The sequence below is a fragment of the Chiloscyllium plagiosum genome, unplaced genomic scaffold (assembly GCF_037043375.1).
Source record: "Chiloscyllium plagiosum isolate Xiang-an unplaced genomic scaffold, Cpla_swu_hap1 HiC_scaffold_33, whole genome shotgun sequence".
NCBI lineage: Eukaryota > Metazoa > Chordata > Chondrichthyes > Orectolobiformes > Hemiscylliidae > Chiloscyllium > Chiloscyllium plagiosum.
The window spans coordinates 17962288-18250645 of record NW_028270171.1 but is presented as its reverse complement, the minus strand read 5'-3'; the positions used below and the strand labels follow the sequence as shown (position 1 = coordinate 18250645).

General features: G+C 42.3%; 8 protein-coding genes and 2 long non-coding RNA genes across 13 annotated transcripts; 4 read left to right on the top strand and 6 right to left on the bottom strand.

The window, feature by feature from the left end:
* Window positions 1-4938: 4938 nt before the first annotated feature.
* rps19bp1 (ribosomal protein S19 binding protein 1) lies at window positions 4939-15029 on the bottom strand. The gene is made up of 4 exons (XM_043679813.2): window positions 14873-15029; window positions 10274-10444; window positions 8315-8412; window positions 4939-7092 (listed from the first exon to the last, which is right to left on the bottom strand). Exons 1-4 carry the CDS (start codon window positions 14925-14927, stop codon window positions 6961-6963), a joined length of 456 nt encoding a protein of 151 aa, XP_043535748.2. The 5' UTR covers window positions 14928-15029; the 3' UTR covers window positions 4939-6960.
* On the bottom strand, window positions 7894-81668 carry LOC122542260 (uncharacterized). The gene is made up of 5 exons (XM_087978313.1): window positions 81256-81668; window positions 68133-68230; window positions 40501-40598; window positions 40195-40401; window positions 7894-8009 (listed from the first exon to the last, which is right to left on the bottom strand). Exons 1-3 carry the CDS (start codon window positions 81404-81406, stop codon window positions 40524-40526), a joined length of 324 nt encoding a protein of 107 aa, XP_087834439.1. The 5' UTR covers window positions 81407-81668; the 3' UTR covers window positions 7894-8009; window positions 40195-40401; window positions 40501-40523.
* LOC148141231 (uncharacterized) lies at window positions 14996-58655 on the top strand. 2 transcript variants are annotated; one of them, XR_015752567.1, is made up of 3 exons: window positions 14996-15117; window positions 32737-32818; window positions 58444-58655. It is a non-coding gene; the product is annotated as an uncharacterized LOC148141231 (long non-coding RNA). The 2 variants fall into 2 exon arrangements; XR_015752566.1 differs by lacking the exon at window positions 58444-58655 and adding an exon at window positions 33609-37355 and having other exon boundaries at window positions 32737-32868.
* LOC122542259 (3-mercaptopyruvate sulfurtransferase-like) lies at window positions 25403-31345 on the bottom strand. The gene is made up of 2 exons (XM_087978312.1): window positions 30575-31345; window positions 25403-27906 (listed from the first exon to the last, which is right to left on the bottom strand). Exons 1-2 carry the CDS (start codon window positions 31152-31154, stop codon window positions 27605-27607), a joined length of 882 nt encoding a protein of 293 aa, XP_087834438.1. The 5' UTR covers window positions 31155-31345; the 3' UTR covers window positions 25403-27604.
* On the bottom strand, window positions 48362-57304 carry LOC148141232 (3-mercaptopyruvate sulfurtransferase-like). Its single transcript, XM_087978311.1, has 2 exons — window positions 56559-57304; window positions 48362-53419 (listed from the first exon to the last, which is right to left on the bottom strand). Exons 1-2 carry the CDS (start codon window positions 57136-57138, stop codon window positions 53118-53120), a joined length of 882 nt encoding a protein of 293 aa, XP_087834437.1. The 5' UTR covers window positions 57139-57304; the 3' UTR covers window positions 48362-53117.
* Window positions 81669-84615: 2947 nt separating the features above from the next.
* LOC122542258 (3-mercaptopyruvate sulfurtransferase-like) lies at window positions 84616-102334 on the bottom strand. The gene is made up of 2 exons (XM_043679809.2): window positions 101574-102334; window positions 84616-87683 (listed from the first exon to the last, which is right to left on the bottom strand). Exons 1-2 carry the CDS (start codon window positions 102151-102153, stop codon window positions 87382-87384), a joined length of 882 nt encoding a protein of 293 aa, XP_043535744.2. The 5' UTR covers window positions 102154-102334; the 3' UTR covers window positions 84616-87381.
* A 7438-nt stretch (window positions 102335-109772) lies between these two features.
* Window positions 109773-152790, bottom strand: LOC122542263 (uncharacterized). Its single transcript, XR_015752565.1, has 4 exons — window positions 152686-152790; window positions 146386-146514; window positions 142247-144884; window positions 109773-109936 (listed from the first exon to the last, which is right to left on the bottom strand). It is a non-coding gene; the product is annotated as an uncharacterized LOC122542263 (long non-coding RNA).
* Window positions 152791-153078: 288 nt separating this feature from the next.
* On the top strand, window positions 153079-200128 carry LOC122542262 (SUMO-conjugating enzyme UBC9). Of its 2 annotated transcripts, XM_043679815.2 has the most exons (8): window positions 153079-153284; window positions 164933-164988; window positions 180985-181070; window positions 182634-182717; window positions 187896-187968; window positions 189788-189897; window positions 190004-190083; window positions 194313-200128. In XM_043679815.2, the coding sequence occupies exons 3-8, from the start codon at window positions 181005-181007 to the stop codon at window positions 194374-194376; spliced, it is 477 nt and encodes a 158-aa protein (XP_043535750.1). In that variant the 5' UTR covers window positions 153079-153284; window positions 164933-164988; window positions 180985-181004; the 3' UTR covers window positions 194377-200128. The 2 variants fall into 2 exon arrangements, with proteins under 2 accessions (XP_043535750.1, XP_043535749.1); XM_043679814.2 differs by lacking the exon at window positions 164933-164988 and having other exon boundaries at window positions 153081-153284.
* Window positions 200129-209439: 9311 nt separating this feature from the next.
* Window positions 209440-237574, top strand: cimip4 (ciliary microtubule inner protein 4). Of its 2 annotated transcripts, XM_043679807.2 has the most exons (8): window positions 209440-210548; window positions 210636-211101; window positions 211206-211229; window positions 213152-213250; window positions 220376-220803; window positions 222303-222447; window positions 224233-224343; window positions 236965-237574. In XM_043679807.2, exons 2-8 carry the CDS (start codon window positions 211074-211076, stop codon window positions 237303-237305), a joined length of 1176 nt encoding a protein of 391 aa, XP_043535742.2. In that variant the 5' UTR covers window positions 209440-210548; window positions 210636-211073; the 3' UTR covers window positions 237306-237574. The 2 variants fall into 2 exon arrangements, with proteins under 2 accessions (XP_043535742.2, XP_043535743.2); XM_043679808.2 differs by lacking the exon at window positions 236965-237574 and adding an exon at window positions 230071-230540 and having other exon boundaries at window positions 209458-211101.
* Window positions 237575-242577: 5003 nt separating this feature from the next.
* LOC122542256 (BTB/POZ domain-containing protein KCTD5-like) lies at window positions 242578-273119 on the top strand. Its single transcript, XM_043679805.2, has 6 exons — window positions 242578-242754; window positions 250839-250947; window positions 259991-260082; window positions 264252-264347; window positions 265019-265144; window positions 270091-273119. Exons 1-6 carry the CDS (start codon window positions 242605-242607, stop codon window positions 270118-270120), a joined length of 603 nt encoding a protein of 200 aa, XP_043535740.1. The 5' UTR covers window positions 242578-242604; the 3' UTR covers window positions 270121-273119.
* Window positions 273120-288358: the final 15239 nt, after the last annotated feature.

The following is a 288358-nucleotide window of genomic DNA, read 5'->3' as shown; positions in this document are numbered from 1 at the left end:
AGGCTGTACAGGATGTTGATGAGGCCTCTTTGGGAGTATGTGTCCAGTTCTAGTCAGCCTGTTATAGGAAGGATATTATTAAGCTGGAAAGGATTCAGAAAAGATTTACCAGGATGTTGCCAGGAATGGAGGGTTTGAGTTATAAGGAGAGGCTTGGATCTTTTTCACTGGACCGTAGGAGGTTGAGAGGTGATCTAATAGAGATTTATAAAATCATGAGGAGTGTAGATAAGATGAATAACAGGTGTCTTTGCCATGGAATGGGGGATTTCAAGACTAGGGACATATTTTTAAAGTGATAGGTCAAAGATTTAAAAAGGCATGAGGGGCAATTTTTCCAGACAGAGGGTAGATCACATATGGAATGAACTGCCAGAGGAAGTGATGGATGCAGATACAGTTACAACATTTAAAAGACATTTGGACGGTGCATGGATAAGAAATGTTTGGAAGGAAATGGGTTAAGTGCAGGCAGGTGGGACTAGTTTAGTTTGGGATTAAGGTCGGCATGGACTGGTTGGACTGAAGAGTCTGTTTCTGTGCAGTATGACTCTATGGCTCTCTGAAACACAAAAGGTCTTTAGGGACTTGACAAGGGGACACACTGTTTCCCATTGTGGGAGAGTCGAGGATCAGAGGGCATAATTGAAATGAGAAGGAATTTCTTAGAGAGTTGTGAATCTGTGGAATTCTTTATCATGGAGAGCTGTTGAGGTTGGTTCATCAAGTATATTCAAGGCTGAGATAGACATTTTTAGTCAGTAAGGGAATCAAGAGTTATGGGGAAAATGTAAGAAAGTAGAGTTGAGGATCATCAGATCAGCCAGGACTGGAGCAGACTCGATGGGCTGAATGGCCTACGTCTGCTCCTTGGTCTTATAGTTTCATAAATCTTGCTATAAACTACTTGGCAATTCCGGTCTGTGTATTCCTAGGATTCTTTACAATTCTCGCGCTGAATGATGTCTGGCAGAGATGTTTGGAAGCTAGTGCCCCATCTGCTGTTTCAAAAAGAGTCTTTAGAAGTTTATACTGAGGATTCCACAAGTTGATGTGTCGCACCTCCCAGACCGGAGGTTATTTGATTCAAACCCGATTTGAGATTTTATTCCTTCATGGGATGTGAGCATCACTGACTAGGCCAGCATTTATTGCTCATATGTGTGTGAAATAGGAGGGGTTTCGACAATATGGGCCAAATGATGGCAAATGGGATTAGATTAATTTAGGATATCTGGTCATCATGGACGGGTTGGACCGAAGGGTCTGTTTCTGTGCTGTACATCTCTATGACTCTAATGCTAATTGTCCAGCTGAGAATCAACCTTATTGCTTTAGATCTGGAGTCATAAGTTGGCTAGATTTGGTCAAGCTGGCAGATTTCCTTTGCTAAAGGATGTTCGTGAACCAGATGAAGTTTTCTGTTAATGGTTATACAGTCACTATCAGACCAGAATTTTATTGAATTTAAATTCATCACTATCTGCCACGATAGGATTCAAACATTAGCCTGGTGACTAGCTCAGTGGCATATTACTACCATGTCAATGCCTCTCCACTTGAACACAAAGTCTGGGCTGTTTGTGCAGTACTGAGGAAGTGCAGCACTGTCAACAGTGTTGTCTTTTGGGTGTAACATTAGCCGAGGCCCTGCCTTTTCTCTCAGCTGGGTGTAAAATACCCCTCGGTAAAAAGCAGGGGAGTTCTCCCTGGTTGAGTCATACAGCATGGAAACACACCCATCGGTCCAACTCGTTCATGCCAACCAAGTTTCCCAAACTAATTGCACTTGCCTGGATTTGACCCATATTCTTCTAAGCCTTTCCTATTCATGTACCTGTCAAAATGTCTTTTAAGTGTTGCAACTGTACCTGCATTTATCACTTTCCTCTGGCAGTTCATTCCACACAAGAACCACCCTCTGTGTGAAAGTTGCCCCTCAGGTCCATTTTAAATCTTTCTCCTCTCATCTTAAAAATATACCCTCTACTTTTGAACTACCCTACCCTAGAGAAAGGCTCTTTGCTATTAACCTTATCTATGCTACTTGTGACTTCATAAACCTCTATATGAAATCTCAACCCCTCAACATCCCATGCTCCAGTTAAAAAAGTCCCAGCCAATCCTTATAACTCAAACCTTCCAGTTCTGGCAACATCCTACTTTCCTATCATTCAATTAATCATAGAATCCCCAGTGTGGAAACAGGCCATTTGGCCCAACCAGTCCAGCCGACCTTCCGAAGAGCATCCCACCCAGACCCATTCCCCTACCCTATTATTCTATATTTCCTCCGACTGATGCACCCAACCTACACAACCCTGAACACTCTGGAGCAATTTAGCATAGCCAATTCACCTAACTTGTACTTCTTTGGATTGTGGGAGGAAACTAGAGCACCCAGAGGCAACGCACACAGACACGGGGAGAATGTACAAACTCCACACAGACGGTTGCCCGAGGCTGGAATCGAACCCTGGTGCTGTGAGGCAGCAGTGCTAACCACTGAGCCACCATGTGGCACTTTATGTCTACACGTCCATTTCTAATAGCCTGGTCATTATCACATGATCTTGTTGTGTGTTTTTTTAAGGCTTTCTTCACCATGTATAAAATATTGTGCAGCTGTGGTTCAAGAGATCCTACAAACTCCGCAGGGTAATTAGGGATTAGCAATAAACACGACCAAGCCAATGGTGCCAATATCCTGAAGGACATCAAGAGAGGAGAAAGAAAAGGCATCATCTGATCAGTTAATAATTTCATCTCCTGCTTGTCTTTGTGTTTTTTTCCTTCCCTGCTGCTCCTCAGTGGACACAGCCACCAAGATGGTCTGGGTGTCAAATTTGCTGTAAATGAGAAGGTAAACAGGAACCGTCGTGAGTGACTCAATTTTTCCTTCGAGGTTGAAGTACACAATAACACACTTGCAACTTTCTAGGTCCAGTGGTCAAAGTCCATTCATATGTTCACTCTGACAGGAACAGCTGGTAAACCATTCAGCCCCTCAAGCTTGTTCCACCATTACATTAGATTGCAACTGATGTGCATCTTACCCACCTGCCTTGGTCCTGTAACCATTAATAGCCATGCTCAACAATTTCCATTTGTAACTTTTTAACTAACCCCATGTGCACCACCATTTTGGGGGAAGGTCCAGATTTTCTTTTCTGATGAAGGGTCACTGGACTCAAAATGTAAACTGTGTTTTTCTCTTAACAGAAGCTGCTAGACCTAGTGAGCTGCTCCAGCACTCTCTCGTCTTGGTTCCAGATTTTCGCTCCCCTCTCTGTGCAGGTTAATCCTAATTGGAAGAGCTCTAATTTTAAGGTTATGTCACCAGTTTCTCCCATCAAAGAAAAAGAAAATCGAACAACCATTTACAAATCTTTTCATGCTATAAACCTCATTGAGATCACCCTTTGATCGAGACTTGAGGGAACACAAGCTCAAACTACACAACTTCTTATAATTTATAATTTGGAGATGCCGGTGTTGGACTGGGGTGCACAAAGTTAAAAATCACACAAAACACCAGGTTATAGTCCATCAGGTTTAATTGGAAGCATACTAGCTTTCAGAGCGCTGCTCCTTCATCAAGTGGTTGTGATCACAATCACCTGATGAAGGAGTGGCGCTCCAAACGTTAGTGTGCTTCCAATTAAACCTGTTGGACTATAACCTGGGTGTTGTATTATAATTTAACTTGTTCACCCTGGCAGCATTCTGGTGAATCTGCAGTGAACTTCCCCTCTGAAAGCACTCACAATTCCAGATGGACTCTAACGCTATACAATTGTAGAGTGACTTCACTCCCTCCGTCCCAGCTTCTTTGAGCTAAGACGAACATTCTTTTTAGTTACTTTTTAAATATATTTTACCTAGCTTGTATTCATGATCTATTGCACTACAAGATCCTCACCATAATCAAGTCACGCATATGAATAAAAATGTAAAAAGTCCATTTAGTGCAACAGGAATTGCAAACAGCAGTTTTAAAAAGTATTGCAGGATGCACTAATCTCACTGAAAGGAAGAGCAGACATGATGGGCTGAATGGCTTACTTTTTATCCTACATTTACGGTCTTTTAGCATCTGGGGGTGAGCTCAGTTAGAGGTTCGGGGGCAGGGGGAAGAGACCCTCCTGAACACGCTTTTTCTGATGCTCTGGATGAAAACAGGGCTGCAATAGTAATATGAGGAGAAAGTGAGGACTGCAGATGCTGGAGATCAGAGCTGAAAATGTGTTGCTGGAAAAGCACAGCAGGTCAGGCAGCATCCAGGGAACAGGAGAATCGACGTTTCGGGCATAAGCCCTTCTTCAGAGCTTATGCCCGAAACGTCGATTCTCCTGTTCCCTGGATGCTGCCTGACCTGCTGCGCTTTTCCAGCAACACATTTTCAGCTGCAATAGTAATATTCAAAGTGGCAATTGTATAACTTGGAAGGCTTTTTTTGTGGGGTTTAATTGATTTCATTTTTGTGATGATATGGAACTCTTGCATTTCTGCATTCACTGAAGGCAGTATGACTGTAATCAGAGTTATGGAAATAAACAGCACGGAAATAGACCTTCTGTCCAATTTCCCTCTGACCAGATATCCTAAATTAATCTAGTTCCATTTGTCAGTATTTGGTCCATAACCCTCTAAACCCTTCCTATTTATGTATCCATCCACATGTCTTTTAAATGTTATAATTAGATCCTGACTTCTCTACAGAAGACACTGTTACACATGCTCTGCCCTGTATCTTCCATTACAAACTGGAGCTTGAAACTCCAGAGGGAAAATGAAATACATCCACAATGCAAGCTGATCAAGGATTTGTCAGAAGTGATATTTCCATGTGAAATCCAAGTTCAGTGGTGGGCGTGTAATAAGTTCCATAACATGTTACCTCAATCTATTTAAAAAAAAATCCAGCTTCACCAGTAGTAAAACAGACTGACATTTATAAGGCACATTTGACAACCACCAAAGGTTCTTACAGTAACTGTTGTATTGCAGGAAACACATCAGCCAATCTACACACAGCCAGCTCCCACAAACAGCAGGGTGATAACAATCAGGTTGTTTGCTCTTTTTGAGACATTGATTGCATGATAAATATTGTCCAATTAACCAAGAATAACTTCTCTTCAACATGGAGCTACAGGTGATTTTACATTCAACCAATCGGGCAGATGTACATCACATTTGTAGGAAGTTACTTCTAGGAGTGTAGCATCCCCTCAGTACCGCATTGGAAGGTCAGCCTTGATCTTTGCATCCAGGTCCGGGGGTGGGACGTGAACCCAGAATACTGTAACTCAGTGAGGCCAGAGATAACGTTCCATCACAAGAATTCATTGAGCTGTGCGACAACTCAGTGTACCTTACTGGTGATGGCGGCTGCTAGGGGCAGTCTTTTAATTTATTGTTTCATGGGATGTCACTCTCACTGGCCAGGCCAACATTTACTGCTCATCCCCAATTGTCCTTGAATAGAGTGGCTTGATAAGCTGTTTCCAGGACAGGTCTCTTTCCCCAAATAATATTAGTGCATTAGATGGTCTTTTCATGATAACTGATTATAGTTTCATGGTCACTGATACTAAGATTAGCTTTATATTCTAGATTTGTTCATCCACTGCATTTAAATTCCACCAGCTGCCATGTTGGGAATTGAACCCATGACCCCAGAACATTAAGATGGCATTAATGTGGTTGACTCTTAACTGCCCTCAATTCAAGGGCAGTTAGGGGTGGACAACCAATGCCAGCAGTGGCATATACTATGTTAAAATAAAGAGGATAACAGGGGTCAAGTTAACCATAGTTTTAATCTTACATGAGGCATTGATGAGAAGAAGATGCAATCTTCAGAATAAGTGAGAAGATGGGGAGTTGCTTTCTGAACTTCATACTTGCTGTTTTAAAGACACTGAAAGTTTAACAGGGAGAGGGAGGATGTGGTAGGTATCAGGCAAGATGTTCATCCCATCTCACTCATATTACCATTCCTCAGGAATGAGCCTTAACAATGAATGTGAATATCATGCAGAGGGGTAGTAACTCTGCCCAATTTCATCCATACTTGATGTCCACATGTAGGTGTTACCCAATGTGTTTTTTTGGCTAGTGCAAAGGAGGTGGAACCTTAGCGCCAGGGGCACCACAGTGAATGGTAGCCACCCCAAAGATCAGCAAAGACTAGGCTGGAAATCTAGCATTTCTGGTCTACCTGACTGGATAAACCAGCAAGATGGCTTTGCTCTTTGGGATGGTTTGTGGTGGACTGAAAGAGAAAGAGTCAAAACATCTCAGAATATTCCTGTTCCATGAGTAAAACTGTGATGTTACTGGGAGCTAAAGGTGACATAAATGGTGATACTTGTTAGACTAGGGTGTCCCAAATGTGATCTGAGACCCCAAGCGGAGGGTGTGAGCTGTTTGGCAGCAAGAAACTCCAACCGAGTTGGAACAACCGTGCTCCCTATCTGACAAGGTCCTGCACTCACAGAGACCATCTCCTCACATTTCCAGCTGAAGGATTGCAACAATATTCAAATCTCTAGAGTCACAGAGGGAGAAGGCTTGGGGAGACAGTGTTAGACATAGCATTCTAGTAATAAGTGCAAGTAATCTAGTACGATGCAATATTTACTCTTCACTTAACACAAATGTTTGTATGTTGATGTGAAACACAGAAAAAGAGAACACAAGGTTTTAACAACTAAATAAATGATTAGTAGACCCTGGCAGATTTTACAGCCAGGTCTCAAACTTGAGAGGAACTGGATTTTCTGTCCTTGTTAGGTCTCTGTTGCTCTCACACGTGTGCCAGATCAGTCCCCAAAACCATCTTCATGATTAAGACTTGAGCTAGGCACTGCTTACAGGGTTTGTGATGCAGTGATCTAATCTCTCCCCAACAATGAAAGCCTGCTGGTCCACTCTTCTCACCAAAGGTCAAGATTAGGATGCCCCAAAATACTCTCTCTCAAACTTTCTGAAATCACTCTCTGTGAATACGCTCTTCCTTTCCGTCTTCACTTCCTTTTTCTCTGGGCGATCCTTCGCTTTCCTTCCTTGACTGTAATTCAGGACCTAAAATTAATTTTAAAAAAAATAGAATTTTATATTTAGAGTTGACTTACACACCAGTTTTCTCTGTCAGCTTGTGTGTTAAAATGAAGGAGACAATAGCTTTATATTTCCATAACATAATTCACAGAATAATACAGGAGAAGGAGGCTGTTTATGTCATCATGTGATATCATTACTCCCACACTTGGCTAAATTCCCATAGGTCCTGCAGAACGTGTAGACTATGCGTGTTCGCCCCAGTGTCCTGGCCAAATATTTACCCCTCTCTCAACATCACAAAGGCGCACGATCTGGTTATTGTTACACTGCTGTCTGTCGGATCTGGCTGTGCATCAATTGGCTGCCATATTCCCGTCATTACAACAGAGACGGATACTTCAGAAATTACTTCACTGGCATTAGTGATGAAAAGCACGATAAAAATGAAAGTCTTTCTCCCTTTGTTTATCATAGAATCCCTATGGTGTGAAAACAGGCCATTACACCAAAGAAGGCCACACCAACCCTCCGACGTGTATCCTATCCAGGCCCAATCCCCTAACCTACTACTTTACATTACCTCTGACTAATACACCAACCTGTACTTCCCTGAACACTATGGACAATTTAGCATGGCCAATTCACCTAACCTGCACACCTTTGAACTGTGGGAGTTAACCAGGGCACCCAGAGGAAACTCACACAGACACGGAGAGAATGTGCAAACTTCACACAGACAGTATCCTGAGGTTGGAATTGAACCTGGGTCCCTGGTGCTGTGAAACAGCAGTGTTAACCACTGAGCCACTGTGCCGCCTTTAGAAAGGGCTGACCATCTGTTTTAATAATATTGGTTGAGGGATATGTATTGGCACTGGCAGCATTCCATTGCCTTTCTTCAAAATACAGCCCTGTGATTTTTTTCCTTTTACAGTCACCTGAGAAGGCAAACAGACCTTGGTTTAAGGTCATATCCAAAAGGCTGAACCTCTGACAATGCAGCAGTCCCTCAGTCTGAATATTGCGGCAAGTTTCTAGACTGAGACTTTGAGGTGAGCGTGTGACCGACTGAACCACGACTGACACATTCTTATGGGTCCAGTCCTTTGTCCAGCCTTGTCTAACGCAGCTTCAGAATCCAGTGCTATCAACAAAGTCAAGACTTTTTTGAGCGGGCCTTCAATCTGCAAAACTCCGACACACGTGGGAGATGGTGAGAAACTGACGTGTTAGAAACACTCACCTGTTTAGTCACATTGCTCTCAGTCAGGAATTTGGCACCGAGCATGTACTGGAGATTTTCCTCTGTGTGATCTACAGCCTTTTTCTTCCGATACTCCTCTGTGGAAGCAAACAAGACTCACATTAACTCACAGATATATAACTACCATGAATACTGATCAGTTAATTTTCAAACATAAGATGTAGAGAACGTGTTCCTGTTTAAATGTGACTGACGTAATAGTCACTGATAAATCCAACAGGGAATGAAACAGCAAAGCAGTTCGAAAATAGAACTCATTGCCAAATGGAGCATTTGCAGTTCATAGCGTTGAGAAATTTAAATGGAAACAAGGCAATTTAAATGGAAAGTCTGCAAAATAACAGCAGTGTGTTTCAGTGGACAGAGCTATTACCTCTAGGTCAGAAGTTCCGGGTTCAAGTACCACTTAAGGATTTGATGGCCATGTGAAGATATGTTCGTAATGTGGCTGAATAAGTTAATTTGCAATCTGTAAATGCTTCCCAAAGGAATGTGGCAGGCAGTGAGAGCAGGTGAGTGTCTTGCCACATCACACACTGGATGTGAAGAGGTGCCACTTAATTACAGCTTCTGGAGACAGGCTCATGATTTGTTCCATAGATCTTGGCATGATCAGTCTATGTGACATATATTTCATCTTCCAGACCTTTTTCAGTCTTCCATTGCTAAGGTGGTTTGATTCTCTGAATACAACATCACTGTTAGTGTGTTTGTGCAAACTTGATGTTTGCATTACAACTAAGGCATTAATTTATTTTGGAATTAGTCCATTTGACAGTTACTGACTGTTATATCAGAACAAAAGAACTTTAGGGTCAGAAAGAGTGATCCTTCTCAATTATCCTCTGCTTTCACTGTCTAAGCAATTTACCCTTCCATTTCTCCACACTGGTAGGGTCCCCAACTACCCAGGACATTCCATCTCACCTTTTCGATATATCACAAACCCTAAACCATTAAAAGAATGAAAACATCATAATACCTCGCCAAAATAATTTTAAAAAATATATACCATGATTTTATTGATTGGCAGAGTAGGATTGAGGGGCTGAATGGCCCCCATCTATTTCTATGCAATGGATACAAGTGCACAGGACACTTAGAGTCTTACAGCATGGAGGCAGACACTTCGGTCCAACTCATCCATGCTGACCAAGTTTCCTAAACTAAATTAGCCCGACTTGCCTGTATTTGGGCCATATCCCTCTAAACCTTTCCTACCGATGTACTTATCCAAATGTCTTTCAAACGGTGTAACTGTACCTGCACCTGCCATTTCCTCTGGCAGTTCATTCTACGTACAAACCACCCTTTGTGTGAAAAAGTTGCCCTTCAGGTCCCTTTTAAATCTTTCTCCTTTCACCTTAAAATTATGCCCTCTAATTCTGAACTCTTTTGGCCTAGGGAAAAGACCTGTGCTATTCACCTTTCTCATAGTTTTATAGATGTCTTATGCTCTATCCAGACTCTCCTTATAATTCAAGCCCTCCAGTCCCTGTAACATCCTTGTAAATCTTCTCTGCACCCTCTCCAATTTAATAATATTCTTCATATAACAGGGCAACCAGAATTGTACAGTACTCCAAGCATGGCCTCACTGACTTATGGGAACACACTCAGAATACCAGATACAGATTAGACCCATTCTCTACCTGAGATAGCAGTGGGGTTTAAGCCATTGAATACGTTTGAGGCAGTCAATGATTCTTGATCTATAAAGGAGTCAAGGGTTAGGAGGGGCTTGGCAATTAAATGGAGCTATGGGCAAGATCAGGTCAGCCATAGTCTTATTGAATGGAGAAGTTCAGGATGGAGGGGGCAAATGGCCTACTCGTACTCCTTACGTTCAAACGCTGAGCAGATGCAGCTAAGAAACTGAAAGTGCACATACACACCTGTAGAGAAAGATACTCAATCCAACACAAGTGAGTGACTTACCTAATGCTGATTTAATAACTTTGCCCTTGACAGTTGCTTTGTTCTTGTTCTTCCCTTGTCCCTGCAAGCTCTTTAATTGCTTTTTTGTTCCCTTCTTAGTTGCATTAACTTGGTGCAAATGGTCAGCACCAGACGTGTGCGTGGGAATGGCCTTCCTGCTCCTCCCTTTATCTGAAACAGCAACGGCAAAGTTTGGTTTAATTTACCCTGCATCAGGTCAAGAACTTCCCAATCAAATTCCAGCCACAAAACTGGACAAAGAACATCTAGAAATAAAGGTGGCACTGGTATCAGATGTATTTCCTTTGCTGATGGCTAAGGTTGCCCTTGATTTTCACAGGGCGGAGAAAAATCATACCTGGGATGGACAGTTATAATAATGGATTCTAAATTCCATTTCACAGCCCGGAGGTACTGCTCTGTACCTGATCAATGGCTTTCAAACTGAGGTCTATGGATCCTGGGGATCTGCAGAGATATTCCAGGAAGTCCAGGAAACAAAAGTGGAGTGTGATCACCACATGTCTAGTGTGATAGCATTTGTCTGTCTGTAAAAGACTCTGAGCAAGTGATGAGCCACTTCCTTCAACTACAGCAATACTTGGGTTGTAGGCACACATACACAGTACTGTTAAGATAGGAGTGCCAGGAATTTGACCCAGGAACAATGAAATAGTTTTAGGTCAGGACTGTATGTGCCTTGCAAGGGAACTTGCAGATGGTGTTGCTCTCATGCATGTGCTGCCTTTGTCCTTTCAGGTTGTAGAGATCAGAGGTCTGGAAGGTACTAGTTGGTGAATATATGGCACAGTTATGATGGGCCAAATGGCCTACTTCTGTGCCATAACAATTCTGTGGATTCTGAGTTGCTGAAGTGCGTTAGGTACAGGGTACAAATTACTGCTGCAGTGTGTTGCGACCGTAGGGAGTGAAGATTGAGGATTGGAAATGGGGTGTCAATCAAGCAGGCTGCTTTGTCCTGGATGGTCTCAAGGTTCATGAGTGTTGTTGGAGCTGCACCCATCCAGGTAAATGGAGAGCACTCCATCACACTCCTGACCTAACGGTCAATAGGAGGCGACTTATTTGTGTGGAATTCCCAATCTCTGGCCTGTTCTTGTAACCACAGTACCTGATTGGCTAAGGAGGGTAGTTCAGATGAAGGAGCAGTTAGAGCTGCACAAGGATAATTTTGTTCTGTGATTACTAGACCAATTGAAAGGAATTCTTTCCACCAGATACAACTCATTCTTGGGATTTGCAGAGTCAAATGCAGTCACAACCTGTCAAGTATCTACCACATTGTAGTCCATACATGCCAGACCAGGTAAGGACAGACGATTCCCTTCTTTCAAGGACATTAGTGAACCAGATATTGTTTCTGATACCAATCAATGATAATTTAATGGTCACCATTACTGAGAGAAGCTTTCTTTCAAAATTTTGGTAATTGAATTCAAATTCACTTGCTGTGGTGGGTTTGATCCTCAGTCCTAAATAGTTGACCCCCCCCGTTCTAGCTCTGGAGACCATAACATCCAGTCAGGGGAAAGAGTCTCAGAGCCTCCATCTTGTTAAGTCTCTGAATTTTAAAGTTTATTTACATAAAATCACCATTTTTTGTTCCAAATATCAAAGGATGTAGACCCATTTCACTGAATTTCTTGTGACAGAACGACCCAATTGTGTCAAGAATCAATCCAAAATAAAGCTTTGTTGGACTGCCTCCAAGGCATGGATGTTCCTCCCTTAGATAATGAGACCAAAGTTATCTACAACTCCAGCTGCAATCTCACCAAAATCCCACAAAACTGGACAGTTGGTAGGCATTGTGTCCATTTCTGTATCATTACTTTGGGGAGAATGTGAAGTCTACAGAGTCATTGAGCCATGGGGTTGTAGAACATGGAAATAGACCATTTGATCCAACTTGTCCATGCTGACCAGATATCCTAAATTACTCTAGTCCATTTGCCAGCATTTGGCCCATATCTCTCTAGCCCTTTTCTATTCATGCATTTCAAGACATCCAGCATCTCCCCCTCTGTAATATGGACATTTTTCAAGATGTCACCATCTATTTCCCCACATTTTGTATCTTCCATTTCCTATTCCACAGTAAATACTGATGCAAAATACTCATTTAATATCTCCGCTATCTCCTGTGGTTCCTGCCTTGCTGATCTTTGAGGGGTCCTTTTCTCTCCCTAGTTACCCTTTGGTCTTTAATATATTTATAAAGTCCCTTTTAATTCTCCTTAACCCTACTTGCCAAAGCTGTCTCAGGTCCCCTTTTTGCCCTCCTGATTTCCCTCATAGGTATATTCCTACTGCCTTTACAATCTTCTAAGGATTCACTCAATCGGTGCTGTCTGGACCTAAAATATGCTTCCTTCTTTTTCTTGACCAAAATCTCAATTTCTCGAGTCATCCTGCACTCCCTACACCTACCAGTCTTGCCTTTCACCCCAACAGGAATATACTGTCTCTGGACTCTCATTATCTTATTTTTGAAGGCTTGAGATTTTCCAGCTGTTCCTTTACCTGCAAACATCTGCCCCCAATCAACTTTTGAAAGTTCTTGCTCAATACTGTTAAAATTGGCTTTCCTCCAATTTAAAATTTTAACTTTTAGATCTGGTCTATCCTTTTTCATCACTATTTTAAAACTAATAGAATTATGGTCGCTGGCCCAAAACTGCTCCCCTACAGACACCTCAGCCTTATTTCCCACAAGTAGGTCAAGTTTTGCAACTTAGGAGACAGTGAGGTCTGCAGATGCTGAAGATCAGAGTTGAGAGTGTGTTGCTGGAAAAGCACAGCAGGTCAGGCAGCATCCGAGGAGCAGGGTAATTAATGCTTCGGGCCAGAGTCCTTCAACAGGAATCATTCCTGATGAAGGGCTCCGGACCGAAACGTCAATTTCCCTGCTCCTCTGATGCTGCTTTACCTGCTGTGCTCTTCCACTAACACATACTCAAGTTTTGCACCTTCCCAAGTACATCCACATACTGAATCAGAAAATGTTCTTGTACACACTTAACAAATTAGTCTCCATCTAAATCCTTAACACTATGGCAGTCCCAGACTACATTTGGATTGTTAAAATTCTTTACCATAACCACCCTAATATTCATACAGATAACTCAGATCACCTTACACATTTATTTCTCAATTTCCCTCTGACTATAATACAATCCCAATAAGGTGACCGTCCCGTTCTTATTTTTCCACCCAAATAACTTTCCTGGATGTATTCCCAGGAACATCCTCCCTAAGTAATGTTATAGCTTATCAAAAATGCCGTTCCCCCTTCTCTCTTGCCTCCCTTTCTACCTTAGAGCATTTGGTTAGGCCACTTTTGGAATATTATATGCAATACTAGTCTCCCTCCTAACAGATGTCGTGAATCTTGAAAGAGTTCAGAAAACAATTCTAAGGAAGGTGCCAGGGTTGGAGGGTTTGAGCTATAGGGAGAGGCTGAATAAGCTGGGGCTGTTTTACCTGGAGCGTTGGAGACCGAGGGGTAACCTTATAAAAGGTTGATAAAACCATGAGGGGCATGGATAGGGTAAACAGACAGGGTCTTTTCCCTGGGGTGAGGGAGTCCAGAACTAGACGGCATAGGTTTAATATAAGGAAAAGATTTAAAAGGGACCTAAAGGGCTATTTTTATACACAGAGGGTGGTGTTTGTATGGAATGAGCTGCCACACAAAGTGATGGAGGCTCGAATAATTACAACATTTAAAAGGCATCTGGATGGTACATGAATAGAAAGGATTTAGGGGGATACTGGCAAAGTGCAGGCAAATGAGACTTTATTAATTTATGATTTGGAGATGCCGGTGTTGGACTGGGGTGTACAAAGTTAAAAATCACACAACACTAACTCCGAAAGCTAGTGTGCTTCCAATTAAACCTGTTGGACTATAACCTGGTGTTGTGTGATTTTTAACTTTGTACACCCCAGTCCAACACCAGCATCTCCAAATCATAAATTTAGTCTAATTTGTTAAAAATTTAAAGTTAAAAAAGTTTAAAGTTAAAAAGTTAAAAATCACACAACACTAACTCCGAAAGCGAGTGTGCTTCCAATTAAACCTGTTGGACTATAACCTGGTGTTGTGTGATTTTTAACTTTATACTAATTTAGGATATCTGGTCAGCATGGACAAGTTGGTCAATCTTTGTGCTGTACATCTCCATGACTATGACCCTTTGTACCCATCCAGATGCCTTTTAAATATAGTAATTGCACCAGCAGGAAAGTGGATGTGAGGAATGTCAGGTCAGGCACGATCCTATTTCTGGAAGAAACTGCTGGAGAAACTCAGCAAGTCTGGCAGCATCTGTGTAGAGAGAAAACAGAGCTAACATTTGGGAGTCTAGCGTTCATTCTTCAGAATTGCCCATTCTGGGAAGCCCACCTTCCAATGCCAAGGGTTGTTAATCTGTAAACAGGGGAAGACACCGCATAGAGCGCCACTGGTGTCGGGAGGTCGGAATCGCTGCCTCCAGATCCATGGAGCGCGTGAGACCGAGCGCGAACGGACGGCGGCTTAAAATTAACCCGGCGACTCTCCCTCGGAAGACAAACCTCTCAGATCCTGGCTCAGCAATTCGAGCCCCCTCCTGACCAGCGCTGCCGACATCGCTCGGCTGCCAGTCGCCGTTCCAGCCTCCGGCCGCCTTCCACCAGCCGCGCCGAGGGCAACCTCAGGGTTAAACAGCCAGGCCAAGAGGTGCCCTAGCTGAAGTAAACCTACCCCACAGCGCCCCCTGAAGGCCTGGCAGACCATTTACAGGCTCAACAGCGTCGTCTTCCCGAGCGGTGGCTTTGAGGTACTGCGTTAGAACGGCCTGGTTTATTAAATGAAAGGGACACCAAAAATTTTCCAATCAAAAATGATAATATATATAAATAACAGATAAATACTGCAGAGGCTGGAAACCTGAACTGCAAAGGGAGTACTGGAGAAACTCAGTAGGTCTGGCAGCATCTCTGGAAAAAAAAGTCTCCAGTTGGATATGACTTCAGAATTGACTCTTTATTCCAAGTGTTGCAATGTATGAATTAACAAAGAAAAAAATTTAAAAATGTATTATTTGCTTCCCATCTAATCTTTTAGAATATTTAGTTTCCATGTTATTTGTCTGTTATTTGGTACTGGGGTAAAGGGGGTCGAGGAAGTTTGCTTGCAACAATCTTCCTTTGTTTATCCTCTGGCTGGGTTCTAACTATCAGTGGTGGAGAAGAGATCAATGGTGTCTAAAAAGAACTACTTGTCTTAGTTATCAAGATAGTTTATTTTTCTTTCCCATCAAAGGCGATGCCTAAGTGTATGAAAAAGTGAAAGGGAGGGTAGGGATTACATTAAAATAGAATTGGAAGGGGGAAATAAAACGCCTGTAGTGCCTACCTTTCCCTGAAAACCTCAAGGGTATTGGTAGACACTGCGTGCTCCTTCTCCAGGGACACTCGGGGCCGAATGGAAGAGGGACAGGCAATCGGCCATAACGACCCCCTCCATGGCCCACTGCCTGGACCTGTTAATGGCCAGCTTGGCCAGGCCCAGGAGCAAACCCAAGAGGAGAACCTCTGATGTGCCCTCCATTCTCCGCATTGGGTGCTCAAGATGGTTTGTTGTAGTACAGTTTGCATTCCTTGTCATAACTTGCAAGATCTGTGCAGAAAACATCTAATCCCTTCAAGCGGTCAGCAAGAACCCAATGCCCCTATGAAAAACTGTGACAGCATCAGATTGGGTGGAGCTAATGTTACTTCAACGTTCATTATAAGACATGGGAGCAGACGTTGGCCATCATCACTTATCAAGCATTTTTTCTTGTCCACTTTACCATCAACAATCCCTTTATTTGCCTATCCTTTATTTCTCTCTTTGGATTCTATCCTACTTGTCCACTCTCTCCTTTGCCCTCCGACTCCCATGTCATCAACATCAATACCTTTTCCAAACTGCTTTCAAGTCTGAAAGGTCACCGAACTAAAAACCATGAACTTAATTTTACTCCCTACAGATACTGCCAGACCTGCTAAGTTTGTCCAACAATTTATTTTTGTTTGTTTCAGAAAAGGCCTTTGGTTTTCTTTTTGTTATCTTTATGACATGTAACCTTAACTGTTGGTGAATTGTTAATTTTTTTCCTCCCTGTGCCTTCTTGCGATTCTCTGACCTTCATTTCCCAGATTACCAATTTGATCACCTGTTTTGACTCTCCCCCTTGTTTTGCTACATCCAGTAGGCTTGATCCCTCAATGTCTTGTTTATTTTAAAAACCTTTTCATGTCCCTAGTTACTCAGCTCAATAGGACACCAGTCCCAGCACAGTTCAGGTGTACACCATCCCAACAGGACAAACTGTACTTTCTCCCATGTTGGTGCCAGTGCCCAATGAACTTACACCCAATTCTTCCAGTCTTTGAGTCATGTATTAATATCTCTAACCTTATTTGCTCTATGACAATTTGCACATGGCTTGAATAATAATCCAGACATTTGTACCTATTAGGTCTTGTTTATTAATTTAATACCATAACTACTGTATTTTTTCCCTTTTCAATACAGGTTTCTCATCAGCCCAAGGGCAGACACCCTTAAGCTTGACACTGGGCAGATATATAATACAGCTGTCAGGATAAAGTTGAAAATCACACAACACCAGGTTGTAGTCCAATAGGTTTATTTGGAAACACTAGCTTTTGAGGTGCTGTCTCCTCTTCAGGTGGTGAAGAGGCAGCACCTTGAAAGCAAGTGCTTCCAAATAAATCTGTTGGACTACAACCTGGTGTTGTGTGATTTTTAACTTTGTCCACCCCAGTTCCAACACAGGCACCTCCAAATCATGGCTGTCAGGATATATATTCTATGCTGCAGAGAACAGTGTCAGTTCCCCTTGCTGTACTTTCAGCTACTAATATATTCCTTCTTGCTCTACTCTCACTTTCTGATCAAATTGGTTCTTGTTTCAATCCCGCAAAGCTTGATTACTTAGAGGTCTACAGCATGGAAACAAGCCCTTTGCCCCAAATCAGAGAAAGTCAGGAATGCAGATGCTGGAGAACAGAGTTGAAAAGTGTGGTGCATGAAAAGCAGAACAGGTCAGGCAGCATCTGAGGAGCAGGAGGGTCAACCTTTTGGACGTAAGTCCTTCATAAGCCCTCTTAGGGCATATTAAACTAGACCCATTTGCCTGCTTCTGGTCCATATCACCACCTACCTGTTGGATCATGTTCAAATAAAGACCAAAATCGCTGAGTGGCAAAAATAGTCTCTTTATTCAGCAACCGGATTAGCACAAGTTTGAGGCGGCAATAAAATCCTGAAATACAATTCTTACAGTAGCCTCTTTATACACAGTTCTTACATATATTAAAATTCCAATACTATGGTGTTACATTGTTTTATCTCAGGTACACAAAGGTTTGAGGGGCTTCCGTCTTGGGAAACAGGAGATGGGTTATAATATGAGCTAAGAGCTGGCTGCTGCTCCTCTTAGGATTAAGGGTGTCTGTCTGATCTGATTGCACAATTAAGAGATGTTAGTCCTTTTACCTTTATGTTAGTTAATGTTAATAAAAAATATTAGGCCTATATGCTCTAAATAAGTTAGAAATTGTACATGTACTTAATAAAATTTTAAAGGATATTAAACTGATTACCATAGCTGGGTTGAAATTTGTTTAAAATTTGAGAGTTTCATTCATTCATACAATTTCACATAAGTGCTGTTTTGACAATTAGTTTCTTAAAGGGATAACAGCCCAGTTAAAAGGTATTTAACAAGTACATACTGATTGGGGAACATGTTTGGTGTTTTGTAATCTATTCAGGTCTGAGAGACAGTTGGTAAGGGCTGATTAATATATTCTTTCCGTAGTTTCGGGTAGGTACTGGAGACATGACGTCAGGGCTGACATTGTTCCGAATAGGGTAAAAACAATGACTGCAGATGCTGGAAACCAGATTCTGGATTAGTGGTGCTGGAAGAGCACAGCAGTTCAGGCAGCATCCAAGGAGCTTCGAAATCGACGTTTCGGGCAAAAGCCCTTCATCAGGAATGAAGGCAGTGAGCCTGAAGCATGGAGAGATAAGCTAGAGGAGGGTGGGGGGTGGGGAGAAAGTAGCATAGAATACAGTGGGTGAGTGGGGAGGGGATGAAGGTGATAGGTCAGGGAGGAGAGGGTGGAGTGGATAGGTGGAAAAGGAGATAGGCAGGTAGGGACAAGTCATGGGGACAGTGCTGAGCTGGAAGTTTGGAACTAGGGTGAGGTGGGGGAAGGGGAAATGAGGAAACTGTTGAAGTCCACATTGATGCCCTGGGGTTGAAGTGTTCCGAGGCAGAGGTGAGAGGTATTTCCTCCAGGCGTCTGGTGGTGAGGGAGCTGCGGTGAAGGAGGCCCAGGACCCCCTTGTCCTCGGCAGAGTGGAAGGGGGAGTTGAAATGTTGGGCCACGGGGCGGTGTGGTTGATTGGTTTGGGTGTCCCGGAGGTGTTCCCTAAAGCGCGCTGCTAGGAGGCGCCCAGTCTCCCCTATGTAGAGGAGACCGCATTGGGAGCAACGGATACAATAAATGATATTAGTGGATGTGCAAGTAAAACTTTGATGGATGTGGAAGGTTCTGAATAGGTTAGTAGTCTGATATTTAACAGAGGTAGCTTTTGATGTAAATAGGTCTGATAAGGGTTGAAGGTGTGAAGGAATAGTAATGAGTTTGGAAGTACTGCTTTAGTCTTAGTCTATCTTGCGATAGTAAACTATAATACAGAATTGCAGTTTTATGAATGAAAGAATGAAACAGTGATGGTAATAAATAACAGGAGAAAGTGAGGGCTGCAGATCAGAGCTGAAAATGTGTTGCTGGAAAAGTGCAGCAAGTCAGGCAGCATCCAAGGAGCAGGAGAATCGACGTTTCAGGCATGAGCCCTTCTCAGGAATGAGGAGAGTGTGCCAAGCAGGCTAAGATAAAAGGTAGGGAGTAGGGACTTGGGGGAGGGGCGTTGGAAATGCGTTATGTGGAAGGAGGTTAAGGTGAGGGTGATAAGGTGAGGGTGACAGGCCGAAGTGGGGGTGGGGGCGGAGAGGTCAGGAAGAAGATTGCAGGTTAGAAAGGTGGTGCTGAGTTTGAGGGTTGGGACTGAGACAAGGTGGGGGGAGGGGAAATGAGGAAACTGGAGAAATCTGCGTTAATCCCTTGTGGTTGGAGGATTCCTAGTTGGAAGATGAGGTGCTCTTCCTCCAGCCGTTGTGTTGCTATGGTCTGGCGATGGAGGAGTCCAAGGACCTGCATGTCTTTGGTGAAGTGGGAGGGGGAAATGAAGTGTTGTGCCACAGGGTGGTTGGGTTGGTTGGTCCGAGTGTCCCAGAGGTGTTCTCTGAAACGTTCTGAATATGGGATGGCGTTTTTACAGGGGGCAGGGTGGGAGTCGGTCGGTTTATAGTCAATGTAATATAAACATTTACTATAAACCGACCGACTCCCACAGCTACCTAGACTACACCTCTTCAATCCTGCCCCCTATAAAAACGCCATCCCATATTCCCAATTCCTTCGTCTCCGCCGCATCTGCTCCCAGGAGAACCAGTTCCAATACCGAACAAACCAGATGGCCTCCTTCTTCAAAGACCGCAATTCCCCCCAGACGTGATCGACGATGCTCTCCACCGCATCTCCTCCACTTTCCGCTCCCCCGCCCTTGAGCTCCGCCCCTCCAATCACCACCAGGACCGAACCCCACCGGTCCTCACCTCCCACCCCACCAACCTCCATATATATCATAACATCCGTCGTCATTTCCGCCACCTCTAAACGGACTCCACCACCAGGGATATATTTCCCTCCCCTCCCCTATCAGCGTTCCGAAAAGACCACTCCCTCCGTAACTCCCTTGTCAGGTCCACACGTCCCACCAACCCAACCTCCATTCCCGGCACCTTCCCCTGCAACCGCAAGAAATGCAAAACTTGCGCCCACACCTCCCCCCTTACTTCCCTCCAAGGTCCCAAGGGATCCTTCCATAACCGGTACAAATTCACCTGCACCACCACACACATCATTTACTGCATCCACTGCACCCGATGTGGCCTCCTCTATATTGGGGAGACAGGCCGCCTACTTGCGGAACGTTTCAGAGAACACCTCTGGGACACCCGGACCAACCAACCCAACCACCCTGTGGCTCAACACTTCAACTCCACCAAGGACATGCAGGTCCTTGGACTCCTCCATCGCCAGACCATAGCAACATGACGGCTGGAGGAAGAGCGCCTCATCTTCTGCCTCGGAACCCTCCAACCACAAGGGATGAACTCGGATTTCTCCAGTTTCCTAATTTCCCCTCCCCCCACCTTGTCTCAGTCCCAACCCTCGAACTCAGCACCACCTTTCTAACCTGCGATCTTCTTCCTGACCTCTTCGCCCCCACCCCCACTCTGGCCTATCACCCTCACCTTAACCTCCTTCCAACTATCGCATTTCCAACGCCCTTACCCCAAGTCCCTCCTCTCTACCTTTTATCTCAGCCTGCTTGGCACACTCTCCTCGTTCCTGAAGAAGGCTCATGCCCGAAACATTGATTCTCCTTCTCTTTGGATGCTGCCTGACCTGCTGCGCTTTTCCAGCAACACATTTTCAGCTATAATAAATAACAGGTTAGTAAAGGGTTATGAATGAATGAACAGGAACCAGTATTAATGAATATAGCAAGCTGGTGAGTGAATTAATAGAACACAATATCTCACATAACTATCCTATCCATGTACCTATCTAACTGCTTCTTAAATGACAAAATTGCACTCTCTTCCACCATTAACTCTGGCTGTCCTTTCCAGACAGTTATTACCCTCTGTGCGAGGAAATTGCCCTTCTCGACCCTTTTGTATTTCTCCTCTATGCCCTCTAGTTTCAGTCTCCTCTACCATGGGGAAAAGCTGTTGGTTCTTCACTGCACCTATGCCTCTGATGATTTTATGGACCTCTATCAAGTCATCCCTCAGTCTCCTCTGCTCCAGGAAAAAAGTCTCAGCCTATCCAGCCTCTCCTCATAGCTCAAAACCTTCCAGTCCAGGTAGCATTCTGGTAAATCTTTTCTGCTCTCTTTCTAGTTTAATAGTTTCCTTTCTATAGTAGGGCTATCAGAATTACATGCAGTACTCCACCGTGGCCTCACCAATATCTTGAGCAGTTGCAACTAAGACATCCCATCTCCCATACTCAATGCCCTGACCTTTGAAAGCAAGCATGCTGAAAGCCTTCTTTACCAATCTGTCTATCTGTGACTTGACTTTCAAGGAGCTATGAACATCTACCCCTCAATCTCTTTGATTTATAATGCTCCCCAGGACCCTACCATTGATTATGTAAGTCTTGCCCTGGTTTGGTCCATCAAAATGCAATACCTTGCATTTATCTAAATTAAACTCCATCTGCCGTTCCTCAACCCACTGGACCCATTGATCAAGATCTTGCTGCATTGCCAGATAAATTTCTTCACTGTTCACTATACCACCAATCTTGGCATCATCCACAAACTTGCTAACCATACCTCCTAAATCCTCATCCTGGCTTCAGGCCACACACCTCCAGTCTGAAAAAAACAACTCTCTAACACCACCTTGTGTCTTCTATGGTCAAGCCAATTTTGCATCCAGTTGGCGAGGTCTCCCTGGATCCTATGAGATTTAATCTATCACACAGTTCCTTGTCAAAGGCCTTGCTAGACAATGTCTGCCACTCTGCTCTCATCAACTTTCTTGATCACCCCTTCAAAAACCGCAATCAAATTTGATCTATATGGACTTCAGTAGGGCGTTCGACAAGGTTCCCTATGGGAGACTGATTAGCAAGATTAGATCTCATGGAATACAGAGAGAATACAGAGAGTGTGAAAATAGACAATTCCCCTGCGCCGGATGGGATCTATCCTAGGATCCTCTGGGAAGCAAGGGAAGAGATTGCCGAGCCTTTGGCATTGATCTTAAAATCATCATTGTCTACAGGAATAGTGCCTGAGGACTGGAGGATAGCAAATGTGGTTCCCTTGTTCAAAAAGGGTAGTAGAGACAACCCTGGTAATTACAGACCAGTGAGTGTTGGAAAAGAGATAGGATTTATAACCATCTAGAAAAGAATAATCTGATCAGGGACAGTCAGCACGGTTTTGTGAAGGGTAGGTCGTGCCTAACGAATCTTATTGACTTTTTTGACAAAGTGACCAAACAGGTAGATGAGAGTAAACCGGTTGATGTGTATATGGATTTCAGCAAGGTGTTCGATAAGGTTCCCCACAGTAGGCTATTATACAAAATGTGGAGGAATGGGATTGTGGGAGACATAGCAGTTTGGATCAGTAATTGACTTACTGAAAGAAAACAGAGGGTTGTAGTTGATGGAACATGTTCATCTGGTGTCCAGTTACTAGCGGCGTACCGCAAGGGTCGGTGTTGGGTCCACTGCTGTTCGTCATTTTTATAAATGACCTGGATGAGGGCTTAGAAGGGTGGGTTAGTAAATTTGCGGATGACACTAAAGTCGGTGGAGTTGTGGATAGTGATGAAGGATATAGTAGGTTGCAGAGAGACATAGATAGGATGCAGAGCTGGGCTGAGACGTGGCAAATGGAGTTTAATGTGGACAAGTGTGAGGTGATTCACTTTGGACGGAGTAATTGGAAAGCAAAGTACTGGGCTTATAGCAAGATTCTTGGGAGTGCAGGTGAGCAGAGAGATCTCGGTGTCCATGTACACAGATCCCTGAAAGTTGCCACCTAGATTGACAGGGTTGTTAAGAAGGCATACAGTGTTTTGGCCTTTATTAATAGAGGGATTGAGTTCCGGAACCAGGAGGTTATGCTGTAGCTGGACAAAGCTCTGGTACGGCCACACTTGGTGTATTGTGTACAGTTCTGGTCACCGCAATATAAGAAGTATGTGGAAGCTTTGGAAAGGGTGCAGAGGAGATTTACTAGGATGTTGCCTGGTATGAAAGGAATGTCTTACGAGGAAAGGCTGAGGGCCTTGAGGCTGTTCTCGTTAGAGAGAAGGATGAGAGGTGACTTAATAGAGACTTGGAAGATAATCAGAGGGTTAGATAGGGTGGACAGGGAGAGCCTTTTTCCAAGTATGGGAACGGCAAACACGACGGGGCACAACTTTAAAGTGAGGGGAGATAGATATAAGACAGATGTCAGAGGTAATTTCTTTACTCAGAGAGTAGTAAGGGAATGGAATGCTTTGCCTGCAATGATAGTAGATTCACCAAGTTTAAGTGCATTTAAGTCGTCATTGGACAGGCATATGGATGTACATGGAATAGTGTAGGTGGGATGGGCTTCAGATTAGTATGACAGGGCGGTGCAACATCGAGGGCCGAAGGGCCTGTACTGCACTGTAATGTTCTATGTTAACTAGCCATTTAGATACAGAACTGGCTCAAAGGTAGAAGACAGAGGGTGGTGGTGGAGGGTTGTTTTTCAGACTGGAGGCCTGTGACCAGTGGAGTGCCACAAGGATCGGTGTTGGACCCTCTGCTTTTTGTCATTTACATAATTGATTTGGATGCGAGCATAAGAGGTAGAGTTAGTAAGTTTGCAGAAGACACCAAAATTGGAGGTGTAGTGGACAGCGAAGAGGGTTACCTCAGATGACAACAGGATCTGGATCAGATGGGCCAATGGGCGGAGAAGTGGCAGATGGAGTTTAATTCAGACAAATGCGAGGTGCTGCATTTTGGGAAAGCAAATCTTAGCAGGACTTATACACTTAATGGTAAGGTCCTAGGGAGTGTTGCTGAACAAAGATACCTTGGAGTGCAGGTTCATAGCTCCTTGAAAGTGGAGTTGCAGGTCGATAGGATAGTGAAGAAGGCGTTTGGTATGCTTTCCTTTATTGGTCAGAGTATTGAGTACAAGAGTTGGGAGGTCATGTTGCGGCTGTACAGGACACTGGTTAGGCCACTGTTGGAATATTGTGTGCAATTCTGGTCTCCTTCCTATCGGAAAGATGTTGTGAAACTTGAAAGGGTTCAGAAAAGATTTACAAGGATGTTGCCAGGGTTGGAGGATCTGAGCGACAGGGAGAGGCTGAACAGGCTGGGGCTGTTTTCCCTGGAGTATTGGAGGCTGAGGGGTGACCTTATAGAGGTTTACAAAATTATAAGGGGCATGGATAGGATAAATAGACAAAGTCTTTTCCCTGGAGTCATAGAGTCCAGAACTAGAGGGCATAGGTTTCAGGTGAGAGGGGAAAGATATAAAAGAGACCTAAGGGGCAACTTTTTCATGCAGAGGGTGGTATGTGTATGGAATGAGCTGCCAGAGGATGTGGTGGAGGCTGGTACAATTGCAACATTTAAGAGGCATCTGGATGTGTATATGAATAGGAAGGGTTTGGAGAGATATGGGCCGGGTGCTGGCAGGTGGGACTAGATTGGGTTGGGATATCTGGTCGGCATAGACGGGTTGGACCGAAGGGTCTGTTTCCGTGCTGTACATCTCTATGACTCTAAATTTGCGAGATGGAATTCTTGCACTATGCTGACTATCCCAAATGAGTACTTGCCTCTCCAAATGCCTGTAAATCCTGTCTCTCAGAAGGGGCACTTTTGAAGCTTTGGGTTCTGAGAGATGAAATGGTGGCTGAGATGTTCACCCCAGTGCCTCACAACCCCAGGCACCTGGGTTCACTTCCACCCTTGGGCAACTTTTTATGTGGAGTTTGCACGTTCTCCCTTTGTCTGCTAGATGAATTGTTTAATGTACTTAAAAATATATAGTAGATGAGATACAATGAGATTTCCTGCCACAGTCCAAAGATGGGCAGGTTAGGTGGATTGGCCATGTTAAATTGCCCCATAGTATTCAGGGATGTATAGGTTAGGTGCGTTAGCCATGGGAAACGTAGGGTTACAGGGAAAGGATAAGGAGATGGGTCTGGGTGGGATGCTCTTCAGAGGGTTGGTGTGGACTTGTTGGGATGAACGGCCTGTTTCCACACTGTACAGATTCTGTGAGAACAAGGATAACATTTGGACCAAATGAACTGCAGTAAAGTCTAACCCATTTCTCATATCTCTGATCTTTGATGCAAAAAAGGAGTCAAATCAAACTACTTAACTGAATTAATTTTATTAAAATGATTACAATTGGCATTCCTTGGGTCAGGGACACAATTAACAATTAATCTACAACAAGTGTTAACAAGCCTTTCAGTGGCCTGAAACTGTAACATTGTTTATTTGCCTCTCAGTTTGATCTAGGAGCATAGTCAGGGACTTGGTTTAATGTCTCACTAGAAACAGGGTACGTCTGGCAGTGCAGTACTCCTTAGATGCTGGATTGGAGAATCAGTCTCGATTTTGTGTTGGATGTCATTGGAGTGGGACTTGAGCCCACAGCCAAGTTGCTCTGCAATTGCTTATCTGTTACAGACTGATTGAATACTTCAGATTGCTTGACTTCTCATTGTATCAAACCTACCTCTATATTTTCAAGTGCATTCAACAATTCATCTCGCAAACACAGGGAGAACGTGCAAACTTAAATTCATCAAATTTATGCAGTAATATAATCCCCTCATTCCCTCTTTGACTATTCGTCTGATTAAGCTTCCCTCAAAACAAATCTGGACACATTTGTCTCACACAAATCCTTCGAAACTCTGAAGATTTTAATTAAACATTTCAAGTAGCCCAAGGGAAACTTTTTACAGCAACAGAATAGATTACCTTGGTATTGACTGGCCAACTCCTGTACCATGATTTCTTTTAATTGCAGTTAGTTGTACAGGGAAGGCTTTTTTTTGTACAATGTTCCATCTCCTTTTCCAATGTATATTTTAAATCTACATTACAACATACTTGGCCTGTGTGTAAATTGAGAAGGACAGAGGCACATTTGGTATGTATTAAGCATATAAAGATTAATAACAAGGCTGAACATGCTGCTAGAAAATGTTCAGAATGTTATTGAAAGAAACAGGTTTCATTGCAATGCCAGGATTTGTTCACTGCTATTTATTCTGCAATCAGACTAACTTTACTGTCATTGACAATGGAGCATTCCCAATTTAACAAGTCAGAACTGGAGATAAGATACACACTTGCCCTGAAGACATTCTCAATTTCTACGAAGCAAGTCCAGACAAGGTGCATAGTTCAGCCAAGTCTTATTCTCCTCTACAATATTTCTTCCATGCCGAGGGGAAATGTTTTCTGTTTTCTGTTGTGTGGCTTAGATCAAGAAAAGAACAAGAATGTAGCCTTTATTTCTCTCACACTTTTGGGTGCAGCATAAGTTAACTAACTCTTGACCCACAAGTGATGTTGTATAGGCTGTGAGTTTACAGTTAATGATGTTAATAAGAAGAGGAACATTGACTCAAAAACAAAGAAGTTCACTTGGAAAGCAAAGATATGCCAGACTCATTTCAATTTCTGGCATCCTATACTCATCAAAAACCATCTGGTCTCACTTTAAAATCTTGGCTTCACAGAGCAGTCACCACATTCAAGGAGTAAATCACTGAGAGAAGCATTTTGAAACTCAGTGGCCACTCAGCCTCAGCACATCAAGCACCTTCAGGAAATGACAACGTAGTGCCCCAAACAAATATGGCAAGAAACAAAACAGTGAATGATTCTGGAAGGTGCTAAACTTTCCCAAGAAATGGCTTAATTTCCCTTCACAGTCACACATCTCCCATCACTTTTCTATCACTGACTCAGCACTTAGAGCGGTTCTCGACAAACTGTCCTTGGCTTCTTTTTGCCTGCCATCCTGCTGCATCTTGTGAAAAAGGTCGAGTCTCCGGGCAAATCGTCATTTGAGAAATACAAAACTATGACTGAAACAACATGACAAAAGAGGACCATCTGTTGTTGCCCTCAGTACCCAGAAGAACACTTGCTAATTGTTCACAGGGCCCTTCTACCAGGGAATAGATCAAACCTTTCAAGTACAGCTATCCCCTGTCTTTCACAAGTTCACTTCAAGCCACTTTGTTTTTAAGAAAGACCTACATTAGTACACGTATTCGTAAATCCGAAGAGGATTTTCACTTTTATGAAACATGGTGAAATTTTTCCATATGAATTAATGCTTCTTCGCTGTACACATTTCATAGAAATACTCTGCTTTTGGATAGTGGGGGATGCCAGTAAATACTTGGTTTCACTTGACCTTCTCCTCTTACCTCCAACACAATAAAAGATAGATTCGTTGGTTAGTCAAATAAAATTTAAGAATGACTCTCAAATTATCTACTAATTTTGGTACGGGAACAGCACAATCTAAAACATTGCTTTCAGTGCTGCCTATTTGACTTTCTCCTTTCTCTCCGAGATAATGTGACTGGGGTCAGCTCGGGTGAACCACTCTTGCCAGGAACCATCGTAGATCATCACATTTTCTTTCCCACAGATTTGGGCACCAAGGGCAACAAAACAGGCAGTGATCCCGATACTACACGTCCCTACCAGTGGTTTCTTCAGGTCGACATTGTGATCCTCAAACAAGCACTGCAGCTCCTTCTCACTCTTCATCCTGAGAGTCTCTGGATCCATGAAGGTCTCAAAGGGGATACTGATACTGTCGGGGATGTGCCCAGGTTCAATATCTTGAGAAATAAGACAAATTTAAAAAGTATGAATTGAAGGAAACCCAATCCAGTTCAAGGAAATCACATCTGTCGCAATGGTCAAATGTTATACAAATCTCACTAGCATACTGGCAAATATACCACGATTGTTCTCAGAACTTGTGTCCAATTTCTCCTCAGATGTCCTGCAAGAAGTTAACAGATTTCTGAAACCAAAACCTCTTACTTTATCCAATCTGCTCTCCTAATGTTTTTAGCGTTGGAATATGAGGTGTTTGCCCCTTTGGATAAAAAAGGATTTTATTCTTTGAGCTTGGCTGATCACCCTTAACACTACTGGAAGAAAAATGGAGGAGCTGATCCACATGTCTTGGTCAGTATATATTCTTCACTCAAGATTATCAAAAAGATTATCTGGTCGTTCTCACATTGTGTTTAGGGGAAATTGACTCTGCACTGCTGTATCTGCCACTTTCCAATGCAGATCATTCTTCAAAAGAACTTTTCTGGCTGAAAAGATTGCCTGTGCTTGTGAAAGATACGAAACAAGTGCAAGTCTGGATTTCTTTGGAATCAGCAGTGGGGGACCTAATTTTCAGATTTCAATGCACTTGGAATCTCCCTTAACATTTGCTTTTGCTAATCTATGAGTAACCTGCCTGGTGAGGGTGGGATATTATACATACATCAAAAATAGATTATCCTGACTACTGTAGATTTCTGAGCTACTTGGTTTGAAAACCCAGCCATAATAATGAGCTTCCAGAGTGGTAGTATCCTGGTTGCTTAGGAAAGGAATGTAAGACAAATTATTTGTTTTTCTACTACTGAATATGGTAATCGTGTGTGATGTGGGCCTTCACTGCTAGATTAATGTGTTACAGGACAATTCGGAATCTGTACCTTCAGATCTCTTAAACCACACTTCAGTGGAGGATTTCAATTTCACTGTTTAAAATCTGAAGTGAGTTGATGAGTAATGATATTCCCATAAAACAAACAAGCAAGTTAATACCACATATGCTATTAACCTGAACACACAGTCAAACATTTGCAACACTGTTTGTTAGTCTGTATCAACAATGGATGTTTAAACATTAGAGGTTTATCAGCATTCAAATACCTTTCCGGCTTACACTCTCTAATTCATAGAATCCCTACAGTGTGGAAACAGGTCAATGGGCCCAGCAAGTCCACACTGACCCTCTGATGAGTAACTCACCTAGACTTATGCACCTATTACTCTACATTTCCTCTGACTAATGCACCTAACCTAGACATCTTTGGACACCATGGGCAATTTAGCATGGGCCAATTCACCTGACCTGCATACCTTTGGAGTATGGGAGGAAACCGGAGAATCCGGAGGAAACCAGTGCAGACATAGAGATAATGTGCAAACTCCACAAACACAGTCACCTGAGGGTGGGATCGAGCCCATTAACCACTGAGCCACCATGCTGCCCATTAAACGTTTGCGTCACAGAGATGGACAAACATCATCGGTCGTCTTGGACAAAACAGACCCTTCAGCACAACCAGTCTATGCTGACCATCATTCCAAACTAATCTCGTCCCACCTGCCTGCTCCTGGTCCATATCTCTCCAAACCTTTCCTATTCATGTACTTATCTAAATATCTTTTAAAAGTAACTATACTCAATTCCACCACTTCGTCTGGAGGTTCATTCCACACACCAACCACTCTGTGAAAAAGTTGACCCTCATGTCTTTTTTAAATCTTTCTCCTCTCACCTTATAAATATGACCCATAGTCTTGTAATCCTCCACCCAACGGAAAAGACACCTGCCATTCACCTTATCTATACCACTCATAATTTTATAAACAACTATAAGGTCACCCCTCACCCTCCGACACTCCAGTGAAAAATGTCCCAGTCTACTTTTATGACTCAAACCCTCCATTCCTGGCAATATCCTGGTAAATCTCTTCTGAACCCTCCCTAGCTTAATAATATCCTTCCTATAACAGGGAGACCAGAACTGGACGCAGACTTCCAGAGATGGCCTCACCAATACTTTGTACAACCTCAACACAAAATCCTAACTCATATCCTCAAAGGTCTGAGCAATGAAGGCAAGCATGCTAAACACCTTCTTAACCACCCGGTCTATACGTGTATTGAACTGATACAAAATCCGATTGTTTAAATCAGGTAATTTGGCCTGTTTAAATCAGTTTTTCTGTAATTCAGCATTGGCACTTTTGTAATAAACTTGACAATGAAACGTGGTCTTGGTCAGCCGTGTCATAGTAGGGCCTCAGTGTAACGAGACTAAATTTACTGTCTGCCTTTCAAAAGTTAGGGGAACATGTTGGTAACTTTGACTGTGAAATACACGGCATAAATCTATCACTACCCTAACATACTGTAAAAGTGCAATGAAAGTCAGAGCTAACTCGGCAAACCCTAAAAGCAGTTTAAAATTACAATAAATGCAACAGATTACAGAATGCATCAGTTTATGGAAATATCCACCCCTTCACTGTCTCACTCCCCCCCCAGCTAATCCTGATTGGCAATACATACTAGCCCAATACTGGAAGCAGAGTTGGCAAACACCTTAGAAATGTTGGAAGAAATTTAAATAAAAGATCTGAGTGCGATACTGAAATAAGCTCTTTTGAGGGTTAAAACAAGTAAAACAAAACTCTTTAAGGAACCTTCTCTGGGTTCAGGCTCGGTGCCTTTGAATCTGCCCTCAGGCCTGGCATCCACCAGCTGGAACTGTTTGCTCTGGATGTTGTCCAGGATCTCCTGGTAACTTTTGACCTGGGGTTTGGTTTTTGCCTTGTACTCAGCCACGGGGTAGTCCTGCAGTTCCGAAGTGACCGGGAGACCCTCCCTGCGCCAATTGATAAAGCCGCCATCCAGCACCGACACCCGGCTGTGACCGAAAGCCCGGAACATCCACCAGACCCGGGGGGCAGTGTACAGTCCGAAATCACTGGCATCGTAGATGACGACGTGGGTGTCGTTGCAGATGCCCAGGTTGGCCAAGTATCGGGAGAAAAGCTCCTGTCCGGGCATCATGTGGTCGTAAGGGGCGGAGCGGTCCCTGCATTCGTCCAAGTCGAAGAAGGTAGCGCCGGGGATGTGCTTCTCCTTGAACTCCTTCCTGCCATCCCGCTGCATTTTTGGCAAATACCAGGAGGAGTCCAAGACCCGCAACGGTCCGGCCTTAGCGCTGCTGATTGCCTTGGCCAGCCAGGCAGCAGATACCACAGCCTGCACTAACGCCATTCTCCTTCCCTTCTGTGAACGGAATTACCTCAGGGCCACTGACTCTAAACCCAACTCACTGACACTAAACCCACTGACTTTAAACCAAACCCACTGACACGAAATCCTGCCCACTGTCATTAAATTTAAATCCACTCACTCTAAACCCAGCCCACTGTCATTAAATCCACTGACTCTCAAGCCTGCCTACTGTCACTACACCCGCTGACTCTACACGGCAAACTGTCACTAAACCCACTGTCACTAAACCCTGCATACTGTCACTACACTCACTGACTCTCAACACTGCAAACTGTCACTAAACCCACTGACTCTAAACCCTGCCTACTGTCACTACACCCGCTGACTCTACACGGCAAACTGTCACTAAACCCACTGTCACTAAACCCTGCATACTGTCACTACACTCACTGACTCTCAACACTGCAAACTGTCACTAAACCCACTGACTCTAAACCCTGCCTACTGTCACTACACCCGCTGACTCTCTACACTGCAAACTGTCACTAAACCCACTGTCACTATACCCTGCATACTGTCACTAAACTCACTGACTCTAAACCCTGCATACTGTCACTTAAACCCACTGACTCTGAACACTGCATACTGTCACTACGCCCACTGACTCTCAACACTGCAAACTGTCACTAAACCCACTGTCACTAAACACTGCAAACTGTCACTAAACCCACTGACCCTAAACCCTGCCTACTGTCACTTAAACCCACTGACTCTTAACACTGCACACTGTCAGTAAACCCACCGACACTAAACCCTGTCAACTGTCACTAAACCCACTGCCACCAAACCTTGCCGATTAACACTCTGGCCGGGAACTGCAGTTTTACCATTTGCTTGCTCCCTGTAAAGTGCTGGCTGCACACTGCCAAACAATTTTTTTTTTTAATTGCTTTGATGGCTCTGGTCACAAAAGGCATGGCACCAGTTAATGCAACTCTTGCACAAAATTCAAATACAATACTGCAAAAAGAGTGTTTCCTGCAAATGCTGGGAACATGGAAAAGCAACAGCTTTATCTAACTCATGTGAGACGATGTCCCAAGTTACTTCACAGAAATATTATTGTGCTCACTGGTAGTATCCCTACCCTTGGACTTGGAGGCTCAACTTCAAGTCACATCTGCTCCTGAGGTTCATTAGAAAATTAGTTTAAAAATTATTATAAAGCCAAGTACTGACTCACTTTAGGAGATAGATTCTGGTCATGAATATCTTTAACGGGAAAAACAAAGTAGAGAGGACGAGAGTTTTTGAAATTCATTTATACAGTGTTGACATTATTGGCCAGACCAGCATTTATTGGCCAACCCTAATTGTCCAGAGGGCAGTTAAAATTCAACCACATTGTTCTGGTCTGCAGTCACTTGCAGGCCAGACCAGGTAAGGACAGCAGTTCCTTTCCCTAAAAGACAGCTAGGAATGTACATTAAGATATATGGACATTACAGTATTTCAACATTGTACACTGGAATTCTGGGCAGAAAATCTCTGAAGAAATGTAACTCCCATTATAACATTTTTTCTCATGGGAATCTATAATTCACTTGCAGTTTTTTTTCAGGAACAGAACCATAAAATGAGTAGTGAAGTCTTGCTTCAATGGTTTAGAAGATACATTTCTGCTACATCCTGGGAAAAGGCTGGTGAGTCTTCTTCATTGCACCCCATCTATGGCAGTAACATCCCTCCTGAGGTAAGGAGAACAAAACTGCACATTGTCCTTCAGCGGGTTGGATTGCTCAATTGGCTAGACAGCTCCTTTATAATGCACAGCAATGCCAACAGCATGAGTTCAGTTTCTTCACTGTGGAAGTAAATAGCTTAGCAATGGAGAGGATATGGGTAAGAAACTCAGCTCAGGAATGAACACGGTACTGAACTTTTAACCTCGGGACAGAATAATGCTAAAATGTTACACTAGTATTTCATTGTCTGGTGACAACTTGATTTGCAATGTAGTCTGGACACTTAAATCACTCTAAATTGGTTCAAGCTAGATTTATTTTTCATCTTGAAACATTAATGTGCAATTTCTGGGTCTGTGAGCATGCCCTGGATAAAACAAAACTGGTCAGAATGGAGCTATTTCTGTTTTTCACTATGCTCTTTCAGAATTTTGAGTTCTACTGGCCTGGCAAGACATCAACCCAAACTTTCAGGAGGAATACAGATTGACACTAGCACTAAAACTGTACTAGATGGGAATAAGATACAGAAAAGTGAAAGATGGTGAGCTGCAATCTTAACAGCCATACAGTTGATGATGTCAGAGGGTGGGGTTAGAATCAGTGATAAAGACAAGGAATTGTGGGATATTAAATATTTTTGTCTTCCATGTAGCTGCAATGTTGATTCCCAGAGACAACAAAAATTGTTTTAATTCCTGCTTGTCTCTAAAGACTTGGTTATTTTCTTCCTTCAAAATTCAAACAGATTGCAATCCCAGGAAGAACCAGGATCCTATCCACCAACATCCCTGGAGAGGATTTTATAAGTTAAGCATGTGACAACGCTGTGGCTTTAAGAGGTTATTTTGTCCTGATTTCTTTTAAGAGAGAGATTGAATGAGAGGTTCAGAGCTGGCTAGTTAACACCACTTCAGAAAACAGCTTGAGAGGTCATGGGTTTGTTTTTAAATGCAGGCTGAATGGGTGGGGCCAGGTCCCCCAGATCAGAATTTCTGAGTTTTGGTTTTTCAGTAGCTTCAGAAGCTTTTAGGGTCTCAACAGAGTGGGAAACTTTTATTTCATAGTCATGGAGTCATATAGTTCAATGCTGCTATTCTTTTTGGATTTTGTCTCAATTTCTTTTCCTTCTGGACTGGATAACTGTAAGAATCTGTGTCTGAATTTGCCTCTTTGCCAAGGAATGTATTTATGGGATGTTGCTATATTGGAATAGTTAATTAGTAATAGTATCTAGTATTTTGTTAAGTTTTTCACCAGAGTTGTTATTCTAAGTTTGTCTTACTTTTGTTTGTATTTTAACTATAGGGTTTAAATAAATTGTGTTTTTGCTTAATAGCCCTGATGAAGGGTTGTGCCTGAAATGTCGACTCTCTTGCTCTTCAGATGCTGCCTGACCTGCTCTGCTTTTTCCAGCGCCACACTTTATCGACTCTTTTTGCTTAACATCGAATAGTTTGAGCAGCCATATTGCACCTGGAACAGAGCATTTCACATTTATCCTTAACATAAGAAAAGGTTAGAGTCTAGGCTACTTACCTGAAATATTTTGAAGGGGTCTGGTCTGGTCCATAACAAACAGAAAATTCCATCTTTGGGGTCAATAATGCTTTCACCCGCTAAACATCTTCCTCCACCAACTTCGCCACAATCATCACAATGGGGTCAACTTCTGTCCTTCTAATGGCCAGTGCTGGTCTTCAATCCTACACCAGATATTTATGCTGCCATCTCTTATTATGGACCAGATCAGACACCCCATCCCCCTCAAAATATAGGAAGGAGAAAGCCTAGGCCCTATCTTACATATTTATTTACAGGGAAGCATACAATCCTATTTCGAGATGTCCACTAGACGAGTAGCCTAGACAGACTTTAATCAAAACACATTTTTTTACAACACAATTATTCAAAGCATAAGAATTGTTATAAATTTAACTCTATTGAAATACTTAACAAGATAATATATCACATAACTATTCATTATCAACTGTTTCAAATAGACAGTATTCCATAAACACACCCTTGGTAAAGTAATTTAGCAAACAGTTAAGATTTTCACATACTGTCTCTCACCAGTCCATCAGAATGAAGACTGAAAGAAACACTCTGCCTCTTTTTATAAGGAAACCTCTTTTCTAAAACTCGAGTAGCAGAGAACTCAAGGTGTTATTTTAGCAGTAGCAGGAACCTATCATGAACTGAAAGCAAAACTAAAAACGTTCCTTGGTCTGATTGAGCCCTAACCCGACCCACTCATGCTTCTTTTGTCTAATTTTTAAAAAAAGCCAGGGATTACTCAAAGCTGTTTACCAAACGTCTGCGTGAAACAGACATCTCTTAACCATTGTGACAATATCTCTCTACAAGAGAAACTGCACAGAACATATCTCTCTTAAAGGCACAGTACTGTTACACTCTGTAGAGTCTCCCTGCTTTTGGTTTGAGTCCCCTCTGATACTGGTGCCCCGATGGAGGCCATAGGTTATTTCCAAACTGTACTCTGTTTCAAAGAAGCCTCTAAGGCATGGTCATACACCCTATTGCTCCAGTCTCCTTCAGAATCCCGTACAGACCTTATCCCAGAGGATCAGTTTTAAGCAAGTTTTGCAAGCTTTCCAGTCTGGTATTTGTTGGAGTCAACTAAAAAAGTCTGACTTGTTTAAGAAGACAAACTGTGACAATGCTGCAACTTGCTTCTAAACTCAATAAATTATTTGAAGGCAGTTCATAAAGATGGATACCAGTTGACAACAGAGGTAGGAATGGGAGTTAAGACCCAACAGTCTGAATGGGATTACTGCCGTTTCCACATATTCCACACTTTTCCACATATTCCTTCACTCCTGGACTATGTACTCACCTACTGTCAAATTTCAGCAATTTCCCCCAGTTCTAACAGACCTTAATTTGCTAAATGTGACTCTCCTGGCCATCTCAGGACTCCCCTACGCACTCCCTAAACCCTATCTATGTTTAACAGCTCTGGGATTCATTGTAGTTCTTCTTGATCTAAGAACAGGCTGCAACTACTTTGAACCCTGGTAACTTCCTCAAAGTTCCTTCACTGATCCCACTAAGGATCCCATTTCCAATTTGCTCAATCCTTGCAGGACCATGGGATTGGGTTAGAACACCTACAATTACATATTATGGCTTATATGTATATAAGTAATTAGGTGGAAGACTGGTTTGTGACACCAACAACGTAGGTTCAATTCCTGCACCAGCTGAGTTTATTATAAGGACACTCCTCCCCAATCCCTCCCCTTTTCTGAGGTGTGGTGACCCTCAAATTAAACCAATACCAATTATCTCTCTATAATGAGACAGCAGGACTACAGTGATTTTAATTTAACCTTTATAAATATAAATAATACCAACTTCCGATATTTGAAAAGCTTAGAAAAACACATAGTTCTGACAGACAGGGAAGTCTTTGGGGAGAACAGCAAGCTATCAACCTCCCAGAGTCAGGAGCTATCAATCTTCACAATGGAGGTGAGCAGGGTGAGAATGACAGGGTGAGAGTGAATTGCTCGAGTAGATTGAACCATACATCAATTTCCCACAACAGTCTGACTAAAAATGAATACAAACAAGACAAAAGAAAGATAGTAATCAATGCAACCAGATGCACATAAAGACCTGATGACAATTTTCCTCTCAGTGGAACTTAGTAGTAGTATTGTGTCTGCTATATTAAGTACTTCAACATGCAATTCTCTTGGCTTGTTAACTTTGTTTAATAACATATACCAGCCATAGAATATGCTGTTTCACTCTATCCCATTATTGCTGAACTCACATATACCCTCAATGTGCATTAACCATTGTTCCTTATCATATTACTTTGCACATTACTGTTCTTGTAAATATACAACCTCAATGTGAAATGTCTCAGGAGATTTGCTGGTAGTGAAGAATAAGCCTTATGTGACTTGCTGTCACTATGACTCAATATTGATATGGTCCAAAACAGATCCTGGAGTTCGTTTTGGTTCTTTGCTAATTAATATTGTCCTTGTTGGAGCAAATAGCCCAGATACCAGTGTACTGAATCAGGTGATCTCACTCCAGTGCAGTCCGGCACTGCTCTTGAACTGTGCTGGAGTGAAATCACCTGTTTGGAACCCTTTGAGCTACATGCTTCTCAGTGGTTAGCACTGCTGCCTTACAGTACCCTCACCCTGTCACCCTGGGCTCAATTCCAGCCTCCAGGGACTGTTTGTGCCGAGTTTGCACATACTCCCTGTGTCTGCGTGGGTTTCTTTCCAGATGTTCCAGTTTCCTCCCATAGTCCAAAGATGTACAAGTTAGGCAGATTGGCCATGCTAAATTGCCCAAAGTGTCCAGGGAGGTGCAGGCTTCGTGAATTAGCCAGGAGAAATATGGGGTTACAGGGAATAGCGTGGGTCTAGGTGGGATGCTCTTCGGGCAGTTGGTGTAGACTCAATGGATCAAATGGCCTGCTTCCACACTGTAGGGAATCTAAGATTTGGAGTGCAGTCCCAATCCTAAAATTGTTTCACATTAGATAAAGACAACATTCAGTTTTCACACTGGGTTCCTGAATACCCAGACTGAATATTAAATGTAACATTAGTTTGCAACTATGGGAACAAGGACTGTTCTATCAAATATACTGTTACTAAGAAGTTGGTTGGAGTGGGTAGCTGGTTTGCAATGCAGAACAATGCTAACAGTGTGGCTTCAATTTCTGCATCGGTTGAAGATATTATGAAGGGCTCTCCTTTACAACCATTCTCCTTACCTGAGGTATGGTGACCCTCAGATTAAACCACCACCAGTTGTCTCTGTCTCTCTAATGAGAGAGCAGCCCTGTGGTCTGGCAGGACTATGGCAGTAATACCTTTAGGTTGCTATTACATGAGGCCAGATGAAATGAGATTTCCCTATTACAGCATTCCCTGATGCTGAAGAAACATCATGGAGCCAGATTGAGGATGCCTCACCCATTGTATGCTCCTATCACTACAGTTTCATTCGGATAGCACTTATAAGAGAAAAATATCTCTGAACATTCTATCACGATGTAATGAGGCTGTTAAGGGGATCAGAGAGATAAATGCATCAACCCTGATCTTTGCATCCAGGTTCTGCAATCAGACTTGAATCCAGAATATTGTGACTCAGTGAGGCCAGAGATAACTTTATATAGCAAGAATTAATTCTGAGCTGTGTAACAATAGAGTGGGTACACTGGGGATGACGGCTGCGATGGTTAATCTTTTTATTTATTTTTTATTTCTTATTTATAAAAATTGTAGTTTTAACAAGGGGAGGGAGGATGCGGGGCAGGGACATTAATTATTCAGGCTAAGTTTTCATCCCATCTCACTCACTGTCATTCTTTGTGAAAAGAATTTTAACAATGAATGTGAAGATCACACAGAGGGAACAGGGGTAGCAACTCTGCCCAATTTCATCCATACTTGATGTCCAAACGTAGGTGTTCTTTTTTAATTATTCATTTATGTGATGTTAGCATTGCTGGCTGGTCAGCATTTATTGCCCATCCTTGTTCCAAGATCAAGGCTGACGGTCCCGTGCAGTACTGAGGGGATGCTACACTCTGAGAGGTGCCTTTCTTCAAATGTAGGTGTCATCCAATGTGTTTTTCTGGATAGTGCAAAGGAGCTGGAACCTTAGCGCCAGGGGCACCACAGTGAATGGTAGCCACCCCAAAGATCAGCAAAGACTAGGCTTGAAATCTAGCATTCCTGGTCTATCTGACTGGATCAACCAGCAAGATGGCTTTGCTCATTGTGATGGTTTGTGGTGGACTGGAAGAAAAAGAGTCAAAACATCTCAGAATGTTCCTTTTCATGAATGAAACTGTGATGTGACTGGGAGCTAAAGGTTTCATAAGTGGTGGTACTTGTTAGACCAGGGTATCCCAAATGTGATCTGAAACCCTAAGGGGAGGTTGGGAGCTGTTTGGCAGCAAGAAACTCGAACTGAGTTGGAACAACCGTGCTCCCTATCTAACAAGATCCTGCGCTCACATCTCCTCACATGGGGTGGCACGGTGGCTCAGTGGTTAGCACTGCTGCCTCACAGCACCAGGGTCCCAGGTTCGATTCCAGCCCTGGGCAACTGTCTGTGTGAAGTTTGCCCATTCTCCCCATGCCTGCATGGGTTTCCTCCCACAGTCCAAATATGTCAGGCCAGGTGAATTGGCCATGCTAAATTGCCTATTCTGTTAGCTGCATCAGTCAGAAGGAAATGGGTCTGGGTGGGTTACTCTTCGGAGGGTCGGTGTGGACTGGACTGTTTCCACACTGTAGGAATCTAATCTAATCTTATTTCCTGTGGAGAGTTTGCAACAATATTCAAATCTCTAAATAGAGTCACAGAGGGAGAAGGTTTGGGGAGACCGTGTTAGACATGGCATTCTAGTAATAAGCGCAAGTAATCTGGTATGATGCAATATTTACTCTGCTTGACACAAATATTTGTATGTTGATGTGAAACACAGAAAAAGAGAACACAAGGTTTTAAGTATGTGATTACTAGATTTTGCAGGCAGGTCTTGAGCTTGGCACTGCTTACAGGGTTTGTGATGCAGTGATCTGATCTCTCCCCAACAACTGAAGCCTGCTGGTCCACTCTTCAGCAAAGGCCAAGGTTAGGATGCCCCAAAATATTCTCTCTCAAGCTTTCTAAAGTCATTATCTGTGAGTATGCTCTTCTCTTCCTTCTTCACTTCCCCTTTCTCTGGGCAATCCTTTGCTTTCCTTCCTCGACAATAATTCAAGACCTAAAGTTAACTTTTTTTTAAAAATTAAGATTTTATATTGAGAGTTAATTTCCGCATCAGTTTTGTCTGGCAGCCTGTGTGCTAAACTGAAGGACGAAACAGCTTTATATTTCTACAACACCATTCACAGAATCGCAGAATCATACAGCAGAAGGAGGCCATTTAGGTCATCATGTGATATCATTACTCCCACATTTGTCTAATTTCCCATAGGTCCTGCAGAACACGTGTTCGCCCCAGTGTCCTGGCCAATATTTATCCCTCACTCAACATCACAAAGGCGCATGATCTGGTTATTGTTACACTACTGTCTGTCGGATCTGGCTGTGTTTCAATTGGCTGCCATGTTCCCGTCATTACAACAGAGACGCACACTTCAGAAATTACTTCACTGGTTGTAGTGATGAAAAGCACGATAAAAATGAAAGTCTTTCTCCTTTTGTTTAGAAAGGGCTGACCATCTGTTTTAATGATATTGGTTGAGGAATAAGCATTGGCACTGGCAGCACTCCATTGCCTTTCTTCAAAATACAGCCCTGCGATGTTTTACCTGAGAAGGCAGCCAGCACCTTGGTTGAAGGTCATATCCAAAAGGCTGAACCTCTGACAATGCAGCAGTCCCTCAGTCTGAATATTGCGGCAAGTTTCTAGACTGAGACTTTGAGGTGAGCGTGTGACCCACTGAACCACGACTGACACATTCTTATGGGTCCAGTCCTTTGTCCAGCCTTGTCTAACGCAGCTTCAGAATCCAGTGCTATCAACAAAGTCAAGACGTTTTTGAGCTGGCTTTCAATCTGCAAAACCTCGACACACGTGGGAGATGGTGAGAAACTGACGTGTTAGAAACACTCACCTGTTTAGTCACATTGCTCTCAGTCAGGAATCTGGCACTGGGTATGTACTGGAGATTTTCCTCTGTGTGATCTGCAGCCTCTTTCTTCCGATACTCCTCTGTGGAAGCAAACAAGACTCACATTAACTCACAGATATGTAACTACCATGAATACTGATCAGTTAATTTTCAAACATAAGATGTAGAGAACATGTTCCTGATTAAATGTGACTGATGTGATAGTCACTGATAAATCCAACAGGGAATTAAACAGCAAAGCAGTTCGAATATGGAACTCATTGTCAAATGGAGCATTTGGGAAATTTAAAGGGAAATTCAGCAAAATAACAGCAGGTTTGTTTGTGTTGTAGTGGATAGAGCTTTTATCTCTGGGTCAGAAGTTCTGGGTTCATGTCCCACTTAAGGATTTCATGGCCATGTGAAGACGAGTTCATAATCTGGCTGAACAATTTAATTCGCAGTCTGTAAATGTTTCCCAAAGGAATGTGGCAGGCAGTGAGAGCAGGTGAGTGTCTTGCCACATTACACGCTAGATGTGAGGAGGTGCCACTCAATTACAGCTTCTGGAGACAGGCTCATGACCTGTTCCATAGCTCAGTCTATGTGACCATATATTTCATCTTCCAGACCTTTTTCAGTCTTCCATTGCTAAGGTGGTTTGATTCTCTGAATACAACATCACTGTTAGTGTGTTCGTGCAAACTTGATGCCAGCACTACAACCAAGGCATTAATATGTTTATTTTGGAATTAGTCCATTTGATAGTTACTGATTGTTATATCAGAACAAAAGAGCTTTAGGGTCAGAAAGAGTGATCCTTCTCAATTATACTCTGATTTCACTGTCTAAGCAATCTACCCTTCCATTTCTCCACACTGTTAGAGTCCTCAAGTCCCTGGATATTCCATCTCACCTTTTCGATATATCACAATCCCAAATTCATTGAAGGAGTCAAAATATCAGAATACCTTCTCAAAATTACCTAAAAAATAGCCGTACACCATGATCTAATCAATTGGTAGAACAGGACTGAAGGGCTGAATGGCTCCTACATATTTGTATGAAGTAGCTACAAATACGCAGGACACTTGGAATGATAGAGTCATACAGCACAGACACTTCGGTCCAACTCATTCATGCACATCGAGATTCCCAAAATAAACTCGTCCCATTTTTAGATTCATTTGTGGGACTTGGGCATTGCTGGCTGACCAGCATTGGTAGCCCATTCCTATTTGCCCTTGAGAAGGTGGTGGTGAGCTGCCTTCTTGAATCGCTGCAGTCCACTTGCTGTGGGTTGACCTACAATGCGGCAGGGAGGGAATTCCAGGAGTTTGACCCAATGACTGAAGGAATGGCAGTGTATTTCCAAGTGGCAGGGAGGGGAACTTGCAGGTGGTGAGTGGCTGGGAGGGGAACTTGCAGGTGGTGGTGTTCCCAAGTACCTACTGCCCTTGTCCTTCTCGATGGAAGTGGTCATGGATTTGGAAGGTGCTGTCTAAGGATCTTCTGTGAATTTCTGCACTGCATCTTGTAGATTGTACACACAGCTGCTACTGAGTGCTGGTGGTGGAGGGATTGAATGTTTGTAGATGTGGTGCCAGTCAAGCAGGTTGCTTTGTCCTGGATGGTGTCAAGCTTCTTGAGTGTTGTAGGAGCTGCACCCATCCAGGCATGTGGGGAGTATTCCATCAGATGCCTGACCTGTGCCTTGTAGATGGTGGATAGTCTTTGGGGTCTCAGGAAGTGACTTACTTGCTGCAGTATCCCTAGTCTCTGACCTGCTCTTGTAGCGACTGTGTTTATGTGGTGAGTCCAGTTGAATTTTGGTCAATGATAAGCCCAAGGATGTCGACAGTGGGGGATTCAGTGATGGATTTGTCTGTTTTTGCCACATATCCTCTAAACTTTTCCTTTCATGCACCTGTCCAAATGTTTTTTAAATGTTGTAACTGTACCTACACCTGCCACGTCCTCTGGCAGTTCCTTCTACTTAAAAAACACCCACTGTGTGAAAAAGTTGCCCCTCAGATCCCTTTTAAATCTTTCTGCTCTCACGTTAAAAATTATGCCCTCCAATTTTGAAGTGCCCTACCCTAGGAAAAAGACCTTTGTTATTCAACTTATCTGTGCCCTGCATGATTTTATAAATCTCCACAAGGTCAGCCCTCATTCTCCTACACTCCAGTTAAAAAAAAAGTCTCAGCCTGTCAAGCCTCTCCGTATAACTCTATCCAGTCTTGGTAACATCCTTGTAAATCTTTTCTGCAACTTAACAACATCCTTCTTATAGCAAGGCAACCAGAACTGTATACAGTACTCCAAGCATGGCCTTGCCAACCTGGGAACACACCAAGAATGCTGCATACAGATTTGACCTATTCTCTATCTGTGATAGCAGTGGAGTTTGTACTATTGAGTACATTTGAGTCTGTGATAGACTTGTGGCTAGATGGGCCACTTAAAATGATGAATTTATGAAAAATAGACAATAAATGAGGCATGCTGGGAAATTGAGACAAGCCTTGACCAAAAGTGACTGTGCTCTAATACTCTAGAATAAACAAGCTACAGAATCCAAACAGCTGCAGCTATAGACAGTGTAGCAACTGACACAGCAGCTGCAAACAATATAAAGTACACTTGAATTTGAATTGAACAGAATCAGTCTGAATGCCATCCCCAGGACAATCGGAATATCGGGTTGTTTGCGAGACACGTGGACGCCTCGTACCCTTATTTGGAGAGGACAACACCTCCAGAAATGGATGCCTAAGGATCACCCTGCCATCGACATGTTAACGCCTGGTTGGGTCCAATCGATCAGGGTGATCAAGTCATGATTGATCTTTTAGAGGACACTGGAGACCCTCCTAAAAGGGCACAAACAACTACTAAGTATAAGAATCTCTGCAACACCACCCTTGGAGCGGTAACTCAAGACCAAACACCAAGAAGAGAAATCACCCCTGGGACCACCACGAGAAGACGACCAGACAATCATCACCACATGGATCAAGATCAAGATCTAGTGTGGTGATATATGATCATCCACAGTTAAGTTAGAGCACAAGATAGTTGATTAGATTTATAGTGTAAATTGTTAGTTTATAGTGCATTTTGTTTTGATACTATTAATTGTGTTAAATAAATAAATATTATCATTTATTACTGTTAAGTGTCGACTCGTAGTTTCTTTGCCAGATATAAGAGTTCAACAGATTATTGATCAATAAAGGAGTCATAGGTTGGGAGATGGCTTGGCAATTAAATGGAGTTCAGGGCAAGATCAGCAAAAATCTTATTGAATGAAGAAGTTTATGATAGAGTGGGCAAATGTCCTACTCCTACTCCTTACGTTCAAACGCTGAGCACACACACATTTCTTTTAGAAGGGGAGTTCTATGAATTTGTACCTGGAACAATGATGTATAGTTCCAAGTCAAGATTGTGAGTGGCTTACAAGGGAACTTGCAGATGGTGTTCCTCTTGTGCATGCTTGTGCCCTTGTCCTTCTAGGTTGTAGGGGTCAAAGGTCTGGAAGGTATGCACATTGGCGAAGGCACAGTGCAGATAAAACGGGCCAAATGGCCTGCTTCTGTGCCATAACAATTCTGTCAATTCTGAGTTGCTGTAGTGCGTTGGGTACAGGGTACAAATTACTGCTGCAGTGTGTTGGGACCATAGGGAGTGAAGATTGAGAATTGGAAATGGGGTGTCAATCAAGCAGGCTGCTTTGTCATGGATGGTCTCAAGGTTCTTGAGTGTTGTTGGAGCTGCACCCATCCAGGTAAATGGAGAGCACTCCATCACACTCCTGACCTAACGGTCAATAGAAGGCGACTTATTTGTGTGGAATTCCCAATCTCTGGCCTGCTTTTGTAACCACAGTACCTGATTGGCTAAGGAGGGCAGTTCAGATGAAGGAGCAGTTAGAGCTGCACAAGGATAATTTAGAGAGTTCTGTGATTACTAGACCAATTGAAAGGAATTCTTTCCACCAAAAAACATTTGAGAATTAGCCTCACAGAAACCATTTATTCTTGGGTTTTGCAGAGTCAAATGCAGTCACAACCTGTCAAGTATCTACCACATTGCAGTCCCATACATGCCAGACCAGGTAAAGACAGACGATTCCCTTCCTTCAAGGTAATTAGTGAACCAGATATTGTTTCTGATACCAATCAATCATTTAATGGTCACCATTACTGAGAGAAGCTTCCTTTCCTAATTTTGTTAACTGAATTCAAATTCACTTGCTGTGGTAGGTTTGATCCTCAGTTCGAAATGGGTGACCACCCCTGTTCTAGCTCTGGAGAGGATAACCTCCAGTCAGGGGAAAGAGCCTCAGAGCCTCCACCTTGTTAAGTCTCTGAATTTTAAAATTTATTGATATAAAATCACCATTTTTTTGTTTAAAATGCCAAAAAATATAGACCCATTTCACTGAATCTCTTCTGCTAGGACAACCCAACCGTTCCAGGATTCAGTCCAATAAAGCTCTGTCTGAGTCCATCCAAGGCATGGAAGTTCTTTCCTTAGGTAACAAGACCAAAGCTACATAAACAACTCCAGCTTGATCTCTCCAAAATCCTGTAAAACTGGACAATAGATAGGACTTATATCTATTTCTGTATCACCACTTTGGGGAGAATGTGAAGTCAATGGAAAGAAATCTACCAGCCTTTCATGGACCTTGAGCAATGTAGTTAATTTTTAACTGTGTCTGAAATGGCCGAGACAGCCAATAAATTTGAGGGCAACTGGGGAGGTGCAACAAATGATGGCCATACCAATGTCACACTCACCCCATGGAAGATCAAACGAAAGGCAGTTAATGAGTACCATATAAGCAGATTCGTTGATGACCAATCATATTGGTTGTAGGTCCTCTTTCTGTGAGATATACTTCTATTATTCTATATGGTGCAATTAAGTCAGAAAATGTTATAACAAGTCAGGAAGGACACAAAGAGTCATAGAGATATACAGCACGGAAACAGACACTTCGGTCCAACTTGCACATCCTGACCAGATATCCTAACCTAATGTTATGAAGTTGAAGGCGTGTACTGTACCTTTAACAGAGTGTGAATGCTGTTCTGCACTGAGAGCTTACAAGAGCAGTCTAAGAGTAAAATGGAAATTGAAAATATGTAACATTTGACTGAAATAAATACCTGACTTGGTTGCTGTTTTGACAACAATTATAATTTAACCAATCAATTTAAATTATACCCCAGGATACTAAAACCCAATTGAGTTTGAATTTATTGTTTTGCCACACTGAACCAATGAGACAATCCAATGTTGGGGATATAAAAAAGGCATCGAGAGAAAGTGAGGGCTGCAGATGCTGGAGATCAGAGCTGAAAATGTGTTGCTGGAAAAGCGCAGCAGGTCAGGCAGCATCCAAGGAACAGGAGAATCAACGTTCGGGCATAAGCCCTTCTTTCAGGCTTATGCCCGAATGTCGATTCTCCTGTTCCTTGGATGCTGCCTGACCTGCGCTTTTCCAGCAACACATTTTCAGATATAAAAAAGGCTGGCATTTTGAAAATCAGTCAGAGTAACTGCCATCGAGAGAGACACAAGATATTGAAACACACACTATCAAAGGTACCTATCACCTTCTCCCTCTCCCCAATCCCACCCGCCTCATTGCTGATGAAGGGCTTATGCCCGAAATGTCGACTCTCCTGCTCCTCAGATGCTGCCTGACCTGCTGTGCTTTTCCAGCACTACACTCTCGACTCTGATCTCCAGCATCTGCAGTTCTCACTTTCTCCATGTGAGATGTTTGGTCCACTTATGTAAGGAAAGAGCTGTGGGGTTGGACTCCTCATGTATATTTAGGATTGAAGTAGACAGATTCTTAATCAGTCAGGGAATCAAGAGTTATGGGAAAAAGGCAGGAAAGTGGATTTGAGGAATGCCAGATCAGTCAAGATCCTATTGAATGGCAGAACTGATTCAAGTGGCTCCTGCTCCTATTCCTGGTGGAAATTGCTGGAGAGACTCAGCAAGTCTAGCAGCATCTGTGGACAGATAAGATAGAGTTAACGTTTGGGATTCCAGTGATTATTCTTCAGAATTTCCTACTTTGGGAAGCCCAAGTTCCAATGCCAAGGGTTGTTAATCTGTGACCAGGGGAAGAAAGCGCTGCAGACACCACATACAGCAATCCCTGGCGGTGGGAGGTCGGAATCACCCCCCCCCCACCCGCCACCACCACCGATGAGAAAGAGAAATAAACCAAGTGAACGAAAAAGTGAAAGGGAGGGTACGGATTAAATCAAAATAGAATTAGAGGGGGAAATAAAACACTCCACGCCCTGAAAACCTTAAGGGTATTGGTAGACACTGCATGCTCCTTCTCAAGGGACAGCTGGGCCTGAACGTAACCGCGGAAGAGGAGCAGGCAATCGGCCATAACGACTGCCTCCAAGGCCTGCTGCCTGGACATGTTAATGGCCAGCCTGGCCAAGCCCAGGAGCAAACCCACGAGGAGATCCTCTGACTTGTCTTCCACCCTCTGCATCGGGTGCTCAAGATGGTTTATTGTATGATAGCAATTAGTACAGTTTGCATTCCTTGTCAGAACTTGCAAGAACTGTGCAGAAAACCTCTAATATGACAGTATCAGATTGGGTGGAGCTAATGTTACTTCAACGTTTAACCATAAGACGTGGGAGCAGACTTTGGCCATCATCACTTACCTAGTTTTTTTTCTCGCCCTGTTTACCATCAACAATCCCTTTATTTGCTATTCTTTATTTCTCTCTTTGGATTCTATCTCTCCTTTGCCCTCCGACTCCCGTGTTATCAGCATAAATACCTTTTCTGAACTGCTTTCAAGTCTGAAAGGTCACCGAACTAAAAACCGTGAACTTTTTTTTACTCCCTACAGATGCTGCCAGACCTGCTAAGTTTGTCCAATACTTTGTTTTTGTTTGCTTCAGAAAAGGCCTTTGGTTTTCTCTTTTTCTTATCTTTATGACATGTAACCTCGACTGTTGGGGCATTGTTAATTTTTTTCCTCCCTGTGCCTTCCTGCGATTCTTTGACCTTCATTTCCCATATTACCAATTTGATCACCTGTTTCGACTCTACCCCTTGTTTTGCTACACGCAGTGGGCTTGATCCCTCAACGTCTTGTTTATTTTAAAGCACTTTTCATGTCCCTAATTACGCAGCTCACTAGGACATTAGTCCAGGCACAGTTCAGGTGTACACAATCTCAACAGGTCAAATTGTACTTTCTCCCATGTTGGCGCCATTGCCCAATGAACTTGCACCCAATTCTCCCAGTTCAGGTGCTGCTTCTTCAGGTGGCAAAGAGACAGCGCTTCGAAAGCTAGTGCTTCCAAATAAATCTGTTGGACTACAGTCAGGTGTTGTACCATTTTTAACTTTGTCCACCCCAGTTCCAACACAGGCACCTCCAAATCATGGCTGTCAGGATACATATTCTATGCTGCAGAGAACAGTGTCAATTCCCCTTGCTGTACTTTCAGCTACTAATATATTCCTTCTTGCTCTACTCTCACTTTCTGATCAAATTGGTTCTTGTTTCAGTCCCACAAAGCTTGATTACTTAGAGGTCTCCAGCATGGAAACAAGCCCTTTGCATCAAATCAGAGAAAGTCAGGAATGCAGATGCTGGAGAACAGAGTTGAAAAGTGTGGTGCATGAAAAGCAGAACAGGTCAGGCAGCATCTGAGGAGCAGGAGGGTCAACCTTTTGGACGTAAGTCCTTCATAAGCCCTCTTAGGGCATATTAAACTAGACCCATTTGCCTGCTTCTGGTCCATATCACCACCTACCTGTTGGATCATGTTCAAATAAAGACCAAAATCGCTGAGTGGCAAAAATAGTCTCTTTATTCAGCAACCGGATTAGCACAAGTTTGAGGCGGCAATAAAATCCTGAAATACAATTCTTACAAGCCTCTTTATACACAGTTCTTACATGTATTAAAATTCCAATACTATGGTGTTACATTGTTTTATCTCAGGTACACAAATGTTTGAGGGGCTTCCGTCTTGGGAAACAGGAGATGGGTTATAATATGAGCTAAGAGCTGGCTACTGCTCCTCTTAAGATTAAGGATGTCTGTCTGATCTGATTGCACAATTAAGAGATGTTAGTCCTTTTACCTTTATGTTAGTTAATGTTAGTAAAAAATATTAGGCCTATATGCTCTAAATAAGTTAGAAATTGTACATGTACTTAATAAAGCTTTAAAGGATATTAAACTGATTACCATAGCTGGGTTGAAATATGTTTAAAATTTGAGAGTTTCATTCATTCATACAATTTCACATAAGTGCTGTTTTGACAATTAGTTTCTTAAAGGGATAACAGCCCAGTTAAAAGGTATTTAACAAGTACATACTGATTGGGGAACATGTTTGGTGTTTTGTAATCTATTCAGGTCTGAGAGACAGTTGGTAAGGGCTGATTAATATATTCTTTCCGTAGTTTCGGGTAGGTACTGGAGACATGACGTCAGGGCTGACATTGTTCTGAATAGGTTAGTAGTCTGATATTTAACAGAGGTAGCTTTTGATGTAAATAGGTCTGATAAGGGTTGAAGGTGTGAAGGAACAGTAATGGGTTTGGAAGTACTGCTTTAGTCCTAGTCTATCTTGCGATAATAAACTATAATACAGAATTGCAGTTTTATGAATGAAAGAATGAAACAGTGATATAATAAATAACAGGCTAGTAAAGGGTTATGAATGAATGAACAGGAACTGGTATTAATGAATATAGCAAGCTGGTGAGTGAGTTAATAGAACACAATATCTCACATAAATATCCTATCCATGTACCTATCTAAATGCTTCTTAAATGACAAAATTGCACTCTCTTCCACCATTAACTCTGGCTGTCCTTTCCAGACAGTTACTACCCTCTGTGCGAGGAAATTGCCCTTCTCGACCCTTTTGTATTTCTCCTCTATGCCCTCTAGTTTCAGTCTCCTCTACCATGGGGAAAAGCTGTTGGTTCTTCACTGCACCTATGCCTCTGATGATTTTATGGACCTCTATCAAGTTGTCCCTCAGTCTCCTCTGCTCCAGGAAAAAAGTCTCAGCCTATCCAGCCTCTCCTCATAGCTCAAAACCTTCCAGTCCAGGTAGCATTCTGGTAAATCTTTTCTGCTCTCTTTCTAGTTTAATAGTTTCCTTTCTATAGTAGGGCTATCAAAATTACATGCAGTACTCCACCGTGGCCTCATCAATATCTTGAGCAGCTGCAACTAAGACATCCCATCTCCTATACTCAGTGCCCTGACCTTTGAAAGCAAGCATGCTGAAAGCCTTCTTTACCAATCTGTCTATCTGTGACTTGACTTTCAAGGAGCTATGAACATCTACCCCTCAATCTCTTTGATTTATAATGCTCCCCAGACCCTACCATTGATTATGTAAGTCTTGCCCTGGTTTGATCCATCAAAATGCAATACCTTGCATTTATCTAAATTAAACTCCATCTGCCGTTCCTCAGCCCACTGGACCCGTTGATCAAGATCTTGCTGCATTGCCAGACAAATTTCTTCACTGTTCACTATACCACCAATCTTGGCATCATCCACAAACTTGCTAACCATACCTCCTAAATTCTCATCCTGGTTTCAGGCCACACACCTCCAGTATTAAAAAAACTCTCTACCACCACCTTGTGTCTTCTATGGTCAAGCCAATTTTGCATCCAGTTGGCTAGGTCTCCCTGGATCCCATGAGATTTAACCTACCACGTAGTTCCTTGTCAAAGGCCTTGCCAGACAATGTCTACCACTCTGCTCTCATCAATTTTCTTGATCACCCCTTCAAAAACCTCAATCAAATTCGCAAGATGGACTTCCTGCACTATGCTGACTATCCCAAATGAGTACTTGCCTCTCCAAATGCCTGTAAATCCTGTCTCTCAGAAGGGGCACTTTTGAAGCTTTGGGTTCTGAGAGATGAAATGGTGGCTGAGATGTTCACCCCAGTGCCTCACAACCCCAGGCACCTGGGTTCACTTCCACCCTTGGGCAACTTTTTATGTGGAGTTTGCACATTCTCCCTGTGTCTGCTAGATGAATTGTTTAATGTACTTAAAAATATAGAGTAGATGAGATACAATGAGATTTCCTGCCACAGTCCAAAGATGTGCAGGTTAGGTGGATTGGCCATGCTAAATTGCCCCATAGTATTCAGGGATGTATAGGTTAGGTGCGTTAGCCATGGGAAATGTAGGGTTACAGGGAAAGGATAAGGAGATGGGTCTGGTGGGATGCTCTTCAGAGGGTTGGTGTGAACTTGTTGGGATGAACGGCCTGTTTCCACACTGTACAGATTCTGTGAGAACAAGGATAACATTTGGACCAAATGAACTGCAGTAAAGTCTAACCCATTTCTCATATCTCTGATCTTTGATGCAAAAAGGAGTCAAATCAAACTGCTTAACTGAATTAGTTTTATTAAAATGATTACAATTGGCATTCCTTGGGTCAGGGACACAATTAACAATTAATCTACAACAAGTGTTAACAAGCCTCTCAGTGGCCTGAAGCTGTAACATTGTTTATTTGCGTCTCAGTTTGATCTAGGAGCATAGTCAGGGCCTTGGTTTAATGTCTCACCAGAAACAGGGTACGTCTGGCAGTGCAGTACTCCTTGGATGCTGCATTGGAGAATCAGTCTAGATTTTGTGTTGGATGTCACTGGAGTGGGACTTGAGCCCACAGCCAAGTTGCTCTGCAATTGCTTATTTGTTACAGATTGATTGAATACTTCAGATTGCTTGACTTCTCATTGTATAAAACCTACCTCTATATTTTCAAGTACATTCAACAATTCATCAAATTTATGCAGTGATATAATCCCCTCATTCCCTCTTTGACTATTCGTCTGAATTAAGCTTCTCTCAAAACTATTCTGGACACGTGTCTCACAAAAATCCTTCGAAACTCTGAAGATTTTAATTAAACATTTCAAGTCGCCCAAGGGAAACTTTTTACAGCAACAAAATAGATTACTTTGGTATTGACTGGCCAACTCCTGTACCATTATTTCTTTTAATCGCAGTTAGTTGTACAGGGAAGGCTTTTTTTTTGTACAATGTTCCATCTCCTTTTCCAATGTATATTTTAAATCTACATTACAACATACTTGGCCTGTGTGTAAATTGAGAAGGACAGAGGCACATTTGGTATGTATTAAGCATATAAAGATTAATAACAAGGCTGAACATGCTGCTAGAAAATGTTCAGAATGTTATTGAAAGAAACAGGTTTCATTGCAATGCCAGGATTTGTTCACTGCTATTTATTCTGCAATCAGACTAACTTTACTGTCATTGACAATGGAGCATTCCCAATTTAACAAGTCAAAACTGGAGATAAGATACACACTTGCCCTGAAGACATTCTCAATTTCTACGAAGCAAGTCCAGACAAGGTGCACAGTTCAGCCAAGTCTTATTCTCCTCTACAATATTTCTTCCATGCCGAGGGGAAATGTTTTCTGTTTTCCGTTGAGTGGCTTAGATCAAGAACAGAACAAAAATGTAGTCTTTATTTCTCTCACACTTTTGGGTGCAGCATAAGTTAACTAACTCTTGACCCACAAGTGATGTTGTATAGGCTGTGAGTTTACAGTTAATGATGTTAATAAGAAGAGGAACATTGACTCAAAAACAAAGAAGTTCACTTGGAAAGCAAAGATATGCCAGACTCATTTCAATTTCTGGCATCCTATACTCATCAAAAACCATCTGGTCTCACTTTAAAATCTTGGCTTCACAGAGCAGTCACCACATTCAAGGAGTAAATCACTGAGAGAAGCATTTTGAAACTCAGCGGCCACTCAGCCTCAGCACATCAAGCACCTTCAGGAAATGATAACGTAGTGCCCCAAACAAATATGGCAAGAAACAAAACAGTGAATGATTCTGGAAGGTGCTAAACTTTCCCAAGAAATGGCTTCATTTCCCTTCACAGTCACACATCTCCCATCACTTTTCTATCACTGACTCAGCACTGAGAGCGGTTCTCGACAAACTGTCGTTGGCTTCTTTTTGCCTGCCATCCTGCTGCATCTTGTGAAAAAGGTCGAGTCTCCGGGCAAATCGTCATTTGAGAAATACAAAACTATGACTGAAACAACATGACAAAAGAGGGCCACCTGTTGTTGCCTTCAGTACCCAGAAGAACACTTGCTAATTGTTCACAGGGCCCTTCTACCAGGGAATAGATCAAACCTTTCAAGTACAGCTATCCCCTGTCTTTCACAAGTTCACTTCAAGCCACTTTGTTTTTAAGAAAGACCTACATTAGTACACGTATTCGTAAATCCGAAGAAGATTTTCACTTTTATGAAACATGGTGAAATTTTTCCATATGAATTAATGCTTCTTCGCTTTACACATTTCATAGAAATACTCTACTTTTGGATAGTGGGGGATGGCAGTAAATACTTGGTTTCTCTTGACCTTCTCCTCTTACCTCCAACACAATAAAAGATAGATTCGTTGGTTAGTCAAATAAAATTTAAGAATGACTCTCAAATTATCTACTAATTTTGGTACGGGAACAGCACAATCTAAAACATTGCTTTCAGTGCTGCCTATTTGACTTTCTCCTTTCTCTCCGATATAATGTGACTGGGGTCAGCTCGGGTGAACCACTCTTGCCAGGAACCATCGTAGATCATCACATTTTCTTTCCCACAGATTTGGGCACCAAGGGCAACAAAACAGGCAGTGATCCCGATACTACACGTCCCTACCAGTGGTTTCTTCAGGTCGACATTGTGATCCTCAAACAAGCACTGCAGCTCCTTCTCACTCTTCATCCTGAGAGTCTCTGGATCCATGAAGGTCTCAAAGGGGATACTGATACTGTCGGGGATGTGCCCTGGTTCAATATCTTGAGAAATAAGACAAATTTAAAAAGTATGAATTGAAGGAAACCCAATCCAGTTCAAGGAAATCACATCTGTCGCAATGGTCAAATGTTATACAAATCTCACTAGCATACTGGCAAATATACCACAATTGTTCTCAGAACTTTTGTCCAATTTCTCCTCAAATGTCCTGCAAGAAGTTAACAGGTTTCTGAAACCAAAACCTCTTACTTTATCCAATCTGCTCTCCTAATGTTTTTAGCGTTGGAATATGAGGTGTTTGCCCCTTTGGATAAAAAAGGATTTTATTCTTTGAGCTTGGCTGATCACCCTTAACACTACTGGAAGAAAAATGGAGGAGCTGATCCACATGTCTTGGTCAGTATATATCCTTCACTCAAGATTATCAAAAAGATTATCTGGTCTGTGCTCGCATTGTGTTTAGGGGAAATTGACTCTGCGCTGCTGAATCTGCCACTTTCCAATGCAGATCATTCTTCAAAAGAACTTTTCTGGCTGAAAAGATTGCCTGTGCTTGTGAAAGATACGAAACAAGTGCAAGTCTGGATTTCTTTGGAATCAGCAGTGGGGGACCTAATTTTCAGATTTCAATGCACTTGGAATCTCCCTTAACATTTGCTTTTGCTAATCTATGAGTAACCTGCCTGGTGAATGTGGGGGATTATACATACAACAAGAATAGATTATCCCGACTGCTGTAGATTTCTGAGCTACTTGGTTTGAAAACCCAGCCATAATAATGAGCTTCCAGAGTGGTAGTACCCTGGTTGCTTAGAAAAGGAATGGAAGACAAATTATTTGTTGCTGTATTACTGAACGTGGTCATTATATGTGATGTGGGCCTTCACTGCTAGATTAATGTGTTACAGGACAATTCGGAATCTGTACCTTCAGATCTCTTAAATCACACTTCAGTGGAGAATTTCAATATCACTGTTTAAAATCTGAAGTGAGTTGATGAGTAATGATATTCCCATAAAACAAACAAGCAAGTTAATACTACATATGCTATTAACCTGAACATACAGTCAAACATTTGCAACACTGTTTGTTAGTCTGTATCAACAATGGATGTTTAAACATTAGAGGTTTATCAGAATTCAAATATCTTTCCTGCTTACACTCTCTAGTTCATAGAATCCCTACAGTGTGGAAACAGGTCATTTCATCCAACAAGTCCACACTGACCCACCAAGGAGTTACCCACCTAGACTTATTCCCCTACCCTATTACTCCTCATTTCCCCCGACTAATCCACCTAATCTACACATCTCATGGGCCATTTAGTATGACCAATTCACCTAACCTCCACATCTTTGGAGTAGTGGGCAGCACGGTGGCACAGTGGTTAGCACTGCTGCCTCACAGCGCCTGAGACCCGGGTTCAATTTCCACCTCAGGCGACTGACTGTGTGGAGTTTGCACGTTCTCCCCGTGTCTGCGTGGGTTTCCTCCGGGTGCTCCGGTTTCCTCCCACAGTCCAAAGATGTGCAGGTCAGGTGAATTGGCCGTGCTAAATTGCCCGTAGTGTTAGGTAAGGGGTAAATGTAGGGGTATGGGTGGGTTGCACTTCGGCGGGTCGGTGTGGACTTGTTGGGCCGAAGGGCCTGTTTCCACGCTGTAATGTAATGTAATCTAATCTAAACCGGAGAACCCGGAGGAAACCCATGCAGACACGGGGGGAATGTGCAAACTCCACAAAGACAGTTGCCCAAGGGTGGGATCGAACACATTCCCTGGCACTGTGAGCCAGCAGTGCTAACCACTGAGCCACCATGCTGCCCATTAAATGTTTGCATCACAGAGATGGACAAACATCATCGGTAGTCTTGGACAAAACAGACCCTTCAGCACAACCAGTCTATGCTGACCATCATCCCAAATTAAACTCGTCCCACCTGCCTGCTCCTGGTCCATATCCCTCCAAACCTTTCCTATTCATGTGCTTATCTAAATATCTTTTAAAAGTAACTATACCCAATTCCACCACTTCGTCTGGAGGTTCATTCCACACACCAACCACTCTGTGAAAAAGTTGACCCTCATGTCTTTTTTAAATCTTTCTCCTCTCACCTTATAAATATGACCCATAGTCTTGTAATCCTCCACCCAACGGAAAAGACACCTGCCATTCACCTTATGTATACCACTCATAATTTTATAAACAACTATAAGGTCACCCCTCACCCTCCGATGCTCCAGTGAAAAATGTCCCAGCCTACTTTTATAACTCAAACCCTCCATTCCTGGCAATATCCTGGTAAATCTCTTCTGAACCCTCCCTAGCTTAATAATATCCTTCCTATATCAGGGAGACCAGAACTGGACACAGACTTCCAGAGGTGGCCTCACCAATCCTGATGAAGGGCTTTTGCCCGAAACGTCGATTTTGCCTGTCCTCGGATGCTGCCTGAATTGCTGTGCTCTTCCAGCACCACTGATCCAGAATCTGGTTTCCAGCATCTGCAGTCGTTGTTTTTACCTCACCAATACTTTGTACAACTCAACACAAAATCCCAACTCATATCCTCAAAGGTCTGAGCAATGAAGGCAAGCATGCTAAACACCTTCTTAACCACCCGGTCTATACGTGTATTGAACTGATACAAAATCTGATTGTTTAAATCAGGTAATTTGGCCTGTTTAAATCAGTTTTTCTGTAATTCAGCATTGGCACTTTTGTAATAAACTTGACAATGAAACGTGGTCTTGGTCAGCCGTTTCATAGTAGGGCCTCAGTGTAACGAGACTAAATTTACTGTCTGCCTTTCAAAAGTTAGGGGAACATGTTTGGTAACTTTGACTGTGAAATACACGGCATAAATCTATCACTACCCTAACATACTGTAAAAGTGCAATGAAAGTCAGAGCTTAAACTAAAAGTAGTGATTACAAAAATTACAATAAATGCAACAGATTACAGAATGCATCAGTTCATGGAAATATCCACCCCTTCACTGTCTCAATTCCCCCCCCCACACAGCTAATCCTGATTGGCAATACATACTAGCCCACTACTGGAAGCAGAGTTGGCAAACACCTTAGAAATGTTGGAAGAAATTTAAATAAAGGATCTGAGTGCGATACTGAAATAAGCTCTTTTGAGGGTTAAAACAAGTAAAACAAAACTCTTTAAGGAACCTTCTCTGGGTTCAGGCTCGGTGCCTTTGAAACTGCCCTCAGGCCTGGCATCCACCAGCTGGAACTGTTTGCTCTGGATGTTGTCCAGGATCTCCTGGTAACTTTTGACCTGGGGTTTGGTTTTTGCCTTGTACTCAGCCACGGGGTAGTCCTGCAGTTCCGAAGTGACCGGGAGACCCTCCCTGCGCCAATTGATAAAGCCGCCATCCAGCACCGACACCCGGCTGTGACCGAAAGCCCGGAACATCCACCAGACCCGGGGGGCAGTGTACAGCCCGAAATCACTGGCATCGTAGATGACGACGTGGGTGTCGTTGCAGATGCCCAGGTTGGCCAAGTATCGGGAGAAAAGCTCCTGTCCGGGCATCATATGGTCGTAAGGGGCGGAGCGGTCCCTGCATTCGTCCAAGTCGAAGAAGGTAGCGCCGGGGATGTGCTTCTCCTTGAACTCCTTCCTGCCGTCCCGCTGCATTTCTGGCAAATACCAGGAGGAGTCCAAGACCCGCAACGGTCCGGCCTTAGCGCTGCTGATTGCCTTGGCCAGCCAGGCAGCAGATACCACAGCCTGCACTAACGCCATTCTCCTTCCCTTCTGTGAACGGAATTACCTCCAGCCCACTGACTCTAAATCCACTGACTTTAAGCCCTGCCCACTGACTCTAAATCCAGACTCTAAACCCAGCCCACTGACTCTAAACCCAGCCCACTGACTCTAAACCCTGTATACTGTCACAAAACCCACTGAATCTCAACCCTGCCTCCTGTCACTAAATCTACTGACACTAAATCCATTGACTCTCAACACTGCAAACTGTCACTAAACCCACTGACTCTAAACACTGCATACTGTCACTACACCCACTGACTCCCAAACTGCAAATTGTCACTACATCTACTGACACTAAACCCTGCCCACTGACATGAAACTCACTGATTCCAAAACCTGCCCACTGACACTAAACCCTGCCCATTAACACAAACCTCTGGTCACTGACAATAAACCCTGGCCAGGAACTGCAGTTTTACAATTTGCTTGCTCCCTGTAAAGTACTGGCTGCACACTTGCAAACAACTTTATTTTTTTTAAATTGCTTTGATGGCTCTGGTCACAAAAGGCATGGAATCAGTTAATGCAACTCTTGCACAAAATTCAAATACAATACTGCAAAAAGAGTGTTTCCTGCAAATGCTGGGAACATGAAACAGCAACAGCTTTATCTAACTCATGTAAGATGATGTCCCAAGCTACTTCACAGAAACATTACTATGGCTCAGTCCCTAGCCTTGGACTGGAAAGCTCAAATTCAAGTCACATCTGCTCCTGAGTGAAAATTAGTTAAATTAGAAAATTAGTTTAAAAGTTATAAATCAGTTGAAAATTGTGGTGCTGGAAAAACACAGCAGGCCAGGCAGCATCCGAGGAGCAAGAGAATCGACGTTTCGGGCATGAGCCCTTCTTCAGGGCTTCCTCCTTAAAAATTATAAAGCCAAATACTGAATCACTTTAGGAGATAAGATTCTGGTCATGAATATCTTAAAGGGGAAAAACAAAGTAGAGAGGATGGGAGTTTTTGAAATTCATTTATACAGTGTTGACATTATTGGTCAGACCAGCATTTATTGGCCAACCCTAATTGCCCAGAGGGCAGTTAAAATTCAACCACATTGTTCTGGTCTGGAGTCACTTGCAGGCCAGACCAGGTAAGGACAGCAGTTCCTTTCCCTAAAAGACAGCTAGGAATGTACATTAATATATATGGACATTACAGTATTTCAACATTGTACACTGGAATTCTGGGCAGAAAATCTCTGAAGAAATGTAACTCCCATTATAACATTTTTTCCTATGGGAATCTATAATTCACTTACAGTTGTGTTTTTTCAGAAACAGAACCATGAAATGAGTCGTGAAGTCTTGCTTCAATGGTTTAGAAGATACATTTCTGCTACATCCTGGGAAAAGGCTGGTGAGTCATCTTCATTGCACCCCATCTATGGCAGTAATATCCCTCCTGAGGTAAGGAGAACAAAACTGCACATAGTACTTCAGAGGGTTGGATTGCTCAATTGGCTAGACAACTCCTTTATAATGCACAGCAATGCCAACAGCATGGGTTCAATTTCCACACTGGCTGTGGTTACCATGTAGGACTCTTATTCTCAGCCTCTTCCCTTACCTGAGGCATGGTGACCCTCAGGTTAAACTGCCACCTGTTCCCTCTCTCTCCTGAATGAGAGAGTAGCCATAAAGTGCACTTGGACTCTGGTAACTTTACCTTAATCCAGTGGAATCTAATCTAAAGCTTCTAAACAATTGAACCAAGACTTCACTACTCAATTTAAAGTTATAGCTCTATTCCTGAAAATCACAACTTTACGTGAATCATCGATTCCTGTAGAAATCAATATTATAGCCAGAGTTAGGATCTTCAAATATTTTCTGCCCAGAAATAGCAATATGCAATGTTGAAAGACCATAATGTACATATATTAATATGCATTTCTAGTTGTAATAACACCAGTAAATTACATATTTTTAATTAAAATTCTCAATCTTGTTTTTCCATATTTCACAACTTTGTGCCTCCTCAAAACCTACATCCTCTGAGACCTTAGTGTTTCTCCAGTCCTGATCTCTTATGGGTTCCAACCTCCCTCACCCCACCATTCAGGTGCCGCAGAAGTTACATACGAACATAAAAAATAAAAGTAAAAGTAGACCATTCTGCCCCTCGAGCTTAATCTGCTATCCAATAAGATCATAGCTGATCTGTCTGTGCTTTGAATTCCACATTCCAACTTATTCCTGGTAACTCTTGATTCTTTTGCCTAACAAGAATCTATCCACCTCTATTTTAAAAATATTCACAGACTCAGCCTCCGCTGCCTTCTGAGGCAGAGATCCAAAGTCACACAACCCTCTGGAAGAAAATAATTCTTCTCATTACTGTCCTGAAAGGGTGGAAGAGGTCAAGTTCTAAAATTGCTTTCACAAACACCTCCATCTCTCCAACTCTCCTCTTCTTTAAGTTACTCCTTAAGTTACTCCTTATGAATTGGACTACCTTTGGCCAGTTGTCTGAATATCATCTTATTTATCTCAGAATCAAATTCTGTCTGTTAATGCTCTTGAAGTGCTTTAACCTGTTAACGACGCTGCATCAATACAAGTATCTGTTGGTGTTGGAAGCTGACCATAGCAGTATTGAAATAGTCAAGGGGAGTAACAAAGGCATGAATGATTTTTTTCAGCTGCAAAAAAGCTGAGACAAGGCTAGAGACAGGTGAATCTACAAAGGTGGGAGTAAATGGTTTAGCAATGGAGAGGATATGGGCAAGAAACTCAGCTCAGGAATGAACACGGTTCTGAGTTTTTAACCGAGGGTCAGAATAATGCTAAAATGTTACACTACATAGCATTTCATTATCTGCTGACAACATGATTTGCAATGTAGTCTGGACACTTAAATCACTCTAAATTGGTTCAAACTAGATTTGTTTTTCATCCTGAAACATTAATGTGCAATTTCTAGGTCCTGAGCATGCCCAGGATAAAACAAAACTGGTCAGAATGGAGCTATTTCTGTTTTTCACTATGCTCTTTCAGAATTTTGAGTTCTACTGGCCTAGCAAGACATCAACCCAAACTTGCAGGAGGAATACAGATTGACACTAACACTAAAACTGTACTAGATGGGAATAAGATACAGAAAAGTGAAAGATGGTGAGCTGCAATCTTAACAGCCATACAGTTGATGGTGTCAGAGGGTGGAGTTAGAATCAGTGATAAAGACAAGGAATTGTGGGATATTAAATATTTTTGTCTTCCATGTAGCTGCAATGTTGATTCCCAGAGACAACAAAAATTGTTTTAATTCCTGCTTGTCTCTAAAGACTTGGTTATTTTCTTCCTTCAAAATTCAAACAGATTGCAATCCCAGGAAGAACCAGGATCCTATCCACCAACACCCACACCAGCACTGAGCCCACTAGAGGGTCAGGAAATGGGTACCTGATTACCATAATGTTAAGGATTTCCATCACATCTCCAGAGCCTGACAGCCCAAACCTGCCAAGAAAGTAAATTTTGCTTACTGCAGTGTGAATCAGGAGTGCCTTCTCAATGAGACTTGAACTATTATCCCTGGAGAGGATTTTGTAAGTTAAGCATGTGACAATGCTGTGGCTTTAAGAGGTTATTTTGTCCTGATTTCTTTTAAGAGAGACATTGAATAGAGGTTCGGAGCTGTCTAGTTAGCACCACTTCAGGAAACAGCTTGGGAGATCGTGGGTTCTTTTAAAATGCAGGCTGAATGGGTGGGGCCAGCTCCGCAAGATGAGGATTTCTAGGATTTGGTTTTTCAGTAGCTTCAGAAGCTTTTAGGGTCTCAACTTCTATTTCATCGTCACGGATTCATACAGTCCAGTGCTGTTACTCTTTCTGGATTTTATCTTGATTTTTTTCCTTCTGGATTGGATATCTGCAAGTATCTGTGTCTGAATTTGCCTTTTTGCCAAGGAATGTGTTTATGGGATGTTACTATATTGAAACAGTTAATTAGTAATAGTATCTATTATTCAGTTAAGTTTTTCAACAGAGTTGTTATTCTATGTTCTTCTTTCTTTTGTTTGTATTTTAACTATAGGTTTTAAATAAATTATGTTTTTGCTTAATAGTCCTGATGAAGGGTTGTGCCTGAAATGTCGACTCTCTTGCTCTTCAGATGCTGCCTGACCTGCTCTGATTTTTCCAGCGCCACACTTTATCATCTCTTTTTGCTTAACATCGAATAGTTTGAGCAGCCATATTGCACCTGGAACAGAGCATTTCACATTTACCGTTAATGTAAGAAAAGGTTAGAGTCTAGGCTACTTATCTGAAATATTTTGAAGAGCTCTGGTCCATAACAAACAGAAAATTCCATCTTTGGGGTCAATAATGCTTTCACCCACTAAACATCTTCCTCCACCAACTTCGCCACAATCATCACAATGGGGTCAACTTCTGTCCTTCCAATGGCCAGTGCTGGTCTTCAATCCTACACCAGATATTTATGCTGCCATCTCTTATTATGGACCAGACCAGACACCCCATCCCCCTCAAAATATAGGAAGGAGAAAGCCTAGGCCGTATCTTTCGTATTTATTTAAAGGCAAGCATACGATCCTATGTTCGAGATGTCCACTAGCCGAGTAGCCTAGACACAGATTACTCCACCAGACTTTAATCAAAACACACTTCATTCTTACAATACAATTACTATTCAAAATATAAGAATTGTTATAAATTTAACTCTATTGAAATACTTAACAAGATAATATATCACATAACCATTCATTATCAACTGTTCCAAATAGACAATATTCTATAAACACACCCTTGGTAAAGTAATTTAGCAAACAGTTAAGATTTTCACATACTGCCTCTCATCAGAATGAAGATCTAAGAAACACTCTGCCTCTTTTTATAAGGAAACCTTCTAAGACTCGAGCAGCAGAGAACTCAAGGTGTTATTTTAGCAGCACCAGGAACCTATCACGAGCTGAAAGCAAAACTAAAAACCTTCCTGGGTCTGCGTGAGCCCTGACCCGACACACTCATGCTTCTTTTGTCTAATTTAAAATAACCAGCCAGGGATTACTCAAAGCTGTTTACCAAACGCCTGTGTTAAACAGACATCTCTGAACCATTGTGACAATATCTCTCTACAAGAGAAACAGCACAGAACACATCTCTCTTAAAGGCACAGTACTGTTACACTCTGTAGGGTCTCCCTTTCTTGGTTTGAGTCCCCTCTGATACTGGTGCCCCGATGAAGGATGTAGGTTATTTCCAACCTATACTCAGTCGCAAAGAAGCCTCTAAGCTATCAGTCATACGCCCTATTGTTTCAGTCTCCCTCAGAATCTCGTACAGACCCTATCCCAGAGGATCCGTTTTAAGCAAGTTTTGCAATCTTTCCATTCTGGTATTTAATGGAGTCAACTAAAAAAAGTCTGACTTGTTTAAGACGACAAACTAACAATGCTGCAACTTGCTTCTAAACTCAATAAATTATTTGAAGGCAGTTCATAGAGATGGATATCAGTTGACAACAGAGGTAGCAATGGGAGATAAGACCCAACAGTCTAAAAGGAATTAGTGTCATTTCCACATATTCCTTCACACTTGGACTATGTACTCACCTACTGTCAAATTTCAGCAATTTCCCCCAGTCCTAACAGACTTTAATTTGCGAAATGTGCCTCTCCTGGCCATCTCAGGACTTCCCTACACATTCCTGAGACCCTATCTATGTTTAACATCACTGGGATTCATTGTAGTTCTTCCCGATCCAAGAACAGGCTGCAACTACTCTGAATCCTGGTAACTTCCTCAGAGTTCCTTCACTGATCCCACTAAGGATCCCATTTCCAGTGTGCTCAATCCTTGCAGGACCATAGGATTGGGTGAGAACACCTACAATTACATATTATGGCTTATATGTATATAAGTAATTAGGTGGAAGACTGGTTTGTGACACCAACAACACAGGTTCAATTCCTGCACCAGCTGAGTTTATTATAAGGACACTCCTTCCCAATCCCTCCCCTTTTCTGCGGTGTGGTGACCCTCAAGTTAAACCACTACCAATTATCTCTCTATAATGAGACAGCAAGACTACAGTGATTTTAATTTTAACCTTTATAAATATAAACAATACCAACTTCCGATATTTGAAAAGCTTAGAAAAACACATAGTTCCGACAGACAGGGAAGTCTTTGAGGAGAACAGCAAGCTATCAACCTCCCAGAGTCAGGAGCTATCAATCTTCACAATGGAGGTGAGCAGTGTGAGAATGACAGGGTGAGAGTGAATTGCTCGAGTAGATTGAACCATACATCAATTTCCCACAACAGTCTGACTAAAAATGAATACAAACAAGACGAAAGAAAGATAGTAATCAATGCAACCAGCTCCACATAAAGAATAGAGACCTGATGATAATTTTCCTCTTAATGAAATCTAGTAGTAGTATTGTGTCTGCTATATTAAACACTTTAACATGCAATTTTTTTGGAATGTTAACTTTGTTTAATAACATATACCAGCCACAGAATATGCTGTTTCACTCTATCCCATTATTGCTGAACTCACATATACCCTCAATGTGCATTAACCATTGTTCCTTATCATATTACTTTGCACATTACTGTTCTTGTAAATATACAACCTCAATGTGAAATGTCTCAGGAGATTTGCTGGTAGTGAAGAATAAGCATTTTATTCCCCCTTATGTGACTTGCTGTCACTATGACTCAATATTGAAATGGTCCAAAACAGAACCTGGAGTTCGTTTTGGTTCTTTGCTAATTAATATTGTCCTTGTTGGAGCAAACGGCCCAGATACCAGTGTACTGAATCAGGTGATCTCACTCCAGTGCAGTCCAGCACTGCTCCTGAACTGTGCTGGAGTGAAATCACCTGTTTGGAACCCATTGGGCTGCATGCTTCTCAGTGGTTAGCACTGCTGCCTTACAGTACCCTCACCCTGGGCTCAATTCCAGCCTCCAGGGACTGTTTGTGCCGAGTTTGCACATTCTCTCTGTGTCTGTGTGGGTTTCTTCCAGGTGTTCCAGTTTCCTCCCACAGTCCAAAGATGTACAGATTAGGTGGATTGGCCATGCTGAATTGCCCAAAGTGTCCAGGGAGGTGCAGGCTACGTGAATTAGCCAGGGGAAATATGGGGTTACAGGGAATAGCGTGGGTCTAGGTGGGATGCTCTTCGGGCAGTTGGTGTAGACTCAATGGACCAAATGGCCTGCTTCCACACTGTAGGGAATCTAAGATTTGGAGTGCAGTCCCAATCCTAAGATTGTTTCACATTAGATAAAGACAACATTCAGTTTTCACACTGGGTTCCTGAATACCCAGACTGAATATTAAATGTAACATTAGTTTGCAACTATGGGAACAAGGACTGTTCTATCAAATATACTGTTACTAAGAAGTTGGTTGGAGTTGGATAGCTGGTTTGCAATGCAGAACAATGCTAACAGTTTAGCTTCAATTTCTGCATCGGCTGAAGATATTATGAAGGGCTCTCCTTTACAACCATTCTCCTTACCTGAGGTATGGTGACCCTCAGATTAAACCACCACTAGTTGTCTCTGTCTCTCTAAAGAGAGGGCAGCCCTGTGGTCTGGCAGGACTATGGCAGTAATACCTTTAGGTTGCTATTACATGAGGCCAGATGAAATGAGATTTCCCTATTACAGCATTCCCTGATGCTGAAGAAACATCATGGAGCCAGATTGAGGATGCCTCACCCATTGTATGCTCCTATCACTACAGTTTCATTCGGATAGCACTTATAAGAGAAAAATATCTCTGAACATTCTATCACGATGTAATGAGGCTGTTAAGGGGATCAGAGAGATAAATGCATCAACCCTGATCTTTGCATCCAGGTTCTGCAATCAGACTTGAATCCAGAATATTGTGACTCAGTGAGGCCAGAGATAACTTTATATAGCAAGAATTAATTCTGAGCTGTGTAACAATAGAGTGGGTACACTGGGGATGGCGGCTGCGATGGTTAATTAGATTAGATTAGATTAGATTACATTACATTACATTACAGTGTGGAAACAGGCCCTTCGGCCCAACAAGTCCACACCGACCCGCCGAAGCGAAACCCACCCATACCCCTACATTTACCCCTTACCTAACACTACGGGCAATTTAGCATGGCCAATTCACCTGACCCTGCACATCTTTGGACTGTGGGAGGAAACCGGAGCACCCGGAGGAAACCCACGCAGACACGGGGAGAAAGTGCAAACTCCACACAGTCAGTCGCCTGAGGCGGGAATTGAACCCGGGTCTCAGGCGCTGTGAGGCAGCAGTGCTAACCACTGTGCCACCGTGCCGCCCACTAATCTTTTATGTTAATTCACTCACTATCATTCTTCATGAATTAACATTAATCTTAATCTTTTTATTTATTTTTTCATGGGATGTTAGTCTCACTGGCCAGGCCAGCCTTTACTGCGCATCCCCAATTACCCTTGAACTGAATGGCTTGCTAACCTGTTTCAGAGGACAGGTCTCTTTCCCGAAATGATAGTCGTGAACTAAATGCTATTTTTATGATTATACTGATTATAGTTTCATGGCCACTGCTACAAAGATGAGCTTTATATTCCAAATGTAATTATCCATTACTTTTAAATGTCACCAACTGCCAAGCTGGGAGATGAACCCATGACCCCAGAACACTAAGCAGGCATTGTTGTTGTTGACTCTTAACTGCTCTCAGTTCAAGGGCAATTAGGGATGGATAACCAATGCCAATTTGCCATAAACCTTTAAAGAATTAAGAGACAAGAAGTGGGGAGGGGTGAAGTTAATCATGGTTTCAATTTTTTGTGAGGTATCGATCAGAAGAAGGTGCAATCTTCACAAAAAGTGAGAAGATGGTGAGTTGTTTTTTGAACTTTTCACTTCCTAGCTTAAAAACTGAAATTTTAACAAGGGGAGGGAGGATGCAGGGCGGGTACACCAACTATTCAGGCAAAGTCTTCATCCCATCTCACTCACTATCATTCTTCATGAATTAACATTAACAACGAATGTGAAGATCACACAGAGGGGACAGGGGTAGCAACTCTGCCCAATTTCATCCATACTTGATGTCCAAATGTAGGTGTTCTTTTTTAATTATTCATTTATGTGATGTCAGCATTGCTGACTGGTCAGCATTTATTGCCCATCCTTGTTGCAAAGATCAAGGCTGACGCTCCCATGCAGTACTGACGGAATGCTACACTCTGAGAGATGCCTTTCTTTAAACATAGGTGTTACCCAATGTGTTTTTCTGGATAGTGCAAAGGAGGTGGAACCTTAGTGCCAGGGGCACCACAGTGAATGGTAGCCACCCCAAAGATCACGAAAGACCAGGCTTGAAATCTAGCATTCCTGGTCTGCCTGACTGGATAAACCAGCAAGATGGCTCTGCTCTTTGGCATGGCTTGTGGTGGACTGAAAGAGAAAGAGTCAAAACATCTCAGAATGTTCCTGTTCCATGAATGAAACTGTGATGTGACTGGGAGCTAAAGGTGACATAAATGGTGATACTTGTTAGACTAGGGCGTCCCAAATGTGATCTGAGACCCCAAGCGGAGGGTGTGAGCTGTTTGGCAGCAAGAAACTCCAACTGAGTTGGAACAACCGTGCTCCCTATCTGACAAGGTCCTGCACTCACAGAGACCATCTCCTCACATTTCCAGCTGAGGGATTGCAACAATATTCAAATCTCTAGAGTCACAGAGGGAGAAGGTTTGGGGAGACAGTGTTAGACATAGCATTCTAGTAATAAGTGCAAGTAATCTAGTACGATGCAATATTTACTCTTCGCTTAACACAAACGTTTATATGTTGATGTGAAACACAGAAAAAGAGAACAGAAGGTTTTAAGTATATGATTATTAGATTTTGCAGACAGGTCTTGGGCTGGGCACTGCTTACAGGGTTTGTGTTGCAGATCTCTCCCCAAAACTGAAGCCTGCTGGTTCACTCTTTTCAGGAAAGACCAAGGTTAGGAAGCCCCAAAATACTCTCTTTCAAACTTTCTAAAGTCACAATCTGTGAATACGCTCTTCTCTTCCTTCTTCACTTCCCCTTTCTCTGGGCAATCTTTTGCTTTCCTTCCTTGACAATAATTCAAGACCTAAAATTTTTTTTTTTTAAAAATCAGTATTTTACATTGAGAGTTATTTTCCACATCAGTTTTGTCTGTGTGCCTGTGTGCTAAACTGAAGGACGAAACTGCTTTATATTCCATAACACCATTCACAGAATTATACAGCCATTTAGGTCATCATGTGATATCATTACTCCCACATTTAGCAAAATTCCCATAGGTCCTGCAGAACATGTAAAGCATACATATTCACCTTAGTGTCCCGGCCAATATTTATCCCTTACTGAACATCACAAAGACACACGATCTGGTTATTGTTACACTGCTGATCTGTCTGATCTGGCTGTGCATCAATTGGCTGCCATGTTCCCATCCTTACAACAGAGATGGACACTTCAGAAATTACATCACTGGCTGTAGTGATGAAAACACGATAAAAATAAAAGTCATTTTCCTTTTGTTTAGAAAGGGCTGACCGTTTATTTTAATAATATTGGTTGAGAGATATGTATTGGCACTGGCAGCATTCCCTTGCCTTTCTACAAAATACAGCCCTGTGATTTTCTTTTCCTTTTACAGTCACCTGAGAAGGCAGCCAGCACCTTGGTTGAAGGTCATATCAAAAGGCTGAACCTCTGACAATGCAGCAGTCCCTCAGTCTGCATTTTGTGGCAAGTTTCTAGACTGAGACTTTGAGGTGAGCGTGTGACCCACTGAACCACGACTGACACATTCTTATGAGTCCAGTCCTCTGTCCAGCCTTGTCTAACACAGCTTCAGAATCCAGTGCTATCAACAAAGTCGATGTTTTTCTGAGCGGGCCTTCAATCTGCAAAACCCCGACACACGTGGGAGATGGTGAGAAACTGACGTGTTAAAAACACTCACCTGTTTAGTCACATTGCTCTCAGTCAGGAATCTGGCACTGAGCATGTACTGGAGATTTTCCTCCGTGAGATCTGCAGCCTCTTTCTTCTGATACTCCTCTGTGGAAGCAAACAAGACTCACATTAACTCACAGATATGTAACTACCATGAATACTGATCAGTTAATTTTCAAACATAAGATGTAGAGAACGTGTTCCTGTTTAAATGTGACTGACGTAATAGTCACTGATCAATCCAACAGGGAATTAAACAGCAAAGCAGTTCGAATATAGAACTCATTGCCAAATGGAGCATTTGAGATTGATAGCGTACTGAAATTTAAAGGGAAACAAGGCAATTTAAATGGAAAGGCTGCAAAATAACAGCAGTGTGTTGCAGTGGACAGAGCTATTACCTCTAAGTCAGAAGTTCCGGGTTCAAGTACCACTTAAGAATTTGATGGCCATGTGAAAATGTGTTCGTAATATGGCTGAACAAGTTAATTTGCAATCTGTAAATGCTTCCCAAATGAATATGGCAGGCAGTCAGAGCACGTGAGTGTCTTGCCACACCACACGCTGGATGTGAAGAGGTCCCACTCAATTACAGCTTCTAGAGACAGGCTGTTGACCTGTTCCATAGCTCTTGACCATATATTTCATCTTCCTGACTTTTTTCATTCTTCCACTGCTGACCTCAATTCTCTGAATACAACATCACTGTTAGTGTGTTTGGGCAAACCTGATGCCTGCATTACAACCAAGGCATTATAGAGTCATAGAGTCAGAGAGATGTACAGCACGGAAACAGACCCTTTGGTCCAACCCGTCCATGCCAACCAGATATCCCAACCCAATCTAGTCCCACCTGCCAGCACCCGGCCCATATCCCTCCAACCCTTCCTATTCATATACCTATCCAAATGCCTTTTAAACGGTGCAACTGTACTAGCCTCCACCAATTTCACTGGCAGCTCATTCCATACACATACCACCCTCTGCGTGAAAAAGCTGCCCCTTAGGTCTCTTTTATATCTTTCCCCCCTCACCCTAAACCTATGCCCTCTAGTTCTGGACTCCCCCACCCCAAGGAAAAGACTTTATCTATTTATCCTATCCATGCCCCTCGTGATTTTATAAATCTCTATAAGGTCACCCCTCAGCCTCCAAAGCTCCAGGGAAAACAGCCCTAGCCTATTCAACTTCTCACTATAGCTCAAATCCTCCAACTCTGGCAATATCCTTGTAAATATTTTCTGAACCCTTTCAAGTTTTACAATATCTTTCCAATAGGAAGGAGACCAGAATTACACGCAATATTCCAAAGTGGCCTAACCAATGTCCTGTACAGCCGCAACATGACATCCTGTAGGAGAAAGTGAGGACTGCAGATGCTGGAGATCAGAGCTGAAAATGTATTGCTGGAAAAGCGCAGCAGGTCAAGCAGCATCCAAGAATCAGGGGAATCGACGTTTTGGGCCCGAAACGTCGATTCTCCTGCTCCTTGGATGCTGCCTGACCTGCTGCGCTTTTCCAGCAACACATTTTCATCCCAACTCCTGTACTCAATAGTCTGACCAATAAAGGAAAGCATACCAAACACTTTCGTCACTATCCTATCTACCTGCGACTCCACTTTCAAAGAACTATGAACTTGCACTCCAAGTTCGCTTTGTTCAGCAAAATTCCCTAGAACCTTACCATTAAGTGTAGAAGTCCTGCTAAGATTTGCTTTCCCAAAATGCAGCACCTCACATTGATCTGAATTAAACTACATCTTCCACTTCTCAGCCCATTGGCCCATCTGATCAAGATACCACTGTAATCTGAGGTAACCTTCTTTGCAGTTCTTTACACCTCCAATTTTGGTGTCATCTGCAAATTTCCTAACTATACCTCTTATGCTCACATCCAAATCACTTATATAAATGATGAAAAGTAGTTGACCCCAGGTAAATTCTTGTGGCACTCCACTGGTCTCTTAACATGTTTAATTTGGAATTAGTCCATTTGACTGTTACTGACTGTTACATGAGGTCTAGAAATTATATCAGAACAAAAGAACTTTTGGGGTAGAAAGTGATCCTTCTCAATTTTCCTCTGCGTTCACTGTCTAAGCAATCTACCTTTCCATTACTCCACACTGTTAGAACTTGCAGATGGTGTTGTTCTTGCGTATATGCTGCCCTTGTCCTTCTAGGTTGTAGGGGTCAAAGGTGTGGAAGGTATGAGTTGGCGAATGCACAGTGCGGGTATAATGGGTCAAATGGTCTGCTTATGTGCCATACCAATTCTGTGGATTCTGAATTGCTGAAGTGCATTGAGTACAGTGTGTAAATTACTGCTGCAGTTGGGACCGTAGGGAGTGAAGATTGAGAATTGGAAATGGGGTGTCAATCAAGCAGGCTGCTTTGTTCTGGATAGTATCAAGGTTCATGAGTGTTGTTGGAGCTGCACCCATTCAGGTAAATGGAGAGCACTCCATCACACTCCTGACCTAACGGTCAATAGGAGGAGACTTATTTGTGTGGGATTCCCAATCTCTGGCCTGTTCTCGTAACCACAGCATTTGTTTGGCTAAGGAGGGCAGTTCAGATGGAGGAGCAGTTAGAGCTGAACAAGGATAATTTAGAAAGGGAGTTCTGTGATTACCAGACCAATTGAAAGGAATTCTTTCTCCCATAAAACATTTGAGAATCAGCCTCACAGAAACCATTTATTCTTGGGTTTTGCAGAGTCAAATGCAATCACAACCTGTCAAGTATCTACCACATTGCAGTCCCATACATGCCAGACCAGGTAAGGACAGACGATTCACTTCCTTCAAGGTCATTAGTGAACCAGATATTGTTTCTGATACCAATCAATAATTTAATGATCACCATTACTGAGAGAAGCTTCCTTTCCTAATTTTGTTAACTGAATTCAAATTCACTTGCTGTGGTGGGTTTGATCCTCAGTTCGAAATGGGTGACCACCCCTGTTCAACTCTGGAGAGTATAAACTCCAGTCAGGGGAAAGAGCCTCAGAGCCTCCACCTTGTTAAGTCTCTAAATTTTAAAATTTATTGATATAAAATCACCATTTTTTGTTCAAAATGCCAAAAAATATAGACCCATTTCACTGAATCTCTTCTGCTAGGACAAACCAACCGTTCCAGGATTCAATCCAATAAAGCTCTGTCTGAGTCCATCCAAGGCATGGAAGTTCTTTCCTTAGGTAACAAGACCAAAGCTACATAAACAACTCCAGCTTGATCTCACCAAAATCCTGTAAAACTGGACAATAGATAGCACTTGTATCTATTTCTGTAAGACACTTTGGGAGAATGTGAAGTCACGGAAAGAAATCTGACATCCTTCAGACCCAGAGCAATGTAGTTAATTTTTAACTGTGTCCGAAATGGTCGAGACAGCCAATCAATTTGAGGGCAACTGGGGAGGTGCAACAAATTTTAGCCAATGTCACATTCACCCCATGGAAGATCAAACGAAAGGCAGTCAATGAGTACCATATAAGCAGATGAAAGGCATAGATCATTTTGGTTGAAGGTTCTCTTTCTGCGAGATACATTTCTATAATTCTATTTAATGCAATTAAGTCAGAAAATACTGCAACAGTCAGGAAGCACATATAGAGTCATAGAGATGTACAGCATGGAAGTACATCCTTTGGTCCAACTTGTCCATCCTGACCAGATATCCTAACCTAATCTTATGAAGTTGAAGGCGTGTACTGCATCTTTAAGAGAGACTGAATGCTGTTCTGCACTGAGAGCTTACAAGAGCAGTCCCAGAGTGTACTGGAAAATTGAAAATATGTAACATTTGGGTGTGAAATAAATACCTGAGGTGGTTCCTGTTTTGACAACAATGATAATTTAACCAATCAGTTTAAATTGTACCCCAGGATACTAAAACCAAATTGAGTTTGAATTTATTGTTTTGCCAACATTGAACCAATGAGACAATCCAATGTTGGGGATATAAAAAAGGCAGGCGGTTTGAAAATCAGTCAGAGTAACTGCCATCGAGAGAGACACAAGACATCGAAACATTTTCTATCATAGGCACCTTTTCATATGAAACATATTTGCAGTAAAAGGAAGAAGTTGAACCAGGGAGACCTTCAGCAAGAAGAAGACAGGCACCGAAGATGACAGCTGCTGTATGGTTTTGAAATTAATTTGACGTAATTTTAATAAGTGTTTTATTGGAACAGTATATTGTTATAGAGATGGGGCAGGTAATAAGCAGTTAAGAGAAAGAGGGGCTGAAAGTTGTGAATAGTTGTTCATGAGCACTTTTAAAGTTAAAGAATAAATTGATTTTATTTTCTTTAAATAGTGGAATTTGGGAGTTCTCTGTCACTCATATTATAAAGATTACGAGGCAACATGAGCTTTTCTGTGTGTTTAGTTTAATTAACAGAGAGGTTCACCACTGAGTCGTAACAGTTTGTGGCTTGGATCCGATATTTGGACAGGTTTAGACTGATCCAGTCTGAGATTTGGATAGGATTAGACAGATCCAGTCTGAGATTTAGACAGGTTTAGTCAGAGGGAAAAAGTGAGAACTGCAGATGCTAGAGAACAGAGTCAAAAAGTATGGTGCTGGAAAAGCACAGCTGATCAGGCAGCATCCAAGCAGCAGGAGAGTTGACATTTTGAGTATAAGCTCTGAGCATTCCTGATGATCATAAGCATTCCTGATGAAGCGCTTATGTTCGAAACGTCGAACCTCCTGCTCCTCGGATGCTGCCTGACTGGCTGTGCTTTTCCAGCACCACACTTTTTGACTCAAGATTGGACAGAACCAGTCTGAGATTTGAACAGATTTGGGGTACGAAAGATCCCAGCAGATTTAAACACTTGCTGATTAGTGTCCTAGATCTTTAAACAAAACATAGGTGAGACAATTTGTTTAATTTCCGGTTTTTTTGTAATTGGTTAAATTAAAAGTGAGAGAAATGGCTCTTAAGATTATTAAAGAAATTTTGGGGTTTGAAGATGCTTCCCAAATTTGCCAAGAAAGTTTAGAAAGACAGAGGAAATACATACTTTTAGAATTAGCAAATAGGTTAGAATTGGGTTTAACCAGGGACAAAAAGAAAGCTGAAATTGTAATAGAGTTGGTCAAGCACTTAGGTGTATCAGAAAAACAGACAAGTGCAGTAGAGTTAGAAAATCTTAAAATTGTAATTGAGGCAAATGGAGTTAAAGAAAGAGAGAGGGAGAGAAAAAGTAAAGAGAGAGAGGGAAAAAGACAGAGAAGGTTCTTAGCTGAGCAAAGAGAGAAAGAAGAAAGAGAAAGGGAGAGAGAATTTGAACTTTAGAAGTTGTGAATTAGTCAGGAAAGTCAAGGTAACAGGATGGAGATGAAGAGAGAAGGTCGTGATGTATACAAATATGTTAAAACATTGCCACATTTTGCCAGAGAGATTCAGTCAGACCAAGGGTCTAATTTTACTGCTAGGCTGTTTAAGCAAGTCATGGATAGCTTAGGCATACACTTTAAATCAAGTGCATACTATCCCGAATCCCAGGGAGCTTTTGAAAGGTGGCATCAGACGCTGAAGACCATGTTAAGAGCGTATTGTCAGGATTACCCGAATGATTGGGTTAAAGGTATCCCATTCATATTGCTTGTAACTGGAGATGCCGCAACGAATCTACTCAGTTTACTCCCTTTGAGTTAATATTTGGACATGTAATGAGAGGGTCTTTGAAATTAATTAAAGAGAAATTGACAGGACCAAAGTCGGAGATCTCATACATAGATTATGTATCTGAGGTGAGGGAGAGATTAAATTGGGTAGGTGAATTAGCTAAACAGCACCTGAAGAGGACACAGCATAGAATGAAATAAATGGCAGATAAAAACTCTAAAATTCAGAAGTTTTCCTGTGGGGATGACGTATTAGTGTTGTTACCAGTGGTAGGAGATCCCTACAAAGCCAGGTTTAGTGGTCCCTATTAAATTGAGCAAAATTATAGTCAGATAAACTATCTGGTAAAGATGCCGGATAGAACAAAACACTGCATGTCATGTGAATATGATCAGGTGTACCCTAGAACTCTGTGGCAAGCTAGGGAAGTGATTGCTGAGATATTTGTTTCATCGATAGTCACAATTTAGGTGCCAAAAGACTGGAGGTTGGCTAATGTGGTGCCACTATTTAAGAAAGGTGGTAAAGACTCTTCAGGCAACTATACACCAGTGAGAGCCTGACATTGGTGGTGGGCAAGTTGTTGGAGGGAATCCTGAGGGACAAGATTTACATGTATTTCGAAAGGCAAGGATTGATTAGGGATAATCAACATGGCTTGTGCGTGGGAAATCGTGTCTCACAGAATTGATTGTGATTTTTGAAGAAGTAACAAAGAGGATTGATGAGGGCATTGTGGTGGACATGATCTATGTGGACTTCAGTGAGGTGTTCAACAAGGTTCCCCATGGGAGACTGGTTAGCAAGGTTAGATCTCTTGAAATACAGGGAGAACTAGCCATTTGGATACAGAACTGACTTGAAGGTAAAAGGCAGAGGGTGGTGGTGGAGGGGTGCTTTTCAGACTGGAGTCTTGTGACCAGTGGAGTGCTGCAAGGATCGGTGCTGGGTCCACTACTTTTTGTCATTTATATAAATGATTTACATATGAACATAAGAGGTATAGTTAGTAAGTTTGCAGATGACACCAAAATTGGAAGTGTAGTGGTCAGTGAAGAAGGTTACCTCAGATTACAATGGGATCTTGATCACGAGTCAATGGGCTGAGGAGTGGCAGATGGCGTTTAATTTAGATAAATACGAGGTGCTGCATTTTGTGGAAGCAAATCTTAGCAGGACTTATATACTTAAAAGTAAAGTTCTCGGGAGTGTTGCTGAACAAAGAGACCTTGGACTGCAGGTTGATAGCTCCTTGAAAGTGGAGTCGCAGGTAGACAGGATAGTGAAGAAGGTGTTTGGTATGCTTTCATTTTTTGGTCAGAGCATTGAGCATAGGAGTTGGGAGGTCATGTCGCGACTGTACAGGACATTGGTTAGGCCACTGTTGGAATACCATGTGCAATTCTGATGTTGTGAAACCTGAAAGGGCTCTGAAATGAGTTATAAGAATGTTGCCAAGGTTGAAGGAGTTGAGCTATAGGGAGAGGTTGAATAGGCTAGGACTGTTTCCCTGGAGTGTCAATGGCTGAGGGGTGACCTCATAGAGTTTATAAAATTATAAGGGCATGGATAGGATAAATAGACAAAGTCTTTTCCCTGTGGTGGGGAGTCCAGAACTAGAGGGCATAGGTTTAGGGTGAGAGGGGAAAGATACGCAGAGAATGGTGCGTATATGGAATGAGCTGCCAGAAGAAGTGGAGGAGACTGGTACAATTGCAACATTTAAGAGGCATCTGGATGGGTATATGAATAGGGAGGGTTTAGAGGGATATGGGCCAAGTGCTGGCAAATGGGACTAGATTAGGTTGGAATATCTGGTTGGCATGGACCAGTTGGACCAAAGAGTCTGTTTCCGTGCTGTACCGCTCTATGACTCTATGTTGAAACCTTATTATAACAGACAGGGAACTGGAGAAACAGGTGTTAGTTACTGGCCCACAGAGTGAGGAATCAAATCCAGACGCTGTGGAGTTTGATGTGCCTCAAAATACGATAAACGAGGAGGTCCTTGAGGAGTGGGATAGGTTAGTGAACTATCTGTCTCATTAACAAAGAACCCAGTTGAAAGGTCTGTTGCAGCAGTATGAGGTCATATCCAGGAATAAGAAGGGGAGGACTAATACTATTGTGCATGACGTGGAAATAGGAAATGATGTACTGATAAAACAACACCCCTACAGACTTAATCCTTTCAAAGCCACACAGGTCCAGAAGGAAGTGGATGCGATACTCAATGAAGATATCATTGAACTGAGTCCGAGTGAGTGGATTTTACCGATCATGTTAGTTCCCAAACCTGTTGGGACTCCACAATTTTGTGTGGACTATTGGAAGGTCAATGCCATAACAAAATTGGACTCATAGCCAATCCCAAGATTGAAGGACTGTACAGAGAAAGTTGGACAAGCCACTTACATCATCAAAGTTGGACTTACTGCGTGGTTAATGGCAATCACCTTTATCAGACAAAGCAAAAGAAGTTTCTGCATTTGTAACCCCAGATGGACTATATCAATTCAAAATGATACCTTTTGGAATGAAGAATCCACCAGTCACACTCCAAAGACTCATAACAGAGTTGTGGCTGGATTAACAAACTGTGCAGTTTATCTGGATGATGTAGTGATATTTAGCGAGTCATGGAAAGATCACATGATACAGTTGGCAGAGCTCTTGAATGATCATGAGAAGCAAAACTGGTAATAAAGATATTCATGAACATAGTGGGCAGCACGGTGGCACAGTGGTTAGCACTGCTGCCTCACAGCGCCAGAGACCAGGGTTCAAGTCCTGCCTCAGGAAACTGTGTGTGTGGAGTTTGCACATTCTCCCTGTGTCTGCGTGGGTTTCCTCTGGTTGCTCTGGATTCCTCTCACAGTCCAAAAATGTTCAGGTCAGGTGAACTAGCTATACTAAATTGTCCATAGTGTTAGGTGAAGGTGTAAATGTAGGGGAATGGGTCTGGGTGGGTTGCTCTTCGGAGGGTCGGTGTGGACTTGTTGGGCCGAAGGGTCTGTTTCCACTCTGTAAGTAAGCTAATCTAATAAACTTAAAGAAAACAGAATTCGCAAAGGAAAGGTGATGTTCTTGGGACATAACATTGGTAGTAAAGGTTGACGTCAAGGAATGTGAAGATGACGGCCATTGAGAAATTTTCACAACAATCCTCAAAGGGAGAGGTGCTTTGATTTTTGGGACTATGCAGATTCTATTGGAAGTCGAATAGTGTGGTGCTGGAAAAGCAGGTCAGGCAGCATCCGAGAAGCAGGAGAATCGGTGTTTCAGGCATAAGCTCTTCATCAGGAAGGAGGGTGTGGCCCAAGGGGGCTGAGAGATAAATGGGAGGGGGTGGGGCTTGTGGAAAGGTAGCTGAGAATGAGATAGGTAGATGAAGTTGGGGTTGAAGGTGATAGATCGGAGAGGAGGGTGGAGCAGATAGGTGGGAAGGAAGATGGACGGGTAGGACAAGTCAAGAGAGCAGTGCTGAGTTGGAAGGTTTTACTGGAAGTTTGTTTTAAACTTCAGCAGCGTGGTGGCACCGCTAACAGATATACTGAAGAAGAATACAAAATTTTGGTGCACAGATCAATGCCAAGAGGCATTTGAGAATTTAAAATCAGTATAACAACCCTATCAGTTTTAGTTACATCAAATTTTTGAAACCCTCTGAAGTTGCAATTGATGCTAGCAATACAGGAGTTGGAACTGTACTGCTACAGGAAGATGATGATGGAATTGAATGGCCAGTTGGATACTTTCAAAGAAACAGAGAAAATACTCTACCATTTAAAAAGGCATGTTGAGTTTGGTACTGGTCCTACAACATTTTAATGTTTACGTGACGAACAATATGTCAGAGACAGTTGTGCACATGGACTACAATCCTCTTACATTCTTGGAATGATTTAAAGACAAAAATATCAGACTATTTGGTTGGAATCTTATGTTACAGACATTTAATTTACAAAATGTACATGTTGTGGATCGTAAAAATGTGATAGCAGATGCGTTATCACGAACTTAAAGGAAAAAGTATAGATAGGACTGAACAGATTCCAATGTTTTATAGGTGTGTGCAGAAATTAATATGAATTTAGATTAATGACCTACGTATTTCATTGTAATGGGATTAAGAATTAGAAAAAAAAAGCCATCTTTTCATTATGAAGGTTCACTTTTTCTTAAGGGGGGAGGTATTATGAAGTTGAAGGCGTGTACTGCACCTTTAAGAGAGAGTGAATGCTGTTCTGCACTGAGAGCTTACAAGAGCAGTCTCAGAGTGTACTGGAAAATTGATAATATGTAACATTTGGCTGTGAAATAGATACCTGAGTTGGTTGACAACAATTATAATTTAGCCTATCAGTTTTACTTATACCCCAGGATACTAAAACCAAATTGATTTTGAATTTATTGTTTTGCCAACATCAAACCAAAGAGACAATCCAACGTTGGGGATATAAAATATGCAGGCATTTTGGAAATCAGTCAGAGTAACTGCCATTGAGAGAGAGACACACACACAAGTCATTGAAACACTCTCTATCAAAGGTACCTTTTTATGTGAAACATATTTGAACCAGGGAGCTCTTCAGCCAGAAGAAGATGCTGAAGATGACAGCTGCTGTATGGTTTTGAAATTAAGTTGACATAATTTTAGTAAGTGTTTTATTGGAACAGTATATTGTTATAGAGTTGGAGGTAGGTAAGAGAAGGGGGGCATAGAGTTTTGAATAGTTGTTATTTCATGGTCATTTTTATAGTTAAAGAATAAATTGATATTTTCTTTAAATAGTGGAATTTGGGAGTTCTCTGTCACTCATATTTTAACAGATTATGAGGCGATGTGAGCTTTTCTGGGTGTTTAGCTTAATTAACAGGGGCTCGCTGCCTTGAAATAACACCATTCTAGTCCCATTTGCCAGCACTTTGCCCAGATCCCTCTGGACCCTTCCTATTCATATACCCATCCAGATGCCTTATAAATGTTGTAATTGTACCAATCTCCACCACTTCCTCTGGCAAACAAAGAGTTTCACTAGAATTTTGCTTTTCCAATGATTTTGGATTTAATGCAGTATTCCCCAAACTATGCCCCATTTAGAGACCTGGAAATTGTCGTGACCCATCAATGAGACTTGGAAGCTGTCACCATGAGGGAGGGAGCATGGTTGCTACAACAGGGTCAGTGCTCCATGGTGGCCATTGTCACCTCAGAGCTCACAGCCCCAAGATGTCAGCTTGAGAGCCCATTTAGAGTCTTAGACCCTACTTGGGGAAAAAACACAATCAGGGAGATGAGTGGAATGTTGTCCCTTAAGAGGATCAGAGTATAAAAGGAGGGATGTCTTATTGCAATTTACAAGGTGCTGGTGGAATAGATGTGATACATTTGCTGTGGAGAATGCGGGAAAGTGCTTGTTCAAAAGAATTGGGGACATCTGTTCTTAGTATCAATGAATCGCTGTAAATAAGGTGATAACACTTGTTCACTTGTGGAATGTGTGGCAGTACTTCCTTCTCACGCCAGGGGCTGGAGGCACATATATTTCACAATCGGGTGTCGGATAACTACATTTCTGTTTATATTGAAGACTCTTAACAAAACTCATACTGAATAGGAAAAGAACTTGTAATTTAATAAGCTGAGTGGAATATGGACATAATAGAACAACCCTGATACATTTTCATGTATACTATACTGAACAGATTTGAATTTATGAAGCTCAGTTCCCTCTTCTTGACTGTGCTGGAATGTGAATGTTTCATTACCCTTACAGGTGAGGAAAAAACTGACATAATAAGGAAATTGGAAGATGTTTACGTGTGAGTGAGAGAGAGAAAACATTCTTCTCTAAATTATATTCACTGACTGAAGGGTTCAAGAGACACAGAGAGAGTCAGACAGACAGAACTGAAGCTGGCGCAAAGATTAACCCTTTATGGTCTGATTTGAGTGAACACTGGATTGTCATGGATTAAATGTTTGTGTGTTGTTCCCTGGAGCTTTAGATCCAGGAATGTTACGAATTTAATTTGTATTCTGTGAATCAAAGATGATTTTAAAAGAAAAAGCCATTTTGTAGGACAATGATACTGGGCATGTTAGCTAAGCAAGGTGACCCCCCATGACCTTTTTCACATCATTTAGACTAGTCTCTCGTTATGATGTACTAGCCAAAGCAATTGACCATCTGGCCTGGCTTAATCCAGGGTTCCCATTTTGATGTGCATGTCGCTTAACTAGTCAAGCATACTCAGAACTGTCAAGGAGTTTCTCTTCCTCTGCAATATTTTGCCATTTGGTTGCTGTTTATCTGATTAAGAACATGTGGCATTTTTGTAATTTTAATACCAATTTCCAATGCCAATTTATAACAATATCAAATGTAATGTTAATACCAGTATAAAGACAGCTTGTTTGCAGCAATAAGGGGAGTAGCTTGAGAGAACTCTTAGGGGTAAAAGCTGGTGCCGCTAATCTGCTAATGCTTTTAGAACCTTAGTTCAAAGCTGAAAATGTGTTGCTGGAAAAGCGCAGCAGCAACACATTTCTCCAGCATCTGCAGTCCTCACTTTCTCCTAGAACCTTAGCTCAAGCCTGGCTTGTAGGTATCTATGTTATAGTGTAACATTGATGCCATTGGAAAATAAAGCTCCCTCTCTCATGGTGACAGCTTCCATGGTCTCACTGAGAGGGTCACAACAATTTCCAAGTCTCTAAATGGGGCATGGTTTGGGGAATACTGCATTAAATCCAAAATAATTGGAAAAGCAAAATTCTGGTGAAACTCTTTGTTTGCTAGAGGAAGTGGTGGAGGCTGGTACAATTACAACATTTATAAGGCATCCAGATGGGTATATGAATAGGAAGGGTTTAGAGGGATCTGGGCAAAGTGCTGGCAAATGGGACTAGATTGGTGTTAAGACACGGCTATGAACCTCCATTAATTAAACTAAACACCCCAACAAATTTCACGTCGCCTCGTAATCTGTTAAAATATGAGTGACAGAGAACTCCCAAATTCCACTATTTAAAGAAAATAATATTAATTTACTCTTTAACTATAAACTAAACTGTATGTAAGAGTTTTATATTCCAGACTACCACAGAGTACGATTTCTGGGGCGAACCAAGAGAGGCCAAAGGTCGAGTCCATCAGGGATTCCCTGAGCTGTCTCAAATAGTTACTTCAACAGTACTGTGAGACGTTTTGGTCCACTTATGTAAGGAAAGTGCTGTGGGGCTTGAATCCTTGTGTATATTTAGGATTGAGGTAGACAGATTCTTAATCAGTCAGGGAATCAAGAGTTCTGGGGAAAAGTCAGCAAAGTGGATTTGAGGAATGTCAGATCAGTCATGATCCTATTGAATGGCAGAGCAGATTCAAGAAGCTCCTGCTCCTATTCCTGGTGAAAATTGCTGGAGAGACTCAACAAGTCTAGCAGCATCTGTGGACAGATAAGATAGAGTTAACCTTTGGGATTCCAGAGATCCTTCTTCAGAATTTCCCATTTTGGGAAGCCCAATTTCCAATGCCAAGGGTCATTAATGTGTGACCGAAGGGAAAAGGCGCTGCAGACACCACATACAGCGACCCCCGGCGGTGGGAGGTCAAAATCGCCCATCCCTCCCCTCTCCGGTGTCGGGAGGTTGGAATCGCCGCCTTTAGATCCATGGAGCCAGTGAGACCGAGCGCGAACGGACAGCGGCTTAAAATTAACCCGGCGACTTTCCGTCGGAAGATAAACCGCTCAAATCCTGCCTCATCAACTCGAGCCCCTTCCTGAGCAGCGTTGTGCCGACATCGCTCGGCTGCCAGTAACCGTTCCAGCCGCGCCAAGGGCTCAGGATCAACAAGCCAGACCAAGAGGTGCCCTAAGTGCGGTAAACCTGCCCCACAGCGCCCCCTGAAGTACCGGCAGACCACTTACCTGTCTACAGTCTCAACAGCGTCGTCTTCCCTAGCGGTGAGATTGAGGTACTGCATTAGAACGGCTTGGTTTATTAGATGAAAGGGATTAGATTCCCTACAATATGGGAACAGGCCCCTTCGGCCCAACAAGTCCACACCGACCCTCCCATGACACATTCCCCTACTAATGCACCTATCATTATGGGCAATTTAGCATGGCCAATTCACCTAACCTGCACATCTTTGGATTGTGGGAGGAAACCCACACAGACAGTTACCTAAGGCTGGAATCGAATTCGGGTCGCTGCGCAGCGAGACAGTAGTACTAACCACTGTGCCGTCCCGAAGGGGCACCAAGGGTTTTTCAATCAAAAAGGATAAAATATATTAAAAAATATATAAATACTGCAGAGGCTGGAAATCTGAACTACAAAACGTGTACTGAAGATACGCAGTAGGTCTGGCAGCATCTGTGGAGAAAAATAATACCTCCAGTTGGATATGATTTCAGAATTGACTGTTTGTTCTAAGTTTGGCAATGTGTGAATGTAGAAATTTTTTTTCATGCTACTTGTGGGTAATTGGTACTGGGTTAAATGTGGTTGAGGTAGTTTCCTATCAATTGTCCTTCATTTATACCATGTCTAGATTCTATCTAATTATCAGGGATAAGGAAAAGATCATTGATGAGTCTGAAAAAAAGAAACACTTATCTTAGTTAACAAGATGGTGTTACTGTGTGTTAGCAATTAGTACATCATGTGGAGATGCTGGTGTTGGATTGGGGTCGACAAAGTCAGAAGTCACAGTTGTAGTCCAACAGGTTTGTTTAAAAGCAAAAGCTTTCTGTGTGCTGCCCCGTCGTCAGGTGAAGTCTCTACTTAATAGTTTGCATTCCTTGTCAGAACTTGCATGAACTGTGCAGAATACATCTAATGGATGCGAGCATAACAGGTAGTTAGTAAGTTTGCAAATGACACCAAAATTGGAGGTGTAGTGGACAGCGAAGAAGGTTACCTCAGATTACAACAGGATCTGGACCAGATGGGCCAATGGACTGAGAAGTGGCAGATGGAGTTTAATTCAGATAAATGTGAGGTGCTGCATTTTGGGAACAAAGAGACCTTGGAGTGCATAGTTTCTTGAAAGTGGAATCGCAGGTAGATAGGATAGTGAAGAAGGCGTTTGGTATGCTTTCCTTTATTGGTCAGAGTATTGAGTACAGGAGTTGGGAGGTCATGTTGCGGCTGTACAGGACATTGGTTAGGCCACTGTTGGAATATTGTATGCAGTTCTGGTCTCCTTCCTATCGGAAAGATGTTGCGAAACTTGGGTTCAGAAAAGATTTACAAGGATATTGCCAGGGTTGGAGGATTTGAGCTATAGGGAGAGGCTGAACAAGCTGGGGCTGTTTTCCCTGGAGTGTCGGAGGCTGAGGGGTGACCTTATAGTAGTTGACAAAATTATGAGGGGCATGGATAGGGTAAATAGGCAAAGTCTTTTCCCTGGGGTCGGGGAGTCCAGAATTAGAGGGCATAGGTTTAGGGTGAGGGGAAAGATACCAAAAGAGACCTAAGGGGCAACTTTTTCTCGCAGAGGGTGGTACGTGTATCGAATGAGCTCCCAAGGAAGTGGTGGAGGCTGATATAATTGCAACATTTAAGAGGCATTTGGATAGGTATATGAATAGGAAGGGTTTGGAGGGATATGGGCCGGGTGCTGGCAGGTGGGACTAGATTGGGTTGGGATATCTGGTCGGCCTGGACGGGTTGGACCGAAGGGTCTGTTTCCATGCTGTTCATCTCTGACTCTTCTGTGAAAAGCTATGACAACAGCAGACTTAGTGGAGGTAATGTTACTTCAACATGCAATCATGAGACATTGGAAAGTAGATATAGGCCATTATATCTTACTGAACTTCTTTTCTTCTCTGATATACAATTAACAATCTCTTTGTCTGTCTCCCTTGATTTCTCTCTCTGGACTCCATCTCCACCCATTAACTTTCTTCTTTACCCTCCATTTCCCACACACATCAGCATAAATACCACCTTTTCCTAGCTGCTTTCAGTTCTGAAGTGTTACTGAACTAAAAACGTCAGTTTTGTTTTCTCTCTATAGATACGGTCATGACTACGTTTCTCCAGCAATTTGTTTTTGATGTTTGCCTTTGGTTTTGTCTACTTGTTGTTTATGATGTGTAATCTTGACTGTTGGTGCATTGTTAAACTTTTCCCACCATGCCTTCTTGTGATTCTTTGACCTTCATTTCTCATATTACCAATTTGATCACCTGTCTTGAATCTACCTGTGTTTTGCTACACATACTAAGCTTGATTCCTTCATGCTTGTTTATTTTAAAGCCCTTTTCATGTCCCTAGTTACACAGTTCACTAGAACACCATCCCAACACGACAAATTGTACTTTCTCCCATGTTGGTGCCAGTTCCCCATGAACTTGCACCCAATTCTCCCAATCTTTGAGCCATGCATTAATTTCTCTAACCTTATTTGTTCTATGACAATTTGCACATGGTTTGAATAATCATCCAGAATTTGTACCTGTTTGGTTCTATTAATAATTTAATACCATGACTACTGTATTTTCCCCTTTTCAATTCAGGTTTCTCATCAGCCCTGGACAGATGCCCTCAAGTCTGGTGCTGGGCAGATAATTCAGCTGTTCAGAGTACATTCTTTACTGCAGAGAGCAGTGTCAATTCCCCTTGATGTACTGTCACGTACTACTACATCCCTTCTTGCTCCACTCTTACTTTCTGATCAAATGTTTCAGTCCCACACATCTTGGTTACAGAGGGGGACGTTGAGGCTTTGGGTTTTGAGATAAAATTCACAACCTATACCTTTTTCACCGTTACATGTCTTGACAGCAAGGATAACAGATGGACAAATGAACTGCAGTAACATCTAACCCATTTCTAAGAATGGTCTTTATTGCAATGTTCTGATTCCCCCTCAACACAAAATACAGAGGAAAGACATATTATATTTCTGATCTTTGATTCAAAAAGGAGTCAGATAAAACTACTTAACTGAATTAACTTTATTGAAATTATTACATATGACATTCATTGGGTCAGGGACACAATTAACAACTAACCTACAAAAAGTGTTAACACTTCTTTTAGTGAAAAGTTATTGGCCTGAAGCTGAAATATTGTTTATTTTTATCTCACTTTCATCGAAGAGCATAGTCAGGGCTTTGGTTAAATGTCTCACTAGAAACAGTGCGCTTCTGGTAGCACAGCACTCCTCGGATGCTGCATTGGAGAATCAGTCTAGATTTTGTACTGCAAGTTGTTGGAGTGGAAGTTGAACCCACACCTGGAGATGTGTTGCTGGAAAAGTGCAGCAGGTCAGGCAGCATCCAGGGAACAGGAGAATCGACGTTTCGGGCATAAGCCCTTCTTCAGGAATGGCAGGTGCTGAGGAAGGAGATGTGGCTGTGGTAGCGAGTCTGTTTGAGAATGTGGCTGAAGAGCTTCTGTGCAGAGGAGATGACCTGGGGGGTGCAGTGAGAGAGGGACTCACTGAAATCTTTGTAGAGGGAGGAAGAGAGCTTCTTCAAGGAAGGCATCCTTGTAAGAGGATTCGCAGTAGGTTGAAATCTTTGAGGAGAAAGTGAGGTCTGCAGATGCTGGAGATCAGAGCCGGAGATGTGTTGCTGGAAAAGCGCAGCAGGTCAGGCAGCATCCAGGGAACAGGAGAATCGACGTTTCGGGCATAAGCCATTCCTGAAGAAGGGCTTATGCCCGAAACGTCGATTCTCCTGTTCCCTGGATGCTGCCTGACCTGCTGCGCTTTTCCAGCAACACATCTCCAGCTCTGATCTCCAGCATCTGCAGACCTCACTTTCTCCCCAAGTTGAACCCACAGCCAAGCCCACTAACCAAGGTAGACTCCATTGGTGAAAATTCCACTGTCTATTTTTTTTTGTCCACATTCCCCATTGTAATGCACAGGAATTTCTCGACACATGCAACTGATACACTGAATGTAGAGTGCAACACTGAAAACCTCAGGGAAAGGAAGCCACAACACTGCTGTGCCATGCACTGTTGCTGCAAACCCAGTTGCTTGTCTGTTACAGACCTGAATGAATACTTCATATTGCTCATTGTATCATACTTACTCTGTATTTTCAAGTACATTAAACAATTCATCAGATTTGTGTAGTAATACTAATCCCCGCATTTCTTCTTGAATAAGGTGCTCTAAAGATAGCTTAACACATTTGTCTCACAAATCCTTTGAAATTCTTCTTAAGATTTTAATTAAAAACATTTTAAGTAGCCAGAGGGAAAATTGTTACAGTAGCAAAAATTACTTCAGTGTTAAGTAGCCAACTCCTGGAGCATTATTTCTTTTAATTGCAGTAAGGCACATGGGGAAGGATTTTTTTGTACAATGTTCCATCTCCTAAATCTGAATTACGGCACACTTGACCTGTGTGGAAAACTGAGAGGCACATTTGGTATGTACTGGGTGTACAAAGATTGATAACTAGCTAGAACATGGGTGTTAGAAAATGTTCAGAATGTTATTGAAAGAAACAGGTTTCATTGCAATGCCAGGAATTGGCCACTGCATGCAAACTCCAGATTTAATACAAATGCTATTTATTCTGCAATCCAGACCAACTTTACTGTCAACTTCATTGACATCGGAGCATTCCCAATTTAACAACTCAGAACTGGAGATGAGATACACATTCACTCTGAAGCTAGTCTCAGAATCTATGAAGCAATTCCAGACAGGACGCAGGGTTTATCCAAGTATTACTCTTTCTGTTAAATTTCTTCCATGCTGAGGAGAAAGTTTTCTGTTTTCAGTTGCATGACTTAGAACAGGGGTTTAGCCTTCATTTGTCTCACACTGTTGGGTGCAGCATAAGTAAAATAACTCCTAATCCACAAATGATGTTGTATAAGCTGAGAGAGTTTAAAGTTTACAATGTTAATAACAGGAGGAACTTTGATTCAATAATAAAGATTTTCACTTAGAAAGGGAAGAAATACCAGACTTATTTCAACTCTGACATCCTATACTCATCAAAGGCCATCTGGTCTCACTTTGAAATCTTGGCTACACAGAGCAGTCACTGCATTCAAGGAGTAAATCACTGTGAGAAACATTTTGAAACTCAGTGGACACTCAGCCTCAGCACGTCCAGCATCTTCAGGAAATGACAACGTAGTGCCCCAAACAAATATGACAAGAAACAAAACTGTGAATGATTCTGGAAAGTGACAAACTTTCCCCAGAAATGGCTTCATTTCCTTTCATGGTCATGCATCTCCCATTACCATTCTAACACTGACTCAGCACTTAGAGCTGTTCGAGACCACCCTTCTGCATCTTGTGAAAAAGGTCGAGTCTCCAGGCAAATCACTTGAGAAATACTCAATTGTGACTGAAACAACATCACAAAAGAGGATTACACCTGTTGTTGCCATCAATAGCCAGAAGAACACTTGCTAAGTGTGCAGAGGGCCCTTCAAATAGGGAACAGATCAAACCTTTACAGTAGCTGCTTGGCTCCTATCTCCAACACAATAAAAGATAGATTCCTTAGCTAGTCAAATAGAACATAAGAATGACTCTCAAATTATCTACTAATCTTGACAATGGGAACTGTATAATCTTAAACATTGCTTTCAGTGCTGCCTATTTGACTTTCTCCTTTCTCTCCGAGATAATGTGACTGGGGTCAGCTCGGGTGAACCACTCTTGCCAGGAGCCATCGTAGATCATCACATTTTCTTTCCCACAGAGGTAGGCACCAAGGGCAACAAAGCAGGCAGTGATCCCGGTGCCACAGGTTCCTACCAGTGGTTTCTTCAGGTCGACATTGTGATCCTCAAACAAGCACTGCAGCTCCTTTTCACTCTTCATCCTGAGATTCTCTGGATCCATGAAGGTATTAAAGGGGATATTGATACTATTGGCGATGTGCCCAGGTTCAATACCTTGAGAAATAAGATAAATAAAAAAAAGTGTGAATTGAAGGAAACCCAACCCAATTCAAGGAAATCACATATGTAAGTAACAGTCAAATGCTACACAAATCTCACTAGCATCCTGACAAATACTCTACGATTGTTCTCAGAACCTGTCTTCAATTTTTGTTCAGATGTCTTGCTAAAAGTTAACAGGTTTCTGAAATATTGAACCAAAACCTTTTACTTTATCCAATCTACTCTTCTAATTTTCTTTTAATGTTGGAAGACGAGGTGTTCATCCTTTGAGTGAAACAGGTTTTAACTCTTTGGCCTTGGCTGATCATCCTGTTGAATCACCCTCAGTATTTATCCTTCACTCAAGATTGTGAAAAAGATTATCTGGTCGTTATCACATTGTGGTTTGTAGAAATTGACTCTGCACTACTAAATTTGCTAATTTCCAATGCTGGGAGAAAGCGAGGACTGCAGATGCTGGAGATCAGAGTCGAAAAGTGTGGTGCTGGAAAAGTGCAGTGTATGAGGAGCAGGAGAGTTGACGTTTCGGAATTCCTGATTAAGGGCTTATGCCTGAAACGTCGATTCTCCTGCTCCTTGGATGCTGTCTGACCTGCTGTGCTTCTCCAGCGCCACACTTTTTGACCACTTTCCCATGCTGACCTTTCTTCAAAAGAACTTCAGTGGGGCTGAAAAGATTGCTTGTGCTTGTGAAAGATTCTAAATAAATGCAAGTCCAGATTTCAGGAGTTGGGAACCTAGTACAATTGAGATTTCCCTTAATATTTGCTTTTGCTAATCTGTGAGTCACCTGCCTGGATTGACATAACTGAGGGTGGGGGAGTGTATATACACATCAGGAATAGATTATCCTTACTGCCGCAGGTTTCTGAATTACTTGGTTTGAAAACCCGTTGTGATGAGCTTCCAGTACCCTGGTTGCTTAGAAAAGCAATGTAAAACAATGCATTGTTGTTGTAGTACTGAATATGGTCATTATGTGTGATGTGGGCCTCCACTGCCAAGTTAATATGTTATAGGACAATTCAGAATCCATACCTTCAGATCTCTTAAATCAAACATTCTTGAAGTCATTCTTGACTTCAATGGTGTCTTTCAATATATGATTGTTTTACAATCTGATTGACAAAAAATGATTTTATAGATGTTCTCATAAAATGAACTGAAACAAGTTAATATCACATCATGGAAACATGTGACCTCTGAACATATGGTCAATCATTTGCAGCATTCCATTTGTTAGCCTGTAAAAACATGGATATTAAACATTAGAGTTTTGTCAGAATTTAAATACCGGTCCTGCTTAGACTTTCACATCACCAGTAATCTTGGGGGCAGAACAGTTTAATTCACAAACCATCCCCACCCCAACCAAATGTGGAAATGCTGCTAGTGACCAGGCATAGCATTCAGCTCTTATGAACCAGAGAATAAAGGTCAAGTCTGTACTTATACACTGCCTGTCATAACATCTCAATGTCAATAGAAGTACAAGTCATTGATGTTGGAAACAGGCAGCTCCTATCTGCATTGTTAACAGCAGCAGGTAAACAACTGAATTATTTGACTAGCCCTGGGACACCAACAGAGAGGAGAAAGTGAGATCTGCAGATGCTGGAGATCAGAGCTGAAAATGTGTTGCTGGAACAGCGCAGGTCAGGCAGCATCCAGGGAACAGGAGAATCGACGTTTCGGGCATAAGCCCTTCTTCAGGAAATCCAACAGAGAGCCTATTCTTCCCTTAATAATGCTTGGAGATCTTTAACATCCACCCAAAATGGAGACAAGGTCTCAGTTTATGTTTCTTTCAAAAATCAAGGTGTCTGCAATCAATCACAAACTCATTCATCCATAGCAAAGAAAATGTCAGAAGTCTTAAAACCTTATGATAAGCCAGGGGCCGTGCCTCTATCCTGTTCACTCTTTGGTTATGAATACGGAACAACATTCTCCCAGGATAGGAATGATTCATTGAATAGTTTTACATAACTAAGACAGCAAGAAGTCCCAAGGTACCTCAGCACTGAACAGCAGACCAGAGCATGGATTACAAGAAGTGAGAAATTAAAGGCCTTCTGGTGAGAAGGATAGATCCAACAAAGTGAAGAGAGTTTAAGAATGTCTTTAAGTGTGCCGGAACCAAAATATGTAAATGCTGCTAGAGATGCAAGATTGAAAATATCTAAGAACATGGAGAGAGTGTGTGTGTTTATTTGTATGTATAGAGTGTAGAAATAAAAAAAAGTGTTTGAAACCAAAGGGCATGCATTGATGGGTAAAATGAGGTCCAGAAATAATGAAGGCAAATATTTGAAGTTGATTATTAATGAACAGAAACACCCATGGTGTGATGTTATCCATAAGCACATAGTAAGTTTCTGCTTGTCTGTCAAGGCTTTATCTTCCCACCAACAATATTAGAGACTCAAATGCTAAAAAAAAATTATATCTTGTATCAAACAGGGAAAGATGTCTTTAATTTTATACTTTGCTCAAAACATTACTCTTTGGTCAAATTTTAAAATGGTCGTCAAGAAATAAATCCAAAAGAAACAGGCACAGGAGTAGGCTGTTCAGGCCCGCAAGCTTGCTCCGCCATTCAGAAGGATCACAGCTGATCCAACATTCCTTTTGTCCTTTCCCCAATAACTCTTCATTCCCTGACTGATGAAGACTTTATTTCAGTCTTAAATATACATGAGGACTCTGTCCCCACAGCTCTCTGCGGAAAGGAGTTGTACAGGCTCACAACCTTCTGACAGGAGAAATTCCCCCTCATCAGGGGAGTCCAAAACTAGAGGACATAGGTTTAAGGTGAGAGGGGAAAGATTTAAGAGGGACCTAAAGGGCGACTCTTTCACACAGAGGGTGCTGCGTGTATGGAACAAGTTGCCAGAAGAAGTAGTGGAGGTTGGTACAATCACAACATTTAAAAGGCATCTGGATGGGTACATGAATAGGAATGGTTTGTAGGGATATGGACCAAATGCTGACAAATGAGACTAGATTAATTTAGGCTATCTGGTTGGCATGGACACATTGACTGAAGAGTCAGTTTCTATGCTGTACATCTCTATGACTCTAAATAAGTCTTAAATCAGTCCCGCTTCATTCTGAGACTATGCCTGCTGGTTCAAGACTCTCACAATGGGGAAAACATCCTCTCAGCATTTACCCTGTCAAGCCCCTTAAGAATCCTACTTGTTTCCAAGAGATCACCTTTCATTCTTCTAAATTCTAATGGGTATAGTCTCAACCAATTCAAACTTTGTTCCTAAATCAATCCCTCCATACCGGGGATTGCAATGTGTGGAGCAGACTGAGTGTTCTAGGCATTGGAGGAATTTGTAGGTTTTGTTCAATATGACTATATTTCAGTTACCAATGCAATGGTAGTGATAAGACACCTGGATGACATCTGAATACCAGCTTATTTGCATATTAGATTAGATTCCCTACAGCATGGAAACACTGATCCTCCAAAGAGTAACCCACCCAGACCCATTCCCCATATTTACACTTGACTAATGCACCTAACACTATGGGCAATTTAGCATGGCCAACTTACCTAACCTGCACATCTTTGGATTGTAAGAAGAAACCAGAGCACCTGGAGGAAGCCCACACAGACACAGGGTGAATGTGCAAACTCCACACTGACAGTTGCCGGAGGCTGGAATTGAACCCAGGTCCCTGGCGCTGTGAGGTAGCAGTGCTAACTGCTGAGCCACAATATCATAGAATATTCCTCTTTATTAGGGTATAACATAAATCTGTATCGTTTACATACACCAAAGGAATTAAAGCAAGGGTGGGATGGGGGGCATCCCATTTGATTTTAGCAGCCAATACAATTCTGGGCAACTATTCTTTCCGTGCACCTTGTCTCAATTGCAATTAGCTGTTGACTGCCCTTGCCCATTTTTTACTCTGCAGTTGACAGAGACAAACTTTGTACAATGAATTTTTCACTCAACTGTTTCAGACAGAAAAATGAAGGGTATCCATTTGCTGTACAAGAAAGGTTTTGGAAGAAAGTTCAATTTGAACAATTGTTGCAAGACGAAAATGGTTGAAATAATCACTCATGAAACAAACAGATCACTTCAAATTGAAAATCACAAAACATTACGTTATAGTCCAACAGGTTTATTTGGAAGCTTTAGCTTTTGGAGCGCTGCTCCTTCAGGTAGTTGTGGAGTATAATATCGTAAGACACAGAATTTATAGCAAAAGTTTACAATGTGTCGTAACTGAAATTATATACTGAAAAAGACCTGGATTGTTTGTTAAGTCTTTCATCTTTTCAAATGAAATTTTGGTTTCAGTTCTTTCATCGCAGTACATTTAAAAGTTACATTCTCAAGTGAACTTTAACAATTGGTGTCCTGTCAGCCCAGATAATGCATTTAAAGGTGTGAGCTGCCCTGCGTGAGGCTGTCTGTGCCACAATAGTCAGGTTAAAATCAACAAGGCAAAAGTGAGGACTGCAGATGCTGGAAATCAGAGTCTAGATTAGAGTGGTGCTGGAAAAGCACAGCCGGTCAGGCAGCATCCAAGAGGCAGGAAAATCGATGTTTCGGGCAAAAGCCCTTCATCAGGAAACGGTGTTTGCCCAAAACGTCGATTTTGCTGCTCCTCGGATGCTGCCTGACCGTCTGTGCTTTTTCAGCACCACTCTAATGATTCTAATCTAAAAAATGGATTGACAGAATCTTACATGGATTCATGTAGTTTTTGAGCAAAGTAAAATGTAATTCTGCAAGTGCAAATTCACCCCACAAACATATATGTATGTGTGCATGTGGGTGTGTGTTTGGGGGGTGATGAATGTCTGTGAGAGAGTGTGTGTATGTTTGTGAGTGTAAAGGGGTATAAGTCGGTGAGAGGGTGCATGTGAGAGTATGTATGTATGTATTGTATGTATGTATGAGTGTATGTATTGTATGTATGATCATCTGAGATAGGGTCCGCGTGAGTGTATGGACCTGTAGGGGTGTGTGTATGTGTAGGAGTGTCTGCATCTGTCTGTGTGTGTGTATAGTGCAATGAGGCCACCTGTAGTGTGACATGAACCCAAAGTCCTGGCTGAAGCCATCCCCATGGGTACCAAAGTTAGCTATCAGCCTCTGCTCAGCCATTTCTTGTTGCCTGTCCCGACGTCCTCCTCCAAGGTGGACTGTCACCCGAAACTCCTGTCGCACAACAATCAACAGACAGGAGTGTTCCCTCCCATTCGCAGAACACTACATTTGGCCTTGGACCTTTGGGTGTCCGTCCTCCAAGGCAGACTTTGGGACAGATAACAATGAAAAGTTCCTGTCACATTACAGGTGACCCATTGCACTATACACACACACACACACACACAAGGACAGACATGTACACACAGACACTCCTACACATACACTCCCACATGTACCCTCTCACAGATTTATACCCTTTACACACACACTCTCACAGACACTCTTCACCACCCCCACCCAACACACGCCCACATGCACACATACATATAAGTTTGTGGGGTGAATTTGTACTTGCAGAATTACATTTTACTTTGCTCAAAAACTGCATGAATCTATGTAGGATTCTGTCAATCCATTTTTTAGATTAGAATCAGTCTGACCATTGTGGCACTGACAGTCTCACACAGGGCAGCTCATACCTTAAATGCATTATCTGGGCCGACATGACAGTTGTTAAAGTTCACTTGAGAATGTAACTTTTAAATGTTCTGTGATTGACAAATGAAAGAACTGAAACCAACCTGTTCATTCCATCAGATGAGAGACTTAACAAACAATCCAGGTCTTTTTCAATATATAATTTCAGTTGCATCACATTGCAAACTTTTGGTATAAATTCTGTGTCTTACGATCAGATACCCCAGAACCACCTGATGAAAGAGCAGCGCCCCAAAATCTAGTGCTTCCAAATAAATCTGTTCGACTCTAACCTGGTGTTGTATGATTTTTTAACTTTGTACATCCCAGCCCAACACCAGCATCTCCAAATCATGATTTCAAATTGAAATTGAAGTAAATTAATTGAACTATTAATGCAAGTGCAAGGTTGCAAAGATATGAAGAAAATTGCTCGTCTGGCAGCAGAAGAAAAGGAACCTGAACGTGTTAAGTGTTAACTGAATTGATGGAACGAGGACAGAACAGCAATTGGAAGAGGTAATGAGGGCAAAGCAACAGTGTTGATGGAGAGAGGTTTAGTGTCCTCACAAAAAAGTTTCACGAGTGTTTTTCCACAGTGAAATCCCCATTTAAGGCTTCAGAATTACCATGATCCCTAAGCAGGCTCTGGGTTTAGGGTGAGGAAGAATTATAAGGAATCAACCTCAGAGGTTTGGTAAATTTGGCTATATCCACCATTTTAAAATAAAAGGGGTGTTGAAAGGTCCCTCTCAGCTCATATCACTTGGTTGGATCTCCGCAGCAACCACTGCTGACTTGGAGCTCATGACGCAGAATCTCATCTAGCGAGCCCACTGGGAGTTGTAACCTAAACTTTGGGAAACCCTGTCCCAGCAGGATGAATGTGGAGATCCATCTGACTCAGTCATCAGTCTACATGAAATATGCTCAACTTAATCAAGATTTTAAGGAGAGGATGTGAAGCAATGAGTTAAGATAATGTGTTTCCTCAAGTAAATGGATTTTAAAATGGGTGATTCTAGCTGCCATGCTTGGGATGCTTTGTATCTCATACCATGTAGCAATTATAAATGTTGTGAAAAATGTAGAAATATATTTCCAAAAAATAATCATGGCTTTGAGAAAAGCACAGCGCCTTAAAATGAAGGCAACAACTCAGCGTTAGAAAAACTGTTTTCTGGAAGCTGATGTAACTGTTTTAAAGTTTTATGGTTGCTTAACCAACAGCCCAGGGACATGTCAATTGATTTGGATGGAACAACAATTTTGTGCGCGGTTTTAAAACAAATCCATCCACCACTATCCCGTATAATCTCAACACAACCAGCTATGAAGAATCTTGGGACATTTTGCTATTAAAAGTAAATAAAACACTGCACAGATCAGGCATTATACTTGTCAAATTGCAATGAATATCACACTGGGGGCCCCAACATAACACAGCCTGCTATAGTACAGATTTGCAGGTCAAACAAGCAATTCCATAAAATGGCCAATAGTCAATTTTTTTATTTCTGGGTCATACTTTATGTACAGAAATGAATTTGAACAAATAAGAAATGTAATGTTTATAGTAATGTATTCAGTTATTTATTTTTTGATGTAAAACTCAGATTTAAAACCAGCCAACATAAATACAATAGCAACCATGGATTAATTAAGGGGATTAATCAGAGAAATTTGCCCATCATAATTGAAAACTGTTTTTAGAATAAAGTCATTTGTCCTTGTGCTGATTATCAGACAACAATCAACCCATCAAGTCTACACCGACCTTCTGATCAGCATCTCATGCAGATCTATCCTCCCTAACCCTGCAGCCCCATATTTGTTGTCAGAGAACAATCCATATACAATCATGTCCACTGACTCACAAAAGAAAAATATCTTAAATGTGAAAAAAGCCCAAATCAACCGCATCAAGGCAGTCACTATGCAAACACCTCACAGCGCCAGGGACCCAGGTTCGATTCTAACCTTGGCCAGTGTGCAGTGTATGTACATTCTCCCCATGTCTGTATGGGTTTTCAGTGGGTGCTCTGGTTTCCTCCCATAGTTCAAAGATGTGCGTTGGGCAGTTTGGCCATGCTAAATTATCTTTAGTGTCCAAAGATGTGCAGACTAGATGGATTAGCTGTGATAAATGTGGGGTTACGGGGTTAGGGAGGATGGGTCTGTGTGGAATTTTCTTCAGATGATCAGTGTAGTTGCGATGGGCTCAATGATCTCTAACTGCATTGTAGAGATTCTTTGAATTTGTTTCAAAAATAATGGGAATTGCTGAAGCAATGCTTTACAGATAGCTGAGCTATCAAGTATATTCAAAACAGGGAGAGATTGATAGGTTTCTAGATATTGAAGACATCAAGAGATATGGGAATAGTATGGGTGAATGACATTTATGTAAAAGGTCGGCCACGATTTAGTTGAATGATGCAGCATGCTCAATGGGCCTGCTCCTACTCCCATTTCCTACATAAAGATGAAGAGAAGTTGAAGAGACTGTTGATGGAAATCGATGGACGCAGGTGGCGAAGCAAGAAAGGACACCCAAAAGGAAAACAAGACAGTTCTCAGCAAGACTGTCACACACATAGCTCACCCTGCAGAAAGCTGAGGGTATAATGTGTCTGCTGCTGTCATTCATGCCCAGGCTAGGATTTTTTTCAGCAAGTGAATAAAACAACCAGATTCCAGTGAGTTTGGAGCCAAAATTATCAATGAGATTCAAAAACAGGTAGCGTGTTCTGCAAGGTCTGATTGGAGAAAGTCTAATGAATTATCTGCAACATCAGTTCTTGCTGAATTAAAGATGATTCTAGATGGCAGAAAATACACCGAAGGAAAAATATATAAATGGTGACAGGTGGTCATGTACCGCTGAATGTTACCAGAGAAGACACTTGTGACAGGAAATGACACCAAAATGTCTGGGTTCAAATCGGCAAACACAAGGTTGACAGTGCCATCTTCGCTGCTAAATTGTCAACTTAAGAAAATGCGTCAAACTTCATCAAACCTAAAATGGCTAACATGGTAATTCTCATTTGGTGCCAAAGCCTAGATAATTCCATCAATTTCCAAAGACTGGTTCCACCATGAGTACAGACCAAGTGCTAGCAAACACTGGAGACAACTATTTACTTACTTGATAAAAGGCTTATACACACAGAATCTGCTAGCATGAGATGGAAGGAGTGAATGCTTTCCCAAACAACACAGCAAACTTTTATCCCATTGACCAAGACAGCAAATCAACCAGGGTCACCAGCTCTGAGGAAATAAAATCAGGAACAGTTCCATGTCCACTTTACTGACAGTCTACCTCTTCAATCTGGTCAGATGTCTTCTCCCTACATACAATGAGCGGCTCACTGCAACACAAATAACTTTCTCCAACTCTGTCCTGCTCAACCTCCACAATCAGCAGTCTCTTCTCCTAAATTCATCCAAAGATTGGGACTGACCCGCTCCACCTCTCACGCACAGAGCAGATATATACGTAGGCACTGACTGATCACCCCCAGCCTACACACACACAGCACAAATGCATAAGCAGTGACAAAAAGAGATCACCACCACTCCTAGCAACCTCCCAGTCACTGCTATAGAAATGTGGGACAATTGGACCCCAAGACAAAACAGTACAGGATGCAGGACCACCTGCTCAATTACCATTGTTTTGTCACCCAATATTCCCCTTCACATTTTAACAACAAAGACTGACAGGAATTTGTCTCCAAATAGTGGCAGAGTAGGACTTGTGAGCTGGAGCCTGTCAATTTCTTTACCTTTTCTCTCTCTTGTCACTTTCCTTTTTCTTTCTATTTCCCATCTTGGGCGGTGTTGGCAGCATCCGGGGTGAAAGCCAGCTTGGAACCCAGCCTCAGCTTGAACTCCTGGCCTTGAGGTGAAGCCTGATGCAGTCTGAGTTGGAAGGACTGTTATTCTGAACTGTTATTTGTTTTTTCTAATTTATTGCTGGACTTTTGTTTTTTTATTTTTCCATTTTTCTTCCCTAAGAATTTGTACATAAGAATCAGTTGTTGCGCCGAAGGCCTGTTTCCACGCTGTAAGTAATCTAATATAATCTATTCTAATCTATAGATAACTTGGTGCCTAAGATGGCGCCATGACAACTTAAAAGTCATAGAGTTGCACAGCACGGAAACAGACCCTTTGGTCCAATTTGTCCATGCCAGCAAAGTATCCAAAATTAGTCTAGTCCCATTTGCCAGCACTTGTCCATATTCTTCTAAACCCTTCCTATTCATATACTCATCCAGGTGCCTGTTAAATGTTGCAATTCCAGCAGCCTCCACCACTTCTTCTGGTAGCTCATTCCATACACATACCACCCTCTGTGTGAAAAGGTGGTTCCCTTTAAATCTTTCCCCTCTCACCTGAAACCTATGCCCTCTAGTTCTGGACTCCTCTATCCTGGGAAAAAGATCTTCGCTATTCACTCTATCCATGCCCCTTACGATTTTTGCCTTGTAAACTTTTCACTGTACTCATGTGAGTACATGTGGGAGAAAGTGAAGACTGCAGATGCTGGAGACCAGAGTTGAAAAATGTGGTGCTGGAAAAATACAGCAGGCCAGGCAGCATCCGAGGAGCAGAAGAATCGACGTTTTGGGCATAGGCCCCTCTTCAGGAATGAGGCTGGTGTGCAAAGCGGACTGAGATAAAAGGCGGGGGGGTGAGCAGGGCACTGGTCTCCTTCCACCTATCGTATTCCCAGCACCCCTTCCCCAAATTCGCTCCCCCCTACCTTTTATCTCAGCCCGCTTGGCACACCAGCCTCATTCCTGAAGAAGGGCTTATGCCCGAAACTTTGATTCTCCTGCTCCTCGGATGCTGCCTGGCCTGCTGTGTTTTTCCAGCACCACATTTTTCAACTCATGTGAGTACATGTGACAATAATAGCTAATTCTAACTGATCAAGGACACAATGGACAGTAAAGAACAGACACAACTTGCCTGAAGAAACTCAATGTGAAAGAGGGAATCTACATAGACAGCTGTGCCCGGAGAGAGCTGGTAAGCAACTGCATTAAGAGCTTGAAGTTACTGCATTTGAGTTGGACAATGTTGATGACGAGAAGGATTTTTTGAAAGGTTACTAAAGAAAGCAGTATGAAGAAGTGGGGAGAGAGTTGTGGACTAGGATGTTAATCGAATAATACTTGGAGTCAAGTTAGACAGTGACAAAATCAGGGCATGGCAGAACATCAATCCTTAGGTTGCCAGATCCTGGAACATTGCTCAATGTAACAGATCTAAATCCTTACGATGTCCACCCAGCTAAAGATGACTCCCAAACCAACCCTGTATCATCATCCCACAGTTACCTACAATTAGCATAGAGTCATAGAAATGATACAGCACAGTAGGAGGCCATTTGACCCACCTTGTCCTTGCTGACCCAAAGACACCCTGATGCCCTTTCTAATCCCATCCTCCTGCACAAGGTCCATAGCCCTGCAGCTTGCAACTGTTAAGATGCAGAATCACGGTACTTTTTAAACAATTTTAGGATCGCTGCCTCCACCACAAATTCAGCCAGCAAACTCGAGACATCCACCACTGTCTGCATAAAAAGGTTTTTCCTCATGTCCCCTCTAACCCTTCTGCCACTTAGCTTGAATCTATGGCCCTTGGGTTTTGAACTCTGCCAAGAGAAATTATTTCCTCCTGTCTACTCTATCTCTGCCCCTCCCAATTTTGTATACCTCAATCATGTCACCCCTCAGCTCTCTCTGTTCTAAGGAAAACAGCCCCAGCCTCACCAATCTTTATTCGTAGCGACAAATCTTCCACCCCAGCTGCATTCTAGTGAATCTTCTCTGCACTCTCTCCAGAGCAATTCCTGTAAAGTGCTGACCAGAACTGCACACAATACTCCACTGGAAAAGAACCACCGAGATGGCTGAAAATAAATGAAACAGCAACTTTTTAAAGTGTGTCATAATCTCAGAAAATTCTACGTCAAGCACAGGTAGAGGCAAGGAGTAAATATGAATAGTTCATAATTCACTGATTTCTTCAACACATATCCATTTGTTCAAGTAATGAGCTGCAATATTCTTGAATGTGCATGCTCAAAATGCTTTTCTCTGATCCATGTAACTGGGAACTGTACATGCAGTTTCACATTTTTGTTATCAGGAGAAATACAAATTAATTTGTTTGAGTTGCTCGTAGAGTCATACAGCATTGAAACAGATCCTTCGGTCCATCCAGTCCACACCGACCATAATCCCAAACTAAACTAGTCTCATCTGCCTGCGCTTGGCCCATATCCCTCCAAACATTTCTTATTCATGTACTTATCTAAATGCGTCTTTTAAATGTTGTAACTATACCAGCATTCATCACTTCCTCTGGAAGTTCATTCCACACACGAATCACTCTTTGTAAACAAAAACTGCCTCCATGTCTTTTTTAAACCTTTCTCCTCTCATCTTAAAGATGTCCCAGTCTTGAAATTCCCACCCGAGGAAAAAAAAACACATACCATTCACCTTATCTATACCCCTCATGATTTTATAAACCTCTATAAGGTCACCCCTCAAACTCCTATGCTTCAGTGAAAAACATCCAGTCATTACAGGCAACCTCCTGGTAAATCTCTTCTGAAATCTCTCCAATTTAATAATTTTTTAGATTAGATTAGATTACATTAGTGTGGAAACAGGCCCTTTGGCCCAACAAGTCCACACCGACCCGCCGAAGCGAAACCCACCCATACCCCTACATTTACCCCTTACCTAACACTACGGGCAATTTAGTATGGCCAATTCACCTGGCCCTGCACATCTTTGTGACTATGGGAGGAAACCGGAGCACCCGGAGGAAACCCACGCAGACACGGGGAGAACGTGCAAACTCCACACAGTCAGTCGCCTGAGGCGGGAATTGAACCCGGGTCTCTGGCGCTGTGAGGCAGCAGTGCTAACCACTGTGCCACCGTGCCGCCCAATGTCCTTCCCATTGCAGGGTGACCAGAACTGCACACAGTACTCCAGAGGAGGCCTCAGCAACATTGTGTACAACCTCAACATAACATCTCATTCCTATATTCAAAAGGTCTGTGCAATGAGGGCAAGTGTAGTAAACACCTCCAATATGTGAACTGAATTGATCAGAGATCTGATTGTTTACATCAGGTCTGTTTACAAGGCTGTTTTAAATAGTTTATCTGTAATTCTGTCTGCTGCCTTGGCACTGTTGTAACAACCTTATCGAGGGATATGGCCCGTCAGCTGTGTCATAGTAGGACCCCAGTGCAACTTTAAACTAAATGTATTGTCTGCCTTTCAAACGTTTTGGGGAACATGCTGGGTAACCCTGTCTTACGCTATTACAGTGCAACAAAAGAACAAAGCTAACTATATCATGAGAGAGACAACAGTTTTATGGTAATGCTATTCGATTTGTAATCTAGATTCCCAAAATACTCTGGGTCATAAGTTCAAATTTCATCACACAGCATGCAGAACCTAAAATGTAATGAATAACGTTGGAAATATAAAGTAAATTAGAAATAATGACCATAAACCCAATAAATTGTACTCACTCTGAGTCACTAACATCCTCCAGGGGAGGAAATCTGCCATGTTACTTGCTTTGGTCTATGCATGACTCCATGTCAATTGCAATGTGGTGACTCTTAACTGTCCTTGGAAATGACTCAGCAAGCCATTTACTTCAAGGGGAATTAGGGACAGGTAACTAACACTGGCCTTGCATACCTAGCTTTGCCTAGATATGACTCCACTCTTACAGTAATGGTTTGCCAAGAGGCAACAGCAAGCTGTTTAAAATTGCAATGATTGCAACAGAACATAAAATGCATCAGTTCAGGGAAATATCTACCCCCTCACTGACTCAATCTCCTCCCACACAGCTAGTCCTGAAGAAGGGCTCATGCCCGAAACATCGATTTTCCTGCTCCTTGGATGCTGCCTGACCTTCTGCGCTTTTCCAGCAACACATTTTTCAGCTCTGATCTCCAGCATCTGCAGTCCTCACTTTCTCCTGGCAATAAATACAAGCTCACAACTGGAAGCAGAGTTGACAACCACCTCAGAAATGTTGGAAGAAATTTAAATAAAGGACCTGAGTGCAAAGTGCTGCAAACTTTAGCTGCATGTGATAGTGAAATAAGTTTTGAGGGATGAAACAAGTAAAACAAAACTCTTTAAGGAACCTTCTCTGGGTTCAGGCTCGGTGCCTTTGAATCTGCCCTCAGGCCTGGCATCCACCAGCTGGAACTGTTTGCTCTGGATGTTGTCCAGGATCTCCTGGTAACTTTTGACCTGGGGTTTGGTTTTTGCCTTGTACTCAGCCACGGGGTAGTCCTGCAGTTCCGAAGTGACCGGGAGACCCTCCCTGCGCCAATTGATAAAGCCGCCATCCAGCACCGACACCCGGCTGTGACCGAAAGCCCGGAACATCCACCAGACCCGGGGGGCAGAAAACAGCCCGAAATCGCTGGCATCGTAGATGACGACGTGGGTGTCGTTGCAGATGCCCAGGTTGGCCAAGTATCGGGAGAAAAGCTCCTGTCCGGGCATCATGTGGTCGTAAGGGGCGGAGCGGTCGCTGCATTCGTCCAAGTCGAAGAAGGTAGCGCCTGGGATGTGCTTCTCCTTGAACTCCTTCCTGCCGTCCCGCTGCATTTTTGGCAAATACCAGGAGGAGTCCAAGACCCGCAACGGTCCGGCCTTAGCGCTGCTGATTGCCTTGGCCAGCCAGGCAGCAGATACCACAGTGCGAGCTAACGCCATTCTCCTTCTCTTCTGTTAACGGAATTACCTCAGGCCCACTGACTCTAAACCCAACTCACTGACACTAAACCCAGCCCAGTGACTCTAAACCCAACCCTCTGCCTCTAAACCCAGCCCACTCATTGCAGTTTTTACAATTTGCCTGCTCTCTGTGCAACACTCAAAACAATTTTGCTTTTCAAAAAAAAATTGCTTTGTTGGTTCCGATCGCGACAGGCACGGCATCAGATAATACAAAAGCCGAATACTGCAAAAAGAGTGTTTGCTGCAAATGTTGAGGACATGAACAGCATCAGCTTTATGTAAATCGTGTTACACAATATTCCGAGTTGCACCACAAAAACATTATTACGCCTCAGGGCATGTGTCCCTAATATAGGACTGGGAGTTCCAGATTCAAGTTCCACGTGCTCCTGAGGTTGTTTAGAAATAGGTTAAAATTATAAAGCAAAGTACTGAATCGCTTGAGGAGATAAATCCTAGACACGAATATTTTTAGTGGGGATACATTTCGGTTGGGAGGGCTTTTGAAATTTCATTTATTTTACTTTTTTATAGGAAAACACCCGAGTGGCCAGTGGTAAGCAGTGACACTCAAGTTTATTTTTTTTTTAATTTAACCCCCACACTACCACCTAAGTGCGGTAGTGCTTATTTTTTCCCCAGCACCCATGGTGTGTGTGTGCAGGTGTGAGACACAGTGAAAGACACAAAGTGCACGAATCTTTATTCAAATTCCACCACCAGGAAGATAGGAAAACACCCGGGTGGCCAGTGACAAACACTGCCCTTCACATCAAAGGGCAGTGCTGTGTGATCAAAACAGTGAAGGGGAGGGTAGGGACTAAATCAAAATAGAGTTGGAGGGAGAAATTTCATTTATATTTTTTTTAATTTTTTTTTATTCTTTTTTTTTCTTCTTTTTTTTTCTTTTTTTTAAATTTAACCCCCACACTACCACCTAAGTGCGGTAGTGCTTATTTTATCCCCAGCACCCATGGTGTGTGTGTGCAGGTGTGAGACACAGTGAAAGACACAAAGTCCACCAATCTTTATTCAAATTCCACCACCAGGAAGATAGGAAAACACCCGGGTGGCCAGTGACAAACACTGCCCTTCACATCAAAGGGCAGTGCTGTGTGATCAAAACAGTGAAGGGGAGGGTAGGGACTAAATCAAAATAGAGTTGGAGGGAGAAATTTCATTTATATGATGTAGACTTTACTGGCCAGTCCAGCATTTATTGGCCAACACTAATTGCCCAGTTAAAGATCAATCACATTGCTCTGAGTCAGAATTTACATGTAGGCAGACCAGGTAAGGATAGCAGTTCCTTTCCCTAAAGAATAGCTTAGAATGCACATTAAATTCACAAAATCCCTACAGTGGGGAAACAGACTGTGAGAGACGATTTCGGTACAAACAATTGAGATGTGCATGACCCCAGAGTCTAAGGGGAATAGAGCCATAGGGGTAGGGTAAAACATGCTTCTCTGTAATAAAAGACAAGACATCTGCTGCTACGGATTGATAAGACCACTCACATTGACAGAGTAGAAAAACAAGTCCTTGATTGATAAGACCACTCACATTGACAGAATAGAAAAACAAGTCCTTGATTGATAGGACCACTAACTCTGACAGAGAAGAATAAGTCCTTGACTGATAAGACTACAGGGTAGAAAAAACAACTCGGGAGACATCTCCTGCAGACTTTGTGATAAGGATGCAGAATGGAAAAATACTGAACGGTTTAGAATGTGAACCTCGTGACTCTTTAGAGCCACAGAGGGGAGGGACTTGTCCTGTATTTAATCAGAAAACATTGTTAGCCTCGGCGCGCTTTTCTCAGAAGGGTGCCCAACTCTGCAGACTTGCTAATAAAACTTTGTTTTCCTGAATTTGTCTAGAGCGATTATTAAGAAGCGATTTTCGTTTCTAACACAGACCATTTTGGCCCAAGAAATCCACATTAACCCACCAAAGAGTATCCCACTCAGAGCTATTCCCCTACCCTATATTTACCCCTGACTATGGGCAGTTCAGTATGGCCAATTCACCTAACCCACACATCTTTGGATTGTGGGAGGAAACAAGTGCGCCCACACAGACATAGGGAGAATGGGCAAACTCCACACAGTTGCCCAAGGCTAGAATCACACTTGGGTCCTTGGTGCTGTGAGACAGCAGTGTTCACCACTGAGCCACTGTGCATATATATGGGCATTATAGTATTTCAATATTGTCCATTGCAATTTCTGGGTAGAAAATGCCGGAGAAATGTAACAGCTATAACATTGATTCCTATGGAAACCACGACTCACTTAAAGTTGTGTTTTCAGGAACAGAACCAGAACTTTAAATTGAGTAGCAAAGTTTTGCTTCACTTGTAAAGAGGATTGGTTGAATAGAAAAACATTCTTGCAATCTTTTTGTGAGCCTTCTCATTGCACCCCATCTATGGCAGTGACATCCCTCCTGAGGTAAGGAGAGCAAAACTGCACACAGTACTCTGGGGGTTGGATTGCTCAACTGGTTGGAACGCTTGTGCATAATGCCAACAGCATGGGTTCAATTCCCACACTGGCTGTGGTTACCAGGAAGGCTCTTTTTCTCAATCTCTCACCTGAGGCATGATGACCCTAAGGTTAAACCATCAGTCAACTCTCTCTAATGCGAATAGCCATATTGTTCAGTAGGACTCTGGTAAATTTACTTCAATGCAGTCTAACCAAAAGCTTCTATATAATTGAACCAAGAATTCACTACTCAAATTAAAGTTATGGTTCTGTTCCTGAAAATCACAACTTTAGGTGAATCATTGATTCTCGTAGGAATCAATGTTATAGTTGGAGTTCAGTTCCTTCAGATGTTTTCTGCCCAGAAATAGCAATGTACTATGTTGAAGCACTGTAATGTGCATGCATATTAATATGCATTCCTAGCTGTAATAATATCAATAAAATACATAATTTTCATTAAAATTCTCAATCTTGTTTTCACATATTTTCATTGCTTTCTGCCCTCCCCAGTGCCTTGGAAGTTACAAATGAACATAAAAAACTACAAGCAGAAATCGACCATTCTGCCCCTCAAGCTTACTCTGATATCCAATAAGATCATGGCTGACCTGTTGAAGGTTTGAAATCCACATTCTAACTTACCCTTCATAACGCTTGATTCTCTTGCCTAATTAAAATATAACCACCTCTATCTTCCAAGACTCTGCCTCTACTGCCTTCTGAGGCAGAGAGTTCCAAAGCCACACTACCCTCTGGAACAAAAAAAATCTCATCTCTGCCCTGAAAGGGTGCCCTCTTCCTGGACTGATATGGAAGAGATCAAATTCTAGAATTCCCTTCATAAACACCCTCATCTCTCTACGTCTCTTCTTCTTTAAGATGATCCTTAAAGCTTATATCATGGACAACCTTTGGTCAGTTATCTGAATATCATTTTATTTAGCTCAGATCAAATGTTGCCTATTAATTTTCCCTGCTTTGACCTGTTAACAACACTGCAGAAATGTAAGACTGTAAGAGCATTGAGCTATTCAAGGTGTTAACAAAAGCTTCAACTATCTTTTTAGCTGCAGGAGAACTGAGACAAGGCTGGAGACAGGTGATGCTACAAAGATGGAAGTAAATGGCTTAGTGATGGCAAGGATATGCGCAAGAAGCTCAGCTCAGGAATGAACATGATACCAAGTTTGTGACTAGGAACAGGATAATGCTAAATGTTATACTGCGTAGCATTTCATTATCTGGTGACAGCCTGATTCATAATGTAGCTTGGACACTTAAATCACTCTAAATCAGTTAAAGCTAGACTTATTTTTCATCTTGACTCAATAATGCACTATGTGGAATTTCCTATGTCTGTGAGTATGCCCAGGATAAAAACTAGGTAAAAACAATGACTGCAGATGCTCGAAACCAGATTCTGGATTAGTGGTGCTGGAAGAGCACAGCAGTTCAGGCAGCATCCGAGGAGCAGTAAAATCCTCCTCGGATGCTGCCTGAACTGCTGTGCTCTTCCAGCACCACTAATCCAGAACCAGGATAAAAACTGGCCAGAATGGAGTTATTTCTGTTTTTCATTGTTCTCCTTCAGGATTTTGAGTTCCCTTGGCCTGACAAGACATCTACTCCCGATGAAGGGCTTATGCCCGAAACCTCGACTCTCCTGCTCCTCAGATGCTGCCTGACCTGCTGTGCATTTCCAGCTCCACACTTTTTGAACCTACTCCAAACCTGCAGGCTCAATACAGATTAACACTGGCACCACAATTGTACGAGATGGGAGTAAGATACAGAAAAGAGAAAGATGGTGACTTGCAATTCAGGAGCCATCCACTTGATGATGTCCGATGGTGGAGTTAGAATCAGAGTGATAAAGACAAGGAATTGTGGGATTTTAAAATGTCTTTTTTGTAGCTGCAGTGTTGATTGCCCAGAGACAACAAACAGTGTTTTAATTCCTGATTATCTCTGGCGACTTGGATATTTGAGACCTTTTTGCCACAAAATTCAAATAGGCTGAAATCCCAGGATGCCCACCAGCACCCATTCCAACACTGGGCCCATTCGAAGGTCAGGAAAAGAGCACCAAATTAACATAATATTAAGGATCTCTCTCACATCTCCAGAGGCTGGCAGCCTCAAATTGCCAAGAAATCAAACTGCTTCTAACAGTGTGAGTAAGAAGCCCCTCTCTTGATGAGCCCTGAGCTATCATCTCTGGAGAGGGTTTTGTAAGTTAAACGGAAAGTTCTATCTTTGGTGACATTGGTACCTTCACAGGCTGAACATCTCCCTCCACCAACTTCACCACAACAATGAGATCAACAGCTGTTCTTCCATTGGCCAGTGCTGGTCTTCAATCCAACACCAGATCTTTACATTTCTTTTGTATAACTTAAAATAACACCCAGGGATAACTCCAAGCTGTTTACGAACTGCCTGTGTGAAGCAGATGTCCTAGCATTACTGCAGCAACACTTCTCTTCAAGAGAAACAGCACAGAACACATCTCTCTTAAAGGCACAGCACTGTCACACTCTGTAGGGTCTCCCTGCACTTTGTTATTTCCCCTCTGATACTGGTGCCCCTACGGATGACAGAGTTCATTTTCAACCCATATTAGGCTCTAAAGAAACCTCTAAGGCATTAGTAATACACCTGACTGTTTCAGTCTCCTTCAGACCTTATCTCAGAGTATCAATTTCAAGCAAGTTTTGCAATCTTTCCAGTGAATTGATATTTGATGGAGTCAACTAAAGAAGTCTGATTTGTTTAAGAAGACAAACTCTAATTGTGCTGTAATTCACTTCTAAACTCATTAAATTATTTGAAGGTAGTTGATAAAGATGGACACCAGCTGACAACAGAGGTAACAGTGGGAGCTAAGACCCAGCAGTCTGAGAGGGACTAAGGGAGGTTCTGGTGCCATTGCTACATATTCCCTCACTCCTGGACTACGTGCCAACTACTGTCAAATTTCAGCAACTCCCTCACTCCTGGACTACGTGCCAACTACTGTCAAATTTCAGCAACTCCCCTAGCAACTCCAGACTCTATTTTGCTAAATCAGCCTCTCATGGCAATCTCAAGACTTCCCTACACACTTCGTGACTGTCTATATTTAACGTCTCCAGGATACATTCTACTTCTTATTAATCCACAAATAGGCTGCAATTGCTCTGAGCCCCGTCAACATCTTCAAAGCTCCTGCATTGATCCCACCAAGGATGCCATTTCCAGCATACTCAGACGCTTTCAAATACTGCAGTACCATATGGTCTGTAGGATTGGGTTAGAGCACCAACAGTGTTGAGAGTGTGGTGCTGGAAAAGGGCAGCATCCAAGGAGCAGGAGAATCGATGTTTCGGAATGAGGCTTGTCAGCCAAGGAGGTGGAGAGATAAATGGGAGGGGGGTGGGGGAAGGTAGCTGAGATTGCGATAGGTAGATGGCGGTGGGGGTAATGTGATAGGTCGAAGAGGGTGGAGCAGATAGGTGGGAAGGAAGATGGCCAGGTTGGACGGTCATAAGAGTGGTGCTTAGTTGGGAAGGTGGATCTGGAATAAGGTGGGGTGGAGGGGAAATGAGGAAACTGGTGAAATCCACATTGATGCTGTGTGGTTGGAGGGTTCGAAAGCAGAAGATGAGGCGTTCTTATGCATATATAATTAGCTAGATGGCTGGTTCGTGACACCAACAATGCAGATTCAATTCCTGTACCAGCAGAGGTTAGTGTAAGTGCCCTCCTTCTCAATCTCTCCTCTTTTCTAAGGTGCTGTGACCCTGAGGTTAATTGTCTCTCTCTCTAATGAGAGAGTAGGACTACAGTGACTTTAATTGTACCTTTATAAATATATATAATATTGAATTCAGATACTTGAAAGGTTTAGTGTTCTGGCACACAGTTCCAACAGACTGAAAAGCCTTTGGTGAGAACCAGCAAGCCATCAATCTCCCACAGTCAGCATCTATCAATCTCTACAATAGAGCAACGTGAGAATGACAGGTGAGGGTGAATTGCTCGATTAGATTGAGCCATATATCAATTTCCCACAACAGTCTGACTAAAAATGAATACAAACAAGATAAAAGAAAGATACTAAACAATGCAACCAGATAAGGAAAAGAGACCCAATGACAATCTTTCTCTCAGTTGAACCTCATAGCATTGTGTCTACCATATTAAATACTTTAACATGCAATTTTCTTGGACATAGTTTTTTAACTTTAATAATGTATACCAGCCACAGAATATACTGTTTCATTCTATCACATTATTCCTGGACTCATATACACTCTTAACCATTGTTTGATATCGTATTATTTTGCATATCACTGTTCTTATAAAATATACAACTTCAACAGGAAATGTCTCAAGAAATTTGCCAGTAGTGATTAAATGGCTGTCTCTTCAATGAATAAGCTTTTTTCTCCTTATGAGACTTGATGTCACTATGCCTCTGTTTCTGTGGTCCAAAACGGATCGTTTAGTTAGTTTTGGTTCTTTGCTAATTAATATTGTCCATATTAGAACAGATGGCCCAGATGCCAGTGTACTGAACCCCTCAGCTCCTCAACTGCACTGGAAGTTAGATCACCTGATGATGACTGATTGGAGCCCATTTGGAGTCCAGTCACAAACCTAATTTTGTTTCACATCAGATAAAAACATTCAGTTTTCACACTAGCTTCCTCAATATGCAGACTGAATATTAAACATAGTGTTCATTTGCATTTCAACAACTATGGGAACAAGGGACAATATACTGAGGCTGCTGGAATATCCAATATATTGCTGCTAAGGGGTTGGTTACAGGAGATGGCTGATTTGCAATGCAGAATAATGCTAACAGTGTGGCTTCAATTCCTGCATTGGCTATTTGAAATCACAAGCTTTTGGACCGCTGCTCTAATACTTCACCTGACAAAGAAGCAGCGCCCCAAAAGCTTGTGATTTCAAATAGACCTATTTGAGTTGTAGATTGGACTATAACCTGCTATCATGTGAATTCTGGCTTTGACCATCCAGTTCAACACTAGCACCTCCACATCACATTTAATTATATACTTGAAGGAAGAATATACTTGCATGTTGATATTTTGGCCTCTGTTGGGAAGACTGAAAATGTTTGTCTCAGTACTTTATGCCTCATTGGAATCATTGGCAGGTTGAAGTACCACTTTAATCCTGATGGTGGTGATGTTGAACTGTTAAAATCCAATTGTTCCAGCAGTTGCTGGAATCCTGGGGAGCTGGCTTCACTGAAGGAACATTATTGATTTCAAGAATTAGATTTAGCTTTATTGTCACATGTACTCAGATTAGTACAGTGAAAATTTACAAGTCTTACAAAGTTTAAACTACATATCAAGAAGGATAACTGGATACTTGTAGTTAGTGCTCCCATTATGTGGAATTTTTGTGTTCAAGAATTAAAGAGAGGGGAAAAAAAACTTGCATTTACAGAGCATTTTTCACAACCACCAATGCTTTACAGTTACTTTTGAAGTGTGATCGTGTAGAAAATGCAGAATCCAATAACTACACTGAAATGCAATAATGACCAGATAATCCTTTCCTTGTGATATTGCTTGTGGGATAAATATCTCCCAGGACACTGGAGATTACTCCTTTGCTCTTCTTCGAAGTAAACTGTGGGATCGTTTATACACAGTTGAGAAGTGCAGAGGTCTCGGACAGTCGTAGGGTTAGAGAAAGCTACAGAGATAGGGAGAAACAAATCATATGAGTATAGCAAATAAAGATCAGCAGTCCTGAACCAGGAACCAATGGAAGCAAGCAAGTTTAAGTGATCATGATGAGGACTTGGTGCAATTTGGGTAGGCGAGTCATAGGTTTGGATGACTTCAAGTTTACAGAGGATGGAAGATGGAAACCTACCTGGAGAGCATTAAAATAACTATATCTGCAGGTAATAAAGTCATGGGAGAAGGTTTCAGCAGCAGATGAGACATCTAACCATCCATCCAGCCATGAGTAGCACTGGTCCAGAAGGTGTCATAGTCATTTCTCTCTGTTCACTGCAATTCTACATGTTGCTGTCATTCTTCCTGTCTAGTTTCTGATGTAGTCACCCCATCTGGTTCTTCCCTGACCCGTTCTTTCCCCATATTTCAACTTCTATTATCACCAGCACTGGACTCTCACCCAACTTTTCCAGCTGTTGTCAGTCATATGGCATAGACTCTTTGGTCCTACCAGCCCAAATTAAACTAGTCCCACCTGCCCGTGCTTGGCCCATATCTCTTCAAACATTCCTTATTCATGTAATTATCCAAATGTCTTTTAAACATTGTAACTGTATCCGCATCCACCACTGGAACTCTGGAAGTTCATTTAACATACAAACCACTCTATGTAAAGAAATTGCCCCTCATGTCTTTTATGCATCTTTCTCCTCGCACCTTAAAAATGTGCCTCCTAGTCTTCAATTCCCCCACTTAGGGAAAAAAAACCTTCTATTCACCTTATCTATACCCCTCATGATTTTATAAACCTCTATAAGGTCACTTGTCAACCTCCTATGCTCCAGTGGAAAGGTGTCCCAGCCTATCCAGCCTCTTCGTTTAACTCAAACCATTTGAAGGACTGTTGCTACAGCCACATTTCAAAAGCTGCCATCGTCTCCCTCACCCTGATTGAGGGTCTATTCTTTGATGCACATAGTGCAATGATCCTCACCAGGAGTTTTGCAAGTTTTTTTTTCTTCTGCATGTTAATGTTAGATACTGTCCATATTTCAAACAGCGGACGTACAGCAGGCAATTGCTCACCTTGTTTTGATTTCTATCCCCAAATTTGGTCTCTTTTGATTCCAGAAATTGAAACTGATCAAATTTTCAATGGTCAAGGACTGAATTATCATACTGTTCTCATTGTGAATCATTTGGTACAGAATTCCTAGTATTTATATGGTTAGTCCAGTTTATTTCTTAGTCAATGGTAATCCCCAGGATGCTGATACTTGCTTTTCAGTGATGGTAATGCTGTTAAACATCAAGGCACAGTGATCATCTCCAAAAAGAGACAGTCTAACCATTGCCCTTGATGCTCAATGGCATTACTGTTACTGTATTTGTGTGGCATGAATGTTACTTGTCACTCTCAGTCCAAGCATTCTGATTTTGCATGCAAATATTGAAAACTACTACAACTGATTTAAGCCAACAGCTTGGTGCCACCTGAAGTGATGTATAGTTTTAAACTATTATTTGGAGCCATTGTAGATCAAGAGTATTTCCTTGATAACATCTGTCCACTGAGTTCAGGTTAGTCAATCCAACAAATGTTTAGCCTATAGAATCCTATTGAATTGCCATAACCATCATACAAGGGAAGAAGCTATCTGGGAATAATACCTTCCTCCAAATAGGTTTGTTAATTTTAAAAAGCTTCAACTATGCTATATATGTTAAAGGTATTTTAAGAGTCCAGGTTCATAGAGGTCTAAAGCACAGAAAAAGATGCTTTAGCCTTCGAATCTGTGCCATACAAAAACAACCCAAATGGGTGGCATGTTAGCTCAGTGGTTAGCATTGCTATCTCACAACACCAGGGACCTGGATTTGATTCCAGCCTTAGGTGGCTCTCTGTATGGAGTTTGCATATTATCCCCGTGTCTGAGTGGGTTTCCTCCCATAGTCCAAATATGTGCAGGTTAGGTGGATTGGCCATGCTAAATTGCCCATAATGTCCAGGGATTCTGTTTTTTTGCAGGGTTACAAGGATGGGGGCGGGGGGTTCTGAGTGTGATGCTCTTTGGAGGGGCAGTGTGGATTTGATGGGCTGAATGGCCTACTTCCACACTGTAGGATTTCTATGAACAATCTAACTATTCTAATCCCATTCCCAAGCACTTGGCCTATAGCTGTGTATAGCTTAGCATCACAAGTGTATATCTAAATACTTTTTAAAGTTATGATGGTTTCTGTTTCTATGACCTTATAGGCAATAAGTTCCAGATTCCCAACATTCTCTGGGTGAAAAATATTTCCTTAGATCCCCTCCTAACCATCTGCCCTTTGCCTTAAATCTATGCTCCTGGGTCTTGATTTCTCCACTAATGGGTAAAATTCCTTCCTGTCTCTTTATTTATCTCTGCCCCTCATAATTTTATACATCTCAATCATGGTCCCCCTCAGTCTCCTCGCTCCAAGGAATACAATCCCAATCTGGCCACTTTCTCTTCATAAATAAAACTCTCCAGCCCAGGCAACATCTTGGTAAAACTCCTCTGCACTCTCTCCCATGCAATCCCATTCCTCGTATATGGAGTTTAATCTGGACAAATGTGAGGTGTGATGCATTTTGAAAGATCAAATTCAAGTGTGAATTGTATACTAAACGGCAGAACCATTATGAGCATTGACATACAGAGGGATCTGGGCATACAGGTCCACAGACCCTTGAACATGGCAACACAGGTGGGCAAGGTGGTCAAGAAGGCATACAACGCATTTGCCTTCATCAGCCAGGGCATTGAATATAAACATTGGCAAGTTGTGTTACAGCTGTACAAGACTTTAGTAAAGCCATATTTGGAAAATTATGTGCAGTTCTGGTCATAACCATAGAAGAAGGACATGGATGCTTTGAAGAGGGTGCAGAGGTTTACCAAGATGCTGCCTGGTTTTGAGGGTTTTAGTTATGAGGAGAGGTTGCATAAACTCAGATTGTTTTCACTGGAAAGACAGAGGTTAAGGGGTGATCTGATAGAAGTCTACAAAATTATAAGAGACGTAGATAGGGTGTATAGTCAGAGGTTTTTCCCAGGATGAAAAAGTCAACTGCAAGAGAGCACAGGTTCAAGGTGAGAGGGTGAAGGTTAAGGGGAGAAGTGCAGGGAAACTTTTTCACAAAGAGGGTGGTGGGTGCCTGGAACACACGAGGCAGAGGTGGGCACTGCAGATGCTGGAGATTAGAGTCAAGATTAGAGTGGTGCTGGAAAAGCACAGCAGGTCAGGCAGCATCCGAGGAACAGGAAAATTGATGTTTCGGGCAAAAGCCCTTCATCAGGAATGAGGATGGGAGCCTTGGGGGTGAAGAGATAAAGGGGAGGGGGTGGGGCTGGGGAGAAGTTAGCTGAGAGTGCAATAGGTGGATGGAGGTCGGGATAAAGGTGATAGGTCGGAGAGGAGGGTGGAGCGGATAGGTGGGAAGGAAGATCAACAGCTGGGACAGGTCATGAGGACAGTGCTGAGCTGGAAGTTTGGAACTGGGGTATGGTGGGGGTAGGGGAAATGAGGAAACTGTTGAAGTCAACATTGATACAATGGGGTTGGAAGGTCCCGAGGCGGAAGATAAGGCGTCGGGTGGTGAGGGAGTGGCGATGGAGGTGGCCCAGGACCTGCATGTCCTCGGTAGAGTGGGAAGGGGAGTTGAAATGTTCAACCATGGGGCGGTGAGGTTGATTGGTGCGGGTGTCCTGGAGATGTTCTCTAAAGCACTCTGTAAGAAGGCGTCCAGTCTCCCCAGTGTAGAGGAGACCGCATCGGGAGCAACGGATACAATAAATGACATGTATGGAAGTGCAGGTGAAAGTTTGATGGATGTGGAAGGCTCCTTTGGAGCCTTGGATGGAGGTGAGGGGGGAGGTGTGGGTGCAGGTTTTGCAATTCCTGCAGTAGCAGGGAAGGTGTCAGGATGGGAGGGTGGGTTGTTGGGGGGGAGGCATGGACTTCACCAGTTTCCTCATTTCCCCTCCCCTCACCTTACACCAGTTCCAACCTTCCAGCTCAGCACCATTCTCATGACCTGTCCCACCTGTCAATTTTCCTTCCCACCTATCCACTCCACCCTCCTCTCTGACCTATCACCTTTACCTCCACGCACCTATTGCACTCTCAGCTACCTTCTGCCCAGCCCCACCCCCTCCCATTTATCTCTCCACCCCCGAGGCTCCCAGCCTCATTCCTGATGAAGGGCTTTTGCCCAAAACATGATTTTCCTGCTTCTCGGATGCTGCCTGATCTGCTGTGGTTTTCCAGCATCACTCTAATCTTGCCTGGAACATATTGCCAATGGAGGAGATGGAAGCAGGCATGTTCGCAACATTTAAGGGTATCTTGATAGACAGCGTGGGCGGCACGGTGGCACAGTGGTTAGCACTGCTGCCTCACAGCGCCAGAGACCCGGGTTCAATTCCCGCCTCAGGCGACTGACTGTGTGGAGTTTGCACGTTCTCCCCGTGTCTGCGTGGGTTTCCTCCGGGTGCTCCGGTTTCCTCCCACAGTCCAAAGATGTGCAGGGTCAGGTGAATTGGCCATACTAAATTGCCCATAGTGTTAGGTAAGGGGTAAATGTAGGGGTATGGGTGGGTTCGCTTCGGCGGATCGGTGTGGACTTGTTGGGCCGAAGGGCCTGTTTCCACACTGTAATGTAATCTGTAATGTAATCTGTAATATGAATGGGAGGTGAACAGAGGAACAAAAACCACCTTTGGGTAATAAATCACAGCTTTAATTAAGAATTAGGAATCGGTTAAGACTTGATGGGCTGAAGGACCTGTTCCTGCACTGTACTGTATTATTGTATAATAATGCTGATTCCAGGATTACACTGGACACAGGCCTCTGGTATATATACTCTCCCCTTATGAGGATTATATCAAGGTTCAAAACCAGAGTAACAGAAAAGCTTAAATGAAATGGTTTATTAATTTTACAATTTTATTGTTAGAAAGTACTTTAGTGGGTATGTTTACTGAAATACTAAAATGTATAAAATGATGTAATATCAATATAATAGAATCAACTTTGATGTTATTCATAGCTATTCAAGAATTTCTAACAATATCTAAGAACAGAATATCCATTTATATACAGTCATAGTGATAGAGACGTACAGCGTGGAAACAGACCCTTCGGTCCAATTTGTCCATGCCGACCAGATATCCCAACCCAATCTAGTCCCACCTACCAGCACCTGGCCTATATCCCTCCAAACCCTTCCTATTCATATATCCATCCAAATGCCTTTTAAATGTTGCAATTGTACTTGCCTCCATCACTTCCTCTGGAAGCTCATTCCATACACGTACCACCTTATGTGTGAAAAAGTTGCCCCTTAGGTCTCTTTTATATCTTTCAAATATCTCACCCTAAACCTATGCCCTCTAGACTCCCCGACCCCAGGGAAGAGACTTTGTCTATTTATCCTATCCATGCCCCTCATGATTTTGCAAACCTCTATAAGGTCACCCCTGAACCTCCGACGCTCCAGGAAAAACAGCCCCAGCCTGTTCAGCCTCTCCCTATAGCTCAGATTGTCCAACCCTGCCAACATCCTTGTAAATCTTTTCTGAACCCTTTCAAGTTTCACAATATCTTTCCAATAGGAAGGAGGCCAGAATTGCACACAATATTCCAACAGTGGCCTAACCAATGTCCTGAACAGCCGCAACATGACCTCCCAACTCCTGTACTCAATACTCTGACCAATAAAAGAAAGCATACCAAACACCTTGTTCACTCTCCTACCTACCTGCGACTCCACTTTCAAGGAGCTATGAATCTGCACTCCAAGGTCTCTTTGTTCAGCAACACTCCCTAGGACCTTACCATTAAGTGTATAAGTCCTGCTAAGATTTGCTTACCCAAAATGCAGCACCTCGCATTTATCTGAATTAAACTCCATCTGCCACTTCTAAGCCCATTGGCCCAGCTGGTCCAGATCCTGTTGTAATCTGAGGTAACCTTCTTTGCTATCTGCTACACCTCCAATTTTGGTGTCATCTGCAAACTTACTAACTGCATCTCTTATGCTCACATCCAAATCATTTATGTAAATGACAAAAAGTAGTGGACCCAGCACCGATCCTTGTGGCATTCCACCGGTCACAGGCCTCCAGTCTGAAAAACAACCCTCCACCACCACCTTTGAGCGAGTCTTCTACCTTTGAGCCGGTTCTGTATCCAAATGACTAGTTATCCCTGTATTCCATAAGATCTAATCTTGCTAACCAGTCTCCCATGGGGAAACCTTGTTGAATGTTTTACTGAAGTCTATATAGATCACATCTACCAGTCTGCCCTCATTAATCCTCTTTGTTACTTCCTCAAAAAACTCAATCAAGTTTGTGAGACATGATTTCCCATGCACAAAGCCATGTTGACTATCCCTAATCAGTCCTTGCCTTTCCAAATACATGTACATCCTGTCCCTCAGGATTCCTTCAACAACTTGCCTACCACCGACGTCAGGCTCACTGGTCTATAGTTCCCTGGCTTGTCCTTACCACCCTTCTTGAACAGTGACACCACTTTAGCCAACCTCCAGTCTTCCAGCACCTCACCTGTGACTATCTCAGCAAGAGTCCCAGCAATCACTTCTCTAGCTTCCCACAGAGTTCTAGGGTACACCTGACCTGGTCCTGGGGATTTATCCACCTTTATGCGTTGCAAGACATCCAGCAGTTCTTTCTCTGTAATATGGACATTTTGTAAGGTGTCACCATCTATTTCCCTACATTCTATATCTTACATCTGTTTTCCATAGTAAATACTGATGCAAAATACTCGTTTAGTATTTTCCCCATTTTCTGTGGCTCCACACAAAAGCCGCCTTGCTGATCTTTGAGGGGCCCTTTTCTCTCCCTAGTTACCCATTTGTTCTTAATGTATTTGTAAAAACTCTTTGGATTCTCCTTAATTCTATTTGCCAAAGCTATCTCATGTCTCCTTTTTGCCCTCTTAAGTATACTCCTACTGCCTTTATACTCATCTAAGGGTTCACTCGATCTATCCTGTCTATACCTGACATATGCCTCATTCTTTTTCTTAACCAAACCCTCAATTTCTTTAGTCATCCAGCATTCCCTATACCTACCAGCCTTTCCTTTCACCCTAACAGGAATAAACTTTCTCTGGATTCTCGTTATATCATTCCTGAAGACTTCCCATTTTCCAGCCGTCCCTTTACCTGCGAACATCTGCCCCCGTCAGCTTTTGAAAGTTCTTGCCTAATACCGTCAAAATTAGCCTTTCTCCAATTTAGAACTTCAACTTTTAGATCTGGTCTATCTTTTCCATCACTATTTTAAATCTAATAGAATTATGGTCGCTGGCCCCAAAGTGCTCCCCCACTGACACCTCAGTCACCTACCCTGCCTTATTTCCCAAGAGTAGATCAACTTTTGCACCTCTCTAGTCGGTACATCCATATACTGAATCAGAAAATGTTCTTGTACACACTTACCAAATTCCTCTCCATCTAAACCCTTAACACTATGGCAGTCCCAGTCTATGTTTGGAAAGTTAAAATCCCCTACCATAGTCACCCTATTATTCTTACAGATAGCTGAGATCTCCTTACAAATTTGTTTCTCAATTTCTCTCTGACTATTAGGGGGTCTATAATACAATCTCAATAAGGTGATCATCCCTTTCTTATTTCTCAGTTCCACCCAAATAACGTCCCTTGTTGTATTTCCAGGAATATCCTCCCTCAGCGCAGCTGAAATGCTATCCCTTATCAAAAACGCCCCCTGCCCTCCTTCCTTGCCTCCTTTTCTATCCTTCCTGTAGTATTTGTATCCTGGAACATTAAGTTGCCAGTCCTGCCCATATCTGAGCCATGTTTCTGTAATTGCTATGGTAGCCCAGTTCCATGTTCCTAACCATGCCCTGAGTTCACCTGCCTTCCCTGTTAGGCCCCTTGCATTGAAATAAATGCAGTTTAATTTATTAGTACTACCTTGTCCCTGCCTGCCCTGACTGTTTGACTCTCTTCTGTTCCCAATTGTACCAGTCTCAGATTCACCTCTTTCCTCACTATCTCCCTGGGTCCTCCCCCACCCCCCCACCTTACTAGTTTAAATCCTCCTGAGCAGCTCTAGCAAATCTCCCAGCCAATATATTAGTCTCCTTCCCATTTAGGTGCAATCCGTCCTTCTTATTCAGAAGGACTTCTCCCCCAAAAGAGATTCCAATGATCCAAAAATGTGAATTATTCTCCCATACACCAGCTCCTCAGCCATGCACTCATCTGCTCTATCCTCCTATTCCTGCCCTCACTAGCTTGTAGCACTGGGAGTATTCTCAAGGACCTCCTTTTTAAATTCATGCCTAACTCTCTGTAATCACCCTTCAGAATCTCAACCTTTTCCCTTCCTATGTCATTGGTTTCAATGACCTCTTTCTGGCCCCTCTCCCTCTTGAGAACATTCTGCACCCTCTCTGAGTCATCCTTGATCCTGGCACCAGAGAAGCAACACACCATTCTGATTTTTCACTGCTGACCACCGAAATGCCTGTCTGTACGTCGGACTAGAGAATCCCCTAACACAGTTGATCTCTTGGAACCCGACATACCCCTCATTGCATTAGAGCCAATCTCAATACCAGAAACTTGGCTGTTGCTACGTTCCCCTGAGAATCCCTCACCCCCTATATTTTCTAAAACAGCATACTTGTTTGAAATGGGTATAGCCACAGGACACACCTGGACTAGGTGCCTACCTCTCTTACCTTTCCTGGAGTTAACCCATCTATGTGACTGTATCTGAGACTTTCCCCCCTTCCTATAACTGCCATCCATCACATACTGTTGCTGTTGCAAATTCCTCATTGCTTCTAACTGTCTCTCCAACCAATCCATTCAATCTGATAAGATTCGCAACCAATAGCATTTATTGCAGATATAATCCGCAGTAACCCTTAAACTCTCTTTAAACTCCCACGTCTGACAAGAAGCACATATCACTGCAAAGGCCATTTTTGCTCCTTCACAATCTAAAGACCCAGAAAATAACACCGTCTTATTCCAGTTAAATTAATAGTTACGGCTTATATTTTAAGTTTAATCAAGAGACATATCTCAAAAAACATATAATCAAGAAGGAACCTGTACTACTCACTACTGCAGACTTTCTGTAGGCCACTTAAAACAATTAACTTATCTGATTCTGTGCTGTGAACTTCACCCAAACAGTTCCTCCAAGATTAGTTGTGAATTTCACTGTTTGTTAATTTTCCCAGATGCACTCTGTTGTCCAGCAATACATGAATTCAAACAGCAAAGGCAGTACTGTGTATGTTCACTCTGGTGTCAGTTTCTTTCTTTGTCTCTCTCCTGTACTTACCTCACCACGTGCTTCCTTTATCTGTTCTTCTCCCTTTTAAAACTGCTGTTGTTTTGATTTTTTTTCCAAAGTTCCAAAACAATGCAACAGCATATAAAACAAGTTTTAACACAAAGCCCTGAGTAAGATATCTTATTTCATTGGGAGAAAATATCTTTTGAGACATATTATCCCAATGTCTCTTAAATTACTGAAATTGAAGTGAAATGGTCTTATTTCTTTGTTATTTGGATCTCGCCTGCTTTGCAAATGTGGGTGTGTTCCTCCCACTCTCTTGTGTGAGTATCATTTAACATTATTATTTGAAGATTTTTTTTATGAAGTTGTAAGATTTTACCTCGTCATTTTGTTTGTAATGTGTTATATTCTTCCTTAGATATTCCTTTCATCTCTCCCCTATTCTTTCACTCTTAAAATTATCCTTTGGTAAAGAGTGATCAGTAAAAAAGATTGAAAGAAGTGCACAGAGGCTGGTATCCTGCCATCAAGTCACCCTTTATTTATATGCGCACAGTACATGGGCTCTGACCAGTGAGCTCAAAGCCAGTCCCTAGAATGAGGCGACCTTCTGAATTTCTGTTTACTTTTTTTATCCTTATATGCATTGTACATGGGCTATGACCAGCTAGCTCAAAGCCAGTCCCTAGAATGAGGAGACTCTCTGAATCTCTTGTTTATATCTTTCAGCCAGGGCTCTCTGATTGGCTCAGGTTAACCACTCCAATATAATCTCATAGTCAATGATCCACATGGCCCTAGTTCTAATCGCTACAAAGATGTTTCATTGTTTTGTTTTTATTAGTCTTGTCTTATTCTGATTTCATGTGATAAGGATCTTTTCCAACTTTTATCAGTTGGATGGGTCCGGTATTCCTACTATAATTAACATGTTATTTTCACACTTAGACATGCTGTTACCATATTTCGTTCCAGGCCTTCTTTCAGTAATTAAAGTACAGTTTGTAACTTTTTGTTGTCTGTGTGTCAACTCCATGTCCCCTTGTCATGAAATCCTAAGTTCAAGTTTTCAGGCTGTAGCACTTATCCACAGATTCAATCAATAAGCACATCGACCTGGACCCAATATACCGGCCACTGCAGCGGACAGCTGGAACTGACAACCGGAAGCGGCAGGTACAAATCACTATAAATGCCAGAGGAAACATCACAGAAGCGCTTCACAGGAGGCTCCCAAGCACTGAGGATGTCACCTAGACAGGGGACGAAACGTCTGAAACACAAATTCTCAGCTCGGCGAACAGAACCACAACAACGAGCACCCGAGCTACAAATCTTCTCCCAAACTTTGAATTACTTCACATCATATGGAATGAATAAATTGGTTAAAGATTTAGTCTGTGATTCTGGGGAGCTCAGAAGACTGAGTACTCTTCACTGGAGATGGATATAAGTACTTTAGTCCTGTCCTTTGCATTGATGTGCCACATTCCTCCATCATTGAGGATGAAAATATTGGTGGGACTTCCACCTTCAATGAGTTGTTTAATAGTCAACCACTATTAATAACAGAATGTAGCGGGACTACTGACCTTAGACCTGATTCATTAGTTGTTCAATGGCTTAGTCCTGTCTATTGTAGTCTCCACTATTTTTTAATTATGCATGATGCTGCTCCTGGCATGTTCGTCTGCAATTTTCATGGAACATGGGTTGATCTCCCGGCTTGCTAATAATGGTAGAGTGGGGGATATGCAGTTCCAGGGAATTACAGGCTGTGTTTGAGTACAGTTCTTCTACAATGGCCCACAGGATCTGAGAGGTGCCTAGCATTAAGGTACGAGACCGCTTAAAAGTTTGTCTCCTTCACCATGGTGGTACTGCCACACAACAAATGAAGAGTATCCTCAATGTGAAGTTATTGATCATACCAAAGTACTGGAATATGACTTAAAAGAATTAATTCCACACATTTTTATAGAAGCTGCAACAGAATTAAAATGTCTCTACATTCATACAAGAGAAAGTGAGGACTGCAGATGCTGCAAATCAGAGTCAAGAGTGTGGTGCTGGAAAAGCACAGCAGGGTCAGGCAGCATCTGGGAGCAGGAGAATTGACATTTCGGGCATAAACCCTTCATCAGAATATTCATTCAGGAGTACATGCTACCAGAAACTGACCATCACAGAATTATCTTTACATTCACATAGAGTTGCAGAGACTAAGAAACACAGCGTCAATCTTTTGCCGATCAACCATTCACTGGTCCAATGAATTTCACTGACAGTCAGCATTGCAGATTAGTAGATAAGCAATATCTCATTCCCTACAGGTTAAACACAAATCCAATTGATTCAACACACCATTACAACCAGTATTTAGTTTGACAAAATGTAACGTTGTGTATATTAGTGTAAAGTTTTAGGCAAAAAGTATAGGTTGACTTTAATATGAGTATTATTTTCGATGGGTGGCAATTGATTTTTATGGGGTTGAAGTCATTCAATGTTGTTTTGCTTTAGCATTGTGGATATAATGGGATTATTATATGCATTTAGCTTCAGGGATTTTGCTTTCTCACCATTTCATATCATTTATATAAATGATTTGGATGAGAATTTAGGAGGCATGGTTCGTATGTTTGTGGATGATACCAAAATTACTGGTATAGTCAACAGTGAAGAAAGTTATTTAAGATTATTAAGGGATCTTGATCAATTAGACCAATGGCCTGAGGAGTGGCAGATGGACATTAATTTGGATACTTGCAAGATATTGCGTTTTGGTAAAACAAACAAGGCAAGACTTCTACAGTTAATGGTAGGGCCCTGACTCCTAATGAAGGGCTTATGCCCAAAACATCGATTCTCCTGCTCCTTGGATGCTGCTTGACTGGCTGTGCCTTTCCAGCACCACACTCTCGACTCTGATCTTCAGCATCTGCAGTCCTCACTTTCCCCTGGATAGTGTTGTCTAATAGAAGGACCTAGGGGTTCCTGTACATAGTTCTTTGAAGTTTGTATCACAGGTAGACATGGTAATTAAAAAAAAACAAATGCTGGAGATCACAGCAGGACAGGCAACATGGAGAGAGAACAAGCTAACATTTCAAACCTAGATGACCTAGATGACTCATCTCTATGACTGTATGACTCTTCATCAGAGCTGAAGTGAAGTGTGGAGGGTAGGCATTTATGCTATGGTTGGGGGGGGGCGAATGTAGAGTGTTGGGGGAGAAACGGTGTTGATAGTTCAGACTAAGTGATCAGAATGTGAGAATGGCAAAAACAATGGTGTGTCTAACTGCCAGACATGAAAGAACAGACAGTCCCACTGGGGTGGGGGGAAGGAGAGAGAGGACATGGTGACAGAGAATGTAAAAGTAAAGCTAAAAGGGAAGGAATGGGAATGGGTTCACAACTTTAAGGTGTTGAAATCAATATTAAGTCCAGAAGGTTGTAAAGTGCCTAGTCTGAAGATTTATTTTTATTCATTTGTGGGACTTGGGCATTGCTGGCTGGCCAGCATTGATAGCCCGTCCCTATTTGCCCTTGAGAAGGTGGTGGTGAGCTGCCTTCTTGAATCACTGCAGTCCACATGCTGTGAGTTGACCCACGAAGCCAGTAGGGAAGGATGAGATGTTGTTTCTCCTGTTTGCGCTATGATTTACTGGAATACTGCAGCATGTCGAGGACAGAAATGTGGGCAAGCTAGAAGGATGCTGTGTTAAAATGACCAGCTACAGGAAGGTCAGGGTCACGCTTGTGCACAGACCAGAGGTGTTCTGCAAAGTGGGCAACCGGTCTGCGTTTAGTTTCCCTAGAGTACAGTAGGCCACAGTGGGTGCACAAAAACAATGTACAAGTTTGCAGGAGGTGCAGGTGAAATGCTGCTTCACCTGGAAAGACTGTTTAGACCCTTGGATGGTGAGCAGGGAGGAGGTGAAGGGGCAAGTGTTGCACCTTCTGCAGTTACATGGGAAGATGCCATGGGAATGGGGACTGGTGTTAGTGGATAAAGAACTGGTTGAGCAACAGAAGACAGAGAGTAGTAGTTGAAGGGAGTTTCTTGAAAGGGAGAAAGTGGATCAGTGCTGGGGCCACTGTTGTTTGTGATATACATAAATGATCTGGAAGAGGGCACGGTTGGTATGATCAGTGAGTTTGCAGATGACACGAAGATTTGTAGAGTAGCAGAAAGCATTGGGGACTGTCAAAGAATACAGGAGAATATAGATATACTGGAGAGTTGGGCGGAGAGGTGGCAGATGGAGTTCAATCCAGGCAAATGTGAGGTGATGCATTTTGGGAAGTCTAATTCTAGAGCGAATTATACAGAAATGGAAGAGCCTTGGGAAAAGTTGATAAATAGAGAGATCTGGGAGTTCAGGTCCATTGCATCCTGAAGGTTGCTGCACAAGTGGATAGAATGGTCAAGAAGGCATATGGTATGCTTGCCTTCATCAGACGGGGTATTGAGTATAAGAGCTGGCAAGTTATGTTAAAATTGTACAAGACATTGGTTCGGCCGCATTTAGAATACTGTGTACAGTTCTGGTCGCCACATTACCAAAAGGATGTGGACACTTTGGAGAGGGTGCAGAAAAGGTTTACGAGGATGTTGCCTGGTATGGAAGGTGCTAGCTATAAAGAGAGGTTGAGTAGGTTAGGATTGTTTTCATTAGAGTAAACGAGATTGAGGGGGGACCTGATTGAGGTCTACAAAATCATGAAGGGTATAGACATGGTAGATAAAGATAAGCTTTTTCCCAGGGTGAAGAATTCAATAATGAGAGGTCTCACTTTCAAGGTGAGAGGTGAACAGTTTAAGGGGGATACATGTGGCATGTACTTTACACAGAGGGTGGTAGGTGCCTGGAATGCATTGCCAGCAGAGGTAGTAAAGGCAGGCATGGTAGATTCATTTAAGATGCGTCTGGACAGATGCATGAGTAGGTGGGGAGCAGAGGGAAACAGATGCTTAGGAATTGGGCGACAGGTTTAGACAGTGGATTTGGATTGTCTCAGGATTGGAGGGCCGAAAGGCCTGTTCCTGGGCTGTAAATTTTCTTTGTTCTTTGTTCTAGTGGTTGATGAATGGACTAGGGTGTCCTGGAGGGAACAATCCCTGAGAAATGCAGACTGGGGGAGTGAGGGGAAGATGTGTTTAGTGATGGCATTATGCTGGAGTTGTCTGAAATGGCGGAGGATGATCCTTTGAATGCGGAGGCTGGTGGGATGAAAAGTGAGGACAAGGGGGACCCGATCATGTTGTTGTGAGTGAGGGCAGGGACAAGGGCGGAAGCACGGGTGATGAGGTTTTATGTGGTTGAAGCCCCTTTCAATCACAGTTAGTGGGAAACCATGGTCATGGAAGAAGCAAGCCATGTCAGCAGTGCTGTTTTGGAAGGTGGCATCATCTGAACAGATATGGCATAGGCAAGGGAACTGGAAGAATTGGATGGAATCTTTGCAGGATGTGGGGTGTGAACAACTGCTGTGAAAGTAGCTATGGGAGTCATTGACTTTGTAGTGGATGGTAGTGGACAGTTTATTCCCTGAAATGAAGACAAAGAGTTTAAGGAGAGGAAGGGAAATGTCCTGGAAATGGACAAAGTGAAATTTATAGAGGGGTGGAAATTGGAGGCAAAATGAACAGAGTTTTCAAGGTCCTTGGGAAGAGCATGAAGCAGCACCAAAACAGTTTTCGATCTACCGAAACAGCATATGTTCACTTAAAGATAAAAAGAGTTTTCTGAATTTTAAAATATATTTAAGGTATAGCTACAGCTGCCAGACCAGCTAAGAGACGGGCTGTTCCAAAATAGATACATGTAACAATGGATACCTGAGTTTTGGTTGCTGTTTAGACAGCATTTCAAATTTAACCAATTAATTTAAATTATGCCCAGGATACTAAAAACCTAATTGAGTTTGAATTTATTGTATTGACAATATCAGACCAAGAGGGAACGGTGTTGAGGATATAAAAAACGTGGGCATTTTGAAAATTGGTCAGAACAACTTCCACCGAACAGCAAGGCAACTGCCCATCTAACATCTTGCTCTCAAAGAAATAAGAAGGCACACTCTATCAAAAGGGACCTTTTCCTGTAAAAGCAGAAAAAGTAAACAACCCAGGGAGATCAGCAGACAGAAGATTGAAGACAGCAAAGAAGACAGAGATTGTGTGGATTTGAGATTAAGTTAATGTAATGTTTAATAAGTGTGTTATTGGAACATCATGTTAATAGAATTGTGTTCAGTTATGGGAAAGAGTATTTGGTTTGTTAATAGTTTTGTTTGGTGTTCCCTATTAGAGTTAGGAAAATTGTTATATTTCTTTAAATAATGGAAATTAGGATCTTCTTTCACTCGCTCACACTTTTAACAAATTACAAGGTGAGGCGAACTTTTCTGGATGTTTGGTTTTAATTAACAGAGGAGTTCGACTTCCACATCGTAACAAGGACTAGAACAAGGATTGTTCCACATATCCCATAAAAAGGCAGACATAACTGGGACCCATATGGGTGCCCATAACCACTCCCCTTGAACAGGCAGAAGTGAGATGAATTAAAGGATAAATTGTTCACTGAGAGAACAAGTCCAGCCAAGTGGAGGAGAGTGATGGTGGTTGGGGATTGTTCAGGCATCTGGTTGAAGAGGAAATGGGAGACTATATGGTTAAAGGCAGTGGAGGGAAGAGGTCCGGAGGTAATGAAGTCAGTGATAGTCCTGGCAACAATTGCTTGATGTTGGGGTGTAGGGTCATGGTCCGGGGGAGATAGGAAGAAGTGTCCCAGAGCTGGCATTGAGCCTCTGCAAGGTAAAGATCAGTTAGCCAGACTATAACAGTACCGCCTTTGTTGGTGGTTTTGATAACAAAATTAGGGTCGGATCTGAGAGAGCAACGTACAGCAATTTCAGAAGGGGATAGGTTAGAGTGAGTGAGAAGAGCAGAGAAATTGAGATGGCCAATGTCACACTGGCAGTTTTCAATGAAGACAACAAGAGCAGGTAAGAGGCTAGAGGAACGGAGTCCCATTTAGCACGCTTGACCTTCATTGTTCAGACCATTGAGTACAGGAGTTGGGACACCATGTTGAGGTTGTACAGGACGTTGGTGAGGCCACTTTTGAAGTATTATGCCCAGTTCTGGTTGCCCTGCTATAGAAAGGATATTATTAAATTGGAGAGGGTTCAGAAAAGATTTACAAGGATGTTGCCCGACTGGAGAGTTTGAGTTATAAGGATAGGCTGGGACTTTTTTCACTGAAACGTAGGAAGTTGAGGAGTAACCTTATCGAGCTTTATAAAATCATGAGGGGCATAGATAAGGTGAATAGCAAAGATCTTTTCTGAAGGGTGAGTGATTTCAAAATCAGTGGGCATAGGTTTAAGGTGAGAGGAGGAAGATTTAAAAGAGACCTGAGGGGCAATTTTTCACGCAGAGGATGGTTCGTATGTGGAATGAACTGCCAGAGGTACATGAACAGGAAAGCTTTAGAGGGATATGGGCCAAATGCAGGCAAGTGGGACTAGTTTAATTTCGGAAACCTGGTTAGCATGGATACATTGGACTGAAGGATCTGTTTCCAGTCCCTATAAGACTGAAGGAGTGTGTGCAACTCTCTTGCACACATCTCTTTCGATTGCTCCTTCCCTCTCACTACACCTCTCCAGAGGCCTTGCTCCCAAGGATTGGGAAAGGAAATGATGAATAGAAAAATTGTGCCAGGAAGCCCTGAGTGGAAGAGTTGAAAGTGAAGTATTGAGCAGAATTGTTTAAGCAGAAAAGGTTTTTTCCATAAACAAGACGTAGTTCACCATTTGGCATGGAGGGAATCAAACCCAGGTCCCCAGAACATTAGTCTGAGGTTCTGGACTCTATCATCATCTCCCTTGGCATGTCATTTGTCTCTGCATCCTCCACCCTGCCCCATGTTTAAACTGAAATGTAACCAAAAACCTATTCTGAGTCTGAATCTCCCTTTCCACCAATCCTTAACTCCCTCAAAGTTTTCATCTCCCATGAATCCCCATGAAACCTTTGAATACACAAACTGAACACCAGACCTGCTGCTCCTAATGAATTCAATTCCCCCATGCATCTATAACTGGTCCCTTCAGCACCCAATGTCACTCAATTCAATCCACATGAATTGATCACTGACTGTACTAACCCCATCTTTTGGGCTCTTGATTCATTGTACCTTATTGGGTACAATGTTAAATCTTCCATACATTTAACATAAAAGATATATTATGAACCCCAATAATGATACAAATTGCACAAAAAGATTCTGTAAGGTTGTATAATTGGAAGGACGAATCAGATGCCAGTTTAGAACATACTCAAACTGAAAACTTAAAAGAACTGGAATACATGATGAAAATATCCTACCATGCTTTTGGGGAAAGAATTCAGAGATAATGAAGGGTTGGTGATATATCTCATATTGTCACCTGGGGGGGAAAACCTGGAGGTGATGATGTTTCCATACACAACTGCTCTGGTCCTCAACTAGTGCAGTTTACAGCTTTGAGTGATCTTACCTAGACTGTGGTGAAGCTACACAATTAGAAACTCTGGATAATATAAGATTTATAAGCCTTTGTTTGAGTTTCTGAGTTGCAGAATTCAACAATAAACTCTTTGTTTTATAGAACATATCTTTTGAACTTCCGCTTCTTCCATTTGGACACGTGGCTGCCTTCTTTTGACCTCTTTGAGGCAATTTAACTGAAAATTTAACTTTTCATTAGGGAATCATTTTCCACGTATGCTGTCCCTTCTTTGGGGCACAATCACCAATGTAACAGTTCATGGGTTACATTTAATTACATCATCGAGCTGTAGTTATTGCAGCTGAATCTACAATTATCATTGTTATATAGACATTAACAACCTGAATAACTTTTCTTATGACTCCTGAATGTGTCCCCAATGTACCATCTTGGTAATCCTAATTAGCTTTGCTATTCTGCGCTCTTCTTGTGGTTGTTCAATGATCATCTCTTTAGTTATTTTTCTTGCTAAGTCTCAACATATACACAATAATGAGGGAAAACCATGCTCTCAAAGTGAGCAATCAGTGACTATGGTTAAGTATACTTTCTTATAAGACCACATCAGAATATATAATTCACAATTTGGATTGAGAGACACAGAAGGGTTTATGTTTGTTTGGGTCCTGAATTGATAGCCCTGAACAATGTGGGCAATGGTGAATCTGTTCAAGAATATATGATTAGATCAGCAGGAATGAGATCATTGACGTGAGAACAAAATGTTGAATTCTGCAACCAAGTGTTGAATTGCGAGATGGGAATCTCGCTAGTGCATTGCAGTTTGCATATGTTTCAAGAGTGTGGTGCTGGAAAAGCACAGCAGGTCAGGCAACATCCAAGGAGCAGGAAAATCGATGTTTCGGGCAAAAGCCCTTCATCAAGAATGAGGCTGGGAGCCTCGGGGGTGGAGAGATAAATGGGAGGGGGGTGGGGTTGGGGGAAAGGTAACCAAGAATGCAATAGTTGGATGGAGGTGGGGGTAATGGTGATAGGTCGGAGGGGAGGGTGAAGCGGATAGGTGGGAAGGAAGATGGACAGGTGGGACTGGTCATGAGGGTTGTGCTGGGCTGTAAGGTTGGAAATGGATAAGGTGGGGAGAGGAGAAAGGAGAAAACTGGTGAAATCCACATTGATGCCTTGGGTTTGGAGGGTCCCGAGGCGGAAGATAGGCGTTCTACCTCCAAGTGTCAGGTGGTAAGGGAGTGGTGATGAAGGAGGCCCAGGGCCTGCATGTCCTCAGCAGAGTGGGAGGGGGAGTTGAAGTGTTCGGCCACAGAGCAGTGGGGTTGGTTGGTGCGGGTGTCCCGGAGTTTGCATACATTTGCCTGCAATGTGTTCTTAATCCTGCCTCATTGATGTCCATTTTCATATTTTCTCACACGGCAGAGAGAAACTAGATAGCGACAATTCCAGATACGAAAGTCAGAGCTGGTACCTGGTAGCTCCAGCTTGCTGATTGCTCCCCCAGGCCTTAAAATTGATACCTGTAGGCCACTATTCACAAAGACAATCCAAGAGCTCATAGGCTGCTCAAGGGCATGGTGTTGATTTCCTCTATTGTAAACTGTAAATATTTGCTTACATGCTCATACATGTGTTGCATGGGGGATGTAGGGATTTGAGATGGGGCTGGGGGAAAAAACCAATCAGTGATTGTATAACACTTACAATCACCTACTGTATTTGTGCAACATTTGATTCTTTAGTACAAGATGTTGTGCCAAAGTTCCATGTAGAGGCATTCCATGGCCCTCTTTTCCAGAGTCATTTATGTTTCAGTGGAGAAGCGTGGTAAATTATATTTGTGAGTGATTTGACGCTGGCTGCTCACATTATTTTCTATTGACTTGTTCTGTTTCTGATGTTCTCCACAAAATTCATTGGAAGCGTGACAAATGGATCCAGCCAAAGTAGGGCTTATTATCATTTCTGCTGCAATGCAATGAAGGTGCATAGAGGAACTGATGTGCCAGCAAGTCCAGGGTCAACAGCAAATTTCAGCAGCTGCTCAGCAGCCTCCACATGAATAGTTTATAGTTAAAGGTCCCCACAAACTGTGCCGGAGGCTCAGAGTCTCTTATCCTCAATGCCATTTCCTTCAGATGAGTGCAGAGGCATACAGTTGCTGCAAACCGAGGATGTCCCATGACACTGTCTCACAGCTGTGCCAACTTCTGGAGTGGGACCTGTGCTCTCAAGCTGTATGTGGTCATCTTATCCCAGTAGCCTTCAGTTTCATTGTTGTGTTAAAACTTTATGCAGTTGGCTATTTCCAATGATTCACTTCGGACCCTTGTGGGATCTCACAACCCCTTGACAGTTTTGGCAAGTAAAATTAAGGAGAATCCAAAGGGTTTTTACAAATACATTAAGGACAAAAGAGTAACTAGGGAGAGATTAAGGCCGGTCAAAGATCAGCAAGGCGGCCTTTGTGTGGAGCCGTAGAAAATGGGGGGAGATACTAAACAAGTATTTCCCATCATTACTTACTGTGGAAAAAGACATGGAAGATATAGAATGTAGGGAAATAGATGGTGACATTTTGAAAAATGTCCATATTACAGAGGAAGAAGTGCTTGATGTTTTGAAACACATAAAAGTGGATAAATCCCTAGGACTTGATCAGGTGTACCCTAGAACTCTGTGGGAAGCTAGGGAAGTGATTGCTGGGCCTCTGAGATATTTGTATCGTCAATAGTCACAGGTGAGGTGCCAGAAGACTGGAGGTTAGCTAATATGGTGCCACTGTTTAAGAAAGGTGGTAAGGACAAGCCAGGGCACTATAGACCAGTGAATCTGACGTCGGTGGTGGGCAAGTTGTTGGAGGGAATCCTGAGGGACGGGATGTACATGTATTTGGAAAGGCAAGGACTGATTAGGGGTAGTCAACATGGCTTTGTGCGTGGGATATCATGTCTCACAAACTTGATTGAGTTTTTTGAAGAAGTAACAAAGAAGGTTGATGAGGGCAGAGTAGTAGATGTGATCTAGGTGGACTTCAGTAAAGCGTTTGACAAGGTTCCCCATGGGAGACTGACTAGCAAGGTTAGATCTCATGGAATACAGGGAGAACTAGCCATTTGGATACAGAACTGGCTCAAAGGTAGAAGACAGAGGGTGGTGGTGGAGGGTTGTTTTTCAGACTGGAGGCCTGTGACCAGTGGAGTGCCACAAGGATCGGTGCTGGGTCCGCTACTTTTCATCATTTATATAAATGATTTGGATGCGAGCATAAGAGGTACAGTTAGTAAGTTTGCAGATGACACCAAAATTGGAGGTGTAGTGGACAGCAAAGAAGGTTACCTCAGATTACAATGGGCCAATGGGCTGAGGAGTGGCAGATAGAGTTTAATTCAGATAAATGTGAGGTGCTGCATTTAGGGAAAGCAAATCTTAGCAGAACTTATACACTTAATGGTAAGGTCCAAGGGAGTGTTGCTGAACAAAGAGACCTTGGAGTGCAGGTTCATAGCTCCTTGAAAGTGGAGTCGCAGGTAGATAGGATAGTGAAGGCAGCGTTTGGTATTCTTTCCTTTACTGGTCAGAGTATTGAGTACAGGAGTTAGGAGGTCATATTGCGGCTGTATCGGACATTGGTTAGACCACTGTCGGAATATTGGTGCAATTCTGGTCTCCTTCCAATCAGAAAGATGTTGTGAAACTTGAAAGGGTTCAGAAAATATTTACAAAGATGTTGCCAGGGTTGGAGGATTTGAGCTATAGGGAGGGGCTGAACAGGCTGGGGCTGTTTTCCCTGAAGCGTCGGAGGCTGAGGGGTGACCTTATAGAGGTTTATAAAATCATGAGGGGCATGGATAAGATAAATAGACAAAGTCTATTCCCTGGGATGGGGGAGTCCAGAACTAGAGGGCATAGGTTTAGGGTGAGAGGGAAAATATATAAAAGAGACCTAAGGGGCAACTTTTTCACGCAGAGGGTGGTACGTGTATGGAATGAGCTGCCAGAGGAAGTGGTGGAGGCTAGTACAATTGCAACATTTAAAAGGCATTTGGATGGGTATATGAATAGGAAGGGTTTGGAGGGATATCTGGCAGGTGCTGGCAGGTGGGACTAGATTGGGTTGGGATACCTGGTCGGCATGGATGGATCGGACCAAAGGGTCTGTTTCCGTGCTGTACATCTCCGTGACCCTGTGACCAACAAATGTTTCTAAACTGTTACTGGTCCAATTTGCATCAGATCACACTACTTCATCTAATTTCTTTGTGATGAGGTCAGTAGGTTTTGCCAACTGGGTAGTAGGTTTTGCCAACACTGATGGCTTCACACAGGTGCAGTGTGTGATAGACCGACACACATTGCATTGAGAGCATCATTTCATAACGTAGCTGACTTCATCAATAGAAAAGAGTTCATTCCAACAGTGTATGAGTCACCTGTGATCATTTGTACTACATCTAGGAATGCTGCACCAGGTATCATGAGCCCTGCCATGATGCCTACATCCTTCAAAACTGTTATGTTCCTGCTATATTTCTAGGACTAGATGCCTTACACCGATGATTATTGGGAGACAAGGGCTACTCTCTGCAACCGTGGCTGATTACTTTGTTACACAAATCCCTGTCTGAGACAGAGCATGGATCAATGCTACCTATTCTTCAACCAGAGCCATTGTTGAGCAGATGACAGTCCTGCTAAAGATGAAGTTCTGATGGTTGGATTGGTCTCGGGGAAGACACGCCAGAGTCTCCACCCTCTCCTCACGTGTGCCTTGTGGACAGGCTTTGGGGAGTCAGGATGTAAGTTACTGGCCGCAGAATCCCCATTTTCTGACTTGATCTTGTAGCCACAGTATTTGTATTGCTGGTCACAATCAGTTCCTGGCCAATATTGATTCCCCGAGTGTTGCTGATGGACCTTCAGAGATGTTAGTTGCATTGAATGTCAAAGGGACATGGTTATATGGCTAGGGCTCTTCATGGAGGTGAATATTACTTACCACTTATGAGTCTAAGCCTGAATGCTGTCCAGGTCTTGCTGTATATGCACGTAGACTACTTAAGAAATTATGAATACTGCTAAACATTATGTATTCATCAGCAAACATCCTCACTTTTGACCTTATGATGGGGAGGATGGTCATTGATGAAGAAGCTGAAGGTGGTTGAGCCTAGAACACTACCTTGAGGAACTTCTGCAGCAATAGGACTAATGTGGTTGACCTCGAACAGCCATAATAATCTTATTTGTGCAAGGGATGACTCCAACTAGTGGCGCATTTTCTCCTTGTTTCCTATTGACTCCAATTGTGTTTGGTCTCCTTGATCCCATACTTGTTAAATGTTGGCTTGATATCAAGAGCTGTTACTTTCACCATACCTTTTGAGTTCAGCTCTCCTGTCCATATTTGGCAAAGGCCATAATGAGGTGAGGAGCTGAATGGCAGAGCCTAAACTGAGTGTCAATGACAGGTTAATCCTGAGTCTGTAGCACTTAATACTTTCCATGGTAATTGGCTGGATTAGATTTGCCCCAATTTTTATGAACCAGACATACATGGGCAATTTTCTACATTGCCAGGAAGATATCAGTGTTGTTGTTTGGCTAGGCGCTTTGTTAGATCTGGGAACATGTCTTCAGCTCTGTTAATATAATGTTTTTAGAGTTTGTAGCCTTTGCAGTATCCATCAACTTCAAGTATTTCTTGATATCATATGGAATGAATCAAATTGGCAGATTACTAGCATCTGTGACACTGGGATCTCAGGCTGAGGCTGAAATGGATCATTCACTTGGCACTTCTGGCTTAAGATGGCACACAAAGCATCAGCTTTGTCCTTGCACTGATGTGCTGGGCTGCTCCATCATTGATGAAGACATTTATGAAGCCTCCTCTTCTACTTAGTTGTTTCACATCCAACACCACTTATGACTGGATGTGAGATATGATTTTTTGGCTGTGGGATTGCTTAGTTCTGTCTGTCAAATGCTACTTTTGCTGTTTAGCATGCAGATATCTAGTGTTATAGCTTCACTAGTTTGACACTTTATTTTAGGTACACACTTTATTTTAGATTTTGTTCTGGTATGCACTCCTACACTTCTCCTTGAATCAAAATTGATCTTCCAGCTTGATAGTAACTGTAGAGTGGAGGATATGCCAGGCTTTAATATGAAAGTGTGTATGAAAGAAGTATTTTAATCTCCCTTTTAGGAAAACTGGTATTTACTTAGGGATAATATGAGATTTGTACTACTCTCAGCGCTCCTCTACACATTCTCTCCTAATAGGTGAGACAACCAGGCCAACTTGCATTCATGTGGCAACTACCTCCACCATTTCCCAGCTTGTACCAACTATCCACATCATCCACTCATGGAATCGATTGTATTCTGCACACATTGGGTTGGATTATCATGGAAGGGGCGGGAAGGCTGGGCTGGGAAACTACACAATGAAGCAGATCATCTTTAAGTAGTTTCACACTCACTGCATTTTATGGAGTCATAGTCATAGAGTCATACATCATGGAAACAGACTCTTTGATCCAACTCGTCCATGCCGACCAATTTCCTAAACTAAACCACTGCCATTTGCCTGCATTTGGCCATTATCCCTCTAAACCTTTTCTATTCAAGTTCCTGTCCAAATGTTTTTTAAATGTTGCAACTCTACCTGCCTCTACCACTTCATCTGGCAGTTCATCACAAAAACGCATCACCTTCTGTGTCCCTCTGGTCCCTTTTAAATCTTTCCCCTCTCACTCTAAACTTAAGCTGTCTAGTTTTGAACTCCACTCCCCTAGGGAAAGACCTTTGTTACTCACCTTTTCTATGCCCTCCATGATTTTCTAAACCTCTATAAGGTCACTCCTCAGTCTCCCAAGCTTCAGTGAAAAACGCCCTGCCTCTCCTTTTGCTCAAACCCTCCAATCTCAGTTGCATTCTTGCAAATCATTTTTGCACTCTCTCCAGTTTAATAACAGGGTGACCAGAATTGTAGACAGTACTCCAAATGTGGCCTTACCAATGTCTTCCACAGCTGTAACATGACATTCCAACTCTTGTATTCAGTACTCAGACCGATGGAGGCAAGCATGTCAAATGCCTTCTTCACCACTCTATTTGTAACTCCACTTTCAAGAAACTATATAACTGCACTCCTAGATCTCATTGTTTGACAAAACATGCCTTGCATTTATTTGAATTAAACTCCATCCACCATTCCTCGGCCCACTGGCCCAATTGATTTTCATTCCAAGGTGACAGGATGGAGTTGTCAAGGATATAAACCCAGTTGTAATAATGAATGCAGGTTATTAAACCTTCAATCTCCCTACACACCCATATGTTGTCTTATGTCCCCTCATATCTCCCTTCCATCCTCTCTAATATCCCCTATATCTGCTCATATCTCCCATGCTCATATTCCTCTTTAGTTCAAATAATTTGGATGGAGCAGTTTTTGACAGGCATGTCTAGAAAGGGTTCCTGATTCAATATGTAGATAGGCATACTAGAGGGGAGGCCATATTGGATTTGGTGCTTGGCAACGAACCATGCCAGGTATCAGATCTCTCAGTGAGAGAGCTGTTCAGTGATAGCGATCACAATTCCCTGACCTTTATTACATTCATGGAGAGGGATAGGAACAAATGGTATGGGAAAGTATTTAATTGGGAGGAGGGGGAATTACAATGCTAATAGGCAGAAACTGGGGCACCTAAATTGGGAACAGATGTTCTCAGGGAAATGCATGACAGAAATGTGGAGGTTGTTTAGGAAGCACTTGCTGAGAGTGCTGGACAGGTTTGTCCCACTGAGGCAAGGAAGGGATGGTAGGTCGAAAGAACCTTGGGTGTCAAGGGATGTGGAACATTTAGTCAAGAGGAAGAAGGAAGCTTACTTAAGATTGAGGAGGCAGGGCTTTAGAGGGTTATAAGATAGCCAGGAAGAACGTGAAGAATGGACTTAGGAGATCTAGGAACAAGAGGATGGCCAGAGTGAGGGTAGGGCCAATCAGGGATAGTGGATGGAACTTGCACCTGGAGTTGGAGGAGGTAGGGAAGGTTTCAATGAATAATTGACTACTGAGAAGAACCTTGATGTTTCTGAGGACAGCGTGAACAGACTGATATGCTCATACAGGTTGATGTTAGGAAGGAGAATGTGCTGAAAAGTTTGAAAAACATAAGGATAGATAAATCCCTGGGCCAGATGGGACATACCCTAGGTTATTACAGGCAGTGAGGGAAGAGATTGCTGCGCCTTTGGCGATGACCTTTGCATCCTCACTGTCCACTGGAGTAATACCAGGTGATTGGAGGGTGGCAGATGTTATTTCGTCGTTCAAGAATGGGAATAGGGATAATCCTGGGAATTACAGACCAGTCAGTCTTATGTTTGTGGTGGGCAAAGTATTGGAGAGGATTCTGAGAGACAAGATTTATCATTACTTGGAAAACCATAGATTGTTTAGAGATGGTCAGCATGGCTTCGTGAGGGGCAGGTCAAGCCTCACAAACCTTATTGAATTCTTTGAGGATGTGACAAAACACATTGGTGAAGGTAGAGCAGTGGATGTGGTATACATGGATTTTAGCAAGGTGTTTGATAAGGTTCCCCATGGCAGGCTCATTCAGAAAGTAAGGAGGCATGGGATACAGGGAAATCAGAGAAAATAGAGGGTGGTGGTAGGTGGAAAGTATTCAGCCTGGAGCTTGGTGACCAGTGGTGTTCTGCAGGGATCTGTTCAGGGACCTCTGCTCTTTGTGATTTTTATAAATGACTTGGATGTGAAAGGGTGGGTTAGTAAGTTTGCTGATGACACAAAGGTTGGTGGAGTTATGGATAATGTGGAGGGCTGTTGTAGGTTGCAATGGGACATTGATAGGATGCAGAACAGGGCTGAGAAGTGGCAGATGGAGTTAAATCTGGAAAAGTGTGAAGCGCTTCACTTTGGAAGGTTGAATTGAATGCAGAATACAGGGTTAAAGGCAAGATTCTTGGCAGAATGGAGGAACAAAGAGATCTTGGTGTCCATGTCCATAGATCCCTCAAAGTTGCCATCCAAGCTGATAAGTTTGTTAAGAAGGCGTATAATGAGTTGGATTTCATTAGCAGGGGGATTGAGTTTAAGAGCCACGAGGTTATGCTGCAGCTCTATAGAGCCCTGGTTAGACCATACTAGAATACAGTATTGTGTTCAGTTCTGGTCGCCTCATTATAGGAAAGACATGGAAGATGTGAAAAGATGTGAAAAGATGTGAAAGATGTGCAGAGGAGATTTACCAGGATGCTGTCTTGACTGGAGTGCATGTCTTATGAAGAAAGGTTGAGGGAGCTAGGGCTTTTCTCATTGGAGCGAAGAAGGATGAGAGGTGACTTGGTAGAGGTATACAAGATGATGAGAGGCAGAGATAGAATGAATAGCCAGAGATTTTTCCCATGGCGGAGATGTCTATCATGACGGGGCATAATTTTAAGCTGATTGGAGGAAAGTTTAGGGGAGATGTCTAAGGTAGGTTTTTTACGCAGAAAGTAGTGGGTGTGTGGAATGCACAGTGGTAGAAAAGTCAGACGCATTAGGGACATTTAAGTGACTCTTGGATAGGCACATGGAAGATAGTACAATGAAGGGTATGTAGGTTAGTCTAATCTTAGAGTAGGATAAAAGGTCGACACGACATCGAGGGTTGAAGGGCCTGTACTGTGCTGTACTGTTCTAAGTTCAATGCTGCTTCCACAACTCGTCACATTTGGGCGGCATGGTGGCACAGTGGTCAGCATTGCTACCTCACAGCGCCAGAGACCCGCGTTCAATTCCCGCCTCAGGTGACTGACTGTGTTGAGTTTGCACATTCTCCCGGTGCCTGTGTGGGTTTGCTCCGGTTTCCTCTGACAGTCCAAAAATGTGCAGGTTAGGTGAATTGGCCATGCTAAATTGCCCGTAGTGTTACGTGAAGAGGTAAATGTCAGGGGAAGGGTTGTGCTTCGGCGGGTCGGTGTGGACTTGTTGGGCTGAAGGTAATACTGTAAGTAATCTAATCATTTCTTATTGCCACTCATACTCCATTAATACCCCTCTTATCTCCCATACATAGTTCCCTACCTGCTATTACCTATGTCTCCTCAGGCGACTGACTGTGTGGAGTTTGCACGTTCTCCCCGTGTCTGCGTGGGTTTCCTCCGGGTGCTCCGGTTTCCTCCCACAGTCCAAAGATGTGCAGGTTAGGTGAATTGGCCATGCTAAATTGCCCGTAGTGTTAGGTAAGAGGTAGATGTATAGGGGTATGGGTGGGTTGCGCTTCGGCGGGTCGGTGTGGACTTGTTGGGCCGAAGGGCCTGTTTCCACACTGTAAGTAATCTAATCTAATCTAATCTACTGTGCACCCTCATGTTCCCAAATATCTCTCACCCTTGCAACGCATTCTGCCTACCTTCTTTACCAGTGTTCACAACACTCAGAAAAAATGAGTCACTGGCAAGTCTGACAATTATTTGAAATAATTCTGAAATCCATACAGTAAGCAAAAACTTTGAAAGCATCCTTTGGGGAAAAGAAAAACAGCTCACTTTACAAACTTTTAAATGCACCAATCTTGAAGGTCAACCAAGCATTCGTATTGAGGTTATTCAGCAAGTTTATCAACAGAAGCCTGTTGAACATATGGCCTCATTATGAATACTTGCTGACTTGAAGAACAGTTGACACACTTAGATCTCATCAACAAATGTTTATGCAGCTGGAGAGAGGAGCAAGAAGTGTTTGATTGACATCTCTATTCTTTTGCTGTTTCTTTGAAGAGGTTTCCAATGCACATGTGCCTAAATTCACATTAAGAAGCCTGAAGTGGATGAAAACTTCTGACATTGATAATATGATTAACTGAGATTAGTTGACAGCCTCATGAAAAGGTAAGCAGAATGCAGAATGCAGGTGCTGAAGATCAGAGTCAAGAAGTTGGGGTGGCACGGTGGCTCAGTGGTTAGCATTGCTACCTCATAGCACCAGGGTCTCAGGTTCAATTCCAGCCTTGGGTGACTGTCTGTGTGGAGTTTAAAATTCTATTCTTCTTTGGGCGGCACGGTGGCACAGTGGTCAGCACTGCTGCCTCACAGCGCCTGAGACCCGGGTTCAATTCCCGCCTCAGGCGACTGACTGTGTGGAGTTTGCACATTCTCCCCGTGTCTGCGTGGGTTTCCTCCTGGTGCTCCGGTTTCTTCCCACAGTCCAAAGATGTGCAGGTCAGGTGAATTGGCCATGCTAAATTGCCCATAGTGTTAGGTAAGGGGTAAATGTAGGGGTATAGGTGGGTTGCGCTTCGGCGGGTCGGTGTGGACATGTTGGGCCGAAGGGCCTGTTTCCACACTGTAATGTAATCTAAAAAAAAAGTGTGGTGCTGGAAAAGCACAGCAGCTGAGTCAGCACCCGAGGAGCAGGAGAGTTGATGTTTCGGGCATAAGCCCTTCATCAAGGGCTTATGCTTAAAGCGTCAACTCTCCTGCTCCTAGGGTGCTGCCTGACCTGCTGCATTTTTCCAGTGCCACACTTTCTGAATCATGCAAAGGTAAGAGGACTAATGTATTTCAATAGGAATGATGAATGGCCATTTTTTAGCTGTTGATGATTCAAGACTAGGCTGTCCCTGTGACTTATTTATTCCTCTGAGAGCTGTAAACAATAGTGACTTACAAAGGGGGCCTGACTCATCTACAAATAAGGTTGGTGGGAAGTGGTCGTTTGAACTTCTTTCTTTGCTCAAGGGTGGGGGTGCAACATGAACTCTCATCCTGCCCTGGCCAAAACAAGATCAGAAACCTGGAATCAGGCCTCTCTGGTCTTTTTTTAGAGGCTTCCAAAGCTGGCTCAGTTCAGCAACAAGTTGGTGAGTATTTAACAGACGACCTGGAAAATCTCTACAGACCCCCAGACTTCAGAACCTCAGAACTAGAACACAAAGGAGGTTTTTATTACCTTCGCTTTGAGCATGTTCTTCCAAAGGAATTTCTTTGTCCCATCAAAATGTATTAAATATTAATGAGATTCTGATGAAACAACTAGTCTCAAAGCTCTCAGTTCCTTAATTGTCTTTCTTGTTTTATTGAAATAAAAATTAAATACATATATTCTGTGTAAATCAGAAACAGTTTTGTTGCATGCTATAGACAAAAGAATAATTGGACACATTAGCAATGTCAGTATGATATATACATTCTAGCAGCATGCACAGTCTGGAGACATGAGGTAAATTTGAAACAGTCCCTGAGGTACAGCTGCATTTCACAAATATCCCGAGTCTTGGCTTATATAGACATAGTTCTTGCAGGGTTAGGTCAATTTTATAATAGCCATTATCCACCGTTCTTTTTGGCCATATTGCTTGTTGGAGAGGAATGACCTAGAGTGGAGAATTTTTTTCATTCTTTCATGGGATACTGGCATTACTGGTAAAGTCATCATTTGTTAGCCAGTCTGCTGCAGGCACATCTACAGTGTCTTTTCCTTTAGGAAGGATGAAAGAGCAGGTGTGGGAAGACTTTCCTGTTCAAACCAGATTTTAAACTTGATTTTTCTGTTTGCACAGGAATCCCTGTTGTATACAATATATTCCCTGTGTTCTGAGCTTTGAAGACAAAGGGAATGTCCTTTTGGTGGGGTGGGAAAAGTGCCATGAATTCCTTTGAGAATATTTTAAGGAAATATTTATTAAAAATCTTACATTTTGTGCTGATCAATCTCAGCTTAGAGTTACTTCTTGTCATGTCTTCTCTAAACATTGTTACTATTCCAATATTGAAAAAAGTGACAACTACCCTGACATGAAGACAAGATTGAGTATGGCAGAAGTAGTACTAGCAAAATTTATATCAAAGTAAATTTATAATGAGAACTACATATTTTGTTTGGAAATGTAAACTGGGAAAATGGAAGACTTTTTAATTGATAGAAAGCAATCTGAAGCTAAGCGGTTTTCATTTATCGGTTACATCAGATCTTGTAACTTGTGGAGAAGCTGGGTTTGGTACTTTTCATCTTTTGTGAGACAAACTGCCTTCAGATATGCCAGTTTGCCATGGCAAGTTATATTTCTTCTTTTCTTTCTTCTTTTACCACAATTCTCCAAAATCATTTGTCCTTGGATTTGGAATCATTTTCATTTCACTTCTAATTTGTTGATCATTTTAGGTCAAGTTCGTTTAGTTTGATGTATGTATTTATTCTAATTTTACAGGTAATGCTTTTATCTTATTCCATATGTTTTCTGAATATGAAATTGTTAATATTCTCCTCAAAAACTTTTGTTTTAATTTTTCTCCTTATCACTTTTAAGTTAAAATTCTGCATTCTGGTGTATTCTGTAAGCTTCATATTGTTCTGTAGTCATTATATCCTCAGGATGCTCATTCACTCTATTTTCTGAATGTTCCTATTTACAATTGCCAGGTTAAGATAAACACTGTTTTGTGGTTTATATACACACAACCATAAATCAGCATATTCAGTAACTCACTAAGCCCACTTTGATCTTTCCCAATTAATACAGGGTGAAATGAAATCTTCCATTAAAATAATTTCTTGGTCTCGCACTTTATTTCTTAACTTCACAAATATCTTCTCCTTTTTCATGGATCTTAATATCTTTCCTCATCTGCTAGGATTAGCTTTGATCTTTTTTCCACATAAGAGATTTCTATCTTGAGCAATTAATTTTAATATTAAAAGCACTTGTTCCTCACCTTTTTCTACAGCATAAAACCCATCGCTTTTCCACAGCTCTCATCAGTTCTGAGGAAGAATTATATTGAATTCAAACACTAATTCTGCTTCTCTCTCCACAGAAGCTGCTAGACCTGCTGGGTTTCTGCAGCATTTTGTTTTTTATTTCAGATATCCACTATCCAGAGGTCTTTTGTAATTTACTTTCCCTCTCATTTACCTGTTTAAATTTATTAAATAATTAATTTCATTTACCTGTTAGTCGTCTCTGGTGTTATGGCTGCATCATTTTTCCTTTCTGAATGTTCTAGGGCTTTGAATATTAAATTAACTCCCGATCTCTTGATTTAGCCAAGTCATTTCACCTACGAAATTAAAGATTTGGGTTTCAGTGTGCTCTGCAGGAATGACAATACTGCCTTTCTGTGATATATCCTGAGGCAATCTCAATATACTAGTCAACATTAATGATTCCAAAAGCGACATTATAAGAGTGCTTTCATGAAAACCATTAGGGAGCCAGAGAGGGGTACCGTGTAAATCCTCATACTGCACGTGTGCTCTTCCAAGTCTGAAATGTTATTACCGGTGTTTTAACATGCATTATGGCTGACCTGGATGTTCCTGATGCTTAGATTGAGCATCTAAAGTGCAAGAATGTTTCATTCTCAGAACTAATAATTCCCACCACAAAGAAAATGAAAATGTACAGACTAAAGATTACAAATTACAAAACATATCCTAGTATATAGTTCTACTTACCTAGAGTACCTTCTGCTATGTAACTAGAGAATAGCTGATTGGGAACAGATGATTTATATTGAACACAGAGAACTGTTTAACATCAATGCCAAATGCCAAAGGCAAACAGAGTAAAACTAACTCAATTTGTATCCCACATTATATAACCTTGGTCAGTTATCTTACTTGACATTTTACTTTTCTGAATTGACAATTCTAACCTTTGACTTTAAATTCGGTGACAAACTTTTCGCCTCCCTCAATGTGTGATTTTCTGTAGTGCTACAACCTCCTGAACTATGTTCTCTCTCATGTTTGACTCCATTCCCTTCACCTCAGTACCAGTAACCATGCCTGTCTCCTGTACCTTTTAGCTTGGCATGCATTTGCTTTCTGATTTTGCGTCTATAAAATGTCGTGAGTTTGTCTCCTTTAAAAGTGTTACATAAATAACATACAAAAACAAATTGTGTCACTGCAGCAGGCCCTTGCAACTGCCTTCTTCCACCGCAGCCGCAGAAAAGGTGAATTTTGATATGAAATGAAGAGAATTGAAGAAACAAAACAAAAACAAAGAAGAATGCGCTGGCCATGTGAGCAGGAGGGTACGGGTTTAGGAATATTTTTGGAATATTGCGTGCAGTCCTGGTCTCCTTCCTATCAGAAGGATGCTGTGAAACTTGAGAGGGTTCAGGAAAGATTTACAAGGATGTTGCCAGGGTTGGAGGATTTGAGCTTTAGGGAGAAGTTGAATAGGCTGGGGCTGTTTTCCCTGGAACGTCGGAGGCTGAGGGGTGACCTTATAGAGGTTTATAAAATCATGAGAGGCATGGATAGGATAAATAGACAAAGTCTTTTCCCTGGGCTGGGGGAGTCCAGAACTAGAGAGCATAGCTTTAGGGTGAGAGGGGAAAGGTATAAAAGAGACCTAAGGGGCAACATTTTCATGCAGAGGGTGGTATGTTTATGGAATTAAGCTGCCAGAGAAAGTGGTGGACACAAGTACATTTGCAACATTTAAAAGGCAGCTGGGTGGGTATATGAATAGGAAGGGTTTGGAGGGATATCGACTGGGTGCTGGCAGGTGGGACTAGATTGGGTTGGGATATCTGGTCGGCATGGACGAGTTGAACCAAAGGGTCTGTTTCTGTACTCTACTACTTTGTGACTCTATAACCTCTTTGTACTTAGACAGCATACCAGCTTTATCCAGCCTGTCATGATTGTTAAGGTCGTTCATTAGAGCCATTTTGATAACAATGAGCATGATTCTGCATATAATGCCTAATTAGCACAGCAGTGTGTCCTTGTTTTAATATCCTATATATCTTCCAGTGATGCCCAATATCCATTAGATTTTTTAAATTGTTTTCAAAGACCTGATTAAATACCAAAGTTCATGTATTCCCTTAATTAATCCAAAATTGTCTACATCTGTGTCAATGGTGGCACATTTGCCTCAGAGTCAGAACATGTTAGGCTCGCTCTCAAGACTGGAGCACAGCATCTAAACTGTGTTAAGACAAGCTGTGGAGGAGGGATTTGCTCCCCCTTTTTTGAACTTCCCCCTCAGTCAATTGCAACAAATAGTTTTAATTTCTTGTTTAACATGCAGTTATCACACTTTAAATAAAATGTAATAATCTAGATCAAAATGAAACAGACTAATTACAAGGTTTTCTTGAGTGAAACAAATAGGAATTTTACCTACTCACCTTGAAACATCATAAAAACTTGACATCAAATGCACACACATACACAAATACAAGTATTATGCTTAAAAAGGATAGTACTTAGCATAGATGGAAAGGCAATTGCAGTTTCAAGTTTGTAGAACAATTGGATTGTGAGTATGACTTGAATCCTGAGTGTTTAGCTGTTGTCTTGATTCTTCATCAATGGCTAAGTTCACCGATATCCCTTTTGTTTTCAGTAAATGATTATTTTTCAAGTTGCTTTTTCATGAGGCAGTGACTTCCAGAGGGAGACACGGGGAGACTTCCAGCGTACTGTGGTTATCAGTTCATTTCTTCTCTCTCTACTTCGTTACACAAAACCTGTTGTCTCATTCAGATGCAGTCCCTTTGTAAATTCAGGTGTCTGGTATCAGTTGTTTTTCCAAAGCTGGATGATCTGCAGGCAACGTATCAGGCTAAAATGAAAGTACAATACAAAAATTGGGATGGCATCATATGCATTCTGCATTCACTCTCCTTATGGGTTCAAAACCTGCTTTGGGACTCACTGTTGGAGTTGTTCACAAGATTGGCCACATTCCCAAGTCTTAACCTATCACTATTCAATTCTATAATCCATGGAACAGATTCAGGCATTGGGTGATAATCTGAGGTTTGTTTGACATTGGGTGTCTAGACTTTCATCCTTCACACACTCTCATTTAACAATGTTACCGACTGAGTTTTAAGACTCAATTCTGTCCTTTGGATCCACCAGTGGACAATTCTGTGTTTAATTTACTCTAATTTATATGCTCCTAATTAATTTTACTAGTTGTATTTAGTGTGGATGAGTTCCTTTGCCTCTTCTCTTTATTTTTGGGAATTTTTCCCTCCAACCTTTTTTCCTGAAATATTTCTGCCATCAAATAGTCATTCAATTACTAATCTACTCCCCTGTAGCTCTTCCACTAAGTGAGGCTTCACATTCAATTTCCCCTGGCCTATTTCAGAACTCCATTGCCTTCTTGGAATCAATGAAGACACCTCTTAACCAGATTGCAGACTCTAGCCTCTCATTTCTTGTCAAGCTCCCTGGCCTTTTCTTGTTTTCTATTATGGTCATTGGCACAGCTTCAACTCTTTTGACTTCTTCAAGCTCTGACTTGATCCTTTCTAACACTTTTGATTGAACTTCAGCCCTGTTTAAATTGAATGACCCACCCTGGCTACCCAAACCTTATGGTTTTACACAGCGTTTCCTGAACTGTCTCAGTTTGTGGTCTCTTTGTGCTTCCTGATATAATTAGAATTATCCTCCTTTAGTCATTCCCTTCCAAGTTTTGTTGCTTTTGAACCTTTCAGTTCCCGGCTTTCTACTGCTTGGTGATGGCTTTTTCCAGCTTCCCAAAGCAGTCCAAAGCGAATGATTAAGGGGTATGTTTTTCAATCAGTCAAGTTATTCTCCAATAAAATATCTATCCATGGCCTTAACAAGTTTGAGCAAATCCCCACTGTTATCAGACTCATAGATAAACTTCGACAACCTCCACACTTCTCCCTGTGAACACTTTTATCAGCACATTGGAATTTAATTTGCTTCCAGGTGGAACATTTTTCTCATTAGCAAGGTCTATATGCATCCAATGTCTTGGAGCATATTGCCTTTTCTTTCTGGCTGCTTGGAGGAGTAAGTGGTCACTATTCATTTTTAAACAGATCCCTAACAGCTCTCTTCATTCATGGTCATAACTGAACACTGATCACTTTTAATGCTAGACACTTGCAACTTGGGTTTCTGGGCAAAGTCAGAACGAACAATTTTTTTCTCTATCTCCAAGCTTCACGATTTAGAGACACTTGTGCTGCTTCCCGCCTGTCTCCCATCTCAATCTACCCTGTTAATGCTTAAGGTGAATTCTGATTTCTTTGCCTGGCTTTCCTTTTCTCTCGTTTGTCCTGGAGCATTTGCCTTACCTTTATCCCTCTCTGATCTTGACAGTTTCCACAGCCTACTTTCCTGAGTTAATAGAACAGTGCATTAACTCAGTCGTCAGCCAGAACTGGCTTACTGGGCCCTGCTCTCCAATATTCCTCGATAGAAGTCTGAAATGGAAAGGATATAGAGTTTTTGATCTACTCAAAGTATCTCTTAGAGCTTTTATTAGGAGGCGTGAACTTTAAGTGTCTATATTTATTGGGTACAAGTTAGCAGCTTAAGGCCTTTATATTCTAGTTATGTAGGCTGTTTCTTGTGGGTACAAAATGTTTGCCTGTGTGCCTCTGGCACGACTGATATGCAATAAATAGTCTCTTTTGTTGCCTCTTAGTAAGTATCATGCTCTAGGCAAGACGCAGGGAGTAACTGATCATTGTGAGCTTTTCCAGTCAGCTGCTCTGCAATAGAAATGCTCAACAGTAGATTAAGTTAAAAATCACACAACACCAGGTTATGGTCCAATGTGTTTATGTGAAAATACTAGCTTTCAGAGTGCTGCTCCTAAGCTATCTGAAGGAGCAGCGCACTGAAAGCTAGTACTTCCAAATAAACCTGTTGGACTATAAGCTGGTGTCGTGTGATTTTTAACTTGGTCCACCCCAGTCCAACACCGGCACCTCTATATCACAACAGTCGACTGGCTACTTTAAATACAGTGCTAACTTTTCAAAACAGATTGTCCAGCTTTTACTCATCAAATTTAGGAATTAAAACAATAAACTTAAATAATTCAGCCATTCTAAAAAAGCTCGGTTTTGCTTCCTTAGCAGAGCTGTTTGAACTGGAACTTCCTCGCTCTTTCTTGGAATTCCTTTTCTTTCCTTCACCCCCCTCTCTTTCCGAGTGGGACCATTCAGCACAGCCATTTTGGCACAGCCCATTTTGCCGCAGACCCATTTAGGCGCAGAACTATTTTGACGCAGCTCATATTCAAAATTATGGGCAAACCCTCGTAAATACTCAACATTATCTCTCTCACTAAATCTTGTTACGAGTGTTTGTATTCTAGCGTCTGCTTCCCTGAATTTCTTTAATTTCAACAGAACATCGTGCCCTGCTACGAGATGCTCAGAGTAAACGTCCCTTCCTCTCTGATCTTTTTGTAAACTGTCAATAAATTTCCAAATAACGGGATGTTCCACTCCAAGTTCACATTGTAATCTCCTGTGGGCAGCTTCTGCATGATTGTTTGTTCTGTCCTCATTGTTTAAAGTTCTTTCATATAAATTCCACATTCCAACTGGAAAAAGCCTACCATTTCCTCTGCGTAATCTTCTACCTACATAGTTATCTTCGAACCAGTCCAGCAGCGGTTGCAGTTCATCTGGGAGCGCATCAGCCAAATGTTCAATAGCTTCATCAATGTTTTCAATCGGAATAAACGCAAGACCAATTATCATTTTAGCTCTCAAAGAAAACTCTGAGTCAATGTTATACTTACTCAAGTATCTTTTTAACATTTTTACTAAAGAGAATAATGAAAGCAATAAAAATAATGTTTAATCTTTTAACTAAGCCCGAAAAGGAATAAATATGAGCTGCGCCAAAATAGTTCTGCGCCTAAATGGGTCTGCGGCAAACAGTCCGCGCCAAATCGCTCGTGTCAAAATGGCTGCGCCGAATGGTCCTACACCCTCTCTTTCTCATGGCATTCTTTTTATCTGTTGGATCTCTATTTCATTATTCTGTTTCTGTCTTTGACATGCCACACATTTTATAATTTCTGTTTTCCTGGCTTTTGGGTGGAACTTCATGTCTACCTATCCCTTTTAATTTTTCTAAGGACAAGGCTTTTAATTTTTCATTTGTTATTAGAGCAAGATGAAATAACATATGTGGACATTTTAGCAATTTTTAATTTTAGACTCAAGAAATCGCTTTGCAGTTTTTTTTTTGAAAGCTTTTGAAACAATTTGTATCTCCAATCCAAATCTTTTATTAGTTCTTGGGTTCTAATTTGTCTTCATATTTGTTGCTAACAGGTGAGGAAAGAGGAAAGAAAAACACCTCCCATCTTTTTAATTCCCTCTCACAGCAAATGCCTTTATTTAAAGCATATAGCTATCGCACTTCAAATAAAAAACAATTAACTAGATCAAAGGAAGATACATTTTCTTGAGTTAAAGAGGAATTTTATTACCTTCAAATCCCAAAAAATAAAAACACAACACACACACACACAAGCTTAAAAAGCAATATATGTTCAAGAAACAGGAAGGTAAATGCAATCAGAGTTTAAAGTTATTAGAGTCCTTGAATTTGAGAATGATGAGTTCCAACTGTTTAGCTGTTGTGTTGTTTACTCAGCTTTGCCAAAGTTTGCAGATTTCCTTGAGTTTTTGGTGAATGTTGCTTTTCCACCAGGCATTGACTTTGAGAAAGATGGCAAGAAAAAGACTTCCTGCTTCTTACTATCAGTCCATTTTCCATCTGCTACTCCAAAGCTGTTGATTGAAATACAGATCAGTATGGAGTCAAATGTCTGGCATAATTATTTTGCCAAACTGGATGATCTGTAGGCCACTTTCATTCCAACATGTAGCTTCCAGAAAGGTGTAAATCAACTGAGTGTACAGATCTAAGTTTCAGTGTCTTTCATGATGTGGTTAATTTTGGATCAGCATGTATTTTGACAGTTTCATGAGTTTTGATCAATATGGTCAGGTGATCACAGCAGCCATGTTAACTCTGTATTTGTCGTCTTAGAAAAATTCACTTTATTCCAATGAAGGTCCCAGGTATTAAAATCAGATGATGAAAGTTAAATATCAACAGACCATGTTTACCATTATCATAACTGCAATTTCACAACGCCACTGAGGGAGCACTGCAGTACTGAAGGTGCTTATCAGGTTAGTTACTAAATCAAGATTACATTATTTCATTTTTAAGAAGAACAGGGATGTACTCCTGGTGCTGTGAATCTCTCAATTGCTTCACGTTATTCTGAATATATGGTTAACAAATATTTTGACTGAATAATTATTCATGCAACATAGCTATACCAAAGCTATATGTCTCAATCTAGACATTTTACAGTAACAAACCGTACTGGATCAGCATTTTGACCAACATCAAGGCAAGTTCTGTTAAACACAAAAAGTGCATTTATCTTCTTCTTCTTCTTCTTCTATTTAATTACATCATGGCCAATTTGAATTTTAAACCCATATTAACAATGAAAATGAATTAAAGGAATAATATTGACTTTAAAAGTTAAGATCCCAAATCTTCATACAAACTAAATAGGAAAAATATGTTGGGCAGTACATAGAGGAATAGAGCAGGGGAGAGGGCATCTTTTGGATGAAACTTTAAACCATGGCGCCTATCTAACCATATAAATGGATGTTGTAAAACATGGCATAGAACAGCAGGGGTTATCCTCGTTAGCCTGGGACCAGTTAATATAGACATAAATACATCAGTAAAAAAAGATTATACAGCTATTATTACATTGTTGTTTGTTGGATCTTACTCTATGCAAATTGGCTGGCATGTTTACTTCAAAGAGTTATAGAGTTGTACAACATGGGAACAGACCCTTCAGTCCAACTTGTCCCCGACGAGCAGATATCCCAACCCAATCTAGTCCCACCTGCCAACACCTGGCCCATATCCCCTCCGAACCCCTCCTATTCATATACCCATCCAGACGTCTTTTAAACGTTGCAATTGTACTCACCTCCACCACTTCCTCTGGATGCTCATTCCATACATGTACAACCCTCTGCGTGAAAAAGTTGCCCCTTTTATATCTTTCCCCTCTCACCCTAAACCTGTGCCCTCTAGCTCTGGACTCCCCCACCCCACCCCACCCCAGGCAAGGGTTTACTTACAACAGTAAGCATGCTCCCAAAGTATCTCAGTAGCTGTAAAGGCCTCACAGTCCATTTTGAGGCGGTGAAAGGAGTAATGTTAGCATCAGTTATTTGTTTTTTCTTGGGAATAACACACAAGGTGGTCAAATATCCCATATTTTCTTGGACCGGTCGTATAAATTGGCTTTTTGCCCAGAGGTCCACTTCAGGCCTGGATGGGAAGTGTTTTATCCCAGACACCAGGCAGCTTTTTTCCTTTGTGCAAAATGTGGCATAGCAGGCAAATTTATAGCGCAGTCACGTAGGAGTCTGGGAGGAGCACAGACCTGGTATCATCAAAATTGGAGCAAATCACACAACTGCATAACTTCTTCCACATACATCTCCCATGGACACATGACAAGGCATATTAAGACCCTGCTGCCTCTCTCACTGGACACCCTGCAGTTTGCGTATCGTCCCAACCACTCAACTGATGATGCCATTTCCACCACCCTCCATCGGGCCCTTACCCATCTGGAGAAGGACACCTATGTCAGATTACTGTTCATGGACTTTAGTTCTGCATTTAACACCATCATTCCTCATCACGTGATTGCAAAGCTGAGACTATTAGGCCTAAATACCTTCCTTTGTATCTAGATCCTGGACTTCCTAACTGGGAGAGCTCAGTCGGTCCAGATTGGGAACAGCTTCTCCAATAACATCACACTGAGCACAGGGGGCCCTCAGGGCTGTGCGCTCAGTCCACTACCGTTCACTCTACTGACACACGGCTGTGCAGAGATGCAGGTCAAATTACATCATCAAATTCGCTGATGACACAACAGTAGTAGATCTCATCAGCAGGAACTATGAGTTAGCATACAGACAGGAATTTCAGCAGGTAATGGGCTTGTGCCAACAAGCGGTCTGTGAACGTGGACAAAACAAAAGAGATGGCTGTTGACTTCAGGAGGGCAAAGAGAGACCACTCTCTGCTGGAGATCGACAGCTCCCCATGGAGATCGTGAAGAACACCAAATTCTTGGCATCCACCTGGCAGAGATCTCACTTCGTCTGTCAACACCAGCTCCACAACCAGAAAAGCCCAGCAGCGTCTCTACTCCTCCCAACTCACCACATTCTACAGAGGGTTCATTGAGAGTACCCTGAGCTGCTGCATCACTGCTCGGTTTGGTAATTGCACCGCCTCAGACTCTAAGACTCTACAACAGATAGTGAGGACAGGTGAAAAGATCTCTCCTCTTCATTACAGACTTTTTCGCCACATGCAGCATCCAAAAGGCTAAGAGCATTGTGGAAAACCCCTCACTTAAACTCTTCTGCCTCCTACCATCTGGCAGAAGATACTGGAGCATTTGGTCTCTCACGGCCAGACTGTGCAACAGTTTCTTCCAGGTAAAAGAGAGTGCTGCAGATTAGAGTCAAGTATGGTGCTGGATAAGCACAGGAGGTCACGCAACATCCGAGGTTCAGGGTGGAAAAAAAAGAAAAATCGACATTTCGGCCAAAAGCCCTTCATCAGGAAGTTTCTTCTCCCAAGCCATCAGCCTCCTTAACATTGTACGATCAGACTTTTTTCCACTTGAAATTCTTTGCACAACTTAGAATTTACAAGAATAGTGTCTGTTAATTATCCTCTTTTTTTACACTGTAATTTGCATGTTTTGCACTTCTTAGGCACTTTATGCCATCCATGGTACAATCATGTACTTTCTGCCGTCCATGTAGCATCCTTGATCCTGGAGGAAAGCTGTCTCATTTTTAAAATTGTATTTGTTGTATATGATAGAAATGACAAATAAAACCTACTGTACTACTCTCTTTCTCAAACCCACCATCCCTGACTGATGTCAACATCTCACCAGCACCAGTCATGTTATAGCATCCACCTCCAAGTATCATCTCCACTACATCCCATGCTCAAGCTTCTACCAGCAAACTCCCACAGCCAAGCATCCCTTCAGTTTCTCTCAACCACATTTATAGAATCACATAGCACAGAAACAGACCCTTCGGTCCAAGCAGTCCATGCTAGCCACATTGCAAATGTAAACAACAGTTGGTCAACCTGCTAAAACAAGATGGCAATTCTAAAGGGCCAGCACTACCCCTCTCCCATGGGCTGAATGGCCTCATTCTGTGCTGCACCACTCTGGGTGGAACGTTTACTCAAACCACAGAAGAATGGTCAATAGATGTGGGTAAGGGAAGGCTTTTGATCCCTTTGCCCCCACCCCACCGTAAACTCTCCCGCGCGGCCTCCACCTTCTGGAAAGTTCTGCGAGTTGAACCAATGACGTCATCGCAGCGGCACCGCCATATGGCGGCTTCTCGAACATTCTTCGGCGTTTCCCGTTTAAAACGGCCTTTTCTACCGGAGGCGGGATGAAGAGGGAGAAGGAGGGTCAAAATAATAAATATTCACCTGCACTTAATAAAAAAAATACACACCGTGAGAGAATCACGAAAGAAAATACCCAAGGAAACGCTCTATAACGGTTTTTTTTTTCAAAACAGGACCGGAACAAACCGGTTCCAACCGGTCGGGGGCTCGATCTTTTAGGTGGCAAAAGACGCGCCTGATTTGATGTATTTTTAATACTCCCCCATCATCAAAACTTCCTTTGTTATTAAATAAAAGTTATGGGACTGAGGAATGATTATTAAAGACCCCGCGCTTTTCAACCGTTTCTACGTCTGACTTTTTTTTTGAACAACTGGCAGGCGCTAGGGCTGGGGAAAGGGACCGGAAGTGGTTCCTTTTGATTTCTCCGCAATCCCCCCCCCCTTCCCTCCTCTCACCTCCCCTCTTTGCAGGCACGTAGTCGTCCTGGTTGGGGTCCTGACGGGGTGGACGGGGTCCTGGTGCCGCCATATTGCAGTCAGATCCCTTGTTGTTCTGTGGATGTGAATGAGTCGCGGGAGAGACGGACGGTGGGAGAGGGAGAGAGAGGCATACACATTGCAATCGCTTCAGCTCCGTCACCTGAAGCACTTTCCCCTCCCCATCCCCCAACCCTCCCCTCCCCAAACCATCACTCGCGCTGAAGGTAAGTAGTGCTTCGTTACTTTTTTTTTAATAAAGCAACCTTTCCTTCACCACCACCACCCCCCCTCCCCATTCCAATAATGGGGTGTGGTTCCTAACATGTTAATAAGTATAATTTCCCTTCTCTTTCCCTTCCCTTCCTTTTTTCCATAACGCCCTCCTGCATGCTGATATGTAGTAGCTACAAACTGGGCAAGTGTATGTGTATACACTCACTTTTCCTCATTCTAGCTGTTGTAAATCTGAACGTTTTCTCAATACTTGGGTGTGCATCTCCCTGTTGCTGTTGAATTTGTTTAAGCTCCATATCGAAGTTCAGTTAGAATATTTCCGTCCTGGACAATTTTGAAAGGAACTTATTCTTTTTTAAACCATTCAGTAGGAACTTGTATTGGGGCGGTGGAGAGGAGAAGAGATTTTCATCTTAATTGTCTTTGTGCAAGTTCAATAAATGTTCGTTTTTATGTGTACTGCTTTCTGTAGGATGTGTGACCACAATTGTGAAGCTTTTTGGGAATGTTGGAGTTAAATATGAATTTAAAGTAGATATTGATGAAGGTTTGATTTGTGTAATCAAATAATTCTTTAATGAAAAAAATTGTAAGCTTGTCAGGGGGAAGTAGAGGATAATCTTGTAACGATCTATCTTGTTGCTACTTTTTTGGAAGTTAGGCAAACTTTAGTTTTTTTGAGCACAACTGATTGCGTCTCAATCTTTCTTCCCTGTGATGTCTTACTCTCTCTCTTTCAAATATAATACTGAATTTGCCCAGTTGTTTGCAAGAGCAAAGAGTCCTGTTATCATTCAGAGTAGGAAGTGTGCATGTGGGAGATGGTGTCTGGCAAAGTAGTGTTCTGCAAATGTTTATTGGCGTACTATTATAGGAAGCATTTATACTTTTTTGTAGAAGTCTGATATCAAGTACTTGTTAAAGTTAACTTAAATAATTTGTGTAGTTTATATTTGAGGAGAGAATTTCAGCACAGATATTGATCCTGTTATTTGAGTTAATCTTTGTGACTTTGTGCAGATTTTACAGTAGCAGTCCATTTGAACCAACTGCTCTAGCTATGTTTATACTCCACATAAACATTGTGTGTACTTCATCCTAATAAGTTCAATTTATTAATTTTCTCTTGTATACTTAATTATCTTACCCATGAATCATCCATGCTAGCTGCTTGTATAATATTTTCAGCTTTCTGTGGCAAAACGTTTTAGACTTTCAGAAAGAAACAGAGACTTAAGTTTTATTTGGGCGTGGGGGAAGAGGGAGGAAGAGCTTTTTTTAAATTGAACTTATGTTTTGTAATCACCCTGTTCAGAGATGGTATTAAACACCAATGGAGCTAGTGGAACTTTGAACCTAATAATCCTTTCGGTCCAGGTGTAGGGACACTACCACTGCACCACACGAGGACCCTCATGAAGAGATTGTTATTAGGTTGTATAGCTATGTTATCAGATGTCTGAGAAATGAACATGTACCTTAATTGCTAAGGAAACTGAAACTAAATGAGATAATAAACAGGCTGTGAAATCCCATTTCAACTAGAGGTCATAACCAGCAGGGTTCAAATAGTTCTTTCTTTTTCAATAGTAAGAATAGACTCAGTTTCTAAAGTGAAATCACGTAGGAGCCTGCTGAGAAAACTGAAATCTATAAAACCATAGAAAATCTTTGGCTATGCTGAAGATCTGGGTTTTAATAATAATTGATCGTACTGTACTCTGGTGTTATTGAGTATCCAGATGAAGATGCCTCTGGGAGAGTTAGGATGTCAGGTCTGTAATGGCCAAATTGAAAGATGTGTGTAGTTGTGACAGTAATTGAATCTGAACTTCTGATAGAGGAATGTGGTTATCGGAATATTTGAGGGTCATATCCTCCATGAAAGAGGGCAGTTGAACTCTACTGTCGGAAGTTGAGAGACTGGCTGTGCTTGGTGCCACATGCTGGGAGTGCTGCCTTGGTAAGCTTTGAAATATGTTGCCAGTTATTTATAATGTAGTTTATGCTTTCAACAGAACTTGCATGTTGGTTCATCTTTGTGTTGACTTTTAGTTTGAATGTTAAAGAAAAAGACTTAAAGTGAAATCTTGTCCATCAGTTTCTTCTTGGTGCCATTTGGGAAGTTCACTTGCATCGCAAATCTAACCATGATTTTTCACGGCAAAGACTGAACCTGTTCTTGTGTGCATATGTTTAGACAGCAGTCTGTAGAGGATAGTGATTATTTCTTCACTTCCTCATCCAGGCTTTAGTAAATTCAGGAATTTTGAGTCAACTATTCTGGTAAACTTGGTAAATTATGGAAGGCCAGACTTTGTTATACTTTCCTACCTGCACCTGTGGATTCCACCTTTTCCAAAACAGCCTGTCAGATAATGGAGGGAAGGTCATCTGGTCTGACCCTTTCTATATCTGTTTGTGCATGTCCACTGGGTGTGGGTACCCTGGCATAGGTAGGCAGTTGTTTATTCCTGATGGATCTGGAGAGGTTTGTGGTGAACTGTTGAGTTCCTGTGATCCTCAGTGGTGTTAGACAGGAAGTACCAGAATTATGGGTCAATAGTGAAGATAGTTTCTTGAAACAGATTGGTGTATTCCCCAGCGTGTGGTATCCTTGGACTCCTATGGTTGTAGCTTTGGAATTTCAAGAAACTGGGTATTGCAGTGTATCCTGTAGACAGGGTGCACCTCTGTCATGATACATTGGATGGAATTCCATTCAAATGGTCTACTTTGTGGATTAGATTGCTTACAGTGTGGAAACAGGCCCTTCGGCCCAACAAGTCCACACCGACCCGCAACCCACCCAGACCCATTCCCCGACATTTACCCCTTCACCTAACACTACAGGCAATTTAGCATGGCCAATTCACCTAACCTGCACATTTTTTGGATTGTGGGAGGAAACCCACGCAGACATGGGGAGAATGTGCAAACTCCACACAGACAGTTGTCTGAAGTGGGAATTGAACTCTGTCCCTGGCGTTGAGGCAGCAGGGCTAACCACTGTGCCAACGTGCCGCCCACTAATGGTGTCCAGCTTGTGGTGTTGGAGCTGCAATCATTCAAACAAGTGGGGCCTTTTCCATCACCCTTCTGACGTGTGCTTTGGAGACAGTGACTAGGCTCTGAATTCCTAGCATCTGACCTGCTTTTGCAGCCATTGTATTTATATGGCTGGCCCAAATTGCTCTCTGGTTAATGAGGGATGGTGCAAGTGCAAATAGTTTGGGAGTACAGAACTTGAGTATTGCTGTTAAACACTTGTCAAAGCTTTTTGTTTTGCAATCAGCAGGACAGTGTGGAAGAAATTTCATAGTCATATGGTATAGAAAGAGGCCTTTTGGCCTACCATGCCTATGCTGACCAACAGGAAAACCCTTCTACTTATGTGGATAGCTTGCAAGGGTAAGATGAAAAGCTTTGACAAAGCTGTATTCTTTTTAGCAATATTTATAATGCTAATGTTAAATTTTGGGAGTGGGCATTGTTGGAGGTTGTTGTCACCAGGCATGCATAGCCAAATGATTTGTTGGTACTCATCAGCCTAAGCTTGAGTAATGGTCAAGGTCATGCCACAAGTGGGCTTCATCTGAGGATTTGAGAATGGAACTGGACATTGTGCAGTCATTTATGAGCATCCCCTGATCTGACCTTTATGATGAAGAGAGAACTGAGGCAACTGAAGGTAGTTGGATCTAGGACATTGACCTGACTACTTCCTCCAGTGATATTTTGGACTGAGCAACTTTTTCCACTGTGATCTCCCTCTGAGTGAAGAGTTTTTCCCCGGACTCTAGTGAACTCTGTCTTCAGTTTCTTTAGGTTCCATTTACTCTAAGGCTGCCTCAATGTAGTCACTGTTGCTTTGCTTCTGGAATTCAGCTGCTTTTGTGCTTGGACAAAAAATTCGGTTAGATCTAGAGAATGCTAATGTTTAGCAGAGTATTGGTGCGGATGTACAATTTAACACCCTCCCTCCTTTGACTTCTTGGCTGATACTGATTGGAGTCAAGACTAGAGTGGTGCTGGAAAAGCACAGCAGATCAGACAGCATCTGAAGAGCAGGAAAGTCGACGTTTCGGGCAAAGGCCCTTCATCAGGAATTTCTGAAGGGTCTTTGCCTGAAACTTCAATTCTCCCGCTCCTCAGATGCTGCCTGACCTGCTGTGCTTTTCCAGCACCGCAAATCTTGACTCTAATCTCCAGCATCTGCAGTACCCACTTCTGCCTGATACTGATTGGGGTTGGGTTTGCCCATGTTTTTGTGGTCAAGGTATATCTGAACAGTTTTACTTTTTTCTGTTGGTTGTCTATTGTAATTGTCCTGAAGCAGCTTTGATAGAGGCACAGCTATATTTGTAACAGGGGAGTGCTTTGCCCAGTGATGTCCCAACTCCTTTTCCATTATGTTTTTTGTTTAATTCCAAGCAGCCAACTTGAACCCACTGCTTTCTAGTCCGTGTAACTCATGCTCAGCAAAAGTGAAATTCTGCTTTCAAAGCTTTTCATTTTGGAGGGAAAAATATCCTTCATTATTAAATACATTTGTGTATCCTCCTTTAGGAAGGAGCATGTAATTCCAAACTTTGAACAGGACTGAGATGCTGTGAAATGATCAGGCAGGCCTGTTGTTTATAACATTTCTTGCATTGACCTACATGTGGTATCCTCAATGGAGTCTGTTTGGCTTATAATTGAGGAGGATGGTGTTCTCTTGTTACTGTGATCCAGAATTTGCCCATATGCTTAGGAATCTTGTGACTTTAATCTATTTTTCTGATCAACCTGTTCAGAGATATTATTATACAATTCAGAAACACGTAGGACTTGAACCTGGGCCTCTGATCCATGAGTGCAGGCATTATCTCAATCCTATAGATTCTTTCACAGTTTGAATTGAATCTTATCATGTGCAAGCACTTTTAGAAATGCCCGAGTGCTGCACTTTTGTGAGTCTAGTGTCAGGCTATCCAACTGTAAGTACCAGAACATCTTTTTTCATTTATGTGCATGTGCTGCAGATTGTGATCATAGTGATTCTTTCCTCTTCTGGCTGGAGCCTGGGAACCTGACAGATCAACTGATGCCAAAAGTGTGGACCCCAATTATGGACACCATTGATGAAAATATTGCTTCGAAGTTGTTGGAAAACAAAACTAATAATAGGAATACAACAAGGTCTAGATTGTCAGTGATTGAAGATGAGCTACCCCAGAAGAGTCCTACCATTGCTGAAAGCATTCTTGTAGACTGAGGTTCTGAGGTTGAGATTATTTCTGACCCTGCCTGTGCAGATGTTGCTTTATCTCTGGACTTGAGTGCAGAAACCTGAGTTGAAAGCATCCTTAAGATGTCCTGAAGAAGGGCTCATGCCTGAAACGTCGATTCTCCTGCTCCTGATTGTACTGTAAAAAGCTAAATTAAGACTTCATAATTGAGGAAGGAAAAATGTAAGATGACTAACAATTAAGTCAACCTTTTCACTTTAAAGTGTGTACCAGGAGGATCCATGGTTCAGTTCTGGTCTTGGCTAGCTGGTTTCAGTTAGGGGTGCCACTGTAATCCAGTAGGGAGTGGAAAATGTTTTATTCTTCGATCCCTGATGAAAGTGCATGTGGATCTTAAATGGGGCCAGATTAGGCCGTCTCCCACACTGAAATTACGTATCTAATGCTGCTTTTCTAGGCCTGTATGCAGAATGGCTGCAGGGCTGTTGTGGCACTGTGGTACTGTCCCAGTTTCTGCATGAGAAGGCCTGGGTTTTCAAGTCCCAACTGCTTCAGAGGTGTGTCATGACATATCTGAGAAAAAAGGAGAAAGTGAGGACTGCAGATGCTGGAGATCAAAGCTGAAAATGTGTTGCTGGAAAAGTGCGGGTCAGGCAGCATCCAAGGAACAGGTAAATCAGCGTTTCGGGCATGAGCCCTTTTTCAGGATATCTGAGAACATTGATTACAAACCTACAGAATGGCTGTTAACTGCTATGGATGGGTATCTCTTTTTCTATCTTCTAATTTGGCATTTACATATTGTCTTAATTTAAAAGGAAGTGGCATGTATTATAAAGTGGTGAGAATGTGAATAGGATATAAGCAGGTAGAGAAAGACTTAAGTTCTGAGTTTTGTGAAACAAGAGGTTCAATTGAGCATGATGCAGATTAGATAACCTCAATCAACCCACCTCCAGGACTCTAACCCATGTAGTGCACAGAGGACGCTAATCCCCCCGCCTCCCTAATGCAGCACAGAGGACTCTAACTATCTCCTGCAAAACTATCTCTTGACTGAAGTAATTACTGTTTGAGGAATCCGTAGAATAGAGAGCGATTGAGCGAGGGAACAGTCTCTGGCATAGGGGAATACAGAGAGGGACCAAGGTTTAAAATCTTACCTTGTGGGCCCATCCATCTTGACACCGCTGTTCTGGGCAGCCGCTGACACTGTTCGATCTTAACTATCCGTTTGGATCCTGCCAACTATGCCAATATTGTTGTCCTATGTCGCAAAACGCTCCTTCTGTATTCCAGACCCTGGATGGGGAGAGACCAATTGCCCATGTGCACAGGGACATGAGTTCACGGTCTTCTGGAGTCATAGTCATAAGAGATGTACAGCACAGAAACAGACCCTTCGGTTCAACCTGTCCATGCCGACCAGATTTCCCAACCCAACCTAGTCCCACCTACCAGCACCTGGCCCATATCCCTCCAAACCCTTCCTATTCATATACCCATCCAGATGCCTTTTAAATGTTGCAATTGTACTAGCCGCCTCCACTTCCTCTGGAAGCTCATTCCATACACATACCACCCTCTGCATGAAAAAGTTGCCCCTTAAGTCTGTTTTATATCTTTCCCCTCTCACCCTAAACCTATGTTTTTTTAGTTCTGGACTCCCCCACCCCAGGGAAAAGACTTTATCTGTTTATCCTATGCATGCCCCTCATAATTTTGTAAACCACTCTAAGGTCACCCCTAAGCCTTTGATGCTCCAGGGAAAACAGCCCCAGGCCCCAGCCTATTCAGGCTCCCTGTAGCTCAAATCCTCCAACCCTGGCAACATCCTTGTAAATATTCTCTGAACCCTTTCAAGTTTTACAGCATCTTTCCGATAGGAAGGAGGCCAGAATTGCACGCAATATTCCAACAGTGGCCTAATCAATGTCCTGTACAGTTGCAACATTACCTCCCAACGTCTGTGCTCTGTACTCTGACCGATAAAGGAAAGCAGACCAAATGCTGCCTTCACTATCCTATCTATCTGTAACTCCACTTTCAAGGAGCTATGTACTTGCACTCCAAGGTCTCTTTGTTCGTCAACACTCCCTAGGACCTTACCATTAAGTGTAGAAGTCCTGCTAAGATTTGCTTTCCCAAAATGCAGCACCTCGCATTTAGCTGAATTAAACTCCATCTGCCACTTCTCAGCCCATTGGCCTATCTGATCAAGATCCTGTTGTAATCTGAGGTAACCTTCTTCACTGTCCATAACACTTTCAATTTTGGTGTCATCTGCAAACTTACTAACTGTACTCTTATGCTTACATCCAAATCACTTATGCAAATGACAAAAAGTAGTGGACCCAGCACCGATTCTTGTGGCACTCCACTGGTCACAGGCCTCCAGTCTGAAAAGCAATCCTCCACCACCACCCTCTGTCTTCTACCTTTGAGCCAGTTCTGTATCCAAATGGCTAGTTATCCCTGTATTCCGTGAGATCTAACATTGCTAATCAGTCTCTCATGGGACCCTTGTCGAACTCCTTACTGAAGTTCATATAGATCACATTTACCGCTCTGCCCTCATCAATCTTCTTTGTTACTACTTCAAAAAGATTCAATCAAGTTTGAGAGACATGATTTCCCATGCACAAAGCCATGTTGACTATCCCTAATCAGTCCTTGCCTTTCCAAATACATGTACATCCTGTCCCTCAGAATTCCTTCAACAACTTGCCTACCACTGACGTCAGGCTCACTGGTCTATAGTTCTCTGGCTTGTCCTTACCATCTTTCTTGAACAGTGGCATCATGTTAGCCAACCTCCAGTCTTCCGTCACCTCACCTGTGACTATCGATGATACAAATATCTCAGTAAGAGGCCCAGCAATCACTTCCCTAGCTTTCCACAGAGTTCTAGGTTACACCTGATCAGCTCCTGGGGATTTATCCACTTTTAACCGTTTCAAGACATTAGCACTTCCTCCTCTGTAATCTGGACATTTTGTAAGGTGTCACCATCTATTTTGCTACTTTCTATATCTTCCACATCCTTTTGGACAGTAATTACTGATGCAGAAATACTCATTTAGTAGCCCCCCTCCCAATTTTCTGTGGCTCCACACAAATGTCGCCTTGCTGAACTTTGAAGGGCCCTATTCTCTCCCTAGTTACCCATTTGTTCTTAATGTATTCGTAAAAACCCTTTGGATTCTCCCTACTTCTATTTGCCAAAGCTGTCTCATATCTCCTTTTCTGGTTTCCCTCTAAAGTATACTCCTACTGCCTTCTCTGGAACAGCAGTTTCCCAATTAACTATATAGTTATTTTACGAGGAGGAGCATCCAGGTAACTGTCCTTTCAAATTCATTTCAGTACTGTATGAGCACGCAAGTGTTTTGATATGATGGCCTTTTGCAAACAGCTCCTTCTGCTGAGCTGCCAATGTCTGGCATTCTGGGCCCTAAACCTTTGTCTCCATACCCATTCTCTCTCCCCTTGAAGTTCTCTTTCACACTTATTCGTCTATCTAGAGTTTTTGATGTCCTGTATGTGGGTGTCCATTTGATTAATTACGTGTATGGTATTTTCTGGGTAAAGACACTCTAATTCTATTTTGTAACTGTATGTCAGTTGTTTCTAGACTGAGCCAGTGTGTTGTTGGAAGAATTATTTGCTGTCGCGTTGAGGTTGGGAGTCTAATTTCAGAAATTTTTTCTGGTTGCATTAGGATACAGTTAGAATTTTGCATCAATTCCTGATGGTAATTATAAGATTTAAAATGTTTCCCTTGTTCTTATAATCAGTTTGAATTGAAAACAGATTTATTTAATTCCTTGTGGTGAAGATGTGTTCTAAGCAAATCTTTGAACTAATGCCCTTTTATGCCACAATACTTGTGATTTCTGATTTCCAGCAGTGGCATTATGTAGCCAGTTTTTTTGGCTTTGTCCAATACAAAATGCTTTCTCCAAACTAATACTATAAACAATACTGAAGATACCTTCTGTTTTAGTGGACACAGTGTAAACACTTCACACACCCACAGTTATCCTTCAGTGACATTGTGTCAGCTTTGGGTAAGGTAGAAATAATCTGATGCCTGTTCGTACCTTACCTGGAAAAGGGTATTGAAAATTAGGCTTTTTTTTTTAAAGAGTGAAATTGGGAAAGATCTATGTACAAATTATGGAAGTTTGATTGGCATTTGTAGATGAAAATTCAATGTTGTATGAATTGTAATTTAATTTTGGCTGATCCAAGTTGTTATTCAAAGCTACTGTATTAAGGAGTGTGGGGCAAAGGTGGATTATGAAGATAATTTATAGGTCAGTTGTGATCTCACTGACAAACGTGAGGTCATAATTATAGCCTAGAGATATTCTTGTTCATCGTATAAACCATCTGTGATAGCTACAAAGCTCTGATCTGGATTCTTAATTTTTAAACCTGTTCTGAAGGCTCAAATATATTGATAGTCGACCACCATTTTAATTTATTAGATTAGAGCATGTTTCTCTGTTATTTATCAGGATTAAATATTGGAAATGTTGGATGTAAATTGGAAAGTAAAAACATATGAAAATGGTTGGAATGGCATTAAATATAAATAAATGGATTACTAATCAGCTGTGAACTAAATGAATGAAAAAGAAACAGGTTTGAGCTGAATGTTCTTTTCTGACAGGTTGCACCCAGTTTAGGGGCTTGGAAAATCACATACGGACAAATTATTGATTAAAATATTGGTGTCAATTGAGAGGCATAAATGAGTCTTTTATACCTCAGACAGTGAAGCACTTTCCTCAGCTGGACTGGACTGTTGTCTGAGATCTCTGGGAGAAATAAGTTGGCTTAAATGTTCTATTTCAGTTTAAGAAAACAACTTTAATTAAACTGTTGAACTGAATTTATTCCGGGTTACTTGCGCTCGGGCTATTGAGGTAATTTTGTAACCTGTAGAACTATAAGAAACAGTGCATTTCATGAATGCGAATTAACATTTGTCTCCTGTTTGATCTGCTGAGTAGCTTTCTTTTACAAAGGGCATGCAGTGCTTCAATTTTTACACAAAAATTGTTTCACTTGTAAATCTCAAAGTGCAATAAAAATGGTGCTGTGGATGATCAATGCATTTTTTTTGGTTTATCTAAATCTGATTTTTTTCCCTTCATGAAAATGCTGGCTCATGGGATAATCGTTCATTTGTAAGATGGACTGTTTGTGCAGCTGGATTCAAGCCAGCCATTCTTTAACATCTCGTACAATTTTCAGAAGAGGTCACTAAACAACAGCCAGGAAGTAAAATATTTGATGCTTGCCCTTCTCTCCCTTCCTTCCTCTATTTGACTTGGGAGCATGGAAATTGTGGTTTGTTTAGCTCAGTCACTAATTTGCAGTCAAAGACTTGAATTGCAGACCTTCTGTTTGGGGCATTAACCCATCAAATTAGCACAATGGTGTTTTAAAATCTGTACTAAGGTTACTTGAAAATAATTGGAAGTAAAATGACAAATTATTTATGATTAGATTACATTAGTGTGGAAACAGGCCCTTCGGCCCCACAAGTCCACACCGACCCGCCGAAGCGTAACCCACCCATGCCCCTACATTTACCCTTACCTACCACTACTGGCAATTTAGCATGGCCAATTCACCTGACATGCACATCTTTGGACAGTGGGAGGAAACCGGAGCACCCGGAGGAAACCCACGCAGACACTGGGAGAACGTGCAAACTCCACACAGTCAGTCGCCTGAGGTGGGAATTGAATCCGGGTCTCAGGCGCTGTGAAACAGCAGTGCTAACCACTGTGCCACCGTGCCGCCCACCGTTTAAGCCAAAAACTAATGGGACAATTTATTTTTGTTTTTTGAATGTTAGATTTACCAGTGTCCTGCTTTTGGTTGTGTTTTGCTGAGATACCTGAAAAAATAGTTCTTGTATATCTGAACCTTGTTCAAAGTTTATTAGGACAGTTGAAAAGTGTGCAATCTTAAATAATAGATATCATGTGAAAGGAAGGCATATTGACAATGTTCTGCAAATTTAGTGCTACATGGTTAACTATTTGTATTTTATTGATTTAGCAATTATTAATTTTTAAGCAAAGGACTCCTTTGTAGTTTAACCCATAGTTAAGAATTGCAATGATCTCTACCGTAAACAATTCCTATGGCAAAAAAAAATTGGTGCTCCTGTAGCCCTCTGTGTAAGGATATTTCTTTAACCACATTCCTCATTATTTTGAATGTGGTTTTACCTGGATTTAAATGATAACACTGTCAAAGCCAGGCCACAGTTTGGACAGAAACTCTTACATTAACCCAGAGCAAGTTGCATTTAGGATAACACAACCAATGTCAGGCATTCACATTCCTGTTTCCATCTTTCATTTGATCTGTATGCTCAGGATTGAGACAGTGTGGTGACAAGAAAACATTGAAAGTGCCCACATCAAACTGAAAGGTACAAATTTTTTCTGTTTAATTGGTTTATATTTGTGAATACTTGGGCTGTTTTAAGGTTGATCTAGTAACTTTATCCAAAATATTATCCTGCCTTTACAGATGCTGATTGACTTGGTGCATATTTCCACAAATCGTAGTTTTGCTTCCATCTGTACTTTCAGTAATCATGTTTTTAAAGTAAGCTACCAAAGCCCACTTGTCCACGTATAACATAAACAATCCTGTATTCTCCTCTACCTGTTTCTGAAACCTCTTGGCTTTATCACGAAGTCAAATAAGCTATTCAGCTTCTGTTAATGACATTATGGCTGGTGTGTATGTTAATTCTGTTTCCCAATATTTGAATACCCCTGATGTTACCCAACAATTCAATCTGCAGTACCTTAATTTCCAATATTAAATATTCAAAGAACGAAGAGCCTGTTTTAGATCCTTCAAGAAAGCTAGTGGAACGTGTGTGCAAGTTTTGCTAGTTATACAACCACTTCATGTTGATGGTTAATATTGTAGTTTTAATTTGGTAACTCAGTAACCAAATTGTAGGAAATATGTTTTGATGCTGAAGTGCATTACATCCTGACTCACTTTCTTACCCTTTGCTATGGGGTAAGGATGAATGTGGGGGTGGTCAGAATAGGGTTTGCTCCCTCAGTTTGCTAAGTAGCTGGCGTATCCACTTTCTGCTGCAATGGAACCATGATTATTCTCCTGTAGAATTGTAGAGTTTATGTGGTCAAATGCCTTTTGGTTTATGATGTCTACTAAATCGCCAACTAGTTCCCTTCTATAGGGAGAGGCTGAACAGGCTGGGGCTGTTTTCCCTGGAGCGTGGGAGGCTGAGGGGTGACCTTAGAGGTTTACAAAATTGAGGGGTATGGATAGGATAAAGTCTTTTCCCTGGGGTCGGGGAGTCCAGAACTAGAGGGCATGGGTTTAGGGTGAGAGGGGAAAGATATGAGAGACCTAAGGGGCAACTTTTTCATGCAGAGGGTGGTACGGGTATGCAATGAGTTGCCAGAGGAAGTGGTGGAGGCTGGTACAATTGCAACATTGAAGAGGCATTTGGATGGGTATATGAATAGGAAGGGTTTGGAGGGATATGTGCCGGTGCTGGCAGGTGGGACTAGATTGGGTTGGATATCTAGTGGGCGGCACGGTGGCACAGTGGTTAGCACTGCTGCCTCACAGCGCCAGAGACCCGGGTTCAATTCCCGCCTCAGGCGACTGACTGTGTGGAGTTTGCACGTTCTCCCCATGTCTGCGTGGGTTTCCTCCGGGTGCTCCGGTTTCCTCCCACAGTCCAAAGATGTGCAGGTCAGATGAATTGGCCATGCTAAATTGTCTATAGTGTTAGGTAAGGGGTAAATGTAGGGGTATGGGTGGGTTACGCTTCGGCGGGGCGGTGTGGACTTGTTGGGCCGAAGGGCCTGTTTCCATACTGTAAGTAATCTAATCTAATCTAATCTGGTCAGCATGGACGGGTTGGACCGAAGGGTCTGTTTCCATGCTGTATATCTCTGACTCTATGACAGAACTTTATAGTTTTTGTAGTTTCTGGAGATATATTTCAAGGATAGACAAAAAGAAAAGTAAGTCTCAGTTAATTTAAATATTTCCCAGTGGTTTTTGCAAAAAGTCCCTTCAGATTAACCCCTTTGTTTGGATACACAAACTTAATGTAACAAAACTTGGCCATTTCCAATGCTCTGAGGTGTTTCATTATTTGTACGTTGAGTTCTACCTATTGTTTAACTAATGTATGTTATCTAACCAGTTTCTCTAGATTGCTAACATTGTGTGACTATTGGATGTTGTCGCTCAATTTGTCTATAGGGTGAAAGTGGGCAAATGGATTTTGAGTGCCCAAACAAAGCAAAATAAAACCTAGCTAGCAATTGGGTGGGGAATGTAGTAAGTCATGCAGTCATAGGTCTGTTTCCATGCTGCACATCTGTCGTTCCAAATCGTCTGTGCTGACCAGATACCATAAATTAATCTGGTCCCATTTGTCAGCACTTAGCCCATATCTCCCTCAACCATTCCCATTCATATACCTGTCCAGATGCCTTTTAAATGGTGTAATTGTACCAGCAGCCTCCACTTTTGGTCCATACATGCACCGCCCCTTGCATGAAAAAGGTTGCCCCTTAGGTCCCTTTTATATCTTCCACCCTAAACCTATGCTGTCTAGTTCTGGACTAGCCCAACCCAGGGAAAAGACCAATTCTATTTAGTCTATCCATGCCCCTCATGATTTTATGAACCTCTATAAGGTCGTCCCTCAGCCCCTCTCTATAGGGGAGATAGCCCCAACCTATTCAGCCTCTCCTATATCTCAAACCCTCTGACCCTGGCAACATCCTTAAATCTTTTCTGGAACCCTTTTGAGTTTCACACTGTCATTCCTATAGAAGGGAGACAAGAATTGTGCACAATATTCCAAAAGTGGCCTAACCGCTATCTTGTATAGCTGCCACATGACATTCCAATGCCTATATGCAATGCTCTAACCAATAAAGGCAAGCTTACCAAATGCTAGCTTCACTATCCTGTCTACCTGTGACTCCACTTTCAAGGAGTGAAATTTTCTGGAAAAGTATTCGTGTAGTTCATATTGCTGGAGGAAAGGAATGGGGCAGGATATGAGAAATTTGCAAGTGTGTAAATTTTTGGTGCAAAGAAAATCAGTTGTTTGAAATTTGTAGTTAATGATAAACCCTAAAAGTACTCAAATCTGGTAGCATCTAATGTGACATGGATTTGATGTTTCAGGTTGATGATCTTTCGTCAAAATGGTCAGCAAATTGAAATAAATTCTGCTGTGCTTTCTCCCTCCCATACTTCTCCATTGATGCCATTGGACCTACTGAGTATTTCCAGCATTTTTGGTTTTTAGTTATGGAAATTATAGAATTTGTTTTTCTGGGGCTCAGGGATCAGAGGGATTCTACAGGATGGGAAGATAGGAGTCCAGAAGATTCAGGAGCTCTGATTCTCAATAGTTTCTGGTGGAGGCAGTCAGGAAGAGGATACCAGAGAGCGTGGTTGATTAACTTTAATGGTTTCAACAATGCCTCGTTGAAAAGCATGGAGTCGGGTTGGTGGAAAGTTGGTAAATTTAGATCAAAATTGGATAAAGCATGGTCAGCTTGAGGTGAAAGACAACATCTTGCACCTCTCAGGTTTAACACTCGTACAGACTTGCAGTGTGGAGATTAGGGAATTCAATGGTTTCCTGAACTTTGTATTTTAAAGTAACTTGTATTAATCTTCAAAAGAGATGCTGTACATGATCTTGTTTAGGTAGCATGGTCAGCTGTTCAACCCTATCAACCCTACTACAGTAAGCTCATTCATCATTATTTGAGAAGTTTCTACAGTATATAGAAAGTATTGGGCAGATGTAAGAAATTGTAATGTTAATTCTCTGTATTTGTGCTGTTGCTCTTAATTACCACTTTTTGTAAAGATGATCAATCCTAATAAGATGGCATAATCATAAAACAATATTTCTTAAGCACAATTCTCCTCTGTTGCTAGTAATGACAATTCTAGGGAATAAGGGAAGTTTGCCTTCAGTTTCAAAGTGGACTGAGAATATTTCAAGTTCCAAGATGTGATTTGTCCAAACGTCAGTTAAAAGTATAGAATGGTTTCTCACTGTGTTGTCACTTACATTACCTTGCATTGACAGTTTGAGCTTACGTGAATGTGCAGATTGTGTTGTGAGCTCTGTTTTTAGTGAAGTGTGAATTGTTCAGTTGAACGTTACTGTTCTAGGGAAGTTGCATTGATTGGGCATTTATATTAGAGCCGTCATATAGATATGAATTGCTTGTTGTGCTTGGCATACTGGGAACAGAGTTAGAACATGGTTGTTTTTCTTTATATTCAATGTGGGGTAGAGTCATAAATATATAGCATGGAAACAGACCCCTTGATCCAACATGTCGATGCTAGCCAGATATCCTAAAATTATCTAGTCCCATTTGCCAGTATTTGGCCCATCTACCCTTCAACCCTTCCTATTTATATCCCCATCCAGAAGCCTTTTTTAAATGTAATTGTACTATCCTCCTCTACTTCCTTCAGCAGCTCATACCATACTTGCACCGCACTCTGCGGAAAAGGTTGCCCCTTGGGTCCCTTTTAAGTCTTTCCCCTCTCATTGTAAAGCTATGTCATCTAATTTTGGATGCCCCTACCCTTGGGAAAAGACTTGTCTACTTAACATATCCATGCACCTCATGATTTTATAAATCTCTAAGGTCACCCAGCTGCCTCGATTTCTCCAGGGAAAATAGCCCCAATCTATTCAGACTCTCCCTATATCCCAAACTCTCCAAACCTGGGAGCATTCTTGTAAATCTTTTCTGAACCCTTGCAAGTTTCACAACAACCTTCCTATAACAGGGAGACCAGAATTGCGCACAATATGCCAAAAGTGGCCTAACCAATGTCCTGTACAGCCGCAACATGACCTTCCAACTTCTATGCTCAATGCACTGACCAATAAAAGCAAGTATCCCAAATGCTGCCTTCAATATCCTTTCCTTAAGTGTCCAGAGGCCAGTTAAGTCAGTCACATGTAAGAGTAGCTAATTTCCTTCCCTGAAGAACATTGGTGAATTGTTTTAATGAAAATCAACAGTTATGTAATCAATAATAGACTTTTTTTTCTAAATTTATTTGGTGAAATTTTGAATTTAACATCTGCTCTGGTGAGATTTAAACCCATGTCCCACAAGCATTAGCCTGGGGTTTTTGATAATCAGTCCAATGACATTACTGGCCTCCTGTTATGATAGTCGGTGCTACTTTCCTGTTCTACTTGAGCATAGAGCTGTACAGTGTGGAAACCAGCCCGTTGGTCCAAACTGTCCATGCTGACCAGATCTCCTTAATAAATCTAGTCCCATTTGTCAGCATTTGACCCTTATCCCCCTAAACTCTCTCTTATTCATATACCCATCCAGATGCCTTTTAAATATTGTAATTGTACTGGCTACCTCCACTTCCTCTGGCGTTCCATACACACCATTCTGTGGAAAAGTTGCCTCTTGGGTCCATTTTAAATCTTTCCCTGCTCACCCTAAGCCTATGCTGTCTAGTTCTGGACTTAACCACCCCAGGGAAAAAGACCTTGTCTATTCATCTTCATGCACCCCCATGATTTTATAGACCTCTAAGATCACACCTTAGCCTCTGAAAACAGCCCCAGTCTATTCAGCCTCCCTATAGCTTAATCTTCCAACCCTGGCACCATCCTCGTAAATCTTTTCTGAACCCTTTCAAGTTTTGCAACATCCTTCTGATAGAAAGGAGACTAGAATTGCACGCAATATTTCAAAAGTGGCCTAACCAATGTCCTGTGCAGCTGCAATATGATCTCCAATGCTTATAACTCAATGCACTAACCAATAAAGGCATGCGTACCAAGCACTGTCTTCATTGTCCTGTCTACCTGTGACTCCACTTTCAAGGAACTATGAATCTGCATTCAAAGATCTTTGTTCAGCGACACTCCCCAGGTCCTTACCATTAAGTGTAGAGGTCCTGTCCTGATTTGTCTTTCCAAAATGCAGCACTTCACATTTATCTAAATTAAACTCAATCTGCCACTCCTGGGCCCATCTGATCAAGATCCCATTGTTCTGAAAAAACTTTTGCTGTCTACTACACCTCCAATTTTGGTGTCATCTGCAAACTTACTATAGCTCCTATGTTCACATTCAAATTGTTTATACAAATGACAAAATAGTGGACTCGGCTCCGCTCCTTGTGGCACATTGGTCACAGGCCACCAACCGAAAATGCAACCCTTCAGCACCACCCTGTGCCTTCGAGCCAGCTCTGAATCCCAATGGCTAGTTCTCCCTGTATTCCATGAGCTCCAACCTTACTAACCCCTCTATTATGAGGAATCTTGTTTGAAAGTCTTATTGAAATCCATGTAAATCACGTCCACAGCTTTGCCCTCATCAAACCTCTTTGTTACATCATCAAAAAAAACTCCATTCTAGTTTGGGACGTGATTTTTCCAGGCACAAAGCAGTGTTGACTAATCATCCTTGCCATTCTAAATATGTGTAAATCCTGTCCCTCGGGTTCCCTCCAACAACCTGCCCACCACTGATGTCATGCTTCCCTGGCTTTTCCTTACCACCTTTAAATATTTGCACCATGTTAGCTAACCTGCAGTCTTCCGGCACTTCACCTGTGGCTATTGATAGAAGTATCTCAGCAAGGGGCCCAGCAATCATTTTCCTAGCTTCCCACAGTTTTAGGGTACAACCGATTATCATCTAATGTGATATCATTGAGCATGAGATTTAACACAACAATGATTCACAGCTCTCTGGGGTAGAAGCTTCTTCAAAATTCAGCACCCTCCTTGCATGAAGAAATAATTTCCACCGCTATCTTTTATGACCTATCTGTTACCTGAAGATTATTGCCCTGGTTTGGACTGACCAGCTAAGGAAGCACTTGCCTAAATCCTCCTTTTACATCCTGCAATAATTTATGTTTTAAGGTCACTTGTAAGAAATGGAAGCCCAGTCTCACCAATCTCCATGAAATAGTCCTGCCACTCCAAGGATTAATTTGGTGAACTTCCATTGCACTCTTATGGAAAATGTTCTCCCTGTTTTGATAAGGGAACTAAAACAATAAATAGTATTCCACGAGAAGTCTCACTGAGGCTCTATACAATCTTACTGTAGTCAAATTCCCTTGTGATCAAGGCCAGTATACCATTTATCTTCTAATTGCTGCTCCATTTGTATGATTATTTTGAGTCATGACAATGGACACTACAATTCTGCTGTTAATCAATTTTCAATCTATTCTAACAAATTCAATGCACTCTGACTTTATTTGCTAACCTGTTCAGGACCTTACCAAAAGCCGCCTCGAAATTCAAATGCAGTATGTCTACTGGTTCTCCTTTGTACACTCTAAGCATTATCATCAAAAAGCTTGTCAAATGTGATTTCCCTTGTAAATCCATGTTGACTATCCAATTTTACCGCTTTCTAACTGTTCAACTACTGTATCTCTTTTAATAGATTCTAACATTATCCTTACTAGTGTCATATGAATAATTCTGTAGTTCTCCATTCTCTCTCGCTTTCCTACATTCCACTACCCAAAATCCTTGCCAGATCCATTGAACTTTGTATGATAACCACCAGTAGATCCCCTATCTCTGTAGCTACTTTTAATGTTCAGGGATGAAGCTTACCTGGCATATATCACCTTTCAATCCAGTTAAATTTTCACTTATTACTTCCTTACTAAATTGTTTTAGTTCCTTAGTTTCACAAATCAATTAGTTAGAGAGAGAAAGACATCCTGCTTCATTCTTTAAGAAGTTTGAAGGAACTGTTAAGTTTCTCAACAGTTCCTGGTTCTGCACTATAAATTCTCCAGTCCTACCTGTGATGGCCCCATGTTGTACTATCTAATGGTTTTCTTTTCAATACCCAAAAAAGTTGTTCTTAAGTCTACCTTTGTTCCTTGCTAATTGGCATTTATATTCTCTTGGTCAGTTTTCTATTCCTTTTGGGTTCTAAATTGCTCCCTAAATCTCCAGACTTGCCATTCATTGTGGCATCCTGCCATGCTTTGATCTAATGCAATCCTTAACACATTCCAATAATCGCACTTGTTTTATCTTTCCCATTGGGCGTTTGTGCTTTAAGTTTGTTATAGATTGTGTAGTATTTATTTTTCTGTATTGCCTGTCTACTTTTGAATCTTTGGGTGTATCTGCCAAATCCATCATAGTCAACATGCCCCTTTATTTCTTAATTTAATTGCCACGATCCTAGTTTTACAATGCACTTGACTTATTTAAACTTAATGCAAGAATCTATTATTGTTACCGTGTTTCCCAAAGGCTCCTTCATAGTAAGGTTATTGCTTAGTCCTTTATAATTATGCAACACCAAATCCAAAATAGTTTGATTCCTAGTTGGCTCCTCAAAAATCCATTTATTTATTCCAAATTCACCCTTAATAGCATATGTGCTGATATGTTTAACCTGGTGTATGTAAATTGAATTACCCATTATTATTCTCTCTCCCAAGTAGTATGCACCCTTAGTTTTCTGGTATGTACCATATCCATTATTGCCACGACAGTTTGTTTTATAAACAACTGCCATCATTGTTTGCTGCTACTCACTGTTTCTTAGCTGCCCTCAAACTGTCCTCAGCAGAGGCCTCCCCTTCATTCCCCTACGCTTTCGGATTAACGAGTTCAACACGCGGCGAGACATCGAACAATTCTTCCGCCGCCTTCGCCTCCGCGCCTACTTCTTCAACCAGGATTCTCGCCCACCCTCTGACGACCCCTTCTCCCGCCTCCAACACATCCCATCCACCTGGACACCCCGTGCTGGCCTCTTACCTACCCTCGATCTCTTCATAGCCAACTGTCGCCGTGACATTAACCGCCTCAACCTCTCCACCACTCTCACCCACTCCAACCTCTCACCCTCTGAACGTGCAGCCTTCCACTCCCTCCGTTCCAACCCCGACCTCACTATCAAACCGGCAGACAAGGGAGGCGCGGTAGTAGTTTGGCGCACCGACCTTTACACCGCTGAGGCTAAACGCCAGCTTGCGGACACCTCCTCCTACTGTCCCCTAGACCATGACCCCACCTTCCACCACCAAACCATCTCCCAGACCATCCATAACCTCATCACCTCCAGGGGATCTCCCATCCACCGCCTCCAACCTCATGGTCCCCACAACCCCGCACCGCCCGTTTCTACCTCCTGCCCAAAATCCACATAACTGACTGCCCTGGCCGACCATTGTCTCAGTCTGCTCCTGCCCCACCGAACTCATCTCTGCATACCTCGACACAGTCCTGTCCCCCTTAGTCCAAGAATTCCCCACCTACGTTCGGGACACCACCCACCACCTCCATGATTTTCGCTTCCCGGTCCCCAACGCCTTATCTTCACCATGGGCATCCAGTCCCTGTACACCTCTATCCCCCATCACAAAGGACTCAAAGCCCTCCGCTGCTTTCTTTCCTGCCGTACCAACTAGTACCCTTCCACTGACACACTCCTTCGACTGACTGAACTGGTCCTCACCCTGAACAACTTCTCTTTCCAATCCTCCCACTTCCTCCAAACCAAAGGAGTAGCAATGGGCACCCGCATGGGCCCCAGCTATGCCTGCCTCTTCGTAGGATATGTGGAACAGTCCATCTTCCGCAGCTACACTGGCACCATCCCCCACCTTTTCCTCTGCTACATCGATGACTGTATTGTTGCTGCCTCGTGCTCGCACGAGGAGGTTGAACAGTTCATCCACTTTACCAACACCTTCCACCCCGACCTCAAATTTACCTGGACTGTCTCAGACCCCTCCCTCCCCTTCCTAGACCTTCATCTCTATCTCGGGCGACCGAATCAGCACGGACATTTACTATAAACCGACCGGCTCCCACAGCTACCTAGACTACACCTCCCACCCTGCTCCCTGTAAAAATGCCATCCCATATTCCCAATTCCTTCGTCTCCGCCGCATCTGCTCCCAGGAGGACCGGTTTCAATACCGTACAACCCAGATGGCCTCCTTCTTCAAAGACCGCAATTTCCCCCCAGACATGATCGATGCCTTCCAATGCATCTCCTCGACTTCCCGCTCCTCTGCCCTTGAGCCCCGCCCTTCCAATCGCCACCAGGACAGAACCCCACTGGTCCTCACCTACCACCCCACCAACCTCCATATACATCGTATCATCCGTCGTCATTTCCGTCACCTCCAAACGGACCCCACCACCAGGGATATATTTTCCTCCCATATCAGCGTTCCGAAAAGACCACTCCCTCCATGACTCCCTCATCAGGTCCACACACCCCCACCAACCCAATCTCCACTCCTGGCACCCTCCCCTGCAACCGCAAGAAATGTAAAACTTGCGCCCACACCTCCCCCCTTACTTCCCTCCAAGGCCCCAAGGGATCCTTCCATATCCGCCACAAATTCACCTGCACCTCCACACACATCATTTACTGCATCCGCTGCACCCGATGTGGCCTCCTCTATATTGGGGAGACAGGCCGCCTACTTGCGGAACGTTTTAGAACACCTCTGGGACACCCGGACCAACCAACCCAACCACCCCGTGGCTCAACACTTCAACTCCCCCTCCCACTCCACCAAGGACTTGCAGGTCCTTGGACTCCTCCATCGCCAGACCATAGCAACACGACGGTTGGAGGAAGAGCGCCTCATCTTCCGCCTCGGAACCCTCCAACCACAAGGGCTGAACTCTGATTTCTCCAGTTTCCTCATTTCCCCTCCCCCCACCTTGTCTCAGTCCCAACCCTCTAACTCAGCACCGCCTTCCTAACCTGCAATCTTCTTCCTGACACCTCCGCTCCCACCCCCACCCCCACTCCGGCCTATCACCCTCACCTTAACCTCCTTCCACCTATTGTATTTCCAACGCCCCGCCCCCAAGTCCCTCCTCCCTATCTTTTATCTTAGCCTGCTGGACACACTTTCCTCATTCCGGAAGAAGGCGTCATGCCCGAAATGTCGATTCTCCTGATCCTTGGATGCTGCCTGACCTGCACTTTTCCAGCAACACATTTTCAGCTCTGATCTCCAGCATCTGCAGTCCTCACTTTCTTCTCAAACTGTCTTGATCTAAGATCATCTGGTTACCAATTTGCTGAACTAGTTCTTAAGATTTTATATTTTTTATAAACTGATCAGCCACAATCTAATTGAATGATAACCAGCTGATGAACTGACCAGTTTTAAAACCTTTTATTTGAAGGTTGTTATTCTGACCCCACACTTAGCTGGACAAAGCAGATTGTTGGTCTGGTTTGTCTATGTATGCCATTGTTCTGTCTTGTATTTCAACAAGGCATTTCTTTTTTGTAAGTAAATATTTTAAACATTAATTCAAATCAAACAGGCAATTTCATGTGCATAAGCACTACCGTAAGGTTGCAAAATAAAACTTAGTCAGTGAAGGACCTAAACATTTTGCAGAACTATGATGAGGCAGTGAATGAATTGCAGTTGAGACATGACGCTTTGAATAATTAGAAAATGAGAAAGTAAGTTTTCATTAAGATAGTCCTAGAGTTTGTTAATCGTTCATGTAGAACAAAATTCACAGCTAAATGCATGCTTAATCCAAATAGGTGTAAATAAAGTTCCAGTTTTGATGGTCATTACTTAGTGAATGCCTTTCCCTTGAGCTATAACATGTAGCTGCATTTTCCTATTCCTAAATTGAATAGGACGAATTTAAATTTCTATCAGTTTCCATCCAGTTTACATAGCTTCCTCTTTTTTGTCTCTCCATTAGTATCTGGTTCTGATCTTTAGAAAGCCAATTTATGAAGTCTGAAAGATGTCTTGGATTTGTGAACTCCTTTTGCTCTGCAGATTGGCATTTGTCCTGAGTGTGTCATATCTTGATTTTAATTCTTTTCATTTTGTTTTCACATGTTGGCCTCACACCTCCCGAGAACACTGATTTTATGTTCCCTCTTTTGAGTTCATGGGCTTTCACTTCACTGTCACTGGTAATATTATTTCAGCTACCTTAGCCCAAAATTCTTGAATGCCTTCCCTAAAATTCTGCCTCTCTACTATTCTTGTTTCCTTTTAAAGCTACCTCTGACTAAGCTTTTGTTTACCTGTCCTAATATTTCCTCACCTGGATTCCAACTAATGTTATTACTGGCCAAGTCAGATCCAAGACAACACTTCTGGCAAAGCTCAACAGGTCTGGTCGCATCTGCGGGGAGAAAGCAGAGATGACTCTTAATCAGATAGCGGCTAGGAAAATGTCCTTATGCTTAAGAGATTTGGGGTGGGGGGGTGGTGGTGCAGTAAGAGAAGACCAAGGTGAGTAGGTAGGTGGAGACAGAGTCCAGGGAAGGAGAGTGGTGAAGGGGGTCGGCAGATGAGATTATTGCCAAAAGGCCAGGATAGAAGAGAAACTGAATGTGGTAATGAGAACTCGAGTAGGAGAGAATGGGTAGGCTCTTAAAAACAGCCCATGTCATGACCGGATCAGGATGTGGGCTGGGTTGAAAAAACATAGAACAGAGTCAGGCTCTAAGTTACTGAATTGAGTTTGGAGGCTGTAGGGTCCCCAAGTAAAAAATGAGTTGCTGTCCTTTGAGCTGGAAAACTAGCAGGTCTGTGACAGGTTAATGTGGGATCAGGGTGAATTGAAGTAGCAAGCAAACCCCACCGTGGCCTGGTAAAGGCAACCACCCAATGAACTGTGAATTAAATCAATTATAGGTAAATTGCTTCACCAGAAAGTTGTTTGAGACATTGGATAAGGAGAGAAAGTGAGGACTGCAGATGATCAGTTGAAAAGTGTGACACTGGAAAAGCATAACCAGTCAGGCAGCGTTAGAGGAGTAGGAGAGTTAATGTGGAGGGGGGTGTGTGGCGGGGAAGGGGTCTGAGAGGGAAATAGGGTGGGGGCAGGGGAAGGTCGCTGGGAAGGCGTTAGGTAGACGCATTGGGGGATGGTCATGGTATGTCAGAGGGGAGGGTGAAGTGGATAGGTTGGAAGGAAGATGGGCAGGACAATTGAAGAAGGTCGTGCCGAGTTGGAGGGTAGGATCTGGGGTGAGGTGGGACGAGGGAAGATGAAGAAACTAAAGTAGACGTTGATGCCATGTGGTTAGAGGGTCCCAAGGTGGAAGATGAGGTGTTCTTCCTCCAGTTGTTGGGTGACTTGGATTTGGCAGTGGAGGCGGCCCAGGACTTGCATGCCCTTGGCGGAGTGGGAGGGGGAGTTGAAGTGGTTGGCCACAGGGCGATGGGGTGGTTTGGTGTATGTCCCAGATATGTTCCCTGAAACATTCCCTGAGTTGGTGGCCTGTCTCTCCAATGTCGAAGAGACCACAGCGAGAGCAACAGACACAGTAGATGAGATGCTTTGGATGTGCAAGAAAATCTGTCAGATGTGGAAGGATCCTTTGGTGCCTTCCACATCCAACATTGATTTCCCTGCCCAACTCTCTCCTCATTTGCCGTGTCCGTTGCTCTTGACGTGGTCTTCTCTGCGTTGGGGATGTTACGCTTTTTTGTCCTGAGGTTCTTTGCACATTAAAGCAACTGCAAATGCCAACTTCTGTGAACAACAACCAAATTTATTGAACACATTACAGTGCAAGCTTTCTAGAGGAATCTTTAACATGTTGCAAGGCATGCGGGGGTCGTGGCAAAAACTCTCTCAACAAAGGAAACAGTCCTTCCTTTATATAAAGCCTTTACATCATGGTTAGTGATGCCCACAAGACAACCCCCAGTCGCATGCCATTCAAGACACTTAGCAGTGACTAGTCCTTCATCCTCAAAAATAATGATTTTGGAGGTGCTGGTGTTGGACTGGGGTATACAAAGTTAAAAATCACAACATAGTTCAGGTTTATCTGGAAGCACCAGCTTATAGAGCAATCTGATGCAACTCATCCCTTAATCAAATCTGTTGCAAATTGTTTTTTTGGAACTATAAGGGAGTAGTAACATTCCAACTGTAATGTTATTATTGATTTCTGAATAGGGGATGAAAATGTAAATAGGAGATGGCAATGTAAATGGCTTTTGAACAACTAGGAAATGGCCATGCAAAATGGCTTTGAATGCCAAGAGATGGTAATGTGATTTCCTTACAATCTACCTGCAAATTAGGCATCCCACCCTAGCCTTGGGACATCCAATTTCCTCAAGGTCAGCAGAGCAAATTAGCTCATTAATATCAGAGAGAGAACGGCAACTTGCTGTATGTTTTGGGGAACAGTTCTGGGGCACTCACCAAACAGTCCTATCACTTTGTGGCTGACCACTTCAACTCCCCCTCCCACTTTGCCAAGGATATGCAAGTCCTGGGCTGCCTCCACAGCCAAATCCAAGCCACCCAACAACTGGAGGAACAAAGCCCCATCTTCTGTCTTGGGACCCTCCAACCACACAGCATCAATGTCGACTTCACCAGTTCCATTATTCCCCCCCCATCTCAGATCCAACCCTCCAACTCGGCACAGCACTGTTGAACTGTCTTACCTGTCTTTCCACACATCTGCTCCACACTGCCTCTGACATATCATCACCAGCCCAAACTTACATCTACTTACTGCCTTCTCTTCTTCAATAAGTGTATAAGAAATAGCAGGAGCACCTCCGTACATTGTGGGGAGAATTTCCAAATTTCCAAGGAATATCATTTCTACAACTCTTTGAAGAAATTTCTCATCTCAGTCATGTGTCTCAAACTTGATTGAGTTTTTTGAAGAAGTAACGGGATTGATGAGGGCAGAGCGGTAGATGTGATCTATATGGACAAGGTTCCCCACGGGAGACTGATTTGCAAGGTTAGATCTCATGGAATACAGGGAGAACTAGCCATTTGGATACAGCTGGCTCAAAGGTAGAAGACAGAGGGTGGTGGCGGAGGGTTGTTTTTCAGACTGGAGGCCTGTGACCAGGGGAGTGCCACAAGGATCGGTGCTGGGCCCTCTACTTTTTGTCATAAATGACTTGGATGCAAGCATAAGAGGTAGAGTTAGTAATTTTGCAGATGACACCAAAATTGGAGGTGTAAAGGACGGCACAGAAGGTTACCTCAGATTACAGTGGTATCTTGATCAGATGAACAGTGGGCTGAGAAGTGGCGGATGGAGTTTAATTCAGATAAATGCGAGGTGCTGCATTTCGGGAAAGCAAATCTTAGCAGGACTTCTACACTTAATGGTAGGTTCCTAGGGAAAGTTGCTGAACAAAGAGACCTTGGAGGGCAGATTCATAGCTCCTTGAAAGTGGAGATAGGATAGTGAACAAGGCGTTTGGTATGCTTTTCTTTTTTGGTCAGAGTATTGAGTACAGGAGTTGGGAGGTCATGTTGCGGCTGTACAGGAAGTTTGTTTCGGCCACTGTTGGAATATTGTGTGCAATTCTAGCCTCCTTCCTATCGGAAAGATGTTGTGAAACTTGAAAGGGTTCAGAAAAGATTTGCAAGGATATTGCCAGGATTTGAGCTATAGGGAGAGGCTGAACAGGCTGGGGCTGTTTTCCCTGGAGCGTCAGAGGCTGAGAGGTGACCTTATAGAGGTTTACAAAATTATGAGGGGCATGGATAGGATAAATAGGCAAAGTCTTTTCCCTGGGGTCGGGGAGTCCGGAACTAGAGGGCATAAGTTTAGGGTGAGAGGGGAAAGATATAAAAGAGACCTAAGGGGCAACTTTTTCATGCAGAGGGTGGTATGTGTATGGAATGAGCTGCCAGAGGAAGTGGTGGAGGCTAGTACAATTGCAACATTGCAGAGGCATTTGGATGGGTAAATGAATAGGAAGGGTTTGGAGGGATATGGGCCGGGTGCTGGCAGGTGGGACTAGATTGGGTTGGGATATCTGGTCTGCATGGACGGGTTGGACCGAAGGGTCTGTTTCCATGCTGTATATCTCTGACTCTATGACTCTAATCAGTCTTGATCCTGAGACCTTGCCACTGTTTCTATATTAATGAACACAGAACATTGAACAGAACAGACACAGGTTCTTCAGCCTGCTTTGCCTGATCATAATGCCATAACTTTTGAAAGTTAATTTTTTCTGCCTGCATATGGTCGATTTTTCTCTCCTATTCCCTACCAGTCATGTTTCTGTAAACATTCCTATTGTATGTTACTACCACCTGCTTTTGCAGCATGATTCAGCCAGCTACCACCCTGGGTTGTTTTAATTTAAAAACTTGCCTAGCACATCTCCTTAAACGTATGCCCTGTACTATCTGATATTTCTTCACTGGGGAGAAAGACTGACCATCCACCCTGTCTGTGGCTATCAGGTCACCCCTCGCTCCAGTGTTCTCTTGTGAAGATGTTCCAAGTTTGTCCAACCTCGTGTTATGACTAATCCACTCCAATTCAGGCAAGCTTTGAACCTCTTTTGCACTTTTTATTTACTTATTTTGCAGGGGACAGTTGAAGTAAAAATATGTCTGGAATTGCATTGAGTCGACTTGCACAAGAAAGAAAAGCCTGGAGAAAGGATCATCCTTTTGTAAGTATTTTTTTCTTAGTAGGAATGTCAGCTATTCCTTCCGCAGTGTTTGCATTAGGAATCCTATTTGATCTATTGGGATTTTTTAGGAGAATTGAATCTTGATGCCAAACTTGACATCTGATTTTGTCCAAACTTTGTTTTGCTTGAAGGGTTAGTGTTGACTGCATAGCACAGGTTGTGACGGAAAGTGCAAATTTGATAATAGGACAGAAGGAAGCTTCGACTACTTGGTCAATGAAGTCTGTCCCGGCTTTTTCAAAAAGCAATGTAGTAAATTTTGCTCCTTGCCTGTGTCCCTGCAGTATTTTCTCAAATATTTATCCACTTCTTTTCTGAAAGCAACGATTGTAGAGTGTACACAGGCCATTGTTTCATAAAGACTTATCTGTTGATGATTTGCAGCACAATTGAATTAATAATCTAAAGTTTTGGTCTCTGACAAATGTAAGTGTTTTATCATGTCAAAGAGGTAGGTAGTGTGACTGCTTCCTTCTCTGCTACGTTGATTTTATTTTAATTGATATGACTTTGTTTGCTATGGCTAATTTTCTTCATGAAATTGCTATGCTACTAGTACAATATCAAAGTAATATTTCCCTGCTGCTGTTTTCAGCCAAAACAGAATAACTTAGGGATGTGCTTTCTTCCGTTCTCAGGATGGTGGCTTGAGGAATGGAGTATAGTGATACCATGAAGGGATTTAAAGCAAAAGGTTTAAATTTGAAGTGTTGTTGGGCTGGGTGCCAATGTACATCAGCCAACACAGAAATGATGACTGTACAGGCTTTAGTGTGACCTGGCGTATATGTAGTAGATGTTTAGATGAGCTGAAGTTAATGGAGAATGAGGGACCAGTCAGGAGAGCATTGAATAATTTGATTATGGAATGTAGATCCAGGATCACAATTTAAGGAACGTGATGGGATATTTAAAAGAATAGGTTGAATGTGCCAGTGTTTGTCTCCTTACAAAACGTTTGAAACAAATCTTGGTATGTCTCCAAATAAAAACATTAATCTGAGTTGGCCAGGTTAGAATCTGAAATTTGGCCTTCCTACAGAGACTATCAGCAGTTAGCACCCATCCACGAATTGTCATATTAAAGTGAGTTCTAAACTTTGTTCAAATGCATCCGAACCTAGAATCGTTAGAATCTCTACAGTGCAGTAAGAAGGCATTTAGCCCATTGAGTTGCACTCACCCATGAAAGGGAATGCCACCTTCGAGTAGAATACTGCAATTCTTTATAGGCAGAGAAATGAAGAAAAATATTTGGCTCTGTGGACCCTTGTCAACAAGCTTTCAGGTATTGGTTTGGACCCCAAAGTAACAAAAATGTAATTCAAAACAAAAATGCCTGCCTGACTGGGTGCTGTGTGTTCTACCCTACCCAAAAAAAACTTGGCCTTTTAAGGAGTAGGAATATGAAATCCTGTAACGTTGCTTTGGAGTAGTGTTCTATCAAAGTCTTAGAGTTGTCGACATGCTCACTTAGGTAAAGGTAAATCATACTTTGTATAAGTCTGTCTCTTCTACTCTTGTTTTCTGTTTTGCTGACAGGGCTTTGTTGCAGTACCAACAAAGAATCCAGATGGTACTCTAAACTTAATGAACTGGGAATGTGCTATTCCGGGTAAAAAGGCAGTAAGTATAATATCAGCACAGCAACAGATTACGGTTGCTTTGTATTTCTCTTGTGAGGAGGAAAAAGTTCAAAAATTGTTTAAATTGGTGTCATACCTCATTTAAATTTATAAATGAGATTGCATGTTACTAGGGTAGTAAACCAGGGACCCAAGCAAATGCCCTGGGGCACGGGCTCTAACCCAACCATGGTAGCTGGTGGAATTTAAATTCCATGAATAAATCTGGTTATCATTGCATGATATCCAAGGGCATTTGCTTGCGTCCCTGTTTACTACCCTAGTGGCATTTAATTTCCTTTACAAATTTTAAATGAACTATGACACCAATATTATAACTGATTGTAAAGGAAAACCCAACTAGTTCGTTTATCATCTCTTTGCTATATTTGCCCAGAATCTCTTGACCTACAGCAATAGTGTTGACTTTTAAGTGCCCCTGAAATGGCTGAGCCAGCCACTCAGTGAAGAGCAATAACAGGCAGCAGATGCTGGTCCATGTCCCATGAAAGCATAAAGAAAATGTTTCTAAAATTTTTGGTGCACCTTTTAGTCTTGTGGAGTTGCTTGTTGTTAGTGTTTTTCTTCAAAACTCTTTGGTACGTGTCCAAGGAGGTACCCTACTTGCATTGAGGTGTTCTTTCTGGTTGTTCAGACCAGTCCAACAAGTCTCATTGTGTACTTCAGGAGAGCAGTTTCTTTGTAATCAAGCTTTCTCAAAGTTGACCTGTTCATTCTCAAGTACTGTTCTTTGAGACCTTATGCAGACCTGTTTCCCTGTAATATTTAACATCAAAGTAATTTGTCTTTTTTAAAATATGAAACACTTTTGAGACCTTTCTAAAAGATGTGGTAAGACGCTACGCTTATCTCAAGCCTAGTTGTAATCAAGTTCAGAGTCATTGTTTATCACCTGGTGTGCAATTAGCCAAGCTAACCTAACTTCAATCATTGCACTCAGTGACATTTAGCATTTTCAAGAAGGAAAAGTTTAAGTTCTACTATTTTGATTAGGGATTACATTTGTCGAAAAATGTGAAGTTGCAGTGTTATAAAGACAGGTATTTGGTACCAAGTCTTCGAAAGAGCTATTCAGGTGGTCCCACACGCCCTTGTTTTTTTCTTCCCAGCTCTCAAACTTTGCTTCCAGTATTTGTCCACATCTTTTTACAGTGTACAATTGAATCAGGTTCCATAATCTTTTAGGCATTTAATTCCAGGTCATGACTTGGTTGTATATTGTTTCAACAGCGCTCATCTGCCATCTAGTTCTTTTGCCAATTACCATAATTCTGTGACATTCAATCCAAATTGTTTGTGTTCAGTTAAAATTTTGCGTGTAGCTGATGTTCACTGCAGTTTAACAGGTTAACCCAATAGTTTGCATTTTGCAAATGCAATGTATAAGATCGAGTGAAATGTTAAATTTTTGATTTTGCTACTTTGGTACTTCCATTCTCCCTTACTAAATTTTATCATACTTTGTGAACACTGGTTTGATACTCCAAATGCTGCTTTTTTCCCTCCAACATGGCATGTTGCTGTTTTATAATAGCAAGGAGTGAGCACGTAGAGATTTCCTCCCAGAACTTCAGTTCGCAGTGGGAACTGAGGGCCAAATTCATACTGTGCCAAGCACCTCCTTTGCCAGTGATTATTTAAATTTAAGAGTCTGAAAAAAGCTGTTTAGGTGGAATCCAGGGATAGTGTTTCCATGGTAATGGTTGTTCAGTTATCTCCAGGCATTTTTTAGTTTCAACTTCTGGCAATAAAATGACACTATGGATATTTTGCTGGCATTTCATTTATTCAGAAGTCACTTTAATAGCAACAACATGATTTCATACAGATAAAAACAAAGTACTGCTGATATTAGAGATCTGAAGTAAAATCAATCGCTGAAGAAATGTAGGTCTGGCAGCATCTGTGGAGGGAGAGACATTTAACAATTCAATAAGATACTAACTGAGTATCTTGCATCAGTGTTTACTGTGGCAAAGGAAAGTATAGAATATAGGGAAATAGATGGTGACATCTTGAAACATGTGTGTATTACAGAGGTGGTGGTGCTGGATGTCTTAAAACGCGTTAAGGTGAAATAATCCCCAGGGCCTGTTGAGGTGTATCCCCAAACTCTGTGGGAAGCTTGGAAAATAATTGCTGTGCTACTTGCTGAGATATTTGATCATTAGACGCAGGAGATTTTGGAAGGCTAAGTTGGTTAATGTGGTGCCACTATTTTAAGAAAGATGGTAAGAAAAAGTTAAGGAACCAAAGACCTGTGAGCCTAATATTGATGGTGGGCAAGTTATTGGAGAGATCCTGACGGACAGCATTTATATGTATTTTGAAAGATAAGGACTGATTAGGGATCGTCAGCATGGCTTTGTGTGTGGGAAATGTATCTCAACCTTGATTGAGTTTTTTTTGTGTGAAGAAATGAAGCGGATTGATGAGGGCAGAGGAATGGACATGGTCTATGAGTTTCAGTAAGGTGTTCAAAAACTCACTTGTAGACTGATTAGCAAGGTTAGATCTCATGGAATACAAAGAAATAGCCATTTGGATACAGGTGACTCGAATGTAGAAGACAAGGTGATGGTGGAGGGTTGCCTTTCAGACTAGAGGCCTGTGACCAGTGGTGTGCCACATGGAGTGGTGCTGGGTTCACTGCTTTTCGTCATTTTATATGAATGATTTGGATGTGAACAGAGGAGATATAGTTAGTAAGTTTTCAGATGGCACCAAAATTGGAGGTGTAATGGGCAGTGAAGAACGTTATCTCAGTACAATGGGTTCTTGATCAGATGGGCCACAGGGCTGAGGAATGGCAGATGGAGTTTAATAAATGTGAAGTGCTGAATTTTGTGAAGACAAGTCAGGGCAGGACTTATGTACTTAATGGGAATGTTCTGGGGAGTGTTGCTGAATGAAGAGACCTTGGAGTTGCAGATTCATAGTTCCTTGAAAGTGGAGTTGCAGGTAGATAGGATAGTGAGGGCAGCGCTTGGTATGCTTTCCTTTATTGGTCACAGTATTGAGTATAGGAGTTAGGAGGTCATGTTGTGGTTGTACAGGACATTGGTTAGGCTACTTCTGGAATATTGTATGCAAATCTTGTCTCCCTCCTATGGAAAGAGTGTTGTGAAACTTGAAAGGGTTCAGAAAAGATTTAAAAGGATGTTGACAGGTGATTTGAGCTGGAGAGGTTAAATAAGCTGGCGCTGTTTTCCATAGAGCATTGGAGGCTGAGGAGTGACCTTATAGAGGTTTATAAAATCATGTGGGGTGTTAGTAGGTAAGTAGACAAGGTCTTTTCCTTGGAGTGGGTGAGTCCAGAACTAGAGGGCATAGTTTTAGCGTGAGTGGAAAGATAAGAGACCAGAGGGGTCTGTTGGGTCATTCAGTAAGATTGACAGAGGTCTGAGGAATTAGAGTTGATGCATACTGACCCAACGTGCTCAACCTTTTCTTATAACCTGTTAATCTTGGAGATAAGTTGAGTAAGCTGTCTTTGAACTGCAATTAAGTGGCTTCTCAAACAAGACCAGTGTTGCACAAGACATTCTCTATGTGGTCTCACCAATGTCCCATACAACTACAACAAAACTTTCTTTTGCATTCCATTTGCCTTACAATAAAAATGAACATCCCATTGCCTTCCTAATGTGCTGCAATAAAACAAAAACTGGATGCTAGAGATCTGAAACAAAAAGAAATTGCAGGAGAAACACATCTGCCAGCATCTATGGAGAGAAGAACCGTTTACATTGAATCATAGTCATACAGCATGTAAACAGACCCTTCCATCCAACCAGTCTAAGCTTACCATAATCCCAAGCTAAACTAGTCCTGCCTGCCCTGCGTTTGGCCTGTATCCGTCCAAACATTTCTTATTCGTGTACTTAACCAAATGTCTTTTTAAATGTTGTAACTATATCTGCATCCACACCTTTCTCTGAAAGTTCATTCCATACACGAGCCACTCTTGTCCAAAAAATTGCCCCTCATGTTTTTTAAACCTTCTCTCACTTTTTAAAAAAAAATGCCCCCAGTCTTGAAATCCTCCACCCTAAGGAAAAGGCACCCGCCATTCACCTATCTATACCCCTCATGACCTTATAAACCTCAATAAGGTCACCCTTCAACCTCATCTGCTTCAGAAGGAGCACCAGTCCCAGCCTTCCTCCTCTTTAGAGAAGGTAACAGTACTCAACATTAACTGTTTTTCTATCTTCACAGATGCAGCAAACCACTTGAGTTTCTAAGCAATTTTTGTTTGCAACTATCTGCTGTATCTACATAGCAACTGATTTATGTTCTGTGTTGCCCGAACCCTTTGTACTGCACAGTTCTCTAACTCCCCAGGAATAATATGTATAGCTTACCAAAATGGGCAAGTTCACATTTTTCCACATTTCATTGCATGTTCCAGACTTTTGTGCGTTTATTAGCCTTTTGCACCTCTTTGCAAACTCCCTAGTCCTTTCCATGAAGATCCAATGAATAAAAGCTCACCAGTGATAGTTTTATTAAATAACCCTGACCTTCATGACAAGTTATTGATTGGACTTTTATTGTTGTTGTTATTATTTTTGTTTGTGCCTTTTTTTTAATAGCAATCCCAGTCTCAATGTGGTTGTCTTTTAATTGCTTTGAAGTAGTTTAGTAAAACATCAACTGCATTAAGAAAGGAAGTGTCAACATTGGGGAGATATCGAGATCACCTCCACTTTGATGAGATGTAGATAATGTATTGGCATGGTTTTCTGTGTCCCTAAAAATTTCAGTTATGATATTCTGGCAGTAATTTAGGTTGTGTCTGATATAATGTTTTGAGTTCCTAATTTGTGTTGCTCTGGACTGTCAGTCCCCCCCCCCCCCCCCAAAAAAAACCCCACAAACTCTTGGAAAATACTTTTTATAATGTATTTATTTTCTTGTAATGAAGGGCTCAAGTAGCATTTTAGAATAAAACCTCCGTGCAACTGGATTTTTCAAACTTTCTTCTGTTAATATTGAAAGTTATTTCTGGTTGAACTTTGTTTCTGTACACTTTTTTTCTTGACTCTGTTATATAACAATTCTGAATTGGTATTTGACTCAAGTCATTAAAATAGTCTTGATTAGTAACCAGGATAGATGTATTCCATTAACTGAAGACATTTTTCTTTTCTAGACGCCGTGGGAAGGTGGGCAGTATAAGCTTCGAATGCTGTTTAAGGATGACTACCCTTCATCGCCACCAAAGTGTAAGCATGTGCATGCATTTCTGCCTTTGACCCGGAAGGAAATTGAATAACTGACCACTGTATCTGTGTTTCAGCATCAAATACTCTGGACTACATGAGAGAAGCTTGGTGGCGCTTCAACTTAATAGTCACTATCTGGGTTTTGACTGTTTTACATTATCCAATTGAAAAATCATCTGAGGTTTTTGGTTTTTACTTGGGAATTCCTCAGTTTTGGCATTTCAGAACAGGCTAAAATTTACTTGGGGACAAATCTAACTGTGGATATCAATCAACTTCATAGTATTGTTTGTGTATAATGTGCAGAATAATTTGCCTACTTGTTAAAATGACAGTAAGGATTGAGCTAGCATTGGTTGAAATTGAATCCTGTTCTTGGAAGTTGAAGTACTGCCATCTATGATCAAGTACAGCAGCTGTCAAGATTATAAATCATTTTCTGGAAAAACATTCCTTAGTCGTCTCTGCTGTCCTTTTAGACTTAACATTGTAGTTCAGCGATTCCATAAATCTTAAACTGCTCTTGGTGGGAAGCATTCACTGGTTGCAATTAAGTTGTATTTTGTGGAAAAACCCTTCATGTAAAGGCAGTTTATCCTATATGAGTAAATGTGGATATTTCTGGCTGAAATAAGCAATACATGGAGGCATTTTTGTTGAATTGGTATTTATTAAAGAAACACATTTGCAGTCCAATCTCTCTGGATTGTATAAGTAACTGGGGAGAAAGTGAGGTCTGCAGATGCTGGAGATCAGAGCTGGAAATGTGTTGCTGGGAAAGCGCAGCAGGTCAGGCAGCATCCAGGGAACAGGAGAATCGACGTTTCGGGCATAAGCCCTTCTTCAGGAATGGGGAAAGTTTGTCCAGCAGGCTAAGATAAAAGGTAGGGAGGAAGGACTTGGGAGAGGGGCGTCGGAAATGTGATAGGTGGAAAGAGGTCAAGGTGAGGGTGATAGGTCAGACTGGGGTGGGGGCGGAGAGGTCGGGAAGAAGATCTCCGGTTAGGAAGGCGGTGCTGAATTTGATGGATTTGACTGAGATAGGGTGGGAGGAGGGAAAATGAGGAAACTGGTGAAATCCGAGTTCATCCCTTGTGGTTGGAGGGTTCCTAGCCGGAAGATGAGGCGTTCTTCCTCCAACCGTCGTTTTGTTGTGGTCTGACGATGGAGGAGTCCAAAGACCTGCATATCCTTGGTGGAGTGGGAGGGGGAATTGAAATGTTGAGCTACAGGGTGGTTGGGTTGGTTGGTCCGGGTGTCCCAGAGGTGTTCTCTGAAACGCTCCGCAAGTAACTCCGCAAGTATAAGTAACTGTTTGTTTTAAGTGGTGGAAGCTATAACCATATTCTAGTTTGACAGTTGACCTGGCCTTCTGCACAAATGCTTATTAAGAGCATGTTACTATATTGAATGGATGTATGCATTCGCTCATGACCTAACTCTTTAATGCAAAGTAAATTTGTCATATGCTGAAGTTTCTTTGCTTCAGGTGATACCTGCTCATATGTTTTAAACCCTAAATCTTAAAAAAAGAGTATTAATGCTTCAGATGCAATTGATCAAGCCTCCTTCAGTAAGGTTATTACCTTCTCTGAAGAGGAAATGAAATGGGAAAAAGGTGGCTGAAGAAGCTTGGTGTTAAACATTCGAAAGCTGAAAACCTTGCAACAGTTGTGTATTTTCTGTTTTGAGCAACCAGAGCAGGAGGAGCATGATGCAAATACAGATTTGCTCATTCTGACTGTCCCTGGGCGATCTTGTGCATATTCTTTAATTCTACCTGCATGATTCAAGATGAAGTTTTTTAACTAATCAACAGGTAAATTTGAGCCTCCAATATTCCACCCGAATGTGTATCCCTCTGGTACTGTGTGTCTATCCATTCTAGAGGAAGATAAGGATTGGAGACCTGCTATTACTATTAAGCAGGTTTGAAATAATTTTCACTTTTTTCCAAAAAATATTTTGCAGAGTCTGCTCCACAGTACTTGTTTCATTTTCACCACTGACCTGCCTTCTCTTTTTTATAAAATAGATATTACTAGGAATTCAAGAACTTCTAAACGAACCAAACATTCAAGACCCAGCACAAGCAGAAGCATACACAATCTACTGGTATGTAGGGTTTGTTAACAGAAATGCTTGGCTTTAGTAAGTCCTGTACTGTAGCTATACTTCCCATATAGTGACCAGTTGGCTTAATTCTACTAGAGGAAAAGTTAATTGAATCATTGACACTTTTTTTTTCTTTTTCCCTAATGTTGATTTCATTAAGCAATCCATTTCAAAGTTAATAACAATTGTCTAGTATTTCTGGAGATAAGTCCTGTTACCCTGTCCTATTAGGATTGGATGGTGCAGTGTTAAGTCTGATGGGAAATTCTAGCCAAAGCTTAATTTCCTGGTTCTAACATTGGGATTATCATTGGGAATGAACATGAAACCATACTGCCTGCTCTTTACTGGTGCTTCACCTTACTCAGCGATTTACCTATTTCAGCTTATGAAATAATATATGGCTAAATATTCATTACTAATGTTTAGACCTTTGCAAGTATGTGTCTTGGATGGAAGCTTGCTAGCTACTTATGAAATGCTGGTAAATGTAATTGCAAGCTGAATTTGAATCATTATGTTCAGACGAGAAAGATTTCGAGGCTTACATCGTGGCATGTGATTTCTGCCTGGAAATGCAAATTGCAGAATGTTTCTTAAATTCTCATGCCAAGGCAATATTTCAATTTAATGCAGTTCAAAGATGGGAATGAAAAAGGTAAATGGACTCTGTATAAGAATCTGACAGCTGACCTAAAAATCTTCTCTAGGTTTATATTACTTGATCTCTATTAATCATCTAGGCTTGGGTGTGCTGGCTATATTCCAAGTGGGTAGGTCAGTAGGGTTAAATGAGATGCATCTAAGGATACTAGGGGAAATAAGTAAAATTGTGGATATATGAGCCATAATCTTCAAATCATTCTCACACATAGGAATGGGGTAAGAGGACAGGTGGATTATGGTTTTATGGATAACCTCCAAATTTTTGACTCGTAAATCATCTTTAGATGTGAGAGGTATCCAGAATGCTATTCTGGGACCTAATATCTGTCAAAGTGACAGTTAAATAATGGGTATCAGCATGGATTTATTAATGGCAGATCAGATTTAACTTTTTTTGTTGAGGTACTGGAGTTGGAGGGTGGTGTTTGATTAAAGTACCACATCAGACTTGTCAGCAAAGCACATGAACGTAAAAGGAAGATGGCAGCATGAATACAAAATAGCTCAGTTTCAGAAATCGGTAATAGTAAACAATTTTTTTGGACTAGAGGAAGATTACATTCTAGTTTCCTAGGAATGGTATTAAAAGCCCTGCTTTTCACAGTCTACATTAATGACCTAGACGTGACTGTTCAGTAGCAGCTTCAAATTTGCAGGTGGTAATCTTTACCAGTATTGTCAAATATGGAGAAGACAATGATAAACTTCAAGAGGACAGAAGCTGATCGAATGGGTGAGCATGTAGCTGACTTAATGCAGAGAATGTGTAGAACAACAGAACAAAATCGGTGTAATTCTAAAGAAGCTGCTGGAAAGATATATCTGGGAACTTATGGATGTAAATCTATCTTGGTGGTGTGGAGCAAGTTGAGAAGCTTGTGAACAAAAAGAATACTACAGGAAAAAATACTTTGTTCAAACTTTTTATCTTGCAGTCACTAGGACAAGTGCAAGAATGTCAAAATGTAAATAATCGCAACAGTTTATATTAAAGAAACGATGGGTGCTGATTGAGTTCATTCAAGGCAAAACATTGCCATTCAGAAAGCAACAAGGTTCCCCACGCTTCCTGATAATTGAACAGGTACAAGGCTTGATCATATTCAGTTGATTAGTTTATCTATTAGTGCATTCAATTGTTTAGTAGAAATCACTTTTCCTGCAGGAGGCATTTCTGAACAGATAATTATTCATTTTGTGTATTACCCATACTGTTAAATGGGCAAGAAGCTGCTACTTTCAGACCCAAGTCCCAGGTCTGTCTTTTGACCCTAGAATACGGTATATCAAATTTGAACAGTTTTAGAAAACTGTTTTGTGCTTTTGCTACGCATGAGGTGTTTTCCACTTTATGATGCTGCTGTCAATCTCGGTGTGTTGCTTTTCACGTGCTTTAATAATGTTTGATCAGTGCAAGTGCAGTATTGGGTAAGTAAACTTTGTATCCCTGCGAATGGATGATTTCAATCAAGTCGTGATTGGCTATTTGTAATAGGTGTAGTACAAATCATACTCAACCAACTGTGCTTGTAAAAATTAATGCCGACTGTTACATGGGGCAGCACTTCTTGAACCATCCTGAGCTCATAGTTCATTATGATAATTAGCTAACCTTATAAACATGACTCATTACTAGAAGGCTCACTAGAAGCAAGACACATTCTTATGAACTATTCTCAAACTGAACAGATTCAAGCCTTGAACATTTGTTTGAAGATTTGGGACCCTATAGTTCAGTTGCTTTCTCAATGGCAATGACTTGGTCAATTATCCAACATCCCTTTGTCCTTTGAGTATAAAGTGTGGGCAGCAGATCATGTGAATTGTTTTAAAACATGCTTCTGCCATCACTCCTCTTCATTAAATGAATGAGTAGAACATGGAAAAGTACAGCACAGAGCAGGCCCTTTGGTCCACTAGGTTGTGCTGAGGTTTAATCCTAATGTAAAATAACTTAACCTACGCACCCCTGAACTCATTGCTCTCCATGTGCATGTCCAGCAGTTGCTTGAATGTCCCTAATGACTCTACTTCCACCACCATTCCATGCATTCTCAACTCTTTGTGTAAAGGACCTACCTCTGACGTCTCCTCTATACCTTTCCCCTAATATCTTAAAACTATGACCCCTTGTATCTGTCAGTCCTGCCCTGGGGAAAAGTCTCTGGCTATTGACTCTATCTATTCCTCTCATTATCTTGTATACCTCAATCAGGTCTTGTCTCTTCCTCCTCTCCAGAGAGAAAAGTCTGAGCTTTTTCAACCTTTCTTCATAAGGCAAGTCCACCAGTCCAGGCAGCATCCTGGTAAACCTTCTTTGCACCCTCTCCAAAGCCTTTGTATCTTTCCTATGTAGGGTGACCAGAACTGGACACAATAATCCAAGTGTGGTCTCACCAGTACAGATGATAAGGGTGTTAATCGGTAACAAACTATTTAAACTAAACATTTTGGGAGAGTCAAGATGGTGGCAGTCTGTACAGGCTGCTGCGTTGAGTTCTGTGCATGTATGTTTTAAGATCCAAGCTGAAATTGGATATATACTTCAATGAGGATTCCCCTCTAATATTGACCTTGAATGAATAAATTAAGTTCAGCTTGAACAGTTTCTGCATGCACTTCCCAATAATTGAGGCATGGACCACCTGGAAACAACGTTTATGGGTCTGGAAATAATGGAGGAGCCATTTAATGGGACACAATGGACAGATTTTTAATCTCCAATTAGGTAACAAACTCTTAAACTAAACGTTTTGGGAGAGTCAAGATGGTGGCAGTCTGTACAGGCTGCTGCATTGAGCTCTGTGCCATACCCCAGTCAAGGTTGGTTCCTACAACCCCCCACCATCACCACTACCAAAATTAGCCACCCTTGAGGGCAGTTCGTAATCTAAAGTAGATAGAATACCTAGAGCCCTTTTAAATTAAGGTTTGACAGATCTGGAGCTGAAATGAAGGCAGCCCAGGGAAGGGGAGCACAGCAGGCAGGGCACTTCCCTACTAAGTCGGGCACTCCCGCAGATGTAAACCTGGCATAATATAAATTTTGTTAATCTTTGTTTTTCTCCCTTTTGAGATGTCTGGTCTTTACAGGCTTGGTATTGCTTTGGTGTTAAATCCGACATGCTTTATATTATATCTGTTTTGGTGGTTATTCCATTCTGTTTTGCTGGGTGTGGGGTGGTTACTCCTTTTGAAGTAAAGATGTGGAGTGGGAGGGGGAGGGATGGGTGTCCATTGTTAACTTGTTGTAGGCCTAGTAAGTATGGGTATAATAACTTGCTCCCATGGACAGGAGGTGCGGTGAGTAGAGTAATGTGATATAGTACAATGTGGATTGTAATTTAATTTAATGTTTTATTTAATTTTAGTTTAAATTAGACGACTGTATTTTGAAGAATAATTGACAGTTTATTGTCAATGTTACTGTAGTGCAATGTTTCTACTTGTACTTCTGTAACTTTTTTTACTTAATATGTACATAAAAAACTGAAGAAAAATACTGTAAAATCTTCTCTCCCAAATCTGTAACAACAAATTTTTCATGTTTTTTCCATTCACAGCCAGAACAGAGTAGAGTATGAAAAACGAGTGCGAGCACAGGCCAAGAAATTCGCTCCAACATAAAACCAAGCAACTAAAGGATGTGGATTTCTGACTGTCGGCTGAGAAAGAAGGCACGCTTTTCACATTTAGCAAGTTCCTGTTACAAGCAATTGGCAGTCTTTGGGGGAAAAAAAATTACATCGTTACTCGGACAGTTCTAGTTCACAAAAAATGGCAAATCATCTCGGCACGAAACTTGCTGTGTTTCCGTGGCGGCTGTAGTAAATTTTTTATTTTTTAAAAAAAAGCCCTAGTGTTCAATGGTTCAATTGACCTTTCTTCAATGTAGCCAGAATATGGGGCCCCTGTTTAGTGCTGGCTGACATGCAAAATGTGGTTGGATTTTTCTTTCTCCCCAGTTTATGTCCATGAATGGTTTTTCAGGCCTATCTTTAATCATCCTGGCATAGTTGGCAACTCTTTGGACCATTCTTCGGGAGGAAGATTTTACATGAAGAAAGTGAGAACAGTTACAGATCCATTTGCATACCATGATCTGCATTTTGCTCTAATGCCAAGGCTTTCTTAAATCCACTTTGGCCCTTCAAGAGACTTGGAAGACCTGTAATAAATGATGTATTTTAAAAAAAAACCATTAATAAAATGTTCTTTCTATCCACCTATTCTGCCCCACCCCTAGTACTTGCGAGCAATGTGTGATGTTCCCTATCTGAGGTTGCTGTCATAGTTGAAAGAACTTGCAGCTCTCTCTAAGCAGTTTGAGACACAGAAGCTGAGTGGATATTCTCAGCCCGCAGTGTGGCGCAATAGCTTTTAACTTTTTAAATCCGTAACTTCATTTCAAATGCAGTGGCATGGCGCGTGTGACTTGTCTGATTGCAGCTGTCTGCACGTGTATTCTCTTGTCTCCTGCTCTCACTTTGTTTTGCTCTGGACTTCCTCCCTTCGTTGCTGTTGTTTTGGGTGAAGTGACATTCTCCTTACTTTCTCTCTGGAATGTTAAGTAAACCATTACAAATGTTTCCAAATTTTAGGAATTTTTTTTAAAAAGTGCTGTGAAGGTATCTTGTGACATCTTCGGCAGGGTTTCTAGGTTTGCAAAAGTAATCAAATCAACGTGAAGTTGGTTTGCATAAAAAGTGAAATGCATGTTTAAGATTGGACCGCAGATACTTGTTCATCACTTGCAAGTAAAGATTGCTCATGAATGTTTTCCAGTATTTCACAATTGATATTTTTGATAAAGCAATTGCTCAAAAATACTCAAGTTTGTGCTGCTATGAATAGTACAGCCTTTTCTTAAAAACTCTAATTGGGTGCTGTTGTTCGCTTGACTCCTTGAACTAGTTTCAGGGTGAGCCAGGATTGGTTTTGCTTGCAACTAGGTCAAATCCTCTTTCAATCAGTTCTGAAGCTCAGTTGAGATTTTTTTGGTTAAGGTATGCACTGTTGACATGTTGCCTTGAGCCCAGTTGTTTTTACGAAGTGGAGAAAAGTTGCTTCTGATTGTGGGAAGAACGAATAGAACACACCAGAAAGTACATTATTTTGTGGTCCTCTAGTTTTAGCAGATTGTAAAAACTGAACCTGTTGCTGGATTAGTGTTCAGTTAATCTCTTGTTAAACTGTTTTGGTTTTCTAAGTAGTTAGAACCTGTACTACTTGTCTTTTCAGGCTTGAGTCTAAAACCTGCTGGACAGTTTGATTTATAATTATGCAAATCCCTGTAATTTACTAGATTCAATCAGAGCAGACAGTAGTACAGTAATAAACTCGCAATTTTTATTACTGAAACTTTAGAAATCCAATTGATTTGCTTTGTGGGATGTGCAACTTAAGTTGTCAGTGTAGTCACATTTTAGAATTGCAACCCTAATTACTTTGGCATGTAATGGATCTGGAGGATGACATGCATTGTTTTTGTTTTGGCATTATGACTCCTGTCAGTGTACATGAAGGATGCTTTGAACTGGTTAAAAACCTGAATGTCAGTGCTAGAGACCACTTGGCAGGTTTAATGCAACTGTTTCTCTCAAAGATTCTTCCACAATACCAAGAATCCACATCCTTGCTGATTAACTTGGTGTTTATACTTGAAATTAGTATTTTCTAATTTGTATGTTTTGGTGGTGATGCCATGCATTTAAACTGTGGGAGATCTTAACCAAAAAGAGTGGATTCCAATGCACTTGAAATGATTCCTGGTTTTCACCTAGCTTTGTGCTTCTGATTTCTGAATTTGTGTAATAAGCAACAAGACTCTCCTGTAGCATTTAGGTCACTCAACTGCTGGGATCAGTCTCCACGATCCATAATAGATTAGCTTTGCTTGGTTTGTTTTGTGTAAATTTACGAGCTTCTTGAACTGCTTTACTGAATCACATATTTTCTCAGTCAAATTTATTTGAAAAATCGTTCTGTGTTGCTAGTAAGGCTAGCATTTTTTTTCTTGCCTATTTGTGTTTGAGCCCTGAATCCCTGAAAAATAATCCTTGGTTTTGGAAAGATTTGCCTACTGTGCAAGGCAGCATTTGCATTTTTTATTCGCTGAAGTCTTAGCAATCACACTACCAGTTCTACATCTAGCACTTCGTGCTGACTATCATTTGGTTTGTTACTGCTAATAATAGATTTTCCTTAGCTAATCAATACTTTGGCATTTAGTTAAAAAAAGAGAATGTAGAGATAAGCCTTATTGATCCCTGTCTCTTGCCTGTTCTCATCCCTCTTTCTTTTGTCTTTGTCAGTTATCACTCCCCCACTCTCCTCCCCTCTCCACAATTGCAATTTCACATTGCTGTATTTACCTCCTGATCTATATTCAATCTATATGGTCTTGGCTGCTGCTGTTGTGTGTGCAGTCATGTGCCTCGCGTATCTTTAAAATGTTGAGGCTGTCTCTGCACAGCATGGGTGAATTGGCTTCATCTGGTTGAAATAAACCTATTACACTCCTCTCCCTCCCTCGCTTCTCTCCGACCCCATCTCTCAACTCTTTTTTTTCTCTCTCTCTGCCTAAGAAGGTTTTTGGTTGTGTTGGAACAAGGCTCCAAAGTATGCATTCATGTCATGGATTTGTTGATACTTTTATTTTGCTATACTTTTAATACCCCCTGTGTGGTAAAAGTAGAATGTACTGAACCATAGAATGTAATTTAAATCCCATTTTTAAGCTATAATGGTTGCTTTTAAGTTATGCTTCTAAATCATATTCCATAGCTCCTTGCATATCCTTTATGTACATTCCATTGAAGGCATTGGTTGCTGATATTGGTCATGTGAAAGAAATGGGACTACATAAGTGGTGCTAAAATTCAATCTGTCTTGTCATGTCTTGTTGAAATTTTTAATTATTGCCATTCACATTTATTAAATATAAGAATTGGACCACAATAGCAGCAGCGTGGCTGAATCCTATGGTGTCCTTGAGATTTGGTAGGAAGCAGGAGAAACATGTTCTCATGCATGAAGCAAGACTTGCCCATGCCTAAATTTTGTTAGTCATCAGTGTTATATCCTTCGTGTAAATGTCTACATTAAGTGTACAGTGTTAAACATCTAATGTATGTAAACTGTAATTTTAAGATTCTGCTGCTTCCATAGATTTCAACTAGCAACAGCCCCTTATGCAGTCCAGTTTGAACAGTGGTTGTCTCAGGAAACTGTGGAATCATGAGTTCAGGATGTGCTTTCCAAGTTTATTCCTGCCCAGATAATTCTTTGGGCCAGTGCATTCTCACTCTTCAATGTACATGTGACTCTGTAGTAACAGTTGAATATACTGATTCCAGGGAAGAAATTTTTTTTTTTAAAACGTTAATGGTAGCTTTTTTCCAATTGGGAAGTGACTTATCTCTGTCATATTGTAGCTGAAGATTATGGCCAATTCTTATTAGAAGTTTTGAACAATGAGGGCTAATAACCAATTTTCTCCACCTCCAGCCTCCTCCCCCTCCCCCAATGATGTGAAGTATAACTAATCCAACTTCCTCAATTGTGTATCAATTCCAATTGACCCAAAACAGGTAACTTGCTAAAGGAATAATAAAGAAAACACCCTTGGAACACTGGGTACGTCCATTTCTTTGTTTATATTTTTTGATGGATAAAATGACAAAATTTAAAAAAAGTAAGCCAGTGTTCCAGGGTGACACTGTAAACTTGTACAATACTTTTATATCTTTTTTTCATAGTCCATTGGGTTTTGAAAATGGAATTGGCATGTCTTTAGAAAACATGCTAATTTTAATGTCTGCCTTGACCCATCAACCTGTCCCTTTTTCCCCACCCCTCTTTTTCCCTCCCCTGCAAAAGAGACAAAAAAACAAAAAAAAAAATTGATGGTTGTAATGGTTGCTATTGCATGGCCTTGTGCAGTTGGGACTATGTAGTGTTTTTGTCTTGAGTGTGTCACCTTGCTCACCATGTTGTTAAAGTTGGATGACATTAACTGTGGTTATTGTGTGATCTAATCGCTCTGGACCCCAATGGTTACAATCTTGATGCTGCTTGAGTCTCCATGATCTTGGGTCAAGCCAGCTTTTGACTAAAACAGTAAAAGTGCCCTTGCATTCACAAGCCTCCATACTTCTGCGTTATTTTTCTATCACTCAGATTGAAAGTTGTGCTCTTGTAGAACTGTGGTGTTTGAGTTCTCTCTCTTTTCAAAATAGTGTTGCACCAAGCATAAACCTTTTGGTAAAATTATTTATTTTTTTAGAAACAGTTAAATATAAAAGGTGTTCGCCACATGTACGACATGTTTTTTGGCTAGTCTGAAATTTGCTTCTAGATTTTGACCAGAATGTGGGCAAGGTAAGCTTTCTTTCTCTTTCTCTGCAGTTTGTTGCTTATTCAGAACTGCATGGCTTGTTTATCCCTAACATATGTATCATCCCCAAACATGATTTTTTTTAACACTGAGAATAGTTTACTAAGCAGTTTTAATTTACCAGAGTACTACATTCTCTCAGTTGCAAGAGTTGCTGATATTTTTGTCATTAACCTCTGTTTTCCAACTGGACACAGAACTGATGGAGCATGCTTGGCAGTGTCCTTGAACATTTGATGTTCTGAAGTTTGACTGAAGCTTTGCTTGCCTTTTTTTTTTTTAAATAACCATGCTTAATGAAGTGCAGTTGGAGGATTTTGTCAGGGCTCAATTTTAACTGGTGGTTGACCAGCTGGCCTATTGTATTTGCTCACTTGGCCTGCCAGTTTTATGGGCTTAAATGATTACAACTTTTGCTTTCGTGTATAATAGTATTTTGGAATCTGAAGAAATGGTGGAAGTTTATTGCGTCAGTACACAAGCGTCATGTGTACTCTTGTTCGATAGCTTCCATCAAATGTGGGAGACAAACCCACTTTTCACTGGTCCAAGGTTAGGTTGTGTTTTTTTCCCGGCCATTGTTCATTTTGAAGCCCCTTGGTGTGAAACGTATGTCATTCTGTAACCTTAATACAATATGGTGGAATGTGAGACATTATTGACATGGAACCTGCTGCCTTCCCAAGCACAAGTTTCCAAAGGCCATGTTTGCTCTCCTTATCTCTTGCCTGCCCGAAAAGTGAAATTGTAATATTGAAAAAGCAGCTCGGACAGCAAGAAAAATGCGCTTGTTTAAAATAAATTTATAATGAATGAAAAGTTTAAACGTGAAGAAATCATTCCATTGTTGAGGCTCAAACTGCCTCTGAGCACCATGTACTATTGCAGCTCATGCACCATTTCAATCACTGATACCTCTGTTTGTATGCTGTTTGTTAATGTATTTGTGTTTAGAAAAAGAAATTAAAAAGCGAAAAGTAAGTAGTGGTTTCCTTGTCTTTTATAAAAAGTGCTCCTAAATCAACACTTGCATATTCAGCACCATTCTACAGCACTTTGTAGAAAAAGACTGTGCTGACTGCAGTGATATCTTTATTAAACAATTTATGGTTTGGACCACATGAAACAGAAATGGTGGTGTTGGGCACTGACATGATTTGATTATAATAAAACTTGAGCAACATAGCACTTGCCCTCACCCTGTAACTATTAAAATGCATTTTGCCTTAATGTTTGGTGTTGTTTCCCTTGGAATAATCCTTTTGTCAACTAATAGTTTTGGCTACTGCTGATTTAAAGGTGAGCGATTCTCTTTTCCAATGATTAGGAATGTTAAATGAATGTTATGGACGTTAACTGACTTTCTTTGTAAGTAAGGAGAATTAACTCAGTTGAAATCTTCAGGATTGAGAGAAATTGGTAAAATTAATCCTGCCACCACTACATTGGTCATTAACAGTAAATGTATTTATAATATGCTGCTCATTTTGTGCTTCATCTCTATGCTTTGGACCCAGGGTGAATTGAGGACAGATTACCACTCCAGTTTATGCATTCCTTTGAATTTGGAAGATTAAGAAATTGTGCATTTGAAATGTTTAAAATGATGGAAGAATTTAATCAGCTGAAAAAGATGCTTGCTTCAAGTGGAGAATCTAGAACTATAGAGACACTGTTTTAAAATTGGAGCTGGGCCATTCAGGAATGATCTCTTCACTACTTCAAGGTAGTGGAAATCAGTATTTCTTTGCCTACAAAGGCTATGGATATTTGGGGGAGGTGTCCAGAACTAGAGGGCGTAGAGTCGGGGTTAGACGGGAAAGATTTAAAAGGGACCTAAAGGGCAACCTTTTCAGAGGGTGGTGCAAGTATGGAATGAGCTGCTGAAGTAAGTGGTGGAGGCTCGTACAATTACAGCATTTATAAAGGTATCCAGATGGGTATCCGAATAGGAAGGGTTTAGAGGAATATGGGTCATGTGCTAGCAAATGGAATTAGATTAGTTTAGGATATCTGGTCGCCATGGACGAGTTGGACCAAAGGGTCTCTTCCTGTGCTATACATCTGACTGTACCTTTGGGAAAAGTGACATGAATCTGTCACCTGAAATGCAAGCACAACTTGTATATTTTAACCAAAAGAAGCAACTGTGATAATGTTGGTTCCTTGATACCGTTCTTGGATGTTGTCTGAGGTTGCGTTGTAGTCCTATAAAGCTTATTTGGTGACTTAAGTAATATAAAACTTGGCATTCCCATCTATAATATTTCTGAAGTGAAGGTTTCTGTCTCGGGCATTGTTCACTTAATAAAGTTAAAGGTTAAGATCAAGGACGTAGAACTCTTCCATACGCGTGCAATATTTTTGGAATGAAAAAATTCCGTCCAACAAACTCTGTCAGCTTCCAGCTCTCAGCTACCATATACAAACTTCTTCCTACTTGTGTGTCAACTGTCTTCTGCTTCCATGCCTTTTTAAAACTTAATTTCCTGCTCCTGTTTAAACACCTTTGTTGCCTTGCTCCTTTAACCTTCTCCACTCCTTTTAAACATCTGAGCTCTTGTTACTGATTCTTAGTGCATCCCCCAATTTGTTTTGCTGTTCTGGTGGTTGGACTTTAAATGATAGGTAAAAGATGTGAGATATCCTCATTATTTTTTAAAAATATCTGTCTTTTTAATACCCATGCTGAAATACTCCCCAGTCTTTGCTTTTGTTTGCCCTTTTTCTCTACCTCTGAAGTGCATTGATACTTTAAAGACCCTATATAAATGCTCAGTTACATGTTAGAGGGATGTCCTTTAAAAATGCTTTCCATTTGAACAGGTTATTTTGAGTTGAAGCATGGGGGGGATTAATGAATAGCTGAGCCATGGATCAAATGGATCCATCAGCTGTTTGGTACAGAAGCCCACTACAGTAGTTAAACTAATGGAGTGTATGTTTGGCAATGATTTTGGTTTCCAGTTAACTTCACCTGCATGTAGTATGGGGTACATGTTGGATGTTGGTTCTGAGTTGGATTCAGCAATGACCCCAAGGCTGGTGTGGGTAAAAGCCGCTAATGAAATTCCATTTTGTTCTAAAGAAATGTTGCCCATTTAAGGGAGTCTCTGCCTTCAGAAGAGGGAAACTTGAATCAAGTGTGGAGAGATGAGTTTTTGTTTTGAGGTACAAAATGACTGACATGCCTGTGTCATGTACATAAGAAATCCATGCTACTTCAGAACGTAAGGCCATTCTATTCCACTATTTCCCTCTGGGCAGCATTTCTTAATGATACAGAATTTCGTTAGTGACCTTTAACCACACTAGCCTTGAGGTCATTGCAGAATCCAGCTCACTTGGAATCAACATCCAATTACCACATGTAGGTGGAAACAAATCATAGCCCACTAGAGTAGTTCAAGTTTGGCAGTCAAATAGCTTATGTTAGGCATTCATTGCTGATTTTGATTTGTCTCCATGGTGATTCTGTAACTGTAAACATAGATTGAGTTTCCCTCAAATACAGTCAAATAAAGTTCTGAAAAAAGATGCAGGCTCTACAGCTTTTTTCAGGGGATTCCTGGTTCCTTTAGCATAGTAGTAAAGTGCTTCCTGGTCTGGCTTCAATTTTAAGGAAATGATCTGTTCTGGATGTGTTTTTGATATATCTTGGTGACACCATTTTGTTAACATTAGAAGTTACACTGTACGCAAAAGCATTCAGGCCTAGTCTCTCTAAGCTGTCTGAAGTGAGCCCTAATAACATTCTGATCTATCTCCAAGGTCCGTCCTTTTTTGCTGAGCTGACTTTGCTGTTGATGCTCTCTGCTATGACTTGCCCCATTTTGCAGATTGTTGAACTTAATAGATCCTAAATTGAGTTTCATTATTTAATTCATTGCTGCAGTTCAGTCATTTGTGTTGTAGCCTCTGGCTGATATGTTCTTGGTTGCAATTTGGTAAAATGCATGGTGTTTATTTTTCTGAAATGGTTAAGCTGAAAGCCACCGCACAATTAAGTGGAAGGGGCTATCCCTGTACTTGAAATTTACTCTAGCTTTTTTTAACTGAGACAACCCACTGCAGCCCTGTATTACTAATATGATGGCCCCCTAATACATCCAAAAAAGAATTAAGAAATGGCTTTACCCCGAAAGTGATTTGAATTTGAGGCTTACTAGCAGAAGAAAATAGGGTTTCTGAAGTTGGAGAGGATATATGAAATGAGATTTAAGAAAAGAATCTCAAACTTCCCAATCAAACAGCAGCGTGACTGAATTGGTACTAAAGGTATTAACATCTGACTTTGATAATGCCACTTTAAGGTATAGAATCAATTATTCAGCATGGAAGCAGACGCTTAGTCCAACTCATCCTTGCCGACCAGATATCCTAAATTAATCTAGTCCCATTTGTCAGCACGCAACCCATATTCCCCTCAACCTTTCCTATTCATATACCCATCCAGATGCCTTTTTTTAAATGTTGTAATTGTATCCTCCTCCACCACTTCCCCAGGCAGCTCATTCCATACATGCACCACCCTCTGGAAAAAGTTGCCCTTCAGGTCCTTTTTAAATTGTTCCCCCCCCCCCCCGCTCCCCTCACCGTCAACCTATGCCCTCTAGTTTTGGACTCCCCAACCGTTTTCTATTGAGGTTTTGGTTAAGAAAAAGGAGTCAGTCTATAGACCGCATAGATCAAGACATTCCTTAGAGTATAAAGGCAGTAGGTGTATACTTAAGAGGGAATTCAGGAAGGCATAAAGGGGGCACGAGAAAATTTTTGGCAAATAGGGTTAAGGAGAATCCAAAGGATTTTTATAAATTAAGGACTAAAGGATTTTGGATGTAGGTTTGTTCGCTGAGCTGCAAGGTTCATTTCCAGACATTTCATTACCCTACTAGGTAACATCTTCAGTGGGTCTCAGGCGAAGCAGGAATTTTCAGCATTGCTTTCTATTTATATGTTTGGGTTTCTTTGGGTTGGTGATGTTGTTTCCTGTGGTGAAGTCACTTCCTGTTCCTTTTCTCAGGGGGTGGTAGATGGGGTCTAACTCAATGTTTGTTGATAGGGTTCCGGTTGGAATGCCATGCTTCTAGGAATTCTTGCGCGTGTCTTTGTTTGGCTTGTCCAAGGATGGATGTGTTGTCCCAGTCAAAGTGGTGTCCTTCCTTTTTTCTGTATGTAAGGATACTAATAAGAGGGGGTCATATCTTTTTTTTTAAGATTCCCTATAGTGTGGAAACAGGCCCTTCGGTCCAACAAGTCCATACCGACCCTCCGAAGAGCAACCCACCCAGATCCATTCCCCTACATTCACCCCTGACTAATGCGCCTAACACTACGGGCAATTTAGCATGGCCAATTCACTTAACCTGTACATCTTTGGACTGTGGGAGGAAACCTGAGCACCTGGAGGAAACCCATGCAGACACCGGGAAAATGTGCAAACTTCACACACAGTTGCCCGAAGCGGGAAATGATCCCGGGACCCTGGTGCTGTGAGGCAGCAGTGCTAAACACTGAGCCACCGTGCTGCCCCTAAAAATAGCCTGCCGCTCCATTGCGTGGCACAACACAAGCACAGAGGGGTGACGTGAGCAGCCACTGCTGGCGGAAAATGCCTACTGCACCTGGTATTCCCAGGCCTGAGTCTGCTTAGCGTCCGAGATCTGGCGTTTTCAGACTAGTATGGCTAGTTGGTGTTCATGTATCCTGGTGGCTAGTTTTCTGCCTATTTGTCCAGTGTAGTGTATGTTACTGTCTTTGCACAGTTTTGCTCGTTGTCTGTATAGGGTCTTTCAAGTTCATTAGCTGCTGTTTTAGTGTGTTGGTGGGCTTGTGGGCTACCATGATGCCAAGGGGTCTGAGTAGTCGGGCAGTTATTTCTGAAATGTCTTTGATGTAGGAGAGAGTGGCTATGGTTTCTGGACTTGTTTTGTCTGCTTGTTTGGGTTTGTTGCTGCGAAATTGGCGGACTGTGTCGAACATCAATACCGTGCAAGGACACCGCTTCTTCGACTGGGACAACACATCCATCCTAGGACCAGCCAAACAAAGACATGCACAAGAATTCTTAGCATGGCATTCTAACCAGAATCCTATCAACAAACACATCGAGTTAGACCCCATCTACCACCCCTGAGAAAAGGAACAGGAAGTGACCACCACAGGAAATAACATCACCAAAGGAAATGACATCAACCCAAAGAAACCCAAACACATAAATAGAAAGCAGGCACTTTCAGCATTGCTTCGCCTGAGGCCCACTGAAGATGTTACCGAGTAGGGTAATGAAACATCTGGAAATGAACCTTGCAGCTCAGCTAACAAATCTACATCCAATACCTCAACCTGAGCTCACAAATCTTAAAACTCAGTAGGACAAAAGGATGATTAGGGAGAGAATAGAGCCCCTCAAAGTTCAGCAAGGCAGCCTGTGTGTGGAGCTGCAGGAGATGGGGGTGATACTAAATGAGTATTTTGCATCACTATTTACTGTGGAGAAGGACATGGAAGATGTAGAATGTGGGGAAGTAGCTGGTGACATCTTAAATGTCCATATTACAGTGGTGGTGGTACTGGTGGTCTTAAACGCATAAAGGTGGATAAATTCCCAGGACCTCATGTGTACTCTCAAGCTTGGGAAGTGATTGCTGGGTCCCTTCCTGAGTTAATCGTATCATCGATAGTCACAGCTGCTGGAAGACTGGAGGTTGATCAATGTAGTACACGATTTAAGAAGGGTAGTAAGGAAAAGCCAGGGAACGATAGACTGGCGAACATGACGTCAGTGGTGGACAAGTTGTAGGAGGGAATCCTGGGGTACAAGATGACACTTATTTGGAAAAGCAAGGACTGATTAGGAATAGTCAGCCTGGCTTTGTGTGTGGGAAATCATGTCTCATGAACTTGAGTTTTGTTGAAGTAACAAAAGATTGAGGGCAGAGCAGTGGATGTGATCTATATGGACTTCAGTAAGGCGTTTGACAAGGTTCCCCATAGGAAACTGGTTAGCAAGTTTAGACCTCATGGAATATAGGGAGAACTAGCCATTTGGATACAGAACTGCCTCGAAGGTAGACTGGGTGGTAGCGGTTTGCTTTTCAGACTGGAGGCCTGTGATCAATGGAGTGCCGCGAGGATTGGTGCTGGGTTTAATTTGCGGATGACACCAAAATCAGGGGTGTAGTGGACGAGCGAAGAAGTTACCTCAGTACAATGGAATCTTTATCAAATGGGCTGTGCAGAGGCAGATTGAGTTTAATTTACATAACATTGAGGTGCTGCATTTTGGAAAAACAAATCTTAGCAGGACTTATACACTTAATGGTAAGGTCCTAGGGAGTGTTGCTGAACAAAGACGCCTTGGAGTGTAGGTTCATAGTTCCTTGGAAGTAGTGTCGCAGGTAGATAGGATAGTGAAGAAAGCATTTGATGTGCTTTCTGGTGGCTCAGGTTAGCACTGCTGGCTCACAGCACCAGGGTGCCAGGTTCGATTCCAGCCTTGGGTGACTGTGTGGAGTTTGCACGTTCTCCCCTTGTCTGCGTGGGTTTCCTCCGGGTGCTCCAGTTTCCCCACTCGGTCCAAAGATATGCAGGTCAGGTGAATTGGCCATGCTAAATTGCTCATAGTATTGAGTGCATTAGTCAGAGGGAAATGGTTCTGAGTGTACTTGGGACAAAGGGCCTGTTTCCATGCTGTAGGGAATCTAATCTTATTAGTCAGAGTATTGAGTATATGAGTTGGGGAGGTCATGTTGCAGCTGTACAGGACATTATTTAGGCCACTTTAAAATATTGCATGCAATTCTGGTCTCCTTCCTTTGGAAGGTTGGGTTCAGAGAATATTGACAAGGATGTTGCCAGGGTAAGAGGATTTCAGCTATAGTGAGATGCTGAATAGGCTGGGGCTGTTTTCCGTAGAGCGTCGGAGGCTGAGGAGTGACCTTTATAGAGATTTATAAAGTGATGAATGGCATGGATAAGATAAGTAGATGAGATCTTTCCCCTTAGTCCAGAACTAGAGAGTGTAGGTTTAGGGTGAGGGGAAAAATATGCAAGGGATCTAAGGGGCACCTTTTTCACGTCGAGGGTTGGGAGTGTATGGAATGAGCTGCCAGAGGAAGTAGTGGAGTTTGGTACAAATGCTGTGTTTAAAAGACATCTGGGTGGGTATTTGAATAGGAAGGATTTAGATGTATATAGACCAAGTGCTGGCAACTGGGATGAGATTAGGATATCTAGTTGGTGTGGACAAGTTGGACCGAAGGGTCTGTTTCCATGCTGCTGTACCCCTCTGATTCTTGTTATACTATCCATGCCCCTCCATGATTTTATAAACCTCCTAAGGTCACCCCCTCAGCTGCCTCCAGGGAAAATAAGGACTGAGTGCGATGATGGAAGAGCACAGCAAGTCAGGCAGCATCTAAGGAGCAGGAGAATAGATGTTTTGGGCATTAGGCCTTCAGCACGAATCAATGCCTGAAACGTCGATTCTCCTGCTCCTCAGATGCTGCCTGACCTGTGCATTTCCAGCACTGTGCTCTTGATTCTGATCTCCAGTATCTGCAATCTTCACTTTCTCCAGGGAATATAGCCCCAGCCTATTCAGCCTCTCCCTATAGCTCAAGCCCGCCAACCCCACGTAAATCATTTCTGAACCCTTTCAAGTTTAACAAGATCTTTCCTATAGCGGGGAGGCCAGAATTGTATGCAATATTCTAAAAGTGGTCTCACCAATGTCCTGTACAGCTGCAACATGGCATCCCAACAGCTATACTCAATGTAGTGACATTAAAAGCAAGTGTTCTAAAATCAATCATGGTTCTGTGTGCCACTTGTTAGGCCAACACTTATTGCCTATCCCTGGTTACCCTTTAAAGTAATGGTAAGCTCCAACTTGAACTACTACCAATGATTTAGTCTAGTATCCTCAATGCTGCTAAGGAAGGGAGTTCAATGAATTGGACCCAGTGACACTGAAGGAGCGGTGATGTTTCCAAGTCAGGATGGGAAATGGCTACATAGGAACTTTCAGGTCTTGGTAGTCCCATGCATTTCCCATCTTTGTCCTTCAGATTAGTACTGGTCATGAGTTTGAGAGCACTGTCTAAGAAGTCTTGAAGTTCTGTAGTGCATCTTTTCACGTACTGCTGCTGTTGAGTTGGTAATGGAGGAAGTGAATGTTTATGGATGTGGTATCAAACAAGTGGCTGCTTTGTCCTGGGTTGTGTCCAGCTGCTTGATTGGTGTTGGAGCTACAGTCGTCCAAGTAAGTGGGAAGTATTCTGTCACACTTCTAACTTGTTGATCTGGACAGGCTTTGAAGAGTCAGGAGGTGAGGTACTTGCAGGATTTCTAGCATGTGACCTGCAGTTGTAACTAGTGTGTCAACATGGCTGGTCTAATTCAGTTTCTGGTCAGTGTTTTGTTTTATGTTTCAAAAATATACTTTATTCATAAATCTTTGTACATGTATTGTCACTAAAGCAGTTCAGGTCTTTGCATTTGGAAAACAAAAACATTGGCGTTTGTCTTTTCTTAGACAGTTCCTGCAAACCCAAAGTCAGTTCCTACTAATGTGAGATACTATTTACATATTTTTCACCTGCACTTCTACACATCATTTACTATATATATTGCTCCCGATGCGGTCTCCTCTACATTGCAAGTAGGCATCCTGTCTCCCCAGAGCGCTTCAGAGAATGTCTCTAGGACACCCGCGTCAACGAACCCTACCGTTCCAACTTCTCCCACTCCGCTAAGGCCCAGGACCTGCATTCTGGATTAGTGGTGCTGGAAGAGCACAGCAGTTCAGGCAGCATCCAAGGAGCTTTGAAATTGACGTTTCGGGCAAAAGCCCTTCATCCAAAACGTCGATTTCAAAGCTCCTTGGATGCTGCCTGAACTGCTGTGCTCTTCCAGCACCACTAATCCAGAATCTGGTTTCCAGCATCTGCAGTCATTGTTTTTACCCAGGACCTGCATGTCCATCTCCATTGCCACTCCCTTACCACCCAAAACCTGGAGGAAGAACATCTTGTATTCCGCCTCGGGACCCTCCAACTCAAATGCATCAATGTGGGTTTCATCAGTTTCCTCATTCCTCTCCCCCGACCTTAACCCGGGGGGGGGGGGGGGGAGAGAGCAGTTGCCCCTCAGTTTTCTTTTTAAAATCTTTCCTGTCACCCTGATTATGCTGTCTAGTTTTGAACTCTCACTGCAGCCAAAGCACCTCTTTTGTTTATTCGCCTTGTGTGCCCTGCCTGATTTTATAAACCTCTTAAGGTTACCCTTTAACCTTCTACATTGAAGGGGAAACAGTCCTAGACTATCCAGCCTCCCACTATAGCTCATATCCTCCCGTCTTGGTAGTATCCCTGTAAATCTTGTCTGCACCAGCCTCCTTCTTCCCCCACCCCCAATTTAATAATAATCTTCCTACAGCAATACTGTACATTGGTGTGGTGTTAACGGAGGGCTTTGGATCTGATAATTACGCAGGACTTGGTTCAGTAAAGCATAGCTAGTTACATGATATGAAGGAGTAGGTTGTGTTATTGACAACGGTATAGCCAAGTGTCATTGATAGCTTTATAAATAGACGCATCAAATTGGAAAAAAAAATTGCTAAGCTTCTCTGAAACAGATTTGACCCCGCTAACTACGGTTCCCAGTTCTGGGTATCTAAAGGATGGGAGAAGGTTTAAAACGTTGAGAGGGAGGCAGAATCGGGGCGGGCTGGAAATGTCCAAAGAACTGGGCCCGTGAATTTTTTCCATGCCTGTTTAGCAGCACACTCATTTAATAATTGCTACTATGCTCAGGTCTGAAAGGTGCAAGTATTTTTTTTGCAGGCGATCCGAAATGTGGAAGTTTTTATTAATTCATTACACCTCTGCAGTCCCCAGGGGTTCCTCAGCAGCCCGCCTAGTGGAAGAATGCAGAATCGTTGATGACAACTTCCACTTTTTCTCGTTATTCTGCGTACATATGCAGTATCCCGAAGTCGCTGTCAGTCTGATTGTTATGCCTAACACCATATCACCATAAAAAAGAACGCTGTCAATCTATCCCATTGGCAATTTGCCAAAGTATCGAAATTCGGCCTCTGTGTGCCATAAATCCTTAATTATATTTGTGATTCCCTGCTCTTTGATGCGAAAAGTTCTCCAAAGAGAATCTAGTCATAGAGCACGGAAACAGACCCTTTGGTCCAACTAATCCATGCCGACCACCTATCCTAAATCCAGTCCGATTTGCTAGCACTTGGCCCATATCCCTTTTTAAACCCTTTCCCTTCACATACCAGATGTCTTTTCAATGTGATTGTACCTAAAACACACAATTGCTGGAGAAGCTCAGCAGCGACGGTGGCAAGACAAATCGAGTTACGGGTTCGAGTCTGGTATGTGTACTTCATACGCAGTGGAAAAGTGAACTGTTTCGCACGCCGCCGATGCTGCAGTTTCTTCATTTTCTGTGTTTGTTTCAGATTTCCAGACCTGCACTATGCTGCACTCATTCTAGTTGGAATATTTAATGGTCTATCTTTTGCCCGAAGCAGTTCAAGATTACTTGTTTAAGATTTGGCGTTAAAATGCGAGAGGGAGATTTGAAAAACGGAAAATGCCGGAGAATCTCAGGAGGGATTGACAAATCTGTTCCCGGTATTAACAATAACTCCAGTTCCAACAGTCTTGAGAAGGGAGGCCTGTTTCCAAGTCGAGTTGTTTCGATTCTGGTAGTTGCTACACTTCAATCGAATATTCATTACTGTTGCCCTGGCAACGTCCGATACATTCGAGCTGCACGTGATGAGTACGACGCTGTTGGTTGGTAGAGCTCTTGGACAGACCGTCCCGATTGGTAACTTGAAGACCTTGTAACTGCAGCCGCATTGGACAAGCCGCAGCCATCACCGGGAGCTACAATGGATCCTGAGTGTCCTCAGTTTCAAGGTTGGTAACTACTACGATCTGAAAACCTAAAATCGCGAAATGTTTTGCAAAATTGTTAATGATACAAAAATTAACCAATTGATGCTTTTTGTTTTCTTTTCCAGTTTCGGAAACGGCTGCAATTACAGGTAATACCCTTTCCCATTATCCCCCATTCTACTTGGATGAATTTAAACTCTCGGTTTCACGGTAGAGCTGGCTCCAGCAATGTCAGAAGTCCGAAGGGGCAAACACTGGCTAAGTTTTTTTAACTTTTTTAAAAAACCCTGCAACATGTCACAAAGCTATTGCAAAATATTTTTGTAATCAGAAGTGTGGGAAGGAGTGAGGCACATTGTAGTTTGAGATCAGGGAAGCTTAGAGACTGTGCTACTGAAAGTAGGGGTGGCATGGTAGCACAGTGGTTAGTACTATTGCCCCTCGACGCCAGGACCTGGGTTCAGTTCCTGCCTCGGGCGACTGTCTGTGTGGAGTTTGCACATTCTCCCCGTGTCTGTGTGGGTTTCCTCCACACAATCCAAAGATGTGCAGGTCAGGTGAATTGGTCATGCTAAATTGCCCACAGTCAGGTGCATTAATCAGGGATAAATATAGGGAATGAAGGAATAAATATAGGGAATGGGTCTGGGTGGGTTACTCTTCAGCGGGTTGGTGTGGACTTGTTGGGTCGAAGGACCTGTTTCCACACTATAGGGAATCTAATCTAAAAGACAAATTTTAATCCAGAATCGAAATTTCTGGAACAGGACAGAGGACAGCTCCATAACTGGAGAGAGGCAACAGACTCGTTATGTTTCATCATAATCCAATTCCTAAGGGAGGTGTTTGGGGAATGAACTGTTGTTAATACTGTACAAAGGAAAGCAGCAAATGACCACCAATGGGAGTGGGAGCTTAAGCCGCACTTCAATATGAGCATTTCATCAACTGAGGTTTCCCGGACAAACCCAGCACTGGCTTATTTTGGTGATCTCTCGTTCTGCTTAAAGATGGTTAATAAAGATCATGAAGATAAATAAGCCTAGCCATAACCTGCAGCCATCTCTACCAGGAACAAGAGAAAAACAAATAACGTTACCAGTTATGATCTTACTGAATAGTAGAATGCACATTCCTACTGCTATTTCTTTTATAGGATCATGAAATTCCTACAATATGGAAGCAGGCCATTCAGCCCATCAAGTCCACACCAACCCTCCATTAAGCATCCTACTGGAATGCACCCTGTCCTTTGTAATCCTGCACTTCCCATGGCTAACCCATCTAAACTGTACACAATGGACAATTTAGCATGGCCAAACTACCTAACCTGCACATCTTTAGACTGGGAGGAAACCAGGTCACCAGAAGAAACCCACACTGACATAGAATGTGAAACCTCCACACAGTCATCCGAGGCTGGAATCAAACCTGGGTCCCTGCTAACCACTGAGCCATCATACTGCCCTCGGAATTTTTCCAATTCCAGCTGTGTCCCTCTGAATTATTTCTATTACATAAGGTGGGGAAGCTCATTACAGTTTTGGAGAAGTAAAAATGAAATCTGGCTATTAAGTATGCTTTGTGAGAGCTTAGATTAGATTCCCTACAGTGTGGAAACAGGCCGTTCGGCCCAACAAGTCCACACCGACCCTCTGAAGAGTAACCCACCCAGACCCATTTCCCTCTGACTAATGCACCTAACACTATGGGCAATTTTAGCATGACCAATTCACCTGACCTGCACATCTTTGGACTGTGGGAGGAACCTGGGGCACCCGGAGGAAACCCACGCAGACACTGGGAGAACGTGCAAACTCCACACAGATAGTCACCTGAGGCTGGAATCGAATCTGGGTCATTGGCGCTGAGGTAGCAGTGCTAACCACTGAGCCATTGTGCTTATCTAAATGTGTGTGAATTGAAATGCTTGTCTTATGCAGATGAGGCCTTCGTTTTAAGAGTTACGAGTAATGGGAGGCCTTTATTAAAGCTGGGAAGTGCACAAAGACATCTCTCCAAGCATAGCTTTTAAAATTCCTTTGCAAAATAAAATTAATTATTTTTCTAGATCAGCTGACAAAACCCCAAACTCTAAGCACTGGAGGCCAGAGGTACCCTGGTCGATCCCTCTTTGGTACAACGTTGGATAGCAAAGGTTTCTACAAAGGTAAAACAACTATGTGGACTAGAATGATTCATGTTTGGATTTGTATAGAGGCTGCGCTCTTAACCATGTTGTAAATTTAAGGCAAGTGGGATTCTATCATTTGTTTACTATTTTTTATTTCAAAAATATACTATTCGTAAATATTTAGATGATCTGTACAATTGGTCATGTCATACATACATAAACATTCCATTTCTTTGCATACAGAGATCAAGTAATCATTCGTATACACGGGTCTGTACATTTACTATCCATATATTTAGCTGAGGCGTCAGCGGAGACCCCTTACTGCATGGGCCCCCCTGTTCTTTGGCAGGTGGACGTTACACGGTGGTCTTTTCCCACTGCTCCTTGGCGGCAGCTGCCCCAAGCTTCAGCACGTCCCTCAACACGTAGTCCTGGACCTTGGAATGTGCCAGTCTGCAACACTCAGTTGGGGTCAGCTCCTTCAGCTGGAAGATCAACAGGTTTTGGACTGCCCAGAGAGCGTCTTTCACCGAGTTGATGATCCTCCAGGCACAGTTGATGTTTGTGTGCATCCCGGGAAACAGACCGTACAGCATGGAGTCCAGCGTCACGGCGCTGCTCGGGACGAACCTCGACAAACACCACTGCATTCCTTTCCAGACTTCTTCTGCGTAGGCATATTCTAGAAAAGAGGTGTGTGACGCTTCGAGGGCAGCGTGCGGTGCGGCTGAGAGTCCGGGCGTGCATAAAGGATCTCACAGGCAGAGCCCTTCTCACCACCAGCCAAGCCATGTCTTGGTGCTTGTTGGAAAGTTCTGGCAATGAGGCATTCTGCCAAATGGCTTTGACAGTCTGCTCAGGGAACCGTTCGATGGGATCCGCCCTCTTCTTTTCCCGAAGGGTCTCAAGGACACTACGTGCTGACCACTTCCTGATGGACTTGTGGTCAAAGGTGTTTTTCTGCATAAATTTCTCCATGAAGGACAGGTGATACGGAATGGTCCAACTGCTTGGAGTGTTCCGCGGCAGCGAGGCCAGGTCCATCCTTCGCAACACCGGGGACAGGTAGAACCTCAGTACGTAGTGCCACTTGGTGTTTGTATACCGGGGATCCGGTGTATGCACAAAGGTGGCCATCAGGGTGAGGGTGGCATTTGGTGTGTTTGTTTCCCCCGTTTCCCAGATCTTTATACATCGAGTCATTTCGGACCCTGGCCATCTTTGATCTCCATATAAAGTGGAAGATGGCCCGGGTAACTGCGACTGCACAGGTCCTGGGAATAGGCCAGACCTGTGCCACGTATAATAGCAATGACTGTGCCTCACACCTGATGACCAGGTTTTTTCCCGCAATGGAGAGCGACTGTAGCTTCCATCTGCCCAGTTTCTGCCTCACTTCCTTGATACACTCCCCTCAAGACTTGGCGCACGCTCCAGCCCCGTCGAACCAAATACCCAGCACCTTCAGGTGGTCGGTCCTGACAGTGAAGGGGATGAAGGATTGGTCGGCCCAGTTCCCGAAGAGCATGGCCTCGCTCTTGCCTCGGTTGACCTTGGCTCCCGAGGCCCGTTCGAATTGGTCACATATGCACATGAATCTGTGCACAGACAGCAGATCTGAGCAGCAAAAAGCGACATCGTCCATGTACAGGGAGGCCTTAACCTGCAGGCCCCTGCTGCCAGGAATAGTCACTCCTGTCAGGCTCACATCTTCCTGATGTACTTGGCAAATGGCTCTATGCAGCACACAAACCAGTCAGGGGAGAGGGCAGCCCTGCCTGACTTCAGATCTGACTGGGAAGCTATCTGATTCCCACCCATTGATTGAGACTGCACTGATGATGTTGGTATAGAGCAGTCTGATCCAATTACAGATTCCCTCCCCAAAGCCCATTTTGGAGATAACATCTCTCATATGTATGTGATATCCTGTTAAAGGCTTTCTCCTGGTCTAGGCTGATGAGGCAGGTGTCCAACACCCTGTCCTGCACGTAGGCATGGTATCCCTGAGGAGTGCTATTGTGCTGGACAATGGAGTATTTAGGTGGCTTCACTTACCACACATTTGCTACCACTTACGTCTACACCACCTCTCTCACACATATGGTGACTACAAGGAAAAAGGTCAGAGGATGACAATTCTGCAAAGAGTAACTTCCTGATTTATTCAAAGTTTTCCCAACATTTGAGGCACAAGTCAGGAATGTGATGGATTACTCTGTACATGGCGGGATGAGTGTGGCTATGACCACACTCGAGTTTGACATCAGGGCAAAGCAGCATGCTTGATTGGCACCCTATCCACTATCTTTATTCACTCTCTTGCCGCCACCACTGCACTGTGTGGAGTAGTATGCCATGTATAAGATAAACTGCAACAATTGTCAAATCTCCTTTAGCAGTGCACTACCGCCACCACCTCCCAGCCTGTGATCACTGCTACTGCCAAGAAGGATAAGCTTAGCAGACACCTAAGAATGCCACCATCTGCAAGTTCCCTTCTAAGTTTCTCTCCTTTCTGAATTGGAACTGTACTATAGTGCTTTCATTGTCATTGGATCAAAATCTGGAACTCTATGCAGAACAGGACTGTGTAGATTGCTGTGGTTCAAGAAGATGACTCACTTCCACTTAGGAACAACAAGGATGGGGCAATAAGTTCTGGTCTCATCAATAATACCTTCTTCCTATGGTATCTGTCTGTAGAAGTTTGGTTTAATGTTCATTAAAAGCTCTGTGGAGCTTTTCATGTCCCAGTCAAGTTGAGTTGAAACATAAATAGGACTACGCAAAACTTAGCACTGTTGGGTTAAGATCTCTCGCACGAAGTTATTCTATGGAACAATTTTGAAGAGTACATGAGGTCTTCCTAATGTCTTATTAATCCATAAAGCAAGATCAATCAAGGTGTTTAAGGTTCACACGGTAGGCTATTGCACAAAATATGGAGTTTCGGAATTGAAGGTGATTTAGCGAATTGGATCAGAAATTGGCTAACTGAAAGTCGACAGTGGTGGCTGATGGGAAATGTTCACCCTGGAGCTCAGTTACCAATGGTGTGCTGCAAGGATCTGTTATGGGGCCACTGCTGTTTGTTATTTTTTTGTAAATGGTCTGGATGTGGACGTAGAAGGATGGGTTAGTAAATTTGCAGGTGACACTAAGGTAGGCAGAGTTCTAGATAGTGCTGAAGGATGCTGTGGGTTACAGAGGAACATCGATAAGATGCAGAGCTGAGGATCTGAAACCTGAATACAGATGCTCTTAATAACTTGGGTGGTAATAAAATGGCTTCTCAATGCAAATGACATGACAAAATTGCTTCTAGGTTGCAAATTGACAATTCTGCTAAAGCTGCGTAAAATGACTTTTAAGTTATTAACTGCTAATTCTGCTACAGCTGCATAATTGACTAACCACCGTCTGCTTCAATAGCGATTAGAAGGCAATGCTCTCTTTACAGCATAGAAATAACTAAACAAGACAAAACATTATTGGCCATCCTAACTGACCTTCAGATGCTGGTGCAGTGGCTCAGTTAGTGAGATAAGGGTGGTCTAAGTGTTGGAAAACAAAGTTGGTTCCCAGGAAATATCATTGGACGAAGTAACTGTCTAAAAAGTGGTATCGTATATTGATTGGTAATTGTTTGAATGTACTATGCGATCATGGCCTACACCCTTCTTTAAGAAAGGTATAAAGATGTTTTTGTTTTAAACCACAGCTCCTCTGAGGAACACAAAAGTGTATAAACTGTTTCTGGGCGCTCTGTGCCCAGCCATATGAAAAATAGAGTGAAGTCTTAAAAGCCAGACCAATTGTGAGTGTTTGTTGACCGATTGTGAAACCGAGAGACCCCATTGGGGGTCCAGATCTTCAGCGCTGGGCAGAGAAGTGGCAAATGGAGTTTAATGCGGGAAAGTGAGGTAGTTCACTTTGGGAGAAATAACAGGAATGCAGAGTACTGGGCTAATGGCAAAATACTTGGCAGTGTAGATGAACAAAGAGATCTGTGTCCGGGGGAATAAATCCCTGAAAGTTGCCACCCAGGTTGATAGGGTTGTTAAGAAATCGTATGGTGTGTTGTCGTTTATTGGTAGGGGATTGCTTTTCTGAGCCACAAAGTCATGCTTCAGCTGTACAAGACACTGGTAAGGCTGTTCCTGGAGTATTGCGTTCTGTTCTGGTCACTGCATTACAAAGAATGTGGAAGCTTTGGAAAGGGTTCAGAGAAGATTTACTAGGATGTTGCCTGGAATGGAAGGAAGCTCTTATGAGGAAAGGCTGAGGGAACTGAGGCTGTTTTCATTGGAGAGAAGAAAAGTTGAGAGGTGACTTAATCAAGACATAAAAGATAATCAGAGGGTTATATGGGGTGAACAGTGAGGCTTTTTCTTTTGAAGGTGAAGGCTAACACATAGGGGCATAACTTTAAATTGAGGGGTTGATAGATTTAAGGCAGATATCGGGGTAGTTTCTTTATTCGGAGTAGTAGGGGCGTGGAATGGCTTGCTTGCAATGGTAGTAGACTTGCTGAAGTTATGGGCATTAGGCAACCATATGCATAATAATGAACGACGTAGGTTAGACAGGCGTCAGATTAATTCTACATGTCGATGCAACATTGAGGACCGAAGGGCCTGTACTGCGCTGTAACATTTGTGTCCTATGTTCCCAATACATTAGGTGAAAGTGAGGACTGCAGATGCTGGAGATCAGAGTCAAGAGTGTGGTGCTGGAAAAATAGAGCAGGTCAGGCAGCATCTGAGGAGCAGAAGAATTCACATTTCGGTCATAAGCCTTTCATCAGGAATGTTTCAACAAATGCGCAAGTGGATGTTGAGTGCAAAATAGCCTTGTACCTATGGTACCTCCCCAATAGCCTAGTAATTTTTAATGTCAAACATGATATGTGTCTTGCATCAGTTAGTTATGGCAAGCCTCAACTTAGTATCTCCTGTTGAATAACATGAGATTGAGTTTCCCTTTCCTATCTGACATCCAAGTGGTTAAGTGCATATGGAAAAACTGTAAATACTGGTCATACTCTAGGCCAAGGGTTTCACGATAGGCAAAAGCGAATTGGGCAGTCAATAATTCAGACGAAATTCAAACTCTCCTTCCATCACTGAAATGAAATTGTGTAGCCCAACATGCCTTCCATTTCTTACGTTGCCAGTCTTTTGTTGTTGTCATGTTGTAAAATTATTGTAAATGGGGGAGGCAATGGCCTAGTGGTATTATTGCTGGATTGTTAATCCAGAGACCCAAGTAATGTTCTGGAACCCAGGTTTGAATTTGCCATGGCGGTAGAATTTGAGTTCAAGTATTTAAAAAAAAAAAAAAAAAATAAATCTGGAAAAGTCTAATCATGACCATGAATCCATTGCCAATTGTCAGTAAAACCCATCTGGTTCGGTCATGTCCTTTTTAGGGAAGGAAACTGTCATCCTTATCTAGTCTGGTCTCCATGTAACTCCAGGCCCACAGCAACGTGGTTGACTCTTAGCTGCTCTATGGGCAATTAGGGATGGGCATTAAGTGCTGCCTAGCTTGCAATACCCACAAGGAAGGACAAAAATGTTATGGAGCAGATCAAACCTCTCAAAATATTCAATAGGTAGTCTAGACCCAAACTTATTATTCTTAAAGGTAAATTTAAGGGTTGCATTTCGGATGCAATTCAATTGGTCAAACTACTGGATTTAAAGCAAACCACACTTTATTCATCTACAATAGTTAAAATACAACAAAAATAATTGGAACAACTCTATTCTATTGGAAAACTTAACAGAATAATAGTCTGTTCTGATATATTGCAATATTTCTGTTCCTGTGCAATAAGAAAATTGTGTAATAGCAGCACAATTTAAACCCATGGGACCATAGTCGCATTATAGCCAATACAGGTAAGGAAAGTTTGCTTTCTGCAAATGGTTTAAATGCTTCAATCACATTATGGCCAATTTGCATTGAAGAAAAACATGTTATAGCAGAACAGACTGCACAATAACTGTTGCAATATAGTAATATCCCATAATCACACCCTTGGAAAAAGACAACTTCAGAAAACAGATTGCCTGCTACAGGAGTTGCATGCGAGACAGACCCCCAGCTTCTTGGCTGTACATGGCTTGGAAAGGGTGGACGCTAGGAAACGGTTTCCGTTAGGCGAGGAGACTAGGACCCGTGGACACAGCCTTAGAATTAGAGGGGGTAAATTCAGAACAGAAATGCCGAGACACTTCTTCAGCCAGAGAGTGGTGGGCCTGTGGAAGCCATTGCCGCAGAGTGCAGTGGAGGCCGCGACGCTAAATGTCTTCAAGGCAGAGATTGATAAATTCTTGATGTCACAAGGAATTAAGGGCTACGGGGAGAATGTGGGTAAGTGGAGTTGAAATGCCCATCAGCCATGATTGAATGGTCGAGTGGACTCGATGGGCTGAATGGCCTTACTTCCACTCCTATGTCTTATGGTAATTGAGATAGGGGCAAAAAAGACTTTCCACTTCAAGACCCCAACAGCAATTGCTGAAAGCCAAAACTAAAATTCTTGTTCTGTGGGAGTTCAGCTACACCATTCAGGCTGCTTCTATTATTCCAACTTTTAAAAAGAGCCAAGGTGTCTCAAGCTGTTCACTTTAGTGATTCTGGTAGACTGCTCAGCACCTCTGCCGTTTAAAAAAAAACACAACCAGGTTAAATTAACTTAAAACTGCATCATTTTCAATCAGCAATTGTCAATCATCAGAAATCTTGTCTGTGAGCCATAAGTTGTGGGTTCAAATTGGGCTTCATGGATGATTACAAAGATCAGAGACCAACACTTAAGTGTAATACTGAAGGAATGCTGTGCTGCTGGAGGTGCTATCTTTCTGAAGAGATGTTGAACCTCAGCCCATTTTGAACAGATGTAAAAGATCCTGTGGTGTGAATTTTGAAAAAGCAGAATTATTCTCTGACCTGGCCAATGTTTCTCTTAATCAACATCACAAAAAAAGCAGATTATCTGTTCACTATTTCTGGGTGCGGATCAGCTGCCATGTTTATACATTGCAGCAGTGAATAAACTTCAAAAGCTGAAGTGCTTTGAGATGCAAAATTGCAGTTTAAAGATACTGTGTAAATGCAAGTCTTTTCCTTCTCTCTTAATTACAGGGTTATCAGAAGAAGAACAAAAAGTTGCCACTGTGCCAAGCGATGCACAGCCAGATAATCAGTTGGAACAGCACAAGTGCAAGCCTGAATCTGTAAACATTCCTAAATCTGGGAATTGCCTTGATTTATTGAGAACGACGAACTCAAAATCCAGAAATACCAATGGCACCAAACGGGATGTTAGGGACGACAGCTCTGAACCAAAGAGATCTCTTAGAACATCTCTTGATGGAAGAATCACTGGGCAGCAAATTGACCGAGAAAGATCTGTGCCTCGCACACCAAGTGCGATGACCGATGGCACACAGTCACCGTTGTGTGAGGCTCTGCAGCAGCCCCCCAGTCAAGAAGTCGAGTGTATAATTCCCCAAAATATTAAGCACAAGTTTAGAACCCATGTTGTGGATGAGCTGCTAACGGATGATGAGGTTAGTGTGGAAAGAGTACTTGTGTAGTTGGTTTTTGCACCTAACTTGGTGAACGATGGGGATGGTAACTTCGCAGTAATGTTACTGGATATTTCAGTCATGGCTCAATGGGTAGCACCCTCAGCTCAGCACCATTAGGTGGAGACTCTTAAGTTGCATTCCAAAGATGCGAGTGTATAATCAAGTTATCCACCCTTTTGCAGTACGGAGGGAGTGCTACAGTTTTGGAAAGGCTGTCTTTCAGGTTCATTTTTAAATTTGAGGTCCTATCTAACATTGATGACACGGTCTTCTAAGATCCTGTTACATTATTCAAAGAAGAGTAAGGGGGTTATGCCAGATACTCTGGAGCGATTTTATCTCCGCTTCAAAGGATTATCTCTTAATGATATAGTCTGTGGAATCTTGTGCATTAATTTATTGCTGTTGCCTAAATTGTTAAGTGAATACCCTTTTCTCCTCTTTTGACTTCTGCCTATTTTCCCCCTGCCTTTTTTAATTTTTACAATAAGTACCCCTGCTACAATGTGAAGTTAACTGTCATAATTCTGATAATTATGGTTAGATTAGATTCCCCACAATGTGGAAACAGGCCCTTCGGCCCAACAAGTCCACACCGATCCACCGAAGAGTAACCCACCCATACTGATTTTTCCTCTGACTAATGCACCTAACACTATGGACAATGTAGCATGGCCAATTCACCTAACCTGCACATTTTTGGACTGTGGGAGGAAACTGGAGCACCTGGAGGGAACCCACGCAGACACTGGGAGATTGTGCAAACTCCACACAGACAGTTGCCCAAGGCTGGAATCGAACCTGGGAACCTGGTGTTGAGGCAGCAGTGCTAACCAGTTTTTCAGGGGTTGAAACTGTAATAATGACAAGTGATGAAAAGATACAGAAGCTTTCGAATTTTGTAGTACAAGACCCAGGCCAGATAACCATGAGCTGAGACTGTACGATTGGGTCTTCAGTAAATTGCATTGCTGCAGGTCTACACTGAGGTTAGCTAGTATTGCTGGGTCAAGATTAGAGTGGTGCTGGAAAAGCACAGCAGATCAGGCAGCATCAGAGGAGCAGGAAAATCTACGTTTCAGGCAAAACGACCTTCATCAGGAATGAAGGTCTTTTTGCCTGAAATGTTGATTTTTCTGCTCCTCGGATGCTGCCTGACCTCCTGTGCTTTTCCAGCACCGCTCCAATCTTGACTCTAATCTCCAGCACCCACTTCTGCTTGGTATTGCTGGGTGCCTGTCTATTACAGGAGAATGTAGATTGACTGTGTTGCCATCCATGAGGAAATCATCTCCAACATTGTGGGTTAATGTGAATATTGGCCATTTTGCATGAAATGATTAAGGTGGCTGGTAACCTGTGGTGCAATTCCGTACCTGTGAAGGTCTATCCTGCTGGCAAGAGGGAATTGGAGCGAGAAAGAGAGCTTATGTGATTTATCTGTTCATTCAGCCATCCTGTTTCTTGTTTCTGTGAAGGTTAAGGAGTTCTTGAGGGAGAAAGAGATGCCAGCAAAGAGCTCGGATTCTGAGGTTCCCTCAGTACAACCACAGGAGCAACCCACTGATGAAATAAGTTGGTATGAAAAGATAGGCTATCCTCTCCGATGCAACATCTTTCCAGGTACTGCCAATTCATTCCACACGTCTACACAAAGTATTCACTTTATTATAACTGGAACATTCATTCTTTTACAGATCCTGTACTTTCATAAAGTATTTCATTAGATTGTAGAGCACTTTAGGGAATGGTGAGGCCACAAAAGGTGTGTTATTCTAATGTCCGTTCTTTGTAATTTTAAACTCAAGTTACATGTTGTAAGCTGATGCTATAAATTTTTCAAAAGTGTTGGATGGGTACTTGAAGACATAGAGCTTACAGGGTTATGGGTATATTAAATTGGTGTGGCTGGATTAAACGCAACTGCTTGCCTTTTTTGTTTTGGAGATTCAGAATAGGCATTGCTAGCAGAATGGCCCCCTTCTGTGCTCTATGAAAACAAGAACGTTTTATAGGTGCGATTCCCAGTCTGTTTATTTTAGATTTTGACCAGAGTAAGGATAGGGCTATCCTGGATGAGGAGTTGCTGCTGTGGCATTGATTAGAATGGATATTGGGTAATGGGAATTTTTTCACCCCCTTTGGCACTGTAATATTCATCTAACCCAACTATTTGATGTCTGTCCTTGATGCAAATCCCCACCTGACTCTGTAAGAAGACAGATCTGTTAGTCTGGTCAGTTTAAAAACCATCACCACCATTTGCAAACTCCACTCTGATATAGCTAACTTGTGATTGCGAATTCTTGATGTTTGATGCAATTATTCAGATCATGAATGCAGATGCTTTCATTTTTCCCGTGACTTGACTTCTAGAATAAGGTGACAGTACATGTTTGGTAACTATGTAGAGCTTTTATTCAAAACAAATTGATCAAGGATCATTTCCTATATTTCTGTCTTAAAACATGATTTTTCTGAGGAAGTGGTGGGGGGGAAAAGAGAGAGAAATGGTGATTAGTATAACATAGCAAAAATACCTGGTTCTGAAAGCAAATGCCTGAGTATAATCTGAATAGCAGGGAGATGATGATGGAGTAGTAATGGAGACAGTTACGCTGATGCTGTTGAGATATGGATTCCAATCCTGAAATGGTAATTGATGTTGTTTTTCAATTATATAGGAAATGTTGAGACCATATAACAAATAATGTGTAAGGTTTTGGTTTCAAGGGTGTAAATATGGTTAGGAGGGTGACCAGATTGATGATTTAGAATGAGAGGGTTGTTTAATGAGAATTTGTTGGACAGGCTGATCTTGTTTCCACTGGTGTTTAGTGAGGGCTGACTTTATTGTAGTGTAGAAGGTCCTGTGAATGGTCTTGACAAGGTGAATATAGAAAGGACTTTTCCTCTTGTGGGTCAGTTCAGAACTTGAAGAATTGAAAACAGATGAGAATTCTTTCTGGAAGGTTGTGCAACTTGGGAGCTTGACTCCGCTTCCTTCCAAGGCGGAAAGGACACAAAATGTTTTTGGGACAGAAATGGATAGATTCTTGTTGGGCCGGAGGATGGAGGGTTATCAGACGTAGATGAGAATGTGTAGTTCAAAACGCATACGTAAACCATCTTTTTGGAGGAACAGACTCGAGGGGCCAAAGGTTTGCTTTCACGTTTGCATGTCCAACCCACTCTGAGCTCAAGCTTGGGATTGCAGTCGATAATGTGAACATTCCCGGTGTCACTTCTCCATATCGGGATTTCCTCTTCTGTGTCAAGTCTGTCAGTTTCAGTGGAAGGTGAATTTCTGATTACTGAAGTTTTTCAAGTTGGGTGGAATGTACGAATGGTGCTGAGTGAAATTCTTCTTTTGTATGTTCACGTTATTGTGTTATTTTGTGATGCCAGGTTTCTCGGGTAAATGGCAGAGCGAGGTACAATCGACCTACACGAAGGAGGTACATCACCGTTTCAAGCGCAGCCCAGACCACTGGCATGGTAGAACGACTGATCATTTAGGTACAGTATAATTTATTTGTCCATGTGTTATTCTGCTGCAGACATAGTTCTTTTGTTCCGGCATCAAGTCACACCAAAGCCTGATCGAGTAAAGCTGATGGGGTGAGAGTTAGACTCTTATTCTACCTCTTTCTCTGCCTCTGTCATCCTGAAGGCAATTAACCCACAGATGTGCTTGGTCAAGACGGTCAGTCCCATACCACCCAACCACAGCCCCTCCCCACCAATCTCTTCCACCTGTGACTGATGCTCAAATGCCCAGCCTTCCCACTGAATGGGAGTCCTTTTTATGCATGTATCCAGGTCCTATTTAAGCACTAGGAGTGGACAGTGATTAGCACTGCTGCCTCACAGCACTAGGGACCCTGTTCAATTCCAGCCTTCGTGCAAAGTCCACATGGATAGTTGTCCATCTCCCTGTGTCTGCATGGGTTTCCTCTGGGTCCTCCAGTTGCCTCCCACAGTCCCAAGCTGTGCCGGTTAGGTGGATTAGCCATGGGAAATATGAGTTGAGTGTGTGGTGCTGGAAAAGCACAGCCCGTCAGGCGGCAGCTGAGGAGCAGGAAAATCAACTATCTCTCAGCCCTGACCCACAAGCCTCATTCCTGATGAAGGGCTTATGCCTGAAACTTATATTTTAAGTTTAATCAAGAGACTTATCTCCAAAATCACAATCAAGAAAGAATTCACTGTACCCACTAGTGCAGCCTTTCTCTTGGACAGACTTAAAACAACAATTCACTTATCTGATTCTGTGCTGTGAACTTCGCCCAACAGTTCCTCCAAGATTAGTTGTGAATTTCACTGTTTGTTAATTTTCCCAGATGCACTTCGAATTCATGTATCGCTGGACATCGGAATGCATCTGGGAAAATTAACAAACAGTGAAATTCACAACTAATCTTGGAGGAACTGTTGGGCGAAGTTCACAGCACAGAATCAGATAAGTTAATTGTTTTAAGTCTGTCCAAGAGAAAGGCTGCAGTAGTGAGTATAGTGGATTCTTTCTTATGTTTTTGGAGATAAGTCTCTTCATTAAACTTAAGCCATAGCTATTAATTTAACCTGGAGCAGTGTTTTGTAGAGGAATAAGACAGTGTTATTTTCTGGGTCTGTAGATTGTGAAGGAGCAAAAATGGCCTTTGCAGTGATATGTACTACTTGTCAGATGTGGGAGTTTAAAGAGAGTTTAAGGGTTACTGCGGATTATAATCTGCCATAAATGCTGTTGGATGCGAATCTTATCAGATCGAGTGGATCTGTTGGAGAAACAGATAGAAGCAATGAGGAATTTGCGACAGCAACAGTATGTGATGGATAGCAGTTATAGGAAGGGGGGAAATGTCTCAGATACAGTCACATAGATGAGTTTAACTCCAGGAATGGTGAGAAAATTCGACACCTAGGGCAGGAGTCTTTTGTGGATATACCCATTTCAAACAGGTATGCTGTTTTGTAAAATATAGGGGGTAATGGATTCTCAGGGGAACGTAGCACAAACAGCCAAGTTTCTGGTGTTGAGACTGGCTCTAATGCAACGAGGGCTACGTTGGCTTCCAAAAGATCAGTTGTGTTAGGGGATTCTCTAGTCAGAGATGCAGACAGACGTTTCTGTGGCCAGCAGAGAAAAAGCAGAATGGTGTGTTTCCCTGGTGCCAGGATCAAGGATGTCTCAGAGGGTGCAGAATGTTCTCATGGGGGAGATGGGCCAGCAGGAGGTCATTCTCCACATTGGAACCAACGACATTGGAAGTGAAAAGTTTGAGAATCTGAAGGGAGATTACAGAGAGGCAGAAATTTAAAAAGGAGGTCCTCAAGGGTAGTGATATCTGGATTACTCCCAGTGCTACGAGCTAGTGAGGGCAGGAATAGGAGGATAGAGCAGATGAATGCATGGCTGAGGAGCTGGTGTATGGGAAAAGAATTCACATTTTTGGATCATTGGAATCTCTTTTGGGGTAGAAGTGACGTGTACAAGAAGGACGGATTGCACCTAAATTGGAAGGGGACTAATATACTGGCAGGGACATTTGCTAGAACTGCTTTAAAGGGAAGATTTAAACTAGTATGGTGGGGGTGGGACCCAGGGAGATAGCGAGGAAAGAGATCGGTCTGAGACGGGTACAGCTGAGAACAGAAGTGAGTCAAACAGTCAGGGCAGGCAGGGACAAGGTAGGACTAATAAATTAAACTGCATTTATTTCGATGTAAGGGGCCTAACAGGGAAGGCAGATGAACTCAGGGCATGGATAGGAACATGGGACTGGGATATCAGCAATTACGGAAACATGGCTCAGGGATGAGCAGGACTGGCAGCTTAATGTTCCAGGATACAAATGCTACAGGAAGGATAGAAAGGGAGGCAAGAGAGGAGGTGAAGTTTTTGATAAGGGATAGCATTACAACTGTGCTGAGGGAGGATATTCCTGGAAATACATCCAGGGAAATTATTTGGGTGGAACTGAGAAATAAGAAAGGGATGATCACCTTATTGGGATTGTATTGTCGACCCCCCAATAGTCAGGGGGAAATTGAGAAACAAATTTGTAAGGAGATCTCAGCTATCTGTAAGAATAATAGGGTGGTTATGGTAGGGGATTTTAATGTTCCAAACATCGACTGGGACTGCCATAGTGTTAAAGGGCTAGATGGAGAGGAATTTCTTAAGTGTGTACAAGACCATTTTCTGATTCAGTACGTGGATGTACCTACTAGAGAAGGTGCAAAACTTGACCTACTCTTGGGAAATAAGGCAGGGCAGGTGACTGAGGTATCAGTGGGGGAGCACTTTGGGGCCAGCGACCATAATTCTAGTCATTTTAAAATAGTGACGGAAGTTCTAAATTGGAGAAAGGCCAATTTTGACGGTATTAGGCAAGAACTTTTGAAAGCTGATTGGAGGCAGATGTTCGCAGGTAAAGGGACGGCTGGAAAATGGGAAGCCTTCAGAAATGAGAGAACAAGAATCCAGAGAAAGTATATTCCTGTCAGGGTGAAAGGGAAGGCTGGTAGGTATACGGAATGCTGGATGACTAAAGAAATTGAGGTGAAAATGTGTTGCTGGAAAAGAAATTGAGGGTTTGGTTAAGAAAAAGAAGGAAGCATATGTCAGGTATAGACAGGATAGATCGAGTGAATCCTTGGAAGAGTATAAAGAAAGTTGGAGTATACTTAAGAGGGAAATCAGAAGGGCAAAACGGGGACATGAGATAGCTTTGGCAAATAGAATTAAGGAGAATCCAGAGGGTTTTTACAAATATAATAAGGACAAAAGGGTAACTAGGGAGAGAATAGGGCCCTTCAAAGATCAGCAAGGCGGCCTTTGTGTGGAGCCACAGAAAATGGGGGAGATATTAAATGAATATTTTGTATCAGTATTTACTGTGGAAAAGGATATGGAAGATATAAACTGTAGGGAAATAGATGGTGACATCTTGCAAAATGTACAGATTACAGAGGAGGAAGTGCTGGATGTCCTGAAATGGTTAAAAGTGGATAAGTCCCCAGGGCCTGATCAGGTGTACCCGAGAACTCTGTGGGAAGCTGGAGAAGTGATTGCTGGGCCTCTTGCTGAGATATTTGTATCATCGATAGTCACAGGTGAGGAGCCAGAAGACTGGAGGTTGGCAAACGTGGTGTCACTGTTTAAGAAGGGCGGTAAAGACACGCCAGGGAACTGTAGACCAGTGAGCCTGACCTCGGTGGTGGGCAAGTTGTTGGAGGGAATCCTGAGGGACAGAATGTACATGTATTTGGAAAGGCAAGGACTGATTCGGGATAGTCAACGTGGCTTTGTGCATGGGAAATCATGTCTCTCAAACTTGATTGAGTTTTTGAAGAAGTAACAAAGAAGGTTGATGAGGGCAGAGCAGTAGATGTGATCTATATGGACTTCAGGAAGGCATTCGACAAGGTTCCCCATGGGAGACTGATTAGCAAGGTCAGATCTCTTGGAATACAGGGAGAGCTAGTCATTTGGATACAGAACTGGCTCAAAGGTAGTGGTGGAGGGTTGTTTTTCAGACTGGAGGCCTGTGACCAGTGGAGTGCCACAAGGATTGGTGCTGGGCCCTCTACTTTTTGTCATTTACATAAATGATTTCGATGTGAGCATAAGAGGTACAGTTAGTAAGTTTGCAGATGGCACCAAAATTGGAGGAGTAGTGGACAGCGAAGAGGATTACCTCCGATTACAACAGGATCTGGGCCAGATGGGCCAATGGGCTGAGAAGTGGCAGATGGAGTTTAATTCAGATGAATGCGAGGTGCTGCATTTTGGGAAAGCAAATCTTAGCAGGACTTATACACTTAATGGTAAGGTCCTAGGGAGTATTGCTGAACAAAGACCTTGGAGTGCAGGTTCACAGCTCCTTGAAAGTGGAGTGGCAGGTAGATAGGATAGTGAAGAAGGCATTTGGTATGCTCTCCTTTATTGGTCAGGGTATTGAGTACAGGATTTGGGAGATCATGTTGTGGCTGTATAGGACATTGGTTAGGTAACTGTTGGAATATTGCGTGCAATTCTGGTCTCCTTCCTATCAGAAAGATGTTGTGAAACTTGAAATGGTTCAGAAAAGATTTACAAGGATATTGCCAGGGTTGGTGGATCTGAACTACAGGGAGAGGCTGAACAGGCTGGGGCTCTTTTCCCTGGAGCGTCAGAGGCTGAGAGGTGACCTTGTAGAGGTTTACAAAATTGAGGGGCATGGATAGGGTAAATAGACAAAGTCTTTTCCTTGGGGTCGGGGAGTCCAGAACTAGAGGGAATAGGTTTAGGGTGAGAGGGAAAAGATATATGAGAGACCTAAGGGGCAACTTTTTCACATAGAGGGTGGTACGTGTATGGAATGAGCTGCCAGAGGATGTGGTGGAGGCTGGTACAATTGCAATATTTAAGAGGCATCTGGATGGGTATATGAATAGAAAGGTTTGGAGGGATATGGGCCAGGTGCTGGCAGGTGGGACTAGATTGTGTTGGGATATCTGGTCGGCATGAAGAGGTTGGACCGAAGGGTCTGTTTCCTTGCTGTATGACTCTGACTCTCCTGCTCCTCGGATGCTGCCTGTCCGGCTGTGCTTTTCCAGCACCACCATTCTCTAATCTGATCGCCAGCATCTGCAGTCCTAAACTTTCTCCGTAGGAAATGTGAGGTTTCTTTAAATAGGGTTGGGGTCTGGTGGGATGCTCTTTGGAGGGGCTGTGCAGATTTGTTGAACTGATTGGCCTCCTTTCCACCATGTTGGAATTCTATGATTCTTTGATTCTGCCATGAGCTGTCGCCAGGCCCTATTGACCATTTAAGCTCAGCTGATCAATTTTGCCGGTTGACTGGAAATATGTTGAGTGAAGCCTTGGGCAGTTTTCCTCCCAGAAATGGTTCAAATGTGGCCCCCAGGCTGTGCTTGATCTAGATCTTGGTTGCTAGGAAATAGACTGATGGAATTTTGAATACTGGGAAACTCCTTATTCTTCAATGAACCATGCTGGGCAAAACAGTGATACCTTTTCCATTCAAGTTCAGAGAAGAGGGTTTTGGAAGGGTGCTTTACATTCAAAGCTTGGCGATAAGTCGGAGATCATTGGTAGCTAATTCTTCCCTCTGTCCTGCTCTCCCCCACCCCGCCCCTGAACACTGCACATGCATGCCTTAAAAATGATCATGAAGGAAAATGATTTGTCTTGCAAATTTGCATTGTGACTCTAGCAAAGCTGTCTCATTTTTATAGGTCACTGGGTTGAGATGAATATTATCCATCAGAAATTGAAGAAAGCATTAGGGGAGCTGGAGAAACATTCGGAGAATTGAAACTACCAAGGCCAGAAAACAAAGAAAATGCAACCACACCTTTATTTGTTTTTGTGCAATTGAAAATAATTTGTTTTTAGTCTTAATTTGCCCTAATTGAAAATAATTGCGAAAGTTCACTCCAGCAGACATTGGTCTTAGCTGAGTGCAGGAGAGCTGTTAGAGTAACCCTGAATCCCATGTCTCCATTCCTATATCCATTGGACCACCAGGGTATACATTGTTTGTTCCTTGGAGCCTATGAAGTCCCTATTATCCTTTTCATCTAATTTAGAAATGCAGAAATCTGACTGGATCCATCCCAAGATTTTTTGGCTCCAGAATTAAATGAGCCATCAACGTAAAATCAGATATAGGAACCTGATCTTAAATAAAAGGCTATTTCACCAATTTATTTTTGTCTTATTTAGTGAGTTCTACCTGGTATGAGTGACATAAAACATGAGCAAAAGGAGCAGAATTGTCCTTTGAGCCTGATCTGCCTTTATATTCAGATTGTCTGTCTGAGTTGTCTACTCAATTTTGCCAACCAATCAATAACTTCTTTTCTCCATGAGATATTAATTGTTGCTCCCTTTGTGATTTGCTCTTCTTGTGATTCTGTCTTGATGACTAAGAAGGCGGTGAGGTAGTGGCACTGTCAATGGCTAGTAATCTAGAACTCTTGACTAATGTTCTGAGGGCGTGGGTTAAAATCACACTATAGGAGATGATGAAATTTGAATTCAATAAAAATCTGGAAGAGAACCTAGCCTGAAGGCAACCACGGTTAATTATTGTGAAAACCCTTAATGTCCTTCAGGAAATTTGCCAACCTTTTCTGGTCTGTCCTTTTCTGTGGACATCAGATTCTCAATGTGATTGACTCTTTAACTGTCCTCCTGAGCAATTAGAAATGGGCAATAAATACTGACCTTGCTCGTGATGCCTAAATGCTTTGAACAAATAGAAAACTCAAGGTGAATAGCTTTAGTGTATCTCTTTTTAACAATACTGAAAATGGAATTCCTTATCAATAATTAACAGCTATCTGGAGATGGTCACCCCTTTTCCATCCAGAGGAAACATGCTCTTGTATTCATCCCATCAAGGTCATAAAGAATTTTGTTTCAATGAAATTATTTCATTTCTAAATTCAAGGGAATGTAAATGTAGCCTACTCTATCTTCTCATAGGACAATCCTTTCATCCCAGGTATCAGTCTTATTTTGAGTTACTATAGTTTTATCTTTGGGGGTGGGGGGGCTGTTGAGTGAAAAGGAAATTACTCCTCTTGCATTAGACCACGTGGTAGCATACTGGTTATGTCACTGGACTGGCAATCCAGAATCCCAGGCCAATATTCTGAGTTCAAATCCCAGCATGGCAAATGGTGAAATTTGAAGTCCGTGAAGTCTGGAATAAAGAGCTGACCATGTAGCAGTTGTTGATTTGTCATAAATTGGTTCTCTATAATCTGTGTTATGACTAGACCAAACACCCTCAAAATATATTATGATGGTCTCGACCCTAATGTTTTCTCATGGCAACTGTGTTCCAGGTGCAATTTGGTCACTGACTGGTTTGAAGCAAAACACTATTCATACAGTGTATTTTAAGATACACCAGGTGAAAGAAGAAATTGGAATAACAACTCTATCAAGACTTAACAGAATAATAGATACAGTAACTATTACTAATTAATGTTCCAATTTAGTAACATTCCATAAACACACCCTTGGCAAAAGGCAAGTTTAGAAAAATAGATTGTCTGACAAGCAACTCTCCAGTCTAGGAAGAAAAGCATAAAGATAAAACTCAGAACAGGGAGAGATGTACTGCAACTTCCACCCAGCTTCAAGACCCAGCATCAACTGCTGAAAACTTTAAAAAAAAAACTAAAAGTTCTGGACCTTTGGAAGCCTAACCCACCTGTTCAACCTGCTTCCACTGTTCCAATTTAAAAAAAAACATTTCAATGTCCTTCAAGCTGTTCATTTTATTGGATCCAAATAGACTGCTCATCTCTGTCTTAAAACCTCTCTTCAAGAAGTGCACCTCTTAAAGCCAGTGTCATCACACCTGGTTGGTTAATGTTCTTTGGGGAAGGAAATCTGTTAGTTACCTGGTCTGGCCTGCATGTGACCCTGGACCCACAGCAATGTGATTCACTCTTCTTGCCCCAGTTAAGAATGGGCAATAAACACTGGCTTGCCAGCGACACCTACATAACAAATTCACTCATTAATGAACTTTTAAAAATCTCACAACAATAGAATGGGGATTCATGGTATACTACATACTGAACTAAGACCCTTACTACTCTGAGTAAAGAAACTACCTCTGACATCTGTCCTATATCTATCACCCCTCAATTTAAAGCAATGCCCCCTTGTGCTCACCGTCACCATTCTTGGAAAAAGACTCTTTCAGTCAACCCTATCTAATCCTCTCATTATCTTATATGTCTCTATTAAGTCACCTCTCAACCTTCTTCTCTCTAACGAAAACAGCCTCAAGTCCCTCAGCCTTTCCTCATAAGACTTTCCCTCCATACCAGGCAACATCCTAGTAAATCTCCTCTGCACCCTTTCCAAAGCTTCCACATCCTTATAAGGTGGTGACCAGAACTGTACACAATACTCCCAAGTGTGGCCGCACCAGAGTTTGTACAGCTGTAGCATCACCTCATGGTCTGGAACTCGATTCCTCTATTAATAAAAGCTAAAACACTGTATGCCTTCTTAACAACTGTCAACCTGGGTGGCAACTTTCAAGGATCTGTGTACCTGGACACCGATCTCTCTGCTCATCTACACTACCAAGAATCTTACCATTAGCCCAGTACTTTGCATTCCACTTACTCCGACCAAAGTGAATCACCTGTGGAGTTTGCACGTTCTCCCCGTGTCTGCGTGGGTTTCCTTCGGGTGCTCCAGTTTCCTCCCACAGTCCAAAGATGTGCAGGTCAGGTGAATTGGCCATGCTAAATTGCCTGTAGTGTTAGGTAAGGGGTAAATATAGGGGTATGGGTGGGTTGCGCTTCGGCGGGTCGGTGTGGACTTGTTGGGCCGAAGGGCCTGTTTCCACACTAAGTAATCTAACCTCACACTTGTCCGCATTAAACTCCATTTGCCACCTCTCAGCCCAGCTCTGCAGCTTATCTATGTGTCTCTGTAACCTGCAACATCCTTCGTCACTATCCACAACTCCACCGACCTTCGTGTCGTCTGCAAATTTACTAACCCACCCTTCTACGCCCTCCTCCAGGTCGTTTATAAAAATGACGAACAGCAGTGGACCCAACACCGACCCTTGCGGTACACCACTAGTAACTGGACTCCAGGATGAACATTTCCCATCAACCACCACCTTCTGTCTTCTTTCAGCAAGCCAGTTACTGATCCAAACTGCTATATCTCCCACAATCCCATTCCTCCGCATTTTGTACAAAAGCCTACTGTGGGGAACCTTATCAAACGCCTTGCTGAAATCCATATACACCACATCAACCAGTTTACTCTCATCCACCTGTTTGGTTACCTTCTCAAAGAACTCCATAAGGTTTGTGAGGCACGACCTACCTTTCACAAAACCGCGCTGACTATCCCTAATCAAATTATTCTTTTCTAGATGATTATAAATCCTATCTCTTATAACCTTTTCCAATACTTTACCAACAACTGAAATTAGGCTCACTTGTCTATAATTACCAGGGTTGTCTCTACTTCCCTTCTTGAACAGGGGAACCACATTTGCTTTCCTCCAGTCTTCTGGCATTATTCCTGTAGACAATGACGATTTAAAGATCAATGCCAAAGGCTCGGCAATCTCCTCCCTGGCTTCCCAGAGGATCCTAGTATAAATCCCATCCGGTCCAGGGGACTTATCTATTTTCACACTCTGCAGGATTTCTAATACCTCTTCCTTGTGAACCTCAATCCCACCTAGTCTAGTAGCCTGTATCTCAGTAATCTCCTTGACCATATTGTCGTTTTCTAGAGTGAATACTGTTGAAAAATATTCATTTAGTGCTTCCCCTATCTCCTCTGACTCTACACACAACTTCCCACTACTATCCTTGATTGGCCCTAATCTTACTCTCGTCATTCTTTTCTTCCTTAAATACCTATAGAAAGCCTTAGGGTTTACCCTGATCCTATCTGCCAACAACTTCTCATGTCTCCTCCTGGCTCTCCTGAGCTCTCTCTTTAGGTCTTTCCTGGCTACCTTGTAACCCACAAGTGCCCTAACTGAGCCTTCACATCAGATCCTAACATAAGCCGCCGCCTTCCTCTTGACCAGAGAGTCCACTTCCTTCGTAGACCACGGCTCGCGCACTCTACAGCTTCCTCCAGGCCTGACAGGTACATACTTATCTAGAGGACACAGTAGCTTTTCCTTGAATAAGCTCCCCATTTCTAATGTGCCCATCCCCTGCAGTTTCCTTCCCCATCCTTTTCTTCCTAAAGCTTGCCTAATTGCATCATAATTGCCTTTCCCCCAGCTGTAACTCTTGCCCAGTGGGATACACCTATCCCTTTCTATCACTAAAGTAAACATATCAGAATTGTGATCGCTATCACCAAAGTGCACACCTACTTCCAAGTCTAACACCTGGCCGGGCTCATTACCCAGTACCAAATCTAATGTGGCTTCGCCCCTTGTTGGCCTGTCTACATACTGTCAGGAAGCCCTCCTGCACACACTGGACAAAAACTGACCCAACTATAGTACTCGTAGTATTGTGTTCCCAGTCAATATTTGGAAAGTTGAAGTCCCCCATGACAACTACTGTCTCTCTCACTCCTATCGAGAATCATCTTTACTATCATTTCCTCTACATCTCTGAAACTATTCGGAGGCCTATAGAAAACTCCCAACAAGTTGACCTCTCCTTTCCTGTTTCTAACCTCAGCCCATACTACCTCAGTTGACGAATCCCCAAACATCCTTTCTGCAACTGTAATACTGTCCTTGACCAACAATGCCACACCTCCCCCTCTTTTACCATCTTCTGTTCTTACTGAAACATCTAAATCCTGGAACCTGCAACAACCATTCCTGTCCCTGCTCTATCCATGTCTCTGAAATGGCCACAACATCGAAGTCCCAGTTACCAACCTATGCTGCAAGTTCATCCACCTTATTCCGGATGCTCCTGGCGTTGAAGTAGACATACTTCTTGCTTGCTGGTGCCATCTTGCATCCCTAAAACTTGATTTTGGACCTCTCTATTCTCAACCTTTTCTATACTTGAACTACAATTTTGGTTCCCATCCCCCTGCTGGATTGTTTAAACACACCCCAATAGCCTTAGTGAATTCCACCCCCCCCCCACCAGGATATTGGTACCCCTCTGGTTCAGATGAAGACCATCCTGCTTGTAGGGGCCCCACCTACCCCAGAAAGAGCCCCAATTATCCAAGAATCCAAAACTCTCCCTCCCTGCACTATCCCTGTAGCCACGTGTTCAATTCCTCTCTCTCCCTATTCCTTGCCTCACTGGCACATGGCACGGGCAACAAACCAGAGACAACAACTCTGTTCGTCCTAGCTCTAAGCTTCCATCCTAGCTCACTGAATTTCTGTCTTAAATCCCCATCTCTTTTCCTATGTCGTTGGTGCCTATGTGGACCACGACTTGGGGCTGCTGACCCTCCACCTTAAGGATCCTAAAAACACTATCAGAGACATCACGAACCCTGGCACCTGGGAGGCAACACACCAACCATGAGTCTCTCTCGTCCCCACAAAACCTCCAATCTGTCCCTAACTATGGCGTCCCCAATGAGTACTGCTCTGCTCCTCTTCCCCTTCTGAGCAGCAGGGACAGACTCTGTGGCAGATCCCTGTATCACACTGCTTTCCCCTGGTAAGTCCTCCCCCCTCCTTTTCCCCCCCCCCCCAAATAGTATCCACAACGGTATACTTATTGTTGAGGGAATGGCCAGAGGAAATCCCTTTCAATCCCTGACTGTAACCCACAATGTAACTACACAAATATGACTTCCCAGAAGTCCTCGTTCCTCCCTCGCACCTTTCGGCAAATGGAGGTCCAACTCGCGGGTTAAGTCCCTTTTTTAATGTGGGAAAACTCAGCCTTCCCAGCAGCCCTTGCTTCACCTCTCCTCGCCCCTCTGGCAAAATGGATGCCAGGTGCTCGAAAGTGGGATTAGAATAGTTGATTATGATCAGTGCAAAGTTAAATGTACGCAGTTACAGTCATATTAGCTAAGGAAGCAATGCATCGAAGCTTAAGTAGATTGAATCCTGGATTGAGATGGTTGTCCTTTCAGAAGCAATATAGCAGAATGGCTCTATATTGCCTGGAGGTCAGATGAACAAGAGTTTGTGCAAAATGTACAATAATTACTCTCTTACTCTTCAGTTTCTCACTTCGGTTACTCAATGAATTGCCCACACTGCCATTTTCTCAGCGTCCCCTTTAAATTTCCTTTGATTCTCCATTTTTATTCTTGTTTAGTGTTGGTTCAAGAACAAATGTTAAACAAGACATCAAGATCCTTATTCATCGAATTGTTTAGGGGACTTTTATATCCTGCGAGGCGGCTGGTGGAACCTTTAATGACTCACCTGAACTATGCAGCACTCCTAGAGAGGGTCAGCCTTGGATCTTTGTGCTCCATTCTCTGGAGTGGGATGTGAATCCATCTTCTGATTACAAGGCCAAAGTGTAACCAACTGGGCCACCGCTGACATTTGCGTGTCACTGCAGAGAGACTCCTGATTGAGAAATTGTCAGTAATTGTTTGGGATAGGGACAGAAATTGGTCGATTGTTTGGGTCACTTTCCTCATTCTGCTGTTTAAAGGTGTCTGGACTGCGGAGCTCCTTGCCTGTGAGAGACTGTCGAGGAACCTCCAGCAGCGTATTGAAGAGCAGCCGAAGTTAACCAGGAACTGGCCTAAGGTTATCTCTGTGCTTGAAGTGGGCAAACCTGCTGCGTTACCACAGCCTAAGCCACCCAAATCACTGAAGAGGGTTATACCCAAGCCAAAGCGAGTTAATCCAAAGCCAGAAATGGTTGTTACAAAGCCTGAGATTGCAGTGCCAATGGAATCCCAGAGAGAAATTGTAACACCAGCTGGGACAAATGTTAAAAGGGATGAGGCATTCTGGCAATTTTATAATCAACCCTTGCCTCTGTTATGAACTTGACTTATGAGTTCACTTGCTCCAAAAAGATTGGCAGCTCACAAGTGCAGCCTGGCTTCACATTCAATTACGTACCTTTTTTGAAGTGCAGATTTGAAGCCGGAAGTTAAGGGAAGATGGCCAGACAGTGGTAATGTCACTGGACTAGTAATCCAGGCTTCAAATAATAGTAATAATAGGGGATGCAAATCCTATCATGGCAGCTGGTGGAATTTAAATTTAATGAATAAATTATAAATTGAAAGCTAGTCTCGAAGGTGACCATGATCATTGATTGTTGGAAACACCCATCTGGCAATGCTATTGTCCTTCTGGAAGAATATCTAGTCCTTCAGATGTGACTTCAGACTCATGTCAATGCTTTAACTCTTACTGTCTTCTAAAATAACCAAATATGCCACTCCATTCAAGCATAATTGTTGATGGGCAACAACTACAGCACCAGACTTGCAGGTGGTGCTCATATCTGTACATGAAGTGGGCAAACTTGCTGTGTTACCACAGCCTATGCCACCCAAATCACTGAAGAGGGTTATATCCAAGCTAAAGAGAGTTGACCAAAAACCAGAAATGGTTACAAAGCCTGAGATTACAGTGCCAATGGAATCTCAGAGGAATAACAAAACTAGGCTTTACCAAAAAGACTGTTAACCAACATCATAAAAGCAGTGATTAGGTTATGGCGAAGATATGCCTTCGTATCATTGAACAGGTGGTTCTCCCTGGAGTGTCAGCTACTGAGGGGTGAATTGCAGAGGTTTATAAAATTGAATGGCATAGGGTGAATAGCCAAGGTCTTTCTCTTAGGGTTGGAGGAGTCCAAAACTAGAGGGCATAGGTTTAGGGTGAGTGGAGAAGATTTACAAGGGACTTAAGGGACAACTTTTTCATGGAGAGTGGTGCATAAATGGAATGAGCTGCCGGAGGATGTGGTGGAGGCTGGTACAATTACATCATTTAAAAGGCATCTGGGTGGTACATGTATAGGAAGGTATTAAAGGGATATGGGTCAAATGCTGGCAAATAGGAATAGATTACTTTAGGATATTTGATCAGTATGAACAAGTTGGACTGAAGGGTCAGGTTCCATGCTGTATACCTCTAGTGTTGTGGGATCTTAAGCCCAATGGAGGGAGCAAAGTGGGTCTCCATAGCTAAAGCCTTCAGTGAATAAAAAATATTATGAAGTAGGAGCGAGAAGTTGACACAGGACCTTGTCTATTTATCCTATCCGTGCCCTTCATGACTTTATAACCTCTATAGTGTCTCTCCTCAGCCTCTAATGTTCCAGGCAAAACAGCCCCAGTCCATTCAGCCTCTCTCTTGTCTCACAAACCTTGCAACATTCTTGTAAATCTTTTCTGAACTCAAGTTTCAGAACATCCTTCCCATAGCAGGGAGATCAGAATTGCGCACACTATTCCAAAAGTGGCCTAATTAGTGTCATGTACAGCCACAATATGACCTCCCAACTCCTATACTCAATGCTTTGTCCAACAAACAAAATTGTACCAAATGCCGCCTTCACTATCCTACCTACCTGCAACTCCACTTTCAAGGAAGTATGAATCTGCACTCCAAGGTCTCTTTGTTCAAAAACACTCCCCAGGGCCTTACCATTAAGTGTATAAGTCCTGCCCTGATTTGCCTTTCCAAAATGCAGCACCTCACATTTACCTAAACTAAATTTCATCTGCCACTCCTCAGCCCGTTGGCCCATCTAATCAAGATCCCATTGTACTCTGAGGTAGCCTTCTTTGCTGTCCAATTTTGGTGTCATCTGCAAGCTTACTAATGATATTTCCTATGTTCATGTTCAAATCATTTATATAAATGATGATTTTGGATACTGTAATTAGCAAAGATAAATGCATGAGGGCCATGTAAGAGCAGTCTTTAATTTGCTGAATGACTTGGACGAAAGAGTCTGTTTCTGTGTTGCGTGACTTCATCTGGAATACACTTCCTGTAAAATGGGTGGAATTAGACTCATGAAAATTTGAAATGTGGTGGTGAGTGACATAGCCTGATTATACCTGTTCCAGTTCGTAGAAACCCTACTGTCTGAGAACAGGACCTATGGCCTAACAAGTCCACACTGACTCTCCAAAGAGTAACCCACCAGACCCGTTCCCATACCCTATTATCCTATATTTACCCCTGACCAATGCACCTAGTCTACACATCCCTGAACACAATGGGCAATTTAGCATAGCCAATTCACCTAACCTGCACATCTTCAGCGCCTCCCCCTCCCTTCCACTGCTCCCTACCACCAACCGAATCCATTCCTCCCATTGACCAATCAGGTTATACCCGCTACCTGTCTTCACCTATCCCCAGTTTACCACCCTGCTCCTGCCATCTACTACCCCACCCCCAATCTGCAGCTCTCCCTACACCCACCCCCAGTCCTGAACAAGGCTTACATCTGAAACATTGATGTCTGCACAACCTGATGCTGCCTGGCTTGCTGTGTTCTTCCAGCTGCCTGCCTGTCTACTTTGGGTTCCAGCATCTGCAGTTTTGTTTGTCTCTAACCATCTTTGGAGGAAACCAGAGCACCTGGAAGAAACCCCTGCAGACATGGGGAGAATATGCAAACTCTACATAAACAGTTACCCGAGGCTGGGATCGAACCCAGGTTCCCTGGCGCTGTGAGGCAGTAGTGGTAACCACTGAGCCTCCGTGCTGCCCCTCATTAAAAGATGAATTGACTGATTGATACTTTTGAGTCTATACTTTTTGTTAATGTTTTACTATTATATTTTTTAACTAATTCCGAAGTGAGGAAATAAACATCTCTGGAAGCTCACCAGCTTTAATCATTTTAGCTTGTGCATTGTGACACTGAGGCAACTAAAAATTATTGTAACAATTCTGCTTAGGTGCTAGAGGAACTTGTTATTAGTAACATTTAAGGTGCAAATATAAATCTTTATCCTTTACATTTGATGAATTAATTTTGACTTTTAGCCAACTTGCATTGCACTCTTTTGTAACATAGCTTGAGTAAAAATATCTTAACGATTAGTTAGGGAAGCTAGATTAAAAACCTTGGGCAGAAAGCATGTGTGGTTGCATTCTTGATAGATCAAAAAGCAGCATTACACCATAAAGGAGGCTATTTTACCCATCAATTTTCCACTGGTTCTTTGTGGGAATCATTACTCAGCACCACTCTCCTGCTGTTTTTCTATATCTTTTGTACGTTATGTCAATCCAAATAATTGGCCAGGGCTCTCTTGAATGTCTCAATTAAACCTGCCTCCACCACATTTCGAGGAAAAAAGCGTGTTTCCAAGGGTTCAAGGATAAAAGTCATTTGGCTACAGCTCAGAAACAAAATCCTCGGAGTGCAAATGTTTATTTTTACACCTCTTGCAAAAAGTTTAAATCTATGTCCCCTCATCCTTGATCCTATTATGAGTGTGAACAGATTCCTCCTGTACATTCTATCCCATCCACTCCTCATTTTTGAAACCTCTATCTGATCTTCTCTTCGCTGCCTTCTCTTCACACTTCAATCTGTTCCCTGGACTGAAGTTCCTTCTCTCTAGAACCATTCTTCTAAATCACTTCTGTATTCTCTTCGATGTGTTCTAAATGTGGTGTGCAGAACTGTACACAATAATCCAGTTGATGCCTTGTCCTAGCATGTGTCCTATAAATGTTCAATATCTTCTTGCCCTTGTAGTTTTTGCATCTATTAATAAAGCTGAGGGCACTAAGCTTTATTTACTGCTCTCCACCTATCCTGCCACTTTTCATCTGTGCTTGTATACACCCAGGATCCTCTGCTCCTGTAGCCCCAAAACTGCATCATCTTTCTGCATTGAACTCACCTGCTACCTATCTGCCTACTGCACCAAATTGTCCATACCCTTTTGAAGTTCTACACTGTCATTTCTTAGTTACAGCTCTCCCAAATGTTGTGTCATCTGCAAACTTTGCAATTATCTTTTGCATGCTAAGATCTAGATCATTAATCTATATCAAGAATAGCAAGGGTCCTAATACTGATAACTAGGGGACATTATTATTAACATTCTTCCACACTACCAGTATCCTAATCTATCAAAGTCCCCCTTTATAACTACTGTGTAATTTGGCAGCCTAGAGACTGCATGGAGCAAGGACATTATATGCATTTTGTTTTGTTCCCTAGCTCTAGCCAAGTTGAACCCTTTGAGGTATCCTTCCTCTAACACTGCAATGCATTCCTTCACCACCAGCACCACCTTTCCTTTCCTTTGTTTTCTGCTGTTTCTTAAATATTTCTGTGTCAAAATTTCTGCCCCAGTCAGACCGTTCCTTGAGTTTAGATCAGAGTGGTGTTGGAAAAGCACAGCAGTTCAGGCAGCATCCGAGGAGCAGGAAAATCGACATTTCGGTCAAAAGCCCTTCCTCAGGGCTGATGAAGGACTTTTGCCCGAAACGTCGATTTTCCTGCTCCTCGGATGCTGCCTGACCTGCTGTGCTTTTCTAGCACCACTCTGATCTAAATTCTGGTTTCCAGCATCTGCAGTCCTCACTTTTGCCTCGACCTTTCCTTGAGCTAACTCTGTTATTACTGCAATATCATATTTCCTTCTTATTCCCTAATCTTATTGACTGTACACTAACTATTGACAATTAATTAGAATGCATTCCTGAAGAAGGGCTTATGCCCGAAACATCGATTCTCCTGCTCCTTGGATGCTGCCTGACCTGCTGCGCTTTTCCAGCAACACATTTTCAGCTCTGATCTCCAGCATCTGCAGTCCTCACTTTCTCCTGGAAGAATTTTCCACCTTAACCCTGCTTTAAATTTTATCACTTTCTTTCTCGCTCTTTTTTTTAACAGTCCATTACTGAGAAAGGCTTTTAAATGTTACGACTAAAGCTTGCTCTATTATTAGCACAAAGCCCCATTCTACAGAGCCGGAACCTATCCTCCTTTTAGACTACAACTCCCAGCTCGCTTTTCGGCGGCTGACTACAACTGCACAATGCAGCGCGGGGCCGAGCCGAGTGCGCGCTTGCACAGTACTGTAGAGGGGCGCGCCTGCGCGTTGTGGTGGTGGGCTGTGTTCGGTTCACGCCTGCGCGTTGTGGTGGTGGTGGGCTGAGTTCGTTTCACGCCTGCGCGTTGTGGTGGTGGTGGGCTGGGTTCGGTTCACGCCTGCGCGTTGTGGTGGTGGTGGGCTGGGTTCGGTTCACGCCTGCGCGTTGTGGTGGCGGTGGGCTGGGTTCGGTTCACGCCTGCGCGTTGCCGGGGTAGTGGGGAGGAGGTGGAGGCTGATGGCAGCTGAAGATGGCGGCGGGGAAAGAGCCGAATAATAAGTGGGTTCGGCTCAATGTCGGGGGCACTCACTTTCTGACCACTCGGCAGACCTTGTGCCGTGAGGAGAAGTCGTTCCTATACCGCCTGTGCCAGGAGGAGGGGGAGCTGCTGTCGGACCGAGTGAGTGACCTGGGTTCAGGAGGCGGGGTGTGTAGGCCCGGGGTACCTTGGCCAGCTCGAGAGAGGGGGGGTTGAATTCCTCACTCTCATATAGATGGCCCGCAGGCTCTCAGTGAACAATAGGGCCCTCAGAGCAGAGATCCGGACGTTGGTTCAGTGTTGAAACCTGGAAGTCAAAGTAAAAACAACTGGCATAATTGCATTTACATAGCACCTTTCACGATAGGGGTTTGCCAAAGCGTTTCAGTCAGTTTAGCACTTTCTTGAAGTTCAGCCACTCTTGTTTATGAATGCAATGCACTTTTTTGCACAACCGGCTCCCACAAATAGCAGTGGGATAATGAACGGCGGTCTTGTTTCTGTTTTGAAGAAGTCTCATTGGGCTCAAGCTTAATTCTTGTTTTTGTCTCCCCAGATGCTGCTAGACCTGCTGAGTTTCTTCCAGCACTGGATCTTTATTTTGAATTTCTAGTATCCAACGTTCCTTGCTTTATCTATTTCAATTATATTAGTTATTGGCCAGGATTCTACAGAGATTTTATCTGCCCTTTGAAATGCGACTCGTGATTATTTTGTGTCATATCCAGAGCTTTGGTTTAATTTCTTATCCAACAGATGGCAATTGACAGCATAGTGCTCCCTTGGTCATGCAGTAGATGAGAAGCTTTGATTTCTGATTCTTAAGGCCAGGCATGGGACTTGAACCTATAAGCTTCTGACTCAGATCTGAGAGCTTAAGTTGACATTATAAGTGAAGAGTACATTAGGATTAAGAGCAAATACTGAAAATGAAACACTCTGCAAGTAGGTAGCATGTGTGGAATGAGCAACCATTAATATCTCAGGTTGATGACTTTGCTAGAACCTGAAAATGTTCAAGATATAATCATTAAGTACAAAGGCAGTGGTAGGTGGATGACAGTGGCTGGTAATGGGTTTTAAGGTGGGGGAAGTTAAGTGATGAAAGGGAGAATGGTGCAAGGTGATACTGGTGGCAATGAAACAAGTAAGGAAACAAACACCAAGTCCAGTGGAGGTATGGATTTTTACTGAAGGAATTGAGGGTGGGGATGAGAGTGTGTAAGGTGATGTGGGGTGAAAGTGGGTGAGATAGAATGGAAAATCTGGTCCTAATGTACCTGAGAATGTGATGGGGCACAGGATAACCCCCAGGACAATGTATAGTTAACTGTTTCTCTATCCACTGATGCTGTCTGTCCTCTGTTATAAACCAGTGTCCTTTATTTCACATACTAATTGACCAATAGTAACACAGGATAGGGAGTTAGAAGTGGCTGTAGCCAGGGTAAGATCATTTAATTTGGTCAGTGTAATCACCAAGTCCGCTAACTGAGTTGGGCTCCCTCAGCAGCAGTGACCGTATTGCAGGACCAGTATAATAACAATTGAACATTGTTAATGTTGCTAATGGAGTCAGATCTTTGAAGCAGTCAATGAGCAAAAGAATCAATACAAACATAGTAGATAAATACTCTTCTAGTCAGTCAGGAAAGGCTGCACCCATTAGATCAAGACAATATGCAATGTCATCCTGAAGGTAAATTAGAAGATGATAATGAAATACAATCCATGTCAAAAGGAAATAAAACCAAGTTACTGTAAGCACACACCTATTCTGTCACTATTTGTAAAGAGAGAAAAATAGGTTGTGGCATTTTGCGTGCAGTCTTTCTTTAGAACGGGTGTAGGACCAAAGTTTAAAGTCCCATTCAGGGGTCCCTTAGCATGCACAATGCAACACCTTAAAATAGCCGCCAAGATTTTAATCTCAAAATTTTTGGTAGGACTTGTGAACATGCAACTTTGATCTTAATCTGAACCTCAATCTCACCTATTTAAATTCGGCAATTCCTGGAGAAAGTCATTGTAACTGAGTTCTGGTGTGGGCTATTTGCCTGAAATATTCTATGATTTGTAATAGGAAGTATAGGAGATGGTGGTGGCATGGCAGTCATATCTCTGGACTGTTAATCCAGAATCCCAGCTCAATGTTCTGGGGGGCGTGAGTTCGAATCATACTGCGGTGGATGGTGAATTTGACTCTAAAAAATTAGTCTAATGTTGGTCACCAAACCTTTTCCTATTGTCATAAAAAAATTAGGTTCCTTAATATCCTTTAGGGAAGGAAATCTGCCCACTTACCTGGTCTAGCCTACACGTGACTTCAAAAACTTGTTTTTGACTCTTAATGCCCTCTAGACGATTAGGGATGGAAAATTAGGAATAGGGGCTTAGCCAGCGATGCCCACATCTTATGAATAGGAAAAGTAGTTTGATTTGAATGTGTCCAACAAGTTTTGGATCCTTGTGTAATTGAGGTGAACCTGGACTTGGCTGCACATTTGTTTAATAGGTAGCTGAGAAGTTGTACATTTAGTCAAGGAAACTGGCAATGACCTTTTGCAAGAGCTGACAAAATCTGAGGCCAGCAACTGAGCACAGCAGGTCAGGCAGCACCCGAGGAGTAGGAAAATCGACATTTCGGGTAAAAGATCTTCATCAGGCTTTTGCCCGAAACGTTGATTCTCCTGCTTCTCGGATGCCGCCTGAACTGCTGTGCTTTTCCAGCACCACACTCTCAACTCTAATCTCCAGCATCTGCAATCCTCACTAATTCTAGTCAATTAGCTTAGTTGGCTGGATGGCAATTTTGTGATACAGAGTGGTGTCAATAGCACGGGTTAAATTCCTCCACCTTGTGAGTCTACCATGAAGGACTCTCGTTCTGAATCTGTCCCCTCGCCTGAGGTTAAACCACCATCAGTTACCCCTCCCTGATGAGTGACCAGCTCTCTGGTGTTGTAAAATGATGACAATGTTACCTATATAAAGGCTTTTAAATGGAATTAAGATTACTCGAAAAATTAATGCTATGGAAGCTAGAAATTGAAAATTTTCAGCAGAACTGGCAGCAGCTGAGGAAAAGGAAAAACTCAGTTAATGTTTCAGGTCTGTCACCTTCCCGAATCAAGACTTTTATTATAGTGTGGATGAACAGCTGTGACTTATAGGGATCCTGCAAAGCTAAGGCAGCTGGTAACTGCTGCAATCTTTATTGATAGCCTGGAACTCATAGATGTCTTCTTTGTGGGCATTTTAGATTGTGGATACCAATCGGCTGGTAAGGAATTGCACCATTTGCCCAGGTTGAGATTTTCTAAAACTGAAGTTGACAGATTTCTGTTGGCCAAGGGTATTCAGAGTTATGGAACACAGTCAATGGACCTAAGGTACAAATCAGTCATGATCTCATTGAATAGTGTAGCCGACTTAAGAGCTTGTTCTGTTTATCTGCCGCCACCTCTTACACTGGCATAACTTGTTGGAGAGCGACTAAGCTCAGGGACTCTGGGGTTATTTTCTTCATCTTTCCGTTCCTAGCTTGGGAATATGCAGTCTCTCCTGCTGCCCAGTGAAAGAACCGTAATTCTAAGAATCCATTGTCATCTTATAATTTGACCTATCAAACTTTGCTTTCTTTACCTGGTTTCCTTGATAGTGAAATTTTTGAAAAGTTTACCTTTCTTTACTACTGTCTCTTTTTGCTGCTTTGTATGTGTCTATGGATGGCTGAAAAAATGCCTCATTGCTAATGTGTTGAAAAGTGTCAGTGATCTAAGCTATATTTAGATTTGTAATATGGGCAACTTGCTCGCGATGCCAGTGTGATGATCAGTACCTCAGCCCATCTGCGGTTGAATCTCTCATCCATGTCTTTGCTAGCACCAGACACAATTCCATTCCTCTACTGCTGGCCTCCTACCTCCCAATCTCCATAAATTTCACTTAATCTGGAGCTCTGCTATCTGCTTCAAGCCTTGTTAAGCCATCACCCTGTGCTGTAAAACCAGTGTTTGCTGTTTTGGGTGGGCAGTGAGGCATGGTGGTGAGGTTAGGGATCGGTGAACACAGGTAGAGGGCACAACCTGGTTGGTCACTAGAGGAATGAATCCGGATGTCAGTTGGAAGGGAAGGTCGGTCAGAGGATTGAAAGGGAGGGGGAGGGGCTGGAAAAGGAGTTGGGGTTGGGGAGGGAGATTATTTGAAATTGGAGAAATCATTGATGAGTCCTACGAGCTGTAGGATGCCCAGGCGGAAGATGAAGTGTTGTTCCTCCAATTTGTGGTGTGATTTGCTGTGGCAATGGAGGAGGCCGAAGATGGTCATGTCGTGGAATTGAATTGGGTGGTGACTGGGAGGTCAGGATGGTCCCTGCCTGGCTGAGATGCTTGGTGAAATGTGCCCTGAGTTTATGTTTGGTCTCGCCGATGTAGTGAAGACCACATTGGAAGCACCGGATACAGTAAGCGGGTTTGGAGGAGAGGCAGGTGAACCTCTGTCTCACCTGGAAGGACTGTTTGGAGCCTTGGATAGGGGTAAGGGGATGGGGGTGGTGTGCCGGCAGGTTTTGCATCTTTTACGGTTGCAGGGGAAGGTACCTGCGGATTGGGGCGGGGGGAGGTATTGGTGTGGGGACAGTGGTGCAAATCAAGGATTGGCAAACGAGCGGTCCTTGCGAGGGGGTGGGGAGGGAAGATGTTCTTGGTCATGGGGTCTAATTGGTGTTGGCGGAAGTGTTTAATGATGATATGTTGGATGCAGGGACTGGTGGGGTGGTAGCTGAGAGGAGGACCCTATTTTATTGATTTTGGAGGGGGGTGGTTTAGAGCATGGAGTGGGGAATGGAGGAGTTGCAGTGGAGGGCTGTCTGGATGACGAAGGAGGGAGAAAGCACATCCAAAATAGGTGGACGTCTGGGATGCTTGGGAGTGGAATGTCTCCTCGTTCGAGCAGATGTGACAGAGACAGAGGAATTGGGAAAACAGGATGGAGTTCTTGCAGGATACTGGGTGGGATAAGGTGTCATCCAGGTAGTTATGGGTGTCTGTGCATTTATTGTAAATGTCCGCCTGGATACTGTCACCAGAGATGGAAATGGAGAGGTCAAGAAAGGGGAGGGAGGTGTCTGAGATAGACCAAGTGAATTTAAGGGCAGGATGGAAGTTGTGGGCGAAGTTTGTTATGGACTAGGCCAGACCACACTCAACATTCTTAAGCCGGCAGCCCAGACCATAACTTTGCTATTTGTTTCGGTAAGTGTACAGTGAAGTTTACCTGGAGTAAGTTAGCTAGGTTGACTACCAGGTTTTAAAACAGACAAAAAAATTATTCAAATTTTGAATGAAACGTAAATAACAGAATACCCACAGAACTCAGTTTATCCAAACCAGACTTAATTATGCTGTTCTGAAAATACACAACAGTCCCAATAAACAATCCCTGTTAAATAGAGTAAAAATGAAACCGGGGCTTACAGATTGAAGTTAGAAGGGCAGAATGAGAGAGAGAGACATTCCAGTGTTTTCTTCACACACCACTGCTGAACTGAACTAAGGTTCTGAACTGCACAGTTGGAGAGCTGGCCACGCCCCTTGACAATACAGGTTACTTCTAAAACATAAAAGCTTTGGCCAGAAGACCCATTTGGGAAGGCAATAGATGGATGCAGGTGGGGAGTAATTGCAATAGGTTGGTGGAAAGGGTGTAGTGGATAGGTGGGAAGGAAGATGGGTGGGTCGGACAGGTCACGGGAGTGGTGCCAAGCTGAAGGGTTGGATATGAGGAGAGGGGAGATTTAGAAATTGGTGAAGTTGATATTGATACTGTGTGGTTGAAGGGTCCCAAGTCGGAAGATGAGGTGTTCTTCACTGGTTGTCAGGTGGCTTTGATTTGATGGTGGAGGAGGCCCAGGACTTGCATATCCTTGCAGGAGTGGGAGGGGGAATTGGCAACAGGGCGGTGGGGTTGTTTGGTGTGTGTGTCCCAGAGATGTTCCCTGAAAAGCTCCGCAAGTTGGCATCCTGTCATCTCAGTGTAGAGGAGACCACCTCAAGAGCAATGGACACAGTAGGTGAGGTGGGTGGATCTGCAGGCAAATCTCTGCTGGATGTGAAAAGATCTTTTGGGGCCTTGGATGGAAGTGAGGGGGAACGGTGTGGCACAGGTTTTACACCTTTTGTGGCAGCAAGGTAAGCTGTTGGGTGTGAAGGGTGGGTTAGTGGGGGACGTGGACCTAACAAGGGAGTCACAGAGGGAATGGTCTCTGCAGAACACAGATAGGGTTTGGAAGGGAAATATATCTCTAGTGGTGGAGTCTGATTGTGAGTGGTGGAAGTGGCAGAGGATAATGCGCTGTATCCAGAGATTAGTGGGATGGAAGGTGAAGGCTGGAAGGTTCGGTCCTTGTTGCAGTTGGAGGGGTGGGTCCAGAGATTAGTAGGTCCTGGTCCTCTCCACTGCCAAATCAAAGCCACCTGACAACTGAAGGAAGAACCCCTCATTATCCGCCTTGAGACCCTTCAACCACGTGGCATCAACATTGACTTCACTAGTTTCCAAATCTCCCCTCTCACCACATTATCCCAGATCCAAGCCTCCAACTCTGCAACGCCCTCTAAACCTGTTCTACCTATCTTCCTTCCCGCATATACACTCCACCCTCCCAATCAACCTATCATTATTACCCCCCACCTGCAGCCACCTATTACCTTCCCAGCTACTTTCCCCCAGCATCACTCCTATTTATCTCTCAGCACCCTTCCTTCTCTTCATTCCTGATGAAAGCCTTATGCTCAAAACAACTCTCCTGCTCCTTGGATGCTGCCTGACCTGCTGTGCTTTTCCCGTGCCATGCTTTTCCACTCTGACTCTCCAGCATCTGCAGTCTTCACTTTCTCCTAGTTCCTCAGACCAGTGGTGATACTCACAATGCAACCTGTCCTGAAACAGTCATTCCCAGAGGAAGCATTTGGACCATATTCAGTATAAAGATGGATGGATGGATGTAGGTAGCTTGAAAAAATATGGCTGAGGAAAGTTTGGATCTTCTAACCAGGAGACCTGGAAAAAAAATGAAATTGTATGAATTGTATAAATGGATTTTTTTTGAATTCAGTAAATTTTAATTTAGTGTGCTTAAATCAATATCAGACTCTGTGGAGGTAATTTTTTCTGCCACCTGAGCTAGTTTTGAAGGTGGGATGGTAAGAACAGTCTCTGACTTGGCAGCTTTACAATAGCGAGATGAAGGGAGAGTGTAGTTTTCAACCTCTTAAATGTTATTTGTGTAAGAATTCGATCCTTTGTGAAAAAAAATCAACTTTCGAAACCTGACTTCTTCACAAGTATAGGCTATCATTATTTCTTTCTGTATAATATTTTGTCAATAGGACTGTTGAGAAATTAATTCCTTGAAGGGTTTCTCAGATTGATCCCATATTTATCTCAGGGTAAAAATAATGACTGCAGATGCTGGAAACCAGATTCTGGATTAGAGTGGTGCTGGAAAAGCACAGCAGTTCAGGCAGCATCCGAGGAGCAGGAAAATCGACGTTTCGAGCAAAAGCCCTCGGATGCTGCCTGAACTGCTGTGCTTTTCCAGCACCACTCTAATCCAGAACCCATATTTATCTAAGCCATGTCTCCATATAACATTTAGGCATTGGCTGTACAGTAAAATCTTGCTGGTTGTATTGTTATATTTTTATATTCAGATAAAACCTTACAGTGCAGGAGTACCCATCCGCTTGTTCCGGCTTTTTTGCAAGAGCAGTCCAATTTTTTGTACGACTTTCTGCTTTTTCTAGATTATAGAATTTTATATAGCTATTTACATAAGAGTGAATGTACTGCTTTACAATTTGACGCGTATGTTACAAAAAAATCAGCTGTATTATGGAATTTCAGAGGTTTTCAGAATCTTTGGTGTTTTTTTTATTCATTGCTACATCTGTATCATGCAAGGCATAATACACAACGTTATGTGCTACCTTATCTTTTTTAGTTATTGATATCAGTAAATATGTTTGATAGCAGCACTGTGCTCCTTGTTGGGGGACCATCTGCTACACAAGCTTTTGTGCTTGTGCAGCCAAGATAATGTCAGTTCAAGGAATTGGGCAAGATCATGCCCTTACTATCTGCCAAGGCAGGTTGATGTGCTTCCCCATCCCAAGTGAACAGTGTCTTCAAAGAATAGTAAATCAGTGACTTTGCCCCCTCAGGATGAGACAGGAGCGTACCTAATTGATCGGGATCCCACGTACTTCGGGCCAATACTGAACTATCTCCGACATGGCAAACTTGTCATCAACAAGGAACTGGCAGAAGAAGGTAAGGTGGTTTGTCAATCTTGAATACTGAAGAACAAGAAGGGACTCTTTAAGTCTGTATTTATTGCAATCATTCAGTATTCTAACCCTGGGTACCCATTTTGACTCCATACCATTTTATGTCCTGGCTGGCAATGGTCTATTGTTCTTAGAATAAAATTGTTAATTGAGATTGCTCCCACTGCTGGTGTATTCTGCGCTTTGTGTCAAGAGCCGTTTCTTAACTTCTATCTAGAGTGTCACCTGTTTCTCACTTTAAGGTTATTTCGCTTGTCTTGTATTTCCCCACCAGCGGAATAAAGTTGTCATCTCCCTATTTTTCAATTCCTTTCCAAATCCTAAAAATAACAAACTACCCATGTATATTTATATTTCAGCAAACTAAAGCTTAGACTATGTCATCTCCCCTCTTGAGTAGTCTTTGGAGTCTTGATGATATTCTGGTGAATTTGAGCTGTATTGTTTTTAAGGCCTGTGTATCCTTTCTAAGATACGGTGCCCAAAACTGTACACAGTATTCCCAAATCTGGTCTAACAGCGGAATTGTAAAGTTTCAGCAGAACTTCCTCTTTGTTATATTCTGACCTGTTTTGATCTAAAAGCCATGCACCATAGGCCACTTTTTTTTAAACAGAAATTTGTATATATGTTCCTATATCACTCTTTGGGTCTCTGCTGTTTTCCCTTTTCACGGTTTTAAAATTATCCTTGGATCTATCCCTTTTTATGATTCCAAGTGAAAGATTTCATAATTTTCAGTACTAAAGTCCTTCTGCAGATGTTTTTTTATTTGCCACACTGGGCCAAATAGTAAAGCAAATAACTTTGAAGATTTGCTTGGTTCCAGGTCCTGATTCTTCTTAACAAACTCATGATTAATTTACCAGCACCCTTAAGGTGGGTCAGTTACATGTGACATAAAACAATTTTAGATCTTTTGATCATGATGAAGGAATGCTCTTGTATTAAACAGTGACTCTTTCTTAAATCTCAAATTATTGATGAGAAGGGTTCATGAACCTCTACCTCAACGTGTCCTTGCACCTCTTGGTAAAAGGTTCAACATTAGCATAAGATTAATACTCAACAGCAAGTGAAGTTCACTTAAATGTTTTGCCGCACTGTTCTTAAGTGGAAAAGCATTTGAGTGTAAAATTTTCACCCAAAGAATATGATTTTGAGGAGTACATTCCAGGTTAGAACATAGTAACAGAATTGAAGAAACAATTACTTATCTTTCCAGGAACAATACGGATATGACCAGAAAATGGATTTAAAAGCTTACTGGATCAGGTGTTTTTTCTCCAGGGGTGAAATATTTTGAGTCTATTTGTAAAATATTTCCCTGGACATCATTCATTTGTGGCTTTCTTCAACAGCATATCAAGAAAATGAAAAATTATGACAATGTAAAAAGGAAGAAACACTTGAGGGATCATTTATTGTCTGAGATTAAAAATATTCTTCGTGTTTGCTCAAATAATTTGATATCCTGTTGTTACTGAGAGCCAGGAGAAGCCATCTTGAATACTTAGTGATTTCTCCCAGGCGCCTTCCATTCTGCCAGATTGGTTAAAGAGTAATTCAATACTTTTGAATATTGCCAGTTTCTTAGTTTATTTTCTGGATAAGATTGAGGTCATTCAAAACTCTGCTGCCAGGTCCTGGACTGTTTACTAACTGACATTGGCTTCCTTCTCTGGTAATGGCATAACTTTAAAATTTTTAATGTCCATTTCAAATCCCTCTATGGCCTTTCCCCTATGTCTGCTATGTTCTGCAGTCTACAAGCCAATAGGACCAATGTGTTTCAGAAATTCTAGCCTTGTGTGCATCCCCAACTTTCATCACTTCTCTGTTGAGGAGTTGCATTCTGCTGCCTTGACCCTCAGGCTTAGGGATTCCAAAGCCTTCTCTTTATCCCTGCATCCTTTTGAAACTAACTCCTTTAAAACATATCTTCTTTACTCGCCTTTTGGCCATGTAATCCGATTGTTTCTTTATTCATTGATGGAATGTGAATATTACCGCCAAGGCACATATATGTTGTCCATCTCTAGTTGGCCTTGAGAATGAGATGATGAGCCACCTTCTTGGATCACTGTAGTCCATCTGGTGTAGGTACATTGGAAATAAGACATGACAAGTGACTGAGGTGTCAGTGGGTTGCTACTTTAGGGCTTTAAGCTCCCACTAACAATGACCGAGCACCACAGATATCTCAACGCCCCAAGGGCATTTTCACAACCCAGCAATACCAAAGCCACAAAGAGCAGGTCAGACAGAAAGGCACCAGCAAGGACATGCTCCAGGAACAGGACAATGGAAGCACCTCACCACTTCAGAGGAGACATTAACACCTTCCTGTGAAAAGGAATGGAACCATCGATACTGTCAGGATGTTGCATTGTGTGAAGGAACAGAACATTCATCCGATATTTGTTTTCCAGTTAGCATCCTTCCAACTAGCTTACTCCATTTCCAGATACATTGTAGTTTCCTATTTCTTAATCAGTGTCATTGTGCAAAATTATTATAAAACTGGTCTCATCCTCAGCTCTGGGAAGACAAATCTGATCTACCTGTACAGACTGTCAGCTCTGTGTCAGCCTAGTCTGGTTCTCTTCCAGCGATATCGCTTGTAATAAACTCTTTGTCAGTTTCATTTCAAGCTGTATTTTGTGATCTCTAAAATATTGGGCAAATTTCTCCGACAGTTTATAAATATGTTAAGAACAAAAGGGTAACTAGGGAGAGAATAAGACCCTCAAAAGATCAACAAAGCAGCTTATGTGTGGAACTGCAGGAGGTGGTGGAGATACTAAATGGGTATTTTGCATCAGTATTTACCATGGAGACAGATATCGAAGGTATAGAAAGTGGGGAAATAGATGACAGCTTGAAAAAATTCTGTTACAGAGGTGGTGGTGCTGGGTCCCACTCTTTAAGAAAGATAGTAGGGAAAAGGCAGGGAGCTATGGGCCAGTGAGCCTGACATTGGTAGTGGGCAAGTTGTTGGAGGAATCCTGAGGGACATGATTTACATGTATTTGGATATGCAAGGACTGATTAGTGATAGTCAGCATGACTTTATGTGTAGGAACTCATGTCTCATGAAGTTGAATTGATGTTTTTGAAGAAGTAACAAAGAGGATTAATGAGGGCAGAGAGGTAGATGTGATGTATATGGACTCCAGTAAGGCATACAACAAGGTTTTTCATGGTAGACTGGTTAGAAAGGTTAAATCACATGGAATATAGGGAGAATGAGCCATTTGGATACAGAACTGGCTCAAAGGTAGAAGACAGAGGGTGGTGGAGGGTTGCTTTTCAGATTGGAGGCCTATGCAGTGCCACAAGGATCCACTGCTTTTCATCATTTACATAAATGAGTTGAATGTGAACATAGGACGTGCAGTTAGTAAGTTTGGAGATGTGACCAAAATTGGAGGTGTAATGGATAACAAAGAAGGTTATCTCAGATTACAACAGGATCTTGATCAGATGGGCCGAGGAATGGCAGATGGAGTTTAATTTAAATAAATGTGAGGTGCTGCATTTTGGAAAGGCAAATCAGGGCAAGGCCTTTACACTTAATGGTGAGGTCCTGAGCAGTGTTGATGAATAAAGAGACCTTGGAGTGCAGGTTCATAGCTCCTTGAAACTGCAGTCGCAGGTAGATAGGATAGTGAAGAAGGCATTTGGTGCGCTTTATTGGTCGGTGCATTGAGTATAGAAGTTGGGAGATCATGTTGCGGCTGTACAGGACATTGGTTGTGCCACTTTTGGAATATTGTCTGCAATTCTGGTCTCTCTGCTTATAGGATGGCTGTTGTAAAACTTGAAAGGGTTCAGAAAAGATTAACAAGGAGGTTGCTAGGTTTGGAGGGTTTGATCTATCAGGAGAGGCTGAGTAGGCTGGGCTATTTACCCTGGAGCATTGGAGGCTGAGGAGTGACCTTTTTGAGGTTTATAAAATCATGAGGGGCATGGATAGGGTAAATGCACAAGGTCTTTTCCCTGGCATGGGGGAATCCAAAACTAGAGGGCATAGGTTTAGGTTGAGAAGGGAAAGATATAAAAGGAACCTAAGGGGAAACATTTTCATGCAGTGGATGGTGTGTGAATGAAACGAGCTACCAGAGGAAGTGGTGGAGGCCTGTACAATTACACCATTTAAAAGGCATCTGAATGGATGTATGAATAGGAAGAGTTTGGAGGGATATGCGGCAAGTGCTGGCAAATGAGACTAGATTAATTTAGGATATCTGGTTGGCATGGGCGAGTTGGACCGAAGGGTCTGTTTTATTAGGAAGGCCCAGTGACAGTGAAGGAATGCTATTATGGAATTAAATCAGGATATTGTGAGACAGTGAGGTGCTGGTCTTCCCAGTTTCTCCTGCCCTTATCCTCCTTGTGGTAGAGGTCACAGATTTGGAAGAAGCTGTCAAGAAGCCATTGCAAATTGCTTCATTGAATCTTATTGATGCTGCATGCTGCTGCCAGTAGATGAAAATTGGTTTGTTTATGATGGTGAATGGACTGGCTTTCAGGTTGTTTTGTTATAGAAGTTGAGCCTCTGAAGCTTTGTTGGAGATGCACTCATTTTGGCATATGGGGGAGTATTTAATTACACTCCAGACTTGAGCCCTGTAAATAAATGGTGGACAGACCTTGGGGATTTAGAAGATGAGTTACTTGCAGATTTCCCAGCCTCTAACCTGCTTTATAGCAACACTATTTATGTTTCTGGTCAGTTGCATTCTCCAGGATGTTGGTGCATTCTTTTGTCGCCTGTGCCAAATGTTGTTTGATCACATTGTTGTGAAGTTTCTTGGGAAATGTTACTGTTAATTATTGGTAGAGATTTGGGAAAAAAGTCTGGGATTTTCTCCAAGTTCTCATTTAACAAAGGCACTGCAATCAAGTTTTTTGGGACGTAAAATACAATGAATAATGATTCTGGGTATTGAGGGTTTAAAGTTGTGAAGAAAGATCGTTGAGATTGGCCTTGTTCATCCATATGCTATTACAACACAAGGGGTTTGTTGGTGGCTGCCCCTTTTTTTTTGGAACAATCCAAAGCTTGTCCCAGTGCTTTATTCTCTTGCTATGGCCTTGTATCATCATCGTTTACAAGTATTCATCACATTTACCCTTTAAAGTTGCAACAGTTTCTAATTCAAAACGACTTATGGCAAATTATCCTACATTCCAAGAACTCTCTGAAAATAAATCTCTTGCATCTTACTGCTTGGTATTATTATGATGACACATGAAGTTTTATCGTTTGAGAACTTAAGTTCTAAGCTGGAGAAAATTTTTAAAAAGTTTTTAGTTTTGTGAAGATCTGGCCCATTTTTGAAGTTGTTTTCAATAGTGAGTCGAAAACAGAATTTACAAGAAGTCATGAAATTTCAGCTAAATGACCAGTAAGCCACTTGAGATCATTGCTCATATGTTTGCTGACTGAAGTCTAATGACTTCCAGAGTGAGAGAGGGGGAGAGGGCTTAATCAGAAGCAGTTTCATACAGAGAGATGAGGTCCGTAATATCAGATTTATTGAAATTGGGTGTCTACGAGCAGTCAGATTAGAGGAAAGTCCCAAATGATTTAGAAGTTAGTGAGAAGAAAGCAACAGATATCTTACCCTGAAGCATTGGAGGCTGAGGAGTGACCTTATAGAGGTTTATAAAATCATGAGGGGCATGGATAGGGTAAATAGACAAGGTCTTTTCCCTGGGGTGGGGGAGTCCAGCACTAGAGGTCATAGGTTTAGTTTGAGAAGGAAAGGATATAAAAGGGACTTAAGGGGCAACATTTTCATGTAGTGGATGGGGTGTGAATGAAATGAGCTGTCAGAGGAGACTGGAGATATGAGTTCAGGGAACCAGTATTAAGTAGTAATTGAGTTGAGTTAGCATTGTCTCTCCCCTGAGACAATTACAACATTAATAACATGAACTGAATGTGTAAGAATTTTTTGAAAAGAAAACTGATTATAGCTTCCCAGCTGAGCAAGATGCTTTAACATGGAGGTAAGAGTTATTCTTCATTGAGTTTTTCAGCAGATTATTTTTCTTTCTAATGTTTGTAATGGGATGTTTGTGAACAATGTTTTGTTAGAAGTACATTGGTAGCCTCTTGTGAATTTTTTTTAAAAATCAACTTGTTTGGACTTGTTGTGGCATACCTGTGGAACAGTTGGAACTTGAACCCAGACTTCTGGTCCAGAGATAGATGTTAGACCACAGAGATTAAAAGGTAGTTATACAGAGCCCAACCATATACTTTTCCGGTCAGTGTTTCATTCCACCTTGCACTTAGCAAAACGCCCAGCACACTGATTCCCCATATTTATAACTCATTCTCACTCAATTATTCCTTAATTAACATAACTGTCATCTGTTCTTTTGTTCCATTTAGTCTTGGGCATCATGCCAGACCTTACTAGATCATAACAGTAAAAAAAAAATCAAAGAGCTGCATATGTTGGAAACCTGAAACAAAAATAAATAGCTGGAGAAGCACAGTCAACATTTCAGATCCAGTTCTGAAGAAAAGTCACTGGTCACAAAACATTGGCTCTGCTTTTTCTCAACAAATCCCATCAGATCTGCTGAGTTTCTTCAGTGATTTCTGTTTTTGTTGTGGATGATAGTAAGGTCCTAGGGAGTGTTGCTGAACAAAGAGACCTTGGACTGCAGGTTCATAGCTCCTTGAAAGTGGAGTCACAGGTGGATTGGATGGTGAAGAAGGCGTTTGGTATATTTTACTTTATTGGTCAGAGTATTGAGTCCAGGAGTTGGGAGGTCATGTTGCGGCTGTACAGGAGATTGGTTAGGCCACTGTTGCAATATTGTGTGCAATTCTGGTCTCGCTATTGGAAAGATGTTGTGGAACTTGAAAGGGTTCAGAAAAGATTTACAAGGACGTTACAAGGGTTATAGGATTTGAGCTATATGGAGAGGTTGAATAGGCTGGGGTTGTTTTCCCTGGAGCATCGAGGCTGATGGGTGACCTTATAGAAGTTTATAAAAACATGAGTGGCATGGATAGGATAAATAGAGAAAGCCTTTTCCCTGGGATGGGTGAGTCCAGAACTAGAGGGCGTAGGTTTAAGGTGAGAGGGGAAAGATATAAAAGAGACCTAAGGGGCAACTTTTTCGCAGAGAGTACCTGTATGGAATGAGTTGTCAGAAGAAGTGGTGGAGACTAGTACAATTGTAACATTTAAAAGGCATCTGGGTGGGTATATGAATAGGAAGGGTTTGGAGGGATATGGGCCGGTTGCTGGCAGGTGGGAGTAGATTGGGTTGGGATATCTGGTCAGTACGGACGGGTTGGACCGAAAGGTCTATTTCTGTGCTGTACATCTCTGACTCTATGTTCAGTGGCTGACCTTCACTGTAAATAAAAATTAAACATTTATGCTATCAAAATAGTTTCCACTCTGAAATCTGAATTGTCCAGTTTTACTATCAGCTGTGATGATAACTTTAAGTATTGATCTTTCTGACACTCATTTCAGAGGAAATAGTCTTTCCTTCAAAATTACATCAAAACCCTGCACAACTTTTTAAAAAAATTATTAAATCTCTTCTCTCCACCATTTCCACATCCTATGTTGGTAATTCATTCCTCTCATGTGTTCTCCCAATTCTGGCTCATTTATTCTGGTGAATGTACATCATGGTATTAATCACCTTTCTTCAGGAGAAGGACAGATCCAGCTGAGGTTTTCAAGATTGAGGCAACTGTGCAGCAAATGGTTAACTATGGGGCAGGAGTTAATTGTCAAAGTGCAAAGTCTAAAGTAGAAAGTCATGAACAGCATTATGGATTAAGAGTACTGAAGTACTCATCAGGTCAGGCTTCATCCATGCAGCAAGAACCTCAGTGGCAGAATGGTCATTGACTAAAACTTTGGCTCTTTTTCTGTTTCTATGGGATTAACTATTTTCAGCACTTGCTCTTCTTCAATTTCAGATTTCCACCATCCACTTTTACTTTTGTAATTGAGTTTTGGAACAAATACCAGGAAAAACCAATGAAAATAGGTGGCATACTTCATTTCAAGAGACTAATTAGTTTCAAGGGTGTCTTCCTAGAGGCAGAAAGAGAGAAGAAATTGAGTTTTTCTTTTCTCTCCCCATTCTGGTTGTATTTCTTCCTCAAACAATTCTCTTGTCTTAATTCCTGGTGTTGCATATAAAGTTAGTAGATGGGCTAAGTGTGGTTTTTATTTGTATTTATGCAGAGTAGGGGACCAGTTTGATTGAATCTTTCATACTGCTATTTTATGTACCCACTTACCTGTCTGTTATGTCCTTGGATTTACAAAGTTGACCCACTTCGGCATCTAGACAGGAACCATTTTGCATCTGCAAAGAGGGTCATGATTGCTTGTAAATGTGGAACCAGAATTAGAAACAGTTATGGGGAATTGGATAATATTCATTTGAGCTTGGCACTGTGTTTTGTGTTAACAGAAAGCCCAAATACTTTAATTCTCTAACAACGAGTTCAGTAGAACCATTGCTCAGAGTGGCTAGATACAGATCACTTCTATGTGGAATAATCAAATTAGTGTGGGAAGAAGGTATAATAGGTTGTGGAGATAGGAGTGAATGAAACTGAATGGGAGGAATATCTTGTAGAGCATAAGTCATAACATTAACCAGTCAGGCTGAATGGTCTGTTTCTATAATTTCAATGTAATTTTACTGTACTTTTTGGTATTCTGTTATTTTCCTATAACCCAGTTGCAGAAATCAATGCTTTTCATTGTGCCAGTAAAAGGAAAAGAGCAGTCAGATGACTATCCATCATATATAAGCTCAGCCTGAAGGTTATTTGACCGTGGGGAGTGCCCTCAATGACTTCAGTTGTCCATTCTTAATGTGCAAACATATACTTTTGAGCAGGGCTCTCTGTGGTTAGATTCTGGTGGTCTTGTATATCATTTATAACTCTGCCAAGGTGACAATGAATGCTGGCACTTGTGCAATGTCATAGTGATTGTAATATTTCTCTGTTGCAGGGGTTCTAGAAGAAGCAGAGTTTTACAACATAACACCTCTCATTAAGTTAGTGAAAGAGAAGATCAAGGAACGAGACTGTAAACCCACACAGGTAAGGATAGGTGCACTGTATGATGGGGTTGAAGCAAAAAAATGAAATATTTCATTCTATTTCCATCAATTAATTTTTAATTTTCTCCCAAGTTAGTGTTTTTTAATTCATTCGTGGGGTGGGCGTTGCCAGCTTGGCAGTATTTGCCTATCCCTAGTTGTCCTTAATGTGGTAATGAGTTGCTACCTTGTACCACTGCAGCCTATTTGACCCAGTGAAACTGAAGGAACAGTAATATAATTCCAAGTCAGAATGGTGGTTGGCATAAAAGGGAATTTTCTGGTGGTAGTTTTCCCATGTATCTGCTGCCCTTGTCCTTTGAGATGACAGTGGGAGTAGGTTTGGAAAGTGCTGTTAGAGGAGTCTTGGTGAATTTCTGCGTTGCATCTTGCACCTGGGACGCAGTGTTGCTACTGCGTGTCAGTGATGGAAAGAGTGAATGTGTGAGGATGTTTTTTCAATCAAATGGGCTACTTTGTCTTGGATGGTTTAAACCCTCTTGAGTGTTGTTGGATCTGAAGAAGAGCTTACGCCCGAAACGTCGATTCTCCTGCTCCTCGGGTGCTGCCTGGCCTGCTGCGCTTTTCCAGCACCACACTTGTCAGCTCTGTTGTTGGAGCTGCCTATATCCAGGAAAGTGGTCAGGTTTCTGTCACAATTCTGATTTGTGCCTTTTAGATGGTGGATGGGCTTTGGGGAGTCAGGAGATGAGTTATTCACTGCAGGATTCCTAGCCTCTGACCTGCTGTTATTGCCATGGTATTTATATTGTCGTGGAGAAAATGTAGAGAATCACCAGGAGACGCTCAGAATTTTTCAAGAAGTAGGTCTTTTATTTGCAAACAAAAAACTGTGACACTGGGAAAGCAAATTCTCGAATGCCCCTGAACCTCAGGGTCCGTGGATTTTTATATCTTTTTTTTTAAATCATGTTTCTGTTAGCTTATCAGCATGTCCAACTATATTAGTCAAAGTGCCTCACTCTAGCTACACAATAAACCAGTGATGTTAGTTCCCATTATCTCTTTAGTTGTACATTCTACTTAATGTTATTCTAATGTCACGGTTAGATGTTTATTATCACCCTCTGCTACAGTGATCTTCCATTCCAGACTAACCTGTCATGATAGATATTTAACTATTCAATCTATTACAATGGTCTCCTGTCTCAAAATGACTCTTCTAACTGTTGATTAGATATCTTAATGTCATGTCCCAAATATTTATGGTCCCAATCCTGTCATAATGATACTTAACAGAAAAACTAGCTCTACTAACTGTTATTTCATCACGCCATAGTGACCTTTCAGCCATAACCTTACTCTGCTAATTGGTGTAAGAGCATTCCACTGTTCTTATCCCATCCTGCCTTCCACAGACCACAGATTGCCAATGGTCTTCATTCTTTAACCCTTCCTATGCTTTTATGCTCTTTATTTTCCATAATATTCTCTTTATTAGCTAATTCAGTTAAGTTTGTGGTCAGTGGTAACCCCCAGGATGTGGGTAGTGAGGGTAGTTCAATGATGGTGATGCCTGAATGTAAAGGGGACTATCAGTGGTTAGATATTTTCTCATTGGAAATGATCATTTGCTGGCAGTTGTCTTGTGTGAATGTTACCTGCTATTTATCAGCCCAGACCTGGATATTGTTCAAATCTTGCTACTTTTGAATGTAGACTGCTTTAGAATCCTTACATTGTGGAAAAAGGCCATTGGGTCCACGGTGATCCTCTGAAGAACATCCCACCCAGACCTCCTACCCTATCCCACAACTCTGCATTTCCCTGATGTGACTAGGTTGGCAATTACGGTGAGGATATAAGAAATTTCAAAGTACAATCCCAATCCCCGCCAGGTTTTCCAAGCCATGCCACAGTTGTAATCAATGTTAGCACCACTTGGGAAATAGGGAGGAACAATGAACCTGATCTGCGCAGTGGGTGGCAACTGGAGCACTGGAGGAAGTCTCCATAGACACGGGGAGAATGTGCAAACTCCACACAGTGGCCCAAGGGTGGAATCAAACCCGGGTCCCTGCTGCTTTGAGGCAACAGGGCTAACCACTGAGCCAATGTGCTGCCCTTAAGTCCAACAGAGTTGCCTGCTGCCTTCTCAAAAGGCCATTCCTCAAATGTGAGCCTTTGAGCTGAGTGTCCTATGATGCATTTCAGAGGGCAGTTAAGGATCACCTGCATTACTGTAGGGTTGCAGTCACATGTAAGTCAAATCAGGTATGGATAGCATATTTTCTTCCATAAAGGACATTAGTGAACCAGATGGGTTTCCACGACAATTGGTAATGGTTCTCATGGCTGTTATTAATGCACTAAATTTATTAATTATGTTTAAATTCTGCCAGTTGCTAAAGTTGGGATTTGATCCCATGCCCCAGAGCATGAGCCTGGGCCTTTGGATTCCTAGGCCAGTGTCACTACCACCATGCCAATATTCCCCAGTCCTTTTGTCAGTAGCAGGAACTCCTCTACCTTTCATTGTTCCTCCCTATTTCCCAAGTGGTGCTAACATTGATTACAACTGTGGCATGGCTTGGAAAACCTGGCGGGGATTGGGATTGTACTTTGAAATTTCTTATATCCTCACCGTAATTGCCAACCTAGTCACATCAGGGTAGCTCAGACTCTGGACACTTAAACAAGTAATGTGACAGGCAGTTGATGGTGGTAACATCAAGGGTTAAAGTAGACACAGCGACATTTGATTTTTTAAAAATAAAACTGTGGTGAGTCAGCAGGATTTACATGCTTAATCTGTTGTTATTAAATTCCTCTGCCTGCTATTTTAAAGGAGGAGTTGAAAGTTTGAATAAAAATTTTAATAAACCTATGCCATTCATCGAGTGCATGTTGTAATGTTTGGCTTCTAATGCCAACCCACAGCTGACATGAGCGCTCTAAATAAATGTTGTACTTCTGACAGCAGTCATTAGCTATTTGACCACATCTTAAATTTTTAATAAATGGCTATATCTTTTTCACTTATCACATATCGAATGTGAAAATGAAACGTATCAGCTAGAGCTAATCCTCCAAATTCCCCAGTGCAGCTGGTGGGACTTAAATTCAGCTAATAAATCTGGTATTGAAAACCAGTCTTGATAACGGTGACCATTAAACTATCAACAATTGTTATAAAAACCCATCCAGTTCACTGCTGCCCTTTAGGAAAGGAAATATGCCATCCTTGCCACGTCTGACCTGTGTTTCACTCCCGATCCATAGTGATGTGGTTGACTCTTGACTACCCTATTAAATGGCCTAGCAAGCCACTCAGTTAAAGGACAGACAGGCGCATGTGACAAAAGCTGAGAAATTTCAGGTAAATTTAGCATTTAAATGCTTCTATCCAGTTGAAACATGGATTCATTATGGTAGCAGAAAGAGTTACATTTCTTGATTGTTGTGAAAACTCGTTTATTGGGACATGGTATTTTACATATCGATAGTGCAGCTAAACTCTGAATTAGAAAGTGAAGTTGACAGAACCTTGATTGAGATTTTCTCGAACTTCCGATTTACACCATAGCTCCCTCAGTACCTGTCCTTATCTAGCTATCTGATAAGTCTGTGTCCCATGTGATTATTCATCAATAATCTGAAAAAAATTTTTTAATTCAAAGGTTGCCTTCTCCTTTAAAATGTGTGTAAAATTGAACTGTGGATAGTGACTAAAATCTGGTTACTTGGATTTAAATTATATATTACTTCAGCATTTTGCACTGCAAGCTGGTTTCATCTCTTGAAATTGAATAAACGTACTTATGAGAAATGAGTGATATAAATAAATTACTGAGATACTGGGGAATTCTTGGTGGGATACATATTCTATGAAAAGGATGCTTTTTTCAATTAAGTCAGTCGTTTAATTGCTTTGTTAATAGCCCATCTCCCTGTAAGTGCTGTCTTACAAGAATGATTTCCTATTAAACAGAGGGAAACTGCTCCTTTAGAGCCCACACAGGAGTTTAGACACTTGATCAGCAAATTCATTGTGCTTTTTGTAAAACAGGCAACCGAGGCAGCAGTGTTATAACGTGGGTTTATTATAATTGTAAAATGACCACATTAGTGTGAACCAGATAAGGTATATTGCTGCATGTGGGGTTTAAATGGAGGAGGCTAATTACAATGTGATCTCCATTTCTGCAGCTTCCTACAAAACATGTTTACCGGGTACTTCAATGTCAGGAGGAAGAGCTGACCCAGATGGTTTCCACTATGTCTGATGGCTGGAAGTTTGAACAGGTAAGGCTGTTCTGCAGCTTTGTCACGCATGCTTGATAATGGGTTGTAATAACTTAAAAGTGCTGTACTTCAATATCCCCTCCTTCTGTTCCTGCCCAAAGCAGAGGTAGTACTGTGAAATTTTGGTGGCTGGGTGGTTGGTGGAATTCACTTCTAGTGATAATGCCGTAAGGATTACCATTAATGATCAGAGTAGAGTGGATAGGAGAAAGGGGATCAAAGAGATTTTGCATCAAGTCTGGTAACTAGTGTTAACTCCAGTTGTTTGAGTTCAGGGTATGCATGGAAGCATAGTTAGGCCAATAATCCAGTATATACTCCAGCTATATCATGGAGGTGTAGCACCTTAATCTTTCCATGTGTGATCCTCTTTAGCTGCATTCCCTTCAGTGTGCTCTGTGTGTATCTTCCCTTTGCTGTACATTCCTGCTGTCTGAAATTTCTTTCCCCTAAGCTCCTCTTCAGTACCTATCCTTAATCTTAGTCAGTTCATCCACTTCTCTATGGAAATGCTCCTTGAAACCCAGCTCTTTGACCAAAGCTTTTAACTATGTCTTGTTACCTGCATCTCTTTGGTTCAGTGTCCATTTTCTTGAAGCCCCTCTTTGAGTCGTACAGGATTTCCTATACATCAAGGATTTCTGCTTAAATGTCCATTGTTGTTCTTACAGTTGGTCAGCATTGGATCATCGTACAACTACGGGAATGAAGACCAGGCAGAGTTTCTGTGTGTTGTTTCCAAGGAGCTGCATAATACCACCAATGGGATAAGCTGTGAACCAAGCAGGAAAGCTAAGGTAAGGAGAGAGGCTAGGGAGAAATTCAGGCAAGGCAGCTAGGCAATGTATGGTGAGGTGCAACCATTTTAGACTGGTTGGTGTGCAGTTAATTCGCTGCAGCTAACATGTAGCTGTAGTCTAATATAATGATGGTCTGGACCATCTTTTATACATGGTGATGATTTATGATCTGATTTTGAAGTTGCTTAGTTGCTTTCTCAGGGCTGCTTAGTGCTACTGGGTGGAGACCCATGCGTGAGTGTCAAAGAGGAAAATATTGCAAGGCATTTTTGTCTGTCTGCCAGTGACCCTCTGAGTTAGTGCTGACTGACGGTGTCAAGTCCTGGATTCCAGGGACTGCTAGTTCACTTTTTGATCTTGACACTCTGTCCCAAGTTGTCACCACAGGACTGCATGCTATTATAGAGTATGAGACAAATCTAATAAACTTAGTAAATATTCAAATTTAAGGAGTATTTTAAGGTAATAAAACCTTTTTTCCAAAATGCAGTATGAGTATAGGAATGGAACATGGAGTTAATGTAGGAGCTTAGACACAATCTTACTGATTTGGTGGAACAGGCTCGCAGGTTGTATGGGCTAATCCTGCTCCTGTTTCTAATGTTCCTCCTTGTGAATGAAGGGTATATCTTCTCTTTATTTAAACCAGTTCCCAGTAGCTGGAACTGCTCTAGCCCATATAATTTCCAGTGCTGCATGTGAAATCATGGCAGCTGTCTGTTGAATCTGGCCTCCAGTGCATCATCCATTTAATCCGACAGAGTGTCTGTGAACTGCTGAGCTATTTGGTAAATTGTGCATGTTCTGATTTAAAACTGCAGAATGTTTTACAAGTATCAAAATGATTGTTTCTTAATCTTCAGCCACTTTTCTTTTCTGTTTAACATTTGACCCCTTGTGCATGCTGCATGCTGGATAAAGGGCGAGGACGAGGAAGCTGATTGTGATATGAATGACGGGGAATAAAATGTAACTCACGTACATGGTGGTGAGAACTGGTAGTGACTTAGAATGAGTTGGTGGTGGGCCCATTTCAGCATTCATTCTTGTGTTGTAAATTATTATAGAAATAAGTAATCTTCAAAAAGAAACCTGGTCTAACCTGAGTGAGCAAGTAATCCTTTATTGGTGTGTGTGCGCCACTTAATGAGTCCTGTGTGAGAGTTATGTTACTTGTCAGTGTGTGTCACTTGCATGGTGCTTCTCTGTATGTATGTATGCATGCAAGTGAACCCTTGGACAGCTCCAATGCTTCTTTCTTGTGCAGTTCAATGGAATATCTGTGCTTAATTTCACTTTTACCTCTACAGCTGTGTTTGTGGTCACCTTCACATGCTGCACTTTGATATTAACTGTTTCCAAATGAGCAATACTTCTCCATCACTTGTGACCTCTGTTTCATCTGTGTTATCCTTCAGTTAAAATGGGCTGTGGGCATCACTGGCAAGTCTAGTATTTATTGATATCCATAATTGCTTTTCAACTCTGTGGTTCACTTGGCCATTTCAGCAGATAAGTAAGAGTCAACCACATTGCATGGATCTGGAGTAGGCTAGATAGGGTAAAGACAGCAGATTTCATTCCCTTAGGGACATTGCTGATGCAGATGAGTTTTTACAACAAATGACGATGCCTTCGTGGTCACCATTGCTGAGACTAGCTTTCAATTCCAGATGTAATAATTAACTTTTACAGTCTGGTAGCTGAAGAAGTTTATGTAGACTTTTGCCCCCATAGCATTAGCCGGAACCTCTGGATTGCTATTCTCGTGACATTGCCATTGTGCGATCAATTCCCTTCAAAAAAAAGCTAGTTCTCTACTTAAACATTGGGAAGTTTTCAGTTATCTCCCTCATCCCCTATCACAAGCTCTGTGCTTCCTGTTACCAGTTCTATCTGACCATTGTGTCATTTGGAAATAGACTGTTCACAATTTTTCTAATCCCAAATGGAGCTTCCAATCCAATATATGCCTGTTAGAAAGACCATTAACTTAGCAAGTTTTGAGCTTCATTCGGAGGCTGATTGAAGATGTTACCTAGTATGGTGACGCAACGTCTGAAAATGAACCTTCCAGCTCAGCGAGCAACCCTTCATCCAAGACCATTAACTTTGTTATTCCTGTCTCAGCCACTTATCACTGAAATCCTTGTCAAATATTATTACCTGCAGACTCAACTATTCAAATGTGTTGCAGATTAGCCTTTCATTCTTTATCCTTCATCAGCTTCAGTTTATCAGAAACACAACTGTTTGCATTCTGTCCTGTAATAAGCTCTGCTCATTCGTGAGGCTTGTCCCTTATCCTTGTCCATAGTGCCTCCAATTTAAAATCTGTCATCCTAGTGTTTGTCATTATGTGGCCTCACCTTTTCCTAAATTTGTAGCTTTCGCCAGTTCTCCCTTGTTTGAAGAAAGTGAGGATTGCAGATGGTGGAGATCAGAGCTGAAAAATGTGTTGCTGGAAAAGCGCAGCAGATCAGGCAGCATCCAAGGAGCAGGAGAATCGACGTTTCCTGAAGAAGGGCTTATGCCCGAAACGTCGATTCCCTTGTTTGGAGGTTTGCATGTACACTCACTTTCAAACCTCCTCCTATTGGCTTGGCAGTAGGAGACAGAGGGTGCTGATAGAGGGTTGTTTTTCAGACTGGAGACCTAGGACCATTGGTATTCTGCAGGCATTGATGCTAGATCCACTGTTACTCGTTGTTTATATAAATGATTTGGATGAGAATTTATGGGGCACGGTTATTAATTTTTTTGGATGACACCAGAATTGGTGGTATAGTCAACAGTGAAGGAGATTATCTAAGATTACGAAGTGATCTTGATCAATTGGGTCAAGGGGCTGAGGAGAGGCAGATGGAGTTTAATTTGGATAAATGGGAGGTATTGAATTTTGGTAAGACAAAGGAGGGCCGGACTTATACAGTCAGTGGTAGGGCTCTGAGTAGTGTTGTCAAACAGAGTCACCAAGGGTTTCAGATATATAGTACTCTGAAAGTTGCATCACACATAGACAGAGTGGTTAAGAGGTGTTTAGCATGCTTGCCTTCATTACTCAGACCATTGAGTATGGGAATTGGGACATCATGTTAAGATTGTCTAGAATGTTGATGAGACCACTCTTGGAGTTCTGGTCACCTTGCTATAGGAAGGATATTGGAGAGGGTTCAGAAATGATATCCCAAGATGTTGCTGGGACTGGAGGGTTTGCATTATAAGGAGAAGCTGGAGAGGCTGGGACTTTTTTTCCCCCCCCTGGAGCATAGGAGGTTGAAAGATGACTTTATGGAGGTTTATAAAATCATGAGGGGCATTGATAAGGTGAATAGCAGAGGTCTTTTTCATAGGATGTGAGATTTCAATACTAGAGGGCATATTTTTAAGGTAAGAGGAGAAAGATTTAAAAGGAACATGAAGGGCAGCTTTTTCACAAAGGGTGGTATGAGTGTGAATGGATTGCCAGATTAAGATTACAGTATTTAAAAAAACATTTGGATAGGTACATGAATGGGAAAGATTTGGAGGGATCTGGGCCAAATGCAGACAATTTGGACAAGTTCAGTTTGGGAAACAGTCAGCATGGCCGAATTGGACTGAAGGGTCTGTTTCCATGCTATATGACTCTATGTGCTCGCCAATACTTCTTGCTACTTATCGCATGCTTGCTTATGCTGTTGTGGTGCATTTGGATATAGTAGTGTCTGATTCTCATATGATCCTTAGTTTTTTTCTTGTGTATAATGATGCTGCCCACACATGGCTCCTGTGTGTATCGTGTGCATGCAGTGCTCTCTCTCTGTGCACAGCTCACTTCCTTGCTTATTTTTGTGCTCCTCCCATGGACACTTGTGCACATGCACCTTTCTTGTAAACATTGAACTATGTATGTGTGCCTCCGCTTGAACATGGGTGCTGTACTGCATTTGTGCTTGTGCCACTTGTGTGTACATTTGCCTCGTGTGAGTTTGTTTTTAAAGTGGTATGTCTCTTACATCTCACCCCTTCAAACAGTCTTTTTGTCTTTTACTTTCTTCATTGCCATCTATTTTCTTCACTCCTTTCTATGTAGTCTCTAGTTTTCAATGTTTCTGTAGTTGTCCTTGGTACAGTTACAATGTAGAATGAATGACTGATGAATTCATGTAGGTTTGGATTAGTCTAGTTGTACAGTTGGGGTGGGTGATCTGCAATTGATGGGTATTTTTAATGCATGTCTAACATATATTTAAACAGAAAATTATCTGTGTAATATTTCTATTTACCTTCTTAGAGATTAGTTTAACATAATAGAGTTTGGTTTTCTGCTAATAATGGATGAACAACCTGGTTTGGGTACAGTCTTCTATATTTGTCTCTTGAAAGTGCCTATGATAGGTCAACAGCTCTTCAGGCATTTCGAGGTGAGAGGGAAAAGAGCTAAATTGTAGTTTCTTTGGCCTTTGGTTATGGGGATTATTTGAGCACAAACTGTTAGTATTTCGCTTCAGCAACAATTTGCTTATAAGCATTGACCTCATCTAACCCATGTTGGATTCTAAATCCACAGAACCAAATGGGAAGTTAGTTAAAGTAGAGAAACCTTTATGGGATCACAGGCAGCCTTCAGTTCCTTGTGTTCCAGCTGGCAGTGAAAGAGCTAATCAGCCTAATCCCACCTTCTAGCTATTGGTCCATGAAAGCTGTAAATTACAACATTTCAGTTGCCTACACAAGTATTTTTTAAATGTAGATGAGGGCTTTTTCTTTCACCACAATTTCATTGAGTTTCAACATTGTATTGCCCTCAAGATATAAACATTTCTCCTGAACTCATTATTCCTCGCAATTTTATAACTGATCACCTGATTTAAAGGCATAGGGTATGAGCCAAGTTCTGTTTGAAAATCATTTCTTGGCGTCTGTGTTTATAAACCTCTTTTCTGACTTTCCTCCCACAGCTTTTACAAGCAAAAGGCTCAACAATGTGAGAGGAAGTGTTCCACCCGCCTTTTCTTCCCTTTTTATATAAACGATGCGTATCCCACTCTATGGACGATGTGGAACTCTACAGCATATCACAACACCAAAAAAGCCATAGCAGGACACACAACCGTTTCTGCAGTTTTATTTCTTTTTAAATTCTCCTGTTGATGTTAGATATGGACTCTCTTTCCTCTTTGAGTTGAAGAGGATAGATGCGGGCTCAGACCTCGCAATCTCAGTACTGCAGCCTTCCTTGGGAATACGTATGTTTCGGTGTTGTTGGTTGCAGATGGCTGGGAATTCCTCACAAAAGAAAAGGACATCACGGTACTTTTGTACCCAAGGCGACTCTGATGCTGGCAGGATAACGGCAGCTAATTTATTTTTTTAAAGGGGGACTGATTTGTGGCGGTAACACTATTGGACTTTGCTGCTGCCTCGGGCAAAACTTTGGACACCTCATTTTGAGGTCTGCAATGCATGTTATCAATGTAGACACCGTAGAGCAAATGAATATTAACAAGAAGCCGTTGTGTTCTCCCCGGGTTTTGTGTTTTTTTTGTTTACAGATGGTCGGGGCCAAAGCTTTGAGTAGTTGTGGTGCTGGGACTGGGGAGTGTACTTGAAAACGTTAACTTTTTAAACAAGATTTTTTGGTACATTTTAGCTTTAGCTATAATAAAGGGTAAGATTAATCTATAGTGAACACTTTTTTAAAAAAAAATATATAGTTTTGAGGTGGCTGGCTGACTGTCTAAGGATTTAGATTGAGCTACCAACTATTTAAATGTGGCGATAGCGTTGATAATACACCAGTTGTTGATAAATATTGTGTGGAAATTCATTAATAAGCCTTGGTCCTGTACTTTATTTAATGGAAATTCAGAGTATGTTTTTAATGAAATGAGGCTGTTGAAGCCAGCATGTGTCTTGCACATTAGAAAGTTTCAAAAGAAAAATCTGTGATATTCTTTCCTCAATCCAGAATCCTTGTTCACACCACCATGATTTAAAATGGGGTTAGATAAGCTCAGTTTCGGCCTCTGTTTGGTGAGGCAGAATATTTGTAATGTTTCCTTTGGCAAGATACCACTTGACGCATGCTACAAGTAACATTGGAAAAATGCTATGCTGTATATCCTCAACGGAGAAAGAAAATACATAGACTCATCAGGGTTAATAGATCAATAGGCTGAAGCCCTGGGCATTGAGATTTTCACCTTTAGTTGCAGATTTCATCATGTATCACCCTCTTGCCCTTCCTAAAACACCCTTTTCCTCCAAACTCTAATGTGCTTTATTATTAATGAACAGAAGTGATTAATTAAAAATGGAAAAAGGCCCATTTAACAGACCTACTAGTTTTCTTCTCCTGGGTGTTACTTGGAAAAATGGAGACGAATCCTTAATTCCTGGAGACTCTGGGACAATTCTGGAGCGTTGGCAACCTTTTTGGAGTGGAACCTTTTTTCCAGACATTGAGTGTAACCCCTCTCTCTCTTCCAATTCACTATATTAACCCATTTTACCATTGAGGATGACCACTCTATGTTGAGTCTATGAAGAGGTGAGTCGGGCATGAAAACGGAAACGTTACTAGGAAAGCATCCAGCCTCTTTGCAAATGTCATGGAAGTGATGTCCATTTAACTGCAATTTTGTAAATAAATTGGAAATCACACAAGGGATGCGATAGCACCCTAGCTAATAAAAAAATGCTTTTGAACAGAGCATAATACTAAACATTTTTCAGCAGTGCAGAAGCAAGAGGAGTGTCAGAAGTGGTGAAAGCTTTTGTGATGCAAATAAATTTGAAATTGCTAAGCATAAGGTTGATATTCTGTTGATGTCTTCAAATAAGCAGGACATTAATGAGATTTCAGTCACCCCAATCCCTGAAAATTATAATTTAAGATTTCAATGTAAATCAGACAGAAGTCTTTAAGCTGGAAGGTCTTGAATACATTTCATGGCACCTATGGTGGATATATTGAAGTGCTGAGAAAGATATGGGAGGAGATTTTATAAGGCACTGACTGTAATGAAGGGGTTTGTGGAATCTGATTCTGGAGCATACTGGTATATTAGAAACAGGCTACTATGGTGCCAGAATTCAAAGAAGGTGATAAAACAGATCCAGACAAGTAGACCGATTAGTGTTACATTAGTGCAAAATGGAATTAACTTTAAGAAATAAACTTGAGGATTAGCTGCATGACAACTTGGTAAACAGCAATTAATAGAGCTTTCGGGGGAAACCCCATCTCTCAACAATCTCAATTTCCTCAAGGAAATGGCACAAGGTGACATGGTATCGTGTTCTTAGAGTATGAAAGACGTGAGGACCTTTTTAAAGCTCAAAGCTATGAATATTCAGGAAGTTAACCTTGAAATATGGTGTTTTAGTGGAGATCTGATGGAGGTATTTATGCAAACTATGATAGGGAAAGGATAGTCTGGAATAGTATGTCGAAGTCGGGCAGCCTCAAACTTTAAAAATACTGACTTTAGGAGTTCTTCACACACAATGTCAGCACTTGGAATGGACTCCCAGTGGAGTGGTGGAAGAGAATACCCTGGTACCATGGATGCATTGTAATGGGGTGGATGCCTTTTCTCCCCTTGTAAGTATCTTGTGATCAATCTCTTTAAGCAGCAGCCATATATTTCTGGCATTTTTGAAAAAATTCCTGATGGTCGATTCAAAAGCTAAGTGGACGGTCAGTATTAAAAGTAGCTGGCTCTGATTCTCTGAAGGTGAGCAGTTTGAAGTGCACAGCAGGACTCTGCTTGAAGAAATTACCTGAAGAGGCAAGTGTTGGCTCTGTCCAAACCTTCTAGGGTTGGCTGCCTTGAGTTCTCTGTCGATGGGGTGGGGGGAGCATTTTTGGTGAGCTGTTTGATCAAACCGGTCATCATCAACATATCTGAGGGAACATACGTTGCTTAATGCTGCTGTTTTGTTTATTCATAACTGATTTGAATAAAGCTACTGGTATCTCAAACTGTTGTCTGGATCAGCATTTCTTCATGTGAACATACGAATTAGGAGTAAGGTTGGTCCACTTTGCCTACCCCATCATTCATTATGATCATGACTGATCAAATTACACCACACTCCTGTCTGTTCATTATAACCTTTCATCCACTTAATTATTCACACACTAGTTGTGCTGTTAAAATAAAGGATTCTACTTCCACCACAGTTTGAGAAAGAGAATTTCAAAGACTCAGCCTGATGTGAGAAACATGACCTCTTTATCTCTGTCTTAAAAGGAAGAACCCCTTGGTTTAAAAGTAAGTCCCAGTTCTAGGTTTTCCCACGCGAAGCAACATCCTTTCCACGTGCACCCCCAACGAGATACCCCAGAATCCCAATTCTGAGGAAGAGTCACTGGACCTGAAACATTAGCTCTGATTTCTCTCCACAGATGCTACCAGACCTGCTGAGCTTTTCCAACAATTGTTTTTGTTTCACCCCAGGACCTTATATGTTTTAATCAAGTTGCCTCGTACTGTTTTTAAACTTCAGATACAAGACTAGCCTTTTGTGATAAGGGCCAATATTCCAAAGGCTCGTTATGTTTCGTGCATCTGGTTTTAGTGATTTGAATTTGAGCACCCTAATCTCTGCTGCTCCCCCTCCGTTTCTAGTTTCCTGTCGTTAAGAAAATATTCTGATCTACAATCTTTACAGTGAAAGATTTTTTTCAAATACATTCATGGGATGTGGGTGATGCTAGTTGTTGCTCGCCTGTAACTGAGTTTGGAATGGTGATGGTGAACTTGCTGCCTTGCTCTGGGGGGTATGAGTGGCGAGTGTTGGAAATAAATTGCAGAATTTTCACCCAGTGACAATGAAGGAAAGAATAGCAACGTAACTTCAGATCAGGATGATGTGTGGCTTGGAGGAGAAATTCCAGATGTTGGTGTTACCATGGGGTTTGAGGTCATTTGGAAAATTTTAGATTAGATTAGATTGCTTACAGTGTGGAAACAGGCCCTTCGGCCCGACAAGTCCATACCGACCCTCTGAAGAGCAACCTACCCAGATCCATTCACCTAACACTATGGGTAATTTTGCATAGCCAATTTCACCTAACCTGCACATTTTTGGACTGTGGGAGGAAACCAGAGCACCCGCAGGAAACCCACGCAGACACTGGGAGAATGTGCAAACTCCACACAACAGTTGCCTGAGGTGGGAATTGAACCCGGGTCTCTGGCACTGTGAGGCAGCAGTGCTAACCACTGTGCTGCCCACAGTATAATGTAAATCTCCACCAAGGAATATCATGGGCCTCCTCTTTAGATTAAATTACTTATAGTGTGGAAACAGGCCCTTCGGCCCAACAAGTCCACACCGGCCCTCTGAAAAGCAACCCACCCATATCCATAACACTTCAAACAATTTAGCATAACCAATTCACCTAACCTGCACATTTTTGGACTGTGGGAGGAAGCCCACGCAGACACGGAGAATGTGCAAACTCAACACAGACAGTTGCCTGAGGTGGGAATTGAACCCGGGTCTCTGGCGCTGTGAGGCAGCAGTGCTAGCCACCGTGCTGCTCCAAATTGATCTTGCACTTCTCATTGGCTAAACTTTATTAGACGGATTTCAATCTGTCCATCTTGCTGCTTACGCGATTATAAACTGGAGTGGAAATTGGATGGCTGTGTAACTGAAAAAGCAGGAATGATTTGCAACTCCCAAAAATCAAGTGGTGCACATTTTTAGCTGTGCAAGACCACCTTGCTTTTCAAAGCATTGAGGTTGATATTTTGAGATTGGGTGATGCTGAGAGTCTTTGCATCAAGGGAATTCTGCCTGATAAAATGGGCGGTGACCAGGAGGTCAGGCTGGTCCCTGTGGGCCAGCCTGAGATGCTCGGTGAAATGTTCCCTTGGTTTACGTTTGGTCTCACTGATGTAGAGATGACCACTACATGATGTCAAGATGTAAACTAGGTTGGAGGAGAGGCAGGTGAACCTTTGTCTCGCCTGGAAGGACTGATTGGGGCCCTGGATGAGACTACTCATGCACATTTCCATGCAACTGTAAAAGATGCAAAACCTGCCGGCACAACCACCGGCCTTCCCGTCCCCGACTCCCTTCCCAGCCCCAGCCCCTCCCTTCCATTCCTCTGACCGACTCTTCCTTCCAGCTACCAACCGGATTCATTCCTTCCATCGACCAACAATGTCATACCCTCTCCCATCGTTCACCTATCCCTACCTCGCCACCCTGCCCCCTCCCCCACACCTTCTTTATCTGCAGCTCTCCTTACACCCACCCCCAGTCCAAAAGAAGAATTACACCTGAAACATTGACTTCTCTGCCTCTTGATGCTGCCTGGCTTGCTGTGTTCTTCCAGCCTGGAGTAGAGATGAAGGGCTTTTGCCCGATACATCGATTTTACTGCTCCTCGGATGCTGCCTAAACTGCTGCGCTTTTCCAGCACTACTCTACTCCAGAATCTGGTTTCCAGCATCTGCAGTCATTGTTTTTACCCAGTGTTCTTCCAGCCACCTTGGATTCCAGCATCTGCAGTTTTTATTGTCTTTAATTGCAAAGGAGTTTTTGTTAAATTCATTCATGGGATGTGACAGTTGTCTGGCATTTTTTTTACATTAGAGTGTGGAAACAGGCCCTTCAGCCCAACAAGTCCACACCGACCCGCCGAAGCGAAACCCACCCATACCCCTACATTTACCCCTTACCTAACACTACGGGCAATTTAGTATGGCCAATTCACCTGGCCCTGCACATCTTTGGACTGTGGGAGGAAACCGGAGCACCCGGAGGAAACCCACGCAGACACGGGGAGAACGTGCAAACTCCACACAGTCAGTTGCCTGAGGCGGGAATTGAACCCGGGTCTCTGGCGCTGTGAGGCAGCAGTGCTAACCACTGTGCCACCGTGCCGCCCACAGATTTATGTGGCACATATTACTTATGTGTGTATTTAGGGTTCCAAAGGTGTATAATTTAAATTTAAGTTGAGCCACCATTCATTTCCCACCCCTGTTGGCCTTCAGAAGGTGGTGGTGAGGTGCCACCTTGAACATACAGTCCATTTGGTGTAGATGCACCCACAGTACTATTAGGGAGGGAGTTCCAGGAGTTTGACCCAGCGACAATGAAGGAACAGCAATGTATTTCCAGGTCTGGATGGTGAGTGGCTTGGAGAAGAACTTGCAGGTTGTCATGTTCCCTTGTCCTTTTAGAGAATGGTGGTCATGGGTTTGAAAAGTGCTCTGTGAGGAGTCTTGGTGAATCTCTATGGTGCATATTATAGATGGCATACACTGCTGCTACTTGGTGTAGGTGTTGGAGGGAATGGGTGTTTGTAAGCAGGTTGCTTTATCTTGGGTGGTGATGAGCCTTTTGAGTGTTATTAGAACTGCTACATATCCCAGGCATATGGGAGTATTTCATCACACTCTTAGTTGTGTCTTGTAGATGGTAGACAGGCTTTGGGGTGTCAGGAGTTGTGTTACTCTGCAGGATTTCTCACCCCCGACCTGGTCTTCTAGTACAGTCTTTATGAGTAGTCCAGTTCAACTTTTCATCAATGCTAACTGTCAGGATGTTGAAAGAGTAGGAGGGTGGATGTATTGATGATGATACCATTGAATATCAAGATACAGAGGTTAGATGCTGTCATTGGGAATGGATAGTTGTCTGGCATTTATGTGGCACATATTATTTATGTGTGTATTTAGGGTTCCAAAGGTGTATAATTTAAATTGCATAGGGAGTAATTTAGTAATTATTCTTTTTTCTGACGGTTGTTAAAGTGTGTTACAGTAAATAGTTATTTCTGTAAATGAGAAAAGTACTGAGCGTTTCATTTTTTCTTGAATAGTAGTCAGTCCGATAAATTGATCATCCTGGCTGTGTAATTTGGCTTGTGAACACTTTGTGACGGATTGTGGAATAGTGGCACATGGCTGTCATCATACGCTTCCCTGATAAGCCATGACGCCATATGTACAACCTCCTCAGTTTCTTTTGAAAAATTGGATTTAGAACTGTCTCTTTGTCCAAGCTATGAACATGCATGGTGAAAAGCCGTAACTCTAGCACACAGTAAGTTCTGGATTTAGATTGTTTTGTCACCATAGGCTACCCAGACCATAGGGGCTGCTCTCATTAGAGAGAGAAGCAATTGGTGGTGGTTTAACTTGAGGCTTACCAGACCTCAGGCGAGGGAAGAGGTTGAGAAGGAGATGGGAATTAAACCCATGCTGTTGGCATCACACTGCTCTGCAAACTAACCATCCAGCCAACTGAACTAAACCGATCATGTTGGACTAATAATCAAGTAGCCTCAATAAATGGTTCTGAAGATATGAGAAGCAACAGGCAAGCTGGGAATTTAACCTCAACTAATTAAATCATAGAGTCACAGTCATAGAATCATACAGCATGGGAACAGTAACTTTGGTCCAACCAGTCCATGCCAACCATAATCCCAAACACAACCAGTTGCACCTCACTGCTCTTGGCCTATATCCGTCCAATCATTTCTTACTCATGTACTTATCTAAGTGTCTTTTAAATGTTGAAACTGTGTCTGCATCCACCACTTCCTCAGGAAGTTCATTCCACATGTGAACCAACCTCTTTGTAAACAAAAGTTGCTTCTCGTGTAATTTTAAAAAATCTTTCCCCTCTCACCTTAAAAGAAATTCCCCATTAACCCTATTCCCTTCTGATTTTATAAATCTCTATAAGGTCACCACTCAGCCTCCTGCATGCCAGTGAAAAAAAATCCATTCTCTCCTTGTAACTCAAACCAAAGCCGCCATCAGTGGAAGCAATGAGACTTCCCAATTGTCACGAAAGCCTCTCCGATTCACCATTTTCCCTTAGGACTGGACCTTGCCTGGTTATGCCAGATTCTGGGTACACTGTATTGTGATTCATAACCACCCTCTGAATGGCTTTGCAAGCAACTCAAGTTGCAAAGGCATATACAGTAAATGCCAGAGGATGTGGGTGTTTGTTGCCTATCCCTATTTTCCTTGAGAAAATGGTAATGAAAAAGGAAGTGACGTTCTGCAGGTTTTATATGCAATGGATAAATATCTTGGGTTCAGTGGCATTGTGTAAGAGCCCTCAATGAAGTATTCAGATTCATACAAATTAAAAATTCTTATGAATGCATCAAATGTTTTCATCATCTGAGATATCTTGAGGCAGCACTTTCCAAACCCATGACTTCTACGAGCTAGCAAATCATAAGGCAAATAATACATGGGATAACCATCACCTGCAATTTCCCCTCCAAATCACATGCCATCCTGCCTTGAAACCATATTGTCATTCCTTCATTGTCACTGGGGCAGAATCCTTCCTAAACACTGTTTGTGTACCTGCGCCACATGAACTGCAGCAGTTTAAGAAGGCAGTTCCCCACCATCTTCTTGAGGGCAGTTCGGGATGGCCAATAAATGCTGGGCTAGCTAATGGTGCCCACATCCTGTGATTGAGCAAATAACCCTCCTTACCTCTAACCTGCCCTATGGTATCTCTGCTCTCTAACTGTGGTCCCTTGTGCAAATCTGATCCTCTTTGCCCCACTGATGATGGCCCTGCCGCTAACTGGCTGGGAATTCTCTCTCTAAGCCTCTGTAAGTCTCGAGCTATTTAGCAACCTTTGCTTGTCATGCTCTCCCTTCTTGGCGTTCCTCAGGTGGACCCATATTTTATAGATCTCTCTATTTAACAATCAGGGAACTTGGCTGATTGCCCATGCCCCTACCACTCTTTGACTGAGGCCTGTGCTAGAGCCCCTGCAACTGGGACTCCAGCTCTGTAGACATTCTGATGTATATACATAGAGTTGCCAACTCTGGTTGGATGTATTTCTGATGGATTCACCGGCTCCATTGGTCATTCTACAGTTCCATGCTTCCTACACAAAATTGAGGGTTGGTTAGCTCAGTTAGCTGGATGGCTGGTTTGCAAAGCTGAGTGATGCCAACTGTATGGGTTCAATCCCTGTAGTGGCTGGGGTTACCATGAAGGCCTTTCCCCTCTCCTGGTGCCACTCAGGTTAAGACTACCAGTTGTTTCCATCTCATCAACATTGGTGGTCTGTCACAAATGAGGATGAGTCTCTTCCACTCTCAGGGTGAGTTGCAGGTGGCTGTACAGACTGATGCAGCTTCCGCAGACACTTGGGGTGGAAGGTGGTTGTGGGAAGGGGTGGGTGAGGTGTTGGTGTGACAGTGCGCTCCCTACACCTTTCTCCCATTTCTGCTTTTCCCGCTGACAAGTCTTAAGGAACTCAACGTCTTCCCAGAGGCTCCTCCTCCACTTTGGACAGTCTCAGCCCAGTGATTCCCAGGTGCCTGTGGGAATTCCGCACTTCCCCAGTGAGGCCTCGGAGCGCTTCCTCTGTCCACCTGGGGCTCGACTGCTTTGTTGAAAGAAAGAGCAGCGCTATGGTCTAGTAGAACTATAGTGATGTTACCTTTACCTACATCAAGTGGACAAGACTTACTCCATTGGATGAATCTTGACTGATGGTCATAGAGTCATAGAGATGTACAGCACGGAAAAAGACCCTTCGGTCCAACAAATCAATTCTCTCTTTTCAACTAATTAATGAAAGACATCCAAGAAAATTACAGCAGTGTTTTTTTTAATGTATCCTGTGATTTTTGTTTTACTACTAGGTGTAATGACCCAGAGATAAATCTTTATTCCCCCAAGACTCCAGCCAATCTTGCAGAATTGGCAACGTGTGTATGTGGCCCAGAGCAGACATGTGATGGGGTTTATCTATGTAATTGTCAACAGCAGTGGTTACACTCTCTTTGACTTATAGTCTGCATTGATACATCAACCTTTTGCTGTGCAAGTCCTATTTGCATAAGCTTCTGGGTGTGAATATTGAGCAAGTGGAATAAATGTTTAACCAGTTTGGTCTCAGTTTGAACGTTCTGACCAAGAGCAGACATTGGTCTGTGATAATAATTGTGAGTTTTTAAAAAGAAGCTCCTCCAGGGGGTAGAGCATCACCATGCCAGTTCCAGACACATTGGGTTTTCTCCTCTGAGCCCCATGCAGTTTCCTCGAGATCAGAGAGTTAGTTCCAATGGAGTCTTAGTAGTCAGCTTTTCCCCAAAAAACATTGTGAGAGCTGCTGCTCCGAAGCAGGAGTGTTGTGGTTCTGGTTGAGTTGGTGCAGGGGATCGGGAGGGAGTGGGGTGGACAATAGTGTGGCAGGTAACCTTCAATAAAGTCACATCTGGCTGAAGTGAGAAGTAACATCAGTAAGAAAGTGGAGCACTCTGCACATTGTCGGTGAGCTCAACTTGATGTTCATTTTTCCCTGCATCTCAAGAATGTTTTCTCTTCAGGCACCTCTGCCTGCAATGAGAACAGCTTGGGATTTAACACCTTTAACATGGTCAAAGATTCCAGAGTTCTTTGCAGAGGATGTAATGGGCACTGAGCCATGTCAGGAGATGTTAGCGTGGGTGACCCAAAAGCTGGTGAAAATGGTAGATTTCTTAGGGGTGACTCAAAGGAGCATAGCAAGGTGGAGAAGTCTTGGGAGAGAACGCAGAGCTAGGTAAGGGCTGGGTTAGTCGAAGGTGTGCCTGCTGATGAAGGAAGATGAGCAATGTGCAGGCTCGCTAGATTGGAGGAGTGGAATGGTGTTGGGAAAATTGGCATTGGAGGAGTGGAATGGTCTTGGGAAGGTTGGCATTGGAGGAGTGGCATCTTGGGAAGGTTGGTATTGGAGGAGTGGCATCTTGGGAAGGTTGGTATTGGAAATGTGGAATGACCTTGGGAAGGTTTGCATTGGAGGTGTGGCATTGTCTCGGTAAGGTTGGCATTAACAGCGTAGAATGAACTTGGGAAGATTGGTATGGAGGAGTGGCATTATCTTGTGAGAGTTGGTATTGGAGGTGTGGCATTGTCTTGGGAATGTTGGCATTAACAGCGTAGAATGAACTTGGGAAGATTGGTATGGAGGAGTGGCATTATCTTGGGAATGTTGAAGAAGGAAAGGCGACAAAGCCATTGAGAGAACTGAATGCCGGAGTGAGAATTTTGAAATAGAGTTTGCAGCCAGGCTGAGAGCGTTGTAATGTAGATTGCACCATGTGCAATGGCTTCTGCATCAAATATTGAAACAAAAAGCAACTGCTGCAGAGGATACATGACGAACCTAGTGTTCAGATGCATTTCTTCAAACAGGTCAGTGAGCAGGGATGCAAGCAATAGCGTTCCAGTGGAGCCAAAGTTTATGAAGCTCAATGTGACTCGCATTGCCTTGCCCTCCTATGGATCCCACCAGAGTGAGTGGGGCAGCTGAAGGATTCTGTAAACCTGAGACCTTTATATCCATACCTCTAAAAGTGGGAATGCATTTTCCATCAGGGCAAACCTAGCCAGGAATCAAGGAGGCCTATGGTCAGTTAACTCTTTGACATTGGAAAATGATCACCTTCGTATCAAACATCACAGTTCTTTTGGATTTTCGGTCTTTCGAGCCAGATGCCCTTCCCACTGCTAACCCCTTTCTCCATGTATCTGGGCTAGGAATGGAGACCAATACTCATTGGCTGGCCTGCACCCATGGTTTCTCTTATAACCACCAGCTCCTGCAGCAGGACTTGAACCTGTGTGTTTTGGCTCAGAACCCAGGTGTGCTACTGAGACATTGCAGCTCCTGAGGAGATGAGTTGGACAGAAGGATATTTAGACTTGGGTGTTGGCCAAGGGAAGTAAAAGTGGTTTTAACAAGGAGGCCTTGATCCTAAAACTGATCCAGCCTTCTTACCTGGGCTCCCCTCGCAATCCCAATTGTTCCCACCTACTGGTCAGGTAGTGGATCGAGTCAGGTCCAGGAGAGTTGACAAATGTTTTTATTTCAGGCCAGTCCCAGCTCTCATTTTAGTCGGTTTTCCAAGGCCCTAGAACTCCATTCCTAGCCTTGAGGTTTATTTCTGGACTTGTGAGTTTCCCACACCCACTTGCCCCACCCCGAGTAATTCCAGGGTGAGTGTGTTTGCAAGATCCTTCCACAGCTCAAACCTGCAATCTTTGAATCAAATAATGCAATCATCATAATCCACGGTCACAATAAGAAGTTGGAAACTGGCTATTCCATAACCCCTTTTATATAAAATATACAGCACAGCAGCCTCAGAACAGCATCATTTATTTATGTCAAGTCTCAGCACTAGGAGAACTTCAAAACTGTTAGCAAAGCTATCCCATTTAGGGGCTTTCAAAGGCCTGTCCAGAAATTTGCTGGACTTATCTCTTTCATGTTACTCCAAGGTGTTTATATCAGCCCATGGGAAAGGAATGATGCTGAATATCACCTTCAGAATCCAACCCCGGATCAGATTAGCAGTTTGAATTCAGAGCGGAACTCCCTTTTCTGTCCTCTCATGCTCTTTTGAAGTTCAATCTCAAAACTGTGCTCCCTTGTTGCAATGGATCCAACAGGTCCACTTGCCCCCTCTAGCAGTTTGGTGGTTTTGGGCACAGTGGCTCATTGGTTAGCACTGCTGCCTCACAGCGTCAGGGATCTGGGTTCGATTCCACCCTCTGCCAACTGTGTGGAGTTCGCATATTCTCCCCATGTCTGTATGGGCTTGCTCTGGTTTCCTTGCACAGTCCAAAGATGTGCAGATTAGGCTGGATTGGCCATGCTAAATTGCCTCATAGTGTCCAGGGATGGGTAGGTTAGGGTGGATTAGCCATAGGAAATGCAGGGTTAGGGTAAACCGGGGGTAGTGGGGGAGAGGTTGGTGGGGGGGGGGGGGGAAGGTGGAATGCTGTTCGGAAGGTCAGCGTGGACTCAATAGGCCAAATGGACTCTTTCCGCACTGTAGGAATTCTCTGATTCTATGAAAACGACACACTGCAACTCAAACTTACTGGGAGCTACTTGGAGACTAACCTCAATCCCAGATAATGGACAGCCTTGAACTGACTTAAACTCAGGGTAGAATTTCTCAGGGTGGGTTTCTATCCTGTTACAAACATGTGGAAGATAGATGTAAATTTTGGGCAAAGCCGTGGCAGATGATGTGGAAAAGCCCCACAGAAATCCTACTTTTCTGTCTCCAAAATGTCTCATAGTATGTCTGCTGTTCCCAGAGTGAGGTGGCTGCTGCTGTTCAGCAAGCAATTCTAGAGAGGATATTTGTCCTTCTATCTGAGGTTGACATCATCCCAGGTTCTAGTGGTCGTCACAATCTGCCAGCCATCAACTTTGGAAATAAAAGTCTGAATAATTTCACCTTCCTAATCCTGTGACAGGTGCCAATGAAACTCGGAAAGAGAGGAATCCTCTCAGATTCCCACTGGATTGATGGATCTTTGTGATTTTAATTTCTATTGCACTGTGAAAGCGAGCTATGGAGTTGGTCCATTTGATCGATTAACATCCTCATTGTTCAAAATATTAAGTTAAAAATCACACAACACCAGGTTATAGTCCAACAGGTTTATTTGGAAGCGCTAGCTTTTGGAGCACTGCTCTTTTATCAGGTGATTGTGATCACAGCCACCTGATGAAGGAGCAGCGCTCCGAAAGCTAGTGCTTCCAATTAAACCTGTTGGACTATAACCTGGTGTTGTGTGATTTTTTAACTTCGTACACCCCAGTCCAACACCGGTGTCTCCAAATCATATTCAAAATATTTCAGCTAAAAATAAAGAGCAATCTAATTCATTGGATGAACCAACTTGGAATTAAGAGTGGGTTTTAGATCCAGAGAAATCCTTGATTAGTGACTTCAACTGAGCTATTGCAAGTTAGTCTCCATGTTCCTGAGTCAAGGAGGGAAGAACCCCCTTCCCCGAGATTTCCAGACCAGGTCATGTGGATTGCAGACAAAATAGATCTACAAATATACAGACAACCATTACTGTGCCACTGGATTATATGAGACAGTTTTCTGTGGAATACCAACTATTTGTGTCATCCAGCAGGTTAGGAAATACAAACAAAATAATCAGATTTAACATCCAAATTGGTTGGTAAAGCAGTACAATACTAATAACCCAATGTCAATAGTGATCAGACTCTCTGTCTCATGTCCACCATCATTTTTATGTCATTGAACCTGTCAGGTTTTCCTGGAAGTTACTGACAGGGACTTGCCTGCTGATCTGTCCTACATTTTCAGCACCCTTTGTGCAAACTCATTCCACCTAAACTGGGTATTTGTTGCTTGAAGAGAAGTCTGCCTCGGTTTTGAGATAATGGGAGGGCAAAATGACCTTTACACTGCGATCCCTTGTGTAAGTATCAGAGGCCGGTAGTTGACATAATGTAAGTGAAATCCCTCGAGCTCAAAAACACGTGGAACTTGAACTGCTCCAATTATCATTTTACAGAACTCAAAATCAGTGGAAATGATCCTGTTTATATTAAAATAAAAACACCGGAGATGCGGGCTGTCCAAGTACTTCGAGAAGCTAGGGTTACTTACCTCGCAGCAGACTTGGTGAAAGAGAGATTCAATAGAGACTGAAAGTCAAGAAAGGTTTTGATAAAGTAAGCAGGAAAAGATATTTCTAATTTGGCAGGGGTGGGTGTGGTGATTGGAATGAGGCCAGCCAGTTGGAAGTCACAGAATATGAGTTCCCTGATTGAGGCTGTTATCCTGGTCCAATCAGAGAGCCCTGGCTGACAGATAGAAACAGGGGTATCGGCAGCGGGCCATGGAGGGGGTCGTTAGGGCCGATTGCCTGCCCCTCTTCCGCGGTTACGTTAGAGCCCGGGTGTCCTTGGAGAAGGAGCACGTGGTGTCGACCAACACCCTGGAGTTGTTCAGGGAGAGGTGGGCACCGCAGGGAGTGGAGTGCATCATTTCTCCCTCCAATTCTATTTTGATTTAGTCCCTACCCTCCCCCTCACTGTTTTGATCACACAGCACTGCCCTTTGATGTGAAGGGCAGTGTTTGTCACTGGCCACCCGGGTGTTTTCCTGTCTTCCTGGTGGTGGAAATTGAATAAAGATTGGTGCACTTTGTGTCTTTCACTGTGTCTCACACCTGCACACACACACCATGGGTGCTGGGGATAAAATAAGCACTACCGCACTTAGGTGGTAGTGTGGGGGTTAAAAAAGAAAGGGAAAAAAAAAAGAAAAAAAAAACAACCAGTCCTCACCCTGGAGTTGTTCAGGAGAAAAAAAAAGAAACAGGGGTATCGGCAGCGGGCCGTGGAGGGGGTCGTTAGGGCCGATTGCCTGCCCCTCTTCCGCGGTTACGTTAGAGCCCGGGTGTCCTTGGAGAAGGAGCACGCGGTGTCGACCAACACCCTGGAGGTGTTCAGGCAGAGGTGGGCACCGCAGGGAGTGGAGTGCATCATTTCTCCCTCCAACTCTATTTTGATTTAGTCCCTACCCTCCCCTTCACTGTTTTTGATCACACAGCACTGCCCTTTGATGTGAAGGGCAGCGTTTGTCACTGGCCACGTGGGTGTTTTCCTATCTTCCTGGTGGTGGAATTTGAATAAAGATTCATGCACTTTGTGTCTTTCACTGTGTCTCACACGTATACACACACACCATGGGTGCTGGGGAAAAAATAAGCACTACTGTACTTAGGTGGTAGTGTGGGGGTTAATAAGAGAAAAAAAAGAAAAAAAAACAAAAAAAAAGAAACAGGGGTATCACCGGTTCTGCTCATTCGAGGAGCCGGCTCTGACTTAGCTGGGTCAGTGTTAAGTACTATGCATATGTAAATAAAGGGAGACTTGGTGATGGGATACCGACCTCTGTGCAGTTATTTCAGTGGCAGTGAGAGAAAAGCACACCACTGAAGAGATTTGCTTGTAACATTCACCTTTGAGTTGGGGTAAGCATTTCTGGTAACATGCCGCTATTTGGGAAGCTTGACTCGTTCGACCCTGCCACCGAAGATTGGGCCCAGTATGTCAAAAGAATGTGTTCTTTTTTTCTGGCAAATGACATTGGGGCAGATGAAAAGCAACAAGCAATTCTCCTGACAGCTTGTGGACCCGCAGCATTTTTGGTTATTAGGAGCCTAATTTTCCCTGAGGCACCAGATACTAAAACCTGTCAACAGCTGCCGGATTTAGTTAATAAATATTACGACCCCAAACCCCCACTAATTCTGAGACACTATCGGTTTTACTCGGATATTTGAGAACCAGGGGGATCCATAGTGGGAGTTTTGATGAGGTTAAAATGACTGGCAGAGGCATATGATTTTGGGTTAACCCTAAGTGGGATGCTGAGAGACCATTTGGTATGTGGGATTAATGCTGTGAGCATGCAAAAGTGCCTACTAGCTGAAGCCCAACACGACTTCAAACAGGAACCACAACTGGCTTTGTCACTGGAAAATATGGCATGTGGACCACGAGTCACAGGGTATGCTGATGGAAGTGGACACCCTCGTCAGGTCGACTGAGCTTGGGGAACACCACTTGAGTGCAGGACCATTGCACAACCTCACTCAGGACATACCCTGAACAGAGGGACTCTAAGTCAGCCCACAGCAAAATCCCAAAACAAAGCCTCAGCCAAATGGTTAACATTTTCTTCAGGATCCAGGCAGGCAAGCTGTTGTAATTGCTGCCGGTCTGCAGGCTCAAGACAGCAAGAGAGTCCCACTTAGGCCTGAAATTGAGTAAGAAAACTCCTAGTCCAATATCCAAGAGACTGCACACCTTGGAAAGTCCATCCAGAGCTGGTCTGGAACGGTTAAATTACTTAGCAACATCCAAATGAGAACAAACCAAAATAACTCTCTGGTTAAATGGTCACCCGGTTCTAATGGAGGTTGATACCGGCGCGGCTATATCAATGATTTTGGAACCATTTTTTACCAAAATTTGCTGTGGACTCCAACACTTGTTTGATTAACACCTTGGCAAGGCTGAGAACCTCTACCGGGAACCCCTACAGATTAAGGTACAACTTTGGTTCCGGTCTCTTATGGGAAAGAGCTGGTTCAGTTACCACTGATTGTAGTAAAAGGCTTGGGCCCAAGTTTGATGGAGCTGAATTGGTTAAGAAAGATTCAACTTGATTAGCACCACATTTTTCGGTTAGAAAATGGCTGCCTGAGTGAAGTCCTGATTAAATACCTGGACGTTTTTCAGGAAGGTCAAGGACTACCCAGGGGGCCAAGGCCATCTTGTACATTGACCAGGAAGCAGTTCTGCGATTTTCCAAGGCCTGCCCAGTGCTATTTGTCTTATATCAAAAGAGGAGGCAGAAATCAGGAGGCTGGAAAGCGAAGGAATCATCAAACCAGTACAGTTTGTGGAATTAAGAAGCCCAACAGGTTGGTTCACCTTTTTGGAGATTTCAGACAAATGGTAAATTGCTTCTCACAGCTGGATAAATACCCAATTCCTCGCATGGAGGATTTATGCACAAAGTTAACAGGAGGTTGTCCTTCACAAAGCTGGACATGAGCCATGTGTACCTGCAATCGTGGTTAGATGAGGATTCCCAGAAGTATGCTACAATTAAAACCTATAAGGGGTTGTACCAATATGTGAGATTGCCTTTTGGGCTATCATCAGCCTGTATCATTTTCCAGTGGATGATGGAGAACATTTTACAAGGTCTATCCCAGGTCTATCTGGATGGCGTGCTAATAACTGGGAAGCTGAAAATGTGTTGCTGGAAAAGCGCAGCAGGTCAGGCAGCATCCAAGGAACAGGAGAATCGACGTTTCGGGCGTAAGCCCTTCTTCAGGAATGAGGAATGTGTGCCCAGCAGGCTAAGGTAAAAGGTAGGGAGGAGGGACTTGGGGGAGGGGCGTTGGAAATGCGATAGGTGGAAGGAGGTCAAGGTGAGGGTGATAGGCCAGAGTGGGGTGGGGGCGGAGAGGTCAGGAAGAAGATTGCAGGTTAGGAAGGCGGTGCTGAGTTTGAGTGATAACTGGGAAGACCAATAAAGAGAATTTAGAGAACTCGGACATTGTGCTTAACTGTTTCTCCAAGGCGGGTGTACGCCATTGGAGGGAAAAATGTGTATTCTAGGCACCCCAAGTGACCCACTTGGGCTACAGAGTAGACAAGACTGGAATACACCCATTGGAAGATAAGGTGAGGGCGATCAAAGCTGTCCTGGCTTCCATGTCTGTACCAAAGCATAGGTCTTTCCTTGGGACTTATTACAGAAAATCCATACGTAACTGTCCTCCACCTTGGTACCGTTCCATCTGCTATTGAGAAAAGGTCAGCCTTGGAAATGGTCGCATAGT

What these genes read in the sequence shown, in the direction of transcription:
- rps19bp1 (XM_043679813.2), bottom strand. Translation starts at nt 14,927, where the DNA reads ATGTCGGCAGCGCTGGTCAGGAGGGGGCTCGAATTGCTGAGCCAGGAT. An exon ending in AGTTATTAAATCAGCATTAG is followed by an intron (nt 8,413 to 10,273) that starts GTAAGTCACTCA and finishes TTGCTTCCACAG; the next exon opens with AGGAGTATCGGAAGAAAAAG. An exon ending in AGAGCAATGTGACTAAACAG is followed by an intron (nt 7,093 to 8,314) that starts GTGAGTGTTTCT and finishes AATTAATTTTAG; the next exon opens with GTCCTGAATTACAGTCAAGG.
- LOC122542259 (XM_087978312.1), bottom strand. Translation starts at nt 31,154, where the DNA reads ATGGCGTTAGTGCAGGCTGTGGTATCTGCTGCCTGGCTGGCCAAGGCA. An exon ending in CGAGCCTGAACCCAGAGAAG is followed by an intron (nt 27,907 to 30,574) that starts GTTCCTTAAAGA and finishes TTATTTCTCAAG; the next exon opens with ATATTGAACCTGGGCACATC.
- LOC148141232 (XM_087978311.1), bottom strand. Translation starts at nt 57,138, where the DNA reads ATGGCGTTAGTGCAGGCTGTGGTATCTGCTGCCTGGCTGGCCAAGGCA. An exon ending in CGAGCCTGAACCCAGAGAAG is followed by an intron (nt 53,420 to 56,558) that starts GTTCCTTAAAGA and finishes TTATTTCTCAAG; the next exon opens with ATATTGAACCAGGGCACATC.
- LOC122542260 (XM_087978313.1), bottom strand. Translation starts at nt 81,406, where the DNA reads ATGGGCGATTTTGACCTCCCACCGCCGGGGGTCGCTGTATGTGGTGTC. An exon ending in GGATCTCTGGAATCCCAAAG is followed by an intron (nt 68,231 to 81,255) that starts GTTAACTCTATC and finishes TTGCTTCCACAG; the next exon opens with AGGAGTATCAGAAGAAAGAG. An exon ending in AGAGCAATGTGACTAAACAG is followed by an intron (nt 40,599 to 68,132) that starts GTGAGTGTTTTT and finishes TTGCTTCCACAG; the next exon opens with AGGAGTATCGGAAGAAAGAG.
- LOC122542258 (XM_043679809.2), bottom strand. Translation starts at nt 102,153, where the DNA reads ATGGCGTTAGCTCGCACTGTGGTATCTGCTGCCTGGCTGGCCAAGGCA. An exon ending in CGAGCCTGAACCCAGAGAAG is followed by an intron (nt 87,684 to 101,573) that starts GTTCCTTAAAGA and finishes TTATTTCTCAAG; the next exon opens with GTATTGAACCTGGGCACATC.
- LOC122542262 (XM_043679815.2), top strand. Translation starts at nt 181,005, where the DNA reads ATGTCTGGAATTGCATTGAGTCGACTTGCACAAGAAAGAAAAGCCTGG. An exon ending in CTATTCCGGGTAAAAAGGCA is followed by an intron (nt 182,718 to 187,895) that starts GTAAGTATAATA and finishes TTTCTTTTCTAG; the next exon opens with ACGCCGTGGGAAGGTGGGCA. An exon ending in CCCTTCATCGCCACCAAAGT is followed by an intron (nt 187,969 to 189,787) that starts GTAAGCATGTGC and finishes ACTAATCAACAG; the next exon opens with GTAAATTTGAGCCTCCAATA.
- cimip4 (XM_043679807.2), top strand. Translation starts at nt 211,074, where the DNA reads ATGGATCCTGAGTGTCCTCAGTTTCAAG. An exon ending in TAGCAAAGGTTTCTACAAAG is followed by an intron (nt 213,251 to 220,375) that starts GTAAAACAACTA and finishes TCTTAATTACAG; the next exon opens with GGTTATCAGAAGAAGAACAA. An exon ending in CCGATGCAACATCTTTCCAG is followed by an intron (nt 222,448 to 224,232) that starts GTACTGCCAATT and finishes TTGTGATGCCAG; the next exon opens with GTTTCTCGGGTAAATGGCAG.
- LOC122542256 (XM_043679805.2), top strand. Translation starts at nt 242,605, where the DNA reads ATGGCGGCGGGGAAAGAGCCGAATAATAAGTGGGTTCGGCTCAATGTC. An exon ending in CAAGGAACTGGCAGAAGAAG is followed by an intron (nt 250,948 to 259,990) that starts GTAAGGTGGTTT and finishes TCTCTGTTGCAG; the next exon opens with GGGTTCTAGAAGAAGCAGAG. An exon ending in GAGACTGTAAACCCACACAG is followed by an intron (nt 260,083 to 264,251) that starts GTAAGGATAGGT and finishes CCATTTCTGCAG; the next exon opens with CTTCCTACAAAACATGTTTA.